The sequence below is a fragment of the Phoenix dactylifera genome, chromosome 17, assembly GCF_051530095.1.
Source record: "Phoenix dactylifera cultivar Ajwa chromosome 17, Ajwa_hap1_PhDact_Kaust_v1.1, whole genome shotgun sequence".
Taxonomy (NCBI): Eukaryota; Viridiplantae; Streptophyta; class Magnoliopsida; order Arecales; family Arecaceae; genus Phoenix; species Phoenix dactylifera.
The window spans coordinates 12,009,092-12,292,413 of record NC_143206.1 but is presented as its reverse complement, the minus strand read 5'-3'; the positions used below and the strand labels follow the sequence as shown (position 1 = coordinate 12,292,413).

The 283,322-nt window shown below is 38.5% G+C and overlaps 22 protein-coding genes, 3 long non-coding RNA genes, 3 other non-coding genes and 2 pseudogenes across 67 annotated transcripts; 20 read left to right on the top strand and 10 right to left on the bottom strand.

Annotated features, from left to right (window-relative positions):
- Positions 1-4,852: 4,852 nt before the first annotated feature.
- Positions 4,853-4,971, bottom strand: LOC113462735 (5S ribosomal RNA). Its single transcript, XR_003385770.1, has one exon. It is a non-coding gene; the product is annotated as a 5S ribosomal RNA (ribosomal RNA).
- Positions 4,972-6,394: 1,423 nt separating this feature from the next.
- Positions 6,395-21,166, top strand: LOC103707291 (cullin-1-like). 3 transcript variants are annotated; one of them, XM_008791720.5, is made up of 20 exons: positions 6,395-6,661; positions 6,939-7,126; positions 7,227-7,326; positions 11,158-11,343; positions 11,542-11,589; positions 11,673-11,876; positions 11,959-12,036; positions 12,223-12,312; positions 12,413-12,493; positions 12,592-12,654; positions 18,277-18,312; positions 18,399-18,485; positions 18,558-18,707; positions 18,818-18,873; positions 18,997-19,117; positions 19,194-19,355; positions 19,563-19,706; positions 19,794-20,012; positions 20,100-20,267; positions 20,611-21,166. In XM_008791720.5, exons 2-20 carry the CDS (start codon positions 6,987-6,989, stop codon positions 20,710-20,712), a joined length of 2,235 nt encoding a protein of 744 aa, XP_008789942.1. In that variant the 5' UTR covers positions 6,395-6,661; positions 6,939-6,986; the 3' UTR covers positions 20,713-21,166. The 3 variants fall into 3 exon arrangements, with proteins under 3 accessions (XP_008789942.1, XP_008789943.1, XP_008789944.1); XM_008791721.5 differs by having other exon boundaries at positions 6,886-7,126; XM_008791722.5 differs by having other exon boundaries at positions 6,874-7,126.
- Positions 21,167-23,539: 2,373 nt separating this feature from the next.
- Positions 23,540-24,994, bottom strand: LOC103707317 (protein LATERAL BRANCHING OXIDOREDUCTASE 1-like; annotated as a pseudogene).
- A 2,887-nt stretch (positions 24,995-27,881) lies between these two features.
- Positions 27,882-43,225, bottom strand: LOC103707292 (cysteine-tryptophan domain-containing zinc finger protein 7-like). Of its 5 annotated transcripts, none has more exons than XM_008791724.6 (13): positions 42,615-43,225; positions 41,840-41,912; positions 41,610-41,743; positions 41,119-41,484; positions 39,590-41,022; positions 38,893-39,347; positions 36,619-38,738; positions 36,363-36,523; positions 32,022-32,182; positions 30,852-31,012; positions 28,972-29,753; positions 28,722-28,873; positions 27,882-28,617 (listed from the first exon to the last, which is right to left on the bottom strand). In XM_008791724.6, the coding sequence occupies exons 1-11, from the start codon at positions 42,768-42,770 to the stop codon at positions 29,562-29,564; spliced, it is 5,412 nt and encodes a 1,803-aa protein (XP_008789946.2). In that variant the 5' UTR covers positions 42,771-43,225; the 3' UTR covers positions 27,882-28,617; positions 28,722-28,873; positions 28,972-29,561. The 5 variants fall into 5 exon arrangements, with proteins under 5 accessions (XP_008789946.2, XP_008789945.2, XP_088570088.2 ...); XM_008791723.6 differs by having other exon boundaries at positions 29,021-29,753; XM_088713962.2 differs by having other exon boundaries at positions 41,840-41,935; positions 42,615-43,187.
- Positions 43,226-51,509: 8,284 nt separating this feature from the next.
- LOC103707296 (sucrose nonfermenting 4-like protein) lies at positions 51,510-73,666 on the top strand. Of its 13 annotated transcripts, none has more exons than XR_003385750.3 (15): positions 51,598-51,755; positions 51,956-52,594; positions 53,207-53,294; positions 53,793-53,978; positions 60,095-60,229; positions 60,348-60,407; positions 61,153-61,284; positions 64,095-64,229; positions 64,447-64,591; positions 64,726-64,896; positions 70,615-70,769; positions 71,703-71,766; positions 71,853-71,922; positions 73,143-73,260; positions 73,339-73,666. XR_003385750.3 is itself a non-coding variant. In XM_089928026.1 (15 exons), exons 4-15 carry the CDS (start codon positions 53,972-53,974, stop codon positions 73,455-73,457), a joined length of 1,176 nt encoding a protein of 391 aa, XP_089784152.1. In that variant the 5' UTR covers positions 51,620-51,755; positions 51,956-52,594; positions 53,207-53,294; positions 53,793-53,971; the 3' UTR covers positions 73,458-73,666. The 13 variants fall into 13 exon arrangements, 12 of the variants coding, with proteins under 12 accessions (XP_088569419.1, XP_026660539.1, XP_038988708.1 ...); XM_089928026.1 differs by lacking the exon at positions 70,615-70,769 and adding an exon at positions 58,150-58,211 and having other exon boundaries at positions 51,620-51,755; positions 61,195-61,284; XM_089928027.1 differs by lacking the exon at positions 70,615-70,769 and adding an exon at positions 58,150-58,211 and having other exon boundaries at positions 51,654-51,792; positions 61,195-61,284.
- A 6,119-nt stretch (positions 73,667-79,785) lies between these two features.
- Positions 79,786-84,548, top strand: LOC148699642 (uncharacterized). Its single transcript, XR_015974319.2, has 2 exons — positions 79,786-82,389; positions 82,499-84,548. It is a non-coding gene; the product is annotated as an uncharacterized LOC148699642 (long non-coding RNA).
- Positions 84,549-89,626: 5,078 nt separating this feature from the next.
- On the top strand, positions 89,627-90,407 carry LOC148699641 (zinc finger BED domain-containing protein RICESLEEPER 1-like). The gene is made up of 2 exons (XM_089928047.1): positions 89,627-90,024; positions 90,066-90,407. Exons 1-2 carry the CDS (start codon positions 89,770-89,772, stop codon positions 90,399-90,401), a joined length of 591 nt encoding a protein of 196 aa, XP_089784173.1. The 5' UTR covers positions 89,627-89,769; the 3' UTR covers positions 90,402-90,407.
- Positions 90,408-98,635: 8,228 nt separating this feature from the next.
- LOC103707298 (uncharacterized) lies at positions 98,636-100,771 on the top strand. The gene is made up of 2 exons (XR_015974318.2): positions 98,636-100,020; positions 100,090-100,771. It is a non-coding gene; the product is annotated as an uncharacterized LOC103707298 (long non-coding RNA).
- A 2,707-nt stretch (positions 100,772-103,478) lies between these two features.
- LOC103707299 (uncharacterized) lies at positions 103,479-109,039 on the top strand. The gene is made up of 6 exons (XM_008791735.5): positions 103,479-103,638; positions 105,277-105,437; positions 108,364-108,425; positions 108,497-108,574; positions 108,646-108,714; positions 108,775-109,039. The coding sequence occupies exons 1-6, from the start codon at positions 103,535-103,537 to the stop codon at positions 108,826-108,828; spliced, it is 528 nt and encodes a 175-aa protein (XP_008789957.3). The 5' UTR covers positions 103,479-103,534; the 3' UTR covers positions 108,829-109,039.
- Positions 109,040-110,182: 1,143 nt separating this feature from the next.
- On the bottom strand, positions 110,183-120,877 carry LOC103707300 (catalytics). Its single transcript, XM_008791736.6, has 15 exons — positions 120,563-120,877; positions 120,116-120,188; positions 119,907-119,928; positions 119,457-119,535; positions 119,191-119,223; positions 118,785-118,933; positions 118,540-118,696; positions 118,158-118,398; positions 117,389-117,630; positions 114,174-114,437; positions 113,962-114,072; positions 111,970-112,194; positions 111,660-111,863; positions 110,789-110,965; positions 110,183-110,572 (listed from the first exon to the last, which is right to left on the bottom strand). Exons 1-15 carry the CDS (start codon positions 120,845-120,847, stop codon positions 110,363-110,365), a joined length of 2,472 nt encoding a protein of 823 aa, XP_008789958.3. The 5' UTR covers positions 120,848-120,877; the 3' UTR covers positions 110,183-110,362.
- A 3,283-nt stretch (positions 120,878-124,160) lies between these two features.
- LOC103711740 (zinc finger CCCH domain-containing protein 32-like) lies at positions 124,161-134,406 on the bottom strand. The gene is made up of 7 exons (XM_008798009.5): positions 133,980-134,406; positions 133,650-133,795; positions 133,320-133,385; positions 133,051-133,170; positions 132,630-132,917; positions 132,202-132,522; positions 124,161-125,176 (listed from the first exon to the last, which is right to left on the bottom strand). Exons 1-7 carry the CDS (start codon positions 134,044-134,046, stop codon positions 124,790-124,792), a joined length of 1,395 nt encoding a protein of 464 aa, XP_008796231.1. The 5' UTR covers positions 134,047-134,406; the 3' UTR covers positions 124,161-124,789.
- A 9,952-nt stretch (positions 134,407-144,358) lies between these two features.
- LOC103711751 (ethylene-responsive transcription factor FZP) lies at positions 144,359-145,876 on the top strand. Its single transcript, XM_008798021.4, has one exon. It carries the CDS (start codon positions 144,495-144,497, stop codon positions 145,569-145,571), a length of 1,077 nt encoding a protein of 358 aa, XP_008796243.2. The 5' UTR covers positions 144,359-144,494; the 3' UTR covers positions 145,572-145,876.
- A 2,026-nt stretch (positions 145,877-147,902) lies between these two features.
- On the top strand, positions 147,903-148,210 carry LOC148699639 (signal recognition particle RNA). Its single transcript, XR_015974549.2, has one exon.
- A 2,706-nt stretch (positions 148,211-150,916) lies between these two features.
- On the top strand, positions 150,917-151,232 carry LOC148699638 (signal recognition particle RNA). Its single transcript, XR_015974546.1, has one exon.
- A 3,354-nt stretch (positions 151,233-154,586) lies between these two features.
- LOC103711739 (xylose isomerase family protein) lies at positions 154,587-161,028 on the top strand. Of its 8 annotated transcripts, none has more exons than XM_008798005.6 (21): positions 154,587-154,706; positions 155,403-155,485; positions 155,572-155,682; positions 155,862-155,936; positions 156,020-156,149; positions 156,229-156,320; positions 156,716-156,766; positions 156,938-157,017; positions 157,096-157,150; positions 157,225-157,326; positions 157,478-157,529; positions 158,046-158,091; positions 158,175-158,230; positions 159,490-159,541; positions 159,638-159,717; positions 159,832-159,902; positions 160,005-160,045; positions 160,227-160,326; positions 160,396-160,467; positions 160,550-160,627; positions 160,722-161,028. In XM_008798005.6, exons 2-21 carry the CDS (start codon positions 155,414-155,416, stop codon positions 160,755-160,757), a joined length of 1,452 nt encoding a protein of 483 aa, XP_008796227.2. In that variant the 5' UTR covers positions 154,587-154,706; positions 155,403-155,413; the 3' UTR covers positions 160,758-161,028. The 8 variants fall into 8 exon arrangements, with proteins under 8 accessions (XP_008796227.2, XP_008796228.1, XP_088569825.1 ...); XM_008798006.6 differs by having other exon boundaries at positions 154,609-154,779; XM_088713699.2 differs by having other exon boundaries at positions 154,643-154,706; positions 155,406-155,485.
- An 834-nt stretch (positions 161,029-161,862) lies between these two features.
- Positions 161,863-166,593, bottom strand: LOC103711738 (zinc metalloproteinase aureolysin). Its single transcript, XM_008798004.6, has 3 exons — positions 166,464-166,593; positions 162,533-162,624; positions 161,863-162,245 (listed from the first exon to the last, which is right to left on the bottom strand). Exons 2-3 carry the CDS (start codon positions 162,598-162,600, stop codon positions 162,041-162,043), a joined length of 273 nt encoding a protein of 90 aa, XP_008796226.2. The 5' UTR covers positions 162,601-162,624; positions 166,464-166,593; the 3' UTR covers positions 161,863-162,040.
- A 1,050-nt stretch (positions 166,594-167,643) lies between these two features.
- Positions 167,644-172,829, bottom strand: LOC103711750 (proline-rich receptor-like protein kinase PERK8). 3 transcript variants are annotated; one of them, XM_089928302.1, is made up of 9 exons: positions 172,532-172,829; positions 172,260-172,452; positions 171,956-172,152; positions 171,610-171,845; positions 170,837-170,963; positions 170,688-170,759; positions 170,395-170,578; positions 169,997-170,129; positions 167,644-167,895 (listed from the first exon to the last, which is right to left on the bottom strand). In XM_089928302.1, the coding sequence occupies exons 3-9, from the start codon at positions 172,107-172,109 to the stop codon at positions 167,644-167,646; spliced, it is 1,158 nt and encodes a 385-aa protein (XP_089784428.1). In that variant the 5' UTR covers positions 172,110-172,152; positions 172,260-172,452; positions 172,532-172,829. The 3 variants fall into 3 exon arrangements, with proteins under 3 accessions (XP_089784428.1, XP_038988713.2, XP_088569828.2); XM_039132785.3 differs by having other exon boundaries at positions 172,536-172,829; XM_088713702.2 differs by having other exon boundaries at positions 171,610-171,842; positions 172,260-172,829.
- Positions 172,830-192,119: 19,290 nt separating this feature from the next.
- On the top strand, positions 192,120-192,948 carry LOC103711737 (glutaredoxin-C1-like). The gene has a single exon (XM_008798003.6). It carries the CDS (start codon positions 192,324-192,326, stop codon positions 192,633-192,635), a length of 312 nt encoding a protein of 103 aa, XP_008796225.1. The 5' UTR covers positions 192,120-192,323; the 3' UTR covers positions 192,636-192,948.
- Positions 192,949-196,829: 3,881 nt separating this feature from the next.
- On the top strand, positions 196,830-208,257 carry LOC103711736 (serine/threonine-protein kinase PBL27-like). Of its 2 annotated transcripts, XM_008798002.5 has the most exons (6): positions 196,836-197,403; positions 198,046-198,094; positions 198,175-198,371; positions 198,645-198,834; positions 206,194-206,585; positions 206,956-208,257. In XM_008798002.5, exons 1-6 carry the CDS (start codon positions 197,383-197,385, stop codon positions 207,565-207,567), a joined length of 1,461 nt encoding a protein of 486 aa, XP_008796224.1. In that variant the 5' UTR covers positions 196,836-197,382; the 3' UTR covers positions 207,568-208,257. The 2 variants fall into 2 exon arrangements, with proteins under 2 accessions (XP_008796223.2, XP_008796224.1); XM_008798001.5 differs by lacking the exon at positions 198,046-198,094 and having other exon boundaries at positions 196,830-197,403.
- Positions 208,258-211,311: 3,054 nt separating this feature from the next.
- Positions 211,312-217,727, bottom strand: LOC103711735 (lipase-like). Of its 4 annotated transcripts, none has more exons than XM_008797996.6 (11): positions 217,517-217,727; positions 217,287-217,356; positions 215,696-215,775; positions 215,351-215,416; positions 215,167-215,214; positions 214,989-215,056; positions 213,863-213,935; positions 213,613-213,774; positions 212,451-212,645; positions 211,951-212,039; positions 211,312-211,856 (listed from the first exon to the last, which is right to left on the bottom strand). In XM_008797996.6, exons 2-11 carry the CDS (start codon positions 217,351-217,353, stop codon positions 211,625-211,627), a joined length of 1,080 nt encoding a protein of 359 aa, XP_008796218.2. In that variant the 5' UTR covers positions 217,354-217,356; positions 217,517-217,727; the 3' UTR covers positions 211,312-211,624. The 4 variants fall into 4 exon arrangements, with proteins under 4 accessions (XP_008796218.2, XP_088569807.2, XP_088569810.2 ...); XM_088713681.2 differs by having other exon boundaries at positions 213,863-213,968; positions 217,517-217,656; XM_088713684.2 differs by lacking the exon at positions 215,696-215,775 and having other exon boundaries at positions 217,517-217,711.
- Positions 217,728-217,802: 75 nt separating this feature from the next.
- LOC149751049 (protein FAR-RED IMPAIRED RESPONSE 1-like) lies at positions 217,803-220,177 on the top strand. Its single transcript, XM_089928046.1, has 5 exons — positions 217,803-218,049; positions 218,387-218,464; positions 218,550-219,721; positions 219,794-220,114; positions 220,156-220,177. Exons 1-5 carry the CDS (start codon positions 218,005-218,007, stop codon positions 220,175-220,177), a joined length of 1,638 nt encoding a protein of 545 aa, XP_089784172.1. The 5' UTR covers positions 217,803-218,004.
- LOC149751048 (uncharacterized) lies at positions 220,169-223,826 on the top strand. Its single transcript, XM_089928242.1, has 2 exons — positions 220,169-220,534; positions 220,816-223,826. The coding sequence occupies exons 1-2, from the start codon at positions 220,298-220,300 to the stop codon at positions 221,557-221,559; spliced, it is 981 nt and encodes a 326-aa protein (XP_089784368.1). The 5' UTR covers positions 220,169-220,297; the 3' UTR covers positions 221,560-223,826.
- A 5,794-nt stretch (positions 223,827-229,620) lies between these two features.
- On the top strand, positions 229,621-244,048 carry LOC103711733 (ISWI chromatin-remodeling complex ATPase CHR11). 4 transcript variants are annotated; one of them, XR_015974388.2, is made up of 26 exons: positions 229,621-229,990; positions 230,627-230,758; positions 231,539-231,645; positions 235,943-236,055; positions 236,764-236,861; positions 237,009-237,188; positions 237,280-237,501; positions 237,902-238,036; positions 238,126-238,408; positions 238,484-238,557; positions 238,873-239,093; positions 239,171-239,258; positions 239,349-239,442; positions 239,552-239,740; positions 239,826-239,857; positions 240,059-240,135; positions 240,216-240,305; positions 240,404-240,473; positions 240,922-240,979; positions 241,054-241,112; positions 241,188-241,353; positions 241,499-241,677; positions 241,770-241,985; positions 242,260-242,370; positions 243,151-243,409; positions 243,652-244,048. XR_015974388.2 is itself a non-coding variant. In XM_008797994.6 (25 exons), the coding sequence occupies exons 1-25, from the start codon at positions 229,625-229,627 to the stop codon at positions 243,172-243,174; spliced, it is 3,384 nt and encodes a 1,127-aa protein (XP_008796216.3). In that variant the 5' UTR covers positions 229,621-229,624; the 3' UTR covers positions 243,175-243,512. The 4 variants fall into 4 exon arrangements, 2 of the variants coding, with proteins under 2 accessions (XP_008796216.3, XP_088569660.2); XR_015974389.2 differs by having other exon boundaries at positions 243,540-244,048; XM_008797994.6 differs by lacking the exon at positions 243,652-244,048 and having other exon boundaries at positions 243,151-243,512.
- LOC113463024 (F-box-like protein) lies at positions 243,274-255,370 on the top strand. Of its 5 annotated transcripts, none has more exons than XM_026806453.4 (4): positions 247,585-248,262; positions 248,362-248,559; positions 253,566-253,811; positions 254,887-255,370. In XM_026806453.4, the coding sequence occupies exons 1-4, from the start codon at positions 248,002-248,004 to the stop codon at positions 255,130-255,132; spliced, it is 951 nt and encodes a 316-aa protein (XP_026662254.3). In that variant the 5' UTR covers positions 247,585-248,001; the 3' UTR covers positions 255,133-255,370. The 5 variants fall into 5 exon arrangements, with proteins under 5 accessions (XP_089784344.1, XP_026662254.3, XP_026662253.3 ...); XM_026806452.4 differs by having other exon boundaries at positions 253,563-253,811; XM_089928217.1 differs by having other exon boundaries at positions 248,043-248,262; positions 248,359-248,559.
- A 1,675-nt stretch (positions 255,371-257,045) lies between these two features.
- On the top strand, positions 257,046-263,466 carry LOC103711731 (putative nucleolar protein 5-2; annotated as a pseudogene). Its single transcript, XR_016398902.1, has 10 exons — positions 257,046-257,259; positions 257,597-257,676; positions 257,786-257,827; positions 258,154-258,333; positions 258,432-258,596; positions 258,915-259,115; positions 259,206-259,502; positions 261,906-262,106; positions 262,194-262,328; positions 262,851-263,466. The product of XR_016398902.1 is annotated as a putative nucleolar protein 5-2 (transcript).
- A 299-nt stretch (positions 263,467-263,765) lies between these two features.
- Positions 263,766-264,389, bottom strand: LOC148699637 (uncharacterized). Its single transcript, XM_088713535.2, has one exon. It carries the CDS (start codon positions 264,092-264,094, stop codon positions 263,945-263,947), a length of 150 nt encoding a protein of 49 aa, XP_088569661.2. The 5' UTR covers positions 264,095-264,389; the 3' UTR covers positions 263,766-263,944.
- A 3,414-nt stretch (positions 264,390-267,803) lies between these two features.
- Positions 267,804-268,855, top strand: LOC108511891 (uncharacterized). Its single transcript, XM_089928219.1, has 4 exons — positions 267,804-268,011; positions 268,095-268,241; positions 268,312-268,401; positions 268,561-268,855. The coding sequence occupies exons 1-4, from the start codon at positions 267,985-267,987 to the stop codon at positions 268,681-268,683; spliced, it is 387 nt and encodes a 128-aa protein (XP_089784345.1). The 5' UTR covers positions 267,804-267,984; the 3' UTR covers positions 268,684-268,855.
- Positions 268,856-268,882: 27 nt separating this feature from the next.
- LOC149751047 (uncharacterized) lies at positions 268,883-269,780 on the top strand. The gene is made up of 3 exons (XM_089928045.1): positions 268,883-269,323; positions 269,436-269,599; positions 269,678-269,780. Exons 1-3 carry the CDS (start codon positions 269,270-269,272, stop codon positions 269,778-269,780), a joined length of 321 nt encoding a protein of 106 aa, XP_089784171.1. The 5' UTR covers positions 268,883-269,269.
- Positions 269,781-269,884: 104 nt separating this feature from the next.
- Positions 269,885-270,443, top strand: LOC149751046 (uncharacterized). The gene is made up of 3 exons (XR_016398903.1): positions 269,885-269,949; positions 270,022-270,282; positions 270,368-270,443. It is a non-coding gene; the product is annotated as an uncharacterized LOC149751046 (long non-coding RNA).
- Positions 270,444-272,096: 1,653 nt separating this feature from the next.
- Positions 272,097-276,397, bottom strand: LOC120103888 (uncharacterized). Its single transcript, XM_089928215.1, has 5 exons — positions 275,639-276,397; positions 273,876-275,531; positions 272,929-273,785; positions 272,517-272,583; positions 272,097-272,411 (listed from the first exon to the last, which is right to left on the bottom strand). Exons 2-3 carry the CDS (start codon positions 274,926-274,928, stop codon positions 273,549-273,551), a joined length of 1,290 nt encoding a protein of 429 aa, XP_089784341.1. The 5' UTR covers positions 274,929-275,531; positions 275,639-276,397; the 3' UTR covers positions 272,097-272,411; positions 272,517-272,583; positions 272,929-273,548.
- Positions 276,398-283,322: the final 6,925 nt, after the last annotated feature.

The following is a 283,322-nucleotide window of genomic DNA, read 5'->3' as shown; positions in this document are numbered from 1 at the left end:
TCAGAGAATGCCCGCAGGGTGCCACCCAGCAGTTTGTGCCTTTGGCATCCTATCCTTCTGTGCAGATGGACAGGCCTAGTAGTAGGGAGCCTGTAGGCAGAGGTAGAGGTCAAGCACAAACATCACAGCAGAGTGCTGGACCATCTCAACTGTTAGCTCCAGTAGGCAGAGGGCAAGGAAGGGTGTTCACGGTAAATCCACAGGAGGCACAGACATCGAATGCAGCTATGACAGGTAATTTACTCTTTTAAATTCGAGGACGAATTTTATATAAGGGGGGGAGGATGTAATAACCCCAAATTTTTTTTTTTTATATATAAAAAGGGATAGAATAGTCCTTTAAAATTGATATAAGGGGTAAAATTGGAAGGAATCAAAAGATAATGGCATAGTTGTAGATGCATTGAAGTGGTAAGGGTAAAATTGGAAGGAATCAAAAGTTAATGGCATAACGGTAGATATGTTGAAGTGTTAGGGGCAAAATGGGAATTTAATAATATTAAACAAAGGGTGAATAGTGTTTTGATGTGATTTAATTGGAGGGTTTGAGCTGGTGAAACCGAGAGAAAGAGGGAGGGGGTTCTCAGGCGTGAAACAGAGGAAAGAAAAAGAGAAGAAGAAGAAGAAGAAAGAAGAAGAGGAAGGGGATTCAAGGAGGAAAGGGATCCCGGTTGCACTTCCAGCTGAAGGAAAAAACGTAGATCTCCTTCCCCTCTACGCAAGGACCTCGATTTCCAAAAAGAAAAAGGTAAATATCCATCCCTATCTAGTCTTTTGATGACATTAGGCTATACAAAGGGTGGATATAGTCTAGAGGGGTCGGATAAGGGTTGTAGAGGTGGTTAAAAGAAGAAGAATCGGATTTTGACAAATTTTTCCGGCACTACGGAAAAACTGTGTCGAAGTCCCAACTTCGGTAAATTATTTAGGGGGTCAAACGGCCTCCGATGATGATGCATGTTATCTCTTTGGAATCCTCTGTGAGTGTAGAATGTTAGGTAAAAATTTCATCAAATTTGGAGTCCTGAAAGTGGATCAAAACCGGGATGAAGTAACCCACTGTCAGTTCGGGTTACTGTTCATCCGGGTGGAAAATAAGGGATTTCATGCCATAATAGGGTATTAAGCCTAGATTAGGCTAAGGGAGACCTTGTACTCGTGCAAGGGAGTCCCTAATACACATAAATGATGAGTTAATTAATAGAAAAAGAAAAAGAGAAAGAAAAGAAAAGATTTAGGAAACGGGGGAGTTGAATCAATTAAAGTTCCCTATATTATAATTGGCACGTAGATTATAGCCCTTGATACAAGACTAAATGTATTGTAAATGCATGTCACAGTTGGGCAAGAAGCTAGGAAACAAGAGGAAGAAGTTCCCCACTGCCAGCTGTAGATTTTTGGAGGCGTATCAGGGCTGTGCCAGATTGATAGGTGAGTGGGAGCTTGTACTTTGCACCATGAGCACATTCCTTATTCATTTTCATAAATGTTGCCAAGTGTGACTTGATTCCACCTGAGCTTATTGATTAATTGTTATAGTAGATTCCTCTATAATCTTGATTCTCTATGCTTGATTATTCTGTACATGCATTTGAGGGAACATTGAGAGGAATTACGAGGGGTTGATGAGTAATCAAATTGATTCCGAATTGTGAAATGACTTCTTTTGTAAATTGATTTCATTTCCTCTATTTCAAAGACTTGTGAGTGGTAGCCTTGATTATACTCTTTTATGAGTAGTTAAATTGGATCTGAATTATGAAATGATTTCTTTTGTAAATTGATTTCATTTCCTCTATTTCAAAGACTTGTGAGTGGTAGCCTTGATTATACTCCTTTATGAGTAATTAAATTGGATCTGAATTGTGAAATGACTTCTTTTGTAAATTGATTTCATTTCCTCTATTTCAAAGACTTGTAGAGCCCTTCTCATGGTATATTGAGTTGCATTGTACTCCCGTGATTCCTCACTCCCAACCCTGATGTTAGTTTATGATTGGGTCATGATCGAGTGAGTGGTAATCTTGATTATACTCCTTTTTAGTAGAGTATTGGGAGGGTGCATTATGGCATTTATGCATGGCTTGGCAGTATCTGCAGGACACCTATAGTCGATGGGGTTGAACATCGGCCTTTGTGCACATAGTAGCCTTCTGGGTGGGCGGAGCCCAGTCCCTTCCTAGGGGGGACACGGCCCTAGGCGTAGGATCGGCCGGTCCTACGACTTATATTCTGCTTGCCGCCGGGCATAGTAAGACCTCGCGAGGTGCAGTATGGCTTTCCGCGGATGTAGAATTCCCGCGAGGTGCCGTTTAGTATGTAGATGTGAGATGGATTTCTGTTCTGGATACTGGCCAGCATTTATATGATCAGTGTGGTGTCTTATCCTGCATATGCATGTGACAGTAGGGAGTTGTTGCTGGTTCGCCTGGGGCGTAAAACCCACCTCCCGATAGCTGTCTAGCATTTATGTTATCAGTATGGTGTCTTATCCTGCATATGCATGTGACAGTAGGGAGTTGTTGCTGGTTCGCCTGGGACGTAAAACCCACCTTCCGACAGCTGTCTAGTGATGATTTACATATTGGTGTGGTGTCATATTCGATGTATGCATATGGCAGTAGGGAGTTGTTGCTGGTTCGCCTGGGGCGTAAAACCCACCTCCCGATAGCTGTCTTGTTGATGATTCAGCCTATTGACACCTGATTTATATGATTCAGTACTATGACCTGTTGAACATATTCATGAGTAGCATATATGTTGACTTGATTATTCCATATATGCTTCAGATGAGTTGATATTGATTGTGGTGATATTGATGATTTACTCCATATTCTTTATGTTGAGTTCATGTTCATCTTGTTATTGATCTTGAGATTTCATCTCGAGCCATGATTATATTCTGTCTCATGTGCATAGTACTCTCTACTCCACTCACTGAGTATTTATATACTCACTCCCCAGTTTGGTGTTTTTGATTGCAGGGCAGGTATTGTATAGAGAAGAGCAGGATTAGTGGTTGCCTGCTAGCTGTGCCGCTCCATAGTATAGTATAGTATAATGTAGATAGAGGTTTATACCCTTTTGGTGTATTATAAACCTTCTATTGTATATAGTGTATAGTTACAGTCATAGATCCTGTTGTGGATATGGGTTTGACCATGGATGGAATTGGAACCAGATTTTTATACATATGAGTTATATGCCTGAGATAATGTATTGATATATATTGTCCAAGTTCATTATGTGACAGATTATGTGATTGCTGCTCTGACAGGTAGTGTTGTTGTATGTATTGAGATAATCCCGACAGGTCACTATAGAAAAAGTGATCATTTTGTGCATGTATCATGCCAAATTTTTCAAGATTTATTGATGATTGATAGGTAGTAGGGTTCTACGTGGTGGCTGGTGGCCTTATGCCTACCCGCACCCTAGGACCGTCGCGGCGGCCCGCCGGGAACGGGGCGGGGGTCGTGACAATCAATTCGGGCCTTGTTGTAACGGTAAGGTTGCTTGACCTTAATGTCACAAGTTCAGAACATAAAAACAATCTAATTATGAGGTGATTTTGCCTATCCTGAAATGAAAAGTTTAAGTGATAATGCATATCAAAAGTTTCCAGTTGATATTTGCTAGCCAATTACAGTACACAAACTGTTGCAGGCCTTCCGACCCAACAACAACACAGTCCCAGCCAACTGACGACAGAGAACGGCCCGCGTCCCCCACGAGGTATTGTCCACTCTGGGACTCCGGCCCGCACGTCCAGCGCTTAAGGGAGAATTTTTTTCGGCCCGCGCATTCAGCGCTGACAGGGGGATACCCACACGGTTTTGCCCCACAAAAGACGCCTCGTGAGGAAAGAGGTTTCTCCTCCTTATAAGGCACAGACCTTTCCGCTGCCTAGTCGGTATGGGACTAAATTCGGCACCACACCCACAACAGAAAGATATCCCATTCAATAAACAATGTTTGGATTCCACTATTGGCTATTGTAGATATTACTATTGTAATAATAAAGTTATTTTTAGCAAACGACAATTACTATCAATATTGCAGCAATTAAAAATTGTTTCAATGGGGTTCTGTTACTTTAGAGCAATCACATTGCTAAACCATCAACTATTACTGGAGAAGAGCTTCATCAGTTGGATCAACAAAGCAATTAGACATTTCCTATGGGGCCATGACACTAATTCTAGGAAGATGCACACGATCTCTTGGCAGCAAATTTTGCAAACTAGAGTCTATAGGCCTTTTAGCGATTTCTAATTTACAAATTTATTGTTGGCATGATTTCTTGGCAAGGTTGCAGGGAGAGTGAAATGGACCCAAACTATCTGCTTGGACACCTATTTTGCTCTAAATATCATTTCAAATTCTCCCTATGTCCCGAAGGGTAGGTGTAACAACTCAGGACCTCGTCCAAAATGGCTAGCCGGAAGATATTATTTGGGTTTCTTGATCCTGTATAAGTATCCAAGATCTACTCAGCAAATAACCGTTGTGGGACTAAACACATGCCTGCACGGATCTTTACATACTCCTCCGTTCGAGCTCTGACGTCCTTGTCAGACTAAGGGTTCAAATCTATTCAAATCTAATCACAAACACCACGATCGGCCCGTGGTCAGCCTCAATGAATCCGTGCTGCAGTGTCCCCTAGTCCACATAGGTTATGAGCCGGATCCGTTCTGGTACCACTTGTAACAACTCAGGATCTTGCCCAAAAATGGCTAGCCGGGAGGTATTATTTGGGTTCCTTAATCCTGTATAAGTATCCAAAATCTATCCAGTGAATAACCGATGTGGGACTAAACACACGCCCGCACGAGTCTTCACATATAAAGGGGTGCAACACGAGAACTTCCCAGGTAGTCACCCATCCTAATACTACTCTCGCCCAAGCACGCTTAACTGTGGAGTTCTGATGGGATCCGGTGCATTAGTACTGGTATGATCGCACCCAGACTCGTGGGCGTGACCCAGCATCCCAAATCACTTTAATACCCCCGATTGGCTTGAGTCACAAGCTCATGCAACGAAGCTCAGCATATAGTTCTGATTGGGGGAGGTCCTGGGTTGTTACAGTAGGATAGGTCGTCGATGGAAATTTCATGTAGTTGGATCATTGATACCTTCACTCATCCACAGTTCTCTACAACTCTAGTCCCTAAGATGGCATCTGGCGGTAAGGTCAAAATATAGACCTGTATCCTCCAATTGCAAGATTCATATATGTCGATGGTAACTGGAATTCTAATTTGATTGCGCAATGTTTCTCGCCTTGTTTGGCCGAGCAAATCATCAAACACCTGGAACAATGGATCGGGGTGACTATCTTATGTTGGGGCGAAGGCTGCAGGAAAGTTTTCTGTGCATTATTGGCGCCCAACAAATGCTAGACCCAAGGTTGACCGAGAATAAAAAATGAGGGCTCATTGCTACTAGGACTACTAATGGGTCAGACCGGGCTGAGGTATGCTTCACTTTCGTCTCAACCCAATTTTATAGTCAGACTATGATTATGAACTTAGATCTGATCTGTCAGCCGGTCGGATTGGGTCGATCAGGCTCAAGAAAATGGTGTTAAATGTTCAAGTTTGGGGAGGTGAGTGGACTGGACTAGGTTTATAATTTGAGTTGAGCATCAAGCTATTCTTTTATAGAAAAAATATAATAACAAATAATTAAATAAAATTTACTAAAAAATAAATAAATAATTAAAAAGATCTAACTTAAACTTGAAATTTCATTCAAAAAGTTTTAATTTCATCCAAATAATTGATTATTCTTAAGTTTACAAATTATAATCTTTATTATATATATAGATATATATTGATATACTTGAGAGTATTATTGTAAACAATCTACCAAAATAAAGAATGAAATGTATATATTTAAAGATAACTAATTGAAAATATATATGAGAGAATATGTTAAGATGAGAAGAAGAAGTTAGTTTAAATGAGAGTTTATTTAATAAATTTGAAAAGATATTTAAAACCAAGGATGATAATAAGACTTACATGATTTATGTTTTCAAGCGGGGCTGGATTGGATTTGGGTTGGATCGGATCTTTTATTTTGCCGACCCAAATTAGACTTGAATAATAATATATGGCCTGAACTCGGTCTAGATTTTAAATCAAATCCAATTTTTGAACCTAGGTTAACCCAATCTAGTTGCAGCTGTACTCATTATCGTCAGCATTCCTTTGGGAGCACCTTCCGACTTCGTCATTTCGGCATGCCTGTCCTTGGTATCTTTACACTTGGTGGACCCAACTCGTACCAATCATCAAACCGGTGTCTTTCCAATTAGTGGACCCGTTTTGTACCAATCATCAAACCCTCCATTATAAATCACACGGTCCAGAATAGAACAACCGTGGAACCCAGACCACAGTGTATCCCAAATTCTCAAAAATGACCCATTTGCTCCTCGCCGTTTCTTCTTATTTCTGGCATCCTCAATTCCGAGCTCTTAGTCTCCGGGATCTCCCCATTTTCGATCGTCATCGGCCCCAGCGTCGACTGTGCGCGCCGTCCTCTCTCCTCTTCTCCTTCATCCCCTCAGATTTCTAGGGTCAGGATTAGGGTTTTGCGTCGCCTCCGTGCCCTCCAATCCATCGCCATCTTGTTATCTCCGAATCAGGTACTTGCTGTCTGTTTCTCTCCATTTCGTTCGCAATTTCTCCTTCTGCTGTGGCTTCGATGCTTCCTTTCGGCATGGACTCGAGTTCTGTTTCTGGATCGATGTTTTGGGGTTGTTTTCATGTTTTCGCCTGAATTGATGCTCGGAATTAGGGTTAGGGTTTGATTTCGGGCCGTTTTGATTATTCTTTGGCCGTTTTGATTCTTTTTTAGTTCTTGATTTAGGTCTACGAATCGAATATATCTCGCTGTAAGTGGATTATTGGGGGTCGTTTCAGCTGTGTCGGGCTCGGCCTGGGGGACGGGGTGGCTCGTGGTGAGAAAGCATGTCGATGCATGAAAGGAAGACTATAGATTTGGAGCAGGGATGGGATTTCATGCAGAAGGGTATAACAAAGTTGAAGAATATCTTAGAAGGGATTCCCGAGACGCAGTTCAGCTCGGAGGACTATATGATGCTCTACACGTATCCTTCCTCTCTGATTCTATTCATGCTGCTATGAGGTTTCTTTCACTATACTATTATTTTGATTTCCGTGATTTTGTTGCCTTCACTGGTGGAACAGAACCATCTATAACATGTGCACTCAGAAACCTCCGCATGACTATTCACAGCAGCTTTATGACAAATACCGGGAGTCATTCGAAGAATATATCAATGTGATGGTGAGGATAATTTCTTTTTCATGTGTATATATATTTAGCACTCAACATTTATAGAAATGATGATTTGTTGTTATGTCTTTTTTTTAAAAACTTTTTAATCAGGTAAGTTATGAATGAGCCATCACTAAATGTTTGTGGATTTTGATTTTTTTTTATTTTAATTACATTTCGAAATCTAAATCATCGACACATGGTGATTGAAATTTAATGTTTGATAACTTTCACAGAATAGTGCCAAAAGTACACACATAATGATGATGCAATCATGATTTGATCATATGAAGCGTCAAGGAATATTATGATGTATCCAAGTGTCCAAGATGTCGAAGTCAAGGTTTGTCATACCAATGCGTACCGCTCCATACCGGATGTACCGCACCATTACCAGTATCGACATCTGAGTCTTGGAACACTGAACCGACCTCTATACTGAATGCACCGGCTGTACCAACATTGTACTGGTATGGAGGCCGTATCGAGGCTGCAAACCTTAGTCCAAGTGCTCGATATTTCAAGAAACTAAAAATTTGAAGAGCCTGAGTAGCACTGTATAACAATATTGGTCACCTTTTTGCAATAATTTGTAATATTGTGCCTTGTTATTTCAATTAATATGAATTGATCTATCCTTATTTATCAATCGATGTGATAGCACCATCATAACAGTCAGCATCTTCTAATCATTGTTAGCTTCTAAGAATAGAAGTTTTAAATGGATTGTGAGAGGGATTGAGCTCAATCACCATGGTTGGACAATAATGGAGGGTAAAGCCCTATTGCTAAGATTGGGAAGGATGGATCCCATGGATGACTATGGGTTTATGATGATGACGATGGTTAATTCTAGATCTACCATGGTTGAGCATTAGGAGATCTTGAGAGAGTTGGGGGTGGGGGGGAGGTATGCAGGAGATGGAGTTGGAAGATGATCTCGACGACGGCCATGGCCAATCTAAGAGGGGCTCTCGATGGAGTGGAAGGGGGAAGTTGTCTTGGCAATGTCAATGGAGATGATGATGGAGGATTGTGGCTTAGAGGAAGCAAAGAGAAGAAGGAAAGACAAAAAATGTAATTATGTTTTGCCATATCGGCCGATTTTTTTCTATATCTTGCTTCTTGGATCTTGGCCATAATGCCCATGAATGGTCTAGTGTTAGTGGTTGGGAATATCCAGTATCTTGGTCATGTCAGTATTAGTGGCCTATTGAGAAAACTGAAACATCGATATCTGAAAACCTTGAATGGAAGGGCATTTAAGGTGAACTTATGGAACATAAGATCATGAAATATATATTTGCTTAAGCCTGTCAAAATAAATGAACTGTTTAGTCTTTGGAATTTGAATTTCACGATGCATGAAGGCCAAGGCTCCCACCATATTTAAGATTTGTTGCAGACAATTAAGGTTGGGGTCCATCTAGATTGCTTCACTCACTTTAAGGAGGGCAAATCTTGTTGTTTGTTTTGGATAAAGGACCTGGTTACCAAATTAAGGATATTTATAGTTTGGAAATGAGATATATGAAGTTGTTGTTTAGGGTTGGGAGGACACAGAGGATGCCATGAGACTAAGGTTGCATTAAGGTTCTCATGGATTTGATAGTTGTCATAAAGCTTTCACTTTACAGTTAAGAGGTATTACCACTCTTGCCAGGGGTCGTCTCAGATGTAAGTTAAACAAAGTGGCTAGATTTTTTTTTTTTTTATTGGGTTGGTGGGGGGGTTGTGAAATCAGATTTCCTGGTCAGGGACACATGCAAAATGATTAATGTTAGCAAAGTCGAGCAATTCATGATCTAAGGCATATAAATTAAGTCCATCCAGGAGTTTACAAATTTACATTGAAACCTTAATATGTAATTCAATATGAAATATTAGGTTTAGAATTGAATCTAAAAATTAAGATAAAGATCTTAAATTCTTACTAAGATGTGGGAGTCCTGTCAAGTCGAAAAGAATATACAATTATCATTGCTACTATTTCAAGGTTGCTTTTGCACCTCAGTTCTTTTTCAACCTTCTTTATTATGCTTTTGTTTAGGAAAAAAACAATAATGGCTTTTTAACCTCTTCAGCCTAGGAATGAAAACTTGTATTCAGAATGTTATCACTGATTGAAAGTACATCCGCATGTACGGAGGTGAATCTAGCCTAAAAGCTAATCGTTAGATATTCGCAAGCAAGAAAATTGGGAATGGTCCGTATCGCAAAGTCAGCTTCAACTTCACAGGCAGCTTGTTTTATTTCTATTTGGTTTGTTTTATGTTATTTTTCAAAGCACATAAGTTATACCCCAACACCTGGGCAATCTTATTTTCTTTTCTTGCCACTTATTCCTTCCTTTTTTATTTTGCATTGCTAGCGTGAGGTCTGAGGAGCTAAAATACACTTTTATCTACTCTCTAACCAGGTTGTACATTTTAATGCAATTAACTGATTACGAGTGTGACTAAAAGTAAAATATGAAACAGATTATTTTTTATTTACATTTGTTTGTTTTCACAATACTGTAATCGCATGTTTTTGTTTCCTTCTAGTATGTTGTGGGCAGGTAATGTTTGAAGATTGATTTGGCAATGACATGATGAATAACCCACAATCTTTTGGGTTTATGATATGAATTTTAGTGTATCAATCTAATTTCACTCAACAAAAGTTATTTGCTGCACTAGATCTTGCTTAATTTCTTTAGATAATACAGCTAAACTAAGAGTTGGATAATACCTTATGTATTGATTTTAACAAGGTTAGTTCCATAACAGGGAAAGCAGCATGACCTGTTCTAGAGCTGTGATTATGATTAATTCTTTGAAGTTTTCATATGGAGCCTAATAATGAATGGATAATGACTGGAAGTTTTATGAGAGATCTAGCAATATTTGAATATTATGTGGCTGAAGTTTCATGTTTTGTGAATTTGTGTTATATGGAAAGCATGTGAAGGCACTTTAAATACTGTTGTAGCTTAAAATGAGTTTTTGTAACTTGATTTACCACTATACTCTCTTTAAATTTGCAATGCGATTTTTTTCCCAGTGCATAGTGTTTTTTTGTATCAGAAAGGATCAAGAATGATTTAAGAGAATGTGACAATGGCAGATATCTGAAAATATTTTTTAGAACTTAAATCATATGTTGCTGCTAAGAAAGGATGATGAAAAACAAATTTGTGGAAGAAAATGGAGAATTGCTCTGAGCCTCACACATTTGAGTTTGGGGGGAGGGGGACAATGAGAATTAGGATCATGGATGCAAATGCCAGGAAGCATTCATGATACAGGCATCATACATATTGTGCCAGTGCATCATGGACATGGTACTGGGTACTACATCATACAGCTATGCTAGCATGTGCTAAGCATTACATGGAATATACTGTACCAGTGCCAGGCCACAATGACATTGGCACGAAATGCATCAATCCATGATTTGAACAATGATTTACAGATGGTTGTTAAAATACTGGAGAATTTGGTATCTTCTCTTTGTAATTTTTTTGAGAGGTTTTTGGTAATTTGAGTAATTCAATCTGTTTCTCCACTTGCTACATGTATATGTTTTTCTTGTGGGTATATCATCCTAATTGAAGGACTGTTCTTTTCCTCTAAGGGTGAATTGCTAATTGTTCATGAATGCATTAGCTTAGGCTTTAAACCATAACAATCAGGATGGAATCAAATTCTGATTGTTATTTATCGTAGCTTTAATAGGCAGGATGTTCTCCATTCCTAAGACTCGTTAGCTCTTTTTTGTGTAAAGTAATCACTGATCTATATAATAGCACGTTCAATATGTGATCATCTTATAATCAACTTCTCATTTCTTACACAGGTATTACCATCTTTGAGGGAGAAGCATGATGAATTTATGCTGAGGGAACTTGTGAAAAGATGGTCAAATCACAAAGTTATGGTTAGATGGCTTTCGCGTTTTTTCCATTATCTTGATCGCTATTTCATTGCTCGGAGGTCGCTTCCTGCACTTAATGAAGTTGGGCTTACTTGCTTCCGCAATCTGGTACATCATTATCCTAGCCTTTTATCATAGTTTCTGTGTTCAAAGATCAAAATGCAGATGCCTCTTGAATAAGGCATATAAATTTTCTATAGACATCTATGCTGATTTCTACTTTTTTCAAGCTTTCTGTGATTGAATTCTGGAAGGTTCTCATGCTTCTTGGAATCACTTTTGACTGGTGTAGTTTTTGGATTGCAGGTCTATAATGAGATTAATGGTAAAGTGAGAGATGCTGTGATCTCTTTGGTATGTAGATACAGTATTTCTCAGCATGTGCTGGATTTCTGCTCATTTTTATGTGAGCCTTGTCAACTTTAATTCTTCAACAGATTGATCAAGAACGTGAGGGGGAGCAGATTGATAGAGCCTTGTTGAAGAATGTTTTGGACATTTTTGTTGAAATTGGGTTAGGGAGCATGGAGTGTTATGAAAATGACTTTGAAGCAGCCATGCTTAAGGACACTGCTGCATATTACTCTCGGAAGGCTTCAAACTGGATTTTGGAGGATTCGTGTCCAGATTACATGTTGAAGGTATAGTATCTGAAATTGCTTGAATAAAATGCATATAGTTTGCCTTCAAGCATGATTGTAGAGACTTTCTGGCCATTTTCAGGCCGAGGAATGCTTAAAACGGGAGAAAGATAGAGTTTCTCATTACTTGCATTCAAGCAGTGAACAGAAGTTGTTGGAGGTTTGTTCTGTGTTTTGCTTATAATTTGTAATGTATGATTATAACGTCAAACTTTTGATAATGGGTCTTGGACTGATGTTTTGAGTCTCATGACTCATCTTGCTTCCAAAATGGCATTAAAGTTAGTTAAATTCTTCAATTCTTAAATTTGACTTGTTTTGGTTGTCTTTCTTGCTATGTTGGTAGAAAGTCCAACATGAGCTACTCTTCGTATATGCAAGCCAACTTCTTGAAAAGGAACACTCTGGATGCCATGCCTTGCTCCGGGATGACAAGGTATCTGCTTAGGACACATATAACTTTATTCTTCAGGATGAAGCCAGAGTGTTTTACTGTAATTTATGACCAAGATTTTGTATCCTTACATGCTAATTAGGTGGACGATCTATCAAGGATGTATAGGCTGTTCTGCAGAATTCCTCGTGGCCTGGACCCTGTTTCTCAGATTTTTAAACAGGTTAGGAAACTCCCACTACATGCATTAACTATTTAATTGAGAGATTATCTGACCTTGTTGTTTCACTAGTTTGACGGATAAAATTTTCATTTATTCAGCATGTTACTTCTGAAGGCACAGCCTTGGTCAAACAAGCAGAAGATGCTGCGAGTAATAAGAAGGTGAAAAATTACTTCATTTCTCACTGTATCAAGTCTTTTGATCTCAAATCAAACTTTTTTTAATGTTTTAGTAAATTTTGTAATTTGCTTGTGCAAATGTTGCATTGCATTATACTGACTTGTACAGAGATCACAGACTGGGATGCTGTAGAAAGCTAATTTAAGCTCTAACAGTACTAAGACTACTATTACTGGAGTCACCAATGAATACTTCATTGCTGATGGATTATGGGATCTTTCAATATCTTTCATTCTGCACTTATACCATGAGAAAAGCTAGGCTGCCATGCATCGCTTTTCCATGCACCCTCCCATGTGCTAAAGAAACTGGCTTTCCCTGTTTTGTAGGTTTTACGAAACTCATTTTCCAAGTATAATCTTCCCTATGCGACTGAAGTGATGGGATTCATATCTCTGTTTATTTCTTCCCTTTCCTCTCCAATCCTTTATTCCTCCACCTCCTTCCTTTAATTCTACATCCCAAACTTGTCACTGTACCAGAAGAGAAATGGTGCATAATAGGGCTTTTGAGATCCATCAAGTTTTCTTGAGCCAGGATGCTATCTAGAGTTGGGCACTGGGCCGGGCCGCCCACGGCCCGGCACGAAGCGGGCCGTGCCTGGCACGGCCCGCTTGCTACAGTGCCGGGCCGTGCCTGGCACGGCCCATTTGAGAGGGCCGTGCTGGGTCACAGGGTACTGGCCCGCGGGCCGAGCCCGGCACGGCCCGCTTCGTGCCTGGGCCGGCACGGCCCGCTCTAGGCCCGCGGGCCAAGCACGGCACGGCCCGCGGGCCTGGCACGGTCCGGGCCTGGGCCCGGCCCGGCTCGATAAAAATTAATGCTTCATAAATTTTCTAAAAAAATTAATAAATATTAAAAACTAAGGATTTATGAATATAAAGCCACCTTAATGGTGGGGGGTTTGGCATAGACCCCTACCAGTTTATTAATTTAAATCAAAATGGTACATGAAGGGAGGTTTGGACCTTGGTCTGACCTCTAGAATACAATAAGAAACTAAGAAAGGGCCGAGGTTTGGACCTTGGTCTGACCTCCAGAATACAATAAAAATGTACAATTATAAAAAATTAAGAAATCTTACTAATCATCAGTGAATCAGTCTTCACTCTTCAGTCTTCAGTCTTCAATCTTCAGTAGTGTTTGTATCATCATCATCAGAGGATGTTGTATTATGTCCACCTTTATCTTGAAGTCTTGCCTCAGCATCCAACCAATCCTTGAAGCAGAGAAGCATCTCCACCGTTTCGCCTATCATCCTACTTCTCTTTTCGTCAAGAACACGCCGACCTGCACTAAAAGCGGATTCCGATGCTACCGTGGACATCGGCACAGCTAAAATATCGCGTGCAATTGCAGACATAACAGGATATTGATTTCTAACACTCTTCCACCAAGATAATACATCTAGATTCTCTATTTGATTTTCATCATATGCAGACTGAAGATCATTTCGTAAATAAAATTCTAGTTCACTACTTAAAGATGAAGAAGATGAAGAGGAACTTGAAGCATGTGTGTGTCTTCTCTGTGCAATGAATGAAAAAATAGATGACGAACGAGAACTACTAGAAGAAGAAATAGAGGTTTGTATTTGTGTTCTAGATCCACGAATTTTTTCATCATATATAGCATAAATATCATAAAGAAGTTGTTTTACCTCATCTTTAGCAGATTCAGAATCTTGATTCATATTTTCAGAATATGCATCAAGTAAAATTAGCACGCCATTTAATTTAACTCTAGGATCAAATACAGCAGCTAAGTTATGCATAGGACATATCTTGTCCCAATACTCATTCCATTTAGATTCCATTAGGTCAATAATAGGCATTAAAACATCATCATATCTATGTTCTGCAAATTTTTTACTAATTATATATGCTTGTTGTAAAAATGAACATGAAGTAGGGTAATAAATACCAGAAAGAACATTGGTAGCATTATAAAAACTAAGCAAAAAATCTTCCAAAATTTTTCCTTTATTCCAATCAGTTTCAGACAATGTAAAGCCTAATCCACGATCATTAATATATGCACATAATAAGTTTTTATATGGGTATGCATCATGTATCATGCTATATGTGGAGTTCCAACGAGTAATTACATCAAGTTTAAATTTTTTAAAACGTTTACCATGATTTATGCATAATTTCTTAAATTCTTGAAGTCTTGATCTTGAAGCATGAATAAAAGAAACTGCATTTCTAATTTTTGAAATCACATTTTGAATCATGCCCATGCCAGCTTGAACAGAAAGATTTAAGATATGACATGCACATCTAATATGCAGTAAATTTCCATCTAATATGGGATGCAATGAGTCTTTTAATAATGCAACAGCAGAATTATTATTAGATGCATTATCAAAAATAATAGACATAATTTTATCATTAATATTATATGAACATGCAGTTTTAATATTTGAAATTTGTTGCCCAGAATGTGGAAAATCAAAAGCACGAAAAGCAAGAATACGTTTATTTAATTGCCAATCATTATCAATATAATGAGCAGTAATGGCAATAAAACAATTACTACCTACAGATGCTGACCAAATATCAGAAGTTAATGAAATTTTTACATTTAAAGTAGAAAGTGTTTCAATTAAATTTTGTTTCATTGCTAAAAAGTTGGTCATAGCTACTCTTCTAAATGTACGCCTACTAGTTCTTTTGTAAGCAGGTTGTAGGTTTAATTGAACATATTCTTCAAAATTAAAAGATTCACATAAACTAAAAGGTAATTCATCCTTAACTATCCATTTTACAAGTGCTTTTCTTTGATTTTCATGATTATATGCAAAATTACCTACAAGTAATCCCCCTTGTATATTAAGGGTACTTTGAGTTTGAGCATGAGAATCATGCATCCTATGACTTTCTTGATGTCTTTTTAAATGCCCTGTTCCCTCACTACTACTACAACTATAAAGTTTGGCACATTTTTTACATCTAGCTTTCCAGACTCCATCAACCATAACTCTATCAAATTCATTCCATACAGCACTAGTCCTCTTACGAGAAGAGGTTTGATCTTCACTCGGTTCACCAGTTCTAGAGGAACTAGGAACATGGGGTTGGGGATTAGTTTCTTCTCCCTCAGAAACAGGAATGCCAAACTGACTTTCCTCAAAAGATGACATATCTATGATTAATTCAAAAAATAAAAACTAACCGCAAGGAGGAATTGAGTAGAGGGTCGGAGGGCAGAGGCAGAGCCGAGATTCCGAGCTTCCTCTTGTGCTCTCAACAGAAGCGACCTTCTCTTCTCAACAGGAACCTCCTCTTATGTAGCACTTGAACAAACTAAAAATTAAATTGCTAGAAGAGCACTTTAGAAGAGAGAAATAATAGCAGTAGAGAAGGAGAGAATGAGAGGTTTGGTGTGGTGAGAATGAGGGAGGAATGGGCTATTTATAGAAGCCCAAAAATTTTTTTTCCAAAATACCCCTCAATTCAGCCGTTATTGGACTGTTGGGAGGGGTAAAATGGACTTTTTCCCGAAAATAGCCGTTGGAAACGGCTATTTTCCTCCCCCCTCTCCAGACGGGCCGTGCCGGCACGGCCCGTCTGGAGCCGTTGCGGGCCGTGCCAGGCACGGCCCGTCTGGAGCCGTTGCGGGCCGTGCCTGGCACGGCCCGTTTGCGTGCCGTGCCCGGCCCGGCCCGCCAATAGACGGGCCTGGGGCCGGGCCGGGCTGGCGTTCCGTGCTGGACGGGCCGTGCCAGGCACGGCCCGCTTCATAAGCGGGCCTGGGCCGGGCCGGCCCGGCACGGCCCGTTGCCCAACACTAATGCTATCATGCTATATACGAAGTTTGTTTGTATAAAATGGCAGCCACCAACAAGCATTGCCACAGCCACATTACCCTTGCTGGAGGTTTGTAGGGTGAAGGCCTTTTTAACACATCTCAATCCTCACAGCACACCTTTGATCAGGCCTAGTTCCCTTTGAGATCTTCAAATGATTTTGATATAATTGAATAATTCTTTTTAAATAAATGTACTAGCAACTCTAAATGTCAAGAAGATCGAATATCACCTTTTATAATCACATCACCACTGGGTTCATACCAGTCAGTACCAACTGGCTTGACCCATTTTTCATGTACCAGGGCTTCAAACCTATCTAAGGAGCTAGTATCCAATTGGTCCATTCTGTGATGGAGTAGGACTACCCTTGATACTGTCCATCATTTAAAGCAAATTTGGCATGGATCCATCCTTGTTTGTCATGTTCATGTCACATACTTGCGCTACATATTGTAAGAATTCTCTGCTTTGCTATAACTACAAAGCTTTCATTATGAAGCCTAACCAAGGCATTGACGAACAAACTCCTATTTGTAATTGCATGCCCATTTAGTACCTCTACAGCATGATATAGAGGGCAACAGAAGTGCATCAGTCAAGATTGAGTACATGTGGACTTCAAGGAATAAACCTTTTTAAAAAGAGAAGCATCTTGCACCATTTCTCCTCATATCTTGTCCAATGCATCACATTTTTTCAGTATTTGTGTGTCAGTAACCTTATAACCCCCCCATTCTAATGGTATCTTCATCAAATCTCAATGCGTACTTGCATATGTTGGAGAAAGAAAAAGCTTCATTTTTTTGGCTTAGCATAATAAAGACCTTTAGGATGCTAATATTCAATTCTCAACTGCTCATATTATTTTGTAATCTTTATAAACACATCCTGCAGAAGGAATGAAAGTCCAGCTACAATTAAATTCTTATGGAGTAGATTAGACATTTATATTTATTTTTTTGTAATAACACGCATAGTTTAAGTTATTTGAGTTGAGATTGTGAATCCTTCAGTTTGTGTGAGATTGTGAATTATGCTTTTACTAGGGTTTGGAAGAAGTTCTAGATATTAGATTGTTAGAGTTTTAGGTTAGGAGTTTGGGGTTGGTTTGGTGTCGCTTTGGTCCCTTTACACACTTAGGTCGACTATCAGATATGATTTAGATTTGCAGTAAAATATTAGAGTTCTCTCAGCTTTCCATGGTATGATGTTATTTGCAGAAGATGCTGATTTCAATGTATGCCATGATTCATGGGCTCTTTTAGTGATGAAGATTTTATAAAATTTTTGTTACACATTTTTTCCCTATTACCTTTCAACGTCTTTTCCATAGGAAACCATCATCTGGATTTGTTATTCATTTAATTGATTTAAAATTCATGCTTTTGACCTACTTCTAGTTAAAATTCCTGGTCTGTCGACCGTCATTGAGCCATGTGTGGCACTAACTTTTGAAAAGCTTTGGAGATCATTGATCCAGTCTTTTTGTATTCATATCATCATTAGATCCTCAATCCCAAATGTCCAAACCTGCTTTCATGCATCAAATGTTATTGTAGTTATTCCATGTAATCTGGTAATTCACTTTGCTGAATAAGTAACCTGATTTCATGCTTGATTGGTTGTATCCTGTGTCTGTAGTAACCATATTTAGCAGAAAGTTGTGAACCAAATGGGTGTGCAGTTTGTTTATCGTTTTCTAGCTATTTACGTGTCTTTCCTACTCTTGCATATCATCAACATGTTTCTGATTGTAATCTGTAATTGGCTAATGGTATGTTTTCTACAGGCAGAGAAAAAAGATGTGGTTGGTTTGCAAGAGCAGGTAGAACTTATATCTTGTATGCTATATGGTTCAGATAAATTGGTTGAATGTTAAATTTACTTGGGTATTTGTTGTTTGATCTTCAGGTTTTTGTCAGAAAAGTTATTGAGCTGCATGATAAGTACTTGGCGTATGTGAATGACTGCTTCCAGAACCACTCCCTTTTTCATAAGGTTGAAATGGAAAAAAATGTTGATTGAGCTACATTTCCATGGTCCTTATCTAATGTTTTTTATTCTTGGCAGGCATTAAAAGAAGCCTTTGAGGTTTTCTGTAACAAGGGTGTTGCAGGAAGCTCAAGTGCTGAACTTCTGGCTACTTTTTGTGATAATATTCTTAAAAAGGGTGGAAGTGAGAAACTGAGTGATGAAGCTATAGAGGAGACACTTGAGAAGGTAACTTCTTCCCTTTTCATCGGAATGCTCTTCCTATTCTTAATAACTAAGGCCTATTGGCTTTTGAGACTGCATCTTATCATTATTGCATTGATAAATTTTTCTTTCAGGTTGTGAAGTTGCTTGCGTATATCAGTGACAAAGACCTTTTTGCTGAATTTTACAGGTAGAAGACTCTTGCCTACCCTTTTACCTTATGCTTTTAAACTGGTCAATAAGTACTCATTAATTATGTTCTTCTTCTATGGTGCTTTATTTTGCTAATACTTCTGTTATAAAATATTCACAGGAAAAAACTTGCTCGAAGGCTGCTATTTGACAAAAGTGCTAATGATGATCATGAGAGGAGTATCTTAACAAAGTTGAAGCAGCAATGTGGTGGGCAGTTCACCTCAAAGATGGAGGGAATGGTCAGTTGATTTAATTATCTTGCATTAGTACCTTATGATTATAGATGCGCTTTCTGATTTATTTATTTCTTAAAAGGTTACTGATTTAACACTTGCAAGAGAGAACCAATCAAGCTTTGAGGAGTATCTTAACAATAATCCACAGACGAATCCTGGAATTGACTTAACAGTTACTGTTCTAACTACTGGATTCTGGCCAAGTTACAAATCCTTTGATCTCAATCTTCCTGCTGAGATGGTAAGAATTGTGATTTTTTTTTCCATTGTTTTTCGTTTTTTCTGTCCTAAACATCATGATTAAGTGGGTAATGCTTTCAATCACCGATGCCAGTATCAATGATTGACCTTGTTTTGTTAGGCATTTTATATGTTGGATTTTTTTGTTCTTGCCCCATTGAGATAAGGCTTTTCGGTTGATTTTATTGTTGTGATGGATGCTATGTAGGTTAAATGTGTAGAGGTTTTCAAAGAATTTTATCAGACAAAAACCAAACATCGGAAGCTTACATGGATATATTCGTTGGGGACCTGCAATATCATTGGAAAGTTTGAACCTAAAACCATGGAGCTGATTGTGACAACTTATCAGGTCTCTTTTAAATCCTTTGTGCTCTCATATAAATAAAAATATAGTTGATATTCATACAATGTTCTTAAATGCCTTTCCGGTTTACAGGCCTCAGCATTGCTGCTTTTTAATGCTTCTGATAGACTGAGTTATTCTGAGATCATGTCACAATTGAACTTGACGGATGATGATGTAATCAGACTGCTTCATTCACTTTCCTGTGCAAAATACAAAATTCTTAACAAAGAGCCAAATACAAAAACTATTTCTTCAACCGACTATTTCGAGTTTAATTGCAAGTTCACTGATAAAATGAGAAGGATCAAGGTAAAGTCGATATTGTTTTGTTGCATTTTGTTTCTTTCATTTGCCTTACTCTGTTGCTTGAGATGAGATGGTTTGTATTATCTGCAGATACCTCTCCCGCCTGTGGATGAGAAGAAGAAGGTAATTGAAGATGTTGACAAAGACAGAAGATATGCAATTGATGCCTCAATAGTTCGCATAATGAAGAGTCGCAAAGTATTGGGTCATCAGCAGTTAGTGATGGAATGTGTTGAGCAGCTTAATCGTATGTTTAAGGTATTGATTTTTTTTTTTCTTTTTGCTGACATTTTTTATTTAACTCTCTTAAAGGGGAGTCAGTATATTCATCTTTAATGTAGAATTTCTTTTCACGATTTGGAATGCAATTCTCATGATTATGATCCTTTATTTGGATGATACGTTTTGTGTTGACTTCTGGAATTGACCAACTAAAATTAAATGCTTAAAACATGAACAAGAACTTCATTACAATTATTTAAAGGTGAAACCTGATTCCTCTGGTTATTGGATAATCATATGTTGATAGATAGCAGGGAGTTCCCCATTATGATGGTTCTTGGTCTTGCGATCGTTAATCTTTGAATTGTTCCATGTGCAGCCTGACTTCAAGGCAATAAAGAAAAGAATAGAAGATTTGATCACCAGAGACTATCTGGAAAGAGACAAGGACAACCCCAACTTATTCAGATACTTAGCCTGAGTGAATATCTGCTGTTGATGGAAGGAAGTTTTCTCATCTGCCTTTTTGTCAGGGTAGCTGCCAACATAAATGCAAAAGCATGTCACTATTCTGTTGGAAACTCAAATTAGAAAATGCTGCCAAATGGTTTTTTTGCTGCGAGGTTGGGTATAATTCTCAGATCCGCGAGCCTTCTTACTTATACATTTACCTTGAAGCCAGATTACTGCCTAGGATCTTACGGTGGCAAGTGAAGCTTCCAGCAATCTGAAATATTCAAATGCAGTTTTCGTGCTGCTGCATCTTGATATACTGTAGGCGTGTTTCTTCTCAAATCTTCCTCTTCTATATTTTAGCTTGTTCTCATAATACATTGTATCCTATTTTGGTATTTTATTTGTTTCCTGTGTCTGTCTTGAGTGACTATTGACAAGGTATATAAGACTGCTTACATGGGTTTTTTACTGTTATCTTATTCAAAATTGCATTGTTTTGGTACTGCAATGCTTTAAATAATCAGTATTACGTTTGAACTATTCACTTTGTTTACCAGGGGAGATAAAAAATCAGTCCTAGATTTGATTGATGAACTCTGCATTATACTTATGCATGCATGCAATGCGAATTCTATCTAGCTAGAGGAATCTTAGCATCAAAGTTGTTGCCATTTTACTGTGTGATTATGCCTATATTTGAATTTCATCTTGAAAGCCTGGAGGTCACATACTGTGGCAATTGAATCGCTTGGATGCACACATAGAAGTGTTAATTTATGATAACTTATAATTGATGTTATTAGACTTGTATAGGCTGGCCAAATGTTTAATCAAAATAGAGTCCTTTTAATCAAAACCGAACCCTCCAAAATTCTGAGTGTGAATGGAAGTAGCTTCTCTTGAAACTTTTAGCAATTAAGGACCCTAATCCTTCCAATCTTTAAGGAATGCAAAGTTTGAGTTCATTCTACTCTTTAAGTTCAAATGAATGTCCAGAAATAATGCAATTAGCCCATGTATACATTAAATATGGGCCTGCATGTTAGTTTCAGCCAGATCTCTTAGACCAACCTTATCCTTGGATTTGTTTGGAGTGAAACAGGACCCTTATGGCTGTAGTTTTGGAGTTCTGACGGAAACTTAAATCGTGGGCTTCTTTCTTATCCTTTCCAAGATGCGAAGATAGAGGTTCATCTTAGAGTGCATCTAATGCGAAAACTCAGAATTGCTAACCTCTTTTCCTTGGACCATTCTGTATTTTCATTTTGCTTGGATCGATTATGATATGCGCAACATGATTTGATGGAAATTTTTATTATTCTTTATCTCCATCTTGATTTAGAGCATAAAATAGGCTCACCCTATATGGAAGTGCTTTTTCAAAAGTGTGATACATTTCTTTGCATTAGTTGCATATAAGTTTGTATAACACCTATCAAACAAATCTTATAGTAGAACTGCCTCGAGAACTGAAATCTAATTAGATTCTAAATTTTTTCAGAACATATTTTCTCAAGTTTTTGGTTCATTTCTTCATAGCTTAAGTTGCCTATTGATCAAGTAGATATGTAGAATGTCAGTCAAATGAATCTTCTGGACGAACTGTCTAGGAAAACTGAAAATGAGATTTTATAATTTATTAGAAACCTCTGATCTGACTGGGTATCTATAGCAATGTGCTCCAGTTCCAAAAGAATTCATATTTTTACACAAGATCCATATCTTTATCTGCTCCAGTTTTTAGTTCTCGCCAGCCTATGAAAGTGAATTGACATTTAAGTGAGGTGGCAAGGATTGACCTTATGGCGGTCTTTGGATTCAAGAGGTCATGATCATTTCACAGTTTTAGTTCTAAGCTTTGTGCAGATTCTTTTTTTGGTTTCTCATTTTTGTTCTCTTTATGACTTTCCTTTTTACTGCTCTGCCCTCTTGGATTTTTTCAGTTAATGCTGAAATATTAATTATGCAAGTCGGATGGTTTACAATATTTTATGGCAGTTGGCTTTGGATTCACTTCGCTGCAATGTGGAAGTTTCTTGCATGTGTCACCCTTCAGAGATTTGATGCTAGTTGTTGTTGATGAAACTGCTGGTCTTATAGTGTACGAGTGATTTGTCAGAAGTGTTTTATATAGAAATGTCGTTTTAGTACAATTTTCCCCGAATCGTTCCAAGTTATGCAGGAACTCATTTTAAAATGGAGACCTCTGTTTGCTTCACATTGAACCCTGCACTTGGTTCTACCATCCAGCGAAGAATGATAGTAAAGAGCGAGCAACTCCTGACCTTGCTAGCAGTGCCTAGGTTAAATGCTCTTTCTTTTCTTTTCCTGTTCAGGCGATATGAGACTGCGACACTACGGATACCGGATTCTCAGCCCCGCAACCCACAACGAAAAGCTTCGTAATATATGGGCTGAGTTTCTGAGTCAATGATTTGGTTCATCTTCTGTTATTGCGGAGATTGGTGGTGTTTGTGTTGTTAGTTGTTAGACCCTGTGATCGCTTGCATCTTTCAGTTCACGTATCTTATTTGAAAACTACAGGAAAAGTGGCTGGTTGGACGTGATTGTGCGCGCGCAGCTATTACTTTCCAATTGCATCTTCGAAGCAACGATATTGCTTTTCCACAAACACAGTTATGTACTGATCGTACATCCACAATCACAGTTATTTACTGACAATATATAGTATGGCATTTTATATGGTAGAATAAGATGCTTGTTTCTAATGTACATTAACACTTAATAAGTTGCGCCTGTTACAAAGCTGAATGCATGCTGGACAAACCTTTATACTAATTACAGATCATATATGAGGGCTCTGTTCTATTATGCTACATTTGTATGGAGAGTTTTTTTTTTTTTTTTTTTTTTTTTTTTTTTTTTTTTTTTGCCCCCTTTCTTTTGCGGGCTTTGAAATGTTAGCAAGTATTTTGTTATTAGAAGCTTGTCTGAATCTTAGCGTATTCCAGTGGCTTCTTTCCTTGCAGCTTGTTGGTGACATAGTGGCGACTGTACTCGCCATTGTTGTTATCTCCTGTACATGCAGGGTTGGTTATGATTCACTAGTTCTAGAATAGGCCCCAGCTCTACATCATAATAGCTAGGAGCATAAAATGTGACCACAGATAAGTCTGGGCCTCTCCTTGTTTGTCGCTGCTCTATGTTCCACGCTCTTGTATTTCCCATTTGTTAGAACCTGCATGTTCTTTGACTAAAAGAGAATTCAACAAGTGGTGATGTTTTATTGCTGTTCGGACCTCAAAGTGTATCCTCAATGTTGATGACGAGCCTTGGTAATAGGATTTGTAGACGCCTTAGGATTGTCTTTGAGAATTTGAAGGCCTGCCGAGATAAGGGCGCTTCCAACATAGTGGGGGCTCAAGCCAAGCACAAGGTCTGGCCTCGAGCATGGAGGGTAGTACTTCATCCTCACGGCCGGCACGACCTCCCCGAACATGTCATTGAAAATATACGGAGCCAAGCCAAGGCTCCTGGCGATGAGTATCAGCAGCCTTTGGCATAGTTTTTCTTATACTGACTGAGTACGTCTCAAGTGTCTCACTGCCGTAAAGTATACATAAAGTCAATGCAAACAGACCGAACTGGTGGAGAACGAGAGCTAGCCATCTTGTGTACCTGAAGGCAGAGCTGGTTTTGTGGGCCGGAGCTTTGGGTTTCTTGTGAAGGGTCCTCTTCTGAGAAGACCAAAGCGTGCCCATATTCCGGAATCGTCCCCGGTGCCATAAGATACTTCTTTTTGACTGTTTTTCCTCCAATGGCAGCATGAAGAATTCCTTTGCCACCATCTCCATGCTCTCCAGCAAGCTGTGCTCTATCCCATGGTTGACAACCTGCCATTATGGCTGGGGGGAGATGCTATCTATTTAGTTTCTGAACCAAGGAAAATAGCAAAAAGTTCAATTAATGAGGTGATAGGAGTTGCAATATACCTGAAAGAAGCCGTACTCTTTGCAAGCTTCCGAACGTTTTGCAAACTCATCCTGTGCCTGTCCTTTGGTGCTCCATGCCAGCTTCGACATGTCGATGATAGGGACCTCCCTGGAGTGAATGACTTTGGACTGAGCTGGCCGCTCGTCCAGGTCGCGCACGTACCTCTCTGGGACCTTCATGGGCTTAAGCCCTCCTCAGCTCCTGAATGTCTTCCATGTGTCCGATCTTGATCTTGGTAGTGTTGGAGGAGAGCACATTTGCCTGGCTTCTCGCTTGCAGGCGTGCTGGCTTCGGCTTCGGCTTCCTTTCACATGGATTTTGGAGGTGGTCTCAATGACGCGGATGTTAAGCTCATGATTAAGTGTTTCTTTTGGGAGATCTATTTCCTCTGCAGGTTGAGAAGCTTAGGTGCATTATTGACAGGTTAAATTTTTATATTATTGAACTTGGGATCCTTAATATGGGGTCGGTTGGTTTGGATTTTTTTTGACGGTCAAAAAAACAAACAAAAATCCTTAGAGATAGGAGTAGCAATTGGGCCAGATCGAATAAGATACGGATTGAGTTTGATACGTAATAAGATCATCCTTTCTTTCTACAGTAGCAGCAGAAACAGCCCATGTTGGCGGTTGACATGCACCTATATCGCATAGAGGTGATCGGAGATATTATTGTTAAATGGGCAACCAGGGAGTTTTGCAAAACAATCTTTTGTCCCAAAATCTTAATCCCTCTGAAAGACTGAAACCTCTCCGGGGCTTTTAAAGGATAATACAAGCAAGTCAACTTCTTTAAGCTCGAGCTCATTTCAGCTAATTTAACATCAGACTCGTGCTGTTCATAAGCAACTAACTTGGTTGAGAGGATAGGCAACTTATTTGGTGCTCCTGAGGATATATCTAGCATCGAGCGTATCTCGATCTTTAAGAAAGCCAAGTGCCTTTAGGTACCGTTTGGATTCGAAATAAGTTCTGAAAGGGATTATTCCATCTACCGTACAGGAATAGGTCTTATACCACGGAAGTTAAGTTATCTGGTGTTTGGTTGAAGAATGAGCATAGAGGGAACAAAGTACATTGAAAATTACACGATAGATTTACATTTTATAACAAAAATAAATGCCGTCTAGGTTCATATTAAAAAGTGAATAGGGGCAAAAAGGTAAAAAAGAGACGTTTTCATTATTTCATGATACAACTCTATTCTGCCATTTTGGTGGAATAGGGTTACATCATGTAGGCCCGCTTATGCTCCTAGACAAGTATAATTTGCCGATTATTGTTGTTTGGCAGCAAAGCACGGAATAAGGATCTTATTCTGCCCTTATTCCGTAAGTTATACCCCAGCCGAACGCTGCCCTAGTTTCTATTATAGACAAACATCATTGGCGGACCACTATCAATAATGAACAGCTAGATAACAGTTTTAGTTATTTATATCTTACATCGAGTTCGATCAAGCTAGACAAAAGCAAGCAGCTCTTAGCTCACCTTGAATTATTTAGCAATCACTCCGGCAGCTCAAGCCAATTCAGTTTAGTAATCGATTTGAGCCTTTATCAAGCTTGATAACAGCTTGCTCATTTCACAACCAGCGGATGCCGCAGCTCAGTTGTTGGAGTTATGGCCTGCAGACTGACAAAGTACAAGACAGCCATCTTAAGTGCAGTACTAGATGCTGCAAGTTCCTGAATATTCTCATAATTCTACCTGAAAAGAATCCCTGGACCTTCTCCCACTCCTATAAAAGACCTCCGACAGGCAGGCGAAAAAATAATCAATAGCATAACGAGATCTATAAATTAACAAATAGAGCTCAATTACAGTAACTGTAAGAACAAACAATCTCTACATCTACATCTGCAAGTATTAATAAATGTACATACTACTACATTGCACAACCAATACCAACATGCACTGAACATAGACAAACTTGAAAGAGAGGATAATTCGTGCTACCATGTCGATAACAGTACTTTCATTATGAAAAGAATGATTGCATTTGCTTCTATTTGAACACAAGCAGCCAGGTTCAACTCAGAAAGAGTGCACTCTTTTGTACAATTCAAGATACAAATTCATCAAAACTACTGAAAGCATATAGCTGCCTATGTCTCAATCGCCTTGCCATATTTCCCCAACCTTAAAAACAGCAATTTTAAGCAATCAGCATGCGTCCACAGCAACACAAGCACATTAAGCTTATAGTCTAACACAAGCAGTTGCATATTGCTGGCATCTTATGAAAAACAAAGACTTCCATCTTAAAAAAACAAAGTGCAGCAGTGTACAACCCACGAAAACATTCCAAACCTAGAGTTTGATTAAATTATGATTTAGATTTGCATACAAACAACATTAGTTTAAATTTGGATTAGTTGTGATTTATAAATTCATATAATGCTGATGGTAACTTGAAAGTATTCTGATTTGAATCAACACAACATCCAAATGACACCCAAAACCAGTTTAACTAGAAACCTTGAGAACAAAATTTTAACAGATTTGAGAAACTTACAGATCATGAATCCAACCAACTGAGATATCCATTTTATAATGTTAAATGCATAGGTAAGAAACCATCAAATTTGATTATTTGTTTTTAACGTTCTAAAATAATAAAACCATAATGTGTTGTACAAAATCTGGGTTCTAATGGCACACTCTTAGTAGTAAAATTTGAGGCAAATCTAGCACGAATTACTTATCTGGTCATAAAATTGTCCATTCCATCCCTCGAGCAAAAATAAAAAAATTCAAAAACATTTAATTTACAACTTTAGGCATTTTACGCATTGAAAATCTTGCAAGTAATATGAATTCTAATAAACATAAGCCACTATTACTACGAGGATAAATGGACAAAAAAGGATTTACCGACTACATACAAGGCTGAGAAAAGGTTTAAAACTTGTATTTAATACCTAAACATAAATAACTTTATTAAAAAAAGCATAGTGGCAATTTCGTACGTTAATGTAGGTCATCACATAAATAACATTAGGATGACATCCTCGTCCTGCTAACACAGGGGGAAAACGAAGTAAAAGGATTTATTGGAAGGATAAATAAGTACGTAGAACACAGGCACCTTCGGTCCCAACCATCATTAGAGAAAGCCATGAAAATTTGTTACTCCAGTGATCTAAAATTAAAATAAAAAACATTAATGTGACAATTGATTATTTCCTCAAAAAAAATGCAACAATTGACTGTTTGATAATACGACAGAGATCAAGCATAAAGCCAACTTCAGATGCGACTCACATTTATGCTTCACTCAACAAAATATCCATCGCTTACAACTTATTCAGTCGCTCAAATCTGCAAAAATTATTACTATACCTAATGATATCGTTAAACTATTCACATATATCCAATGATTGGAGATGAAATAATCCGCTGCCCAACAGCAAATTGTACAAGCAGTTCCATACAAGGTCACACAGTTCTGTTTGTGTGGAGATTTCTTCAAAAGATTTTAATCAACATATTTCAAAATATCATTGAATCAAAAGAACAAATTATTGACATGGGGAGCTAAGGGCCTTTCTAGCAAAATTTAGACAGAGAATATAGGGGTTCTTTTCTCCTAAATAAAGAATATATCAATCTGATCCAAGGAAGATTCTGGTAGAAAGTTACTGTTGGTCTGAGAATGTACACAGGTACTCCCTGAACAAGCATTTTGTTTTCTTTGATTCTTTTCAAGTACTTTTTCCTCTTCTATCTTGTGTTCTCCCTGGTTTTTCCATCACCATATCGTCTTTATAAAAAACTTTATCATCTCTTCCTGTCTTTCCAATATGAATGCATATTACTGCTTGTGAAATCTTAAAAAATGTTGTTCAGTGTAACCAGGCAGAACGAAGTTTGTTGAAGCTTTGTCTGAAGACTGACAGCAAGAAGAACCCAACAAAAAATATTCATACTCCCCACCTTACGTTAGCATAACGATTTAATATTTAACAAATTCCCTGCCACATAAAATAGGCATGCATCAATTAATAGGGTGTATGATAAACTTAGAAGATGAAAACACAAGAAGGAAAAAAAAATCATACAGTTCCACTTTCCATACCTATTTTTGAAAGAGGTTAGAAACAGAAGCTTCATGTCAGAGAACCTACAAACTAAATGTCTTTATGCACACCAAGTGCTCAGTACCAGTCTGCCTCACGCAACATCACATATGTTCTGATCCTGGATATAAACAAAAGCCAATAGAATAACCTACAAAGAGAAAATAAAAAAGTTAAATGCAAACTAATTAGCATCACTCATAGCAGTTGGCTCCCGAATCAAAAGCAGTTTCTTCAACATTGTTATACCTTAAGATAGGAAAAAGAATGACCCACAAATTGTGAAAACATTACATACCATGACATGCAACGTAAGTTTGCACTCAGTGTCATGGCATTTTAAACAAGGTGATATTGGGCACTTCAAACTAAACTGAGCTTGATAGAAAATAATTCATGCTTGCACCACTTCCCACCATCTTTCCACTGTCAAATAAAATTTGAATCCACGGACAAAGCAAGCAAAACAACCCATGTCCATAGCATGATTTCCATCTCGTTGCTGAGGGAGACTAGCAAGAAATGCATTACACCTGCCACCGCTCTATAAATGATGGGGCAAGGGGCAAAAAATTAAGCCCTTTTCCGTGCCTAAAAGATGAAAGGCTGCAAAGAATACTTTGCAAAGACTACACTGATCTTTGTGTACACATTTTACAGGATGCAAGACTGAGAAGTCCAATCCATTTTGAAAGAAAGAGCATGCTACTGTAGAAACTGAGATGAAAACTAATCCAGCATTTTCACCACATTGTAATCAGCATAGCAGAGGATGAAGCAGAGGAACATGATCTACTGTTTCTTTTCACATGGACAATGTCTCCTCTATCTTTGAACACCTAGCGACCAATAGACTCCATTGAAAGCCGTACAAGTCGCAGTAGTCCTTCTACATTATGAAAGTTAAAATCGAGAACTTTTCTCACAGATGACACGCCATCAGCCCTCTCCTTTTCCAGGCTGACACTGGCAGCTGCAATAGCAATCTGCGATTTCCTAGTCGCTTCAAATGCACAATTTAGATCATTTGTCTGCAGTCAAAGTTATTTAGGACACCTTTAGATATCATGCTAAAGCCATCAACAACTAAAGATACATATTATCCACATCTTATGTCTGAGAAAACTGCAGAACACATGCCCATATCATATGCATTAATACTAACAAAAAGTCTAACCATGCTATATCGATCCACTTTCAGTTAAGCCAATTTAGGCAGTATACTTCCTGTTGATTTCATGAAACCCTAAATTTAGATTTTTCTTCATGAATACACAAAAGACACCATGCATATACATAGACATATCCAATGAAGCATGAAAATGGATATAGACAAGGATATGGAAACGGTAAGATACGGATATCGGCAATTTGGCAAATCCAAAAAAAAGAGAGGATACAATACAGCCGAGATATGGTACTAAATAAATATACAACTTCTACATATATGTAAAAAAATCATTTATAAAGCACAATAAGTTATCGTGGTAGCATAACCCATCCTTGATACAATAACATCAAAATCCACAAACTCAGCCATTTAGTCATCACACATATCCATAGAATGCAATCCATAAGACATACGTAACAAAAGCATTGCAAGCTCTAAAGTTAACCATCCATCATTAAGAAATAAGAATTCACAAAAACAACAATAAAGAAAGGAAGGAAGAAAGAAAGAAAACGCCCTCCCTTTTCCCTGGAGGTATCGATATACACATGTCAGATAAAGAGACAGCATGCAATTCAAAGTATCATTGCATCCTAACATACATCAAAGCCATAAGGTCTCATCCGACTTACTCCAGCAAGTCAGACCATCAAATATGAATCAACGCATTGTGCAAAGATACATGTACTCACAGCAAAACATACGGCTAATTTCTGGAAAATATATAGCTCGAAGTTAATAAGTTCATGTTATCAGGTGGCTATGGTTGATTGTATGTGTGCACTGCTGTTGTTGCTGCTGTCATTTTTTCTTTTCTTTCGTCTGTGTTTTTCTTTCCAAGTGGGAAAGGTAGTGGCAGGGCTAATATGACATATTAATATATTGCCTAATAACAGTTATTTATCCCAAGGAGATATGGCTATATCCCATCCATCAAACCTTGAGTAGCAACACTTACATAGCTGAGCAACCGCATGACATGGGGATGATTGCGAGCAGATACAACATGGGTGCCAGCAACGTGAGGAGAATTGACACCCCTGGCTGATGTAGCCTTACTTAATGTACCCTGATTGTTTAGATTATCAACATCTGAAGAAGAAGAGGATGGCGACTCCCCTATGACCAAAAATGGACAATTGTCAACATCCTGGCATGACTCTTCGTTAACATAGCATATAACACAAATAACAAGCACAAATGGAAGTAACGTTCAACGATGATTGAATGGAACTACAGCAAAAGAAGGAACACTGAAACAGTCATTAAGTACCACCAATACTATGTCTAAGAGGGAGGGAAAATTGCAGATTCATACAAGCACCAGTGTGAAAATATGCATGAATATTTTTGATAGTCAAATGCTTTTTAGAAAAAGAGGATTGAAACAATCAACCAAAAAAATAAGAAGAATATCCTCTTCTTAAAAACTGAATCTTTGGCAAATTGATGGGTTTTTTTTGTCCATTACATTGAAAGGAACTATACATTGGCTAGGACTAAGCCTGTCAAATTCATTATGTATTCCATGAAATCAGTAAAAACCAATAGCCCAAAACCCTTCTTGGAGCAAGTTTCTGCACCCATTTAAACTGAAAGCAGCTTTCACCTGCATTTAAATTACATTAGGATGTCCTGATTTACAAATGCCTGGACTAGTATCTTAGCGAATAACTATTTAAAAATACAAATAAACATAATCCACTGGCCAATAATACCATGAAAACATTCTGGCAGTTCCCCAGGAAGGGCCAATAGATTATGATTCTAATCATGAAAGTAGTATGATCATTCCTCAAGGTTAACAAAAATTCTAAGTATGGGCAATTGGGCATCTGTTGACAGAAGTCACAGAACTTCACAAATGAGCTCTCTCCCAGTAGATCAAATACATCTTACATTTTCCACTTTTAGTTCAACAGATGAGATCCTTGTACCAATCTGCTCATTCACTGTACTTTCTAAACACAACTCCTATAGAGCTCCAGTAAATGGTTTGTCAAAAGTTTTAACTGGAATTATCAGTACTTAAGTCTATAGTTTAAGCAACAACTAATATTAACTCTATGTATTGTGAAGTAAGACTTAGGACCAGTACATATTTAAGCCTTCAAACAAAAATTCCAACCTGGCTGAAGAATCTGAAGAGCTGTTTGCAACTCCTGTTGATCTTTGCTTGCACTGGGATATTTGTAGTACGCAGACTTCAAATAGGCCACTTCTACACACTTGTATGCTAAAGCAGCAGCTGCCATTTCTTTGCATCTCTCATATTCATGTGCACAAAATCTGTAAAAAACAACTAAGCATCAGCCAAACAAAATGACATATTGAAGTACACTTTTGAGTTTTTCTATTCACATGAAGTTTAAATTTCCGCAGAAAAGTATACAGATTATGGTTGTCCAGTTCTTGAACTTGAATAGTATAGTCCAATTTCAATTTCAATAGAGACATGAGGTCGAATATCATGAAGCCACAGGTGCTTTATGATTTCCTAAGTTAAATTCCCCACCAATATTTCAAAACCTGGCTGAGTTGGCTACTTCAACCACCTGGACCATCACCCAAAGGACAAAATGGGTTGGTTTACTAGAAAACCTGTATATTAGAACACTACAAGAACTGCTTTTTCAATCACCAACCCAAGCAGTCCAACCATGCAAACCACCCAGGCCGGATGGCTGAACCCCATGCAGGTATAGTGACAAAGACTCATGGAGACAAGCTATCTAGAAAAGAAGGAAATGGCTTATTTCTCTGATGCCCTTTTCCCCATTCCCAGTTATAGCATTTCTTCTCATCCCACTCTAGAGCACATCCCCCACTCTAGGTTTTCAGATGTCCCAGTTACAGGTTTCAAGTGGACTATCTTTCACCTTGACGCTGATTATGACACTAAGAGTTGCTTCTGAAATCGATGATAGAAGCTCCTAGACAATCATGGTAAATTTGAGGTGTCTCTACCAGATCTCAAACAGCTTTAGATGATGAATGGTGGTGGACAGCACAAGTTTAGAATCAGGGGTGACATTTGATCCCTATCCAATTATTCCTCTTCCAACTGGCTCACAATGCAGGGAACATCCCCAGTTCAAATTTCACTGGAAGAGATTAGGAACTAGCTGGCTAGGGGATACCCCTTCTCCTTTCTTCCTCAAGCGAACAGAGGACTGGGCTCTCTTCTGGATTGAGGCAAGTTGAGACGAGTGCCAGATAAAGGGCTCTCTACTTGAGACAGGGAGTGACAAAGAACTAGGCTTAAGAAGAGGATAATAATGGTCCAAATGTAGATTGCAATTGACCCACAACGGAACCAATGACCCATGACCTGGCAACCAAGTGGTTCAGTCTAGAGCACAGGTTTAAAACATGCACTAGGATATATCTTTTTATGAACATTCTCAATATCAGAAAAAATATAGAAATATTGCAAATTATCAAACCCAGTCTTCCCCTCCATCCCAACCCATGATCTGTCTCATACTCTTTATCTTCATCAACTACAGCTGTTGGCTTCAATCACAAAAGGGCCAACTTCTCTTTGTATCAGCAGGGAGATTATGATGTTAGATATCGCTAAACCAATTGTAAAAACAACAATTGGCTCTCATGGTTCACATTTTCATCTCAAAAGTTATTGGTGCCAATCAAATTGAAAAAGAGAGAGAAACACACACACAGAGAGAGAGAGAGAGAGAGAAAGATGATGTCACAAACATATGAACCTATGGTGCTCATAAGATTTGATCTCTTTTATTTGCAACATGCACATAAAAGGCTAGGCAGGTAATGATGGTTCTTCTGTAACAAGAGCCAAAAAAATGTAAAATTCAAGAACATATCATGCTTCACATTCTTGTTGACAAAAACCATATGTTCACAACCAACACCGAGATTTCTATATTGGGCACTTCAAGTCTATCAATACAGTAATTTTCAAGCACTCCTCGACTATATCATTTTTTTAAAAAAATCATTAATTGCCAATAGTATGTATTAAGGGCTACATCCTATGCCATTTCAAGCTTTTCCAAATCTTCTCACGACATCCATCCGTGTCATCTCCAATCTTCCCTTCCCAAATATTTCAATGCAAATTCAGATATCTTTTCTAACCAAGCTTCCTTAGATCTTCATGGCATCCCCTTCTTTCCTCCTTTTATATCTGCATCACTTAGCCCAAAACTGGTGCAAATCCTTTCGTCCCCAAATGTACTCACTCCTCACCCCAACATTTCTAGACTTTCAGAATACATCCAAAATTCTCATATTTGCAACACTCATCTTGCATGCTTGAAGCTCTGGACCCCTTTTACTACTGACACATGACCTACACAGTTTTCCTAGCCCTATTGTCATTTTATTGAAAAGAGAGAGAGAAGGAGAACAAAGAAAGGGACAGAAAAGGAGGGTATCAGAGGCTGGCGGAGGCCAGCGACCTGAGCAGAGGAGGTGGAGGAGGGCTCCGTGCCGGGTCCCCTGTTTCAAACGAAACAGGGTCCAGCCGCTTTTTTATTTTTGCGAATTTTAAGTAAAGTCGGCAGATCGCTTGCCGACTTCACTTAAAGATCAAAAAATTAACAGCTTGCCGGCCTCCACCGACCCTCCGACGGCCAGCCTCCACCTTTCTCTCTCTTCCTTCCTCTCCCTCTCCCTCCCTCCCCCGCTTGCTCTCTCTTTCCTCTCTTTCCTTCTCCTTCTCCCCCTTCGGTGACGGGTTTCATTTCCGCTGCCAAACCATTCCGGTCTGCCGCTGGGACGGCTCGGTACGACCGGAACCGCCCGGTTTGGGATGGTTCTGCCGACCTTAGTCTCACCATATCCAAATCAAAGATTAATCCCTATCCCTCCATTTAGGTGGTTCATCAGTTGTTTGGCTTTCGCAGAGGTAATAGACACAAACATTGTGTTTTGTTTCATACCTTTCCTTATAACGAAAGGATGACTAATGTCATAACAAGAATAAGTAACTAGTACTTAGTGTGGAAGTTGACACACCAGAAACAAAGAAATTTCTATGTGAATATCCAATGAAAAGGCACCCCCCACCTCTCCTTTTTAGGCAATGAAAGGCAATACACATTTTCAAGGATATCCAAAATACGAAGTTGCACCTCCAAATCAAGACTCTTAAATATACAAATATATATATATATATACGACCAATTTCTTGCTCCCAAACATTTGACACATCATGGATTAACATTTCAACAACAAAGAATGTCGAGAAAATAATCAAATGTCTCCCAACTTGTCCACACATCGACAAATATGGCACACATGTGGCACTAGTAAGGCCTACCTTGTCAAACCCTGACTATGTCATGCAAATATTATTGTTCACCTTGACCAACTATTATAGCATAGCAAATGCTTCATGATACAGTGGGTTGGAGAGGAATAATAGAGCATTGAAGGATCAACACAAGCAGCAGCTTCTGTCATAGATGGGTATCGATCACATATAATTAATGAATAATCATTGATGGAATCCAGTGGTCTTGTCTTTCTTCGTTTCATGTTAACAAATATCTAACAATGCTTCTAGTTTAGCTTTCTAGTTGAAGCCAGAAAATCCTCGAAGTAAAGAATTTTCCTTCTTAATGAGACTATAAATTTCATTTTTTTTTCAAGAAAAGGATAGAAGAATGCATCATACTATAAAATCCCATCTTGTCTAACTGATCATAATGGTGAACAATGTCTTCACGATTAAGTCATGACAATGACACATTCAAAATCAGAGCTTCTTCATATTTCATGCATGCATAAACTGATCCTCATGACGCATAACCATCCCTGTCATTGCCTTTAAGCACTAGTGTAGCAAAATTAGTGAGGTCTTCCAAAAGTCCTTGCTAAATGAGCAATCATGTTAAATATTAAATTCATTTGGGATGTTGAAACATCAAATTTGGGTTCAGTACTATCTATGAAATGATTATGCACAAATATTTATTCTTTTCGAGGGTTCAAAAGTTACAAGTCAAGGATATCAATTCTTTGTGCATGAGATTTATAGATGCTCTATCAGAAGAAAAAATGAAGATCCAACCATATAAGTTCCAAGTGCAACCACAGAGGTAGACTAACTAATGTAACGTAACTGCCACTCAAATATGTTGATTTGCCAGCAATGAAAAAGAAGCACCTTCTGCAAAAGGAGAGCAGACTGGAAAGACCAACATATGTAGAAAAAGGCATGGCATGGTTAACATAAAGTACGGTACCATAAAGTTAAAACAGCTCACAGGAGGCGCAGCTAGCAAAATCACAGAGTACACTGCAGGCTTATGGCTAGAGTCAAGAAGAAACACGCTGGCATGCAGTACTCAAATTTTCTATTCTGATAGGTCAAGGAGAAACAATTTGATATGGGCTTTACAATAATGAAGTCACTTTGTTAATTGCCTGATAACAAAATAATGTAACCTCAAAAGTGATTTATCATAATATTTTAACTTACTTGCAGAGTTTTGCCGTTTCAAAATACATCTGCATTGAATGGGATGTGTCCCCTTGTTTTGCACTATCAAAACTGAGAGGCTCCATAAGAGAGGCATAATGTAAGAACTTCAAGGCAGCCTGAAAGTATAGGCCTGTGCTTTCAAGTTCTAGTCCCTCGCTCTGCAAAATGAAACATTTATTAGAACACCTATAAAACAATAACGAGATCAGTGAACTTCAAAGATGAGCAAATTAAGTGAAATGATTATGTTAACCTTTAAACGATTAGCTGTATGCTTTAAATCTCTTGCTTCTTTCATGACAATATTTGCAGTACAATGGCTATCCTTTCGAATTGGACTTGAAGTGTCAGGATCATTTGGGGCGGCTTGCCTCAAACTATTGTGGTGCACCCCATTCTGGATGTCAGGCTGTCTAGACTGTTTGCCTGCCTTTGAAGCACCAGTATTTCCTGCATCCTTGAAGGGTAATTCTGACCTGCTTCCCTTGACAGGTGAAGAGTTTTGAGGGCTCCGACTGTGTGTTTCTTGTTTATCTCCAGAAGACAAAATTGAATGCGCTTTCCCTGTTTTGGCCAGCAGTTCCCCTTGATCAATTAGATTAGAGATGATGTGATTTGATGACTTTTCATCATTGTAAGAAGATGCCAGTTGTAGGTCATCCTGTATATTGGACTTAGCTCCTAAAACTGCAACTCTTGAGTCAAGATCTTTGTGCTGATTATAAAGCATGGAAGGACCATGAGTATCCAAATTGTCTTGTACTCCATTATCTCTCTTACCAGAAGAACATCTTGTGGCAGAGTCTTTCTTCCCTGAGAAATCTTTCTCATCCTTCTCCAGAAAATTGTAATTTCCATCCCTCAAATCTTCAAGGTAAGTAGAACGCTGATGTGAATCAAGGTCAACCATCTGTTGGCAGCCGCTGCCACTCTTCATAGAATACAAATCCTTGTTTCCACTAGATGAACCAGAACTTTTAAGCTTACCATTGTCCAAGTTTGATTTAGAGCTCCTGTATCTCTCATTCAACCATGAAGAAGAGCTCTTACCAGACTTCTGTCGACCAGAACCATTTACCTGGTGGTGTTTATTCAGCTTTTCTAAATCTTGATTATGGTCTGTATGCCGATGTCCGTGAGGATATTCACTGTGCCGATCCATAAAATTCCTAGTAGCACTCACCACATTAATCTCTTCAAATTCGGTGGGTGAGAGACCATCATGGCTAACTCTTTTCAAATGCATCCCAACTTCAGCTTTTCCACCAGGTAATTTATTTGCTTCTCTATCCTGATGATAAAATGAACCTCTCACAGGATTTAAAACTCCAGAATCCGCTGCCCTATGATTTTCAATATGTCGTTGTTCAGCAGAACAAGCTGTCTCCTTCCTACGTTTTCCAGAACAGTTGCTTCCACCATCAGCTTCACTATCTGAACATATTTTGGGGCTCCCCAGGATGGAGGAACCAACATTTAAAGCATCATCCTTTACCACTGAGTTTGTTTTGTTAAAAAGCTTTTCAGTATTTAAAAACCTTAATGGAGATGAAGAAACTGACTCTACAGGAGAGCCTTTTGTTTCCTGAAAGTTGGCTTTACTTTTGTGGGAGCTTGAAACCTTTGAAGAACTTGAAGTAGCTGCTGTACAAGCCTGTGCATAAGCGATGTCCCTCTTCAAGGGATCAATTAAGTCCAACACCTGTCTAGATGTTGCATTCCCTTGACACAGCCCCAACTGATGTACTTTTCCAACGGCATATCTGCCCTCCTCATCCATTCCATCAGATAGATGCTCTCTGCTAGCAGGCAAGACAATTCTTGTTGAGGAACATTTTTTGTCTATCCTGCCTGTACTGGACTCCTTTCCCTCAGACTTTGAAACCCTAGCCTTCTTTAACTTTAACATCTCGGTTTCACTTAATACTTCGTTAACAGTAGCCTGGGCCTCCTGATTGTGCTGATCATCCTGCCACTCCTTCAGTTTTTTCTTCTTAGCAGCAAGGTCCAGTTTCTTTGATTTTTCCACATCTGATGCACTGAATTGTTCTTTAATATCCCCATTTGGAAGAAATTGAACTTCATCATTCAACCTCTTCAATGAAGAAGACAAACTGCCTTTGGACTTACACTTCAAGTCCTTAGAAAAAGAAACATCACCATGTTTCTGAAGATCATTAACCACGTTAGTTGACAGATCATTAACCATGCAAGTACCTGCTTTTCCAGCTATATCATGGTCAGGATAACAATCTTTGACAGGATACTGTGAACCTTCTTTCTTGATTTTCTTTAGTGCTCCAAAATCATTTTGATCAACCACTCTCTTGCTCTTTGGTTTCGAATATTTCTCGCTTCTTTCAATAAAATCACCTGTAGTAAAGTATGCGAAACAATAAATTACCATTATAGAAAAAAGTTTGCATATTACAAAAAATGAGCATTGGCACGATTAATGGTTGCCTGGCAGGTCAATTGCACCTAGAAGGCATAAAAGAAGAAAACCTTAAATAATACAGGACAGTACCTCCATTTGAATAGCAGCCAAGATTTTTGTGCTTCTCCTTTTGTTTCTTTTTTTGCTTCTCTGCAGTGAAGTCATTTGATTTGCTTGCATGGCTGAGGCCAGCTTTGTCTGACAAGTTTGTTTCACAAGGATACTGGTTAACATCATTCAGACTTCCACTTTTGTTCAAGGCCTGTCGCTTCCTTTTTCCAGGATCTGAAAACTGAGTTGAACAATTGAGCACATTAGACGCATCCTTGGGGCCAGTCTTTCTCTTCCCAATAGCAGGCACAGTTTGCATATTATGTTCGAGTTTTTGATTGAGATGCAGAGAATTGTTTGAAGTAATGCTCGATGCAGCAACATTATGATGACCCTCCAAACTAGCACCACTCTCAGGGACCGGAATCAGGTAGAGTGCATTTAGAGCTTTTGTTGTTTCCTCTTCACTGAATTTGCAGCTATTCATGCCAGGCCTACATGAGAGTTTCAGATGGTGAACAATCAAAGAACAACATAAATCTAGATGCATGAACACAAAAACACCGTATGTTAGTTGCGATACTTCAGCAAAAAGAACATTGAAAAAGTAACAACATATTAGAATATAATAGTAACTACTTATATAAATTTGTGCATAACAAAACTAGAAAAGGGTATACAGCAGAGATGGCCAAACAAAATTAAGTTGAAAGTGTATTCAGACAAAAAAACTTACAGCCAACTGAGCAGGCTACATTGCCAGTTCTTGGGGAGGTGATCAGGATTGGCCCCGTAGGGTAAGAGGCGCCATTGCTGACATATATCGCAACATACCCAATTTTCCTCTATAACAACAGGAGCATGGGTGGCAGCAGCTGCACCTGAAGCTGGGGCATTGCCCATCAAAGGCATAGTTGCGGACTCATTAACAGAACCATCAGAGATTGGAAGGTTATCAACCTTTTTATCACCTGGCCTCCCCTTTGATGTTCCTATAGATATAAAGGGCTCCTTCTCATGTTCATAGTTCAGAACCTTTAGCTTATCTTTGTAATGAAAATCTGGCAAACCAGTTCCACTCTCAAGCTGTTCTTGATTTACATCATAACCTGTGGCATCATCACGAGATTCTGTAAAGGAGTTCTTACTCAAATCTGTACAAGATTTCAAAACTTTGGACTTCTTTTCAGAATGGTTAACTTTTGTATGAGAGTTTTTCTTATTTTCTCTTAAAGATGCAGAAGATTGACCACTCAGATTGTCCTTTGATAACTCCACAAGTGGTGCTGCATCAGTTTGGCTTCCCTTCAGCTTTCTTTTGCCCTCAAATAACTGGCCCTTTCCTTGGAATATCTTTTCTCCTTCTTGTTCACATGAAGTAACTGTCTGAGAAGAAATCTGTTTAATGTGATTTACCGGTCCAGCCATGTGCTCCTTCCTCCCCTTAAATATATTAGAAATGGCATTAACTAGATCATAACTTTTCTCAAGTTTGCTTCTGTTTTCCCTTTGCAAATCAAATGAAGTGCCCTTATGGCTATTTGTGTTTCGTTCTTCCAAGTCCTTCTCTGCCATAATTGTTTTTGAGTTAAGTTTCCCTTTTGAACATGTTGTTTCATTTCCTAAATTGCCAACTCCATTATTTTCCATGCTTTCCATTGACTCCATTTGTTTATCCCTAACTAAATCAGGTGAGGGTATTCTCTCCTTCATTGTTATCTTCTTTGGTTCCTTTGAGTGATCCAACATCCCAGTGACACCTTTCACTGAATCCCTAACTATCAGCCTTTCTGTTTTTCTATCAGCATCCTTCAAAGCAGATAGCGTTGGTATATCCAATGCATCAGAAATGAGCTCCTGTCCTGCTGGGGTTTCAATGTCAATTTCCCTATTCAAAATTGCTCTCATGTCATCTTTGTGTTTTAAATTCTTTATGTCCGTGGACTTCCCTCTCTTTTCGCTTAACCTCATTTTCTTTTCATTGTAACATTTGACATCTTTCACAGGCAGTGTCAAATCACCTAAGACCGCACACTTATCAGGAATGCCCTTGTACAGCATGCCTGTTTTATTTTTAATGAAGGCACTTTCTTTCTCTGTCAACTGAAATAGACTAACTTGAAGAGGTGAAAGCAAAATAACCCCAGGAACTGGAGAGCATGTCATCATCTGCTCCATCACATTTATGAACACAAGAATCATTAGCTGATGCAAACTCTATGGTCCTGCCATCTTTAATGGAAGATAAGTTAGTAGCAAATTTACCTGGAGAATGGCCCTGGGAGATTCATCAGGCATGTGATGAAATTGAAGGGAAAGCCCTCCATTCCAATCAGGGCTGTCCTCCAGTGATGAAGATGGAGACATGTCGAGGCCCAGACCGCTGTAGATAGCAGCATTATTTCTTGCCAATATGTTATCAGGCCCAACTTTAATGCGGACCTTTAGTGTTTTCCGGTCACTGCCGTTAACTGGTTTATTCAAGGAATCATGCTGGGGAATAGGCTCCTCATTATTGTGTGTACTCGTACCCATGTCCTTTTTGCTTGAGTTGTCCAATGGTGGTGCCGAGGTAGTGTTATTTTTGGAGTGTGATGACCCCATCTGGATGGAAGGATTCTTACATGTACCCTGTAGAGATACATAGTCATAATTGTCAAGTAAAAGCTAGCCTCCTGAACTATCATTTATTTCTTCTTCCTATAGGAACCTAAACTGGCACAAAAAAATAGTATATGTCGATTATAAAAATGTACCTCAAATGAAGGAGCATAGGGAGATCTAGCGGCATTGTGGTTTGGTGCCCTTGGTGGACTTTTAGATTGAGACAGAATGGATGGAGAATGCTGGTAAGTAGGTAAAAAAGATCCATATCCCCCAAACTTTGCACCTGTTATTGAATCAATTTTTCAGACCCTCATCTATAGCTACAATTACCATAATCTGGAAAACTCATACCATACTGGAGGCTAACTAATCCGCTTACCCAAGTTTTCTGCAGACACTCCACCTTCAAAGTCTTTTTGGAAATGCCCCAATACATTTTGAAGTTTTTCATCCTGGTAGGAAATGAAAGCCAGCTCTGTAAAGAACAAAACAAATGCATATAGAAAAGAAGCATGCCACCACATTCTAAATCATGAGTGCTCTGCATGCTTAAATTCAACTCAACAAGCAAAAGTTATAAATTTAGAGATACTTGACTAGGCAGGTTTTTCAGCCTAAATTAAGTGTTTGCCAGAACACACAAAAGTTACAGTTTCCCCTTTAAGGCTTTAGGCCAAGAGATATAATTCTACCCTTTACTGCAACTGTGAAGTATTAGCAATTCTTCAAAGTGTCAGCTGAACTTAACGAGTCCTGAAGACAAATTCTGACTGTAATTTCTGTTATTAGAATGATGTAAAATCCTTCTCAAAAAGTTATGAGCCCGTTAAGATCAAAGGAAAAGTGACATTCAATGGAATTTGGCACAGATCAAACATTATTTAATCTAGACATCTCCTACTATAGAGCAATGTTCCAATTCCACTGATTCCCAGAATTATGCCCAAGAGAACCACATGAGCAACAAATTTTGCCAACTCAAATTGCAACGGAGACGAAAGATATATAGAAACTGGAAAGGTCCAACTTCTCATACAAACCTCATGGCATATCTCATCAAGCCATGAAATTATCAATCCTAATGAAACGAAAGATCCAAACTTTCTCCTTAAAACAAAATAAAGTACGACCGAGAGACCAAACAAAGGCCTTACGATGTACGAGAGGGCGATGTCGGGGTCGATGCAGGAGTCGTCCTCCTCCTCCTGCTCGGAGCATGCCTCTCCTTCTTCGAGCTCGTTTTCCCCCATCCCCCAAAACCCTAACCATACCTCCTTCCTCCCTTCATCCCTCCCCCTCACCGACGGCATCCAATGCCCCCTAACAACCCCCCTCCCCACTCTCCGCACCCCGCCCCACCGCCCAACACGAGACACCCGGCACAAATCCCTCTCCTCCCACCGCCTCCCAGAAGCCCGCGGCCGGATTCCAGAATCCAAACTCTAGAATCACTCCCTGATCGGGGCAAGCCCGGCGGGCCGCATCAATCCCTCCCCCCGCCCCAAAAATCCGGCGGCGATCGACGCCGGGAGGCGCGAAGACGGCGATCGCGGGATCTCCGAGATCGATTTCCAGGGATGCAAGAGACGACGGCGAGATCGCGACCGCGAGGAGAGAAGGGTTTTTCTTCCTATAGTTTTCTATCTTCGCGTTCCAGAGAGGGAGAGAAAGAGAGAGGCGCCCTCTTCCCTTCTCCGGTGAGGAGAGAAGAAATTAACAAGAAAAACAATTTCTTTCTTTCTTTCTTTTTCTTTTATTGCATGGTAACGTCACCGGGGGCCGCAAGGTCTAATTATTAGATGGACCGGTCCAAAAAAGTTTCTCGCCGCATTACTCACTTGCATTTAAACAATTTAAGATCAAATGAGGTGTGCCTGTTATCCGCCGTACATATATGCATCGAGATTTGGATTGGTCCCTCAACCTGGTTAATATAATATTTTTTTCATTTTTTTTGGTGCAGCATAATAATTTTTCGACGGACTCCTTAGTTAATGATTGATTAGGTAATTTTCACAACTCCCTTATTTTTAGTTTTTTTATTTTGGATCCCGCTAACCATCCCCACTGGGGCGATAATTAAGCAATATTAATTAGCCTCTAACTATCTTCACTATATTTTTAATGTAATATATCCTCCCAATATTATATTAAATAGAGAGATAAAATAAAAATAATAATTATAAAAGTAACTAATTATTAAAAGAGAATAAAAAATATTTCTACTTTTTTCCATTTCCTACTCTGCCTATTAAGAGAGAATAAAAATGAAATGGCAAGGTTCGGTGCATACCACCATGACTGCTTTTGTGCCTGCTCTACGGCGATATAATGCTATTTTAGTCATTTTTAATTAACAAATGGAGATACATCATTATAGCCAACAAACACTGTACTAATAAGGAAAGAAGGATCAGGGGCAACTATGTGTAATATAATTTGAATCTCACTGATCATTTCGGATTAAGAGATAATAATTAATTTTCAACCATTTTTATTATATTTTCTTCCAACTGCTTTTTAGAAGCAATTAATATTTTTAAAATAAGTTAGAAGTAATTAATATTTTTGAAATAAGATATTTTTTGAAAGTAATTAATATTTTTTTAATTAAATTAATTTTTTTAAAGTAATTAATATTTCTTAACCACCGCCCTCGGGCGATAGTTATCATATGCCTTTTATTTTTTTGTTCCATCTCTTGTCGATGACTTCTGACGCTGGTCTGGATCGCCGGTTTGACAGCACTTGGTTTTGCCTCAGGTGGGAGTCATCTTAAAAGGGAATCGGGGTGTGACACGTCAGCGTGCAAGTCTCTTGATGGAATTTGTTGGGTTATCAGTCTACATTGGCGGGCCGGGGGCAGCGCCGCGTAAAATAGTTGGCGCCCAAATCTCCTCCGTGCAAAGAGCAAAGCCGGAGGCACGGGAGACTTGATTGCCACGGAGGAACGATGTATCTTTGACATGACAGCCATAAAAGCAAAGCGAAATAATCCTGGAAGAAGACTATGCTATGGTAACCTTGGATTTGGAATGCTGAGCAATATATCGACAGCCATCTACTTCTTATAATATATAACGGATAGTGAAAAATTATAACTTTTTTTAAATTGTTTATATATACCAAAAGTCAAATAGAGCGGTTGATTGGATTGCTTTCTTTGCTGCCCATCACTCTAGAGAAATCTCATGGACTGCGATTATACTTCTATCTTCATACTATCTATTGTATCTTGACTCAGTTGCTTGCACTCATGCTAGATTAGCGTGAACGATCGTTGTAGTAAAAATAAAAATAAAAAAAAATAAAAAAAACTGCGAAGGGTTGTGCTTCATAAGATGAATAGCAACTTATGCCAAGCCCACTAAATTGAAACAATTATCCAGTGTCATATGGCATGGTGATGTTGCTGGGCCTTGTAGCGCTATGGAGCGGGAGGATTTACACCGGTTTCGTTTGGTTGTCCGAAATTTACAAGGTTAACCACCGCGTTTTCTTGGGAAATCAAGGTTGATAACTTGCTAACCCAGCCAAAACCAACCAATTCGTATGTATGAAATATAAAGTCAATAAGCTATTGGATTGAGTTTGGTTCAAAATTAAATTTCAATTATTAAATTGGATTTGGATTTACATGGCTCCTTGTCCAGAAAGTAAAAATCTGGTCCAGTAATGTGCATATGAATATATATATATATATATATATATATATATTGGAAACATAAAATTATATATATATATATATATATATCAAAATTTTCTTTTGAACCCATCTTGATCTACCAAATTTCAATATAATATATTTGTTAGGTTTAATTTTATATTGAGCTTGATTATATATGGGTTCTTTTTATTCTTCTTGTTTTTTTAAAATTGCATCAATCCTATTTCAGCATCTAAGGCAAAGATAATAAATAGTTGGGCTGGATAAAGCACATGCATCCTATCAATATCCATGTCGAAGTGAATGGGTGATAGTGGATTCCGATGGTTTGATCTTTAAAAACTTTCACTACTAATATTGTCTCATTGAGAAAAATAACAATAACTAGAATCCTATACTACTAGGAATAAAAACTATGAACTAGGAGATAAATAAAGATAATTGTAGATAATTGGAAGAAAAAATAGAAAATATTGATTGATTGGTCAAGGATCCCCCCCTTAGAATTATAATTTAGTAATTGATGGGGGGCGAAATGGATCGCCTAGTCCACAACAAAAGGGCCACCCAATTTCAGCCCAACAAACACCAACGCCGACCGAATGTGTCCTTGATCCGGCTTAGAATCAGTCCAACCTCGGACTCCGCTGAAAGCTCTTTCAACCTCGGATATTCGCCAATGCACCCCGGCCAAACTCGGGTGCCCTTTCCAGTAATGCACCCCGACCCTTGAGCTCGGGGCGTTCCACCAAGCATACCTCGGAACCCAAGATGCTAAGCCGGCCTCAGCACCCGTCTAGCTGACCTCGCCAAACGCCTGATATGACCTCTCGACGAGCTCAGCCTCGCCAACCACCACACCCATGTGCGTGCCTTCGCCCTCCTACGTGGCCGTACATTGCGACGCCACCACGATGTGCTACTCCAGCCATGCCCTGATACGACTGTCAACGTCTTATCGTTCCCAAGAACGGACTCCACCGTGTGTCACAATCAAGCTCTAGCTACGCGCCACTCCCTCTTGTGATGAGAATGGGCCATACCCTACTATGGATGTCAAACGCCTTATCGTTCCCAAGAACAAACTCCACCGCACGCCACAATCAAACTCTGGTTGCGCGCCACTCCTACTCATGATGGGAATGGGTCATACTTCCGCCACCTAAGTGCTCCTATCGGGACTATAAAGAACCACAACAGGTAATGCCTAAGGGACTTTTGGCTAAACCAACTAAGCTCCACTCTAACTTGATCGTTGGAGGGGCCTCACCGGAAAACATCGGTGAGGCTTTATTAGGTACCTCGTCGGTCGCAGGAAGTGACTCTCCCCATCTTCCTCCGCACTCCGGCAGCTCCTCCGACTCCTCCGGCATGGTCACCCTTAGGCCAGATTTGAACCACAACAGTAATTGTATATTTTGTTTTAACTACTGGATAGCTATCTTCCTCTAGTATTGATATCTATTATTGTCAACTAGCACCGCTTCAACCATTTTCTCATGATAGTTAGCACAATCAATTTCAAGCTCTAAACCTCTGTCTCCTCTTTCCACATTTTGGGTTTCTAGTAACCATCTCTATATTTTGAATTTTGACTTTAGTTCCTTATCCTACATCAAGCTAGAGAATATAATTGGCCTTCTATTCAATATTTAGCCTCCAACATGGGCTATGTTCACAATTGACCTACGACTTATCTTTGGAACCCGATCTATATCTTAAATGACTCACTACCTACCCTGGTTCTTCTAATGCTTTTTTGATGTTACTCAACCCATCTTATGTGGCGTCACATGGTAACTTGATCAATCTACATCTTGACCATGTTCTTATCTTTTTACTATTCAACCTTCTTAGAGTCTAGTCGCGTGGTATTATCTTAGCCAGCTTTCATGTCCCTAATCAAAGTGTGGTGTAAACAGCTATATTCAACATGACTCTAGATGGAGGTCTCTATGCTCATCTTATTAAATCATACTTTAATACTCGGCCTACTCCCATGGTGTGCTTTTGTTGTCACCTAGGTTCCAATGCTGCCACATGACCACTATATAATTAGCCTCTGGGTTTCCTATATTGGTTGGGATGCAGTGTAAATAGATTGTTAGATAGCAAAAGTAATAGTTAAATAGAGACTTTGTAGATATATTTCTTATACCTTTATATGTTTGCATTTCAATGATGTTTTATTTTAAGTATATTAAATAATTTTAAAAAAATGACTCAAAAATGTAGTAAAATAACTCATTAAATACTTGATTTCCAACCTGAAATCTGACCCCATAACTGACTTTTTATTGGGTCCAATAAAGGATACAGATATAGAGTTTTAATTAAGTTTAAGTTTGGATTTGGATCGAATAAATGCATTTTGGATAGCATTGTCCAAACCTAATCTGAATCCGAGCCTGCACCCCAGTTATGGTGCAGCTAGGGGCACCCAAAAAGGTAACCTGAAACGTGACTCAGGATTATTAGAAATAAAAGCAAAAATAGTGCGGGGAATGTGACGGTTCCTTGGAGGGAATGAAATGTGACTAAAATGCCCATATAGAGATGCGGATGCTGGGCAAAATGGTGGGGCCAAAAATGTCATTTGAGTGGGAAGCTGCGCGTTTCTGGGGATCGGTATTCCGCCCGCGAGGAGGCGCGGTTTCGACTACCACCACGTGGCGTTTTGTCAGGCGGGATCCACTGTTTATAGTTAAACAGGATAAAAGTTTAACTAGCGTTCAGTTTGCTGACACGTGTCAATATCGCCAGCCCTCCCATTGTTCCTCTCATCTCCTCCTTTCCAAATTCCAAGTCAAATCAAGATGGAACTGAGCTCAAGCTGGCTCGAAACCGGCAGGAGTCGAGTTTGAGCCAAGTTTTCCAGATCGAATCAAGTTTGAGATGGAGATTTAGTTTTTATCCAAGCTCGAGCTGGTTCTAGCTCGCTCGGGTCCGAGTCATAAGAGAGGCATAATGGTGCAGAAACTTCAATGCCGCTTGAAGATACATGCTTGTGCTTTCAAGTCCCAGTCTCTCATTCTGCAAAATGAACCATTTATTAAAATGCCTGCAAATGAACTCAATACCAGTGCACCTCAAAGTCTAAAGATGAGCAAACTATGAGCGATGGGTGGCCTTTCAGACTAAGCATATATATTCAGAGAAGCAAATGAAGCCGCAAACTAGGTGGCTTCTTATGTGGTATGCCACTTCGAGATACCCTGTGGGTTGGAGAGGCAGAGTTGCCTAGAACACTCTGAAACTTGTTATTTTCTAATTTTATTAAGTATATCCGTACTTACAATGTATGAAACATCTACTTTATAAAAGAAAAAAAAAAAAGCAAACTAAATGAAACAATACTTTAACCTTTAAACGATTTGCTGTATGCTTTAAATCTCTTGCTTCTTTCGTGATTATATATGCAGCATAATAGCTATCCTTTCGAATTGGACTTGATGTGTAGGGACCAATTGGTGCAGCCTGCCTCAAACTAGTATGGTGCACTCCATTCTAAAGGTTAGGCTCTCTAGATTGTTTCCCTGCCCTGGATGCATCAGCATTTACTGCACCATTGGAGGGTACTTCTGACCTGCTTCCCTTCACAGGTGAAGAGACCTTTTGAGGTCCCTGACAATGAGTTTCTTGTTTATACCCGGAAGACAAAATTGAATGTGCTTTTTTCCCTATACCAAATGGCAGTTCAGGTCTTTCAACTTGATCAGAAATTAAGTTATTTGGTGATTTTTTATCATTGTAAGAGGATGCCAGTTGTGGGTTATCGTGTATATTGCAACTCTTGAGTCAAGATCATTGTGATGATTAGGAAGAATGGAAGGACCATGATTGTCCAAATTTTCTGGTATTCCAAAACTTGAGTAATTATCTTTTCTACCTGTAGAAGATCTTGCAGTAGGGCCTGTCTTCCCTGAGCAATCTTTCTCATGCTTCCCCTGAACATTGTAATTTTTCATCCCTCAAATCTTCAAGAAAAGCAAAATACTGATGAGAATCAAGGTCAACCTTCTGTCGGTAGTAGTGGTAGAATACAAACGCTTGTTTTCGCAAGAGGAACCAGAAGCCTTCAGCTTACCTTTGTCCATGTCCGAACTAGAAATCTTATATCTCTCCTTGAACTGCAAAGAAGAGTTCTTACGAGAGATGAAGAGTTCTTACAGAGGAACCAACATTTATTGCATCATCCTTTACAACTGAATTTCTTTTGGTAAAAAGCTTCTCATTATTTGAAATCCTCAATGGAGATGAAGAAACTGACTCTACTGGAGACCCCTTGTGTTCCTGAAAATTGGCTATACTTTTGAGGGAGCTTGAAACCTCTGAAGAACTTGAAGTAGCAGCTGTAGAAGCCTGTGCATAAAAATATAGTTAATCAGAGAAACTTTTGAGGAAACGCACTGACGGAATAGAATAGAGGTAGGATAAAAAAATATACAGGATGAAAAATTATACAGGATGTAAAATGCAGGGGAGGGAAATGCAGAGAGGTATGATGTTTTGCGATAAAAACTTGAACTGCTAAGCAACCACATATTTATCACCACTCATTATGTTTGACATCAGTGATAATAATTTCATGTATACTGAATTATTCGTCTCCAATCACCTTCTTGCAATATATATTGCATGTTAGAGACTTTGACCTACAATTGTAGTTCACTCAACTCAAGTCTATGTGAATTGGTTCTATCAAATATGCTTTGATTGGAATTTAGAAATGTGCTATAAAATTGTTAAACCAAAACTGTACTAAAGTGCATTTTTATTCTTTTATTCTTATCTTGATTTTTTCAATTCAATCTAGAAAATAATTAAAAAAAAAAAAGAAGAAAGGAAAGATTCTCAGGGACCCCAACAAGCAGCTACTACTTGCTATATATTTATTTTGTTAGTCTCCTTTAGCGTGATACTTGATGTCTTTACATGTTTACGAGCAATTATGTATTGAGATTACATTGGTGAAGAGGGGGCGCAATTAACCATTGGCCCAATTTATTAGCCATTTGGCCTTGGCTTGCACTTTATTTTTCATTCGTCGTGGTTACAACATATCATCATCAACTATTCAAAAAGATAATCCGTTAGTCATAGTGAAGATAATAATGATTATTGTGTGCCAAAACAATGAGATAACGTGGGTGAATTAGTGGGAGGCAAAGGTAGGAGAATAGAAGGGGATGGTAGGAGAACTTTATTATTCTTCCTATAGCATTATTCCATGTCTTTTAGATTTGATGAAAATATATCAAATGTATTATTTATGTATCGGATATTTAACGATTGCATAAAATTGTCAAAAACTTTACAGATAAAAGTATCAACTTTATAAAATTACTAAATTATTATGAAAATTATAGCACCTAAATCTTAATTGGTGAGCCCATTGGATGTATTTGGTTAAAGTTAATGCAAGATGAATGATAGATGAATTATCTATCGTGCATAAAACTGAAAAATGTGTATAATTTATCACTAGGTAGTTATGTTAATGACTCTTGACTAACAAGGCATATGGGCCTAGAGATTTTTCGGATCGTAAAAACTAAGTCTTTGTTTTCCAACTATTAGCAATAGCTACATTTTTAACGGTAATATTATTTCGAAACAAATTCTTTAAATCTTCCCTCAACTTTGTTCATGTACGCATATAATGGGGCATTAACTCAGTGCTTCTATTAAATACTTACATTTCTACTCGTATTATGGTTAAAAGTCAAGTACTAGCCCATCATCAAGAAAAAAAACAAGTCAATTATAATCTACAATGTCATTTTCAAAGGTCCAAGTATATTTGTTGTTACGTATAATCATCTAATGATTAAAAAAGCATGTGATCATTAAAACTAAATTAAACATAACATCACTTGAGTAATCAAAACATATTTTGAAATAATGAAAAAATAAAATGTACAAGAATAATTTTATAAATTATTTAAGATTAAAAACTATTTATAATATATAAGATAAAAAATTACAAATTTAACAAAATTTTTATATTAAATACCATCATTATGTTTTAGTTGCAATATACATAAAAATAATCATAAATAATGTATTTATTAGAGAGCTTGATAATACATTATATATGAATATAGAAATATGTAGAAATAAATTATTATTAAAATAATTAAATAATGGAAAATTGAAAAATCTTATACTAATTAATTTTATTTTTTCATAAAAAATTAACCTTTTAATTATTAAAATATAAAATATTCTAATATATACTAGATAACTCTATTTAATAGCACGACTGTTGCTTAAACAGGCGCCAATTATCATCGTAAGACAGAACTGAATGCAGTCGGGTAATTAAGTATTATATTTGCAAAATATTTAAAATTTGAATCCGGTTCTGGATTCACATTTCACATTTGGTTAGCTACCATGATCTTTGTTCGAATCGGATTCGACCCGTTTTAGCCCTAATTTCTCTTCATACCTCGAAATAAATAAACGAGAAAAATTCTGAATATTATCATTTTCTTAGTTTCCTATTTCCTCCCCCTCTCTCGCCCGTCGTTCGCTCGTTCGCCCGGCGTTCGCTCGCTCTCTTCCTCTCTTCTTCTCCCCTTTTCTCTACTCCTTTTCCTTCCGAAATTTCAAAACAATGCCCGTAAGATTTCTGGGTTCCTTTACCAGTCTCCACAAGGGTTAGGGTTTCAATTTGATCTCTGGTCATTTTGCTTTCTCAATTTATTTTTTCTTAATTTTTCCTGAAAAATAGGCTTGCGTTTCTTTGTCTAATTAATCTTCGCGGGCACAGTTACCGTCGAATTTTTAATATTATTTCTGACCTTTAATTCTTGATTCTAGAGATTGCAGACACTGTTGATGAGGGTTTCCGATTAGGATCGAGAAGATCTTAGGGTTCGATGTTTTGGATCCCAAGGTAGTTGCTCTGGGGGAATTGTAGAGTTTGGCTTTTTTTCAATTCATCAGTCGAAAGGAGCGGCATTTGGGTGCGAAAGGTGGCATTATTGCGGGGATTAATAGGTGATTCTTTGCATCTTTTGGGTTCTGGTAATCTTCTGGCTTGGAATGCGTGATCACTGAGGGGTCCTCTGCGATGCTGTGGAGGATCCCGTTGCAGGAAGAAGCTCAAATCAGGGCTGGGGGGTTTTATTTCCTTGGGGGATTTTTGGTGCAACGGAACATGCTCCATTCGATCCTTAGTTTCCATGAGGTTTTGTGTTGAGGAGAAGTATTGGGGTAGGAGATGGTTGTTCGAGAGGGCTAATACTTTTGTTTTCCGGAAGAAACCAGACGCAACAGAAGAATATTTTCGGGCACTGTTTACTGGGTAGTTCTTGTTGGAAGATTCTGAGAAATGTTTTCACCCGGGACAAATCCTTCAAAAGATGCAACTGGAGTCTCAGGCGGGGTGGCAGTTCCAACGCGGTTTGTGTGGCCATATGGGGGGAGAAGGGTCCTCCTGACCGGAACGTTCACAAGGTCAGATTCAATCATTTCCCACCCATTCCCTCTTGTGCATAATGTGTTCTTTGGTATGTTTATATTTGTTATTAAAGCTAATTTTCTAATATTTGTTGAAGAAAGGTTTTTTCTTTTTGCTACTTTTTTTCCAATGACATGTTACATTAGATTTAGTATCCTTTAAATGTTACAATGGTACTTATCAATGCTAGAACTGTTGAAGGTTAATCTAAGGATATAGAGTGCTAGGAGTTTATAATCTAGTGGAATAGGAATTTCAGGGAGGGTCCTCATCAAATACCTGGTGTAGGCCACTGATAGAAGTTAGTGCGAAAGTAGCACGACCATAATCTTGTAAATTGATACCAAACTATTCATCATATAAGGGATGCACTCATGCATGTGTGTGTTTGTATGGAAGTTTAGGCACATGCTCATGTATGTGTTGCTTCTGACTAGCTATAGATTAAACCTGCTGTTTCGTTGATACTCGTTTACAAGATTAAAGTTATGTTTTCATCATATGGTGACTTTCTACATTTTAGAGTTGGGTAGATGTATCAGCCTCTATTTAACTCTGGCATCCTTATTTTTTAACTGATCTGCCTATTGTTGAATTATCTGTCTCAGGTGGACTGACCTTATACCAATGTCCCCTGTAGAAGGTTGTCCTTCTGTATTTCAAACTATATGGAACTTGGCACCCGGCATTCACCAGGTCAGATTCTGGTTCTTATACTTATGAATGCTAGGTTTCTGATTCTTGATTTTGTTAGCATCATCCATGTCATTTTTTTAATTATATAACATGTACAAACTATTTATTCTCTTTCTAATTGAGTTACTGGTTGGATATGATTTTTTATTTTTTTAAAGATGATTCATAGAATACTCAAAACATGGCTACCTTCTTCACAATCACAATTGAAAATGTCTAAGATCTAAGATCCAAGGTCAAAATATTTGCTTTACACTGCACAAGTACTAAGGTCTGAATTATTACATGAAAACAGTAAAACACCTGTCCATGAAAAAAAGCACCACATGCGGATATTTATGCAGATATGTGGACACCCAGAGCATCACATCACATTGGTATATGTCCACATCCATTTAAAGAACAATGTGTAATTATGTCATGCCTCTGAATGTGTTAATATTCCATCTGTTTCTTTTGGGCCTTTGGCTTATTTTCTTCATGCCCCTTCATATGCAGTATAAGTTCTATGTTGATGGGGAATGGCGGCATGATGAACGGCAACCTTATGTGGTGGGGAATTATGGGATAGTGAACACGTTGCTTCTTACTCAGGGACCTGATCTTATGCCTGCAGTCTTGAGCCCTGAGACACCCGGCAGCAGAATGAACATGGATGTAGACTACGAAACCTTCCAATGTGCAGTAAGTTGACAATCAGCTTTTGTGACTAATGCTCTTTAGATGGCATACATTTATGTCAGTCATGTACATAGATGTGCATAAGTATGTACATCTGGCATAAAAATTTACAGATGCTGTCAACTTGTATAACTTTATTCATATTGTTGTAGATAAACACTTTTATATGCACGTATGAATTTAAAACATTAATATGTTTTTTTTTCTAAATATTGTATCCTTGACAACCTGACACCGCAATCCTAAAAAATTTCCTTCCATTTAATAACACTTGGTTGCATTTTGTTTGGGAAGGAAGCAGGCAGGAGGTCTGGAATGTATTCTAGTGAAAGCTGCTGATGCCAGGCATAATTATTCCGAGGATAAAAGTGGTCAGAAGCTATGCCTAGCATGAAGCCCTCATCTGTACCTGCTTCCTTTGTTTTTATGCACAAAAACATCCTCAGGTTTGAGTTTATCTAGAAATTGTTGTGAAAAAGAAATAAAAAAGAGTGGAATAACCGATTCCATGAGGCACAACTATCCTATTCCAATTTTCTTGTTCCCAAATCAAACATAGACTTAGCAATTAGAGTTGTGAATAGGCTTCAAAAAGGCTTGATTCAACAGCTATTAGGAAGCACACAAGGAGAAAAATGGAGACCTAAGCTAACAACAGGGTTTAGTCTTGCATATGTTAATTTCAGTGAAAACTGGTATAGTTTGGCTAAAAGTCATTAAAAGTAGCTGAAACTGTCAGAACTTGAGCAGTTTTGGTGGTCAAAATTTTAAAAACTTGGAATGACTCTCTTAATTTTGTCATATGCCGATATTGATTAAGTTATCAATTAGAGAGGCTTTACTAATTTATGCACATGTGAAACAATACCTTCGTTATTGTGCATTAGGCATGGGGTATGGTGTACAATGTGCACCTACTAGAAGGTTCTGTTTTCTCTGACACCTAATTAGATGCTTTATGATCGAATGTTGTTCATACTCGATGGCACCTATGGAGATTTGGTTATATGGTTAAAGATGTCAATGCCTCTATTCTCAAGTAAATATGAAAGGTTATGGATTGAGGACCTAGTTGGTCTCAGTTCGTATTTGCTGTCTTGGATCTGAGTGGTGAGTAACCGATCTTGGGATGCACTTGAGACCTCAATCCTATTAGAAGGGGGTTGACCTAGTTGGCAACAATAGGCACCAAGTTGTACATGATAGATACTAGCTAATCTTATTTTATACAAACCCGGACACAGTCAAAAAGGCACCGTTCCTTTTTCTTCTTCTCTTTTTTTTCTTTTTCTCCATTGCTGGTGTTTGAATGGAGAAAGCAGGGAACAAGTGGGGAGAAAGAGAATGTAAACAAACCCTGACTAAATATATAACGTAAAACCCAATCATGCACCTTAACACTCACCTAGCCCTAATATATGACCTAAACAATCCCTGGACAAGGCATAACAACTGTAAAAAATCATAAAGCAAGGGGGGAAAAGGCCCATGGATGGTATTAGGATGTTGAAGTATATCTTGTGTCAACATGAGGGTGTGTTGGTATCATATGAACTTGGTCTCCAGTCAATATCAAGACCGGGTCTTGAAAACTTGTGAAAAGTATTTCTTTAGATGCTTTTCTTTATCTTGGTGATTTTCAAATTGAAAAGATTGTTTGAATACTTTGTCCTTCAGAAAATAATGTTTCTTTTCTAATTTGTGAACCATAGATAGTCTTTTTAAAGAATAATGGTTTAGGAAATGTGTGATGAGGCTTGCAAAAATGTCACAGTTAATGATTGTGCGGGAAAAAATGGTTAAATATTTCAGTGAAAGATATGGGGCAAAACTTGAATAGTCAATTGGTTTTTGGATGGTTAAGCTTTATGAATTTGTGCTAGGATCCAGTGTTGTTGTTTAAGGAGTCATCTTAGATGGCTGGATAGGTTTAAAAAACTTTGATGTAGTTGTTAGATTTTGTAGTTTATAGACATAGGGACATAATATATGCACTCAGATGTCAACTTTAGCAACATATTAGTACATAATTAATAATAAGTAACACATATTTTAGTAACTTTATATGTAATTCCTATAGATGCATGCCTGTATGTTTGTGTAGATTGATACTTTATGACCCGACCCATCAACTCGATCGCAACTGACTCGGCTTAAGCAAATTCAGGTTTGATATAAACAAGTCAAGGTCAAAAACAGGTTGGCCTAACTTAACTCATTCATTAAATGGGTTGGGTTTAAGTTTGGAGCTATAGACTGTTTAACCTGTTTTGACTTATTTAAGAGCTGGGTCAGATCATGACCCATGCTGTTTAAGACCTACACGACATGCTTAAAGCATTTAAAGATCCATTTAATTCATTTAAAACCCATTTAACCTGTTTAACCCAATTTGACCTGTTTATGAAATAGGCTATGTGGGTCAGGTTAGGTTATCTATTTAGTAAAAAGGTTGAGTTGATTGTGGATTTTTGACACATTTAATGAACAAGTTGGGTTCAGGTTGACAAACATTTGACTGGATCCGTATCTGACTCAACCCGTTCCAACCCAATTACTAGTAGCCCTATGCATGCTTGTGTACATGTGCATTTGCAAGTTAAGTATGTCTTTAGGCATGGAATGCTGCTAATCCCTTTCCCAATGAGAGCTAAACAAAAGGTGCCACTTCAATGCTAGCGCAAGCCCCTTACTATCTGACATCCTATGCTAGAGAAGGTCCCCTTGTTCCTCAACCGCACCTCGATGTGCATTTATTTGTCGAACTTCATACTCAGGATATTCTCCTTCTTGAAGGAAGGGCCAGCCGAGGTGGACTACGAGGAGGAGATATGGAAGTTTGGGCTCTAGAGGAATTTGGTGTTGCTTGTATTTTACAAGAGATACCTAATTATGAATCTAATCATAGTAATGCTTGTGAAGAAGTACTTGGTGCTACGATCGTTGAAGGAATTGTACTTGAGGGCTGCTCCAGAATCTTTTCGATTGCTTATTTGAGAACTACGAATTTGACTCTAGAACTGAATCATTTCCTTGTATTTGTGAACTTTTAGATTAATATGAAGGAAGCTTGATATGAATGATTCAGAATTTCTAATTGATGAACAACCAATATAAACATCAACAACTTTGAATTGGGCCAGTTTCTCCTCAACAAATAAGGTCCTCAACCAACAAAATCCTACCTAATGGAGACCTGAGAGGTTTGTACGTTTTGTTATAAAACCAATAGACCAGAAAAAGATGGATTGTTTTGTGATATTTGGACCCATAAAGGTAGAATTTGTGCATGTGGAAATTATCTAGTGATCGGAGTTGAAAAAGAAGACCGTGAATTTTGTGAACAATGCGGAATGGAATTTGTTGATTCTATGATACAAAGAATCAAATTGGGTACACCAAACTAGCATGTCCAATGACTCGTGTGGTATTTGAAATGTCCTAGTTATTTTGTGAATCTTTTAGATAAAACTCTTAATTAGAAGGCCTAGTGTACCACAATTTGCTGACTTGATCAAACTTTTCATTTTACATATTGAGAATGAGAAACTATCATTCCAATCCGATTGAATGGGATGCCCCGGGCTCTGTATGTGTTTTGGGTAAGTTTGCATGACACTCTAAATTATTGTTATATTCAATCTTCCAAATGAAAGGGAATTGATCCACGGTCAACTCTATATAACAAATAAATAGGAATTGCTAGTCGTATCTAGTAAAAAAAGGATACTTTTTCATGAATTTAGCCCTTCCATGTGAATACAGAGTACATGGATATTACCGAGCAAACTCATAACATACTTAATTTGCATGTGGTATATATACATATCCATAGCGAATGATTGTTGAGTAACATGAATGTTTAGTTGTGATTCTTGTGAATATGTAATAAAAAATAAAATTCCCTTGGGAGAGTACTAATGAACCTTTGGGTGCATGATAACCTTATGCTCATCCTTATTCGTGTATTTTATTCATCTCCTATCACAACGAAGTCTATTCTAGGGGTTGCCACATACTTTCTCCCTGGAAAAGGCTGTCCAAACTCTAAAATAAACAGATATGCTTAAGTAAATACTCTAGAGTGTGTATCTTAAGTATCTGAAAATGTATGTTTAATTTTAAGGATAAAATGATTTTATTTAGATAATATGTGTGCTTAATATATGCTTAGGTGATGGAGTTGGCTACAATTTGATGGAATTATGGAATAGGGACTGCCTGTCACAACCATGGGTATGTGTAAGTTAATATTAGCAAATTTGACTTCTTCAGCTTCCAAGTTAACATTGTCCAAAAAACAAAAGGTGGATTTCTCGAAGTGGCCAGGTGTTTGTGTTTGTGGGAAGATGTCCAATGAAGAGCTGCAAGAAGAAGAAGAATAAAGGAGGGAAAAAAGTAGTAGTTTAGAGAGAGAGAGAGAGAGAGAAGGGGGGGGGAGAGAAAAAAAAGGGGAAAAATTATGGGCAGGATGCACTGGTTGTCCTGTCTTTTGTCTATTTATTGGTTGGTGAGAGCTGCTGGTTATCCTCTTCTCAGCTCCTCTCTCTTTCTCTCTTTGCCATTGTGAATTGCAACCTCCCTCTCCTTATCCCTTTTCTTCTCCATACTTCATTTAAGGAAATCATCTGATTAATCCAAATAATAATCTTAACCTGGAAAATAAATTCCCCGGCCTTTAGCATACATTGCTTGATCTGTGCTATCCATGCCTTAAGCTGACTGACCTTTTATGCTTGAAGAATGTTCTAATCTACCTGGGTGCTTTCATGAGGAGAAGTTGTGTGGTAGGTCATGCATGGTCCAAGCAGAAGCAGCCAGTCTCTAAAATGCCTAGATGGCTGCCCAACTAATTTTTGAGACAGTACATTTTGATGTGAGCTCTAAGGTACTTTAAGCTAATACAAATCATGACCTGTAACTCTCTTCCTTTACTCATCATCATTTTCCAACTCTTTATGCTTTTTCCCTCCCCTTTCTCTCTTTTTCCTTCTTTTCCCCCCTTATCTTATTCTTATTCTTGCTTTTGTTTTTTCCCCTTTTTCTCCCCTGCTCTCTTTCTTTTGCTGTCTTCATTCTTTATATCATTCACTACCTTGCCCACCAACATGGTCAAGGGATCTTACTGTCTGGTCCCCTAGGTATTTTGGCTGGTGGCTTCTTTTAGTATGGCTACTTAAGTTATCATTGCCACTCCTTTAAAAATTAGGGCTGTTAAAAATTTTGCTTTTTTTTTTTTGTGCTTCAAACAAATGCCAGATGCCCAGAATCCACTCTTATTGAATCCCCTGCTTGAGAAGAAGCTGTTTGACATTTCTTGTTTATTTTTCTTATACAAATAGTAAAAAATTGCTGCAGAAAAGATCAATTTGAAAGAGAAAAATATTAGGACTTAGGAGGAAGGGAAATCAGAGAAGGGAGGAAGTTGAGAGAAAAGAGGAGAGACAAGTCGAGGGAAACTCTCCACAGGAGCACTAATTTAATTCAAAAAATACTTTATTAGTGATAGAAAATTGTCACTTCCCATGGGCCCCTAGTTATAAATTTCTAAACAGCTCCATTTTTTTCTTTTTTGTAATCCTAAAAGGACTCTTAACTTTTCTATAATGAATTTTGGACGACATAATTTGACTCGTAATAGGACTCTTAAATGACCTAAAACTCTACCCCCTTGAGATTACCCACCTAACTAAAAAAAACAGAGATATACTAACAAAAGTAATATTTGTACTTTCATGGAACCTTAAACACTAAATATTGTAGTAAAAATAATTGAAAATAAATAGTTTAGCCTTAAATTGATTCTAGTTTTTCTAGCCCTTCGTTTTCTTTGGGGACTATGAGGGGTTTCTTGCATTCTTGAATTCTTATTAGTTATTGTCACCGGTGAAAGAAGAAAGATGCCCAACCAGCGGTCTTGATACTCTCAGGTTGAAACTAGAAGGGAAATCTTTAATATTCTTTTTTTTTTCCATTTATATATTTTAGATATCATTATATAACCAGCAAAAATAAGTAGATGGAGCTGAGTCAGCAGAATTTGATATTAGTGGCTTGATATATAATTGGTTTCACTGTCCTAATCTTTTCTCTGTTGCCAATTCTGTTATGCCAAATAGGCCACATCATCAGGTGCTGCCCTGCAGGAGGCAACTTTGAGGATTTCAGAGGCTGATATAGAGGTCTCTCGCCATCGTATTTCTTCATTCTTGTCCATGTTTACTGCTTATGAATTGCTTCCGGAGTCAGGAAAGGTATAATTGGTTTCATGATTAGCCATTAACATTGTCTCAATAAATTCTCTCATTATTTTTTACTGTAATGTTGCTGACATTCTTCAGTCTTCTGATGAAAGTGCACATGTGATTTCAGGTCATTGCTCTTGATGTTAATTTGCCTGTCAAGCAAGCTTTTCATATCCTCTATGAGCAGGTACCTATAGTCTTAAAGGATGGAATTGATTAAGAGTTACCTTTGGAATATATCATATTATCATACCTCGAAAAGGTTACTCTGTGTTCCTTCTTTCTTTATCCAATCATTATGCCTTATTGTATTTATTTCTATGTCCTGCAAAACTGTTCGATAGTAAAAACTGATGGGATGTTTTCACTCTTTGATATTTTTCTCATTGACAAAAGAAGCGTTGTTTTTGCGCATTCATTTTTTTATAGGTTGTGAGGCACTTAAATTTGCAAAATGCAATGATCTAATACACTCATGTTCTGTTGAACATATGTTTGATATCTTTAGTTCATAATAATCATAACATAATTCTGAAATAATAATTTACCACAATGTTATGAAAAAAAATGTGCATTATCTTGGTTAGTGGATATAAAAAAATAATCTTGTCAAGTTTCTAGGGAGAAAATTTTAACTCCTAACTGCAGATTGACACATGAGCTTGCAACATGATCTTTAAGAAACTCTGGAGAGACTGATATAGAGCTTTCTTGGGGATTGTTGAGTCCTCTCAGTGCCTGTCCAATCAATTAGTGACTTAGATTCAGGGAGCCCATGATTGAAGTTCATTTGACATCTTGGCAACACATTTACAAGACACGTTGGCAATCTGAATCCATTAACACTGGATATAGTTATTTTTTCCACAGTTGACAAACTATAAATTTGATGTATACCTTCTACTTATTTATTGATCAATGGCTTTTGTCAGGTAGTCATCTATTCTTGCTATCTGAAATCAAATTGTCTACAGGGAATTCCTGTTGCTCCTTTATGGAACTCATACCGGGGGCAATTTGTTGGAGTACTCAGTGCGCTGGACTTCATATTAATTCTGCAAGAGGTGTGTATGGAATTATTTCTTGGTGGTTTTATTCTTGCCCAAGATCATATCATTCTTCATTTCAGGAAAATTGTTAGTCATAGTTGCTTCTTCAGTCATACTGACTGTTTGAATCATGCATTGGCTTGATTTGCTTAAATAAAGTAATTCTTTCTGTATAGAGCTGTTCCAATTTATGGAATGTGCTCACTTAGAAAGGATTCCTTTGTGTCTGTTCCTTGTTGCTTGGATGATATGGCTGGCTATTCTTTACCTTCTTCATTGTTCTAAAATTGGTGGTGGCTTGTCTACTGCATGATTCTCCTGCATTGGCACTTAAATTATAAAATGTGCAGCATAATCTTTCAATGGATTGTATCCTTGAAGTTAAGAAAGTGATGTGGAAGATAATACAGCTAGTTTTTGCATTCCCAAAAAGTGAGTAAATAAAAGGTTAATGAAGCCTATTTTTAGGAATAAGGGTCAGGTTGACTTTATAAGCTGTGTCAAGACCGATCGGATCAGACTGCAATCTTGACTTTCATTTTACATGATATATATTCTTGCGCTTTTTTTTTTAATCAGATTAGTTAAACTCTTTTTGAATGGACTGATTGATGCTGTAAAATAATTCTATTAATGTAAAACAATTAGATGTTCATTAATGCTATTGTAATAAAGCTCATACATCATTCATAGCTGTCCCCATTCATGTTCAGTTCTTTCAACTTGGTTCAACTTTTGTCTGGGAAAAAAATGGTGCTAGAGTGTCCCCAATTTCCAAGCTTGAGCTTGGCTTGATTAGTTTCATGCCATGAATGTGCTTCTCAGAAATGGCACATCAAATACTCCATTTCGAGTTACATGATCGAGAGTGGATGTGGGAGCGGATTAGGGTATTGGAGTGGATTATATGGAGCTGTCAAAACAGTTCAAAGCAAGGTTCGTTGTACTGGTGTGTACCACCTCGTACCCGCATACCGTACTGGACCAAGATTCGGTAGGGGTGGTATACCGATTCTCGGTATACTGAACCAACCATGTACCGGGCATACCAACACTTAGCAGCATGGTATTGGTATAGGGTCTGATATCAAGATGGCGAACCTTGGTTCAAGGTTCACAGCACCTTGAAAGCAGGTGCTAGAGTGAGATTTTGGAGAGATCTAAAAGCAGCTGCAGAACTGTAGGTAGGATATTTTGGGGTGAAGACTCCACCATTCACTTTGTAGTTCCATATTTCATATGGATCTTTGGAGGAAGATCTCAGCTAGTAGACTAATAGATCTGCACACATAGTTCCAAGGTACTCCCCTTCCATTTCTTGTTGTTAATTGGTTGTAAACCTCAAGTTAGTGCCTGAAATGTTTCTAAATCATAAAGAAATAGATTGGCAGACAATTGAAATATATATTGTCCAACATGATGCTAATATAGAGAAGAGAACTTTATATTGCTGAGGTGGCCATTGCTCAAGCTCACCTTAAAAGCTTTTTCGAGCTTAGATTCTTGGCTCAAGCTTGGCTTGGTTGCTAGTTAACTGATGTTTTACTGAGTCAAATATAAGTTGTTCACAAATGGCTTGCCAATTGGTACCGTTGTTAAAGTACCATATTAAAAAAATGGGGTAGCTATCTCAAAAAAATGTGCTAGGATTTGATCTTTTTCTTTTTTGCTTCAAATCGTTTCTTAGTTCTCTTTCTGTTTAGTCTTTCTATTACCAATAGTGTGATATATGGAATATGTGACGAAGGTGAAATTTTGGAGAATTTCTATCGATTGGTCGTGCCATAGAGGCCCAAGTGAGACATCTTATTGCTTCGATTATTGTCAACCATGCTTTCCACCAGCGCCACCAACCCTAGATGGGAATATAGATACAGCAGCACCTGAGCCTGCAACTGCTGCTTCTACTCTGTTATTGTGCCAATTGATCCTCAAAATTTTGGCCTGTTCCCATAAAATGGGGAAAATAAATTAACTTGGTTAGAATAAATTCATATGAAAAGATTTGTTAAACCATTTTGATCTTGTTAAAGTTGTTAATCTAATTTAACCAAGTTACCAAACATTTATTTTTACTCAAATTGAAAATATGCGAAAGATTATATGTGGAAGTTTGTTTTGTTATGTAGATTCTTAAAGATATTGTAATTGTCGTAATTTTGGACTGCATGTGGTATTTATAAATTTATTTGAACGGTATAGTTGAGATATATTTTTTTTGATTGATAAGATCTTCTCACGATTTAACCTTTTGGTGCGAGGCGCCATTTCAGCGACATAGTAAACTGAAATTATTTGGTCATAAATAATCCATCATATAAAAAAGTTCGTTTCAATGATTATTATGTATATAATCAGAAATAGAAACTTAAATACTAAGAAATGATTATAGTGTGAAAATTTTGATCTGCTAAGTTGCCAACAACTATCTTTATTTCCTGTTCTTGTTTTGCATTGTGTTCTTCAACCTGGCCATATTATGCTTCTTCCTGTTTGGCATGCATGTTTCGATTATTTCAGTTGTATTTTGTTCTGATGTATGTTGCCCATCTAGTATGAGCTACCATGCTACTATATTAATTCGTTGTGATTGGATGTGTAGTTTTGTGGACATTCTTTTCTTCTCTTTTATGTTTCATTGACTTTTTCTTCCTCTTCTTTTTCTTTTTCTTGACCCATTATTTTTGTAAACAATCTTTTTTATGTTTTCTTAAGTATAATACTACTGTAACCTTTTATTCATTGCAGCTCAGTAATCATGGATCAAATCTGACAGAAGATGTTTTCTTAAGTATAATACTACTGTAACCTTTTATTCATTGCAGCTCAGTAATCATGGATCAAATCTAACAGAAGAGGAGCTTGAAACACATACAATATCTGCTTGGAAGGAGGCAAAACAACAATTCCATAGGCAAATGGATACACATGGAAGAACATTTCGGAGGCAGCTAATCCATGTAACTTCCCATGAGATTTCTTTCTGTTTCTGTCGATCTCTTTCTTTCTTACCCAAACTTTGATATGGTTTGGCTGCAATTCAGTGGCAGTCACTAATGCCTTTTGAATATGACTTTTTTTAAATACATCTAGCATGTTTTTTTTTTGCCATATTTTCATACATATCTTTAAATGTCACCTTGAGATCTATATATTGAATGTACTTGGTGTCTGTAGGCTGGTCCCTATGATTCATTGAAAGATGTAGCTTTGAAGATTTTGCAAAATGAGGTTGCAACTGTTCCAATCATTCATTCATCATCATCGGATGGGTCATTTTCTCAGTTGCTGCATGTTGCATCCCTCTCAGGAATATTAAAATGTAAGCTTTATACAAGCCTGCTTACCCATGATCATTTGAACTTATAGTTGGAATTTCTTTTGTGGTACTTATATTCAAGCTTCATTTAGCCCATATTATTGATGTAATCATGAGAGCTTTGATCTTAATTTCAGGTATTTGCAGGCACTTTAAACATTGTTCTACTTTGCCCGTTTTGCAACAACCTATATGTACTATTCCTTTGGGCACATGGGTCCCCAAAATTGGGGAACCAAATGGGAGACCATTGGCAATGTTGAGACCAAACGCAACACTTAGTGCTGCTCTATCTCTGTTAGTGCAAGGTGGAATTCTCTTTAATTCTTAGTAACTGAATGAACTAAATACTAATTGCAATTAAATCTTGACAAATACATTGTAGTTACCATTTGTTTTATGGTGGATTTTGATGCTTAATATAAGTATTAAATATAATTATTTATATTTATGCATCATCATTACTTGGGCCAAAAGTGAAAGTTGAAATTCACCATACACTTGTGCAAATAAATGTATGTAAAGTGTTCTGTCTATTATTTCTGTTCTTTGTTTCTTCTTGTTTCTTTATTTTCTTACTCCCTGTATGCTATGTGTTGGGTGGTTCAACATTGTTGACAAACAGAAAAGATGATAACCAGGCTGATATTGCTATTTTGATGTTAAGAACCTCTCAGAATTATTACACAAAAATCACCAGCAGTGTAACTCTCAATCCTGGCTTGGACATTCTTTTTTCGGTTTTAGATATTTCCTTTATTACAGGCTTATGCATCTTCTATGAGTGACAGAACTTGTAACTGTAACTATGACTTGTAAATTAGGAAGATCTCAATAAACTAGCATAATTGGAAATGACAATTATAGCGGAGCCAAACAGAGCGCATTATTTACACTAAAAATGACTCTTATCCTAAAGCAAGATTATTAGGAACAATTTCATCAATTGTCAAAGGGACCGCATTACCCCAATATTGTTGCTTTCATATTCACCATTATAATCAAGAGTGGGTGTAGGTGCAAGGATATTTTAGAAGCATTTTCAGTAAGAAAGTGCTTAAGAAGTGGGTGTAGGTTCGAGATTCCGGAAAGACTCTGAAGTAGGTGCATTATCCTAGGTAGAGGATTCCAACTATACTATACTAAGGAATGGAAACTGATAGATACTTTCATTTTTGTATGTAAAACAATATATAACTCAATCATAAGAAAATAAGAATTTACAATGAACAGAGTTCTCAGCAAACAAAATTGTGTTATGTGTTGAAGGTCAATTATTGTGACTGTACTTTTAGATTATTAACAATTTTTTTTAGAAAATTGATGAGACAGTTTGGTTGATTAAAATGAAACTCATGAAAGAATTTAAATAGAGACAGTTTGGTGGTCCAAGAATGAAAACTATCCTATTTGATTTGTCGAAAACATTAGAAGCATGCGTGATGGAGCAATGATTAGGTCGGATGACTGCCTTGAAAGGAAGATGCCATGAAAAGGTTTAACTTTTTTTTGCAGCCTAATGAATTTCAGTTTCAAAATATTTGGTGGTTTGGATCCAAGTTTTAGAGTCTTACCCAGAAAATGAAAGTAATTAAAAAGAAAATAAAAAAATTAAAATAAGTTGCAAATGTTTCCTATGTATCTATAGTTTATTGTATTCTTTGGAGCCTTGGGCTATATCATGTGATGTGAAAGTTTATTAACGCTGTTAAAGATCATTACAAAAATACACACAAAACTCTTGAGTAAATTTAGAATGTTAGTACTGGTTAGACCGTTAGAGAAACATGTTAAACACTAGTTTGAAATTTTGACATGTTATTTATGAGAATTTATACTCCAAATTTATGCATTCCTGTTGGAAGAACAATTTTTTAATTTTTTTTTGTAGAGATGTCATAATTCATGAATTTGAAATGTCATGTGATACTTTGTGAAGATGAGGAAGGTTTCAACCAAGTTTCGTGGAACCAATATCGGAGGACCAAGGGGGAGAGGGAGGGAGAGAAGAGGGGGGGGGGGGGGAGGCGGGAGAGGCGCACCTCGTCGATAGTGACAGTGACGACGGAACCCCAACCCTAGTTGCAGAGTTATTGTCATCGTGGAACCCTAACCCTTGTCAGCATAATCGTCGTAGAGCTTTGTCATTATGGAGAATTTAGAGTGGGGAGAGGGGGGAGGAAGATCGAGAGAGATAGTGGTATATCTCGTCGGCAGTGGCGATGAAATGCTAACCCTAGTCATGGAGTTGTCATTATTGCGGAACATGAACCCTACCCAATATCATTGTTATGAAGCCATCATCGTTGTGGAGCATTGAGCATCGCTAGAGAAGGGAGAGGGGAGATGAGGATCGAGAGAAGAGAATCAAGAGAGGGAGAGAGGGAGAGGAGGATTGAGAGATTGGGAGTGGGAGTGAGGGAGTAAAGAATCGAGAGAGAGGGAAAGGACCTAGAGGCGTGTCTATAAAAATACACTTTGGTTTGGAACCAGATTAACCGGCCGAATCGTCTCAGTATCGGTCCGAATTTCGCTTGCTCGGAATTGCCTGGTTCGAGACTATTCTGCTGTCCTTGGTTTTGAGTCTTTTGACAGTCTTGCGTTGTACTGATTTACCAATCCAACAAAATGTTTATGAGGGATTGCTTTCAAATCTATCTGGAACTTTAATTTTGAGATTTACCTTGCAAAATATACTTTGCAGGCTCAACTTTTAGTGCATGAGCAAATTTAACCGAAAAATAAGAAATACTAAAAGTTAAAGGGCAGTGCTTGCTTTCTGGCTGGCTGTGAACTCTCAACCGATAGTCCATGAGCAAGTTTTCACTGAAAAAATATGAAATGCAAAGTTAATTGTTTTTCTCCTGTGTGTGCGTGTGTGCATGCACCTGTGCGTATATGTGTGTCAGTGTTAGTTTCAGCTGAGCTAGACTGAATGGAATCAATTTTAGCTGAAGCTTCCTGGACTTGCTAAAACTCAAATCAGTTTTGGCAAAACTCTTAACATTGCTGATGAAATTTCTAGTTTTAGTGGGCTGCTTGAGATTTTACATTGGTGATAGATTGTAAATAATGACATGTTATTGAACTTTATTAGCTATATAATAAATTGTATGTAGTATTGCTGGAAGCATACAATAATATGAGCCATTTATTTATATTGAGAACCTATAGATACTTTAAAGCAATCAGTTTTATCCAACTAAAAAAAAAGCTTTGATATTTTAGTTCTGCTATGCATAGGTTGAGGATAATTTGTTTTTTTAATGTAATTAGTTCACATGGATGAAATGGACATGTCCCCTGAACTAATAGGCAATATGTACATGCTATTACTTCTAATGTTGCATTGGTATGTCAAAAGGCAGGGTTGTTTGTAGACTCCCTTACATCTGCCTGACATGGGCTTAAACTACTTTGAGATGTATAAGATAAAGTTTTTGCTAATTGATTGGTATGCTTTTGAGATGAGCTGATTTGAGCTTGATCTGGGATAAATAAAATTGAGCATCAAAGGGACTGTCTGAAAGAAGATTTAGGCCCTGTTTGGGGGAGCTTTTGGAGGGCCAAAAAACATTTTCTGGTCCTCCAAAAGTACTTTTCGATAAAAAATAGTGTTTGGTAAAATTTTTGAAAAGCTGTTTCAGCTTTTGCGGGAAGCTGAAAATAGCTTTTGGGGAGAAGCTCCAATTTGGAGCTTTCCGAAAACGCTGTTTTCAGCTTTGTCGGAAAGCTGTATTTTTAACCAAAATACCCCCAATTAAAAAAAAATCCCTCCCAAAAACCTCTCACCGTCTGTTCCTCTCCCACCCAATCCCCCTCCCTCTCCCTCGCCGCCGCACCCCCTCCTCCCTCGCCGCCGCATCCCCTCCCTCTCCCCCACCCCCACGGTGGGGAGGTGCCGAAGAAGAGGAAGAAGGGTGGTCTTCCTCTTCCCGCGGCCGCCACCGGCCATGATGTCCCCGTCACGGAAGGGGAGGTGCCGAAGAAGAAGGAGGTCCCCACGGTGGGGCGGTGCCGAAGAAGAGGAAGAAGAAGGAGGTGCACTCCCCCTTCTGCGGCCGCCGGCGGTCACGACCCGCCTCCCTCCCGCATCCGCCATGGCCCGGCACCTTTCCGGCGCCGTCGGCCTCGCAGGAGGAGAGCACTTCCCACGGGGCAGCCGCGGCCGCCAAGACTGCCGCAGGCGCCGCCGGCCACGGCTCGGCCCCCTCCCACAGCCGCCGTGGTCTGGCCCGCTTCCGGCGCCGTTGGCCGCGTGGGAAGAGAAGAAAGGAGAATGGGGGAGAGGAAGGGAGAAGAAGAGAAGAAAAAAAGAAAAGAAAAAGAAAAGGAAAAAAAGAAGAAAAGCAAAGAAAAAAAAGAGAAGAAAAGAAAAGGAAAGAAAAGAAAAAAAAGAAAAGAAAAGAAAAAAATAAATAAATAAATGCATAAATAAATATTTATATAAATGAATGAATGAATGACTAAATAAATAAGATAATAAATAAATATATTTTAATGAATAAATAAATAAATAAATCTACATTTAAATTTTTTACACTAATAATTATAATATTTTATACCTTTATTATTGTATTATACTATAAATATAATATTATAATATATTATATCATAATACATTAATATGTTATATTAAATAATTTAATATTATGTTATATTATGGAAAATTAATTTATACTAATAATTATAATATTGTATATCTTTATTATTGTATTATACTATAAATATAATATATATTACATTATATTATAATACATTAATATGTTATATTAAATAATTTAATATTATGTTATATTATGGAAAATTAATTTACTCTAATAATTATATTGCTATTATGCTATGCTATGCGATATCATATTACTATATTATAATAATATTATTTTACATTACAGTAATATTATACTATATCGTATATTATGTATTAATATATGTTATGTTTTATTATGATTTGTTGTATAATACTATGCAATGTCCTTTATGGTAATTTTGTCATACAAAAGTACTTTCTCAGTTTATTTACCAAACACATGTTAAAGTACCACAGCACTTTAGAAATGTAGTTACCAAACAGCAAACAGTTTTTTATTAAAGCTCTACTTCAGACAGCTCTATTTCCAACAGCTCTACTGCCAACAGCTCTCCCAAACAGGGCCTTAAGTATTTTCCAAAGAAGTCACGATATGTGACAATTTGCTGGATATATGACACTATGATAAAGGGAATAGGTGGCCCCATCTCAAGAATTTTTGGTTTATATCTCTTTTATAAAGGTGGACATGGAAATCGAGGGGTTGGAGGTGAATGCAAGAGGAAGAGACTTGGTTGATGCATCAGCCAAGAATGATTTGGGTTCTGGTGGTTGTCAGCTTGGTGGGTTATCATTTTTTGCACAATTCATCTAATGCGGTCTTAAATCATATCATCCTATACTCCTGGTGAAAAATGGGCCTGAAATGGTACTAAGTTGTGTCTATAAAGCTTTGAATTGCAGTAATGTTAAAGCCCATCCTTGGCTAGCATAAATCCAGGTCTAGTTCCAAATAACCATTGTGCTGGACCTGTCCTCTGAGCTTGCAACTAGGACCTAACTTTTTGTAAAACCTTGTTGGTTCTATGAAACTGTTGGGTTGATCCATTTGGCTAACAAACATACATTGGTAACCATGCAACTGTTTTTCCAAGCAATAGGGTATCTTTTTGAAAGATACATCTTACATGTTAAAGCACATGATATGCTAAAACCGTTTGCAATCATCTTATGTTTTTTTGAAGACAATATCATTTATAGTATTTCCGTTATGTTATATATATTCAATTAGAAATTTAATTTCACAAGCATGGAGTTGATAAAGAGACTTTATGATTTTTATTTAATAATGAATATAAGAAAGTCATCGGACTTAATATAACTAAGACACCTCCATGAATGCTACTTCACCACGGTTTCTGATTTAGGGGATATTTGCATGTGCCAGTTTAGGGAGTCAGCTAAACTAATCTAAGTACATGGAACATCTGATTAGTCACAGAATGCAAAGGTGTTGTGTGCTATTTCCTTCCGATGACATGGAAGATGTCAACAAGGAGGCATTACACAATGCAATCTAGGCAAAGATGGAGGAAGGGCATGTTCCTTGTGTTTTGAGGCTGTTTCTATTTATCAACAAATTACTGCAAGGTGTGATAAGCATGTCCCTATTCTGCAATTTTTATATCTTAGGTTATTGATCAGCTGTTTAAGGAAATGTTCTACATTTTTGCTTTACTGTGGATAATTGATTTGCTGATCTGCCATCAGGAGAACTTTTACATGGTAGATGACCATATATGTCTAGATTACTTGGTATGATAACTTATTGCTTTTTTTTTTTCCTAAAAAAATCTACCTTTAGAGTCTTTTTCCTTATTTATGTAAAACTATAATGCAATTTCTTGAACGATAATGTTTTCTGGGTTGTGTCTATCATCAAAGAGATTCATGTTTAATCCAATTTAAGAAGATGACTTCATTTATGCGATTGTAACTGAATATTTAAAAAATGTGTTCATCACTACGAGCATATATAAATTGTTCAGACTAAGAAAATTTATCTAGCTTAGCTTTTTATGTATCCTTCAACTACTTTGTTCATCTTCTCATGCCACTATCTCAGACCAAGCAAATCTCTGGTCATTGTAAGTGTGATAGTTGATACTTTAAACGATACTACAAAATCATTATCCTCACCTTTTCCTAGAGAAGATTTTAACATGACTATTATCACTCAAAAAGATGCCTGTGAAGTTGGAAACATATTTGCATAAAATTCATTTGGTTTGTTGTATAAATGCATCCTTTTGAGTTCCTTGGCAGGTCAACTTGATGTTTAGGGATGTATGTTTTTGGCTGAAATATGAGCCATTGTATATCACTTGGAAGCAAATACAAATTTGTGACAAGTCATTAGGCAATATGTAGTATTTTTTTTTAATATGCCACGAGGATACTGTTTTTTTTTGTTTTTGCTGTTTTCCAAATTCATGATCATCTTTATTTCTGTGCAAGTTTCATGGTTTTGTTCTCACCGCTGTGCATCTTGCACTTATGCTACTGTATTGATTGCCTTCACAGCTCGAGTTAGTTCAATACCAATAGTTGATGACAATGACTCTCTGCTGGATACATATTCTAGAAGGTATCTTATGCTTCAATTTATTGTATGGATGGAATGCTTCAGTTCCTTTTTTTAACCAAAAAAAACCTTTATTATGCTGTGCACAGTGATATTACAGCTTTGGCTAAAGACAGAGCTTATTCACATATTCACCTTGATGAAATGAGTATTCACCAGGTAAAGACTGATATTCTTTTTGTCTAACCTTGGGGAGAAGTGCATTTGGTTGATGGTTCTAACTTCTTATCCATAAAGTGGTTAATTTTTAACAGGTTTTATAATGTATTTTCTTTACCAGGCCATCAATATTAAGGCTCCGTAGCATATAGATATTTTGTGGTAGTAGCGTTAAGTGTCACTAGTGAAAGGTACAATTATTTGACAGCCACCTTCAAGTTCTCTACACTTGGTTAATTCACTGAAGTAGGTGGTGTTCTTGTACTGTTATAATCGACACTGCATGTCCTGGTGTACCACCTATATATGGACTGGTGAAAATTTTTCGTGCAAGAATAATTAGATCATATACCCTTTGTAGTTTTAGAGGGGTATGGCTACAACTGAGGAGCTCTCATGACATTTCTGAAACTATAGGGGTCTAAGGGTTTCTTTAGGCATTTTATTCTGTTTGTTTAATATTTTTTGTAAATGTCATCTGAAGAAAGGGCCAATCATGTGACTTTACTAAGTTATTAGCCATCTATGTTCATTTCGATAGGGCAAAACTGCACCTAGATTGACTGTTATCTTATGTTTGGTCCTCGTTGATGGAAAAGTTATTCCATTTTTTGTTTAGTCCCTGGCCTGTGAATTAGTGTATAAATCAGGTATATAGAAAGAGGCCTAACTGTTCGATCGACATGAGGGACTGGACATAAAATGGCTTAGGACTAGTCATCAAATGGCAGTTAGACTAAGTTCCAGGTGTGAAGTTCCCTTGTTTTGGATGGTCGGTCGACTTGCTAATATGTCATATGAAATTTTGTCATTTGGTTTTTAACCAGTCATTTGAATACTGAAGTGAGCAATTAAAAATACTTGAGTTTGTGTAAAGTTTAGAGGTCTTCTTTTCTTTAAATGATCCAGATCTAAGCCCATATTACATTATGTTAGTTTTAATTTGATTAGGATTTTATTTAGGTCTGTTTTCCAATTTCTGTACTTTGTAAACCTTTGCATCCACCCTCCTGTGTTGGGTTTCCTTACCTCATTGTTTGTGGCTCTCAACTTCTGCACAACAAATGCCAGAGAACATGTTGTATGAAGAAAATAATTTAACAAAAACACCAAAGAGGACTTTCTTTTCTTTATCTTCTGAATCTACGGTGGCATCTTGCCAACCATGCCTGAAATGAATGAAAATTTTAACTATTTCCGTTTGTCTCTGGTAAATTCAGGCACTGCAACTTGGACAAGATGTGAGTGCTCCATTTGGATTCTTTAACGGGCAGCGATGCCAGATGTGTCTTCGTTCTGATACTCTGCAGAAAGTGATGGAGCGATTGGCAAATCCTGGTAATATTTTGTCTATAGAAAGTTCAAGTTTCTCAGTTGCAATCTCATTCTTGGTATCCTCCTGCTGCTTGATTTTAGGGATCCGGCGTGTTATCATTGTGGAAGCTGGAAGCAAGCGTGTAGAAGGCATTATTTCTCTGAGTGATGTATTCAGATTCTTGCTTGGTTGGCCTCAAGTATCAACAAGTAACTTCTAGTTTATACTGGCTTGTGAGCACGTTATTCTTCGCCTACCGTCTCTATCGGGCAAATGGAATCATTTCTTCTTCTTCTTTTTTCTTTTTTCCTCCTTTTAATTTAATAGGCGTCATTGGTTTAGAGCCTGGTGTTTGTTGAGAAGACCACAAATGGTCTGTAAATGAGGAATTTTCTTTCAACCCGGTTTTCCATAATTGTTGTTTCTGTATGTGCTTTTGCTGGCTTGGATGGTTAACTAGACCACAGATCCAAAGATATGTGTGCTAATAAAGGAATGCCATTAAGAGGAAAAAGGTGGGGAAGATAAGAAAGTGGGAGATGAGCCAAATTTGATGTCACTCAGGTGCTGCAAGTGAAAGTGGCAGGCGAGGTCATGCCCTTCAGGGGATCAGCAGCTACCGTCTTCCATATACATCGCGGAGTCTGGGGCCAAGAGAAGGGAGCAGCCCTCGTAATCTAGCTCGAGTAATTTCCCTGTGGCAACAGGACTTGGCCTATTTGCCAAGCTGGGTCTGAGACTCTCAGTTTGCATCAGGCTGGATCAAGTCTTTTTGTAACGGAGACAGCGTTCGTGCATCACCACTCACCAGCCTCCGCAAAGTACATTTATGGTCATTGATGGGTGCATCATCTCTTTTTCTCTCTCTCGGTCTTCTACCATTACCTAGTTTCACTTGTTGTCCGAGCATTCTGAAACTTGCCTCCTGTTGTATACATAGATTTGGCTGGGGGTTCTGCCATAAAAAAAACTGCATCTATTATGTTCTCATTTAATTGTCGGTTTCTGATTCTCTTTCGCGGGTAGCAGCTATTATTTCTGAGGACCTAAATGTGCACTTCTACGATTGCGGATTCGGCGTTCACCTTGGTAAATGCAAAATAATGAGCATTGTCTTGGTCATGGTAGCAAATCTGACTTGGTTAGGGCCGGGCATCCGTCTCCAAAATCTTTTTTTAATGAATATAATATATATGGGTATTAATTGGATGGTAAATTTTGTATTCGTTCTTGTTTTAAGTGGACTTGGATTTGAATTAGATATGGACAAACATGGATATAATTGGTAGTTAAAAGTGAAGATATGATTGTTTTACATTAATCATTTGGTTTTTTTAAGTTGACACTAATAATTTTGCTAAATTGCATACTTCGGAAAAAATGACTATTAAAGGACTATTTAGGATGTAATCCATCAAATAAAAATATCAATGTATGAGAAGAAGAATAAATAAAAAGCAAGTAGATGCTGCCATTTATTGTTACTTATTTTTTATTGGAGTTTTTGAGAGCTATAAATTAGATAAAATTTTAAATAAAATTTGATATTTATATAATAAATGGTGACTAGGTGCATGAGATTTTTATCGTTACGAGATGTATGCAGTTTTATCCGCATATGCAGAGAAGCTATATCGATATTTTGAGTCTATGGTCATAATAAAACAACTTTATCATTACATCAATGCTCATCCTCTAAAATTGAATAGTTAGGTATATATCAAATATTAGTGCTCCTATGTTTGTCGCTTTTTTTTTTTCTTTGATGAAAGCAAATGAAATATGGATATTATTAAATGCTATTATTGTACCTGTATCCATATAGGTTTAAATGCGGAAACAAATCATGTTGAATTATGCCCGTTCCATTTTATTCCTACATATTAGTCCTTTTCACCCCTTCTTTCTTTCTTTTGCTGAAGAAAAATTTTGAAGATGATAACACATGTCTTAATTTACTGGGTTGTCTTTTTATTTTTTATTTTCATACTGGTTTTTGTTTTGCCTTTTTTTTTATTGTATGCCGATTATTATACCCAATATTATGGTGTTTAATAGACATCGCCATAGCATCCATATACATCAACTAGATTGTATGAAAAAGGAAACAATAATTAGCTTGATGACGTCGTGCAAAATTTGCTAGCCAAACTCAATTTGATTCGCCTGCCAGTGCCTGCATATGAATAGTCAGGGTTACGATCTCGGGAAACATACACTGCACCGGCAACTAGATGCTTATGAATAAGCATTTTTTTCTTTTAAATATAAAATTATAATAGAATACACATATTGATACATGAGCTATCCTGGTGGAAACATATGAATGCACATAACATTTCAATGGCTTGTCCATTTGTTCCATATGATATATAATTTTTTTAGAAAAATAGCATACAAATCCATGCAACTGTTTATAAGAAAAAAATATTATTCCTTGGTCACTAAAAATAGTTTAGAAAATTGAAATTGTATAATATTACTAAAATCGATCATCAATTTATATATGCTCGTGTTTGAAGCTATGATTGGAAGCTAAAAGAGCTCATCTCTTTAGGAAGTCATGAACAATAACTGTAATGATGTTTTCCCACCTGTCGTCTGAAAAATAGTTTAGATTTTGAACGAGGTCTTAGAATTCAGTTCAAAGTTTGAAATTTTGACCTATTTGGAATTTGGTACCGCATGATATAGGTGATCCTAAATTGGAGAACATAAAGAGAACAAAAGGGAATAAGTGGTGGTGGTGAGGCAGTCGACGTCGAGACTTTTTTTGAGAGAGCTGGAAGAATATATGATGGGATGAATTGGAACTAGCCTCTTCTGTGGAAAAATATTTGATGACTCTAATGGCAAACTGCCATCTTGTGTAGTTGAAGGGTAAATCCAGAGTGCTGGGTCAGGGAAGGCTATGGCTAGTAGATGTTGGCAAAGATGCTACAAAAAAAGATAGGTAATTTTGGTTCATTGGGGGAAACCGTTCATCATAATTAGAAAAATAGGGAATACTATGAAAGGCCTACTTTCAATTTCACTGCACTGCATTACTTGGGGTAGAGCATATCAATCTTCATAATAGATACATGCTGCACATTGTTTTAGTATGGCAACTAGAAATCATATGCTAATGTAGTTTTTATTTGTCACGGGATCCCCTTGGTTATTGTTAATAAATGTAAGGGTGTGTTTGGTTCGCTATCAATATCAAAATCAAAATGGATTGGAATGAAAATTGGAATGGCCATATTGTTTGATGTGTTTTATTCATGACTGGATTTGGAATGGAATTCAAATATTAGGAGATTAAATTTTGAGGGATTGGGGCACAATTTCTATTTTTCTTTAGGATCGGAATAGGAACGAGACTCTCTCCGATCAAATAACCGGAATGGGAGTTACTTATTCCTATTCTTATTTCAGTGCTCAACTTTTTCCAACCAAATATCTCTTAAAATCATATGCAAGTATTTTGCCTAAAAGCTCAGGAAAACCTCAGCCAAAACTGTTTTTTGATTTGAAGTATGCTGCTTTTAGTCATGAATGGTCTCATAGTTTAAGTGATGGCTCGATAAATCATTAAAAGAATAATATGCCTACATACATTTGGAAAAAAATACAAAAAACTTTACAATAAAAATAAGTGCCGGTAGAATGATGTTTTGTAATTTTGTTCCATGAGTCAGCTTACTTCCAGCTCCTGAGTATGTCCACAAAATCCTAAATGCTATTTTGCAACATTCACTAACATTGTATCTTTTTGGAATCTCTTCCTATGATGTCTTTTTAAAACTAAAAAAAATTCTGAGGCTTTACTGCAGATGTTAGGTCTACGATGGGCATCAAGGAACAGAAATGTAAACGGCAAGGATCAACCTATCAGACTAACACTTCCGCTCGTCACCTCTCTGGCGTTGTGTTTTTTTTATATCTTTTTAATAATATTACAAGTTGCCACTTTTGATCCAACTTTTTTCTATTATTATTATTTTTAAAGAAAAATCCATGCACCAAACTGCAAGGCAGCCCATAGTTTTGGTTACCTTGGCTACGTGAGTCTAGACGAGTCTGGAATCTTGTACCACCGTACAGAAACACGCCACGTGTCCATCTCAGAAAAACTGACTCCTGAGCGTGCGGTGGACCGCGTCCTTATCCAACGCCGACCAAGAGAGAATGGAACCAGAGAATAAAGCCCGTCCCACCGCCTCTAGAAACCAATCCATAAATCGTTGCTTCTCCCTTACCCCTTCACCGTTTCGTCTATAAATAGCGGGGGACCTCTGATCTTCCAACAATTGTCCGGGAGGGGGGAACTCTATATTTTTTCTTGTTTGGGTGAGAAGTTTTGGTGCTTGATTTGGGGTTACGCTTCGATATTTGGTTCTTAATTCGCTGGGAATTTTGAGTTATCGTCGGTCGATGCACTTGATTTTCCAACAATCGTCCGGGATGGTGTAGGTTGCCCGGCGGGTTTCTCGTTGGTTATTTTATTCTCTTTTGCCCTTTTTTTAAATCTATATTTGTTCTTGCTTGGGTGAGAAGTTTTAGTGATAGATTTAGGGTTACCCTTCGTTCTTTGGTTCTTAATTCGCTGGGAATTTTGAGTTATCGTCGGTCGATGCACTTGATTTATTGCTTGATTTAGGGTTACCGTTCGATCTTTGGTTCTTAATTCGCTGGATTTTGAGATGATTTGTATAGAGGGGGTTTGGTAAGCCTTTGATAGTGATTCTGATATATCAAGTTCCATTTTATACGTACTCTTGATGAGGTAGATGTTAATTATTACTTGTTGCAGTTACTCGGGGGCTACATGGGTTGGGATAATCGTTAAGGCAAGGTACCATCAATTTTGTAAAGGACTTGTTCTTTGAGTTATGGTTTTTCTGCATTTGATAGCGATTCTAATTGTGTAAATCAGCATTTTTCTTATGAACATTTTATTTAGGATGGATGTTCGTTGATTTCTGTATTGTTATTGCACTGTTGCAGCCAAGTTTCTTGGAGGTTCTTGGACCCACTTTTTCGTTGGGGATCTGAGGTTATTTTTATCTCTTGTTTTCCATACGTTTGGTTTTCTCCATTTGCTGACGTTTATTGTCTCAATTGTGTCATTTAGGATCAGATTTGAAACTAAAATGTCATCGGAATTAAGGTGGTAGATTGCCATTGTTGGGGAGATATGATTTGTGTAGAAGCGGTCGCTCACCTTTGGTGGTATTATTGATCGTATTGATAATCTTTTTCCTCCCTAGCCTTGCTTGTCAGAATGGATGTTAATCATCATTCCTGCTGTTACAGCTTTTACTGGTCTTGCACTGGTGGTGAAACTTAAGGGTTTCTTGCTGTTTCGTGGTTAATTCGTCGGATTTTGAATTTTCGTCCGTCGATGCACTTGATGGGGAGTGATACCGAATCCTTGATGAATTCGTCAATTATTTGCTCTTCTTCAAGGGTTTCCGTTGGACCTCTTGTAGTTGATTCATTGAATTTTGTTCATCTTTGCCTGTTGCAGTTGATTTGTTATGATTAGGTTTCTTCATGAATCCATCCTACGTTTTACAGAATCTGGAATTATTGGTTCTTCTTCGGCTGTTTCGTTGGATTTCTTTCATCCTAGGCTGGAGCAGTTGATTTGGGGAGTTAACATTAATTTTACCATAGGCTTTTGCGATATTCGTGATGAGTATCGTATTGTATTTCCTTCTATTCTTCGCTGCCTAGAGTTTTCAGAACTTGTTTACCGGTGACATTTGCATCCTTTTTCGGCAGTTGCTTCTATTATATGGTGGTCTTTTGCTAGGTTGTTGGTTGCTATATACTGTTTTCAATCACTTCTTGAAGCATTCCCCAGTTTAATGTGTATGTCTTCATCTTCTGCTGCACCTCAAGCAAGCTATTAAAGTTTGAATACAACCCTTTTTTACACCTCTTGGATGTTGTTTCATTTATTCATTTATATATTTGTGTACCTATTTATTTTTGTTATTTATATATATTTTATTTAGTTTAAGGTTGTTCAATCAGGTTATGAGAGATTCTTCTTGTTTAGTGATGCCCTTGTATAGAATACTTTGCAAGGTGGTTCGTATTTGAATTGCTTTATTCTGTCATGCCTATTTAATTGTAGGTTGCATTATTTAGCAATTGGCTCATATGTTTGACTTCCATCTTGTTTAGAAATTTGGTGATGCCCCTGTAGAAAGTACTTTGCGAGACATGGTTCATATCCGTATTGCTTTATTCTGTCATTCTTTTTTGCATTTACGTTTCATTATTTAGGCTTTTGTGGTATGGGTGTTGAGTATCGTATTGTATTTCCTTCTATTCTTTGCTGTCTGGAGTTTTCAGAACTTGTTTACCGGTAACATTTGCTTTATTTTTCGGCAGTTGCTTCTATTATATGTGTTTATGAGGAGTTATCCTTAATTTTACCATAGGCTTTTGCGGTATGGGTGTTGAGTATCGTATTGTATTTCCTTCTATTCTTTGCTGTCTGGAGTTTTCAGAACTTGTTTACCGGTAACATTTGCTTTATTTTTCGGCAGTTGCTTCTATTATATGGTGGTCTGCTGCTGAAGATTGTGTACTTTGGCATAAGTGGCTGCACTTTTGCTAGGTTGTTGGTTGATATATATTGTTTCCAATCACTTCTTGAAGCATTCCCCAGTTTAATGTGTGTCTTCATCTTCTGCTGCACCTCAAGCAAGCTATTAGAGTTTGAATACAACCCTTTTTTATACCTCTTGGATATTTTTTCATTTATTCATTTATATATTGTGTACCTATTTATTGTTGTTATATATACATATATATTATTTAGTTTAAGGTTGTTCAGTCAGGTTATGAGAGATTCTTCTTGTTTAGTGATGCCCCTGTATCGAGTACTTTGCAAGGTGGTTCGTATTTGAATTGCTTTATTCTGTCATGCTTAGTTAATTGTGGGTTTCATTATTTAGCAATTGGTTCATATGTTTCACTTCCATCTTGTTTAGAAATTTAGTGATGCCCCTGTATAAAGTACTTTGCAAGACTTGGTTCATATTTGTATTGCTTTATTCTTTCATTCTTTTTTGCATTTAGGTTTCATTCTTTGGCGGTTGGCTCATATGTTTCACTTTCATCTTGTTTAGAATGGTTCTTTTAATGGTTGATTCACCAAGGGGTTATTATTTGCCAAATCAATGATATGGAGGATTGTGCCATTGATAGTGGTTAGATTATACTTATTGCTAATTAATTTTTTTTATTTTTAATTGTTACTTGTCCTGTTGCTCTGTTTCCAAGAGATTGTATTACTGGACATATTCCTTCTTCACCTTTTTTGTGTAGTTTGTAGGTTTTGGTAATGTTGATTTCTGATCTACTGATATTTTCCCTGGCCTGCTTGTTCATTACTGATCAAACTTGTTATCATGGGTTGCTGACGTTTGGTAGGACATGATGATGGATGGGGGGTTTTTCATACTCGATAGCGATTTAGATTTTGTCAATTAGAATTAGTCGTTCCTTGTAGACGTTATATTGAGGATTGCATTGATCAGTTTCTTTTTATTTTTGCAGTATTGTGGGAGGTTCTGTTTGAGGCAGTTTTAATTCAAGGAGTTTTATCTAACTTTATTCTATTTTAACTCAACGGTTTTAAATAATACCTGCATATATATCTGTCTTCCTTGCCCGTTATTCAGGGATTGGAATTAAAGACCATGAATTATCGATGCTCGAAAGAGATGATTTTGTACAGAGGGGGTTTTACGCCTTTGATAGTGATCCTGATGTATGAAGTGTCATTTCGTTCATGCTCTTGATGAGGTAGATGTCAATTGTTGCTAGAAGGGGCTTCTCACCTTTGGCATTATTATTGATTGTATTGATAATCTTATTCCCTCGACCCTTGCTAGTCAGGATAGATGTTAATCATCACTCTTGTTGTTATAGTTTCTTGTGGACTTGTAGTGGTAGAGGGATCTTTTGGTGAAGGGGGTTTAGATATTTTTTCTCTCCTTTATAATTAACAACTTGCTCTTTTTATAAAGGTTGTCTTGTCATGTAATCTTTTAATAGGTTGATAATGTTTGGAGTCGGAGGATATGATACTTGCGAAGGGGATATGTCTAACTTGGTAGCATCTTAGGTTAAACCTGTTGGTCTGTTTTCTCGAAGATATTCTGTTTGGTAACCAGTGTCTATTCTACTACCATTTTAGTCTTGGAAGATGTTTTGGTTGAGATGACTCTGTCACGAGGTTTGAAACATTCTTTTTTACCTTCGTTTTGTTTTAAGTCATTTTTTCTTGGAAGTATGTTTCACCCTTGTTGGGCATTGCATTCTTGATGGCCTGTTTTCTATTCAGTGGATGGGATTGAAGATGACAGGAGTTAAGGCCATAGGTTTCAATGCTTGGGAGAGTACTTGCATAGAGGAGGTTTCAACTTTCTCTCTTCAACTCGTTTTTTATATGCACTGTTGTTAACTTCTTGCTGATTTTTGTCTTCTCAATTGTCCTAGACTTGAAATCTAACTTGTCAGGGGACATACGGCACTAGGTTGTCAATATTTGGGAGAGATGTTTTGTATATAGTATTAATGATTATAGTAGCAGGTATTTTTTTTGATCCTTGTTAATCAGGATATATGTATATCATCACATTTCTGGATGGTGTAATCTTTTTGAAGGGTGCAAATGCACGTGATAATGATTTAGGTTTGCATTGACTAACTTTCCTTTCTCTCATGGATGTTCTACCATGGATAAATGTTGATCAACACCTTGTTAGTGTTGCAGCTTTGATGAAGTTTTTATTGGATAAAGTTTTTGCTCAAGGGGGTTCTGAAATGTTTCTTTTTAATTTGGCTCTTAAACTCTTTTCTTTTAAAATGCTTTGTCATTCTAATTGCTTGTTCTTAAGCAGAAATCAGACTTAAATACCAAGCTGTGATCAGATTTAGGATGTGCTGTCATTCTGGAAAGAATATTACATATATGAGTTGTTTGGAGGGTGTTTCTCACATTTTTCTCAATTCCTTTTTTTCTTCCTTGTTTTCACTAGTGATGGTTGATGGTTCGTACTAATTGTAATTTCTATTGCTGTTGCAGTTTTGAAAAGGCCTGCATTATTGGAGACACTTCATTGCGAGTAGCGTGTTGAATGGTGTTCTAGCTTTTTTTCTTCTAAAAAAAAAAACTTCTAGTAACTGTGTTTGAATGAATTATGTCATCATCTTGGTGATCCTTTTCCTGTCACCTTGTTTGTGTTGTAGTCTGGTCTCGCGCAATGGGCTGATGATTTTTGGCGGATACGATTTTAATGAAGGGGTTTTTCACCTTTGCGAGTGATTTGGCTTTTTCAATTAGCATTATTTTTACCTATTTGTTGTTTTATTGAGGATTTTGTTGATGGTTCTCTTGTTATTTTTGCAGTCTTGCGAGATGTTTCATTTGAGGCACTTTTAATTCAGGTTCTATGTTAATACTGTTTTAACTCACACTTCTAAATAATTCTTGTTCCCGTGGTTTTTTGTAAGTCTGTGATTGAACTGAAGACCACAGATTATTGATCTTCGAAAGCGAATTTATGTAGAGGTGGTTTTACATGGTCAATAGTGATTTTGATGAATGAAGTTTCAGGATAGATGTTAGTCATCGCTCCTGCTGTTACAGCTTTTCATGGGCTTGGAACTGGTGGAGGATCTTCTGGTGGAGGTCTTGATTTTTTTTTTCTTTTCCTCCTTTTAAATTAGCAACTTGCTGCTCTTATAGATGTTGTCTTGTCATATAGTTTGTTAATCTGTCCTGGCATGTAGGTTGTTGATTTTCGGATCATGGTTGATACTTGATATTATCTTTATTAAGGGAGTATGTCTAACCTGGTAACATTTTTAGGTTATCAAAGTTAAGTCTTTTTCTTCTATATATTCTGTTTAGTGACGAGTATCAGTTCTTTGACTATTTCAGTCTTGTAAGATGTATTGGTGGAGATGCCTTTTGTTAAGGGGTTTGAACCATCCATTTTAACTTTGTTCTGTTTTAGGTCACTTTTTTTGAAGTACAGTTTTACCAGTTGTTGACCTCTCTATTCTTCATGGTCTATTTTTTATTCAGTGGTTAGTGTTGAAGGCCAAATGAGTCTGCACTCAAGGCCATAGGTTGTCAAGATCGTATTTGCATGGAGGAGGTTTGATTTTTTTTTTTTTCTCTTTTCCTCCTTTTGAAGTAGCGACTTGCTGGTCTTATAAATGTTGTCTTGTCATATAGTTTGTTAGTCTGTCCATGGTGGATATTATATTTATTAAGGGAGTATGTCTAACCTGCTAACATTTTTAGGTTATAATAGTTAAGTCTTTTTCTTGTATATATTCTGTTTAGTGTCCAGTGTCAGTTCTTTGACTATTTCAGTCTTGCAAGATGTATTGGTGGAGATGCCTTTTGTTAAAGGGTTTGAACCATCCTTTTTAACTTTGTTCTGTTTTAATTCATTTTTTTGAAGTACGGTTTTACCAGTTGTTGACCTCTGAATTCTTGATGGTATATCTTTTATTCAGTGGTTAGTGTTGAATCCAAACGAGTCTGCACTCAAGGCCAGAAGTGTCGATGCTTGGGACAGTATTTGCATAGAGGAGGTTTCAACTATGCTTTTCTTGTAACTCGTTTTTTATATGTCCTGTTGTCACCTTTTGCTGACTATTGTCTTCTCAATTGTCCGCCTGTTTGTGATCGTACTTGAAATCTAAGTTGTCATGGGACTTATGGTGGTAAGTTGTCAAATAGTTTGGGAGAAATGTTTGGTATATAGTATTATCGATCATTTTAATTGTCGTTTTTTTCTTCTGATTCTTATTGATCAGGATATATGTTTATCATCAGCCATCCAGATGGCTTAATCTTTTTGAACGGGGAGTATTTCACTTGATTGTGATTTCTCTCTTGGAGGTTCTCTCATGGATAAATGTTGATTAACACCTTGTTACTGTTGCAGCTTTGACGAGGTTTTTGTTGGATAAAGTTTTTGCTTGTGGGGGCTCTGGAATGTTCCTTTCAATTTGGTTCTTTTAAACTCGTTATTTTTAAATACTGTTGCATCCTTTTGCTGGCTTTCTAATTGTTTGTTTATTGACCAGAACATCAGACGTAAGTACCAGGACGTGATCAGCTTAAGGAAGTGTCAATGTTTCGGAAAGATTATTTGTACATTGGTGGTTTCTCACCATTGATAGTGATTGACTTATATTTTGTTGGTTCCCATTCCCTGCTCAGAGTCTTGTTAATGAGGATACATGATGGTAATAATTATAGTTATCCTTACAGTTCTGCTAGGACTTGCATTGGTGGGCTGTGATGAGGGTTTTGTTTTCTTTTATTTATAATAACTTGCTAACTCCATGGATCTTTGTTCTGTCAGATTATCTGCGGTTAATCATGACCACTGATCAGACTTATTATTATGGGTTGATCTTCTTAGGCGGATAGAGTATCTTGTGAAGGGGGTGTGAGCACTTCATAGTGCATCAACTATCACCTAGTTTTCCATTAGATGTGACTTTGCGTTAATGTGGTTACTCGTGCTGCCATTGGCATCTTTCATGGACTTTACTTTCCGTTCATGGGGTTTTTGCGAATTCATTTTGACATAAAAATGTGTTTGGGTGTACCAAAAATGTTGTTATTTCATGTTGTTTGAAAATATTTTCATGACTCTTTATATGGGTTCTAGGTTGTGTGATGAAATTTCAAAATGGTTTTAAAATCATAAAATTGAAAATTCTAATCAAATTGAATTTTAAAAATTGATATTGTTTCTATTTTCATATTAGAAACTTTTCATTTTCATCTTTTTTTTGTCAACTAAAAAACTTTCCTTGAGGGGATTTAGCTTTTAGAATTCAAAATGTCACATTGATGAAAACTAAAGTTGAAAAAAAACCCTCCAAATGTGGCCTTGGTGGTCTCTGTCACCATTTGCTGATTCTTGCTTTCTCGATTTCGTTTTCTTGTTTGTTTTCAATTGAAATGGTAGATGCCAATTGTCATTTCTACTGCTGTTGCAGTTTTTCAGATGGTTGCATTAGTTGTGTGCTGTGTTGAATGGTGGTCTAACTTTTTTATTTTTTAGGGAAATGGGGAAGAACTTTTGGTAGATTTGGTTGGAGGAATGCTGTCATTGTTTTGGTGATCCTTTGTTGTCGCCTGTTTTTTGTGTCAGTCAGGTCTCGCACAATGTGTTGATGACATTTGTAGGGTATGATCTTTAATTCAAGGGGTTCTTTCCAACTTAGTTCTATTTTAACTCAACACTTCTAAATAATGCCTGCTGTCTCCATATACTTTTGGCCCGGTTGTTAATCAGTGATCGGAATTAAAGACCATGGATTATCATTGTTCGAAAGAGATGATTTGTATAGGTGGGGTTTGTAAGCCTTTGATAGTGATTCTGATAGATGAAGTGCCATTTTATTCGTACTCTTGATTAGGTAGACGTCAATTATTACTTGTTGCTGCAGTTACTCAGGGGCGACATCAGTTGGGATAAGCCGTAGGGCAAGGTACCATCAATTTTGTAAAGGGATTTGTTCTTTGAGTTATGGTTTTTCTGCATTTGATAGCGATTCTAATCGTGTAAATCATCATTTTCTTTATGAACATTTTGTTGAGGATGGATGTTCGTTGCTTTCTGTATTATTATTGCTCTGTTGCAGGCAAGTTTCTTGGAGGTTCTTGGAGTCACTATTTCGTGGGGGATCTGAGGTTATGTTATCTCTTGTTTTCCATATAGATGGTTGTTTCCATTTGCTGACTTTTATCTTCTCAATTGTATGTCATTTATGATCAGATTTGAAACTAAAATGTCAAGATTGTCAATGTTTGGGTGAGATGATTTGTATAGAGGCGGTCACTCACCTTTGGTGGTATTATTGATTGTATTATCCCAAACACACCAACCCCCCCCCCCCCCCCCCCCCCGCGGGGCGCGCTTGTTAGAATGGATGTTAATCATCACTCCTGCTGTCACTGGTGGTGAAGCTTAAGGGTTTCTTGCTGTTTCGTGGTTAATTCGTCAGATTTTGAATTTTCGTCGGTCAATGCACTTGATGGGGAGTGATCTCGAGTTCTTGACGAGTTCGTCAATTATTTGCGCTTCTTCAAGGGTCACCGTTGGACCTATTGTAGTTGATTTATTGGATTTTGTTCATCTTTGCCCGTTGCAGTTGATTTTGAATGATTAGGTTTCTTCATGAATCCATCCTGCGTTTTACAGAATCTGGAGTTATTCGTTATTCTTCGGGGGCTTCCGTTCCGGCCTTTGGTGGCTGATTCGTTGGATTTCTTTCATCCTAGGCTGGAGCTGTTGATTTGCGCTGATTATTGTTTCTTGATGAATCCATCCTGCGTTTTACAGAATCTAGAGTTATTTGTTCTTCTTCGAGGGTTCCATTTGATCTTCGACTGTGAGGTTGGTTCCATTTCTTGATGAATTTGTCCTGTGCTTTTTGGATTTGGAATCATTTGTTCTTCTTTCGAGGGTTTTTATTAATCCGCGATTTGTCCTGGCTTAATTGGTTGATGATCTTTGGAGTTTGGACGATATGATATTAACAAAGGGGTTATGTCTAGGGCTGGAAGTGGGCTCGGGCCGGCCCGAAGCCCATCGGGTTGGGCCGCCCGCGGGCCGGGCTATGGGCTAGGCCCAATGCATTTTGGGCCCGGCTCGGGCTGAATGATTAGGCCCATTTCTATTTCGGGCCGGGCTCGGGTATTTCATTGTCCCGGCCTGGGCCTGTCCCAGCCCGAGCCCACGTCCAGTTTGCCGATTGCCGAATGGCCCGAATCGCGGCTAAACCCAGCTGCTCGAGGGATTTGCAGAGGTGCAGTGGGCCAGAGGCAGAGCGGACGAGCGGTGGAGGCGACGAGGCGTGGTGCTAGGGTTTCGCCGGTCGCCACTTCGCCGGTCGCCAGTCGTCGTCGTCGACCGTCCAAGCTCGTCGAAGTGGTGAAGAGGAGTCTCGACCACCCTATCGTCGGCAAAGCTAGGTTTTGAGGTACGATTACGAATGATCTTCTTCCTTTTGGATTTTGGTTGGGATTTGCAGAGGCGCAGAGCAGACGAGCGGTGGAGGCGTGGAGCTAGGGTTTCTCTGCTTCTCCTTGTCGGCTTGTTGCTGGTCACTGTCCAAGCTCGGCGATGTGGTGAAACCCTAGATCCGAGGGCTCGTCGACCGTCGAAGCTCGTCGACCGTCCTCGACCGTCCTCACCCCTATCACGATCTGAGGGCTTTCACAGCCAAACACACTTTGGTTCGATCACGGCCAAACACACTGTTTTTTTTCCAAAATCTGGTAAAAAAATTTCGAATTTTTTGAGAATGGATTACGTTTGCTTGAAACAAAGAGCTGTCCGTTTGTTTTTTGAGAACTTATTTCGTTTTTGTTTCAGTTGGGTTGTGTGGTAGATCGCAAGCAGGGATTCTTTTTTTTCATTTTAGTGGGAAAACTGCTATCCTTTTGCTAGAAGAACAGAGTAGTTTTCGTTCAACCATGGCATAAACTTCTTTTGGCTTTTATCCGATTTAAGTTCTCTAGTAGAATGTAAGCAGAGATCTTCTGAGGAACTTGTAAAGTTTCTGCAAAATATTATAATTTGCTGGGAGATCTGATTTCTTGTTGATTATTTATCCTTCTCTTCAAACTTCCTCTGTGTCTTCTTTTATTTGAGTTCTTCTCTTGTAATCAGGGATCTTTTCCTTTGTTTCCCCAAAACTGTAACTTTTCGGTATGGGAAACTGAAATATTTTGTCAAAGTTAAAATCATATTCTTGCTCTCAATTTATGTTGCGAGCATGTACAATTTCTTCTTCTTCTTCTTCACCTCTTTTCATTGTGAACTGCTGTATGTTTTCATAAAAAAGTTTAAATTTTTGCAATGGATAAGTATGCGAGTTTCCTCTGTTTGGTTCTGATCTCTGATTGCTCTGATCTCTCTGTCTGTTTAGTTCTCTGTCTCCAATGGATAAGTATGGAGTCGGATGGTGGTGTTGTGTTAGTCTAGCAATTCTTCTCATTATCTCATTATCTGTAGGCAAAGTAATAGGAAATTGTGTGCAACATAATTAAACTATACAAGCCCTTTTCATAAAGATATTTGAACTTATCCACCAAATGGGTCCCATTTTCATGAAGAGAGCTTTTCCTCTTTCCTCTCTCACATGTACAGGCACATAAACACATGCTATTTATTTTGTTATAGGTTAAATTTGTGATATTTATTTTGTTATTTGGGCAGGTTATTTTTACTAATGTCTCATTCTAAAATGGGTGAAAATGAGATTGTTGAAGATTTAAGGGATGAGGATGATAGAAATACAATTCTTCTAGAAAAAGATTTTGGGTATGGAATCATTTTATCGAGGAAAAAAATTCTGAAGGGTCAATAACTAAGTGCAAATATTATAAAAAAGTTTTAAGTGGGAGCATTAAAGGAGGAACGAGTCATCTAAAACGCCATCTTGAAAATGTTTGCAAGAAGTATCAAAAGAATCCGACTAATCAGTTGCTTTTACTACCAAGTTCAAAAGATCCGATAAAATCTTTCAAATTCAATCAAGAAGAGAGTAGAAAAATTCTTGCAAAATTTATCATATGTGCTGAGCTTCCATTTTGTATTGTTGAGCACATTATTTTTCTGAATTTTATGAGATCTCTTCAGCCATTATTCAAAATTATGGGTCGTAAGACTGTAAAACATGATTGTATGGCTTTGTATCAAGAAGAGAGGAAAAAATTGCATGATGTATTCAAGAACCTAAGTTCTCGGGTTAGTTTCACTACTGATATTTAGACATCAAATCAAAAAATCGGTTACATTTCTTTCACAGCATATTATATTGATTTTGATTTTATTCTACATAAGAAGATTATTAGTTTCAAGAAACTCCCATACCCTCACACCAGCTTTGCAATTGAAGATGCTATAAGAAAATGTCTTGTTGAATGGGAATTGGATTGTAAAATTTGTTGTATTACTTTAGATAATTGCAGCACAAATGATGCTGTAATGAGAAGGCTCCGAGATCACTTTTGTTATGCAATATTGTTTAGTGGGGAGTACAATCATATTAGATGTTGTGCACATATATAAAATATTATGGTTCAGGATGGAATGAAAATCATTCATGAAGCTATTGAATGTATAAGAGAAATTGTTAGATATGTATCTGCATCCCTATCTCGAATGCAAGCATTTAATGAAATTGTACAACATATGAGACTTCCTGCTAGAAAAGGACGCACTTTGGATGTTCCTACAAGGTAAAATTCTACTTATGAAATGTTGTATGATGCACTTGGTTATAAAGATGCTCTTATTAGATATGCAACTGAGCATTCATGTGTATGCCCCACCAATGTTGAATGGAAAAAGGCTTCTATAATTCTTAAATTCTTAGAAGCCTTTCTTGATGCCACTAAAGTATTTTCTGGTTGTAAGTATCCCTCATCCAATTTATACTTAAAAGAAGTTTGAGGAATTAGGGCTTTATTGATGGATGAAAGTATCAATACTGATGAAACAGTGAAGCAATTAACAAATGAGATGCTAAAGAAGTTTAACAAATATTGGTCTCAGTGCAATAATTTATTGGTAATTGCTTCTATTTTGGATCCCAGATCAAAGTTGATATTTGTAGAGTTTTGTTATCAAAAGGTATTTGAGTTAGAGGAGTGCAAGAAAAAGATTGATGATATTCGTGCTTGTCTTTTTAAATTGTATAATGAGTATGTAGATGCAACAAGGGTGTAGCCCTCTATGAGTTCAAGTGAGCGAACATCTAATTTTGATGGACAAGTTTCGTTTCTTCCAAAATGAAATTTGGTATGGATTTTGCTCAATTTAGAAGTCAGAGTTCTTCAAAATGCCCAAAAAGATCCGAGCTAGATAGTTATTTGGATGATGATGTGCTTCCTGATTTGGAGAATAAGGAGTTTGACATCTTGGCTTGGTGGAAGAGTAATGCAGCAGTCTATTCTATACTATCAAGAATAGCTCGAGATGTTCTAGCTATTCCAGTCTCCACTGTTTTATCTGAGTCGGCATTCAGCACTGGTGGTAGAGTTGTGGATCAGTATCGGAGCTCTTTGAGCCCATCTACCGTAGAAGCCTTAGTTTGTACCTAAGATTGGCTTCGTAAACAATATGATGAAGGTATATAAATTTTTTAAATTTATCTAATATTTTTTATTTGCTTATTGTACTTATAATTTAAACATTTATGATTGATTTGTGTGTTAACAGTTGCAAATTGCTCGAGTTCTGTAACGTTGAATGTAGATGACGACAGTTCTTTTTTCGAGGGGTTCTGATTGCTTCTTTTCGAGGGGTACCTTTTTCTTTCAAGTATTATCGTTTGTCGTATATTGTGATTTGAATAATTGGTTCGATTCTGAGAAGCAAGATGTGATCAAAGCGATGATTTTTTTTAACCTCCTGTTTTTGATGGAATCCTTTTGTTTGGTTGCAGTTGTATCATTGAAGTGTCAAATTGCAATGATCCTTTTACCTGATGGTCCTAATCGGAGCTATCATATACTGGTTTGATAGAATGATAAATTCCATTTCCTTTGCATGTCGTCACATCACATGTCAAGCATTGTGGCAACATGATATTTCTACCGAGGCTTTTTAGAATCTACTCTTCCTGCTGCTTATTTGGTTGTTACTTGGATCTCATATGGGATTTCCTGTAATGCTATGATTTTTTTTTAATGAATAGAATTTCTAATCCGTGTTCGTGGAGTTCATTATGCTAGCTTTTTTGTGCAGTAGCTGTTCATGTGGAACCATGAAAATTAATTTATTATTTGTGCTGCTGCAGATTAGCCTGTGCTGCAGATTAGTTAATTTATTTTCCCCATATATTAGTTTGTACAACATCAGGTGATCTTGCTCAAGGGCATATCTAAGCAAAGGTAGCAACAAACTAAGCATATCTCACTAAATGAGACAAAATGGGCTCGGGCCGGGCTCGTGATCAGGCTGGGCCAATCGGGCTCGGGCCGGGATCGGGCTGAGTTTCTATAATACTGTTCGGGCCTAGGCCCGGCCCGGCTCACTTCCAGCCCTAGTTATGTCTAACCATTTAAGCTTCTTTTTCTTGTATATATTCTGTTTGGTGATTGGTGTCGGTTTTGTTATATTCCAGTCTTGCAAGATGTTTGGTGATTGGTGTCGGTTTTGTTATATTCCAGTCTTCCAGCCCGGAGTCATTTTTTTGGTAGTAGTGTTTCACCACGTAGTGGCCTGTGTGTTACATCTAATACATGTACATATTGTAAATTGATCTATATCTATATAAAACCATATCTGTATACAACTTTATATGTTAAAATTTTACGCATTTGAAGGTAACCGCCCTACGTACGTATGGTAGAAAGACCCATCGGACCTGTGAAAGTCTCGTTTTTGACTAAACTAAGAAACACGGGCTTTGCTGCGACGAGGATGCCTTTTTTAATCAGCCAGCGTCTCGGTGGTGTTTTTTCATTTGCTTATCTTGTTTGGGCTTAAGGCCATAGGTGCTTATCTGTTGCCGCCTTCTGCTAACTTTTGTCTTCTCAATTGTCTGCCTGTTTGTGATTGGTCTTGAATCTAAGTAGTCCTTGGACTTATGGACTCCGTTGTCGGTATTTGGGTGAGGCATTCTACATGTGGCATGTTCGATTGTATTAATCAGCTTTTTTTCTGATCCTTGGCGTTATCTTTTTGGAGAGGGCATGCTTTGGACCAAATAGTGGGTTAGATTGCATCGACAAGCATGCCTTTTTCTCTTGTGGATGCTTTTTTACGGATAAATGTTGGTTAACACCTTGTTATTGTTGCAGCTTTGGACATGGTTTTTGTTGGATGAAGTTTTTGCTCAAGAGGGCTTTTAACTCTTTTTAAGTGCTGTTGTTACTTTTTGTTGACCTTTGTCCTTCCAATTGATTGTTTGTTAACTAGAATACAGACTTACTGACCAAGCTGTGATCAGATTTAGGACGTGTGGGTGTTCCAGAAAGATTAGCTGTATACTGGTGGTTTCTCACCTTTTGGTAGTCATTTGCACTTGTATTTGTTGATTTCCCCCCACCCCCCTCTCATAGTTTTAGACTTCTGCTAGTACTTGCATTGGTGGAACGTGATCAGATTTTTTCTTTTCTTTTTATTCAAAATAACTTGCTAATTTTGTGAATCTGTGCTGTGAATCATGACCAGCAATTATATCAGCCATCATGGGTTGATAATCTTAGGTGGATGGAATATCTCATGCAGTAGCTCTTGATGGTGTATCAACTATCACCTATTTTTCCATTAGACATGATTTTGTATGAGCGAAGAGCGTTTATTGTTACTCATGTTACCATTGGTGTCTTTCATGGGGTTTACTTCTCATTATTTTAACCTAAAATGTGTTTGGGTGTACGAAATGAAGTTATTTCATCTTCTTCAAATTCATATTCCTGACTTTTTAATATGGGGTGCTTGGTTGTGATGAAATTTCAAAAAGGTTCTAAAATCTTGAATTGTAAATTTTTATTTGAAATAGAATATTAAAAATTGATGTTTTTTATTCTCATCTTCAAGCTCATCCATTTTCAGCTTTTTCTTGTTAACTACAAAACATCTGTTAATAGGCTTTTAGCTTTTAGAATACAAAATTTCAAATTGATGAAAAACTAGAGTTGAAATAGAAAATCTCTAAATGTGGGCTCGATGTTCTCTTTCACCATTTGCTGATTCTTGCTGTCTCAATGGGGTCAGACTTGGAACATGAAATATGCGGGGAGGCTTAAGACCATTGTTGGCAGATGTATAGAGGGTGTTTCTTGCATTTTTCTCAATTTCTTTTTTCTTCCTAGTTTTCACTGGTTGTGGTAGATGCTGATTGTCATTTTTATTGCTGTTGCAGTTTTTGGAAGGCCTGCATTATTGGAGACACTTCATCTTGAGTGGCATTGAATGGTTTCTAGCTTCTTTTTAGGAAAAAAAAATTTAGTAACTTTGGTTGAATGGCTATCATCATGTTGGTGATCCTTTTCCTGTCAACTGGTTTATGTGTCAGTCAGTTCTCACGCAGTGGTTGACGATATTTGGAGGATATGATCTTTATGTGGTGTGAGGGCTTGTGTTTTGTTTTTTTGTCAATTATAGCATCATTTTCCCCCCTTTCTGCTGTTCTATCTTAGTTCTCTTTTAACTCATAACTTTTGAATAACGCGTGCTGTCTTCATATACCTTTGTCTTCCCACGCCTGTTTGTTAATTGGTGTTTGGAATTAAAGGCCATGGATTATTGATGTTCAAAGGTGATGATTTGTGTAATGGGGGTTTTACGCCTTTGATAGTGATTCTGATGTGCCATTTTATTCATACTCTTAATGAGGTAGATGTCAATTGTTACTCATTGTTCTTGCAGTTGCTCAAGGGCTATATTGTTTGAGACAATTGATAAACCTGGGGTACCATCAGTTGAGTAGACAATTGATGGTTTTTTTTCTTCTTCTCTTGTTGTTGTGTCAATGAGCACTTTTTTATGAATATCTTGTTTAGGATATATGTTTGTCACCACCCGTATGATTATTTTAGTGCAGCAACAAGGTTACTTGGAGGCCCTTTTTCAAGGGGGATCTAGTATTCTTTTTATCTCGTGTTTTCTATATGTATGGTCATTACCATTTGCTTGGGACAGTATTTGCATAGAAGAGGTTTCAACTGTGTGTTTTTTTATGTCCTATTGTCACCTTTTGCTGACTATTTGTCTTCTCAGTTTTCCGCCTGTTTGTGATCGTACTTGAAACCTATGTTGTCATTGGACTTGTGGTGGTAAGTTGTCAATATTTTGGGAGAAATGTTTTGTATATACTATTATTGATCATATTAATAGTTGTTTTTTTTTTCTATTCTTATTGATCTGGATATTTGTTTATCATCCCCCATCCGGATGGCTTAATCTTTTTTGAACAGGGAGTATTTCACTTGATTGTGATTTCTCACTTGGAGGTTCTCTCATGCAAGGTCCGCATGGACGCGAAAAAAAACTACGCTTCCGCTCGCGGACACGAAAAAAAAACAACGCGTCCACGCGCGGACACATTAAATGCCACAGAGTGGGTATTAAATGGCCTCCGCGGGCTGCCCTGTGCGGGGAATCGCGCGTAGGCGCAAGCTGGGCGCGCGATTCTTTGCTGGCGCGGATGCGAAAAAAGAAACACGGACGCGTTAAATGCCATAAATGCCACTCTGTGGCGTTAAATGGCCCACGCAGGCTGCCAGCCCACGTGGGTGCGTTGCCCTGCGCGGGGAACACCGGTACACAGTGGAAAATGGCCGGTTCCGGCCTCTATAGGGCCGGAAACGTTTTTCACCGCCGAACCATACCGGTTGGAGCCGGTATCGGTACGGTACGCACTGAACCGGTTCGAGCCGGTTCAACAGACCTTGCTCTCACGGATAAATGTTGATTAACACCTTGTTACCGTTGCAGCTTTGATGAGATTTTTGTTGGATAAATTTTTTGCTCGTGGGGGTTCAAGAATGTTCTTTTCAATTTGGTTCTTCTAAACTCGTTATTTTTAAATACTGTTGCTTCCTTTTGCTGGTCTTTCTAATTGTTTGTTTGTTGACCAGAACATCAGACCTAAGTACCAAGATGTGATCAGATTAAGGATGTGTCAATGTTCCGGAAAGATTATTTGTATATTGGTGGTTTCTCACCATTGATAGTGATTAACTTATACTTTGTTGGTTCCCATTCCCTGCTCAGAGTCTTGATAATGAGGATACATGATGGTAATAATTATGGTTGTCCTTACAGTTCTGCTAGGACTTGCATTGGTGGGCTGTGATGAGGGTTTTGTTTTCTTTTATTTATAATAACTTGCTAACTTCATGGATCCTTGTTCTGTCAGATTATCTGCTGTTAATCATGACCAGTGATCAGACCTGTTATTATGGGCTGATGTTCTTAGATGGATAGAATATCTTGTGAAGGGGGTGTGAGCACTTGATAGTGCCTCAACCATCACCTATTTTTCCATTAGATGTGACTTTATGTTAATGTGGTTACTCGTGTTGCCATGGGTTTACTTTTCATTCATTGGAGTTTTGTGAATTCATATTAACATAAAATGTGTTTGGGTGTACTAAAAATCTTGTTATTTCACGTTGTTTGAAATATTTTCATGACTTTTGTCTGGGGTGCTTGATTGTGTGATGAAATTTCAAAAAAGTTCTAGTCAAATTGAATTTTAAAAATTGATATTTTGTCTATTTTCATATTGGAATTTTTCCATTTTCATCTATTTTCTTGTTAACTATAAAACTTCCCTGAATGGGATTTATTTAGAATCCAAATGTGGCCTTGGTGGTCTCTGTCACCGTTTGCTGATTCTTGCTTTCTTGATTTCTTTTTTTCTTCGTAGTTTTCACTTGTCGTGGTAGATGCTAATTGTCATTTCTATTGCTGTTGTTGTTTTTCAGATGTTTGCATTAGTTGTGTGTTGTGTTGAATGGTGGTCTAGCTTTTTTATTTTTTAGAGAAAAAACTTTTGGTAGATTTGGTTGGAGGAATGCTGTCATTGTTTTGGTGATCCTTTCCTGTCAGCTGGTTTTTGTGTCAGTCAGGTCTTACACGATGTGTTGGTGACATTTGGAGGGTATGATCTTTAATTCAAGGTTCTAACTTGGTTCTGTTTTAACTCAACACTTCTAAATAATGCCTGTTGTCTCCATATAGCTTTGGCCCGGTTGTTAATCAGTGATCGGAATTAAAGACCATGGATTATCGTTGTTTGAAAGAGATGATTTGTATAGAGGGGGTTTGTAAAGCCTTTGATAGTGATTCTGATATATTAAGCGCCATTGTATTCGTACTCTTGATGAGGTAGATGTCAATTATTACTTCTTGTTGCAGTTACTCAAGGGCTACATTGGCTGGGATAATCGTTAAGGCATGGTACCATGATTTCTGTAAAGGCCTTATTCTTTGAGTTATGGTTTTTCTGCATTTGATAGCGATTCTAATTGTATTAATCGGCATTTTTTGTCTGAACATTTTGTTTAGGATGGATGTTTGTTCCTTTCTGTATTATTATTGCACTGTTGCAGCCAAGTTTCTTGGAGGTTCTTGGAGGCACTTCTTCGTTGGGGATCTGAGGTTATTTTTATCTCTTCTTTTCCATATGTTTGGTTTTCTCCATTTGCTGACTTTTATCGTCTCAATTGTGTCATTTAGGATCAGATTTAAAACTAAAATGTCATCGGAATTAAGGTGATAGATTGCCATTGTTTGGGAGAGATGATTTGTAGAGAGGCGGTCGCTCACCTTTGGTGGTATTATTGATCGTATTGATAATCTTTTTCCCCTTTAGCCTTGCTAGTCAGAATGGATGTTAATCATCATTCCTGCACTGCCCCCCCTTCATTGTAAATTTTGTATTCTCATATTAGTCTGTTAATCAGTGATATGTTCTGGGGTTTGGAGTTTGGTGGACATGATATTTATGAATCTTAGACATGTATGCATTTTGTTAATCAATGAGTCGACTTATTATTCTACATTGATGAAAGTTTAGATGGCATGCTCTTTATAACGGGTGTAATTGTGAGTTTGATCGTGATTTAGATTGTGTTTATGAGCTCTTTTTCTTGGTGACATTCTATTCAAAGCAAGTGTTGATTATAAATCATTATTGCAGTCTTGTGGGTTCGAAGACCGAATATGTGATTGGAGAAGGTTATAAGTTGCTGAATTTTAGGAGTTGTGTTGAAGAGGGGTTCTCTAAGTTTTACTAGGATGTCAATTATCACTTTCTATTACCATTCGGTTTTGTTTGATGGTGTTCTTGATTGTTTTTTTTTTAAAGTAACTTACTGATTTTGTGCATGTTTGTCATTTTGAGACTGTTCTTTTCATATGATCTATGGGTTAATTGGTGACAAGATTTGGCATCTCAGACCAAGGTTGGAGGAATCGGTCTTGACCCTGTACCGGTTTTCTTGCGGGATGGCTCGGTACGTGCTTGACACAAGGGAATAGACGGGGGAGGAAGAACGAGAGAGGAAAAGAGAGAGAGTGGGGAGGGAGGGAACACATCCCATTTTCGGAGCCGGAACTGTACCCGTGAACCACCGGTACGGTTTGAAATGGGCAGAACCGGCCGGTTTGGGTCGGTTTCGCCGACGTTCTCTCAGACTGATGGTGGTTGGAGGACATGATATCTATCGAGGAGGTATCGAGCTCCAATTAGGGATTTAGATTTTGCCAACTTGCATATCTTTTTTCCCTGGTAGACATTCTATTAGGAACATGGTGTTGATTTAGTGCTGTTACTGTTGCATGTCATGCAAGAAGTTTCGTTGAAGACACTTCTTGTTTAGGGGGTTTTTGATTCTTTCTTTCTTGGTTCTTTTTAACTTGCATTTCTTTTTAGGTATTGTCATCATTGCTGATCTTTGTATTCTCGATCTTTCTTGAATCAGTGATCTGACTTTTAGTGTCCAAATATGTGGTTAAATTGAAAATTATTTGGGATGCCAGGTTTCGGGAGACTTGAGTTGCTGATGCTGTTGCAATTTTGCAAGGTTTTGCATTGACGGGAACTGTTTATATCCAATGGTATTACATGTTTATTCTTAATAAATTATATTGATTTTATGGATGTTGTTGTCCACTTCACTGGTTTGATTTTGTGGATGTTGTTGTTTATTCTTAATAAATTTTGTTTTTTTCAAAGGAAAGAAGTAATAAGACATATATTTGTTTTCTTGAGGGTTTATGCTCATAATCATTATTAATGAATTTGTATTTGAGGCGAAGACTGGAGTTGACTAGATGTCTGTGAGAATGTTCCTTGTTATGCATTCTTCCTAGTTTATGTTCGGGCACATGGATGGGAGGCCAGTCTGTTAGGTCATATTGTCTACTGTGCTTCCCTGCGAAAATTCTTTTGTTGAAAGGTCTTGCGTCTTGCTTGGAGTGTTTTAAGCCTTCGTATGATCTGAATATAATTTGTGGCCTATGCTCATAGTCTGTTAGGTCATGTTATCTACTGTACGTCCCTGCTATTATTCTTCTGTTGAAAGGTCTTGCATCTTGCTTGGAGTGTTTTAAGTCTTCGTATGATTGGAATATAATTTGTGGCCTAATGGTATTGATTTTTGTCATGTAGACAATTGCTGATTATGGTACTGCTTGAGTTGGTTTTTCACACCGGAAACTGAAATGGTGGCCATTGTTGGTTGGAGGATTTCATTTCAATAACAATGTTGCTTATCGTGTTGTCATGGAGTGTTGATGCTTTTCTCTCAATGGGATGTTTTACTTGCATACCATGGCTTGATTTTTTGTTATTGTTGTTTGTTGGTTGCAGTTTAACACTGCCAATGCCGGTCCCAAGCCCGGATGAGAAAAGTGGAGGGAGCTGTTATTGTTAAATGTAGTTTCTTTCACTGAGCAAATTTGAGCAGCCCGTCTAATTCAGTTAGCCAAGGACTTGATCAAATCCTGACGGGCTGACGGGATGTCCTGTAGGACACCAGGATGGGGCGGGGTGCGTCCCATTTCAAGCGGTTGACCACCGCCTAAAGGGTTGCCCTCCAACCTCCATTTTTTTCTGAGTATTTATTCATTTAGCTGGTTGATGAGGGTTTTTTTCCCTCTCAATGATAAAAGAAATTAGATTTAAATGCTGATGAATCCGAGAAAGTTTCAATTGGTTTGTGATTGGAGAGATGTATGAATTAAATAATGAAAAGAGAAAAAGTAGAGAGCTGAAGAGAGGTTAGTGGATTGAAAAATAAATTGACCCTAAAGAAGGAACTCGATGCAAGTTTAAAAGTACAGTTTTTTTTATAGGATGGTCCGCGCAGCAGACAAATCGGAGCCAAAATTATCCAGAGAGATGATGTCAAATCCACCATTTTCCACTTGTTTGTTGCATGCTTCTTTTGTTGCATTTTTGGTGCTCTGTGTGTTGCAATGCAAATTCAAATCTCTTTTGATCTGTGTGCCGTCTTAAAAGATATCTTCATTTTATATAGAATATGTCTTAGTTGCAATAATAGTCACTTGAAGGAGAGCTATCCATTACACACAACTTCAAAATGTCGAAGATGTGATTTGACTTTTCCATTTTATCCATATGAAAGGGATCCTATATATATATTACTTGTCTTGGTATGATGCTAGTTCGGACTGTGGAGGATGTTTGCTAATTTAATGCTGCTGAGTTGTTTTCATTATTTTTAGAAAAATGAAGCAAGAAATCTGTCTTTTACCATCATCATTGTTGATGTTACCTTAATTGCTATTGGTCATTGCTACTATCATCTCTTTTATAATCATTATCACTACTGCTAATATGCTGCTTTGACTTCTGCCATCTTTGTTGGAGTCGTTGCTTTGTTATCATCCATACTATGACCACACTATTGCGGGGCACTTTGGTGCTTCAATCACCATATCTGCTACCGCCGTGGTGCTATGTCACTAAATCTAAAGACAAAAGAATGAAGCACCTTGAGTGTTCTAAATATTTTTTTTGGTTATTTATTACGAAGGATGGGATGACAGTAAGCTTTCTGGAGTATCTATGGTCTTTCAATCAAAATTTATTTTGTTTCATAATGGTTTTTTTTTTTTCAATTTTTAACCAAGAGAGGCAAAATCCTGTGTGAATTTGCAGGTATCTCACTCAAATGAACTGATTGCCGTATGTTTTTTGCTGTCTGGTATAGATGGAAGAACCACAATGCTTTGGTATTTCAAAATACGACTATATCCATTAATAATATTATAGGTTCTCAATATCGTTTTGACATTGTGCAGGTTCAGCATGCTCGTTATATTGAATCACCCACCCATCAATTGGATGTAATAGTGATGGGTAATACTGCCCGGATGATGACAAGGCCGGTGCTTACTTCGTATTTAGAGGAGCTGACGATTTTGTATGCTGGCGCTCGTGCATTGCCTGCCATCCGTCCCTTGCTGGCTGAGGCTTGGGCCCTCTGTGAAGCGCTCAGTGGCATTCTGCTGGGGCTTCAATGCCTAATTGTTCCAAGTGATTCTCTTAGCCTTGTGGACATTCTGACCTAGCCGGAGCATACCCCTTGGACAATTAGGCCTTTAGTTCTTTTTCAGAAATTTCAAAGTTTCAGCATGCTTATCGGAGCCGAATGCATTAGCTGATTTTTTAGCAAAAATTGGATGGCAATGGCTTCGGGTTGTAGACTGGAATTCATCCAGTCCACCTTGCTGATTTGATGCGTTATTTAGGCAGTGGGTTCGCTATTTTGGTATTGGATCTCGTACCGGTGCCACACTAGCACAGTATCCGTACAAAATTGGTACGGTATGGTATGTTCTGTATCATTTGGTTTAGGCAGGTATGGCATATCACATTGATGGACGTGGATTGTTTTTGAGGGATGATCAACATGGATTGTTTAGCAAACAATCTAAGGCAGAAGAAATAAATGTCTCAATTTATTTAGACTTGCAGGCAAAAGGATATTTGATGAATGGTTGTTCTGTCCGCATGTAGTACTCAGCCTGATTCAAATGTAATCGTATAATATGGCAGATGAAGGACAGGTTCAACGTCAGTCACCTACCATGCTGGGTCTGCTATTTACTGACAGCAGTCTGGTGTTTTGCTTTATTATCTTCATAGGAGTTATTTTATGCCAGGGTCTTGATATGCAATTCGGAGCCATGGGATGCTATCGTGTTTTACATGAAGTATATCTATATTAATTTCTACAAAAGTAAAAGAATTGATTATATTTTTATGGAAATAATTGGCTGTTAAATATCAGTACCTATTTAAAGCAAGTTGACATAAGCACAATTAACTAGTGGTTGAGAGACTTTACGCTGTACCAGAGTTCAGCAATTCAAATCCTAGCTTCAGCATGAATGCAATATTCTAAGAAATCCTGTAACCCGGTTATCAGTCCGGAGATTCGGTCCGATTATTTGAGAACTCCTCTCATAAAGGTGATGAGAACTCAGAAGTTGACATGGTCTCTAATTTCTAAGAACTTTTCCCATAAAGATGACATGGACTGGAGGAACTAGTCAATCCTATAAATCTCATCGTCTCACCTCTTGCTTGAAAGAATTTAAAGAATTGGCAAATCTTCTCTCATATGGAAGGTCATCTGGATCATAAAAGACGCTAATTTGGAGGCGTAACTCCTCGTCAACGACTATTTTTGCAAATTCCTCAACCTTGACTTGGCTCAAGTACATTCGGATTCGTTTTTTTTTTTCCACATGACTGGCCTCACAAGCATATTCGCATGGGGGAAAGGTTTGGGTATATGTATTCTGTTGTCATTGTTTACCACCTTATACTACAACGCCCTTTCTTGCTGCTGTACGGAACATGATGAAAATTCCCTGCAACATCAGTTCACATGGTTAGAGTATTACGGTCCGGTTCTATTGCAAGCAATGCTATTTCTCTTGGGTCCTTGCTTCCATTGTTTTTACTTGGACCCTTGTGGTCAGAGGGGTGATGTGTATCTGGTCGCTTGTTGAATCGAATCTATGTTATTTTTCCTTTCTTGTTAATTTGATAAAAAGAGAAAAGATTATCGACCCCACCCAATTTATTGAAATAATAAATTTAAAGTAGTGCAAGGAAGACTCAGCTCCAACCCTTGTGATTTTAGCAATTAAAGTAGTTGGCTCTTATATTTTTTCACTTAGAATTGATATCTTACATTACATTATTGAATACTTAGGATAAATTAAAAAAATAATTCAAACCAAAGGCTTCGTATTATTATTAAATTTATTAGAACTAAATTTGAGGAATAACAATTTAATTGCATTTACAAGCTTTATTTACTATGATATCTTGAAACATGGAGTTGCTAAGATCTGGTCTCTATGATGTGGAAGATGCGGTGGCATTTTAATCTTCTATGATCTGGTCATACTTAAAATGTATACCGAGGATGGCCCTGTTTCTTTGGAAGGTGACCTAGGGTAGATTGCTGACGAGATTGGTGTTATGTGGGCGGGGACTAAGTATCCATCCCTAGTGCTCTAAGTGCCAGGTGGATGAGACTATGGACAACGTTCTTTTTTCAGTGCGAGCAGGCTAGGAGAGTCTGGAGGCTTGTCGAGATCCCGCTGGACGATTGGTGCCACTTGGACTCTTTCTTGCAGGTGCTCAGACGTTGGGCCATTGCCTCTCAGACTCAGCTGGTCGCCGTTGAGGCGACATATACTGCTTATCAGATTTAGCTAGCCAAAAATGCTTGGACGTTTGGTGAGGTAGCCCTTCATCGAAGTTTATTGTTGAGCGGGCGTGGGTACAGGCAACAGAGATTGTCCATGCAGATCCGTCGGATGGGCCTTTGATAGAGCTTTTATTTCTGCTCGTGTAGCGCCTCGAACGGTGTTTTTCATTTGGGAGCCTCCACCCTCGATTTTCCTCAAGGTCAACTTCAATTGATCCGTGCTAGATGGCGACTGGAGGGGGGGTGTTGACTTTGTCATCAGAGGCCCAAACTCCAAGGTGGTTGTTGTTGGTGGTTGCTAGATCTTCGAGACTTCGGTCCCGGAAGCTGAGTTGAGGACGGTATAGGTTGGTTTAAGCCATGCTCGACACGTGTTGCAGGCTAGAGCAGTTATACTTGAGAGAATTCGGCTACGATTATCGATTGGATCTAGGAAGGCACTGATGGTGTGGGTAGGTGCCACCCCTTGCTTCGAGACATCTGGGTGGTCTCATACACTTCAGAGGTGCCATGTGGGTCGGAGAGAGGGAGCTGCCTAGAGTGCTCCATCATTTACTGTTTTTCGACTTTTTCAGATGTGTATGTACTAGAACTATATGAATCATCTGTTTTTTAAAAAATAAAATATTGCAAACCAACTCTTAGAGGTATGATAGGTGTCTAATAATAGTTTCAAAGTTCAGGACATTTTAATATGGTGCCCACGTTGATAGGTGGCTAATACAAGGATTTTAATTTATATTATTAAATATAGTAAATATTCAAAAATAAGTGAAAATTTTCATGATCTCGGTACCGAAAATCTTAATCACTGTAGGGGTTTGATTTTGAATTTTATTAATTAAAAAAGCGTTGTTTAAGAAGATAATTAATAGGGAAAAAAAATATTTGCATGAATTTATATTAACCGAAATAATGATGATTATAAAATTTAAATCTATCATATGAACGATATACCCGAGATAGCAACCTCTGCTTTTTATATCGACCGTGAGAGGGAGGGGGCGATTTGAGAGATGGTGAAAGAGGAGCCCTCCCAAGCTTTAACAGAAGACGAACGGCGGGCGCTCCGCGGAAGCAAATTTGCCCCGCTCCCCGCGCCTTCTCGAGCCCAGCCCAGGTTTCTTCTCTCCCCTCTCCTTTTTTTTTGTCGTCCTCGTTGATCCTTCTCTAGGGTTTTGTTCGTCCTTTCTCCCCTACTTCTTGATATGGATTCGAATGGAATGAGGAATTGGTCTCAGGTCAATCTATTTCGCTGTTAGGGTTATAATCTATAGCAGCGAATAGGTTAATTGGAATTATTTTTGTTCTGTTCTGCTTTTTCGGGTAGTTATTTCACTGATCAAACGAGTTTGAGAAACTAATAGGAAAAAGGTTTGCAAGTGAGAAGACATGAAGAATGTAATAGGAAAGACAGTGCAAAATTTGAACTTTATGAATGAATCTAATATTTCAGTTGAAAAAGGAGCAATCTTGATGTAAGATAGACAGATCATGGGACATGTGTTTGCAAAGTAGTTTCTTGTAAAAATATGAAGAAAGGCGGATAACCTAAGGCATCCTGTCCACTTGGGGGCAGCATTTTTAAGTCTTAGAACAGTTCTTCGTGCCGATTTGAAATCTTTCTGGGTTGCTCATATATTGTAGCACAGTGAGCTGTTTGCCAATGAAAGAATAAGGTAAACTGGATTGATCTTGAAAGAAGATTTACATGTTGTTTGTTTGAGAATACATTGCTTAATACGGCACAGTGGCATGTCCTTGCCAAGCGCTGATCATGGAATTTATTCTGTTCTTTGTATGTAAAATATCAATCAACATGGTAGAAACCATAACTATAGGCGCCGAGCCTAGTCCACTATATTGATGGCCAGAGGGCCTTATGTGGTGTCATTAACTAATTTCTGACACGGCTTAAAATTAGGGGGTTCATCAAATCGTCTAGAAATGATCTAATCCTATAGAAGGTCTGTTTTTACTTCCGCTCCTTTCATATTTTTCATAATTTCAACAATAAAATATGTAGCAGTGAAGGTTTGCCATCTCAATATCGAACTCTGTATCGGTACCATGTTGTTAAAGTATCGGTTTGCTATCTCTGTATCGAATCCTATATCGGTTCTATGTTGTTGCAATATCGGCAATCCCTGCATGGGGATCAGTTTAGCATATTGAGACTTGGTAAGCCCCCAATACTGAGTCTCGGTTTGGTATTGGTATATTTGATATGCTCTGTATGGAGCGATATGCACCAATACAGCGAAATCTTGGTCCCCATTCTTTCGTATTTTTATGTTCTTAAGCATGATTTTGAAGTTACGCTTTTTTGTAACTCTATGGTATGAACTCATAAAATTGTATTTATGGTATTTTTTAGTATATATAGTGACAGAGAATGCATATTAAGGCATTGTTCTCCCATTCTATGATGTTTTGGTAAAGAGGGGCTCAATTGCGTTTAAAGATTTTGAAAAGAAAACAAAGTGAAGTATGAAAACTAAAGTGGATGTATATAGAGAAATTGAGGAGGAGTATGTTGATAGCCTTTATAAGAATGAGTAATAGACCATTACCATAAAGTTTAATTTGATAAATAGAACAAGGCTAGCTATGCTAATAGTTCATATGGATAATGCAATATAGATGATAATTCCTTTTGGGTCATAAAAAATTCTATTTTAATACCTATTAGGCTCTATTATGGCTCAGTAAGTATCACTGCATATTAATCCTGACATTTTTCTCCTCTATGAAAAAGGGTGCCTCACCCAGGTGGACCAGTGACAACAAACAAAGCTGCAGCTTTAGCAAGGTTTCTTGAACGAAAGCTTCAACAACCACATGGATTGAAGTCCGTAGATCCGAATCTTCTGGAATTGGCCGTGAGAAATGCAAAGGCAACTGTGCATGCTAGTAATGGTATAACGATCATTGCAAAATCCTTTTGCCATTATGACTGTTTGTACATTTTGCTGGCTCTGAATCTTCTGTAACTGGCCGTGAAAAATTCCAAAGCAACTGTGCGTGCTACTAATGGTATAACAATCATTGCAAAATCCGTTTGCCATTATGACTGTTTGTACATTTTGATTGCTGCAAATGTATTTAGATAGATTAATCATTCATAGTACTTATTAATCTGCAAAAAATCTCTTGGTCCCATTAGTTAAGAGTTAAAAATTGTCAGAGCCAATAATAAACTCTTTTAGTCATTTCTTTTTTTCGGGTCTTAGGTTTTGTATTTTTTCTCATTATTCACTTTGTTTTTCTGTCAGCAGAATTTGTTAACAAATATAATGTGGGGAAACATTCAAGTTTCTTTTGAATTTTTAACAATGGATTAGCCTAGATGTGAGAGAGGAATATGTAGATACTTTTACTATTTAAATTTAGACATTCATATCTTGTCTCAAGGAAACTCTAGTTTTTAAAATTTCTTTTATAGGAAACTAAGATTATGATTGAGAAGCAGCTCAAGATGATTATAGTTCACATAATTAGGCATTAGGATATTCTTCTTGGTTATTTTTACTACTTGTTGGAACATAGATATCCAAGATTCCATAATCATGTAGGCTCGGCGGCTTAAGTTGAGATTCATTCCATGCCTAGTCTTTATACATAAATCTTTTCTTTCCACATTGTCCTATCTTATGAGTTTCTTTCTCTATTAACTTGGAGTTCAACTAATTATGTATATGCGCATGCACACATGCGTGCCCATGCATAAATTTGAATACTGATACAACATCATGCTCTTGACCTGCTGCTGGGGCTTTATGTGGACGTAGTACAGAAATACATGTATTATTTTTATAAGAGATTCATCTAGTCTCAGGATAACCATAGTTAGATTAATGCATGTTAAGAATAATATGCCTCATTTCTGTTGGTAATCGTAATAGTCGACACAAATTGCAGAATCATGAAGACATGAAGGCTTTGACTTCTTTACACAACTTATATTTGCCCTCCCATTATTTTTAGAGTTTTACTATCTGCTCTTGGATTTATTTCATCCTTTGCTATATTTTTATTCTATACATACGTATGTACATGGAGAAAGGTGGGCTATTAATCTGCTGCTTGGCCCGGTTATGGACCTAGCACATCCCATCCAGGTAGAGTGTTGGCCCTTTGTATTTGTTTGCAAAACAAACACATCTTCAGCCAGCCAAGATCAAGAAATTTGATATGGTTTCATTGTGTAGGGACTATTGCTTTTGCACACTTACTATACTGCCTTCCAATGTGATCTTTTATTCTTAAGAATCCAAACTGGAATTTAGGTAATGAATTTGTAGATATTTGCATTCCCAGTGTGCTTCCTTGCTTGTTGGGATGAAAGATTTTTTTTTTAAGTCTATATTTAAGCTTCAGTCCTCAATAACTATTCTACACGCTCTCCAAATTTGCTCTCCAAGTTACAGTTGAGCTTAGAACTGTTGTGCCACCTGCACAAGAATTATGTTGTTAGTTTGATCTAATGCAGTGGGAGGAAATTGCATTTCCTTTGCTAATGAATTCCATTAGTTTATTATCTGCAAAGAGTAATATGGCCATTGGCTGCCATCAAAATGTTGCGATATTGATCTGCACTTTTGGTTGTCATATTGAAGATGAATTAGTGGTTTGCTGTAAAAATCCAACTGTTCAATATCATGTCCTGCCATTTAGTTACGGACTTCTGTTGAAATAGTTGTAGGTAGCTTAGAGATTCCCTGCTGCACTTCCTTCGGGGGTATCCGTTTTCTAGGAAAAATATTTCAGCAACACATTCCAGAAGCAAACATGTTTCTAACTTGGATATGCTACTCTTAAAATATGGAGATGCATCCTGTATGTGTTTCTTTAAGTGCAGGTTCACATACGCTATTTATGCCATGTCGCCATGGTCGGTAGAACCGTCCCGAACCGGGCAGTTCCGCCCTTTTCGAGCTATACCGGTGGTCATCGGTACATTTTGGCTTGTAAAAACTGCACGCTGTCAGAGCCAGAGAAGGAGAAGAGAAAGAGAGAGCGAGCGGGGGAGGGAGGGAGAAGGAGAGGCGGCAGATGCCGGCGGAGGGCTGCGGGGGGGCTGGCGAAGGCCGCGACAACTGAGGCCACCTCTCCTTCTCCCTCCCTCCCCCCACTCGCTCTCTCTCTCTTCTCCTTCTTCAGCAGCATGCCTTCTCTCGGTACAGGCTCGGCACGGCCCATACCGAGTGGTCCTGCCGGAGAACCAGTATGGTGCCTGGTATCAGTTCCTCCGACCTTGCATGTTGCTGTAATGTAATGTTTCATAAGATAGAATTACTTATTTTCATTTATTTTTTATTTGCTTAGGATCAAACAAATAAGAACTTCAGCTGCAAGCATAACATACAATATTTTGAAAGCCATGAGTATTTGTGTGATTAAACCCACTTATGGACTATCTCATATATGATTTAATTTATTGTCTAGTATATATTTATGTGCGTGCGAATTTATGTATTTTCCATGAAATTTCTTATATGCTCCAACCACTTGACTTTTTGTAAAGGGATCATCCAATTTGGCCCCTTATCTCACATGTTTCTATTCTTGTGCGCCTAAAGTTTATTTAAGGGTGTTCTTGTGCTTTGTGGGTTTTTTCTTGTGTAAATGCTAATGAGTTTTACCACCCATATATGTTTTTGTTACTACCTGTTGAACTGAAAGATCAATATGTTTTCTAGTTAATACACTGCCAACAAGATGTTTAAGATGTCAGAGACAGCAAATAACTGAGGCTGTTTTCTCCCTCCACTTGTGCTTCCACAGAATATGAACTCGTAACTAGAATGAAAATAAATAACTCCTAACTTTTTCTCCATCACAGAAGGGCCTTCAGCCTCTGGAAGAATGATACGACATGTTTCTTCCTTTGGGAACTCCTCTGAGGTAATACAGTTGAGCAAATTTCTTTCAAAGAGTTGGCAAGGTACCATTGTAGACAATATTAACTCTTGCAGGATTCTGGAGAAGATCAAGATAAAGAAGAAAAGCCAAAGCAAAAGAAAAAGAAAAAGAAGAAATTGGACTCCTCTGAGGTAATACAGTTGAGCATTTTTCTTTTTGAAAGTGGTCAAGGCATTGTTATTGACATTATAGGGTCTTCCAGGTTTCTGGAGATGATCTAGCTAAAGAAGTAAAGCCAAAGCAAAAGAAAAGGAAAAAGAAGAAAAAGAAGGTAGTGCAATCTTCTTTTAGTTTCCTCTTTTGGTTTCTGCTAATGCCTTTTTAATTGCAGGTGGTGCAGAGCCCCAAAAATCACAAAGATGTAAAACAGAGAAGGATTAAATGATGATTATTTGTTCCTCAAAATGTAGCTTTAAAAAAGGAATGATGAGTCCATAACCTTCAACACTAGAAGTGAAACAAGCATTGGTTCAACATTCTGGTGGCTGATGTTTAGTTCTTGTTGGACCTTGGTTGGAGTGATAGCAGCTGTTGAAAGTATCGACTGGCCACTTTCATGGTCCACCCGAAATGCAATATCTTTTGGTTTTGGCTCATTTCGATGCATTCAGTGTCTTCAAACTTTCGATAACCAGTTTTAATTGATAACTTGCACAGTTGGACAAGAAAACAATATGGCTATATGAGCTTTTGATTCTCTCATAGAAAAGACATTTATGATCCAATCCTTCACTTGGTAAATTTAATTGGGCTATGGTTTTTGTTTTTTTTGGGGGTTCTTGATTGATCTAAATTTAAATAGTTAAAACCTGGTTTTGAACTAATCCTTGCAAAAGTGGAATTTGGGATCATTCAGGTCCATTAGGCTGGATCTGTAGGATCCACGGACACTCTGACCGCCATGATGGAAGAACAATGCCCGACTCAGAGATCCAAACTTTGAACATGGGAAGGTGGGAACCATCGGGATCTAGGCAACTTTGTTATGGAAAAATATTCAGTATATTAGTATTATGGTTCAGTTAATTGGTCTACGTAAAAAGTCAGCAATTATTGGTTTTACAATTTAAACTAAGAACAACTATTTTTCATGAGAGATTGTAGCGTCTGGGAACTCTCTGAAAATGGATGAGGTTTCCGAATGGCGTTACCTGGTTTTTGGTCTAGGAGTGATCCTACGTGATCCTGAAGTTTACTGTTGCTACAGCAAAGGAAGATCTGTTATGCTTGCATAAAACGTCTCCGAGGAAAGTGTCCATCTGGCCTTTTTCGTGGGATATGTGGGTTTTGGTATCTTAATCTGGGCCAAAATGCCATTATCCTTTTTTTTTTTTTGATACAACGGCGACCGATCTTGCATAAAAAAGAGAAACATGGTGCTATCTAATCCAAAACAGGTAACGCTAAAACAGTCTGATACAACAACGAGAGCTATATATCTTTTGTAAGATGGAAGATCCAAGGGGTATGATCGAAACATTATCATGATATTGTTCTCGTGAACCATAAGAGTAAGAATCTCTGCAATGGGTGAGACAGAACCTTGCTTGCTACTCTCTAGATTTAGCATAGAAACTCTTTATCATCAATGATCATTATCACCTGAAGAGCTTTGCTTTACATTCCTCACCAAGATGATCTTAAGATAACCCACCTGCTTCATCTTCGAATCTTTAGGCACGCCTACTCTTATGAAGTGTCTTAGTGTCTACAATGCAGGTGACAGCACCTTCCACTTATTTCCAATAACCATCAGCCAGAATAACTCACTATAAACCACTTATACCAAGCATTACAGAATGAAAAAGTAAACAAACATAACCCAAGTTACAAAGGGCTCTATGATTCGTTTATCATGCTTGTCAGTCTAGCATTACCCGCGGGCATTCACATGCATTCATCCTCACAAGAAACAGGTCTTAAGCAGATGACACGGCGAAGGCTGTTTTATCTAACAAGGTGCTTAGAGCATCCGGACTGCTGACAGGTGGGCTGCACACAAAATTTTGGCACACATGAGCTACAGCCAACTTGTCCGCTGGGCTACTCTTTGCCATTTGGAATATATTTTGGTTAAGATTTTCCCAGAAATCCATATCTTCTCTGTTGCTAGGGTCTATTTGGATCACCTATAATCATACACCAGAAACAGCACAGAGGATATGAGAAACATAAGAGAAATATTGCTCATAAACTTTTCTGTAACACTAATAGTAGTGCAGTATGGTATAAAATAAGTACCTTGTACCAACATGAGTATAATAAAATGTATTTCAGAATATGAAAACCTTGAATCAAAAATAATGGAGGAAAGAAAGCAGTAGGATAAAACACCCGACACTCACAGTTCTGTTAGGATCATATGATGCAAAAACAGCGGCGACCATGTCATCAAATTCTGTTGATGTTTTCTCTCCAACCAACACCACTTGCTTTCTCGATGGGATAGAGAGCATGTCTGCTGCATTGCACATCAGTGGAACAGCCATGCTTTGATCTTTCAACCTTGACTCAAATACTGCCTGTAGAGAGAGATTGTATAGAGAAAACGTTAACTGTTGACAGAAACCGCATGAAGTTCGGGGTCTTCTCAAAAATCTAGTGAATTTGATTCAACAAAAACAACCAAATCAAAATTCAGTCCTCTTGCAGGGAGATTGGGAAATACGTGAGAAAGTTGACCCAGTTTTGCAGCATGTCTCTTTGAATGGGCATGCACCTGCTCAAGCACATGCATGAGGATACATTTACACACACATGCAGTTTCAATTATGTTCTGATTTCTAAATTCAGAGGTTCTGTAGTAGGCACTAGTCTTTCCAGTCACAACTTTATCAAGTAGATAAAAATATCTTCGGATTTGTGAAATGTCTAAACCATCAATATTTGTCCATATCCAGTTTTACCCAACATGGACTTGACTTACTTTATCAGAACGAACTCCATGGTATTGATAAGAAGAGCAAACAGCTAAAACCTACACTCTTCTCTCTTTCCTCATTAAATACAGAACAATGGCCATCCTTTGGAAACTCGATCTTTAGGCTATGCCTTGCAAGCAGACAAAAATAGATCATTTTGCCACAAGAATTGCTAAGTTTCATGGCTAGATTACATATAAGATACTTAGGGAAATCTAATATCCTCATCTTACCCTGAAGGGAAAAGCCAACATTTCTAGAACCATTACTATTAATTTCAGAAGAAAGAACGTACCAGAAGATGCTCTGCAGTATGTCTGTAATTTTCAGACCTTGCACCAGCAACCATAGACGACAATCTAATCAGATTGATAGCTGACACTGAGTTCCCAGATGGCTCTGCTCCATCATGATCCTCCTTTACACGGAGTAGGACTGAAGGGTCTTCTCCAGGCGTATTGAAATAGCCTCCCCCCTCTCTATCAAGAAACAACTCATCCTGTGAAAGATACTTTCCATTATGCATGCTTATGTGGGGAAAAAAAGTTTAACAATAATGCTCCTTAAGAAAAAAAGAATTAACAAGACAATACTAGTTTCCTTGCCTGAGTAGCTTGCAGTTCAATTGCCCATGATAGCCAATCAGTTCTACCACCACATTCATAAAGGTCTAGCAATCCAGAGATTAAAAAGGCATAGTCATCTAGAAAACCAGGTGCTTTTGATGGACCATTTCGGAAGCTATGTTGCAGCCTATGTGCTTGCTCATCATAGAGTCTGCTCTTAATAAAAAATGCTGCCTTTTCAGCAATTTCCAGGTATGTACTTGGCTGCAAATGTTGGAGACATTTTTATTAGCAAAAAATTACAAACAGAACACAGATTTTATTGATAAGCCAGATAATTTCACATCGAACAAGCTTATCCTTTTGATATTACTAATTCTGGTGAAAAGGACTGTGAAATTTTCAAGTCAGAATTTGAGACACATCTAGTCATTCTTAAAAAATTTAAAACGTAAGTGTACATTTTGCATTGTGGACTACTATGATGCTTATTTTAACCAAATGATCAGGTTCTAACCTCATATCTGGTGATTGAACTAGAGGATCACGGCCTTCAAATCTAATCAGTGATTAAATTGCTGTTATTTTGCCTATGCCGGTTGAGAGCCAGTGGTTATCCGTTCTTTATCATTATCTGTCAGCACTTGACACACACTGACAAGGGGGGAAGGAGTGACACCACTGGATGTATGACACGCTAAGACATTTCAAGAGAGCACTTTTTCATTTTTGCAACTAAGTTACTTGGAATTACATTTTATTGGGAACTGACAAGTTCTTAAAAATTCATCCATGTTTTTTCACCAATCTATATGAATCTATCGTTACAAGAAATACTTGAAATACATGATGATTGCTGCAAATGGGTTCTGAACAGGCAACGTACATTAGTTAATGATCCTTAACATACATTAGAATTATCCACAATTCTATAGTTTAAAAAACGAAAAAGCAACATAAACTTTACTGTGAATATTATATGGAATCTTATAAAAATTCTGTAATAGTAATATACAATTTAAGAGAGTAATTGCATGACTTGTAAAATCAATAGCCAAGTGCAAATTACACTTGCACCTTAATGCATTTGTCAGTTCAGTATCCAATTTTGCACACCTCCCCATATTCGTGCAGATTCATCACCAAGTATGACTCATACTAGGTATAATAATGTACGAAATAATACTTCAATTGTTTATGATAGAAGCCAGGCCTTCCCCTCAGTCCTTATTTCAAGTGTTGTGGCAAGTTAGTATAAATGGGAGAGGAAGTTTAGATAAAATTCATGAAAATTATGTTTGATGCACGAATGATATGCACAAAAAGGGAAAACTATAGCAACATGGTAGAAACTGTTTCTACATGAATTAGCATACACTTATCCCAGGAGCTTGCACTAAATTTTGAAACTACCATGCTTACCAAGAGATAAGAGTCAAACATATTGAATACCATTTATCCTTGTGCCAGGGATTTAACTTTAACCTATAAACAGTTCCATCAAATGAAAATTTGAAACCAGGACTTATCCCTTTTAAGCATCTTGCATCGAGCTTTTCATTTCTCCATTTAGCTTGAATATAATTCCACTAACTATAGGAAAAGTATAGTATTCAAATGGAAGTCCATAACTATCTAAACTTAATATCTTTAGTAACTTCAGAAGCAATTACGTCATTTTTTTAGTAATTTCAGATGCAATTAGATGCCAAGAAACAGATTGAATTTCACATAAGATGCAAAAGTTAAGGTTTTAATTTTTTTGCCACCATGTAAAGATTTCCTAGATGACACCAAGCACCAAATGATTGGACTTCCAATTGCAGCGATAGCAGTAGTATGGCAACTACTTTGGGTCACTAATAGAACCACAGGAACCAAATATTTTAATGCAATGCAGTGACTTTTTGATCTCCAAGCAAAGAATAGACAAATACTGCAAACTAATTTTAACATAATATTATTTACATAAATAACAGAACTGAAAACTCAGAACGCTGAGGTAGATAGAGTGAAGGTGAGGTATCTTACATCGTATCCAACCACAGGAAAATAGAATTTCGTTTCTTCCACTTCTGCCTTGAGAATTTTAGAAGCTCTGGCAAAAGAGGATATCGCAAGTCCATTCCATGAAACAATTACCTATGGCAGCACCTGGTCTATTAAAAAGTTTGTCCTAAGATAAACGATTATACCTAGATAATTTAGAAAAATGCTTGAAAAAGCATATAAAAGGTAGAAACCTTGTCATCCAAATGAGGCCTTGGCCGTCTTGACCGCATATTGAACAGCCTTTGTCGACATAAACCTAAAATTTGAGAATATTCATCCACAGACATGCCCAACTTCGATGTCATGGAAGAAATATCTTTTCTCACTATGAGCACATTTTTTCCTTTAAATTCATTATGAGGATCACTCATCGAAGAAAGGTCACAATTCCCAGAAGATTTGACATAATAATGGTCCTTGAACAGAGTTGCATAATCTCCAAGTATCTCTTCAATCTTCAGCAGAAGTCAAACCAAAAATTAGTGCCACATCAAGCCAAAATTATAGGAATATGGCAACATAAATTGCAAAAGAACGAAGACAAAGACATCTTACATTTGAAATTTTTAAAAAAGAACAGTCTGATCTTATAACAGGTGAGAGCAACATTATAAATTAACGCTCCCTGAAAGATCTATATCTGCAAGTTCCCATGGAAAAAGTGCCTGATCTCCTTAAGATATGAAGCAGCATAAGTACAAGGATCTTTTTCAGGCATGCACTTAGGAACCTATGATTTGGTTTAAGGTGCTAAGCTATCACTTCAAAACAATGGTTTAACTAATACAATTAGAGAATCCACATGATATCAAATATTGTAACGCAACACAAACTGTCTATTTAAAAATGAAGATTGAACAAATAGCAAACCTTAAAATTTAAATTATAAAATAACATAAATGGTTTTCATGTATCTTGGGAACAATGGGTTATGCTTAATGGAAGAGGGGCCTAGAAAATCATGGAACAAGATGCAGATGTAGGAGCAAATTCTCGAGTAATGCATGATACCTCAAGGTTGTAATTTGAACTTTCATCGGGAAGAAAAACATTCAGAATACTTTGATATAACTAATTGACATAGGAAGTTAGATGGTTATCATAGTTCTGGCCCCTTTCAAGCTGTTCAGAACAAGAAGAAAGCTTATCTTGCTGCCAAACTGATTTGGTGGTTGTATCAAAGATCTGGCTTCAAATCCCACCTTTACTAGGGTTCAGCAAGGGTACCTACAGGAGCACTAGCTCCATTGTGTAGCCTATTGCCAGTGGGTCCTCTTTCTACCCCCGGCATAAAAAGAAAAAATCCCAACGAAATAAAATAAAAATAAAGAAATAAAAAGCTATTTACAGCAAATTCAGATATTTTTTCTAGATATAAATAAAAAGCATTACCACTCATGATTCCCAAGCTTCACCACTAGTTGCTTTGTTTTTTCTAAATACTTCCAAAATTACATTTGCAATTCAGCATATCTTTAATACTTGATGGAAACATTGATAAGCAGTCATATGATATATACAACCATACAACTCAGGAAGTTTTTATATATGCTTATATTTGACAAATCTTTCTGACAACTTGGTCGAACTCCTTTGCATATACATCAGTAGATTGTCGTTCTTGAGTCTATAAAGTCATAGTGCATTACGTACATGTTGTGGGTAAAACAGCTATTTCAAAAATTTTCTTCATCTTCTACATTTCATAAAATTTGAACCTTCCCCTGCTTTCCTACATCTACTCATGCCAAGCAGATGCCTGCACATTCATCTTGACCATGAATTTCGAATAGCCATTATCTGTCACATCTTTGAACTTGAATAAGCTTCACTTAATAAGGACATCAATGAACTTATCCTAAAACAAATAAAGTCATATCCACTTGAATGTTGAGATTCCGCGGTTGTCTTCTCAATAACAAGCATCTCATTATGGAGCACATTCATGAATCATGGAAGGTTCTCAAAATTAGCTAATCAATAATAATGTTCACCATAATGTTAACAAATTGAAGTCTGTGCCATGCTGTTTCATATGTCAAATTGCGATCAGCAATCTTCACCCAAACTTCATACTACCACATGATAATCTTGAGGGAGGTTAACAACCATAGCCATTAGTTCAAATTCAAGAAGTTTGACCTCAGAGAGGAAAAAATAGATTTTGTATCTGATTGCTACCTGGTGGCCATCTGGAAAAAAATGGAAGTTGTAGGTGTTTCAGCATACTATTTTAATCAGTTAGAGGTTTGTTGTTCAATTTGCTTTTAAAGGCCGGAGCCCTGGCTCTTCACTTTGGCTTACAAATGGGAGTTTTCGGTGATTTGCTCATTAAGTACAGTGGAAGCCCTAGGCTATCCTCATATATGATTGGCTCATTGTTCCTTACATTATTTTGTGTGCTCAACCTCAGAAGTTGCTTTGATATATGTTTTTCTTATCAATGTTGTCTGATATTCACAAATTATATATCTCGTTTTGATTATCATACTGGAATGCAAGTTCAATATGACATGGAGTATGACACAGTTTCTCTGTAGCATGATCATGTCACTAAAGTAGCATGATGGGTTCACAGGATTTGCTGGTGCGTGTACATGGTGGCCTGGTGGGCCTATGTGCAGAGGGCTACTCTTGGTTGTGTAGCCTAGCTCTAGTTCACAGACTCCGTGGTACAGCTCTCAAGACCCTTTTATAGCCTTTGGGTCATCTGTTTCCCACTCAAGTTCAAAAAGAGAAGTGAAATTTCCTAGACTAAAGCTGGCAAACAAAGTTTGACTATTGCATTGAAACTCCTAGGGGACTTCAAACTCAAGAGACTAACTCGCAACACTTTCAACTAAAACAACCGAATACACCAACATCCAGATTGCAGATTGAGTTAGCTTAAAGAAGCTTCCTGAGTTATTATGCCAGCTAAGGTGCTACTTGGTGATCCATTTTCAGCTCAGCTAGGATTCTGTTGATCCTGCTTCCATTCAAAATCCTGAATAAGCCATTCCACATGAATATGGGACTGAGGAGGCGCTGATGGGGAAAAGGACTTTAGAATTGTGTATGAGGTATTAGGAAGATTGAGGAAGAATTAGAATCACATCAATGTGTAATAGTTCAGAAAAGCTAGTAATGACAACTCTTTTTAGGGCAAGGGCGAATACTTTCTATGTTATATGATCATTGTCGATAAACAAGATACTACAAAAAATCCGAGCATCCAGCTTTTCTGGAACAGTGCAACACATTTTGGGGTAAAGCATGCTTGATTTATGTATACTAGGAAATTCTTGGTCCCAATACCAACTATATAAGTGGACTCACAGAAAAATTCAGATGGTTACCATGGAATTAGAAAAAATTATAAATCTTACAACACTTTCAAATGATTAAAGATTGGATGTGCATAAACCTCTTTGCTTGTCCAGACATAGAATGCTCCTTCTTTTTTTCTTGGAGCACCTTCATATTCAGCACTATCCGCATCTTCAGCTGAATATATTTCACCTGATTCTCCAATCATGTCTCTCTTCAAATAGTCAAGAATATCACGAGCAACAGATGAATAGAAGGTGTCTCTTTTAATTGCAAATGTGTCCAAATATACATTAGCAAGCTGCCCCTGATCGTACAACATTTTTTCAAAATGTGGAACTGCAATAGAAGACAACCATATCATCAACAATAGCAGAAGAACATTATAAACTTATAACATGCACATAACTACACTTAGCATAAGTTGACAAAGCAGAAAACAATCCTACTAGCAAAGTAATATATTTGCATTGCAGCACCTACAATACATCCTAATATTCATTAAGCTAAAATGGCACAAACAAACCTCCGGCTACACAACCAAGATGTACACCTTGAAGTTCTTATTGCATATTTTTTACATCAAGCATTTCTGGCTTTCAACAGTTTATAGTTTTATACAATTATTTATACTTACTCTATATTGTTAAATTCCCTTGCTTATTTATTGCAAATAACAACAAGACCACCATGCCATCACAGAACAATACGACTGATTATCTATTAGTCCTCTTCCATGACAAGATTTACTCTCTACCAGTAATATTAATGAAATTAATCAATTACAAACCAGTCTTTCCCATACTGTAGAAGCAGTGAGCCAAAGAACTGGTAAAAAAACAGCCTCGCACAGTGTCAAAACTCACCATGCCAACACTCATCCACACTATATCTATGAAAACCGCCTCCAACATGATCATGGATTCCGCCTCTGGCCATGCACTGCAAGGTATGACAAACCATCTGCATGGTATTGTTGGCTTCACTTTCCCTCCCATTTTCCATCAGCTTCTTTGATGCATAAAGCATAAGGTAGACTTCAACTGGTCTAGGAAACTTTGGAGCAGAACCAAATCCCCCGAACTTTGGGTCATAACTGTTCTCCAGCTATGAAAATCACAAATTGCAAATTTAAGGTCAACATTCAATAACTACAAAAAATGTACAAAAGGTTATAGAAGGAATAAATAACTTAAAACCCTATCGTTTCTCATTGGTAAATAGATGGAACCTGATTTAGACAGTTACCTGTTTAGCACATAATTTTAATGAATTTTGTGCAAGCTCATCGGATAATCTATGACAAGAAGCAGTTGCAGACAGTGCTTCAGAAAGTTGTTCGATTGCAAAATTCCCACCCTTCTCAAGCATCTCTCGTTTGCTATCCCATGCTTCCTTCACCCTTCTGAGAAATGTTTAACACAGAAAACATATAAGTAAGATGAACTTTGAGATCAATGCAACTATTAATACCAAAGATATATGTTCTGCACCTGAGGACTGTTTTGAAACCTGGTCTACCATACTTGTCATCGGGGGGGAAGTATGTTCCACCCATCAAGGGCTTGAGATTGGGGGAGAGAAAGACGCTCAGTGGCCAACCACCACCACCATAAAGTGCCTGTACATATGTCATATATACCTGCAGAAGCAATTGTTGTTCTCAGGAATAGAAATGGGAGCTTATGAAAGCATTACCAGCAAAATACACGAAACCTCGTATCACTTAAGCTGCATATGTCCGCAAACTAAAGAAATCAATTAAGCTAACTGCGTAGACTAAGGCAAGAGCATTTATAAGGAAAACACTTACTTTCTTAGAAGATTTTGAAAAGTCAATTATAACTGTGTGCACCATAGAAAAAAGGAAAGAAACTTCACCAGGTACCACTATCTTACCTTATCAACATCAGGTCGCTCCTCACGATCCACCTGTTAAGACTGATAATCAGAAACAAGGAGAGAACGTAATAGATTTAGTGGAGTTTTTTTTTTTAACTATTATGTGGAGGTGCAATGCACTTCTGTCATGGCATATCCTAAACTGGATATATAAGCGACCAAAAATGAGTGAAAGGAACAGAACCAATTTTATTTGACCATAAAAAGTAACATCAAAGACAGATAATGCTCATAACAGTAGTAACAGAAGATCAGAAGATCACCTTGATGCTAACAAACCACTCATTTAACATTTTCGCAATCTCTTCATTCTCAAATGACTCCACCTCCATGACATGGCACCTATAATAAGCAGTCAATAAAAGAAAATGATCTCACACCACCAGCCTAATAACTGCTATACTCTGAATACCTAAAGTTCCTAGCTAATTTAAAATCAAACAAAAAGAAAAATATAAAATTTACAATATGGTCAGGTCTTCAGGGAAGCAGTATATTCTAGTTTTAGTATCAATTAAACCATCATGGCAGAAGCATATGAGAGAGATTTTCCATCAATGTTTCAGGGGATGGAGAAAGCACATAAGCAAACACTGATTTTCTACTGGATAAATATGTGTTTTTGTCAACATATTTACTTGTTTAACATTGATACGCACAGATGCATGAAATTACTCGAAAAAGGAAAACAAACGTAAAGACAATACACTCACCAATGGCATGTGCTGTATCCAACTACATAACACCAAGACACATCCAGATCAAGTAGACCGATACGTCAACAAGCATCCGGCAGGAACAAAAAATGTCACAGCAAGATCAGAACGGGCGAAAGAATGTTTCCAGTTAGCACAGCATCAGTAACAAGCAATAAAATCACCAATAAAATTCATAAAGCTAAAGAAATGAAGAGCAGACGCACTTGATAGAAAGATTGGAACATCTCTTTTGCGAGCTTGCTCGAAAGCTTCGTCTCCCCACGGATACCAATCAACCTTCAGCGCCAACGGAGAAGAGGGGAAACAAATTAGCAATACTAAAAGAAAAGGAACACAAACACCTTCTTCCAGAAAAAGACAAATGAACTAATCGAAACACGGCCCCAACTTAGTTACCAAGTTCCAACTGATCAATTGAAACAGGGATTACACGAAGGCTGACTTACAGATCGAAAATAATGTCAAAGAAGAAGAGTATATCATCGATACTTCCAAATAAAACAACTACTTCTCATCGCAAACAGACTTGCAACCCCCAACAAAACTCAAAATCCAGACTCATCCCCCAGTTTCGCCAATGACCGGCTCGATGAAATGCTCAAAAGAAACGAGTTCAAGACACAAGATCGAGACCAGGTCGGATTAGATACCGGGTTGTGGGCGTGCTGGAGGAGGTAGGGGCTGTGCTCGGAGGCGAGGCGGTTGGTGTGGCGGTGCGCAGCGGCGGTACTCGATCCGGCCATGGCCACGACCCTGGCAGCGAGGAGGGAGCGAGGAGGAGAAGAGGAGGAGAGCGGGAGTCGTCGAGGGATCGAGAGGAGGCGGAGGCGGAGCCAAGAGGGGGGAGGGAGGACGGAGGCGGTGGCCCGGGCGAGCGCCATCTGGACTTTGGAGTTCGGAGTTATTAGCGGAGAAAGGTGGGGTAGGTGAGTCATCAGCGCCGGCCCATTTCCCAACTGTCCGGAGTCGTGCCGGACGCACGTGCCAACTGAGGGCCTTATCCATACCAGCATTTCTCACGTGCCATGCAAGTGATTTTTCTGTCAACTTGTCCATCCTCGAGATTCGTACGTGCGCTGCACGTGGTTTTTATGAAGAAGCTTGATCGATTGCGCTGAGAATTTTCTGGTTGCTTTTTTGTATCTGCTGCTACTGATTAATTGTCTCGTATTTTTCTTATATCTCAATTTGTAATATAATAATGACTTTAAAAAAATAATGTGCTTTTGATTTATTAACCAAGTCAGTTTTTTTTACTAGATCGATCAGCACGCTGCTGTTATATTTCTTAATAATATCTCTTTTATATCAATAGTTTAAGTTTTACTTATAATTTTTATCCAAATTTTGTTTTTATAATTTAATATATGATGTTTTTCTTTTATTTTCTGTATATTTTGGTTGTGTACGGAAGAAATTGTTGCTTGACATGTGCAATTGTACATTTGACTTGCTTTTGATTGCTTTTTTTTTTTTTTTTTTTTAATACAACGGAAGCTCAAACAGTTCTAGAGTCAGTAGGATTGCAATATATTTGGTGTACTGTAGGTGCAAGGGAAACGAGGATGAGCGTACCTATCATTTCATATACATCTAAAAGTATTCTAACTTGAAATGTTAGCCATTCATATAGCCAGTGCTTCCATAAATAATCTGGTATATAATTCATTAATAAATATGCCCTCGTCACATGTTATAGGTCATAATTTAAATTACATCGAGTGCTCGAAATTTGATATTCAAAATAGTGTGACTTGTTTTTCTAAAAAAAAAAATGTAACTTGTATTAACTAGACTGTGTCACAGGGATTATTTTTATAAGCAGCTTCAATTAAGGGAGGCAATCATCGACCTGAGCTGCCAACGTGACACAAACTTTACCCAAATTAGAAGACGTCGCTTTGGCATAAACAGGCCAACCCACTACTCTGCTGCTGTGTGTTTGTAGTTCAGAGTCTTGACCTGGCCGACATAATTTAACTTAGAAGATGATTGGATCGAGTCGTCTCTATGATCTCCCAATCCTTCTCTCCTTACGATCCAAAATAGACTACCATGTCAAATTGAGTTACTGATGTTAGGTTAAAACATTAAATATTTTGACTCAATTGGCCCATTTCTCTATTTATTTACCACTGAAATTGATTCAATTGATCCGACGTTTCTTCTGGTCAAAGAGTACAGCCGGGTCACAAGAATTTTTTTGGGAGAGAAAACTTTGAGAGCCTACCCCCAAGTTTCTCAAAATCAATTTTGATGGTTCCATTTTGGAAGGAGGCAAGAGGGGAGCTGCTAGTTTTGTCATCAGGAGCCCGAGCTCCAGAATGGTAGTTGCTGATGGCTACCAGATCTTTGAAATCTTAGTTCCTAGAGCGGAGCTATGGGCGGCCTGGACCGACCTATATCATGCGCGGCAAATACTTCGAGCTAGCTCGATTATACTAGAGAGTGACTCGGTTACCATGATCAGCTAGGTCTAATGAGGCTCGTGCAGCGGTTGAGGGGTACAACCCTTGATTCGAGAGATTTGGACGATGGTGAGAGATGAAGTGGCCTTTCAAGCTAAACATATATACCGAAAGGCCAACAGGACGGTAGACTGAGTAGGCAGCATATGTGGCTAGCCACTCAGGACGCACTTTGTGGGCTGAAGAAGGAGAGTTGCCCAGGAACTTTATGACTTGTTTGCTGATTCTATTGGAGGTATCCATACTTGTAATGTATAAAATACTCGCTTTATCACAAAAAAAAAAAAAAAAAAATCTTGAACCCACTAGTTGGGTCACATACAATTGGGCTACAACTTAAAGCTACCCAACCTTGCACCCACAATTTTCTATAAAAAGAAAAGAAAAGAAAAGTGCCAGAGTGAGTGATTGCAACTAAAAATTAGCCCCAAAGATCCGGTTGGAAAAAAAAAGTAAACAATTTAATCATGAAATTGAAAAAATCACTATATAAAAATCTAATATTTAAAAAGATATGTATGCAAAAATTTCTTTATTGAGTTTTTGACGTATATATCCTCTTAAATATTAATATTTATATAAATACTCTTCCAAAATTGATATTTACATATATATATATACTATTATAAAATACTTATTTTGTATGTATACCCTTCATTTTTTTCTTGCATATGTGCCCATACCATCTAACGCCATAAAAAAATTACCAGTTTTAAATTAAAAATGACTAAACTACCTTTAATATATGGACAAAAAATATTTATAAGAATATATATGCAAATAATACTTTACGAGCGTATTCATGCAATTTCATATATTTAAAAAAATTTATAAGCAACAAATTTTATTTTTATTTTTTTCTATTTCAATCTATTTTAACATTTGGATTTATCTAATGCCTGCTTCTTAATATTTTTCAAACAAATATTGCTTAAGAAAAAAATTATCTCAACAATTGAAATAACAAAAAGAGATATTAGTTTCCAGTGAGATCTGTTAACCTATTATCCACTTTAGGAATAATAAGATACTTTCATAATTTTAATTAATTTTTAATTAAAATAAATATAATTTTGGCAGATTATGATAATCGAATTGCTATATCAAAAGTATTGATACAAAAATAAAATTTTGTAAACGCATGCACATGGCATTCGTGCAAATTCCAATATTTAGAAAAATATTTATGCAAAAATTCAAAAAAAATTTACATGTATACCCTTCTTAATATATGAAATTGAATGATCACCCCCCAAAATTGCTATTTGCATTACACCTTTATAAACATTTCTTTTTGCATATTTACCCGTTAAAAATATTTTTATTATTTCAATTTTAAACTTTTAACTTCTTGATGTCGTTAGATAGCATGGGCACATATGCAAAATATATATATAAACACACACACACACACATATATACATACACCCACACACACACACACATATATATATATACACACACATATACACACACATACATATATAGAAAACAAGCATTTGATAAGAGTATACATATAAATATCAATTTTAAGAAGATATTCACGTAAAGTTTAATATTTAGGAGGATATGTAGTTAAAAAAATCCTTTATTTACACATTCTAAAAAATATTTTAAAAATAAATTATATTATGAAGCTATTTATTATTAAATAACATGCCCAAATCCAAAAAATTCTGATAAAAAAGAAACAACACAAATCCAAATTCAGATCCGACCATGTCTGAAATCCGATCAAGATAAATCTAATTGATGTACACATCCAAGCACAACATGGAAATGGATAGGATTTTCCTTGGCTGATTAAATTAAGCATTCAGAATTGCTCATGACAACACTGTCCCTCATCTGGGCAGCAATCATATATTACATTCGAGTCTATAAAGTTCTGCTCAAAATAAATACGAAAAAGATAGAAAGAACCTGGTCAACCGGGAGCCTGCTGAAAGCCAGAAACTGGTAGCCTGCTGAGTGTAGAATTATATAACCAGAAGGAGATGAAGCTAAAACTGTTGACTGAAGTAGGGTGGGGGAAGAAGCCATGACATGCATGATCCTTTCTCATTTCAAAAAGATCAAAGCATGAATGACAACAGCAGACAGGCAGAGTTGGCATTTAATTTATCAAAGGGCTTCCTGTTGCAGTTATTGGAAGGAAAGGCGGAAGACCTTAGTTTCTGCTTTGCCACTTTTATGTTGGCAATAGCTTATTTGAGTGGGAAAAGTTGGGCTGATAAAGATTGTATGAACAAGGGCTATCAGAACATGGTATAGACCTGGAAGGGATGATAGAAACAAGGAAGAAATGAAATGGAGACATCTCCACTTGTGTCAAGAACAATGTAAAACGTGTTGGAGTTCAAAACTTATCTTGAAGAAAAATCTGAAAAGAATATGCTTCAAATCTTCTCAGCTTGAACTAGAGATCTCACCACCATGACCTGTGTTGCTGCCGTTACTTGATGTGTAAGTCTGTGGCTGCAAGAGGGTGTGGGGTAGGAAACCCCCCCTTGAAAAAATTGAACCAACAGAACCACTAGATGTGTTCTCAAATAATGGCATCCGGCTGGAGAAAGACTCCTTGCTTGAAATGAATTCAGGCCGTAGATCTGAAGATGACGAGGATGGAGCCAAATTCACTATGGAGAATCCAATTGGGTAGGGAGCAACAGGCATATCAGAAAGAGAAGATGCAGAAGGACTGTAGCTCAAAGTTCCCACCGGATGATCAAATTTGCATGTCGGCCCAAACTTGCATACTCCATGTTGGGCATAGTATGAACAAATCTGAGCCCCCTGCCATAACAATAAGATATTCATTACAACTATAAAACTATTGCAGCCCTCAGCTACTAATGACCAGAAAAAATAGTGCCAATGCAAAATAATAGTGCAATTGTCAGAGGGCAAATTAAGCATCTAAACAGACAAGATTGATGGATGCAAGAATTACAGAAAATGTTATTTGCCTTAGAGAATTCTAAGCATGACATTAGAAGTTTGAAAGTCCAATCACTGCACTTATCTTTTAAGCTCCTCTCCAAGCTCTCTTTGCTCTTATATCAAGGAATAGATATTGTAAAGGGATCTACAGAACTTCCACCACTCGCTTTACTCAAACAAACTTGATGAATGCTGGCATGCAAGGATATGGGAAATACATTGCAATGAATTTAGAATAGAGGAAATAACAGCTTATCGATTATAATGTTGCCCAACATACAATTTCAAGTTACAGGTTTCATGCGAAACAAATGGTCAAGTGAAAAAGTTGAGTGTTACCTGCATTTAGAGGCAGTATAATAGAAGCTTGCTATATGTTGTTGATTTCTTTTCTTTGGTAAGATAGAGCTTGCTATAAATGTACCATTAATTGTTTAAATTGCTTACATTCACTACTATATGAAATGCTGGTATATAAAATTATATCATGCTAACTTTTCTTAACCTACACAACTGATACAGCTTATGCTGAAAAATTTCTAGCATATTTCATTCTAAATATCATGTTTCTGTATAATTATATGTAGTGTCTATCTATAATTTTTCAGTTCATTTTTTAGCAATGGCCACCTGCAGCAGCCCAAGATCACCTAAAACTAAATGAAATGGAAAATTTATGCTTTTGGACAAAAACTTCAAAACTTGAAGGAAACTACATAAAATTAAAAAATAGGAAACAATATAAAACAAATTGGAAAAATTACATGAACTAAATAGTTGTTCTATTTCACACAAGAAGAAAATAAAAAAGAGATCTGATTCATAATCTCAAGTTTCTCATCCTGCCAATTATTTGGGATCATTTCGTCTTCCATCATGCCCAAACAAGGATAAAACTTTCAATAGAACACAGTAAGTAGAAGGTTATTGAAGTGCATTATTTTTCTGTCCCAGAAACTGAAAAATTACCTAATCTATGTTGGTATAGATATAATGAATCAAAAAATAGTAGCTGGGATTACCTATTCTGCAGTAGCAAATAAAAGGCTGTGAAAGTACACCGTGAAAAGTTTTAGTATAATATATAATGTGTTCGCCATTGTTATTTCAATAAAAGCTCTGGATATTTCGTGAGTTTGCTAAAATTGTTCGGCAATTTACTTTCTACAACATGGAAAAGGGTATCTTCTTTCACATTAAATACTGCAGGCATATAGTTTGTAGAGAAATAATGTCTTCCTGATCACCTCAAATTTTTCAAAAAAATCATAACATGACATGAACTGATAAAGTATGACATTCATCTACAATTCACAAAGATAATAGTATTGCAACCTGCATAAAGGATGTCTCTATTGAACAGGTGCCAACTGATCAAGCCAGGCTTAAGCCAAGGTTTGACCATGCCAAACTCAGAACTATATGCATCGATGTGAGCCCGATTCTACCCCCATTTGTCCTGAAGTCTTAACATTCAAACTGGGTCCTACAATCATGGTCTTCAAATCTTAGGCTCCCAATGGCCCAGAGCTGACCTGAAACCAGACTCAAGCTGGCTAGCCCATGCATGTAAATGTTGTTACCATCCAGAACAAGAATATATGGAGAAAAGGGGAGGAGAGAGACAGGGAGAGAAGGGGGAGAGAGCTCTCCAAAAATCACAAACATACCATCCTGAAGATCCTGATCATATATGCTTAATAATCTGAAATTTCCACAAAAGCCCGAAAAACTTACAGTGAAATTTTAGCGATGGGCTAAAATTCTAAAGACAAATTAGGATTTATAGATTTCTTTGCCATGCAATATTCATGCGTAAAAGATAAGTAACAGTGTACCTTCAGTCATTATTGCAATTTAAGGTACAGAGTGGGAGAGACTTCAACACTTCACTGTCGACTAGCCTGCTCCCTAGCCACTATAGCCTTGAGATAAAACATAGTGAGAGAGGAGAGCAACCTAGGGCACAGGCTGACAAGACAGAAACTTAGGAGAGGATTAAAGGTTTTCGTCAAAGAGATGGTTGGGGATTAGATAAAGCCCTTTATACTGCAATCTAGCTGCATCCAATTTTAGCATGAATTGCTAGGATCCAACAGGCAAAAGTTCATGTTCAAGCCTAGGATCCAACGGTCAAGTTGAGCAAAACCCAGGAGACCGATGCCCCTACTTCAGTGTCACGAACCAACTAGACATCCTGGTTCCACTTGCTGACCTATGTGGAGCCATACTTTTTTGGCAAGAAAAGTGGTCTTGCCATATAAAAAACCTCTCTCTTAGAGAGTGTATTTTACACTCGTCAATCAGAATAAAAGAAAACAAATTTTCAAACTGACATGAAATTTTCAGTTGTACAATGCTTTGACCACATCAATTAGTTAATACAGTTAAGAAAGGCATCAATTGTTTGACCTGACAAATCTAGTCACATCCTTAGAGCTCGCCTTGGAATGCAAAGCATAAACAATTTAATTCTAAAATCAAGGTTCGAAAAAAACTTCTCGACAACAGAGATGGTTAAAAAAAAAAAGATTGAACCAGGTACAGATGATGTCATAATGAAATAGCTACTCAGTCAATGAAGCTGGAACTGTACCCTGTGATGCAATGCAAGAGTAACTGGTCAGCATTACCCTGAAATGACTGATGTGGCAAGAAGTTGAACTACTAGTGGAGCAACATAAGATATTTTGGGCATGCAACACAACATAACCGAATTTTAACCAAATTTTCTTCTTTACTTACAATAAGCAGATGCATCTTACTAAGAATATCTGGATCTAACTAAAATGCTATTATCTAATTTTCAAGAAAAATTATCCTTTTGGGCTTAAAAAGCATGTCTTATCATACTTAATCAACAATATAAAGTCCATTATACTTCTGAACAAGGTTCACCATACCACTGCATAACATCCTATACTAGGCATACCACACCGTATTAATACCAAACCGAGACTCGATACATAAGGCATGCAGAGTCTTGGTATGCCGAACCAATCCATATCAGGTGTACTGACACTGCACCAGTATGGTACTGGCACAGGGTCCGATACCAAAATGCCGAACCTTGCATCACGATTTCACCAATAAAGATTGCATTATCAAGTAGGATATTGAACAAATTATTAACATAATGAAAGGATTTGGTCGATAAGCATGTCACAGATCCAGATTTCTTAAGCAAGGTAATAAGAATTCATAGGTTTCGGGACATAAGAATGCATAATAGTACCATCAATTATCAGGAAGCAGGAGAAGAAATGTCAGATATGACAGAAGCAAATGATTAGGGATAGTGGAGAATGCAGATAAGATACAATAGCATCTTATTTAATCCACTAGAAATAGCAACTTGGAAGATGAAGCTTCATCAAGTTGCATTTGATAAAGCTTTATTACCTAAACCAGAAGTGGCTGCAAAAGCATATGTCGGTGTGGGAGTTGACAAAGCAAGCTCTCAAAGAAAATATTAAATTAAAAAGCCCACATAGGAAGCATGTATGGTAGCAGGATACTGAAGTGATTATAAAGCAGGTACAGAACCTTGGAGGCTTAAACAATAACTTCTAGCAGAGTTTGCAGAACCACTTATGTTTTTAAAAAATATCTTATTAGTCTTTTGAAAATGGGCTGATTTTAAGTGCACATGTTGTGTCTGCTCCATGATTTTTTTTAAGAATATTATATGCTCCATAATTTGCTCATGCTTGTTTAATATCAGCTAGCAGAAAATCATAATTTGTTCCATTAATTATTGCTGCTCTTTGGATCCACACATTCCATTGGGATTGATAAAGACTAAGTTTTTGAGTACCATTCCTTACCAGAATTACCATATAGGACTTGTAGGAAATTGGTATGCAGTATGTGCCCTGTACCGAGTTACTAAGGGATGTAATGTACTGTGACTCGGTACAGCCTATACTGGTGGGTTGCTGGTAATGGGTATTCCAGTACTTAAACCTTGGTTGTGACCATTTTCTACTATTCCAACTCACACGGCTTATGTCAAAAGTCCTTAAGGAATTATATGGCCCATTCTTCATTGATAGGGTCATCTTCTTTATTTGTTGTAAAATTTGCTTTCTCCTCTTCTCCAGGAATATGTAATTCTTGAATATATATTTTGCTATATCATACAATGTATGGCACTATTATTCATTAAAACAATCACATATACATTATTAATTTACAAGCTTTACAAACAAAAGAGCTTCTAATAGCACTGTAAACAAGCCAAGCTTGAGCAAGCTGGGCTTAGCTCAAGCTCAGCTCATTTTGTAAAGTCGAGCACGAGCCATCTCATTTAGTTCCAAGCCACACTTGAGCAGCTCGCAAACAGCTCATTTAAGAGATCTAATGAGAGCATGGCATCCCTCATGACTATGAAATACATAAACATATACATGCATATGCACATACATATAAACATGAACATATGTATATTGAGCTAATTTCTATTATTATATTTTAATAGTGGTTAAAATGCACTCTTATATAATTCATATCAATTTTTAATTAACTATAACTATAAAATCACTATAAAAATAATTAAATTAATATATAATATAATTTATTCCTATTTCAAACTTAAGCAAGGCATAAGATGCTCATAGACAAATCACTCATTTGAAAGACTTGATTTTTAAGATTAACATCTCCATGTTTTATCAATATGGAAGTACCGTTAACTCAAACAACTTAATGTGACATGGAATTCTTTTTAACTTTTTGTGCACAAGTATTGGGATAAAATAATGAAAATTATTTATAAGCATCTAATGTGGCATGCCATAAGAATTCAACTTTCTTGGAAATGCGTGAGCACATTATATTTCTCTCCTCCTTCTATGTAGTTAGGAGTTGCCTTATGACAAGAAAAATGACTAGCTTAAGTTTTGGCATTTCACATATTTGCTTCCAGTGTGGCACGTCAAAGCAATCTTCAATTAACATTATTCTTTCTCAATAACGAGATTCAACTACCGGATATCCTTCAAGTTCAAATGAATTTTCCTCATTATATCACTAAGAACCCCACATAACTTAGTCATTTACTTTAGAATTTATTGATTTTTTTCATGAGTTTCCTTTTTCTTCTTCTTTTTCTTTTGTGGCAACACCAAGGTTGGGAATGGTGTTCCATGCCCTTCAATCAAAGAGAAAGTATGCACCAAATTCACAAGGACATGGTTATATTGTCAACCATGATTTAGCAAGTAAATAACATTAAGACTGATGTGTAAGAAAAAGATGGTTTTGCATGTTGTTGCATGTCTATAAAGATTAAGCATAGAATTGGTACTGACAACAAATATTTTATTCAACCAGCTCAACTTCCTCAAACTCATCCAAGTCATAATAAACTAAAGGTGCTTCTAGTTCACAATGTCATACAAAATTTTCAAATCACCTTGTTAAACAAACTCATCCTTTCTTGTTGGAGTATTGATAGTCAAAAGAAATAAGCATGATAGTGTTGATAAACATTCACTGAATAAAAACGCCATGATTTCTAGAAATACATTTACAATGCTAAAGGGTGTTAAATATCGAAATTTATTTGCCTGTTTTACAAATGAGAGCAACAAGAATGGTTTGCTGATTTGCTCCTTTTAAGGATGTTCAGTCACAAAGAAATACATAAATTTTTGGTTGCATAATTCTTGATAACATGCCAAGTGATTAACTAAACTGTAAATTAAATCCCTTTAATTCAGACTTTCTCCACTTCATTTTAAATATCTCCCTTTTCACATCACTGAACTCCCTGTACCTTCACATAGATAAAACACCTCTCTTCCACCCTATTACCGATTAATTAATCTAAGTCCAGCATCTCATGCCAGCAAGTTCGCCATTATTAGTTAAGATCCCAGAGAAAACAACAATTCTTCTACACACCTCTTCTTCTACATAGTCCTATGCATTTTATCTCAAACTTCTGAACAAAAACAGGGTTTCTTTTCCCACTGGCCATCTCGCACAAGTGATTGGGTAATGCCTGCCTATCCATTTTCAAAGCCAAATCATTCACAGGGTCATCTCCCAGTGAAGACCTCTCGTTTAAATCATCCAAGATAATATGATTTAGAACTCTCATATATACTGTCACTCTCATCTAAATTCCCAATCACCACTTTTAAGTCAAACCCGTGAATCTCTCAAAGGGCACAAAACAATAAACAAATGCTCTAGCCATAAAAAGACAATTATTGTCAAATTATGTCTCTTATCACAAAATTTTGCTTACCTTTTCCAATTTATAGGTATCATTTTCACAAATTTCAACTCATTAGTTAGAGGTGGCTGAGGAAGAACAGTTTGTATAACCAAAGGATAATGCAATTCATAATTCTTGAAAACAAGAAAGTTATCAATTATAGAAATGCAAGATTCCCCCTACAAATGGACCTAATTTAATTTTCAGAGTGAAGCAATAATGGAGGGAAATAAAGTCAAACTGAAATGAGAATTTAAATGCCTGGATGCACATATGTACCTGAAGCATTTCCTCTTACTAGGTATATTATACGTATTACCTGATAGGGTACCCCTAGATCATGATAAGTTTTAGATGTTCTAAAGTAACTAAGTTCCACAAGGAAATTGATTTATGTATAATGCCCCAGAAACTTTTATGCAGAGTACTAGGAAAATAACGAATTCTCAGCCTGCTCAAGGTTTAATAAAAGTTACAGGTTGTACTACAACTTTCAGCTTAGGCGGTCCTACAAATGCAAATATCAAATCAGACTGCACATCCCAGTCAGTATATTTTAGTATAATAGATACTATTTTCATTTCTATATATTAGGGAACCAGCCCAATATTTTATGTTATAAAAGAGACTAACAATAGGTGGAGATGCATACCGGACGAAGAGGGAGGCCTAGAGGGCTAAGGACACAGTTTGTTTTTGGTATGCTCCAGTCTCGTGGATGATGGTATTTACATGTTGCTCCAAATTTACAGTCCCCTGTCCTCATGTAGAACTGGCACTCAGGTTGGCCAGGTCGCTCTGGAAACATTTGTTCTCTCTCACTACTGCTTGAAGGCCGAGCTAAGGAAGATGCCGATGTATATGGTACTTGGTAGGCAGGGACTGAAGTAGTTACCTGGTCAGACAACCCATACAAAGGTCCTGTTTGAACAGTTTGCTGCCCACCAGGAGAGACTACCGGGCTTATAGGCGCCTGCTCATATAGAAGAGTACATATAAGATATCTCAACTTCGCTCTCTTGTCACTTTACACGGTAATAAGCAGAAGACAAACTTATGCGCCAAGAGAATTTTACAAACCGGATAAGGACCCCAACCCTGAACTGGAACAACTCCAGGAGAAAGCAACATGGGACCATAAGATCCTGGCATGTATGATCCAGGCAACACTGAAGGCCTTCCAACTTGCCAACTGGCCAAAGGTGGATACTGATGAGGTGAAGGAACTGAAGGAGGCTGCACCGTCGGATAAAATATAGGTGCAGGTAAAGGCATTGAGGCACCATCAGGTTGTGGATGATGGAATTTGCAAGTCAAACCAAACTTGCATTGTCCTGTCTTCATATAGTAGGAGCACTCTTTCTCACCCTGCATTTTTGTAAGCCCACTACTATGATCAGCAATCTCAAACTAAACTGCATTAAAATAATGAAATAACACCCGCTAATGAAAGAACAAAGCAATCAATACAAATGTATAACAAAAAAGAAAAATCACCAACCGGCCGTAGTGGGTATCCATAATAATTTAACAACACTGGCTGCTCAGATCCACCACCTTGTCTTGGGTGGTGGTACTTGCACGTAGAACCAAATTTGCAAGTTCCAGTCTTCATGTAGTACTGCAAAACATCATGTAAAAGGTGGGCGTCCATTGAACCACCAATTTAACCATCATAATAGCTCGGTTTCAATTTGCTTTACTGAATTATGGTGTTTGAGATCAAGCCAGCATGCCAAGTTCCACAATTGAAAAAGATATAATACCTACCTCACATACAGGTTGTCCCACATGTTGTGGATACTCCACTACTCCAGTCCTTCCAGCTCCAGCTAGCTAGATAAGGCATCCATACATACCATAAATTCATCAAAAGATAACCCAATTGTCGGAAAAAGCTACCAAGCATGGAAATTTCACATCTTGCTGGATTCAATACCTCAAAAATAAAAAGTGTAATCAAAGAACTAAACCTACTACCAAATTAACTCAAAAGCGATAAAACCACCCACATTGCAAGCAACATAACTGATAATATTGAAAAAACTACAGTGAGACCTAGTTGAATCAATTGAAAAGGGAAGGTCCAAGGATCCCTACCGCTCCATGATCGCGGGGATGATTGTAGCGGCACCTCTCGCCATAACCACATGACCCGGTACGGATGTAGTAGGCGCAGTCGGGCTCCCCGGGCCGCTCCGGGTACGGCGAGTCGCCGCCGCCCAATCCCAACCTCCACATGGATGCTACCACATAGATCAACACAAGAAAAATCAATCAACTCTCATCAGCCAATTCCACTCCCAATCCCCCCACTCTAAACCCTAACTACTCCCCCACCTTTCCACCCCCACCCCCCCACCCCCCAAAAAAAAACAAAAAGAATAAGGAAAATCAGGGAAAATATCTAAGAAAAGAAGTATCAACTACCTTCCAAGCCGGTGTCGGGATCCGGGTGGGCGCCCTCCGCTGCAGGGCTCCGTCTGTACAGCTCCATCCCGGGACGCGGATGGACGTGCGTGCCGGCTTTCTAGACGGCTCCCAAATGTTCTGGAGGGCCCCGATCGAGCGCGATTGGCCGAATGGAGAGAGATTAACGCCTTTAAAAGGATCGATTTCCCTCGTCTTCGGATCGTGTTCACCGATTTTTCCCCTTTTTTCTCTTTTTTTTTCTTCCTTTTCTCTCTTTTTTCTGGTTTTTGTTCTCTCTCTCTCTCTACACACACTCAGCTGCTTTCTTTCCTCCCCGTTTTCAAAGCGCTCTGATCTTTCTCGCTCTCTCGCTCGGTCCTTTTCGTCTCGTGGTTTTCATACCCGCCAAGGAAAGGGGAAAGTTCGCATTGGTTTATTGCCCCTCTCGAATGGTAATTTCACAAAAAATAAAAAACTAGGCTTACTCTACCTACAATTACTAAAATACCCTGAGTATTCGATTTCCAATAGGACGGAATTACCTCCCGGTGCTGACGCGGCGTGTATCTTTGAGCCGGTGGCCGCTGTCGGGAATGATTTTCCTCGTAGATCACGGATCGGAGACGCCCGTGTCGCGATGGATGGGCCAGAAGTGCACGTGGCCGCCGACGATGAAACGTTGTTGGAGATCGTCCTCCTCCTCTATGGGGCTCAGCGGATCCGCCGCGTCCTCGGAGAAAGGAGACTGTCGGCGGTAGGGGTATTTTAGTAATTTGCAGCTTCGGTGGCGAAGTAATGGGGAGCGGTGGTGGAGGGATATTTTGATCATTTGGTGTGTCGGAGAGAGACGGGGAGGCCGGACGGATACGGGCCCGGGTATGGGCTATTGACCATATGAGGCGTGGACATCTGAGGGCGAGATGGGGCCCGATAGACCGGTCTGGAGATGGACCGGCCGGCTCAGAAGGAGATCATGGACGGTTGGGATCGAGTCTCGCTGGGCATTGATGGCTTGGAGGTGACGAGTAGGTGGGTACGGGACCGGGGTCGCCGGGAGTCAAGAGTGCAACCGGGAAACACCGGTGGACGGGGAAGGGGGTTGAGGAGGGATAAAAGTGGGGCCCTCTTTACCGGGAGCAGCCGGTGAGCGACGGAAGACTTGGTTTTTGACTTGGACCGGGGAAGCCACGGGTTCCCATCTGGCCTCGGCCTCTGACAAAGATCGATGGGTGGCAGCGGGAACGGCGCACGTGGGACCCACCATAGAGTTTTACGTGTTAGGAGCTGATTGGATATTCAGAATGACGTTAGACTATGCGGTGACCATGAAGCAGTGGTGAGTGATCAGTTGCGGCAGCTGGCTGGTTTCTGGATCGCAGGATCAGTGGATTCTGGGAGAGACACGGTTGTATCTTCCGTGCGAAAAGAGGGGCTCACCTTCCTTCGGTGCGAATCCACCGTTGAATCACCGACCAAACAAATGTCAAAATGATCTAACGCCGGCATTCTTCCTCAAACTCTGTGAAAACTCCCTCAAAGCAATTGGTGGGTGATCCAATAGTATATTTGCAAAGGAAGGTGATTTTTTCTCTCGTACAAAAAGATGCAACCCTAATGGGAGCATATATAACATGATAGTTGCTTGATTGTCTATAGATGGAAGAAATCTACTTTGGGCACATTGCACAATTGTTATGCCCAATTGCTCCAAAAACGAACACAAAAATGAGCATGATTTTTGTGAGGTTTGGGATCTTTGTCCACAACTTGATTTGCATAGATATCATCGTCAATATATTTTACATAGTAGATTTTAGTCTCTAGTGTCTCTTCAATATACCAAAATACTTATTAATAAAATATAAATATACCATATGATACACTCGAGTTTCTAAATTTTTATAAATTTTTATACTATATCGAGACCTTAGAAAGCCTTAGTTCCTTTTAACTCAGTTGAGTTAAAATTTTCATTCTTCTTGAACACTGGTTACCAATGAGATGATGGATACATAAGTTTTTCTAAAGACTTGGAGACAGAGAGGCGACTTTCTTGGGAAGGGTGTATATTAAATTGACTCAACTCAAGTAACATTGTGCAACATACATTTTTGAAAGGTTTGGTTTGATTAATATTGGAATATGGTCTCTGTTACGGGAGGTTCCCTGAATTTAGTCCCACATCGGCCGTGTAGCGGGAAGGTCTGTACCATATAATGGGAGGCTCAATCACCCTTCCTTTAGGAGGCGCCTTTTGTGGGGCAAAACTGTGAGGCGCCGTGAGGAGGGCTCCGGGTACGGTACGCTCGACTCCCGAATCGGACCCAAAGCGGACAATACCTTCTGGAGGACACTCTCTCTTCTGCTGCTCGGCTGGTGTGTGGGCTCTGCTGGTGACGGGGTGCAAATCCCGCATCAGTCTCTATGGACTCCATTGTATTTCATTAAGAGAGAGAACCATATAGAGATCATATCAATTCTTATCAAAGGAAGAGATTTAAATGGCAGCAAGTGATTGAGCTTAGTAGTTTCTCATAGAAAATTATTAACTCTAAAGATATGGTAATATGGAGAAGACAAAACTATTTAAGCTTTAGATGTATTCATACAAAAATAGATAATATAGATGTTATGGATCTAATTTCATATTCTAGAGACCTTAAAAATGATCAACCAGCATCGACTATAACTCCTAGCCTTCCAAGTTAAGGATGCAAGTTCAATTCCAATATGCATGATCTATGAATCACGTCATAAAAGACAGGATGACAAAGCATTAATACAAATATAATCAACACTCACATAAAATATAAATAAAATATTAAAAAATAAATAACAAAGAATAAAGAGCCTTGGGTTAATAAAAATTGAGGATAAGTTTTTTCCCGTTTTGCTAGATTAATCAAATGATTTACCGCTACTTAATTATGATTTTAGTACAAATACGTCCAATGGTATTAGCAAAGCATAAGATTGTAATACCGAGAGAAAATAATCCATTCTCATGGTATCGATATCATGGTGCAACAAAGTTGGCAACCTAATCAGCAGCCGCATTCCCTTCTGCAGGTGTGAGAAGCTTCTAGGGAACTTGTATATCCACCATTGAAGTAGTGGAATTATCTTTTGTTAGCCATGTCCAAGAGTTATGCAACGTGAGCTCAGCATGGGAGATACCAGCCCATGCTTTCACAAAGCTCGGCAATGGGCATCGTTGTCTTGTAAAGATGGCCAAGGCATCTGTAAATCCTTGGTCTAACATCAATGATAGAACGCCGGGCGCTACGTATAAGGAGTATAAAATGTTCATTTCGGCAACTGTGACCTATGAAGTAAATAATGGGAACTAGTAGTTTCTTATGAAATAAATAATCCAAGGATATTGGACTTTGCTAAAACCTGGGTCAGTCTACTAAATTCAAGTGCTGGACTCGTCCTTGCAAGCATGCAATGTTTTACCTAATATTTAGTTGTGTAAGTTCGGTCCAACTAGGGCTAAGTATTGCAAACTATTAAAAATAGTTTGCTGTTTTTAACTATAGATATGAGTATAAAATATAGATATGAGCATACTTAACCTACTTTGCTAGTAGAATATAATTAAAAAATTCAGCAAAGCAACCAAACAGCTGAAGATAAACATGGTCCAAATTGGATCATATTCAAAATGCGCTATTAATCAAGGCTTTGCCCATCGTGTTTCACACTAGTGGCCATGTTTGCATTTTTATCATTATTGCCACTACAAGTTCATCAAGATAGGTGCTAATTTGTATGGAGGTTGCATATAAAAGTAGAAGTATTTATAACACAATTTGTTGTGATTACATATATATATATATATATATATATATATATATATATATATATATATATATATATTCCTCCTTGCTCCTAAATTCTTGATCTTTCATGGCAACTTATACTGCAAAGTACCATTGGAGCTAAAAATGCAAGTGGTGCTTACCAAATATATAGCTACTTTAATCACTGTAATCATGATTAGATTAGAAAAATATGAAAAATTTCTATTCATGCCTGTCCATTTGATGCAACAGGTGCTCTCCTGACCTAATATATATGATATATTGCCAGTCCTATTGGATTCTCTGTTTTGAAAAAATATGCATTACGCTGTTGAACAGGCTTGTTTAATTTTAAAATCTACAGGTGCAGCACGGAATGGAAATTGCAAATAATATGATCCAAACATATTAGCTTTTAAAATTTGAAACATAGACTAATAAACTTGAAAGAGTGAAATATCTACCAGATATGTGGCATCTGAAGCTCATAAGGGAATTAATGCTACTGCATCTAACTACAAGCCCAATGAAACGAGTTATGCAGCCCATCATTTGTGCATCACTCGGTGAAGTAGTAGCACCGGTTGGAAGTGATAAGGTTCACTTTGTAGACAAGACTTTTAGTTACCATCCTATAATCAAATGATCAATGACTTGAGTGCATCAAAGAGCTTAACATGAACTGACCTTTAGTCCAGAGATGGAGTAGGTGGTAATATAATAACTAATCTAGTGCAAAATTTAAGAAAAATATTAAAAAAAAGTTATGCTCAAAATGCAGTAGGCCGAGTTGCACAAAGTAGGCATGATGTTAATATAATAACTAATCTAGACTAGAGACTTCTTAACTTTTCTCTAGCAAAAGCAAGGTCATTCTGCCCAAGGTTTGCCATCTTGATATCGGACTCTGTACCAGTGTCACACTAGCACAGTACCGGTATAGTACGGTATAGAGATTTTTTGACATACTGAGTATTGGTACGCCATCCGTACCGGTATGGTCCTTGAGAGTTTCCATCTTCCACTAGCAGTCCCTGAGGCACTCCACACGTGCCTTCTTTAACGACGGTGTATTCGGTTCAAGATCCGCTTATAGGAGAGAGACAAGAGTTCGACGGCTAAATCAAGAGTGCAATTATCAAATCTAAGATAACACTCATAGAGCCATCAATGCACCCTCGCACATTGTCACAACCATTTATATGGTCATGAATTAATTCATCTGATCATCGACATGATCTTTTATCCCTTGCTTTCATCTAACAGATAATCCATAACTACAAGGGCAACATCATCTAATGTTTGGTACATTTAAGTGTTTTCTTTCTCTTTATTAATGAGGCCATGCTTGTCAGTCAATTATCTAAATCGGGCTAAAGCTAGCCTAAGTGCAAGTTAGAGAACATTACGTAGATTGTGCTTGCCCAAGGTTTTCAAAGGCCAACATCACAGCTAACTTGAAGAACAAGATATTTATTTGTCTTGGTTGAGCTGGAGGACTAGAATCAAGATACTCCCATATTTCAATCAAATATGATGCAGTGATCAAGATATAAAAATATCAGTTGAAGTCGCAGGAGCAAGATTAATTACTGCATTGACAATAAATATGAGAAATATTAGAAATCTTGACCAATGGCGAAAATCTCTAAATATATTTGACATATATCATTCCAATACCTCATCCATGATGAAGGTGAAGGACCATGTTTAATCGAGCGAGGAACAATTAACCTAGCTAATTCAAAAAGTGGGCTAGATATATAAGGTACATTAACTAAGTGATATTTGAAAGATAACAGAGAGAGAGAGAGAGAGAGAGAGAGAGAAGGGTCAAATTCTATATATTCTTCATGCAAAGCCCATGGTACAAAGTAACACAAGTCCTGCGGTCCAACCCCCAGTCTTGGAAAACTGGGGAGTAGAACCGAAACAGTGACACCTTTCTTTCATTCAAATTCATACGGGTAGAGAAGAGAGCATATTCTACTCAGACTGCAACCATTCCTCCTGCCATCAACGGGACACGCCAAATCCTGGAGACCCGATCACCAAGATCTCCTGGTCTCTCTCTCTCTCTCTCTCAAACACAGACAGAAACACACGCATACTCTCCTCTGTGAGCTATCTCTACTCTATATATAATATCAGAGCTCGGTCGCCGTTTCTCCCTGTAGCACAGGCTATCGAAAATCCTCCCCTACCTCGGTGCATGGAGATCGAAATCGAACGTACGCTGGCCGGATCGCACATTCCACGTACCTATGTACGATCTAGTAGGGCACTGTAGTCATCTCTCATCTCCTCCTCTCCACTGTTTCCATTCCTCCATTGTTTCATTCTTTCAATCTCATCAGCACTTCCTTTGGATGATGGCTTCGCACGTCTTCCAGTAAGGCAACGCCTGTGTGTGTGCGTGCGTGTGAGACAGAGGGAGAGTTGCAGTTGTAATGAGAACAATGAGGAGTTTGTGGAAATAATTGAGGATGGTTACTGAGCAGTCGTTTCATGAACGTTCATATCATGAATCTTAGCTGTTGTTATAAAGAGAGTTTGCAGCATGACAATGTTAGTAGTTTCATGTTGTTAATCCAACATCATGCATCATTTGAACTATCTATGCACCATATGCATGGCATGTGGTTAATTTGTGACAAATGTTATGCAACTAGAACATTAAGAAACAACTATGAGGATCCGTGTGGGCGTGTGTTTAGTTCCATATCGGTTATTTGTCGGGTAAACCTTGGGTACTTATATAGGATCAAGAAACCCAAATAATACCTTTTAGCTAGCTATTTTGGGTGAGGTCCTGAGTTGTTTCAACAACTTCGAAGAAACTGCAGGATTAGCACCATATAGGATAGAAACTTTATTAAACTTAAGCTTATTTTAAGCATCATTTATTAGGCTTATAAATTATTTTTCCTTTTCTCTTTTTTTTTTTAATGATAGTTAATGCATCAGCTGGTTGCCATCTCACAAGATGGACATGTTTCATGCATCGGTTATATGAATTCTTAAAATGGCATCGGCAGCCAAATGCTAATCAAGATGTTGATATTATGACTTCTAAGTACACGTTTACCTATCTTTATTTTGATCATATTTCCTGTCTGAAAGCTCTCAATTAACAGAAGGTACAACAGAAACCACCCCTTAATAGCATTGTGAATAATTCGACACTTAATACACATTAAAATAACGGCTGTATGAGTTAGAGAATTTTTTTCTTCGAAGCCAGTTCTACAGTTTTTAAAATTCACATAAAAAAAAAATTCTTAATGGATCAAACAAATTCTCCGTATCCATAAATTTCCCAAGATTTTAAACTTCTTAGTTGAAAATAATTTAATTTTACTCATGCCATTCTCACATATTGATAAGACCTTTTGCTCAAAATAAATCTAGGTAATACGATAATATATGCATGTATAAATAAATCTACCATTCCCAAGGCCAGTTATTCAACGGCAAAATCACTGAAGTGTTGAAGGTCAGTTACTTTGTAACACATGATATCTGACAAATACTGAAATCCAAACAACTTTTGTGTTCCTTTTATCATGTACTACATTTTGACTGAGCCATGAGTGTTTCCTGAACCTATCAGTACAATAATGCTAGGCTTGACATAGTTCACCCTAAGTCCTAGATAATTCTTTCCTCCTTCAGCTCAACTGGTCTGATCCTGAAAGCATAGCTTGGCCTGAATCAATTTGGCCTGGCTTGTAAAAAAATATAAAATATATAAATAAATCTACCACTTGTCCTATAAGCTTAAACTGATAGGATAAGATAGATTTTCTTTAATGAGTGAGCCCAGCATATGAAATTTTTAATAATGGGGTTAAAGAGTGCGGAGACATGATTCAAACTCAGGACTTCTGCTCTGATACTAGGTTAAATCACTACTTGTTCCAAAAACTTAAGCTAATAGAATGAGGTAGATTTATTTATATATTTTATATTTTCTTACATGGCCAAGTTTAATTTTGTGTATGTGTGTGTGTGTGTGTGTGAGAGAGAGAGAGAGTCATTGCTTATTAAGCATAACCTAGATTCAAGTTAGGCCAGGTATACAGCTCAACCTGGCCAGCTCATATTCAACTGTTAGCTTGTCTTAAGCTTTTCTTTCACACAACCACTCTGTTTTCAAGAGAAGGCAACCCATGCCCTTTGAGACTTTGAGATGCGTGAAGCCATGAACATGCAACAATAATATCCCTCGTTACCTTTTGTTTCTATAGTATTTGCATCATCATGTTAATGGATTAAGTAGATTAAGGTGGGCAAGTCACCAACCATCTCTCTCTTCTCACTTCTTTCTCCCATTGTAATTTATAGTATTTGTTTCATCGTGTTAATTAATTACGGAGATTAAGGTGGGCAATCACCAACCATGTATCTCTCTCTCTCTCTCCGCACTTCTTCCCCACTATTATAACCTAAAGTCAAAGTAGGATAAAGACATCCCCCAAATCCCGGGCGACCTATGGTGTGGACAAAAGCATGGTTTTGGGTGTTGTGCCAGTTCCATTTCTACTACAATTTGGTAAAGGAAAACTCACTCCCCACTTAAATTTTATTATCTCACACCCCTTCAATGAGTCCCTCCACCCTCATTATTTTCTTCTCTTATTTAATCACGTTATATCCCCACATTGACCACCTTTCCTCACATCTTTTTAGATGGGCATGATTCTCCTGCTACAGCTATTATTTTCTACATTTACCCATTTATATTACCAATCTCATAGAAGTGAATATGATCTAACTTTTATGCAAGCTTATATGCACCCAAGGAAAAGATTAACCTTCTTGCAGTTCGTTATGCATGCATTGTTAGAGCCTGATGGCTTGTGGAGGACCCTTTTGTTCTATTACTAAGGAGTAGGCAGACAAGGCTAAGGTTGGAGCAGTGCTTGAAATGCTGCTTTAGTAAACTAGGCACAGAAGAAGGGTAACTTCTCATAAACATCTGCTATAGTGGAGCCTGCTCCTTTTTTCCAACACTGAAGAGGATAAAAAGGAGCTCATCATATGCATCAAAGTAAATAAACACTTGAGTGGAGAAGTCAAGGGTCAGAGATTCCAAGACCGACCATGTCGTGTCACAGATGATTTAAAATCTAATGAACTTATAATTCTTAGCGCAGTCACCCTCTTCATGTTTCTTCTTCCTTTTCTAACGTAATATATTAGTATGGTGTGCTTCTGTAATGAGACTTGGACTATGGTAGTGACTGGTGGGGCATTAGGTTGCTTTGGCTATGGATTGCCAAAAACAAGAAAAAGATGCAGTACGGCCGTTGGATTAAATTTGGCTAAGGTTTGATGAGGCCAAGCAGAAAGGATGCAATGGCAGCTCCCCTGTTTCCACTTGTTATTATTCTACTAATCAAATTCATATGGGACCCACTAAATAGTCTCTGTTGTTGGATTAAGCAAATATGTGCTGATCCTTTTCTTTCTTTTTGACCCCTCAATGTTCTCATTGCCTTTCCAAATTACTTTTGAAAGAGACATGAAATCTATAGTTCTCTTTCTTTAGCTAATTTTGATATGATTGTCTCTTGAACTGTTATAGTTAGGACTCAAACGAGCATGCGACTACTGCTCTAATCTACAACCATTTGCTTAAAATCTAAGTTCATAACCTTATAGGCTTGGAGGGACAATGATAATTTTACAAGCACATGAAGCAGACAAAAAGAAGGTGAGTCAAAGGGAGGAGACCCATGGGGCCGACTTAAGGATCCCCCTCATGTGACACTCACTTAAGCTATGGATTGCCCCCACTTAGCAAGACAGTACTACTTCAAAGAATGTCTTGATTGGTTGAAAATTTTCCATATTAGTTTTTAGATCACCCTAACTGCTCCAATTCAAAATTTTGGAGCAGACAAGATGCTCCTCAGCAATTCGAACCATTTTTATCTTGCTTAAAATGCGGAAGCTTATGCCAAATCTTACGTCGGAAAAGAAGACTTGGTCTGACCACATTTTAAATTCAAATGTTGAGAGATGCCACATGGCCATAAGGCTGCAAATATTGTTATTAACACATCAATCTCCACCTTCTCTACTTGGCTTGATGACAATTTTATTCACATCACATTGATCATACATTATAAGGAAGCAGTTATATGCATAGAAATCTTAGTTATAGATTAAGCCTCTCAGAGAAAGATAATCCCAGGTCAATCTAACCTCAATCTGATTGCTGCACAAGAAAATGAGGTACTGCAAGGTATCCAATGATATATAGAACCCACAAAAATCCTATGTTAATCTTTTCCACTCCCAAAGCATAATATGTCCGTGTGCAGTAGATTGATTAATTTAAGAACTCTGAAGAGAGGAACTGAAGAGTATTAGCTGACAAAATCCAGTAAATTTGGAGATCATAAGACTATTTTTTTCTTTTTAATTATGAATTCCTGACAACTAGAAGAAGAAAGAGAGATGAAAAAGAAAATAAAAACCAAGAAGAACACAATGTAAAAGTATTATTTTAATTGGTGAAGCAGGTCATGAATCCATTGCATCTTCTATCCCATCTACAATGTCCTTTTCCCTCCTACCACATCCAGCAGCACCCAATTTAAATCCCCTGCACCTCTCTTCACCTGCCCACCCCTCTCCAAACCCAAACGACCTCACTCATAACCACCTCTGCCTTTCTCCAGCTCCCTCTCTCTTCTTCTCCTCACCTTTCCAACCAATGTCCTCCTCAAAATCCTTAGACACCGCAGCACCGAAAGCTCAAGGCCACAACCCACCCTCGGTGGGCTTCTGTCAGGCTAAGCCATCACACTCGCCATCCTCATCGTCATCGTCATCGCCACCAACCACAGCCAGCTCCCCTCCTGAGAGGAGAGGGAGGAGAAAGCCCGCAGAGCCAGGGAGGTTCCTTGGTGTGAGGAGGCGGCCATGGGGGAGGTATGCTGCTGAGATAAGGGACCCCACGACCAAGGAGAGGCATTGGCTTGGGACCTTCGACACTGCCCAGGAGGCTGCCCTGGCCTACGACAGGGCTGCCCTCTCCATGAAAGGTACCCAAGCCAGGACCAACTTCATCTATACCGACACCCCCATCTCCACTTTCCATTCCCTCCTCACTCCTTACCACTCACAGAACTTCACTCCACCACCTCCAACCCAACCACACCACCTCATTGGCACTGCATCCATGCAAACCACCAATCAGAGTATTCCAAGCCAGAGCCAAATGAGCCACTTCGCCTTCCAATCGAGTGGCGACGATAGCACCACCCCTGCCTTTGGTTCATCGGTGGAGACCGGCATCAACAACAACTTCCTATTCTCCGACGACAGCAGGTCTGGTTACTTGAGCAGTATAATCCCTGAGAGCTGCCTCAGGTCCTTTCCAAAACACTCTCCCCCAGGCCAGGATAACATCAGCTCGTGTGAGTTGAATGCTCCAATCCTTTCCCCTCCTAACCAAGTTCAGAGTCATGGATCCACAAGTGCCTCCTCTTCTTATTCTGCAACAAATGGGGCTCTTTTTGATGCCTATAGTGGTGGACTGGGTGCAATGAGCTCAGAGGACTTCCCTTGCTTCACTGAAATGAACAGTGGTTTCTGGGTGGATGAGCCATTGTGGGAACTTAATGCATGTGAGTTCCCTACCAGCACCGCCACCAGCATGGGGGATCTTGGCACTTCTTCGATGCAAGGTCCAGCTTGTGGGTCATTGCCTCAGGTTTCAGACTCGTACTCTCCATCAACTTCCTCACTAACTGATGTTTTTGACTTAGGTTACTCTTTCGAGCACTAATTAGGTAGTCAATGCCTTGGGAGATGCTTGCTTTGTGGCTTAAAAACCTCAGGGCTCTACCAGCATTGGACATCTCTGGGCCGTGTTTTGTTCTCCTTTTATTTTGATCCTTTCTGCTTCCATGCAAATCATGAGCCCTGAGAAAGGCTTATCTGTTCAGGATCCTAGTATGTGTCGCCTGTTTTGCCTTTAGTAACTTCTTTTCCCTTTGAACTGAGTGGCCTTGTAAAGACTATGAGTACCTTGGTATCTTGATATATTTCGTTCTTGGTTATGAACGAAAGGCTTCATTACGAGGAAACAAAGGATCGCCCATCATAATCTACAAAAAAAAAAAACGATCATATCATACAATTAATATCTAGCTTGCACATTTGAGATGCATGAGATTTTCATTCTTTCTTAAACACAGCTTGAAATTAAAGTTCCTCTAGTTTGAATAATACTTTTAAGATCGATTTTTTCCTGGTATAGGTAGCAGTTTACCTCGCTACCAAAACTAAACAGTACTGAGGTTTGGAATTCAATATTCTAATCTTTTAACTATCTTTTTTCCTTTCTTCGTTCTTGTTTTTTGAGGAAATATCTTCAACTATAGTTCATGTGGAAACATATTGGAGTTGATGGAAGTGATTAAACTGGTAAAATGTCGAGTGCCTGTACATGATCATTTAATTTAAAATATCTACATGGTACGTGCGAGAAACATGTATACTTTGTTGAGGAGCTCTATATAGTACGATTAGACGCATGACAAGCTAGCACTTGGTGCAGGCATAACAATTAGAACTGTAGCATTCTTCTCTCTCTCTATCTCTCTCCAAAGCTAGAGCATAATATCCTGCTGTTCTGCATAGTTTCTCTAGATGCCTTGCATTGCATGCATGGTTCTGCTGATCAGTTATTTTTCTGGGATTAATGAGACTTAACCTCTAGGAGCAACATTATATATTTATGTGCTCCCACGGCTAGAATGTAAGTAATAAGGATATCCCAAATCTTTGGTTATGCTTACACCAATGACAAGCAAGTTACATGACCCATTAGGTGCAGTTGACATGCGGCAATTGCATCAAGTGCGAAGTGTTTCTGCATAAATGTGCAGATCTACCATTCCTCTATACCTGCCATGCTCTTTTCATTGTGATTGTATCTCTAATTAAATGATATATAAGTTGAGTCTCATGCAACGAGTCGAAAGAGAATGAAGAAATAATATTAAAAAAACAAAGAATTATTCTTCTTAGACAATGCTCTTGATATATAAATTGCTAGTGCTCTCAATTTTTCTCTTGCTTTCCATGGTTGCCTCTTAATTTTCTTGTAGTTGGCTTTTAGAGCCTGTGATGAGGTGATCGATAATGTGGAACAAATATGGGCAGCAAAAGGAGGAAACACGTGCCTATACATGAATCCTGAATTCTAAGAATTAGGGGAGGAAAAGGATGAGGTTTAACTTGAGCATCCTCAAAATTTTGTATCGGCCTTGGTTGAGTGCTAGTTAAAAAATATAAAATCATTCCTACAGGTAGCATGTCAATGCTGTTAACTAAAAACAAAAGAAATGGAAAGAAGGAGAGCAAGGAAGAAAGAATGAATGCACTCAGCTCCATGAAGGGAAAACTTTTTTGCTAATTTTAAGGAATATATTATAAACAATGGAACACATATTAGGGACGAATATTATTAGGGTACAAATATTCTTGTCCTTCATATAAGGAGGGAAAATGTCATAAGGTTGCTAGTTGCTACGCAATTTTAGTCTCATAAATTTCTAGAGAAACTACGAGATCAATGCAAAGCTAACAGTAGTGGATGCATATTTTTGTAATCTTGTTTGATTTGATTTTGTTCAATTACTCTCTTTTTTCTTTTAATATAGAAGAAAAAGAGGCTGTAAACAATGCAAGGGGGTCATCTTCAATGTAGATGTTACTAGCAACAATTTTTCTTACAGTAAAATAGATTCCATAATAGTATCTAAATTTATGTTGTAATTGTAAGCTACCAGGTGTTTCACATAGTCTTGGTATTTCCAAGTTGTGATTCTATATTTATTAATTTTACTATCAGAAATGAGGATTTATCATATCTAATCTAGATTAGGATTAGTGCTTTCGCTGAGAATTAAACCAACTCGGCGCTTCAACATGAAGCAGTGTACCCATGCCAACAACCTCTCTAACTCCTTAGCCTCGGTTAGGAATGTAATGGCTGCCATGGCCATGGGCAGTCCTACGGCTGTCAGGGAAGCTGGTCAATTTAGTCCCACATCGCCTGCCTACAAAATAATATGTTGCTTTAAGAGACGGAAGTCTCGCCCACCTGGCCACCGAGCTTCGTTGCGGGAGCTTGTGACTCGAGCCAGTCGGGGGTATTAAAGTGGTTTAGAACGCTGGGTCACGCTTGTGAGTCTGGGTGCAAGTAGAGCGTTTGGTTGGCTCGCCCGTTCCAAGTGGGGTAGCGGGATGGTGCGCCTTGAGCGAAAGCTTGGGTCGCGCATCTCTTGAAGCGGAGGAAACCGCGTGAGGCTGGTTTCACAGAGCAGCGAACACCTCCCGCTCTTAACGGTGGAAGGACAACGGGCCACCGCCCCACGTACCCTCTACGGCCCGCACCAATAGCGAACAACCACTTTTTTTTGATTTTTTTTTTCTTTTTGCTTTTTACGTGCCTTTTACTTCTAAGCCCTCGGAAAGGAGAAAAAAAAATAATTAGGCTTCATATACCTCAAAAATAATATGCATTTGACGAGACGGTCTGTTTAATTAAAGAAGATATAAATCATGGTCAGGTATATATAAAATATACCCTTCATGCTGCTATTTCTATTTTCTCTGCAAGATAATATATATTAAATTTAAAATAATTTCAAAAAATATAGCCAAGCAAAAAATGGCAGCCACTCGTGGGATAACTATTTCACCAAAAACAAAAAAATTTTCTATTCTAACATTTAGTGAATTTCATATTTGACTATCAATTATTATATCCTTAGGTATAAAAAATTTGCTTACCGAGTTGCAAGATTCATTTAGGATAGTTTCAAGCCAGACTTAAGACATTTTGGTTTGGGTCAATGCCGTGCTTAATTCTGGCACGGTCGGATGAGCCTTTGGATTAAACAGTTTTCATTGGCCGGACCAAAGCTCGCCCAATCTAGTCAGCCAATGAGTTAAGCGTGGGTCCAAAATCATGACCCAAAAGATAAGCCGTCTGGGTCCGGCCTAGTTTCAGCCCTACTTATTTGCAGACGTGGGCAATCAACAGTCTGTATATTTAATGTGTCATTTGCTAGCATGACGTCCAATTTCCAATTCAACAAAAACATAGTTGCATATTATCGTCATCAAGTAATACATAAATGTCAACAAATTATGAGGCTACAACCATCGTGATGCTTCTTTTTGGTCCACCATGATGAAGGATAGCAGGCTTTCCTATCCCAGTGATTCCGAGCACCTCCTTCGCACCTTGTCCCGAGGGAAATCAGCACACCCACCCACCCACCCCCCTATTCTGCACTCTGTGCCCGCTCCCTCCTGCAACATCAACTTCAGTTGGTCACACCAATTGCAACAATGGTGACCATTTCCTGCTCCTGTCTCACCTGTCAAAGACCAAAGCCACTACCTCCCACCAACCCATCACAGTCCTCTGATTAACCATCGGATGTCTTCCATCATGTTATGTTAGCTACATAGCATTGATTGATGCTATTTAACCAGTGTAGCTTAAGGGTCTAATTGTACAATTCCTGCTCCATATCAGAACTAATTCTAGGGCACCACAATCATAGTCTGCCAATCAGACATCTTATTCCTATGATAACAGTTCTGAAAGTCCTTCAGAACGAGCTTAATCACACTCGAGGTCTTCTTGTTACCCACAAGAATATGAGCTTAGTTTCAGTGTTTTTATTGTTTTGTTCAGCTGTTACTAAATTTCATCAGAATATATCAGAACTGGATCTATCTACAGGTGGACACAACAAAACTTATGTTCCTAATCTCTGATGTTCTAATTCTACAAACCACAAACCTCACAAAGTTTTGAGCTTCCTAGAAATCCTTGATTTGATAATAGGGCTAATCTCCTCTATTCCGACAGCTAGAATTCTTAATGACTTGTTGCAAATATTCCATGTGCTTTCATGCAAACCTTTTACCACTTAAATTTCATGAAAAGTTTCGATGCAGTATCGGTGGGATAAGGCTTGCAGGTTGGAAACTTCCATCCAGATTAACCATTAGAAAGAAAAAAAACTAATTTGCATTAGCGAAGGATGCAACTCAGGATAAGATCTTGCCCAAAGAAATGAAAAAAGGCTGGTCGTTATGCTCTAATAACCAGCTGACCACATTGACGAATTTATTTGATTATGACCCAACTTTCAGGTTCATCCCAACATGAAGGAATCAAAACACCACGGCCTATGCAAGCTCAAAATGAAAGCTTCCCTGCGCAAAAGGAGGAGATCAGGCTTCGAGATGCCATGAACAGAAGCCATGATCAGTTCTTTGGTTCGGTAAATGGTCGACACCGTCAAAGAACGGGCAGTGGGGTGGGGAGTGGTACCATCTCCCCAATGGACAGTTTTGCATCAGTGAAGAGAGAGAACAAGGAACTGAAGCTTGAGGTCGCAAGAACAAGGATGAGGCTGACTGAGTTAGAAAAAGATCATGCGTCAATGAAACAGGAGCTTGTTCACAATGTAAAAGTATTATTAATTGGCGAAGCTGGTCATGAATCCATTGCATCTTCTATCCCATCTACAATGTCCTCTTCCCTCCTACCACATCCAGCAGCACCCAATTTAAATCCCCTGGACCTCTTTTCACCTCCCCACCCCCCTCCAAACCCAAACGACCTCACTCGTAGCCACCTCTGCCTTTCTCCAGCTCCCTATCTCTTCTTCTACTCACGTTTCCAATCAATGTCCTCCTCAAAAACCTTAGACACCGCAGCACCAAAAGCTCAAGGCCACAACCCACCCTCAGTGGGATTCTGTCAGGCTAAGCCATCCTCATCGTCATCATCATCGCCAGCAACCCCACAGCCAGCTCCCGTCCTGAGAGGAGAGGGAGGAGGAAGCCCGCAGAGCCAGGGAGGTTCCTTGATGTGAGGCGGCGGCCTTGGGGGAGCTATGCTGCTGAGATAAGGGACCCCCCGACCAAAGAGAGGCATGGGCTTGGGACCTTCGACATTGCCCAGGAGGCTGCCCTGGCCTACGACATGGAGGGAATGCGACGGCTGCCATGAGGAAGCCGGTCAATTTAGTCCCACATCGCCTGCCTACAAAATAATATGTTGGTTTAGGTGACGCAAGTCTCGCGCACCCGATCACCGAGCTTCGTAGCGGGAGCTTATTACTCGAGCCAATTGGGGGTATTAAAGTGGTTTATAGGACGCTGGGTCACGCTCGTGAGTCTGGGTGCAAATGGAGCGTAAGGTTGGCTCGCCCGTTCCAAGTGGGGTAGCGGGATGTGCGCCTTGAGCGAAAGCTTGGGTCGCGCATCTCTTGAGGCGGAGGGAACCGCGTGAGGCTGGTTTCACAGAGCAGCGAACACCTCTCGCTCTCAACGGTGGAAGGACAACGGGCCGCCGCCCCATGTACCCTCTATGGCTCGCGGGCGCTCCCAATGGCGGACGACCACTTTTTTTTTTCTTGGGAATTTTCTCCGTACCCTTACTTCCAAGCCCCACGAGGAAAATGGAATTAGAAATTATATCCATTCGATGAGGCGGTTTGTCTAATTAAGAAAGACATAAATCATAGCCAGGTATATATAAAATATACCCTCCATGCATGCTTCTATTGCTATTTTCTCTGCAAGATAATATATATTAAATTTAAAACAATTTCAAAAAAAATGGCACTCACTTGTGGAATAACTATTTCACCAGGAACAAGATAAAAACATTTAATGAATTCATATCTGACTATCTGTATATATAAAAGAATTGTTAATCAAGTTGCAAGATTCATCCGGCATAGTTTCAAGTCGGACCTGGACATTTTGGTTTGGGTCAATACCGTGTTTAATTCTAGCTCAATCGGCTGAGCTTTTGGTTTAAATAGTTTTCATTGGCCGGACCAAAGCCCACCCAATCCAGTCAGCCAACGAGTTAAGCCCGTGTCCAAAATCATGACCCAAAAGGTAGGCAAGCTCGGTGCAGTCCAATCTCGACCCTACCCATTTGCAGACATAGGCAATCGGCAGTCTCTATATTCAATGTGTCATTTGCTAGCGCGACGTTCAATTCCAAATTCAACGAGGACATAGTTGCATATTAGCGCCAAGTAATAATAAATGCCAACAAATTATAAGGCTACAACTATCGTCATGCTTCGTTTTGGTCCATCGTAATGAAGGATAGTAGGCTCCCCTAAGGGAAATTTGCCCACACACCACCCTATTCTGAATTATCTATAGCATACGCTCAAAAAGATTTTCATACATAAGAATAATAAAATATACAATTTTTTATTGCTACTTACTAAATTTCTTCTCTTTTTTTTTTATGCTGGATGCTTTTTTCTGCCCCAGCCTAGAAGGACGCCCTCGCTCTATTGGCAAAACGCTTCGAAAGAAAAACGTATCGCCAAGGCTCCGACCAGCCGGAAAATATACAAACAACACAAACTAAATATTTTTTTCTCTCACATGTATACCATACATAATTACATGTTGTGACATATTTTGGTGAGTGACAAATAGTGATTATGGCCATATTATTGTAATAACTGTCACTTTTGGGGATTATCTGACTACATCATGTGGGCCAAGTGGGAGAATATTAGGCACGTTTCTATGTAGCTTACATGGTTTGTTGTTGGATGACTTTGGATGGTTGGTAACTATCCACTAAATATAGTTATGCCAAAGGTAGTTTTTTTGTTGGAAGAAAGCTGACAAGATTTTGGTTGTTTGATAAAGGTCCCTAGCCTAGCCTATTTTAAGCCTGTGATATCCATCAGTTTTTACAGAGACATAGGTTAGAAGACTCCTTCTTCTTCAAGTCTCTTGTGAATTAGAAGAATCCTTCTACTCCAAATCTCTTATGGATAAATTTTAATTAAATACTTGAACAATTATCGTTGGAGGTACATCTCATAAACATCATTGCTACATATTATTATTATTGGTTGAGATAGTTTCTTACAATAACACCATATTTAAACCCACCTGTCAGCTGGAATTAGCAGTGTACTGATTCATCCTTGATAAATTGCAAGGAAAAATTCAATAAAAAAAAAAAAAGTTACCAGGAAAAAGGAAAAAACCAACCAAATCACCGAAGCTATATAAGCTAAGTTTCCACTAAGAGATGAGCTGTTGGTGGCCAAAACCAAGTTGTTGGATTTTGAAAGGCGCCCTAACTTGCGGAAGATTGGATAGAGGTTAGGGGAATCGGGAAAGATTAGGATAATTTGATCGGAGAGGCGGAACTGGGAGTAGACAAGTGTCTGCTTTGGATTGTATGGAAAATAGGAGGAAAAAAAAGGTTATTATAAACTTTGTTTTTTTAAAAACAAAAAAAAAAAAGGTTCCACCGAGATTTGAACTCGGGCTATCGGATTCAGAGTCCGATGTCCTCACCACTATTTTAAATAGAAAGTTCAAATGTTTTCGGAAGGGAGAGATGGAAAAATCATATTTCCATGGAAATATGATTCCCACATTTCATGAAAAAGTAACTTTCCCATGAGGTGGGAATCATTTTATTTTTATCTTTTCCCAAAAAGGCCCTTCAGCATTAAAGAAGCATTAAAGAGGCATTAAACACCTAATTTTTATTAAGGGCATAATAGAAATTATACATAACTTTTCCAAGAAAGTGGATGGCCAACCAAACATAAGCACTTTGTAAATTTATCACTTTCCCATGGTCAACCAAACATGCCAAAAGTACTTTTCTGGGCATCCTCTTTCTAAGAATTTGTTTCTCAGGAATCATATTCCTAGGAGGAAAGATGTTTCCCGCGAACCAAACGAGCTCTAAGAGCCACCTGCCCTCACCAAGCTATCCCAGCTTAGAATAACTAGTTTCTTTTCATAAAAATTATATTGGTAGTATCATTGGTGATCAGCCTCAGCACCAACCTAGTGGGTAATAAGGGATTACATATGAAAAATATATGATCACATACAAAGTTATAAACTTTGATTTGTATAGGCTGATCGCAGTGAGTTTTACATTGGATTCCTAGAAGACCTATAACGAGAGACAAATAACTCATCAATATTGATGATCGAGGAGGTGGTTCCCGCTTCGACCATGAACCGAGACCAAAATTTGGTATGAATTTGATGAAATTAAACCTACTCGATCGGAGCCAACAAAAATCAATTCAAAATTAAATTTGAACCTGTTAAACATATGCTTGACTCAAATCCGATCGAGCTCATTATGTGAATACATGGGAAAAGAGCCTGAATCATATACCTGAAACCAGCTTGTAAGTACACGTTTTGGTGAGCTCGTAGCTTTTTCCTAGTGCAATAATGGCGTAATTTTAATATAACCTATAAACATATGGAAGCGATACACTCAAATCCCTGCCAAATCGTTGTTGAGATGGAAGTACTCATCCAACGTTATCAATTTCATTCTAAAGTGCATCCCGTAAACTTATGAATTTGGGGATTAGCTACTTCCTATACAACAGGCAACAGGAATTTTGCCAACGTGGCATTCTTATCAAATCATTTGACAATTTTCTTTTTTGCTACTATTAGGAAGAGATTTGCACCGATACGCCTCCATTAAAAAAGATATATTGTGGAAACAAACAAAACTACGGGGCCCCTCTCCTTCACACAAATTTCTTCAGGCCAATCACTTTATGCCTCGTGGAAGTGGGGGAACGTCTGTGTGCACTAATGTGTCTCGATAGCAGAACCAAATCCGGAAGGCCCAGGCGCGAACATCTGCGCATTGGAACGCATTGTTCAGCGATCGCCGCAGGCATAGGATGATGCCACGAGGAACCACTTACTTAGATGCGCGACACGTGTCGCCTTGCAGATTTAGCTGCGACGGCTCGGTTGCTGAATCCCCGTGAATTGGGACGGAGACTCCGTTCCCCTAGGGGTAGAGATCTCTCTCGATCTCTTCTTTATAATTACGGTAACGACGCCGATTCTCTCCGTCCCTCATCCCTCCCTTCGGGAACTCGTGACTGCGCGTCTCCATTCAAGTGGTGGTCGATCCATCTTTTTCTCTGTTCTCTGTTTCGATTTTCCCGTTTTTTCATCGATTTTTACAACTGGATCTTTGTCTATCTTGGATTTGATGGTGGCTTTTTCTTTGATTTCTATTGCGTTTTCTTGTAATCATGATCTCAAGTCGAGGGAAAGTAGAACACTCCAAAAGATTTGATTTTTTTATGGTTGGAAGAAGCTATTTTGGCCTGACACGGGATTGAAACTGCTAAGAAGAAGCCAACTTTTTCCTTTCTCTTATAATAACTAATTCCTGTTGAGGGAGGAGAAGATCAGTGGGAAAAAAAAAGATGTTTTTTGAACTATGTTTTGGCTTTGATTCTTTGCAATCCTTTTCTCTTGCTGGTTTCAGCTGTAAAAACGGTCTGAAACTGGTCATGTTCGTGAGTTTATAGGAAGATAACTGCCAAGAGGAAGAAAGCTGTCTCCTTTCTTCATTTGCTCCCCTTTGATACTATGAGGGTTTTTTTTTTGGTCAAAGAAGATTCTCCTTTGATAGTTCGCTTATAAATTTTGAGCCTTCAGCTACTATATAAATTTTTGAAATATTTCATTCATAATTGTTATTTATGTTTTGATTGTTTTATCTTTTTGGTTGCAGAAGATTGTTGCATGAAAGGTAGGATGAAGGTTAACGGGGTCTTGCTCTTGCTACTATGCTTGGGTTCAGCCTTATCAGCTGTTGTATGTAATCTTGTATCTCTTTATGCTCTTTAATTTTTTTTCATTTTGTGGTTTCTATTCAAATGGTTAAATTGATGTGCATGCAGATTGCGGCGCCACAAACATGCCCAGCGAACCTCGAGGCGAAATGTAATGACGCTTCTTCAGATGATTGGGAAGGTGAATTCTTTCCCGGCATTCCCAAGATCAAGTACGAGGTAAGAAGTCTGTGACCTATATGATTGATCTTTGCGAATGAAAACAGTTATTTCGCAATTACTTTGTACTCACATTGAAAATTCCATGTTTACATATTTGGCCTTCTCTTTTTCTTGTCTCATAATGCTGAAAATTGAATGGTTTTAGAAACTTTTAGTCGTCTACTTATATATTGCAGGGTCCTACCAGTAAAAACCCACTTTCTTACAAGTGGTATAATGCTGAGGAAGAGATTCTTGGAAAGAAAATGAAGGTTTGTTGCTTGTATGCAACGGATGTCAATTTGTTGTCATTTGAATTACTCTGACACTCATAGTTTTTCACTTGATGGTGCAGGACTGGTTTAGATTTAGTGTTGCCTTCTGGCATACATTTCGTGGTACCGGAGCTGATCCTTTTGGTGCCCCGACAAAGTCATGGCCATGGGAGGATGGCACAAATTCACTGGCTATGGCCAAAAGAAGAAGTAAGATGATGAACACTGATTCTAACTAGTGGGTTCGAATGATGCATTGATGTGTCTATAATTTTTGTCAATGGAACAGTGAGGGCCCATTTTGAGTTCATGAACAAGCTAGGAGTTGAATGGTGGTGCTTTCATGACAGAGATATTGCCCCTGATGGTAAAACACTAGCGGTATGCCAGAGATGTTTAAGGTCATTCTTTTCTATTTATCTGCTTCAGGACTAGATGTTATTGCTGTGGCTTCGAACAATTGGACATCTATAGTAAGACTAAAGTTGCATTTTCATCTGAAGTATGACAGCCTTTAAAGTTAATCTGTAAAATCAAAACCTTCCCTCACCCAAAGTCTAATAATGCTTACTTCTTCCACCTCTTATTTGCCAACAGATTGGAACATCAGATGTTGATATTTTCTATTATTTCAGCCTGTTTGGTGGAATGTCTAGAGTTTGATATATACATTAGAAATCATTAGGGAGATCACGTACTTTGCATCAAATGCAAAACATTTATGAATTTTTCTTACATATTTATCTATATATCATAGTGCATTCTGTTTATCTCAGGAAGCCAATGCAAACTTGGATGAAGTTGTTGCCCTTGCTAAGAATCTTCAGGTAAGACTATTGCATCACTTTAAATCATAGTATCATGCCATTTAATTACTGAATATTTTATCCATGCAATAGATTAAATGTACTCTTTTTCACCACAAACTTAAAGTATAGAAGTAGAGAAATCTTGTAGTCCTACTCTCCCTTCGTTAAATAAGTATCATACTTGTACAGGAGGGGAGTAAAATTAAACCATTGTGGGGTACAGCTCAGCTGTTCTTGCATTCACGATACATGCATGGAGCTGCTACTAGGTATTCCTTATTTGTTTAACAGTTTAGAGTTTCCAGACCTGTCCCATCTGCTTAGCGAAACTTTTTCTGTTCTTGCAGCTCAGAGGTTGGAGTATATGCGTATGCTGCAGCTCAAGTCAAGAAAGCCATGGAGGTGAGGTGTTCTGAGTTTTTAATGTTGCCTTTTGTCTCACCTATTTGCTTATACCATGCTTTACTTTTTCATAGGTCACACACTATCTGGGAGGAGAAAATTATGTTTTCTGGGGTGGGCGAGAAGGATACCAAACTCTCCTGAACACTGACATGCAAAGGGAGCTTGATCATCTGGTGTGAAAAAATATTTATCATAGCCAGTTTCACGAATTCTTGTAGTTTATCTGATTTTGACAAAGTTTGTATTGATTTGAAAAATGTTATATGTTTATTGGTCATCATACTTGGTTTATACCATTAAATAGGGAATCCTTCTGTTTTGCAGGCAAGATTTCTACAAGCTGCAGTCAACTACAAGAAGAAGATTGGGTTCAATGGTACTCTTTATGTTTTAAGTTGTACTAGCCAATATGCATCTCCATTATATGCACATATCGTATATTGAAGGCATCATCTTTTAAGGAATCATGAGATTCTTTGCATCAGTACAATTTTTATTTTCATCTGCTTGTTGTAAGCATTAATAGAGGGTGAGCCTTGGCACAATGGTAAGATTGCTCCATTTTGACCTGGAGGTCAAAAGTTCAAAACATGGAAACAGTCTTTTTGCACATGGAGGTAAGGTCGTATGCATCCGACCCTCTGCAGAGCCTCGTGCATTGGGCTGTCTTTTTTTTGTTGTGAGCATTAATAAGTGGATGAAAAAATTACAAGTTTCGTCGCCTGCCTTTATAGTGAAGAGAAGAGATAAATTTCTAGGTTATTAGAGTAAGTGATGTTTGTGATATACCTTCGCTGTGGTTTTTGATCCGATGCAATTATCAACATTCTTGCTAGAATGTCTTTTATCTTTTCAAGATGTAGTCAGATGACAAATTATCTTTTCCTTCCAGGAACTCTACTAATAGAGCCTAAGCCTCAAGAACCTACAAAACATCAGTATGTACTAAAGCTAAAATTATAATAAATGGTTATTTGCCTGCATTTTTGTATTTCTTTGGTTCTGAGTTTATTTATATCAGGTACGATTGGGATGCTGCAACTGCATTTGCTTTTCTACAGAAGTATGGCCTTTTAGGTAATGTTTTTCTGCTTGCCCTCATTTTGTATTTTTAGTTGGATTGGTGATACAACTTATAATATACAAAAATATTGTTAACCAGATTTTATATGTATCTTTTTGCATAATAATTGAAGTTATTTACTTATTCCATCAAAAATAGATTTTGCTGGGGACCTTCTTGCTTTAATGTAACCTACATAATCAAACAACTTGAAGATATGAATACGTATGGTAGAACTATGAAAGACATAATATTTCAAGAAGATTTTTTCTGATTGCAACCACGGGCTTAATCCAGATTACTGAATCCCTGTTTATCATGTAGCTTCCTTTTCCTTTAGTTGCCTTAGGGCCATTATAAAGAGCAGTAGGACAATATTTTTATTATAGAACTCAAAGATCTTGAATATATAGCTTAGATGCGGTATTAGACCAGATGAACCTGACAGTAACCTACACATTATTACGATTATGCCACAATAGATGGCCTGAATGTTCTGCTAAGCTAGCTTGGGCCAATGTTATATCAAGTCCTTGCCTTGTATGCCACCTTGTTCTCACTGATTCACTATTTTGCTAGTTTTGTTTCATTGTTGGCCGATTTCATCAATGGCCTTGAGTTTAGTAATGGAAGTGAAGTCACTTGTGGTCTTTTATTATATGTTGTCTCAGGTCTCATCTTGTGACTTAAATCACAGGATGTGCCAGGAAATGAAGAACTAAAAATATTGTAGCATGTAGGCATGGGGTGGCTAAGTGTAACAACAGATTTGTCTTGGTTTAAGGAAATATATTGCAAAACATGTCTCACCAACCTTGACCTTTTTGTCAGGCTTTTGTTTTATGATCCATAAGTAATATCCTAGTAATGTGTTTTAATGGAGTAGTCACATCTTAAATTATTTGCAGTATGTGCCCCCACAATGATGTGGATTAGACCTAGCCATTGCAAAAAAGCTTCAAGTTATCTATTTGAGGCTAGTTCCAGGAATCCTCTTCCATTCTTCACTATGAAGAATTACAACTTTCGTCAGTATATCCTTTACATTTCTTCAATCACAACTTTATCCCTTTCCTCCAGTAGAGAAGACATTCATGGATCATCATCTGTTGATGTATGAGATAATTTTTACCAGCTTTTCATATGCCTTATAGCAGTATTGGTTTTCTAGGGTGTTATTTTTTTGAGGTTGAGTTAAAATAGATTTATTTAATCTTAGTCCGTCTTTGTTTCACTGTTGATAGTTCTTTAACATGTCTACTCCATTTTCCAGGAGAATTCAAGCTGAATATCGAGTGCAACCATGCTACGCTATCTGGTCACAGGTAAGTCCTTGTTTGGGCATTAATGTTGACTTAATTTAGTGTGGGCATGTCTGAATTCTGCTCTTTCTTGCAAATGACAATAGCTGAATTTTGCAGCTGCCATCATGAGCTTGAAACTGCAAGAATAAATGGATTACTTGGAAATGTTGATGCTAACACTGGTGATCCCCAGATTGGTATGTGTCTTATCCTCCCCAGAATGCACAGGAAGCTACAGAACTATATTTCATTCTTTTATTGTCAGACATACAGTAGTGGCACGAGTTCAATGCTGCAATTTTATGGTACAGGTTGGGACACGGATCAGTTCCTTACAGACATTGCAGAAGCAACTTTAGTTATGCTAAGTGTGGTCAGAAATGTATGTTAACCCTAGAACTCTTCTGTTAAGCTACAATTTTACTAAAATTTATTACTTGGAGTAACTGATTTAATCGTTCTATTGTTGTTTTTCTGTTCACAGGGAGGACTTGCCCCTGGTGGATTCAATTTTGATGCAAAATTGTCCGTGCTTTTACTCCATGCCTTTTTGTTTTGGTTTTTTGTAGCCAACTTTTGCTTAAATGAATAGTCTCTCTTATTGGCCATTATGTTTCACTGTTGGTTCAAGGCTTATGGAATGTTTCTGTTGCAACATATTAGAAACCTGACCTTGCTATTACTTATTTTGAATGGTGGGGCACAGGAGGAGAGAAAGTACTGATGTTGAGGATATGTTCATTGCTCACATATCTGGAATGGACACACTGGCTCGTGGACTCCATAACGTTGCGAAGCTGATTGAGGTAATTTCAGTAGATTTACTCCTATATATTACCCTCAGATTCTTGAGGCAGGTTCCTTCTTGATGACAGGATGGTTCTCTGGATGAGCTTGTGCGGAAGCGCTACTCAAGTTTTGACACAGAAATTGGGGCCCTTGTTGAGGTAAATAAAGAAATCTCCTAGCAACGAAATGATTGCCACGAGAAAAGTGGATGATCTTGTGATCAATTTGGCTTTTTAACAGGCTGGGAAGGCTGATTTCGAGACACTTGAAAAGAAGGCCATGGAATGGGGAGAACCATCTGTTCCCTCTGGGAAGCAGGTAAATTGAAAAATTTTCAAGATTCCTTTATATAATCAGTGATGTGGCTTTTCTTCGAAGGAATCTAAATTGGAATATTACTTTTTTAATGCAGGAACTTGCTGAGATGATATTCCAGTCAGCACTGTAGATGAGAAAAAGGAACCAGCAGCAAATAAAGTGGTCCATACTCCATGGTATTTAGATTTAGGCAGGGTTCATCGCCAGTTTCAGGAAGGAGTAGATCACCACGGTGGCGGATAGCTGCTAGCTTTTGTTATTGAGATAAATAGACAGCTTTTAGTGAATCACTTTGCATTACCACGGAAGTCCTTTGTACAAATCAACATGTAAATGAAAAATGCATTTGGACCCCACCAAAATGACCAACTCCTCTGAAAATAATCAGTTTATTTTCCTCCCTTTGATGCTGTTGCTGTGGCTTAATGTGCACGTATGATGTTTGTTATCAGATCTTTATTTACATGGGAGTAGCTAAATAGTTTGGAGCTGATGGGTGGGTCTCTTTGCTTGCCATCAACCTGGAGTTTCATTTTATGATGGATTATATATTGATCAAGCCAATCTTATCATCACTGCTGTGTTCTTGTGGGTGGATAGAGCTAAGCAGCAATGCACCTGGAGGCTAACTAGCATTGGCTTAAGCTGGTTGGCATCCCTCTTCACTTATGAGATGTCTAGGGCTAGAACCCTAATGGTGGTATTCCTTTTGTGTAGGGCGGTATCCAGTGCCGAAGCAACTCGGCTCCAGAGAGCTTAAAAAGCTCGGCTAGATACAAGGTATATGAACAATGTGGTCTCTACCTTTAGGAGTGCTCTCTGACCAGGGACTACTGCTTCAGGTGATCTGCTCACTTGGTTTGAAAAGCTGTGGTTTTAAGGATACTTGGCTCTTCCTTTGAATAGTTATGGTAATAGAGACAGCTCTTGAATGAGAGATAAATATTCTCTTCTGAATCCAAATGTTCATTGAAACATCTGCTGCATCCTGTAGTATGAGACCCACTACACCCAAAAAGTTCCAGGCTTGTGGAATACAAGAACTAAATCTACATGCATTACTGAAGAATTTTCATCGTACGCTATATGTGTGTCCCTTACTGTGCATAGGCAACTATTACTAAATCTGGCGCTACACAAAAGAACCAGGGGCGCAGTGGTTTTCGCATCATGTAAATGATCCAATTTTACAAGGATGCGTATATATATTATTCTGTGAAGAGCTACGAATGCCATTTTAAAAGCACCAAATCCTTTTTATGATGGAAAAAAAGAGCTATTCATCAGAGCAATTCCGGTTACATCATCATCTAGTGAGAGCAAGATGGACTCCTAGACACTGGTAACATTGATGTCATGGAATTTTGTGAAAATTAACCCATTTATTTGATCATTCGCAAACAAGAGGATATCTCATGGCTGCGTCATTTTATTTTCTGAATACTTCAGAGAACGGCCGTCTCTTTCCAGGGCATAATTCCTTTGCCAGTTCTCAACTGCTCTCCTGACCGTGGCCTTTGCCTCCTGTACCTCAGCAGCAGAGAACTTGTGTTCGATGATTCCTAATGGCCCAGGTTTCAGTACATTGATTACAGTTTCCATGTCTTGCTCCAGCTCTCTGTAAATCCAAGCATACCAAATATTATAAACTCCATAAAGGAGGTCAAGCTTCCTCTAAAACCCAAATGATATCGAGCATGATGAGAAACAGGGAAGCAAGTCACATTTCTTTCACGGCAAAAAGTGCTTGTCAATTTTTCAGAACAACTGCCTGAGTAATGACATGCCATCTCATAGCAGTAGTCTGGTCTCGATTTGCTTGGAGTACTGACCAATATAAATAAGAGAAAAAAGCATACATGGTGTATTTATATAACAATGATAAGATTGTTCAATAACCCATACCTGAGAAGCTGAGGTAACTGCATGCGGGTGGGGAGCCTTAGAAAGGAAAAAGGCATCTGTATCCTCATTCCTTATTCTTGGTGGAAAAGAACCTGGTAGAGAAAAGGATGGAGATGAGATACTGCAAAAAGCGACTAAAATATATATATATATATGGAAAAGATGATTATCATCAGAAGCAGCAATAATTGAAGCAAAGCATGGACCTTAGAAATTTATCCTTGCAAGCAGAGAAGGAAAATAAATGGAGGTTTCTTTACATTCACCAAAATAGGAAGGTGAATACATATTTGGGAACATAATCAGAATTACTATCATTTATATGCAGCTCAGTTGTGTTTTCCCTAACATGACCAGTCGTTCATTATTTCATCTCAATGATCATTTTCTTGATCCAGTGACATAGAAATAGAATCCTTGACAATAATCACATACGCCTAGTTAAATTCTAGCTGGTCCATAATGGAGCTAAGACAAAAATTACTTAATGCTCACCCAAATGAATCTGGTCTTTTCCACTCCAGCTGCCTATATTCATTCGAAACACAACCTACTCATTCCAGTTTGTAAACACAATCACAAGGACTGACTCATGTAATTTACTTGAATAAGATAAACTTTTCCACAAATAAGTTATTCTTCATGTATTAACTCATTTTATATGTTAGGATTTATTAAAGGTGATAGTTTACAAAGCTCAATATTTCAAAGCATAAAAAAAAAGGATTGAGATTTTGTGGGTTCTATTCCAGAAGTCTGTCTTTGCATGGGTCCACGTTGTCGCCAACTATCACAAAATAATAGTTCCCATTAGGTCAGTTAAGTGACAGCCCAACATATCATCATTTTTCATACACTTCCACTACAATATTAAGGAAAAAGTATATAGTCAAGGTATTTATCTTCTGATAAGGAGAATTATTGTAGCTTAAGTCTTAATTATGTGAACTGAATATTAACCCGAATTTCGTACTTTAAGAGCGCAGAAGTTTTTGGCTTTTAAGAAGAAAATAAGAAAATAAGTGAATTGTTAATCATCATCTCTTCCTTAGTCTTCTTCCAAACAAGTTCTTAGGATGGCTGAAGGTACCCAAGTCCTCATGGAGTCTTTTGACAAGGTGATGCCACATCAAGCCCAATATTTTTTCTCCCTACTTTTTCATATCTGAAATGCATTCTAAAGTGTTCCCGATCAGAGATCTAAAGCAAGTACTAGAAGATTACATGATATAGTGAGACTGGATAATTAATGTTTGCAAACAAAGTTTGCAAGATGACTAAAATATGTCAGCCTCCTATCATCACAGCTTATGCAAGTACATGTACAAAGTAGAAAAGATGGCTAAAGTGTTATTGATAATTGACAAGAAGCCTTTATATTGACAAGTGTAGGATTCTACAATCAACTTGCAAATCAAGAAGAAGACATATAAGGAAACAAATTCTACAACTTAAAATGATATTAAAAACTACATGCAAAAAAGAATATTTTATAATGTTTATATACAGATATAATGAAGTACTAAAATCAAAATGCTAAAAAAATCATGGCAGTTCGTAGAAACAGATGAACATATGACATAAAGCAAGGAAAAATATTGTCACTGACTAAATTAATCCATAGCTGAACTTGTGACTTTGCCTTCCGGCATAACTTTAGCCACAGATTCTAATGTATTCATACTTCATACCTTGACAAGTGCTGAAATGAGATACAATGTCCGATCTCAATTTTAATGGCACCAACCTATGCCAATCACCAAGTTTGTGTCCCTGAAGGATCTGTTTGCATTACGTTTTAGTCATCACCTAATGTGTTCATATTGTGTTTACTTGCTAAATCCATGGAAAATGAGCTTAGTTCTTTCAAAGAAACATGTCTTGTTCAACTTAGATAATATTCATTGCTACCTTGTGTACCTATGGCACTTACATGATATACCTATCTGTACCTAAGGCACTCATGTGATTTCATATAACCGGTTCAAGAGTTCAAGAGGCAACATTGATACACAAAGATGCATGATATAAATACTTTAGATCCAAACCAGCATCATAGTTCACTGTTTTCTGTCTGTATGGATGAGCAAAAGTTTACTTGGATCAACTTTCATTTTATAAGTTCATTATCAACACTCAAGAATTCCTAGTCCAGCTGAGTAGTCCAAAAAAAGGCAATTGATTTAAACCTAAGCTACCAAAGCCAAAAAACTCATTGTTAAACTTGAAATTGAATCTCTCTCATCTACATCCTTGTTGAGGCCATTTGTTTCAATATAGATATGATCCTGGCTTTACCCATCTTTCTACCCTTTTTTACCTAATTTATTCAAATCACATTTTATGTGTGTAATAGTAAAAGTTTACTGAATTGTAACAATCATATGACAACGATATTCAGTAGTTAAATCTTTATTTTCAAAAACCATGATAGCCAATTCAACATCTCACTTTTGCCATTAAACAAGACTTCTAAGCTGATCCTAATGCTAGTAATAAAATCTGCCAACAGCTAGATTTTCACCATTAAGAATATGCCAGCAAAGAAACAGGACAATGAAGATAGAAGTCAAAGATGAATATTCAGATTTTGTCTACCCCATACCGGTTCCTAATTTGGCTGCCTTACCTTCTCGCATTCACCAAGGGCTCGTTTGGTTCGCGGGAAAAGAAGGGGGGAAAGTGTGGTCAACGGGAAAGTAATGAGATGCCTCTTGTTTGGTTGGAGTTTTCAAAGGAGAGAGAAGGGAAAGTAGTATTCCCATGGGAATGTGATTCCCACATTTTATGGGAAAGTCTTTCCCATGAGAAACATGGGAAAGTTACTTTCCCATGAGGCGGGAATCACTCCATTTTTACTTTTTCCCAAAAAGTCCCTTCAGCATTAAAGAAGCATTAAAGAGGCATTAAAAACTTAATTTTTATTAAGGGCATAATAGGAATTATATATAACTTTCCTAGGAAAGTAGATGGCCAACCAAACATAAGCACCTTGGAAATTTGTCACTTTTCCATGGTCAACCAAACATGCCAAAAGTACTTTCCTAGGCATCCTCTTCCTAGGAATTTGTTTCCCAGGAATCATATTCCTAGGAAGAAAAATGCTTCCCGCGAACCAAACGAGCCCCAAGTGACAGGAAGAGCCAGGAGTTTTATACAGGAGAGGGATCATTGTTATTTAGATCTATTGCAGTGCCCAGAATATTAATTTTTCTCATAATTTAATGATTTAAATTCTAAAATGACTAACAGACTTTGAAAAGGAAAAAAAAACTTTTTTTATTCATATTTGATATCACTAAATACATATAATATCTAAGCTTAGTTGACTTATCCTTTTTTTTTTCTTTAACAAGCATATCAGCATTTCTATCATTTACTACTTTACACCATAGTCTATGCATAGAAAAGGATAAGTTCATGTATCAACACAAATACACAGACAAATGTACAACCACCAGAACTGTCTACGGCCCTCGGTTACAAAAAAAAAGAGAGCAAAAAGCATATATTATCAAAAAAAGTTTAAATAATCTTATATCCAAATAAAGAGTTATCAAATAATCAGACATAACCAAAATGAAAGAGCAACCATGGCAAACTCATAACCCCAAAGCCATATTACGATCACCAAATTAAATGGCATTGAGGATTGGAAAAATTCCCTTAACCCACGATTCCTAATTCGATATCCTCTCATTATCTCTTGATCACGAAGTAGATATGACAATCACTTTCAAATTAGGCTTGGTACATCACATGCCTATTCGAATCTTCTCTAGGCCTCGAAATTTCTTTCGCAGCAGCTCAATTCTCATAGACCAAAAAACATATTCACATAAAGTAATAAAGGTCGTCTCCTGTTGCTGTTAGGGATTAAACAGAGCACTCTTACACACGAGAGCGAGAGAGAAGAGAGAGATAGCTCTACCTCAAGTCTGAGTCGCCTCAGCCTCGTTTGGAGTTGAAGGGGAGAGGGGTTAGGGACGCGCGCGCGAGAGGGAGAACGGGGGGGAGGGGGCGGAGGAGGGCGGCGTCCAGATTCCCGTCTAAAACTTTTATTTCCGTTCGCCCTTCAGAAGAAACCTTTTCTTCCTATTGGGGATTTTACAAAATGACCCACCTTACTTTCAATTTCCAGATCCAAGCCACTGCCACCTTATTTATTTATTTTTTTATTGAAAAAAACAAAAAAGTTCTAAATTTTCATACGCTTTGATTTCTGAGGATAATATTATAATGCATGCTACTTAATTTTTCAACTTTTTTGGTAAAATAATATTTGAAATTTTGAATAATATATTTTTTTTGTTATTCATAATTGATTCATATGAATATATATCATTTATTACTGCTCTCTATCTTAAATATTGTTAATTAGTTCATTATCTAAAATATTAGCCATTTTTATTTTTTTAGGAATGATCGTTCCTCCTAGGTACGACTAGAATCATCGTTCCTTTGAACGAAGAAATTATGCTTTCAAAGGAATTATAGTTCCATTCTTTATTGTCATACCAAATGTCGGAATAAGGCCAAAGTTGGAATTCCAAACATAAGATTAGTATCTAAACTAATATTATTCTGTAATAATAATGCAAAAGTTATGAACAAGTTAATGCACCCTCCTGGATGGAATCAATGCCTTTCAATTTAGCTTCAATCTGTTACCCTGCAGCTTTGATGCTTAAAAACAACTGAACTTGATAGTGCTCTGTTTTTCTTCCCTCTGGGAGAAGGAAGCATATATAATGACATTCTTGAAGTTAGAAGTTAACAAAGGAAGAAGCATCAGGTCACAAACAACTACAAACGCCAATACCTTGCTTGGGACTCCTCTTCTCCAAAACTACAAGTGACTTGCAGACTACCAGAACCCCAGCAACAGATTTGAGTTAACCAACACACAGAGCTTGAAGTTTAACAAGGTATACCATATAGAAAACCTGAGCTCAACACCATGCAGCTGTAACAATTAATCTTTAATATGGAACGCTGTGGCTGCACATTATAAGAAAAAAAATTGATAATAATGTGCAGCCAGAAACTGCTACTTAGGGCTGGAAAGCAGGCATACTGCACAGTCCAAGTCCTAATGGGTCTTTTGTTCTTCATGAAGAAGTAAACAGCTGGCTCCCAAGGGTCACTATGGCAGTACCATCACCCATGACCGTCGTCAGCGTCATCTCCGTCTCCAGAATCCGATCGAGCTCTGTGGCAACAGAACTCATCTTCGGTCGCCCCCTCCCGGATGGATTCAAGCATCGAAGAGTTAGCCCAATTAAGTCTTTCATCCCTTCAGAAGTGAAACTGCTACCCAATCGTCGATCGATGAGATCATTTGAAACTAGATGACCTTCCACCTTGTTATATATACATAATTATCAGCATCATTATTTCACAGCAAAAGCTTACATAAGAAAGGAGATTACAGGAACTTACATCTAACAAGAAATTTGTATAACTCAGTCATTAGTTTCATGTAGGAAAAATGTTGGACATAGCTTGAAATTTATGGCCTTTTAGTTGCCTTCAAAAGAAAATTTCTCATTTCATGTGTACATTGGAAGATATCTTCCAATGTACATGAGATGTAAATGAGGGCCAACTGGATATGGCTACTCAATCATGTATAGACCATTAAGGCAATTTTCACAGATTGAAAACCACAATTAAGAATGAAGGAACTTCATCTTTTACATGCACACAAACACGCGTGCACGCTAAGGACCTAATTGCCCAAACTCGCCTTATTCGTATCAACTGAGAAAACACCCATTTATGTCTTGTTAACCCTACGCATTATTTCTATGTGACCTCACAAGTAATCATTCTGATCTATTTCAGTACTATGTTTTTCACTAGCTGTTCTACTAACACATGATCTGACTTGATTCAACTTGGGTGTCTGTACTCTAGGTTGCCTTTCATCCTAGATCATGGAAGGATATGATAGTTCATTCTTTTGAATCTGGATTTGTATTGATGCTTTTATTGGAGAGAGGTGCATCCTCTATGTATCTTGACTGTGCTGATTTTGGAGTATGTGTTATTCAGAGTTTCTAAGTTTATCAATCTATCACTTTAACCTTTTTCCGAAATTCTGTTGGGAACTTTTACATCTGCCTAAGGGCTCTTTAATTCAGATACGTCCATTGGAAGATCATTGCTCCACTTTTGAGTCCTGTATTTTAGTTCTGAAGAGTTTAGGTGCTCCAAGTGATCGGTGTCGAGTCCAGTTCACCCGATTGATCCTTTGAGACAATATCTCACATCCAGTCCATTTCATCATTAGGGATCCCAATCCCACACAAAACAGAATAGTTCATATTGCCTGCTTACAATCTTTTCAGAATGGGCCCTTCGCTGCATTATTTAGTTCAATGAAAGAAAACTTGCACTATATCTAGAAAACCTCTAGTTTTTCTCCTTGTTTTCAGTTTCTTTCCTTTGTGGAAGAACGGCGATTCCGTTCTTTACATCTACAATTCCATGTTAATATTAATTACTTCTAAGTCAGGCAAAATGTTGACAAGGCTAACTTAATTAGCAGTAGATTTTGTTCTAACAAATGAAAACAATTCTTCAATCATCAATTGATCAATCACAATATCATCCATTTAAGCATTTTCAACTCCCCACAACTTGATTAGTTTACAGATTTTTTGCATCACTTGTGAGTTGTAACTATTCTAAGAACTAAATTTCATTTTCAAACTTACTGGAGTACTCTCCAACCCAACAACACCAGTCAACTGCAAAGTATGCAATGATAGAAAGTTTGCCATCTTGCTTTACCACCGACAAGAGCAGAGACCCTAATTTTGTCATCTATCTTGTATGCCAATCCCAAATAAGGGTTGCTGAAACTTTCAGTCCTCATGAATTGAGAAATGGAAAAGGCTGAAATACAGATAAAAGCCCTCCTTTTCTACTAAAAGAATATTCTCCGAAGATTGCCCAAAATGAGTAGGTTCTAGTCTCTCTACATGATCTGCCTACTAAAAGCTATGTAACGAAAATGTTAATTTTGTCCTTCAAATAAGCTTTAGTTATTATTTATTGTGAGCACCTATGCTATGCACTAGGTAGATCTTGGGTATATATACAAGGATAAAGAACCTAAATAACACCTGTTGGCCAACCTTTTTAGGTGAGGTCTTAGGTTGTTATAATAAGATTTGGTGCTAATGTAATTCCCAAGCATATCATGGTGTAGATAACAAACTACATAGAAATTTTTAGGTTTCGAATTAAATTTTAAACCGATGTAATGTAAACTAATCAAAAATTCATTTTCAATCCCCCCTCAGGTACAGTTGTCATCTAGGTTTATGATCTGTCATCCAAAACTACCATCCATACCATGCTTTTCAGAGGCAAAATTTTAAATTCACACTGTAATACAAGAAAAATGGTGTTGTGTGAAACTGTCACAGCAATTGCTTAAGCATGCTACATTACCCACTGGACCAAGCTTTCTTCTGATTCTGGAGAGAGAAGATGTGCAGCTTCTCGACCAGTTATGAGTTCCAGAAGAAACACGCCGAAACTGTACACATCACTGGCTTCAGAAAGAGCACCAAATTCTTCAACCCTAGGCAGATAACACATGGTCTTACAATCACCAGTTAAAATGATATTCCTCACATTTGTAAGAAAGTAGAATAAATTAACAAAGTTAGTAACATTAGTAAGTTTGCTTCACTCCAGCTCACATAAGAATAACTCTAGATGCTATAACAGAATCCATGGCTTATTACATATAAGCAGTAATTTGGCAATACAACAGACACTATAACAAATTTAAAGATATTTTGGTTCATAAAATTTCTGAAGCAAATTGTAGAAAATGAACATACTCTGGATCCTGGAAGACATTGCCATCAGATGACCGAGATGGGCCAGCATTGTCGAGTCTTTGAAGTAATTTAGCTATACCTGCATCTGCTACCTTTGCAATGAAGTTTTCATCAACCAAGACATTGCTCGATTTGAAGTCTTTGTGTACTACTTGAGGTACAAGACTATGCAGATGGTTTAAGCCTGTTGTTTATTAAGGTGTCAATTTTTACCTTGTAAGTGGCAAATGCCATTCGAAGATTGGAAAGCATTTCCAATAATGTAGCCAGGAAGAATTAAATAACTTGATTACCTTTAGCAGTTCCTATAGCTACAGAGAGCCTCTGTTTAAATTCTAGTCTCATCGCTATATCTCGCCCAGTATCTGCAAAACAACAAATATATGTTATATCTAAGAAACCCTTGTAAAAGTTGTTTTGTTCAAACAGAATTAGCCATTACCATATAGATGATGGCTGATGCTTCCATTAGGCAAATATTCGAAAACTAGCATTTGGAGACCACCTTCCTGGCAATAACCAATAAGAGTAACAAGATTACGATGGCAGATCTCCGATAGTTTTTTAACCTGCTCAGCCAATGGAAAAATGTTATTTTGCATTCGATGCCGATTGACTGGGATGCAGATTATGTTCATTAATTGAATTTGCTCAAGCAAAAATCAGGATAAAGTACTGTAAAAGAACTGTTCGATTATATTAATATTAGAAAACAATGAACAGAGGAACTCTTATCATAGAAAACAGTAAGCTAGAAACTGTTGTAAAAGCTTAAGGGCACGAGCCAAATTTTTCGCTATAAAGAATTTGATGTACGACATGCCAACTTTACAGTTTACCATAAATTGAAGTACCGCAAGTCAGACAATTTCAGTTTCCAACAGGTGACCATGTTTTGCTCATATATTTACGACAAAAGTTTTCATTTTTACTTCATGCTAACTTATCTTTGTAAAAGAGAAAAAAAAGTTATCTGTAGCCTGTTATAACTGCAAGACCCTAACATCGCATCGAATGGTATTAAAAACTTTTGCTTGCATTTTATGCGAGCATTACCAATAAAAGTGGACGTCGATATCGATCTTATTCAATAATTAGGAAGTAACCATGAGGTCCATGATCTTTCTCAAATGAAATAAAGAACGATGAAGAAAATGAGAGTCAAGGAACAAGAAGAAGGTCGATTTGGTGCCACAGATAAAAGGCAGTTATTACCTCTTCCACAAATTCTGGCTGTGGAGAACCTCGACGCATTTTAATTGCTACAATAGTACCATCAAGAAGCAAACCCTTGTACACCAAGCCAAAGCTGCCACTGCCGACAAGATTGCACTCATCAAAACTCTTTGTAGCCTGGCTCAATTCTTCAAGCGTAAATTGCCTAGCTCCCTGATGTTCAGTTGCATGGCCGCCACCAGCAAAGGAGATCCGACCTCTCCTACTCCATTCTACTGTCATTCCAAAATAGGAAAAGATCAACAAAAAGAAAAAAAGATCGAAACCAAAATTCTAAAAACTTTCACAGTTGTTGAATCTCCACAGAACTTGGCAGAACTTGTACCTATAGTTGGAGGGTCCGACGAACCAGTCTCAGAATTTCTATTCGAGGGGAATCTACGGTGCAGTATACAAAACCAAAGAAACCAAACAACAATCACCAATGATGCAATAGCTCCAATGAGTCCTCCAACTATGGCTGCAAGCAATGTTGGCATTTGGTATGAACTTGCCTTGCTCCAGAAAACCAAAACATCGAACCTGAAGCAATGATAGGAATAAATACAATACTACAGCATCAAAAGCTCAGGTGTAACAAATACTAGTTACCAAGCATGGTCCATTAATAACATTCTCACACTACTCACACTATGTTCTGCTGCTATTAACTGCCAATTGAACTGCAAGCATACAAATCACCCGATACTTCTCCAACCTCATGAGGACAGTGAATCCAGTGTCACTCTGTCCTGAGTAATAACTGTAGAGAGGGCAGCCTTATATACTGCCAAACTTGCTCATGACTTGCTCAACAGCAATGCGAATACTGCTTGTCATGACCTGAAAAATCTTGCTGCTATGAAAAGATCTAATACGCAATTGTTTGTCAAACTTGAACAGAAAGGAAGCCAGAGACAACCTACATTGCCAGCCTCAGGCATCCTACTGCTGTGATCAGTGACCTGCAACCCATCTAACATGCAAAACCTCAGTATCATTTGCTTCAGCAACATATTACATAGCTCAAAACCATACCCCCAAAAGAGAATCTCAAACCTGTAAACACATACCAAAAAGAAATAAATCTCGAGGTGACAGATACCGTCCTACATTGTCAACAACTGGTCATAGTCGATGACTGAGGCCTTTTATTAAATCGATCGAATAGTAAAAGTTGAAGATCACTGTATTGTTATCAGGGATGGGACTTAAAGCAGACAGCAAGAAGAATCACTCAAAAGTGAGTTCAAATACACAGATGGGGAGCTTTGCCCTGCTGCCCCACATGGCCAACTGATCCCCTGCAATCTTTTAACAAAGGTAATATTTGTTGTGTGTGTATAGGTTGTGAGCCCAAGTCTTGATATAAAGGATATACCAGCCGGTGGAGAATGTCTCCATCCAGAATGAGTAATGGTGAGGAGTAATATATATATATAAGCTGGTGTTGGAGGAGAAATGGGGTGCGTGAGCCTGTGGTCACCTACTGTAAATGTGGAGGTTTTACCAGCAAGTGGACAGGATGAGAGCAGTGGTTTTTAATTGGAACAGTGGCATAGATGGGGGATTGGGGAAAGGTGGTGCCCAAATCTTTCAATGGTTTCTCCCGAGACAACTCCCCTGGAATCGAGGGGAGAAGGAGGAGGGGTCTCCTTTTCTAGTGCTAGTGCCCTCACCCCATGTTCTGAATTCTGATAGCGGATGTGGTGTCCTTTCCATGGACAATGACAGAAGTAAGAAACTGGGCTTTCTTTTGGAGCATTACATGACAAAGTTGGCTTCTTTGTGTCGTCGAGAAATAATAATCAGTACTAAACTTGTGTCGGAGTCATTTGATTCATTGGAGGAAAAGCCAAGGCGGAAACTTTGAACAGGAAAGATAAGGAGCTGCTGGATATTTTCAACGGTAAAGGAACATGAATTGTGAACTGAGTGCATAGGGCCGTTACAAAGATAATATTTGTTTCAAGAAAACACCAAAAGCTGCTTCTTGTTTCAGTTTGGCAGAAGAAGTGACTTGCTGTTGTTAGGATAATTAAACTAATCAGGTCACAGATTTCAAATTTGGAATTACAAAGGATCTTGAACCATTTATTAAGGAAAATGCAGAAACTACGATATCTATACTGTATATAAAAACAACAGTTTTGAATTTGAAAAATATTCTATTCTGATTCGATTTGTTCTTTTTCTTTATTATTATTCCTTCTGAAATGCCTTTCTATCTCTCTTATAATACAAAACTAATTCCTATCTAAATAGAATTAATCATTTAATAAAAATTTAGCTTCTAAAAATGAAAGGAAAAGAATAATTAGATTCCATCAGCTTTTCAAGGATGACAGCACAAGAAAAAAATAGAAGAGAGATCCCATTATTTTCTTTACAATTCATATAAATATAACTTAGAATTTTGTATTTATTTCTATTCTCAAACTTGCATGTTATACGTATCCGGTTGCCAGGAATTTTCCAATTCAAGGATCTACTAGACGCATATATATTTCAGATTTAAAAGAACTATTACTAAATTAACAAAAAAAAAAAAGAATTGTTACTGTACATAGATTACAGGGGTAGATACTTCAAAGAAGTCAATCAAGTGAATATCTTTTGTGGATTTGTAAAGCTAGAACGCCGTATGATGGATCAGAAACACCGAGGCCCCGCATGATGTCTAATCCACTTTTATTTTGGGTCCGGCATTCCAATTCAAATCCAAGATCTTCAAGCATTGCTCCACATTTGTACGGAATTGGAGCAGATTCATTTGCAGTTTTAACTTTAGAGCCAGTCTGAAACCAAGAAAATCTATTGATGGAGGGACAAATCTTCAGAAGAAGCAACCTTGAACTCCTGAAAGATTCATCCTAATGATTGAACAGCCAAGCTGGAGACACAACCAAACTATAGCGAATAACTCTATTTCATGAAGCAAAAAAAAAAAAACAGCAATCCGTGATCAATCTAGGATGCTTTTGCTGGCTGGCAGTCCAATAGCACGTGGGATGAGTTGACCACACCAGCCCAATGACATGTCGAATTGACCATGCGCAAGTGTCTGAAAACAAGCAGGGAGAACACATGAAGGATGGCCAGGAGAGAATCCAATGACTGCCATTCCAAGCACAAACATAAGAAAAGGCCCACTGCCAGCCTAACCAATTAGCTTCAGAACTTACTCCTTGAATCCTCTTTTATAACCATGTAAAACAAGGCTGAAAACCATCTGTTACTCTATACTACTATGGGATGCAATAAACTGCTATGGTTCTCCAGCTTACAAATCTCAGACTAGGATTATTATATGGAAACCAAAGGGCAGGTGCATAAATATATCCAATTGCATCAAAGCAGTCACCATTTGAGCAGGCAGAAGAAACAAGTGGGATGAGCTGGAGTGAGCCTGCTACCAAGAAAGTTTGCAGTTTAAATCAGAGCCACCCCACATGGTGGACCATTGTCATGTTCCCTTCACCTGCTGCCCTCTAGATTGCTCCTAGAGGGATATCAGATCTCGGATAGATGCTCCAGTTTCTGCGAACCCTGCAAAACCTGTAGATCAACTTCCAATCTGGGGAGAGAGCAACATTGGATTCGGAAATGCTATTTTTTCCTGAACAAATAAACCTGTTTCTTTTAATATATTTCTCAACATATTGTTAGAAAGATACATTTATCTGACAAACAAATGCATATCTGAATTACAAATCTCATTAGAAAAGTAATTCACAAATGAGAACTACTCAGGCTTGCAACATGAATAGCACCCTGCTTCTGCTACATATGCGAGGAGAGCTGGTAATTTCTTCTGGACTCTTACCTCTTGTAGAGACTAAGCATGCAAGAGAGGAGCACTTCACACCACTTTCCAAGATCCAGTTACTACCACTACAATGTTAGCATATCTGTGATGTTGAATATGGTTGCTAGCTCTTCCACATCATACAGGAAAGTACACCAAGGTTCATGCATTCTTACTGGGACCAACAGATCAATAAGTGGGCAAAATCTCGCCTTTATTAGATGCTCATAGACTGCACTGCAGACTAAAAGACTGTAGTGATACAGAGAATTTTGAATCTGAAAATATGCAATGAATGCATAGTATTGGAAAAATGGCAACAACAGATACATAGGCTGAGCAAGGCTTGATGGTTATGGTTGGAGTTTGATACTTAAGAATCCATGATAATAGTTTTTTTTTTTTTTTTTGTCATGTCAAATATGGTGTTCAAATTATGTTTTTCAACTCAAATAGTCTATTGGTATATATTCTAGAGTGCAACAATCCTGACATCAAAATTGAGCACACCAAAATTAAACAGGAGTTACAGCAGTCAAATGTTGCATCTCTCTCCAATTTCGTTATTTTCCCAATCACAGCCGAATAAGATCTTCAAAGCATTCACGGCACAATCAAGGATGTTAATCTGCTCAAAGAGATTGCGTGACTAATTCAGGGTGCTAATGATCTTGTCTCCAAAATGTTATCTAATAACAAAAATTGCTCGCACATTCTTTCTATATCTTCGACCAGTGACTACACTTTGGACCTCCCTTAACTCCGGCGACTGCAAGCACAAGTGCCGGACATCTTTGAAATTCCCTCCAGAACACTTTCTCCTTGGTCTATGTTTTGTTTAGCAGAACTCATATTTCAAAAAAAGTATATTGACTAGTGTATCTCCAAGAGTAGCATTTGTTTCTGGCCATATAGCTTAGCCTTTCGACCATCTTTTCATCACAGATAACTATGGCATCAATTGCCCAAAATGGCTAATGATGTACCCCGTTAAGATCTGATCTACAAACCCGAGCTTTTAAATGGATGGACCCAAAAGTATGCAAGCACCACAAGAGTTCCTCACCTATCTGACGTAGGACTATTATTCCTCAGTACTCGCTCTTACATATAGAGCCCGAGAGATAGAACCCGAAACAAGAGGCGACACATAGACTAGCAAGCAAAAAGGATCGTTGGGCTCTGATTAACTATTAGACTATTAAACAATCTCATTTACATCCTAATTTGTACTATTGCAAAAGGAAGAACACTATCAAGCACCTAAACTATACATGTCTTAGAATTCTTACTTTGCAATGGCAGTTTTTTTGATAGAAAAATGCTTTAGACCGCCAATTATCTACAGCATGGCCTAAAAATACGTATGAAGAGGTTACGCAGGGTAAACACACAGGTACATATAAGAAATGCTATGTGTTTGAGGATCCGTGCGGGCATGTATTTAGTCCCATATCGATTATTCGCTGGGTAAATATTGGGTATTTATACAGGATCAAAGAATCCAAATAATACTTTCTAGCTAGTCATTTTGGATAAGATCCTGGATTGTTATAAATGGTATTAGAGCAGACCCAACCCATAACTTATGTGGACTAAAGGACATTGTAGCACGGATTCATTGGGGCTGATCACGGGCCGATCATGGTGTTTGTGATTAGATCTGAATAGATTTGAACTCTTAGCCTAACGAGGATGTCAGGGTTTGAACGGAAGGAGTATGTGAGGATCCGTGCGGGTATGTATTTAGTCTCATATCGGTTATTCGCTGGATAGATATTGGGTACTTATACAGGATCAAAAAATCCAAATAATACTTTTTGGCTAGATATTTTAGGTGAGATCCTGAGTTGTTACATTGTGTACCCCTTAACATACCCTTGATCAATCCTGTTTCCTTTTATTTACAAATTGTAAGATGTAAAATTGATAATAAAGCCCTTCATAAACCACCTACCCCATGTATGGCATAGAAACAAGTTTGGCACTCATTCCAAGGACACTATGGGGTACACCAAGCAGTGCTATTGTATTGACGATCTCATTCGCATGCCCCACTGTTAACCTCCAAAAAAGGGATATGGAAATCAGAAGTACCACTACATGAAAATGGTGTCTCTTGAAACTGTATGTTGTTAGCTCCAGCGGTATTCTCTCTTTTCTCATTCTCCACAAAGTAGTAGATGGGAGCTCTAGTCTGGCAATGAATAATCATGATATAATATAAATATATAATCTTTCATGATATGATGATTGTGTGAAGGTACATTAATAAGGGGGAAATTAACATGAGGCAAACACCTAGATATATGCGCTTGTTGCTCTCAGGGAATCCACAAGTAAAGGATAACAAAAGAATTTTCCATATATAATATTCGATAATAAAAAAACTATATCCCTCAAGTTTCCAACTGGGAATCTCCTCCGATTTGGAGAATTTTAGGCTTGAGAATCCCCTAAAATGGGGCAGGTAGAACATAGATTCCCCCAAGTCTCAAAGAATATGATTATATTATTTTCAATTTTATCATCCTAGAATCAACCTAGAAAACAATAGAAAAGGAAAAGAAGTTGGAGAAGCCGTCCTTCACGACCCTTTCACACGTGTGCCACATTCCATATATCTCTTGTCCAACTCAAATAAGAGAAAGCACCCTAGTTCTATATATATTGCTCTCTCTTTCCCTTTTTCTCTCTACTGTTTTCTTTGCTGCCTGTTTTCCTGTTGAATGTTGACATTCTTGGGTATCTTTAAAAGCCATGGAGAAAAAGAAGAATACGATCCATTTGTGCAGATCTTTAAGCAGCTTGTCAGTTAAATATGAGATGCTGCGGTCCGACTTTGTATTCATCTTTATCCAGATGTTGTCATACATAGTAAGATTTGTGCATCTATTATCTATGACTAAAGTAAAACAGCGATTCAAGTTTTGCTCATACAAATGGTGAATTAGCTAGGTGTTACCCTAAAAGAAGGAAAGGTATAGCTTGATTCGAAACAAAATAATTAACCACTCAAGTACTGTACGTAGTCAATGGATCAATCCTCATGTCACATTACCTACATCCTGCACCTTGCACCAATCCTTAATTACCATATCGAGCACTAGATGCGCTATTTTACTAGATTTCCTATTTTACCGATAAATTTCTATGTTGCTGTCGGATTTGAATTATTGACATCCAATTAGTAGGGGGGAGAGAGAGAGATCCAGTTGGGTGGGATTGATATTTGCTTTGTTGTGTTAATGATAAATTTTGGGTGGCCTTTAATTAAAAAGGATATGTGAAGAGAAAAATGGGCATGAATTAGGGCAAGCGTATCCCATATATTGTTTTGAAGGTACCCCACACCTCATCTAAAATGCTAATTTTCAAAAAAAGTCCTAAAAATCTTAAGTTCACGAGCATCTAAATAGGCCAAACGCGTGTTACTAAGATCAAAGATGCCATAAAATCACTACTTGTTCCAAAAGCTTAAGCTGATGTGATGAGGTAGATTTATTTATATATTTTATATTTTTCTTATACTCTTCTGATGCCAGGTTGAAATCACCACTTGTTCCAAAAGCTTAAGCTGATAAGATGAGGTAGATTTATTTATATATTTTATATTTTCTTACAGACATGTAGTATCCAATCATTACTTGTCTCTCAAGTGAGTACTTAAAATACATCTTCCTCTAAGACTCAGAGTTCTTGCATATTTCTATCTTTATGTGTATGCGTGAGGATCCATTTGGGCGTGTGGCTAGTCCCACATCTAGATAGATCCTTGGTAATTATATCGGACCAAAGAATCTAAATAATATCTTCCGACTAGCTTTTCTGAGTGAGATCTTAAATATATTTGTATTTTTAAGCAAATGGTGGCAAGCCAAACAAATTCCTTTGTGTTTCTTTCAAACATGTGAATATTTACTTACGTCACCTCCAGGTATTATGGAAAATTTGTGACACAATGTATAACACCAATATATGGTAGCTAGTTGTCATACAAATATCGCATGCTTTACTCAATGATTGTTATAGAAATATGGTATTAAAAAGAGAATTTGATATGTTAGTGCTCTTTTTTTGATATAATCTGAAATGATTGTCTTCCCTTCTGGAAAAGCATGCAGCACATGACTTTGGATAATTAGGGCATAGAAGCTGCTATTGTTTAAGTAATGACTAATTTGTTGAATCACATCTGCTTAACAACAATCATATTTTGATTTTTCTATTATTATAACACAAAGTACTTAGACCAACAATTTACTCTTCACTCTCTTTTTCTACTTTAAAGAGTTTGTTTTTTAGTAATAGAAAAGTAATGGCTATAATCATTGTTAAAGGATGGTGATTAACCTTACAAAGCTGTTGGTTAAATAATAGGGATTAATTTCAAAGATTACATGGTACATGCTTTATCTAGAAGAGAAGATGATTAATTTAGGATTATTGGATAAAAAAAAGGGATTGATGTGTCAAATCAAGTGGCTTGTTTATCTTCCAAAATCCTTTTTTTTAGAAATTACTATGATTTACTTTATTTCTTCAACCTCTATTCTCTAGGAATTGCGATAATTATCTTACCCTATAAACATGGGGATTTGGAAACCAAGTTTTACCCTAGTCCTTTCTAACTAGTCTCTTCTGGCACTTTTATTTTATAAAATAGAAACCCCTATCATTGAGGCTTTCCGCAAAGAAAAGATCTTTCAGCATCTAGACAAATCTTCTGCCCTTACCCTTGCATAACAAATAAAACAAAGATTGGAAGGCAAGGCATTAGAACTAAGTCTTATAAATGTGAAGATGGTTGACTCATTCAAACAAAAGTTGTTCATGATCAAGATTTGGGTCATGTCCATCAAATTCGATATTGGTTATGTATTCTACATCACATTATGGTACAATTTAATAATCAAGCAACCATTCATATCTCTACAATCATTCATATCTCCAACAACCCCATGTTTCATGATTGAACCAAACACATTAAAGTGGACTACCATTTTGATCCAGGAGGATTGCTGAATGTATTATAGATCAGTTTAGCCATTTTGGGTACATTAGGATAAGTTTTGGAAACAAGAATTGCCAAATGTAAAGCCTAATTAGAAACCATAACTTTTAGATACAATGTTAATTTTCGACATATCGGGTGTCAAAATAAAGCTCTCATGAAGTACGATAGGATGCAACTATACTATGAGGACAAACCTATCTCTAAAGATTTATATCATCCTATTAATATAGGTGTTCAATGATATTTGGAGCCCAAAATGGATGAGTTAAAATGAAGTTCTTTTTCAAGTAATATTTTAACTAGGCATATCTTCCAATCCCAAAGAAGATAATCCGACAGAATACAAAATTTATGTAGGAGTTTAGATCCAACTTATAGATGAGTTTTACTCTTGTATAATTTTCTTTCTATTTTAGTAATTTTTCTCTTTTAACTAGAATAGGAATCCGAGCCGAAATTGGAAATAAAGAGCTCACTAATGTAAACAAGGACATTGTAGATTAGTTTTATCATCAATCAATAAAAGCAAAAATATTCAAAATATTACTTTAATTTTTTATTATTTAAATATAAGTAGTGTAGATTGAAGGAATTACTTCCTTCTCTCTCCAATTGGATCATGTTCCATGGGAGAAAAAAATCTCTCAAAATTGACACTGTATCGTATATTAAAAAGTGAAAATCAGTTGGCTAATATTTTTTAATTAAAAGAATAGAGCATAAGAGGCTCCACCACATGATTAGAAGGTTGAGTGTTTATAAAATTAACGCACTAGTTAGAGAGAGAGGATTGGTAATTGTGGATGGTCGTGATGGTTTATTGAGCTTTTTGTTGGGAATAGGAGGTATATGATGGTGCATAATCTAAATTCGCAAACTTTAATTCTCCACCGTGTTATCATTAGTGGTAGTGGAGTAATAATAAGAGAAGGAGAAGAAAAAATAGTTGGCGGCTTCCTCAGCCAACTCACAAATAGCTCCATATTAGATCCCAATTTATGTATGGACGCATTCCATATTTAAAAAGGAGAAAATGAGATCAGAAAAAAAAAAACATATAAAACAAGTGCATGAGTATGCTTAAGATGAAGGGTCATGCACTTGGTTATCCTCATTAAATTTAGAAATATTCAACATTCTAAACCATAATTTATATAGCATATCTGCATAAGTTGCTTGTTATTTTAACATCGCTCTTTTAGTTTTGCCACCTAATTAAAAGAAAATAATGATCTAATAAGTAAACTACACATTTGTGAGCTTTCAACTAACTTAGAAGTAACTAGGGAGGAAAAACATAAGTTTCTAAAGTCCATCAAATTATGAAGTGACACCAAGTATAATTGTGCTTGAAAGCAAATACATGCTACATGGATTGCACTTATTCTCCTTGAACTCTAGGTATCGGATGCAAGACCTGTCCATATCAAAAAGGGAGTAATTTGAACCTACATCACGTGCAAGAAGCATTTGTCGATATAGATTTAGATGCCTCTAAACAATACACCTACAATTCTAGGTTCTTATGATATCTAGCTCAGCCGATACTAATGATATGAATAAGAAAAAGTGGTAGCAAACTTCATGTTGCGAATAGGAAAAAGTGGTAGCATCTTTAGAGAGTCATATAAACACTCTTAAAAGTGATTTACTTAATTACAAGATTAGAAGTAGGTTAATCTAAAAGGACCTAAATTGAACTACTTTAAATCTAACTTTGCATTAGAATCAGAATGAACTGGGTTCTATCTTAATCTTCAATTAAAGTTTATTTTTCCACTATAAGAGTTGCACAACATAAAAGAAGATTATGACGGTGTTTGACACGATCCACAGGAAAGTTTTTTAATGATTACATACAAATAAAATCTTCCTACCAATCAAAGTACAGTAACTTATGTTTCAGAAGAAAAAAAAGTTCCACATTGATTTAACCAACCAAGTCAAATGACCTTCATAAAAACAGATATTTGAAATGGTTTAGATCACCATATATTATTCCATTACAATCACCATAGATGGAAAATATCATTTGGAAGGAAGATTAAGATCGAGCCGGATCATATATTACATTATTCCAAAGGAATTGGAATAAATGAGTGATGTTGGATCTTGAAGCACCCTCCCCATCCCCTATCTATCATGATATGATATGATCTAATCCATTTCCCATCGAGTACAAAGAAATCTCACCACTTTTTAAATTAAAAGGGACACATTGGAGGAATTTTATCCCATTTCCCATCAATACAAGGAAATCTCGCACATCAAGGGAATTGTGGGTGCATGCTGCTTGTCATGATTTGGGGTCTCTTTTGCATGCACGTGTATCTTACCGGCGGGCATAGATTCCGAGATCTTTCTGTCAACTTATGGGAGGGGAAATAGCTTCTTTTATGCGTGAAAAAGTGGGAAAAGATGCGACCCGTTGACAACGAGTCAACGTGGCGCTTGCTTCGCCTCACGTTCATCTGCCACGTGGGACCCGCCATTTTAACGTCTCGCTTGCAAAGAAGAATCCCTTTTGATCGGTTCTCTCGGTACGATCGAGATCATATCCTGTAGTTGCTTTCTTTCGGACTCGTCAGCGGAGGTTCGTGTCAGCTCCGGATTTTCGCCTTCTGATTTCTGTAAGTTTGAAACTGTGGATGGAATTGTAATCTCCAATGGAAAATGATGGGAATTGGATAAACTCCATTTTCTTGCTCCACTTCAGCAGATGCTCCTCGGACAACGATGTTAATTCTTTTTCTTATCCTTCTTCCAAAAGAAAGCATAACCATGTGAACAAGCTTTCATGGCATCTCTAGACTCTAGTAGACATAATGCAAGAAGCTGACTGAAATAATGAAACAAGAAAAGATGAGTCTAATCTGAGAAGATTTTTTTTCTTTTTTTTTTGTTCATGGTTTTCTCCCTATTCATTCTTCGGTCCAGCCGTGTAAAATTGAATTCATCATTCAAGCAGACATTGCTCTGTCAACTTTTATTCTCATCTCTTTAGAGGGTCAGCATATAAACTGTTGCTGGAAATTGGACCCGGGGGCAGTCTTCGGTCGAGGAGAGGGAGCGACTGTTAGTCCTCACGGCGGGGCGGCGGTCTGTCGGCGGGCGGCGTCCTCCGTCCGGGGCGGTCGGAGAGAAGGAACAGCAGGTCCTCGCAGCGGGGCGGCGGTCTGTCGGCGGGCGGCGTCCTCCGTCCGGGGCGGTCGGAGAGAAGGAACAGCAGGTCCTCGCAGCGGGGCGGCGGTCTGTCGGCTGGCGGCGTCCTCCGTCCGGGTGCCTGCACACGAACCGGTGGCCGGGTTCTCCGGCGCCGGCCCTCCGACGCTCAAGTCAGGGAGGGGGCAAATAGTGGGGAGAAGGAGATAAACAGCGATTTTTGGGTGTATGAATGTTCCAATCCCCTCTTGAGAGGCCAAGGCTCCCTTTTATATGCGGGGGTCGGTTTACCTGTGATGTAACAGGGCGAGGCCGTAGTACGGCTTGGCATGTTGTTCAGGTCGGCGCTCGGTCAGGCGAATCATTGCACTGATGTCGGCGGTATGGCCGAGATCAGAGACTTATCATAGTCGACTAGACCCTGCTGGGTCGATTTGCCGTGGAGAGCTGGGGATCCGTAGATGTCAGGAGCCATGCGCATTTATTGTGGAGTAAGTCGGAGATCCGCATTTATTATGGAGTAAGCCGGAGATCCGCATTAATGGTGGAGTAAGTCGGAGATCCGCATTTATTGTTGAGTGTGCCGGAAGATTACAGCGGCCATGCGCAATAAATGCCGGAGGGGTGTTGGAGTACGGTCCTCGGACATCGGGGTTTCTCTTAGGTCGGAGGTTTCGGGGTCGGTCGTCTTGTGGCCGAGCGTTCCGAGGTCGGACGCTGACTTCGGCTGTCCGGGGTCGGAGGTTGTACGGCTTCTTAGGGGCATTTATGTCATTTGGGGGGAAACTTTATTCCCCCCAACAGGGCTGTACCCTTTATCACAGAGGCTTACAATCCCATTGTAAAGCTCCATAACTTTCCTTCTCCAGACCTCAGCTTTTATTTCTCTTTCCCCCCAACTCGTTGACGTGAGACTTGGACTACTACTTCTCACTGGTTGCCCCCACATACGTCGTTGCAGCGGGAGCCATGCCTGATTCGAGATGGCTCGGGAGTCAGGAGAAAGTTTCTTCCTCTGCTTCACATGATTCCGTGGAGGCGGCACAGGAGGGGCCTCCACTTGTTGCAGGCTTTGGGCTGCAAATAGCTAGCGCTTGGACTTGCTGCACAAGCGCATCGAAGTGCTCGAGTTGGACTTGTGGAACTTGATCTACCGGAGATCTTAATGGTGAATTTTGGACTGAGCGTTTGGGACTTGGAGCATGATACTCGAAGGGGAAACCCGCTTGTAGGGGGCTCCGGTTGAACTGGAGCCGGAGGAGGCGGTGCCGTTGGGATGCCCCTGGGTTGCAAGCTTTGGACAGCGGTAGCCAAGACTTGCACTTGTTGCACCAGGGCATCAAACTGCTCCGGCCGAACTTGATGAACTGACTCAGCCGGAGGTGGTGAGTTCCGGACGGAATGCTCAGGACTGGGTGGAGGACGTCGAGAGGCATTGGAAGCCCCTTTGCTTCTTAGCTTCATGGCAGCGAACTCGGGCCCTTCCTCTAGCGCCAACTGTTGCTGGAAATTGGACCCGGGGGCCGCCGCGAAGCCGGGGAAGGAGGAGCTCCGCTGCTACAGGGGGCGGACGGCGGTGCGTCGGCTGGCTGCGTCCTCCGCCGCGGGGGGGTGTGCAAGTCCTGCAAGGAAAACCGGTGGCCGGGCTCCCCGGCGCCGGCCCTCCGATGCCTAAGTCAGAGGGGGACTTAACTTTGAAGAAGAGAGAGGGATTGTATGTGGAAGTCCGAAATAATCCCCTTGGGAGGAAGAAGCCTCCCCCATCTTAGAGGGAGAAGCTCCCCTTTTATAGGGAGAGTGGCCGGATTACCTGTGATGTGACTGGGCGAATTAATGGGTTACCGTCACTGTCAGGGAGCTGTCACGATTGATCGGACCCGTTGGGGTGGTTGAACCGCCGGCCGTGGTGGGCCTGGGGTCCGTAGATGACAAGTGCATTGATTGCTGAGTGAACCGGTGGTCAGAAAGAGCCGTACGCTTTGATGGTTCAGTGATCCGGAGATCATCTTGAGCCGTGTTCATTTAATGACTGAGTGCATTGGAGGCCTGAGGGGGTCTCATGCATTAATGATAGGGTGTGTCGAATGCCTGCGGAGATCTTGTGCCTTAATGACTTGGGGATGGTGGCAGATTGAAGTGGAGTCATATATTTAGTTGTCAGATCCTTTGGAGGGTTAGGCGGAGATTGGATATTTGGCTAAGGCATGGGCTCGGCGGGGTTGCCTTTCTGGTCGGCGCTCTCTGGTCTCGGCCTTCTATGCTCGGCAGCCTTTTGTGCTCGGTAGCCTGCTGTGCTCGGCAGCCTGCTGTGCTCGGCTCGCTGTGCTCGGCAGCCTGCTGTGCTCGGCTCGCTGTGCTCGGCAGCCTGCTGTGCTCGGCTCGCTGTTCTCGGCCTTCTGGTCTCGGCTCTCTGGTCTATGAGCTCGAGAGCGGAAGAGCTCGATCACTTAGGATGAGCTCGAGAGCGGAAGAGCCCGATCACTTAGGATGAGCTCGAGAGCGGAAGAGCCCGATCACTTAGGATGAGCTCGAGAGCGGAAGAGCTCGATCACTTAAGATGAGCTCGAGAGCGGAAGAGCCCGATCACTTAGGATGAGCTCGAGAGCGGAAGAGCTCCATCACTTAGGATGAGCTCGAGAGCGGAAGAGCTCGATCACTTAGGATGAGCTCGAGAGCGGAAGAGCTCGAGAGCGGAAGAGCTCGATCACTTAAGATGAGCTCGAGAGCGGAAGAGCCCGATCACTTAGGATGAGCTCGAGAGCGGAAGAGCTCCATCACTTAGGATGAGCTCGAGCTTGCTGATGGATTTGGGTGCTATAATTACATTTGTGGAGTGGTCCATTTTTCCACCAACACTACCCCCCGACTTCCGAGTCCGAGCTGCTTTTTGGCTCGGGCGAAGGAAGTAGTTCAGTCATCGATCGTCCTGGTGCTGTGAGCGTTCTTACACCAAGGCGACTGAAGACGCTTTTTCTGCTCGGAGTCCATTCTTTGGGGACGTCGGCAGAGAAGAAACCAAGTAAAGATAAATGAGAATGTAAAGACATTAAATGAATGGGTACCTTGTACCGTGTGCGTCCTTGCGCCGAGGCGACCGAAGACGCTTCTCTGCTCGGACTCCGTTCTTTGGGGACGTCGGCAGAGAAAAGTCCAAGAATAAAATAATGTAAAGACATTAAATGAATGGGTACCTTGTACCGTGTGCGTCCTTGCGCCGAGGCGACTGAAGACGCTTCTCTGCTCGGACTCCGTTCTTTGGGGACGTCGGCAGAGAAAAGTCCAAGTAAAGATAAATGAGAATGTAAAGACTTTAAATAAATGGGTACCTTGTACCGTGTGCGTCCTTGCGCCGAGGCGACTGAAGACGCTTCTCTGCTCGGACTCCGTTCTTGTACCGTGTGCGTCCTTGCGCCGAGGCGACTGAAGACGCTTCTCTGCTCGGACTCTGTTCTTTGGGGACGTCGGCAGAGAAATCCAAAAATAGAAGAGCGGGCTGAGCTCGTTGGCTGAAGACGATGGAGCGCGAGGCGAGCTCGTCCGGTCAGAGAGGACCGCTAACTCATAGCCGATGGAGCACGAGCCGAGCTCGTCCGGTCAGAGAGGACCGCTAACTCATATTCGGGGAGCACGAGCCGAGCTCGACGGTGGAAGCCGATGGAGCACGAGCCGAGCTCGTCCGGTCAGAGAGGACCGCTAACTCATATTCGGGGAGCACGAGCCGAGCTCGACGGTGGAAGCCGATGGAGCACGAGCCGAGCTCGTCCGGTCAGAGAGGACCGCTAACTCATAGCCGATGGAGCACGAGCCGAGCTCGTCCGGTCAGAGAGGATCGCTAACTCATAGCCGATGGAGCACGAGCCGAGCTCGTCCGGTCAGAGAGGACCGCTAACTCATATTCGGGGAGCACGAGCCGAGCTCGACGGTGGAAGCCGATGGAGCACGAGCCGAGCTCGTCCGGTCAGAGAGGACCGCTAACTCATAGCCGATGGAGCACGAGCCGAGCTCGTCCGGTCAGAGAGGACCGCTAACTCATAGCCGATGGAGCACGAGCCGAGCTCGACGGTGGAAGCCGATGGAGCACGAGCCGAGCTCGTCCGGTCAGAGAGGACCGCTTAACTCATAGCCGATGGAGCACGAGCCGAGCTCGACGGTGGAAGCCGATGGAGCACGAGCCGAGCTCGTCCGGTCAGAGAGGACCGCTAACTCATAGCCGATGGAGCACGAGCCGAGCTCGTCCGGTCAGAGAGGACCGCTAACTCATAGCCGATGGAGCACGAGCCGAGCTCGTCCGGTCAGAGAGGACCGCTAACTCATATCCCGACGTCTCGAGCGTCCCTATAGCCGGGGCATCCCGACGTCTCGGGCCATCCCGACGAATCGGGGCATCCCGTTGTGGCAGGGCATCCCAATATATTGGGGCATCCTGACGTCTCAGGGCATCCTGACCGTGGTCAGGGTAGGAGAACGAGCCGAGCTCGTTGGCTAACCTGAAAATAGATAAAATATTGAATTTATTTGAAGCCAAAGTAGCGTCCTGTACCTTTTGGAGATATTTTGATAGCTCTCGAGCTTCGAAGTCCCTCAGGACTTGGTTCGGCACCGGCCTTCTTTGGCTTGATTTTTTAGGTGTTTTGCGCTCGGGTTTCTGAGCTCGGTCTGCATGAGCTCGACGGGGGCTTCAATGATGGCGACGCTCTGAAAGGGGAGCAATGTCGCGGGCGCCGTCCCAAGGACTTACGCCCGTAAGGAGGGAGTACATGCTGGTTTCTTACTTGCTGCCGGAAGACAGAAGACTTGGAAGGATAATGGGATTTAATGGGGATGTACCCTTTGTCACAGAGGCTTACAATCCCATTTTAAAGCTCCATAACTTTCCTTCTCCAGACCTCAGCTTTTATTTCTCTTTCCCCCCAACTCGTTGACGTGAGACTTGGACTACTACTTCTCACTGGTTGCCCCCACATATGTCGTTGCAGCGGGAGCCATGCCTGATTCGAGATGGCTCGGGAGTCAGGAGAAAGTTTCTTCCTCTGCTTCACATGATTCCGTGGAGGCGGCACAGGAGGGGCCTCCACTTGTTGCAGGCTTTGGGCTGCAAATAGCTAGCGCTTGGACTTGCTGCACAAGCGCATCGAAGTGCTCGAGTTGGACTTGTGGAACTTGATCTACCGGAGATCTTAATGGTGAATTTTGGACTGAGCGTTTGGGACTTGGAGCATGATACTCGAAGGGGAAACCCGCTTGTAGGGGACTCCGGTTGAACTGGAGCCGGAGGAGGCGGTGCCGTTGGGATGCCCCTGGGTTGCAAGCTTTGGACAGCGGTAGCCAAGACTTGCACTTGTTGCACCAGGGCATCAAACTGCTCCGGCCGAACTTGATGAACTGACTCAGCCGGAGGTGGTGAGTTCCGGACGGAATGCTCAGGACTGGGTGGAGGACGTCGAGAGGCATTGGAAGCCCCTTTGCTTCTTAGCTTCATGGCAGCGAACTCGGGCCCTTCCTCTAGCGCCAACTGTTGCTGGAAATTGGACCCGGGGGCCGCCGCGAAGCCGGGGAAGGAGGAGCTCCGCTGCTACAGGGGGCGGACGGCGGTGCGCCGGCTGGCTGCGTCCTCCGCCGCGGGGGGGTGTGCAAGTCCTGCAAGGAAAACCGGTGGCCGGGCTCCCCGACGCCGGCCCTCCGATGCCTAAGTCAGAGGGGGACTTAACTTTGAAGAAGAGAGAGGGATTGTATGTGGAAGTCCGAAATAATACCCTTGGGAGGAAGAGGCCTCCCTCATCTTAGAGGGAGAAGCTCCCCTTTTATAGGGAGAGTGGCCGGATTACCTGTGATGTGACTGGGCGAATTAATGGGTTACCGTCACTGTCAGGGAGCTGTCACGATTGATCGGACCCGTTGGGGTGGTTGAACCGCCGGCCGTGGTGGGCCTGGGGTCCGTAGATGACAAGTGCATTGATTGCTGAGTGAACCGGTGGTCAGAAAGAGCCGTACGCTTTGATGGTTCAGTGATCCGGAGATCATCTTGAGCCGTGTTCATTTAATGACTGAGTGCATTGGAGGCCTGAGGGGGTCTCATGCATTAATGATAGGGTGTGCCGAATGCCTGCGGAGATCTTGTGCCTTAATGACTTGGGGATGGTGGCAGATTGAAGTGGAGTCATATATTTAGTTGTCAGATCCTTTGGAGGGTTAGGCGGAGATTGGATATTTGGCTAAGGCATGGGCTCGGCGGGGTTGCCTTTCTGGTCGGCGCTCTCTGATCTCGGCCTTCTGTGCTCGGCCTTCTGTGCTCGGCAGCCTTTTGTGCTCGGTAGCCTGCTGTGCTCGGCAGCCTGCTGTGCTCGGCTCGCTGTGCTCGGCAGCCTGCTGTGCTCGGCTCGCTGTGCTCGGCTCGCTGTTCTCGGCCTTCTGGTCTCGGCCTTCTGGTCTCGGCTCTCTGGTCTCGGCTCTCTGATCTATGAGCTCGAGAGCGGAAGAGCTCGATCACTTAGGATGAGCTCGAGAGCGGAAGAGCCCGATCACTTAGGATGAGCTCGAGAGCGGAAGAGCCCGATCACTTAGGATGAGCTCGAGAGCGGAAGAGCTCGATCACTTAGGATGAGCTCGAGAGCGGAAGAGCTCGATCACTTAAGATGAGCTCGAGAGCGGAAGAGCCCGATCACTTAGGATGAGCTCGAGAGCGGAAGAGCTCCATCACTTAGGATGAGCTCGAGAGCGGAAGAGCTCGATCACTTAGGATGAGCTCGAGAGCGGAAGAGCTCGATCACTTAAGATGAGCTCGAGAGCGGAAGAGCCCGATCACTTAGGATGAGCTCGAGAGCGGAAGAGCTCCATCACTTAGGATGAGCTCGAGCTTGCTGATGGATTTGGGTGCTATAATTACATTTGTGGGGTGGTCCATTTTTCCACCAACATAAACTATTGATATTGTTCCAAAGGTTTCTCATGCCCATTACCAATAGCCTTCTCTTGCCAAAGCACTTCTTAATTTACAATAATCCACTATGCTTGTTGTCTTTTCATCTCTCTCTCTCTCTCTCTCTCTCTCTCTCTCTCTATATATATATATATATATGTATGTATGTATGTATGTATGTATGTATGTATGTATGTATGTATGTATGTATGTATGCGCGTGTGCGTGTGTTGCAACACTCCCTCTCTTAATCAGATATTCAGATGTCTACATTCAGCTCTGAGTGTGTATGAGAGAGAGAAGGATCGGAGGGGGGGGGGGAGAGAATGGAGGGAGGGAGCAGCAAATAGTGCTACTAATCACCTTACAAAAACAGAGAAAAAAAAGGTAACTTCAATTTTTCAAAGAAAAATTGAAAGTAACCTCATTTTTTTGAGAAAAGTAGAAAGTGACTTTCATTTAAACTGCATGTTTTAGTTATAGCATGATAGTGTTGACTTATAAAAAGAAGAACCATTTATTCAGAAATTGATCCTAAGAATGATAGAGGTGATTCTTTATCTAGGAAAAAATGGGCAGATTTAATGTTCATGGACCACAAAATAATTTCTAATGAAACCAAAGGGGCGTTTTCACTGTTTCTTCTCTTGGTGCTAAAAATCACAATTCCATATTCAAAAATTAGACAAATTGAAGAGTAAAAAACCACCAATTGGTGTCGTGAGATGGTCCACCATTTGGTTTGATATATTCTCCCACGGGTCCCCAACATATCCAGCCATGTCACAACATTGATCCACCTACTTTCTGCCAAGTGGCACTTACTTGAACCATGTGCTCTAGTGTTTCTATCCCTCTTGTGGCTTCTTTAGAATTTGGATAGAAAGGATTTACATAACCACACATTGCAATTGTAATAGGTGAATGTGCAGTAGATAATGAATCCGACCTAACGTGCACACACCCTTTGCAATTAGCAGTAGATGGTGATATATACGAATGGTTTCTAAGTTAGACATGTCTTGCTTACTAAGTAATAAGTCAAAAAAAAAATATAAATATCGGATATTCCTTTCAATTTTTTATATATTTTATTTTTTGATTCAGATAGAAGTATTTTTTTTTTAGATTGGTAAGAATAAATTCTAGTTTTACCAACCAAAAAAAAACAAGAGCTTATTTTTAAATGATGTCGAGGCCCCACTCAAATGCTCTTACCATTAGCTACTTAAAAAAGGAGGAGATTCAAACCTTATCACATCGCGAAGGATCATAGCATTTTCGTCATCAAATTTGAGAAGTGAAGGTGGGGTTACTAGCTTCCACATATATTCCTCAAACCGATTCTTATCTTTTGTGCTTGGCACTCGGCAGGAGGAGAGAAGAAAAAGGAGGAAGAAAAAGAAGAAAATTATGATATTATCCAGTTTCTTAAATCGGATTCGGTGACTTAAGACAAGCACAGAGGCAAAGAGGTCTCTTTCAAAGCAATGATCAGAGGGGTAACTTGGGCAAACATCAAAATATCTAGAGAACATTCTCTTCTCAATCTTTTTCTTTATCAATTAGAAATTGCAATCCACCATCCTCCCGTTTCTATATAAATAAGTAGCAAAGGCAGCCCCAAGTACTCCATCCAAATCTTCTGAGCTAATTAAACCATCATCCGTTTCGCAGCTTCAGCCTTCATCCTTCTTTGTGCTTCTTTTAATCACCACTAGCTTAGTTTGCTTTGCATTCTCTTTTTCTTCCTTGCGTCTTCCAAAACATCTTCATTTCACTCATTCTTTAACTCTTTTTCGAGTGCCGGGATGGATCGGATCAACAGGCTGGCCTCCCAAAAAGCTGTGGTTATCTTCAGTTTGAGCTCATGCTGCATGTGTCACACCGTCAAGACACTCTTCAGTGATCTTGGGGTCAGTCCAGCCATTCACGAGCTAGATGAGGATCCCAAAGGGAAAGACATGGAGCGAGCACTGGCTAAGATGTTGGGACGCAGTCCTCCTGTGCCTGCAGTGTTCATTGGAGGCAATTTAGTCGGACCGACAGACAAGATCATGTCCCTTCATCTCAGTGGTAAACTGGTTCCACTGCTCCGAGATGCAGGTGCTATCTGGCTCTGATATCATCTTAAAGATATAACTAAGTGGCTCCAACATCATCTTATCAATGTTACCAAGAGTTCTCGACTTTCGTCGCAAATGAAGCATGGAAAATAAACTATAGAGTCCTGATAGTTTAGGTATATATATCTGCTTAAGATACAGACCTACAGGATGGTGTTTCGAGTCTTTTTATCAGGTAATTAAGATTAGGAGCCATGTTTTTCTTCTCCTCCTGATGGCTCGAGTCCTGTGTACATTATTCTCGACTTCAGTACTTGGTGTTGGCAATAAATTATCAAATTAACGTACCTACAAGGCATTGAGTGTGAAAGCCTGTCGTTGCTTTCATTTTCTTGTTGACTTCTTGTGATTGCCTACGGTAACTACGCTAGAAAAGATGACTGCAACTATTGAAAGGTTCTAAATCAAATGCCATAATCAAGGGTATCTGTATATAATATGCAGAGTTTTTAGCCAAATTTAGTTGCATCTTGGCCCACACTAATGTGATGGTAGTAGGTAGGGTTTCATTTATCTCATTCATGAAAAAGAAAGGAAAACAAAAGAATGAATGCCCTCTTGAACTGGCAGCAAGTAAGTACAAACCTGCAATATATATATAGGTTGCTAACTACTTGTCAATAAGTTGCAAGCTCAAAGCACTAGCAAGTGCATTGGTTGGTGATGAGTGTCTTGAGGAAGACAAATCAAATTGCATTTCTCTTATCCAATGGCAGTGTGCATGAATGAACTATGAATCGACAATACGATAGAGTTAGCATTTCGGTTGTACTCTTTCTTTTAACTAGCAAAGGAGCATTGCTATACTTGCGCATGCTTCTTCATACATTATGCGCTCGCACGGACAAATGAATTAATGATTGGCCATGGTTAAGTTGGAGCATATCCTAATTGAAGTGTAACCGTCATGTGCACGTGTGAGAGGGCTGCAAGCTCGGGTGATCGTACGTACATATAGAGTTTTTTTCCATTAATAATCTTGCGCAATGCCCATGTAATCATAACCTTATGCATAAAGGTATTATTAGCTAGAGATTAAATCAATATTCATGTTTTAATCTATTTTTTTCTTAATTTCTATAGTTTTGTGTTTATCATCTAATTAACCTCCTCCGGGGAGAAAAAGATACCAACCACTAAGCTCTAGTTGATGAGATTTAGGCAGTATTTAATTAATGCAAACTTTTGTTGCTTTTCTCACTAAGCCGAAAGAAAAGTTTCAATTCCTTCTACCCCATGAACAAAAGGGAGGAAACACGAGGAATTCTACTTTTTCTTCAGCTATAGTATTCCCCCATATCCAAAAGGGCAAGAAGGCAAAACCACACATCAAGGATAGGGGAATATGTCTCACCCGTCCATCCACTCACCCACCTGTACATATCTGTACCGCAGAACCTCCGAAGGTGACTGTGAGAGCTCCATGTACCCCCACTCTCTTTATCAAATATGGATTCTTTTCTCATCCACAGCCATAGGCTCTTCTTCTTATCATCCTTTGCTTATTCTGATACCAGATGGCTATATCTCTCTAGTTGTACTCATGACCCGTCACCATCCGGAGAATTTTTGAGGACTGCCGCGTCTACCGAAGCCTAGTGAAGTCTTCTATATCTTAGCAAGCGAAAGTATCAGCAATTGGAGAGGGGTCACAGATGCGAGTTAATTTCATGTATCATTAGAGCTACACATTTTCTCCGGTCTCTTTGGAATTACCACAAGCACCTTCCTTCTCTCCACCCAAATTTTAGTAACTTTCAGAATGGGAAGGAAGGACTGACTCTCTATCTAACTTGGCCTAGCTCTTGTCCAATTTCCAGCCGTGCATCTCTTTGTTTCTGGTTCAAAGAACTCCGGATTGCAAAAGTGGAACTGGACAACATCTTGTAGTACAAATTGCCACAGTGAGTGATTTGGATTCTTTATATTTAGTATAGACAATCTTACCGTCGGGACATAAGAAGGGGCTCGGACTTGGGTCGTATCTATTGCATGAAAGAATGATTGATCTTCTTTCGCGACGTTGGATCCCGTCCTACATAGCTATCAAAGCACTCCAAACTCTCTCATTTATCAGTATGCATGGATTTTAAAGCAATATTTGTGTCATTAACCGGTGAATTCGCATGAAGAAAGGTAAATCATTTTTTTGTGCGAAAGACACGTCCCTACCCCAGAAGAAATAGGGTTGCAAATGGATTGAGCTAAGGCCGAGCAGAGGTAAGCGGGCCTGGCCTGTTTTTGGACATCTCTGGACACCATAATGGACTTGATACTAACTCAATCAACCTTGGTGAAGTACTCAAGAAGTCGTGCTGATCTAAGAAATCAATTTATGGAACCTTGGAAGAGTAGAGAACTTTGTCCTTAATTTTTAAGTAGATTTTGAGTAGCAAGATGCATACGACAGTGAGGAATACAGTGACCCTTGGCGTGGAGCATTGCTGTGGAGGGAAAAGAAAGGGAAAAATAATAGAACCTAAGAACCAGTACTTGACCATTATTATGATCTGATGATAAAAATCATTTTTTTCGAAATTAAAAAAAAAACAACAAGAAATAAAGTTTCATAATCATGGCTCTGATTTATAAAAAGCAAATCTGATAAAATTATTTAAAAAAATAAAGCACCAAGAAATAATGTATGTATGTATGTACGTATATATGTATGTATGTATACTTATTTCTTCGTCGTATTATGGTATTTGTCCTTTCTGATTCAAGTTCAACCCTTGTAAGAGATGGGTGGTAGCACCTCAGGAAAGCTTGAATCTCTTGGAGAGGCTTGGACTAGCTTGGCATTGGCCCAACCAATCCACTCCAAGCTTAATCTTTGGTCCGTGCAACCCAATCACACACTTGCCACATTGGGGTGCAGCTAGATTAAATATTTTGTTATCTTTAGTTAGAGGAAATAAGATGTCGCATAATGTTAACTTCATTGGTTCTAAATTTGATACCAGCATACACAAGCATTGATTTGAGTTGCGGCATTTTAGTTTACTTGGTTCACAAATAGTCGAAAACTCAAGTCATGCAAAATTTCTCAAGCTACAGCATGGCCTACTATTACTCGATCAAACTCATTTGAATCACCCACGAACTCGGCCGGCCTAATATGCACTAGCAATCAGATGTTCATACCTGAATAAGCTAAATGGAAATCTATGTGAGAACCAATGATCTATTATTGGCTTATCCTTAAAATGGATCTAATGGGAGAAATATGTAACATCTTGACCACGACCTACACCGACCTCCGTGACCTCGAATCCATTAGGATAGAAGGAAACCTGGTCGTATTAAGGATGAAGATGGGACTCAAGTCTAGCTAGGTCACTTATATCCAATCCCTGTGGCACCCTCTTTTTCCTACAACTGCTAAGATGGTGCATGTATCTATGACAAGTGATAAATAATCTAATGGATCCCTAATATATAAGAATACTAATATATAATGTGAAACATGGGAATGAGTCTTCAACTCCCTGGTTCAAATCCACCATGAATCTTACATGGTGATTGACTCCACACTATCATTTGTTTTATTCTCTTATTTCTTTTGTGGCATGTTTCCAGCTCCCAAATCCTGTAATTATTTCTCTTGCATGGTGTCATGCACCTCCATATGTGGATGCATCTCTATGGGTCAGCATGAATTCTGCATGTGCATCTCCTATCATCAAGCTCAACTCTATTATGAATCATGCATGTTGGTTGACTTTGCTCCATGTTTTATCTTTTCTTGTTCTTTCTTCTTACACCTCTTTGATTCCAAATGTCTAACCTCCTTTTTCTTTTACTTGGAAACATATGCATCCCCACTTCCAATGCTCGTGCTGGAAGAATCGCCACCATCCACTTGGGTTGTCTTGTGCATTGCATGTCTTAGATACTAAAAAGATTTTTATACCAAAATATTTATATGTAGTAATAATTTCTCTTAATTAAAAATACTTGATGTAGCTTTAAGCAATCTGATTCCCAAGAAATCAACAATGAAATAATAAATTTCTTTAAAAATTATTTTATTAACGTTTATTTATAGAAACATATAAAATTTTATCTTGCAATAATTGTGTGCACATTTGTAATATTGAAGTCATTTACTTTCTTACTTAAAATAAAATGGTCATTTCCACCTTGGATCAACACTAAACTATCTATTATTAGATTAGAGGAGGGAGGGTTATCTGCAAAGATCTCAAAAACATGTCCTTTGGTAATCTAGAAAGATTCGCCATATGGAAATCCCTTCTTTTTTTTTTTTAATGACAGCATTAATACCCACAATATATTCTCTCACTACAAACACTCTCTCTCTCTCTCTCTCTCTCTCTCTCACAAAAAAGTGCTGACTTTGTCGATCTCTATTTCCCTTTTTCTTTCCTTTTTTTAAAAAATTATAATTTTATCTCACCTTGCTCCTTGTTCCCGTTCTCTCCTCTCAATCCTCTCCTTTCCGTGGTAAGAATTCGATCTCTTGCGGTTCTTTGATCTGATCGCCGTGAGAATTCCAGCAGCTCGGCTGCGATCGGTGAGAGCCCTGGAGGAGGGGAAGCAGCGCCGCTGTTAGAGCTCCAATTCGTCGGATTTCTTTCCGTTATTTTAGATTTCGTTTCGTGATTTGGGATGGGTTGTTTCCCGTGTTTTGGATCGCCTAATAAGGAGAAGGAGAAAGAGAGCGAGGTGAAGGGAGGAGGGGATTTCAAGAAGGAAGCTCCCGCCGCTCCATCGACGCATCATGCGGCGAGTGTTAGCTCCGGTAATTAAATTTTATCTTCTTGGGGGCGGGCTAAAACTGCCTTAGTTTGTCAGTTCAGAAGGCTATATTTGTTTAGTCTTGATTTTTCATAATTCCTTAACCCTGTATTGGATTTGATTTAAGTCTGATCTGTGGAATTGTTAGTTTCATATCACAGTTTTAATGAAGTCGAAATCTTTTTCCGAAACAAGAGAGGATTGATGGGGAAAAAAATGTTTTTTAACCATTTGTCAGTATTCTGCTAGAGAACATTGGGCTATTTGGAGATCAGAAACCTATTGGTAAAACTGTAATTCTCTCGTTATCTGTATGGGTGCATCTTCTCGAAGAAGACAGATGAATTTGTTGCTAAAAATGATGCTGTCAGTTGCTTTACAGCTCGATTACGAAGCGATAATATTGCCATTTTTTATTTTAAAGACGTTTAGAATTGTAACTCAAAAACCAATGTTGGAATTGTAAAAAGATGAGCAAGCTCGACCTATATTTGTGTAATTTTTCATGCTTATGTAAGAGAGTATGATCAATGTAAATGACTATCTTCATCTTGGAAAAGAATGTTGTCGAGATATGTGAAACTTAAGAATGTGCTCCGTCCTTTACTTGGATTCTGTAACTAATGCTAGCATATGCATTCTTCAGATAGTTATGATTATGAATTTCTCAAAGCTTGGAGTCCAACATCTAAATGGTATTGCTAACATCTATAGGTTCATTTCTTGTTCTGTTCAATTTTCTTATTCATAATTCTGAATTATTTGTTGGTGCTAGACAAATTGAAGTCAAGGAGTGGCTCGGAGTCCAAGAAGGAAGCTTCCATGCCCAAAGAAGGAAATTCTGCGCATATTGCAGCACAGATTTTCACTTTTCGTGAGCTTGCTGCTGCAACTAAGAACTTTAGGGCAGATTGCCTTGTGGGTGAAGGGGGCTTTGGTCGTGTATATAAAGGACGCTTGGAGAATGGACAGGTCAATTTTTTATATACGCGGTTTAATGCATCAGGATTTCGCAAACATTTTTTACCTGCCTGCAAAATTGCAATATTGAACATGCACCCTGAAATTTATGTCTGATTAATGCATTTTTATCTTATTTCTACATGTTAATTTTGAAACTGTAAATAGACAATCTGAGCTGTGTACATATTCATGGATATGCATGGTTTTGTGTCTCAGTATCTTTCTGATCAATCTTGGTTTCTTCCTGTTCTCTGAGTTGATTTGAGGGAATATTTTTGGCAGGTTGTTGCTGTGAAACAACTTGACAGGAATGGCCTTCAAGGAAACAGAGAGTTTCTGGTGGAGGTTCTCATGCTCAGTCTTTTGCATCATCCTAATCTTGTCAATCTAATTGGTTACTGTGCTGATGGTGATCAACGCCTCCTTGTTTATGAGTTTATGCCATTGGGATCCCTAGAAGATCACTTGCATGGTTAGATTCCATACTTTGTTTGTGCTGGTGATTAGTTTGTTTTATTTTAAAAGCTTTTCTGTTAGTCATGTTGGCAGTTAAGTAGAACTTCCAAATTTACAATAATTGCAGTTACCAAAAATATAGAAGGTCCACAATGCTTTCCTAGATTCTTAATTGTCCATGTTAAACCAATTTGATTGGCACACTAATATCTATTAACTATGCAATTCTTTTCACAGGCATTTGCATGAATACAGAAATGTACAATATGTATGTTTTGGTTCTACTGCTGTTTTTTTGGATTGTATTTCAGAATTTGCATTTTTGGGTAAACTAGGTTAGGTAGGGGTAGCTTTAAATGATATAGTTTCTTCATTTTGCTGTATTATGATACTTGCATTTGCCTGTGTTTTGACAAGGCAGTTAAAATTTTCGAACTTTGTCAAATATCTTGATGCAAAATATGGTAGGCTTTGAGGGGAAGATGATATTTTAGAAAATAATCAAAAAGTGGAAAATATCTTCTATAAAACTGAAATTGGAGAATATTTTCAGTAAGCATGATTCTCTTGTTTCAAATAATGTAACAGATCTGTATGGTGAATTGATACTATTTATACCAAGTAACTATCTGTCTTCTTATTGGCAAACTAGGTAACAATGTTATATCCACTTAACAATTAGAAAGCCTTTTCGTCAACTAATAGTCACCTTCATGTCCAACCTTGTTCTTAATCATCTTGGTTTTTAAAGTTTTCAAAGTTAACATCTAGTCCTTCTACAAGTCAGAGTACAATTATTTACTCCAAAAATGCACGATGAGCTCCTAAGCCACTCATCTTTTCATGTGTAAGTCAAGAGTTCTTTTTTACTTTTTTGGAATCATTTTTAGAGAATTTTATAGAGTTAAAGTCCTTGTATTTGTTCTTATGGTCGATGTCATGAATTTGAAGCTGTATAGTATTTAGGAAAGTGAATAGTTGCAAACCTATGGAGTTTTAGATTTATCAGGGATTTTTTCTCGAGTCAAGATACATTGAATGAGAACAAAGGCCATCATGAGTAAGTTGAGAGTAGTTTTAGGAATAAGAAACATTGCTTTTTGATTTCTTAGTTCTACAGTAGGATCCATGTAGAATGACAAGCTTGACAGATTTATAAGTTGTGAAAATTTTCTTTTGTTACTATATGCACTTATTATTCCTATTTTTTCCCTTTCTCTCGAAATACCTGGCCATATTACATGCTACAATGATCAACAGTTTGTTTTACATTCCTGTGTCAAATTGGTTGCAAAGCAAGTCTTTGTGAGAAAATTTTCGTTTCTTATGGTGGTCTAATACTAGCAACGTTTGCTATTTCTTTTACTAAAAATGTTTGCATATCAAGTTTAAGTTGAAAACTAATCTTTGCCTAATGAAAGTTTTTATCAGCAAAAAAGTTACTTGATAACTAATTTGAAGTAGAATCCCAGTGAAATATTAGTGGGTATCAAACTTCTTCAAAAGCTTAAAAAAAGGGGACCGATGCATTTCATCTGTGTTTTTGATTTATTTAGAATGTCTAGCTTGCATTTCATTTGAGATTCTCCAGTGCACCTTAATGACAACTCTTAATTGTTTGAGCTATCAACTGAGGGTACAGTTCAATTTTGTGGAAACTAAGTCAAAAGAAGTTCTTTCTTTACATTTATACCTTCCATCTTGATCCTACACATTGTATATCATCTCTCTACATGATAGTCCTCAACTTTCAAATTTTTTTCACCTCCTAATGTGGGAAAGAGCTGAGTGTATGAGCATAACCTCTAGAAATAAGTTAATTAACTCTTAATTTAGCTAATTTTTGATCACATAAGGCCAAAAATACACATCTAAGCGCGCTTATAAAATGGTCTGGCAGTTTTTTTCATCCATGTAAGAACACACTTAGTTTTAGCATATTAGCAAATTATCTTCTCTGTAAGATAGCTAATGGGACTTTTTTCTTGGTTAAAATTAGGTTCATCTTGCTTGACTGCATCTACTGTAAGAGCAATTTTTATTTGCAAATATACTCAATACCCTGTGAATCAATTACTCCTCTTAGTATTTATTTTTATACAAGGGAGCCTGCACACTCGTCATTCATCTCCAAAAGGTTAGATGCAATAGGTTAATTAACAATTAGCGATCTAGTTTCAAGTCCAAACCTTGTGAAGTAGCTATTGAAAATAGATACATATTTCTCGAGTCCATATTCATGATAACATGGAACCATTATAAAATTGCATCATCTGGGAAAGGACAAGAGAGAATTTTATATAAACTCATAGCAATACTTGATAAGGTTTTAGACTCAATAGAGTAGGCTTGGTCCTTGCAGTAGTAATTATGCAAACATAAGGTTGTGGTACATCAATAGTGGGTTCCAAAAGAGTTGCTAAGATTCAAACCTAGGCTTCCCATGTTTGCCTCTTGTAGGTGCAATCCATGTAATTAATATTTACTTGCCTTATTTAAGAGGGGGAGCCATATGATTTTCTATGATTATCATCAAGGCTTTAATAATGTTCTTATGCCCCAAGAACAGAGTAAATTCACTCCTATGTATCATTCTGTTCCAAAGACTGTATGTGTCAACATGTATTCCTAAGCTAGAAAAGAAATTGGCCATCACTACCATCATCCACTGTTACCTAGACACCTGTTTCCATTTTGGATAATCCATATGACACATTTATATGATCAGGATGTGCATCAGACACTTTAAATATGTATCAGGAAGATATTTAAGTCTTGTGGATAGTTAAATTCTTCCAACCTTGATTCTGATATAGCTTTCACAAGAATCTCCTGATAATTGGAAGTGGGCTTTAATTTTTCTTGAGTCTTGTTTGGAAATGGAAGCAATGGAATTTTAGTAACTGTTATTTAACTTTTGTGCTTTTGCTAGGTTTGGAGTTCCAATAATGATAAGCTTATTTATCATGTGTATCATGAAATATTAAGTTTATTTACCATTTTATGTAAGTATCTTTAATGAAGAGTTTGTTCATCCGTGCAGGGTTTAGTTTAGATGGGTTTTTTTTTGCCCATATGGTCTAGAATACAATTCTGTAACTTTGCCAAATCCTTGACATAAGTAATTTGTTTGTTTAATGCTTTAACTTGCAGCTGTTTCATGAAAGCATCATAAAATAAGCACCAATGACCCCACTCAAATGAGACTTTCTAGCTGTACCTAGTTAGACACCTTATGATTACCAAACATTTAATCCTTACCTGGTGTCTCACATTGAATTTTGTTTCACTACTTAGATTTAAATAGTTCCACCTAACCTTATTCCTTTGCCATGAGCAATTACCATGCTGACTTAAACAGAAAAGCAAGATTTTGCAACTTCTGATTTCTGAAAAATCAGGAGTCTGAAGTGTCTTTCAACCTTTTGCCATATTCAACATCTAAGCAATTAAAATGCCACCTTTTTAATGTAATTTAAGCAAAACAAACTTATCTGATTACTTAATTCACTAGCTGCCTTGTCATCTCTAGGTAATGTCTAACTACTTGCTGAATTCTCAAATCTATAAGGGCTCCAGCCACCAACCACCACACTGTCAGCATAGAGATGGTGGGAGACAGTTATGACTGGCCCATGATGAGGACATGTAAGGATGACTTTAGTACTCTTCCTATGTAATATAATAGAAAGGTATTCTTCACACATAATTGAAAGATACGGTGGCAGAGATCTCCTTGGGGAGTCTCTTGGAGAAGCAAACAGAAGAAAAGTTTCACGAATTATTTGAATGCCCACCGTCATGATAGATACATAAGGTTAGATGCATGTCCTCCGTTATAGGCAAAATCCCATGGCATAGAGCTTGCAATCAATGGCCAATCAGTTGAGCTGATCATAGACCCTGCTCATGTTCTGCTGAATGTCCTTGATCATGTTCTCTATCGTGAACAATGATTGCTTTCTTATGATTAACTTATCTCAGCATTTTTCAGGAAAAAATCTGATTAGATCATCTTATTATGCAGAGAAACAATATTCATATTTTAGTAGCTACAAGAAAGTTGAACTGTGCAAAAATGAAGATACAGAGTAAATATGGTTGCCATCTTTAGTGGCTTATTAAAGAAAACTTTCAAATAAAGACTGAAAAATCATTTTGAATGTATTCCTGAGATTGAAGAATCTGTATCAAATCATAAGGCACTGAGTCGGTGCCATGTGTGGTTAGAGTTTCTTAGTGTCATATGTTAGGTGGGCCTTTACCTTTGAATCTAAAAGTAATTTTATGCATTTATAATACAATTTGAGAATTCTGATCCTCCTTAATCTGTTATACCTTTTTTCTCGCTTCTTTTGTTTGGGGCCAAACCTGTACGTCTTGATGTAGCTTGTATTATATATTCTAATCGTGGATGCTTAGGACACAGACATTTATGAAATCCATAGAGATACTAAGAAGGGAATGAGTCTGCATGATGAACAGTACTTACTGCAAGTGGATCATGCCATCTGCCTATCCGGTTTGTTGGTGAAGATTAGATGAGCTGATTGGAACTTGGAAGAATTTCATAAATGGTTTTATTTTCAGATTCTTTGAAAAATATCTATACTTATTGAGTATCATCTATCATTTCAATTACTAAATGATTTTTCTGAATCATGTTATTCCATTTTGGGCAGTGGTACTTATTGCATTAGAAAGATACACAGCAATATTGATGGAAACTTTAAGCTATAAAAACCTTTTTTTTCAGTTATTTCCAATCTAAATAGTTTTAAATGGCGTCCTGATGTTGAATCAATATTCAAACCACATGTTTGATTTCTATGGGCACACTATGGGCACATTGTTTATATGAAACCTCTTACATACTCAGTTTTGTTTGTGATAACAGGATAATAACATTGTTGATGAGTGTCATAGATAATATACTTCCTAAAGTTGATTAGCTTGGTAAAGATTACCACATTTGCTGCTGTCATTGCATATTGATCGATGTGCTATGTCTAAATGATGTCATTACAAATCTCTTTCTCTCTCTCTCTCTCTCCATATTTCTTACCCTCCATATATCATGAGGATGAATGTTCGAAAGAGCATTCAATTATAAATCGACTAGTGCTAATTCACTTCTAAAGATCATGTTCAGAAGGATGCTACCATTCTTTCTCTCTTCTTTTTCTTTGAAAATTAAATAAACTTCTCTAGATCAGAATGCCCATAATGTCTTGTTCTCGTGGATGAATGTTAACTGAAGTGCAATATATTAGCCCTCCATCTTGTGTGGTTTGTACATGCCTAAAGTATTGGCATCTTTATTTTCCTGTCTCCAAATATTAGCATCCTGACCAAGGTACGCGGTACCGACTGTATCGACGTACCGGTGGGCATCGGTACCGGTACGGTACCGAACCAAACCGAGCCGAACCGGTACTGTACCGATGGGGCTAAAAGCCAAAAAAAATTTGGAGCCGATACGGACTGGTCGGTTTGGTCCGGTACCGGATCGGTACGGGCCGGTACGCATCGGTACGGCCGGTACCGGTCGGTACCGAAATATGTAGCTGTACCATACCGGTAGGGTCCGGTACCGATATGTACCGGCCAATACCAACCCGTACCGATCGGTACGGCAGACCATGATCCTGACTATGAAGTTCCCCTTCAATACTCTCTCACCCATATAGGGGTAGTTTTGCTAGTCATCTGTTTAACAGTACTTTTGTCGCTTAACCTCAAATTGTTGCTTTTGCCAGTTCTAAGGAATTCAAGGCTCTAAAAACACACTTTAATTAGATATAAAACATTTTGCTGCATGTTCCAAGGAATTGCCCAGCTTTAATCTGGAATATATTGTTCTGGTCAATGACACCCCCCCCCCTCCGCCGCCCCCCCCCCCCCCCCCCCCCCCCGGTTTTGTGAAATTTGAGTTTATCTGGATGACCTATTTCACAAGAAGGGCTCAAGCATTTGCAGTTCTAGTTCATTTGGTCATGTTATCTTGGAAGTCAATGATCCCTTATTTTAAATCCTTAGAAATGTGCTTAATTAGGCTATCTTGTTTCTTTCTAACCTTGAATATCCTTAAGCATATCATCCTTGATTTAAAATATTTCAGTTAACTGATTCTATGAGTGTGCCATTCAGTGACGTACCTTTGCTTGATTTTGTTTTCCAGTTTTGAATAATAACTTATATTTAATTTTGACGTCCCTTTAATTCTTTGACCTACACCTGAGAGACTTCCCACTGTATCGTGGCCACAAAGAGCTGCATTTCTTGTGGCTATATAATTTTTAACAGCTCTGTAGTACTTTGTACCTTATAATTCTCCTCTTAGCTTCCTCTAGTACGATTATTCATCCACATGAGCATGATGAGAGCTTACCAGCCTTCTTGGATCTCAGTGGAAAAATGCAAATTTGCCCTAGATGTAGTGGAGAGAATTTGACTTGAAGCATCTTTTTCTTGGTAACTGGACTCATCCAAAGATTAGAAAGAAATATATGAAAATGTCGAACAGAGGTGTTGATTTAAAGATCTTAGGATGATTTGGATGATATAGTCGATAGCAGAACTAAGTGCAGTAAATGGACACTTTAAAATGGATCAGCTCACTGACATATTACTATTAGGTTGCATATTTTATCATTTTTTATGCATTATGAGTTTGAAAGTTTGATATAAACAATGAAGTATCAGGATGTGAACAGATCAGTTGAGGTTTGGGTTTGGCTCAACCCTAACCAAACATTTTAGATCTTGAGCATATTCTTAGTTTAATCTGGCCCAATAAGGAATCAACCTTGATGATCTTTCCTGACTAGATTCTAAGCAAGGTTGCATGGCAACCTAACTAAACCCTATCGAAGGAGACAGGTAACTTTGAGTCTTTGTGATGGACAGAGTTAGCAAGATGTAGCCGTAGGAAATAAACTCAATGACATTGGAGACTTGAAACAGAGGACATCCTTTACAAGTCAAATAAGATCTTTCGATAACTGACTGCTTAAGCTACCACATCATAAGGACTACTAGATCACCATCATCACTTCATATTTGAGAGGAAAAGTAAGCTAGCCAGAGAGACCAAAATGGTTGGAGTACGTATTAATGCTCCCACAGATCTAATCATTGGATGCAAGTTACATCCAATTCAACCCAGTTCTTGGTCAACCAGGTTGATCCAATTGCTATCTCAACTCATTGGCATCCCAACTTGTATAACTCAATATTGATTGTGAACATCATTCACCTTCTAGAACCTAGACCAAAGGCTGTATTATTTTAAATCTTGATGTTAAGAGTACTTTGAGGGGCATATCTTTTTGATAATTCAATAAGATGACTCATTTTACCTTCTTCTGGGTAGATATTCCACCTGACAAGGAGCCCCTTGACTGGAATACACGGATGAAGATAGCAGCTGGTGCAGCTAAAGGCTTGGAATACCTGCATGATAAGGCAAACCCTCCAGTAATTTACCGAGATTTCAAATCATCAAACATCCTTCTTGGTGAAGGATATCACCCGAAACTTTCAGACTTTGGGCTTGCAAAACTTGGTCCTGTAGGTGACAAGACTCATGTCTCAACACGGGTTATGGGAACTTATGGGTACTGTGCTCCTGAGTACGCAATGACTGGACAGCTTACAGTGAAATCTGATGTCTACAGTTTTGGTGTTGTCTTCCTTGAACTAATTACAGGGCGTAAAGCAATTGACAACACTCGGCCTGATGGGGAGCAAAATCTTGTGGCATGGGTAGGTTGCTCTTCCATTTTTATCATATGTATATATATGTGTGTGTGTGTGTGTGTGTGTGTGTGTGTATTGTCTGAGCATATCAAGTTACTTCTATCACTACCTAGCTTTACCTAAATGACTATTGAAAGTAACCTTAATAGGAGGATTTATGCAAAATAAAGTACATGAAGATGATTTTTTGAATTTTCTCTTCTTTAGATCCATCATGTTGAACTATATTCATTTTGCCATGTACTAAGAAAGAAATCAATACATTTGCAAAGAAAGAAACAAAGAAAGACAGTTTTCTTTTTTTGATCTTTGTTCTTTGATAGAAGTTGTTTGCTTATTTGTACTAAGTTGTTTGCTTATTTGTACTTATCCACAGGCTCGACCATTATTCAGAGACCGGAGAAAATTCCCAAAAATGGCTGACCCATTGCTTCAAGGACGTTACCCAATGAGAGGTCTATACCAGGCTCTGGCTGTTGCAGCAATGTGTTTACAGGAGCAAGCAGCAACTAGACCTCTTATAGGGGATGTCGTGACTGCACTTTCATATCTTGCTTCACAAACTTATGATCCAAATGCTCCTGCTGCTCAAAGTAATAAAGTTGGTCCATCTACTCCAAGGAATAGGGGTGACCGGAAAAGCCTTGGTTGTGGGACCATCAATCAACATGCTCTCCAGTCACCACAAAGAAATTCTCCTGACTTCAGGCAAAGGGATCTTATTAGGGGAGCAAGCTATGGAGCAGATGTTGGCAGAGGCGGTGTTGGTGGTGGCTCTGGACGGAAATGGAGCTTGGAGGAGTTAGAGACACAGGAATCTCAGAGGGACAGCCCAGTTCATGTAGGAAAGGCAAGGGAAAGCCCGAAGAATGTCAACCGAGATCTCGATAGAGAGCGTGCTGTTGCAGAGGCTAAAGTATGGGGTGAGAATTGGAGAGAGAGGAAGCAGTCATATGTGCAGGGTGGCTGTGATAGCACAAATGAGTAGCTGAGAGGTGGTTTCAGACATAACCCTCTATAAGTTGCATTTTATCTGTATTATTCTTATAGCAGAAAAGGCATTTGTAGGTCAGAATTCTGTGGCTCAGAAGACATCATCTGTTCGATCTTGGTTCCATATTCTCTGTGAATAAGATTGATGTTTTCTGTCATCACTGCTGCTCCTTTTGTAATTCTTTGGTTGAGGATCAGATCAGATGCCCTCTCCAGGTATTTCCTGGACAATGTAGAGTGCTTTATGAGCGGAAGCCTTATCATTTCACTGTGAAAGGTGGCAGATCAAAGATTAAAAAAAAGTGCATCAAAAATGTAGAATTGCATTTCAGACCAAATATATGTAGCCTAGCACAGGTATGTTTCAAGTGCAACTTGTTGCACTTGATATTTAGGCCATTTGAATCCTGAAGTACAAGAAATCAGTGGCCTAATTTGTCCATAGATCTGAATAGGAGTTTGCTGTAGTAATACCAATATTGCATACAATTGTCATTTTTGTTTTGTGATCCTGAGCATCGATGAACATTGGTCTTGTTCGGTTGCTGTTCTCTGTTAATTTATAGGTTTTGTATTTCCGGTTCTGTTTTTATTTGGCCCAGGCGTCTGATCTCTGTGTTTGACTGTAGTTATGATTTCTATGGTTATGGTTGTGATCATGATATAATTACATATTGAGATGAAATACAGCTGTTGTGTGGCAGATACTTCTATTCGTTTAATATCCACAGTGGTCTTCTCTTCTTGCTTTGCCTCTTGAAATCACTATAGCCAAATTTGATGTCATGAATTTTGAATCATGAATCAATTAAGCTGGGCATGCAGGAGCTTTCTGTGTAGAGCCTACTGATATACCAGTTTCAGATGCCATTCATATATTATGTAACTAGGTGTCATTAATATAGCATATTATTTTAGTTTTTTTCAAGTAGTTACTTGGCTTCAGGGTTTTATACCATAAAAATATACATTCTTGTACATGATTGACAAGAAATCTCATGTCATTTTAATGTGACGGCAGGCTTAGTGGTCTCTAATTTGCTGGCTAATAGACTCATGTCCCTTACTCAAAATCATTACAGCTGATTAACTGCATTGAACATTCAGGATGAGGGATAAACTGATGAGTACCTGAAACCAATAACTGTAATCGACGTAAAATTCATGCTAATGGATCTCAGAAATGAGGTTAAAGTTCTGCTTTTTGCAGACAAATAATGAATATTCTTCCTGGCAGTGTTTGTGTGAGTCATTGGTAGGGCTGCAAACAAGCTAAGTCGAACCATGCAGACTAATCAAGATTGTTTGCTTGAATTTGAATGTAACTCACCAGTATAATGCAAGCTTAATTCATGTTTAAGCTCCGTTTTCTGTGTTTGGTGGGAGCTTGTTCGCAACCCTAACCTTGAGTGTCGAATAGTATATTTCAGCATCCGTTTTTATGTCTAGTTTTAGCGCTTCCATTTCATCGAAAAAAAAGTTTTAGCACTATCAACATGATGATTGGTTGCAAGGTCATGACAAATCCAGAACTCAAGCCTAACCCAACTTAAATGATAAGGATTGTTTTGTCTATCAACTTGAGCTTGTTCACAAGACCAACCAAGCTTGTTATATAGCCTAATCCAATATCCATGTTGTCACTCTGAACTTTGGTAGCAGGATCAGTGATTACAAAATGTCGATGAACTACATAGTTCAATCCCATTGTAGAAGGGCTTGTTGATGAGTCCGCGAGAATGCGAACAGCTGAAGTCCAGTCAACATAAGGATAAACTACTAGTTATAGTCCGGCTAGAAGGTGGGATTTCACTAATTGAATTTATTTTTCTTTCTTAGCTTTGAGTTTTTATGAGTTTGAATAGGAGTAGGCTTTCTTTAACTTGAGATATATTTTACTTTTCCTTGATGAAAGATACTCTGTTAATAGAACTGTAAAGCATATATAAAGGGGTGCTAGTGCTGTAACGAAATAAATTCACTCTAATATAATATTGTTCTTAGTTTTTTATATTGTGAATCCAAGAGATACCATAGCCAGTCCATGGCCTTAGTGAGAGGTTCTCTTATTATTTGTGCTCACTAGAAGAGATGGTGATTTCTTCTCTCTTTAAGCACTACAAAGAATCAATCCAGGACTTGGCAGATATTCTAAATCAACCTTGGCTTTAGAATAACATGCAACCCATAGTCATTTGGCTCGTCTGCTTGATTTATTTATTTTTTTTAGTAAACCGGCTTCTCACTACATACGACGATGAGAGAGCCCAGAACTATTGCAAAGTAAAACACGATCTAATGCCTGCGGCACATGATCGGAGGGACCCCAAAATACAAAACCAGAATGGTGGGCTGCATACGAGGCGATCCAGTCCGCAGCCATGTTCGCCTCCCGAAACACATGCGAAATCCGAATTAAATCTAACTCCTCCCCCATGCTCCGGAAGTCTCGGAGTAATGGGTGCAAGTCCGACCTGGCCTGCCGGCAGCGAATCCAGTCCACCACTGTGGTCGAGTCATCCTCTAGAAGAATCCGTCGGGCACCTAGGTGTACTTTAGCATATACAAGACCCTTTTATGCCGCGTGCTCATCTGCTTGATCACCAAACCAAATTATCATAGAAGACTAGAGAAGAAGCTAATCAAATTTTTCTTCAAGAAGATGCTAGGCACGAGCAACATCAAGATCATGACGGTCGCATGAAGATCGATTTTAAATATCGCAGACTTTCTTGACTGGCTTGCTGAAGTTAAAAGGATTCTTTGATTCTATGGATACTTTTGGGTCCAAGAAAGTTGAAACTTCTTGCCTGCAAGTTACAGCACATGCTGACAGATGAAAAAACTATTGAAGGCTCAGTTTTTGCCAATCGACTCCGATCAAATTTAATTTCAGAAATGTCAAAAGTCTATGTAGAGAAATTCTTTCATTCATCTTCGCATAATGATCTAATTGAAACCAAGTCACGGCAGGTGACTAGATTTATGGGCGGATTGACGCAAGTCATCTATAATGAGATTTCTATTGAATCTTTTTGGACCATGAACGAAGCAGTTGGAGAACAACCAAAGTAGAGACCAAGTTGGAGAGCTGCAACCCGAAAAGTGCTATTGGTGCGATTATCCTGGGCATCAACCTAATGAGGGTTATTTTTTCAAGTTGTTGATCAAGCCTGCATAAGCTTAGCTGTTATCATACATCTGAGGTCGCTTGCAACCTTAGTAGCATGACCTTGAGAAGGGTGCACACCATGGCTTGGCTTCCTGAGATGAGAAGACTGAGATTTACTTGGAAGTTCCTTTAGATGGATTATTGTTACTGCATTCATCAACCATTCCGAAAAGCAAAATGATGAGGAATTTCCTAAAACTTGGTGCTGCATTGGCCAATCCAAAAGATATAATTATAAGTCATTTCTTCCTGACTTCATTAAGATAACTGTAATATTTTTTTATTTTTTCTTACGACGACAGGAAACCTGGTCAAAAATCAGGTAAGGATACAATTTGATCCCAGAAATTGGTACCAACCCCCAATGATTTTTGCTAACTACAATTGTCAGTACCCTCAAGCAGAGGAGGCCATCCTGCACAATTTGATAACATCCAGTGTAATTTAATGCAACCATACTCTTTTACAGTAAGAATTTGTAAAAAATGAGTCTGAAGCTGTAACCTATATCTGAAGAAGATCAAAGAAATTCATGCAATCAAGAAGCAGGATTTTGATGCTTGCGAGTGTTCAAGATTTAATCCTTCATTCAAATGCGACATGCTGATTAACATTCTTCGTCAATCAAATATTGTTTGGTAAATTTGCATAAATAAAAAATGTTACTCGGATTAACATGCACGAACACCACAATGATTGCAGACTTTACAGATCCACATTTGAGTGAATATACACATCTTTGGAAACAATGATCAAACTAAAATAAACTATACATTATATACAAACACTTCTTCTTGGATCCATTTGTTGGATCTTCATAGCCAAGAGAACTCCCCACTTCTTTGCGTTGATTCACCAGAATCCCGAACACCAGGTGACACTAAAAATAACTGCTGCCTTTACCTATTTGAGAAGTCGGCTTTAGAATTGATGAAGCAGCTGGATCCTTCGACAACACAATATTTCCAGCAAGGTCAGTTCGGAAACGTACAATACTGTTATCCTTCACAATACTGTTATCCATTATGATTCCACAAGAGCCCCAGGTATCAGCCTGTAACTTGACACCATAATACAGTAGATGATCTGAAATGCTGTTTCCACTCACAGACCTTTCAGAAGTAAAGAAAACCAAACAAGTAAGAGCGCATGAACAACATCACACATTAAATCAACACGTCAAACACAGCCAGCATTGACATATACCTGCTACAGGTTGGATCTTCACCAGAACCATCACAGACCTTCTCAATCATGTATACAAGACTACCTAATCCAATATTGTGGAGCCATACCTGGAAATTTTTCAGAAATGATTTATGACCTTCTGAATTATAGAATAGGAGCTAAAGATTTATAAGCAATTTAGGGATCTTTGGATCTGATTCTAATGGTATCGAACCAGAAGAATCATTTGGAACAACAACCATCCAAATGACAGTAGGATAAAGTAATGCCTAGTTCTAAGGATGTGATTCGAATGGTATTGAATAAGAAGAATCATTTGAAATAACAACCATCCAAATGACAGTAGGAAAAAGTAATGCCTAGTTCTAAGATGGAGATATTTAGGATTGTTTGATGACAGACAAAAGCCGCATCATGAAAGTGCTCAGCCGAAAGAATATGGAGGATACAACTCTCCAAAAAGCAAGGCTATATTAATGTCTATGGCATTAAATTTACTGTATGGAGCATCATGTTACCTCTCTGGCAAAGTGATGGTATGTCTTTTCGGGAAAATAATAATAGTATGGAGGTAAATGTGGAACCATGTCATGCCCATTGGTAACCCGAATTGCATGTGGAACATGTTTGTGGAAGTACGACGCAAAAGCCACATTTCCAATACGAGGTTGTCCAAATGTCATAAGTTGAACATTGTGTATTCCATAATTGACCTACAAAGGAAGAAGGAATAAATGCATGAACTTTCAATTCCAAGTTTCAATCATAACACAAGGGGGAAAGTAACCGACAAGTCTAAGATTGGATGCTTCAAGCCTTTAAATGAGAAGTTACACATGCCACTGCAGAAATAAGTTTGTACAATGACCTCAAGGCCATAATATCTCTACCAATCTATAAAGCAAAAATCTGCATCGCATAAGACACAGAGATATAAAATGATACGCCTACATATCCATGCTTCACCTATACAGTTAAAAGTTTAAGTTAAAAAGCCAGAAACAATCTGGAAGTATGGGTCTAAAATTTAGATGTAACTAGAGAAAAAGTAAGGGTTTAAAAAAACTGCTAAAAACACGAAGGTGTACAGGAAAACAATGATGAAGACAAACGAAAGCAGAGAAAACATCAAAGGGGAAATTTAAAAAAAAAAAAATCACAGCCAGGACAGACTGCAAAGGCACAGCAAACTAGTTTCTGCTGAGTATGACATGCATGCAAAGCAGATGCACTGAAATTGAATGGGTAATTACAGACCCACTAAGGCTAGCGTAAAAATCAAGAACAGAAATTCTGATACAAAAGAAATTCTTTTGCTTTGCAAGGCCTGAAGTACTTTGAACAAGGGGGCTGAAAATGAATTCACTAGTCTTTGAGTTTGAAAAAATTTCATATGGCAGCTCATAAAGAGTGGAAAAAAAAGCATACAAACTATCACAATATAGTCAGTAATAAGATCACAGTGATAATTGGCAGGGATATGCCACAAATTCTGCAATGTATGTCATAAAAAGATGAGCTAAAATAAAATCCTAAGATATATGGAGCAATGTTCAGGCTAGATGGAAAATTTTTTTAAGAGATTCTCAAAATATAAGTATAAAGAATTATCAAGATCTGAGAATTATTTTGTATAAATTTTGCATATGAATTTGTATGAGAAGCATTGACAATATTTACAGTAAGATCGAGTGCACAGAAGGAAGCCATAGCCCCTCCCATTGAATGCCCTGTAACCATTATGAGAATATCTCCATATAGCTCCCTAGTCCTTTGGACAGCACTTATTATCCCAGGACGTACTGTAGTGTTATGGTAAGCAGAATAAAATCCATGGTGCACCTGCAGTCAAAACATAAAGCATGTGACTTGCAATAAGTCTCTATGTCACAATTAACACATCTTCAAATGCATAAATAGAGCTACCAACCATTGCATCAGGCGTGTCTGGGTAGTTCAAATCAAGTTGCTTCCAGAACAGGTCTTGAATCCAATTCTGGATGCTGTTAAAAAACAATCCATCCAATAAAAATAGCCTGAGCAACTTAGGAAGAAAATGTCATACACAATAACAAAGACATTTTTTTAATACCCTAATGACAACAACACCAAATTAGAAACCTTTGTTAAGTTCCCTAGTTGATGATAACTCATAATTACCACTAACCAAAATCATCAAGCCAGTTTTCCCGAGCATGGTATCGATTTTCCAATGCACAAAAAACATGGGCATATGGGCAATGGACACTACTGAAACCAAACATTAAGTAATTGCCTGAATAACGACTATGAAAATTCTAATGAACTTTTCACATACAGGTTAAGGAATGATTTGATTAGCACGTTTAATAACAGAGAAAATTCTAATTGTAGGCATATGTTTGGGCTAAGCTCTAGTATCCAGCATGCCTTGTTCATATAAAAGAGAGAGAGAGAGAGAGAGAGAGAGAGAGAGAGAGAGAGAGATAGTTAGGCCACATCCACTGTTGATACGATAGTAGTGGTGGTAGATAGCGTAGCAGTATTAAGTGTAGATCCAACACAACGAAAACATAAATGGAACTAGCAGCAATGTTGTCACTAAACACTAAACCGATGACAGGATCTTGTACTGCAGAAGTGAATTTTCTTACAAAGCCAAATTACAGCACATGTTCTTATCAACCAAAAGAATAGGACTAACCAAATTAGTAGTTCATACTCTTTTCCCATAAACAGACACCATCCATCCCCTCCATTCCTCCCTCTAATGAAACAGAAACATGGCAATACACTTTCAGAAATTACAACCATCTGCTTCCTACCGTTTTCTGAAATTTCTGCCAAAGAAACATGTAACATATGCCTAAGATGAACCCATGAACCAAATCTCACTACTAAGGGGAATATCACAGGACTAATGGAATATGAGCAGACCAACTTACAGTTAATGTTCCATACATATTGGATGGAGTTATTCGATTACATATGCTATAATTCAAGTAACAGATAAAAACCATGTTGTCAAACAGCATAGATAAAATTAAAAGGGGGAACAGGCAAAATATTACTAATACCTGTTCTCTTGAGTTCCTCTGAATGCAATTATGATAGAATTAAGATCATGAGCAATGCCAACAAAAGCCTGCATAAATAGTTTATTCATAAGAAAAAATGTAGAAGCTTGTGTGCTTGAGTAGCTAGAAAGCATAACATGAGGCTAAAATATGGGGCTGATGTAAAGTTAGAACATACCTGTAAGCAGTTTTGGAAATCAACAATCAGCTCTATCATCTCAAACCCCTGCATCAATATAAGTCAGTGTGCACCAGTTACCCCATGTTCAAAAATAGTCATCTTGAAAGGGAGACAGCAAGACTCAAAGATTTGCATGTATGTTCATTTGACTGGAAGAAATGTAAAAGCATATTCCATATACCGTTGTCATATCATTACACCTTGCACACGTCCAAGTAAATAGGGCAGTTAGATCAGACATGTATACCTGCAAGATGCAGCAACTTGTGCAGGTCAGAAATTCCTAGAAAAAAAAAAATGAACTTGAATACCAGATTCCTAACAAATATTCATTTAATGATATATGCAACAGGTCATAGTATGTTCGAAGCCAGTTCATTAATAATAGGGACGGCAAAATTGAAAATTATTTATTGACTAATAAACCCTACAATCTAAGCATTGGAAAACAATGTAATACAAGAGATTTATTGAATGTAATTTTTTGCAGTATTATAGTTGAAAATCTTTTTAAAACAAAACTTACAGCAGAAGCATACTCCACAAGTATCTTGGCAAGAGTGTGGTTATAAATATGACTGTAATCCTCATGCTTGATCCTAAGTTCTGTCATGATGAAAGTATAAAAGTCAAACAGATGGTCGTGATTCAAATCATATAGCCAAAGAAACTACCCACATGTTAACTGCAAATATGATAATATAATGTAAAAATGGCTTTTACAACTATTGTCAAGAAATACACCATTAATGCAGCAAACTAAAAAAAAAACAGAGCTTCATTTCTAATAAAGATTTACTAGTTCAGCATAAAAAAGGTTCTTGATATAGTTGCTTGAAATGAAAGCCTAATTCTATATTATGCATAGAATAACTGCATCAAGCCAGGATAATGCAATTTATGAAACAAGTTTGCAAAATTTGATAAGCAATTACATCACAGCAAAGGTTGTCTGGATAAGAAGTTTGCTCTCATATGTGAAAAGACTAGGGAGTCAAAGAATAGCATATCAGATTGTCCCTGCATCAGAAAAGCATCCTATGCTGTCATACTCATACTATCATGATTCATAGCTTGAGATCCAGCGATGTCAGGGACGAGCATGTAATGAGGACTTTTTTTATTTTATATGGGGCTCATCTTCTGAAAGTACATAATTGAGAAGCACAGACCATCTGATCAAAAACAATTCAAATTATAATTTAGCTGTCTGATCAATGAAAACCAGTTTATAGTAGATTCAGAAATAGTTTTAGAAATTATTGAGAAAAACTTTCTTGAAACTAATCTAGTAAGCAATAAAAAATCAAAAGTGAATCTTAAAGTTTTGAACATTTATAGTCATCTGCATGTAAGTATGACGATTTTTTTAAAGAAAATCATGAGATGGGGTTTTAAAGTGTTTCAGACAATACCAGATTAAACATAAGTAACCCAATTAAGGCACAGCATCACCAAAAAAAAAATGAAGGATGGATATTCCAGTGAATATATTCTTTTCTTTGTTTCTCATCAGGTTATAATCAAAACAGATATCTTTTTTCATCTTACATCATTTTCGTTTTACACCTATTCTTCTATATTATTTTTGCATTCTTCACTTTCTTCTTTAGTCCATCATATCCAATTCAAATCAATATAAAAAGAGTCTGCATAAGATATTCCTTCCTTTCTCAAAACATCTTATAACGAATAATGGACCAGAATCCTTTAGAATGTAAAAAGTCAAAAGCAATTTAATTTGCTGATGCCAGATAAGTTGATATTACTCTATCAACATGGAGGGAGGTTAACCAACCATCCACAAAGAGCTGAATGTATCTTCCAGGAGATACCTAAAACTTTTGGAACGTTTTCGCAATCAAAACCAAGCGTCATAGCTAATCAGTTCTCATGAACAATCACAAGAATCATTCCCAGATAAGCATGTCACTATGCAAGTCTTTCTTTTCACTGAATAACCTATTTTCAGCTCTCCACCACTCTGAGAAGCGCTTTGTATAATAACATAAAGTAAATGGAAACCACTTCAAAGCAGCAGCATTTTGTATGGCAAAATAACATATACTACCGTCCTCAAAAATGAATCTTGATCGAGAAAAACATGTGAAAATTACCTCTCCCTTCCGAAACTGAGAGTAAAAATATCAAAGCCACCACCTTTAGCCATTGCCAACGTTCCATTACCTAAAAAAATTCAATACCTGAACAGAGCTAAAAATTTGTATATATTGCAAGAATTATAACTATAGAATTCGCTAAATTTTCCATGGTAGCATAAGGAATAGGACCAGTCCGGGTCAGATTAGTCGAAAGGTAGGGCAAATTTGATGGGGTTTCGAAGTACCGTCCAGAAGACAAAAACCGCTCCCTATTCCCCTTAATGATTAAATTAATAGAACGCGAGAAGGGGAGAGAGAAGGAGGCGAGAGACCGCCGAAGACGGAAACTGGCGATCTCCCCACCGTTTTGGGTCGACGTCGTTTTCTTCGTTTTAGGAAGGAGACGAAGAGGAGAAAGAAAAAAAAAAAGAAAGAGCTATAGGGAAGGGGGAACATGAAACGGGAAGAAACTGGGGAGTTCTAAATACACCCCCCCGATTGCTCAGGATACCCCCCAAAAACCAAAAAGAAAATACCCAAACTAACCTTTAGTGTAATTACCATATTGCCCTTGAAATTTTCTCAGTACACCCCCCTTCCTCCTCCTCCGTCTCCTCCTCCGTTTCGTTTTGAAAAGGAAAAAAAAAACCACCCCTCAAACCCCCCTTAAACCCCTCGATCCATTTACATCGTTTAGGCGATCTTTGAAGGAGATTTAAGCCCCATTCGAAGCATGGACAAGCAACTAGTGATTTGGGACGAAGAATCGGCCGCAAAGGTACGTGTTCCACCTTGTTTCGAAAGTTTTTTTTTTTCACGGTTCGTGCTCTGTTCGGCACTGGATCGCCGAACAAAAGGCTTCTGTTCGGCTGCATAGTGCCGAACAGAAGCCTTCTGTTCGGCAACCCTCTACCGAACAGAAGGCTTCTGTTCGGCTGCACAGTGCCGAACATAAGGCTTCTGTCCGGCACACTGCAGCCGAACAGAAGGCTTCTGTTCGGCACTCTGCAGCCGAACAGAAGCCTTCTCGTGCCAAATCGCGTGCCGTGCTGAATTTTGTGCCGAACAGATCCTCTGATTCATTAATTCTTGGTGATAAATTATTTTATATGTAGGGCTATGCTACAACCGAATCGAGTATAATTGGATCAGAATTTGTACTGGATTACACAAGCGAATTTACAACTTACGAGGTATTATAATATATTGTGCAATTTTGTATTAGTTTAGCGAGCTATTTTTACAACTGTGTACTTACATAAATTGTTTAATGTATAGATCTTCAAGAGTAGAGAGGACTTGTGTAATTGGTGTCGTGAAGCTGGGAGGCGAAATGGTTTTGTTGTTGTAATCAAATCATCCGATGCAGGTACCATTTCTAAGAAACCCAGAATTACGTTAGGTTGTGAGAGGGGTGGGACGTACCGAACCACAAAAGAAAAGCGAATAAAGACTGCCTGTGGGACAAAGAAGTGTGGATGCCCTTTTGCATTAAGAGGAAAGAAATTGGATACTGCGGATGATTGGATATTACTGGTCGTATGTGGAGTGCACAATCATCCCGCTGCAGAGAATCTGGAGGGGCACTCATATGCAGGGAGATTATCTGAGCAGGAGACGGAATTGTTAGTGGATATGTCGAAGAGTTTGGTTCGTCCAAAGGACATATTATCCACATTGAAGAAAAGAGATGCCCTCAATGTTACGACTATCAAGACTATCTACAATGTACGTCAACGGTTTAAGGTTGCAGAGAAAGCCGGGAGGTCTGAAATGCAACATCTATTAGGTAAATTATCAGAGGCTAAATATATTGAGTGGCATAGGAATTGTACTAATACGGATGTTGTGCATGACTTATTTTGGGCACACCCTGGCAGCATTGATTTGTTCCGTGCATTTCCCCGTGTGTTGATAATGGATTGCACGTACAAGACGAATAGGTATCGTCTTCCGCTCTTAGAGATTGTGGGGGTGACATCTACTGACATGACATTTTCAGTTGCTTTTGTATACTTAAATTCTGAGGGGGAAGAAAGCTATACTTGGGCATTAGAGAGATTGCGCAGTGTCATAGCTGATGATGTTTTGCCTGAGTTGATTGTTACAGATAGAGACTTGGCTTTGATGAATGCAATTCATAGAGTATTTCCTACTGCTAGACATTTATTATGTAGATGGCATATTAGTAGGAATGTTTTGGCCAAGTGCAAAAAATTTTTCGAATTGAAGGAGAAATGGGATAAATTTATTATGAGTTGGAATGTACTAGTGCTGTCCTCCACGGAAGACGAGTATAATGATCGCTGGAGTGCACTGCAGAGAGAGTTCGGTACCTATCCAGATGCACTACAGTATGTGTCAGATACTTGGCTGAGCAAATACAAGGAAAGATTTGTTGCGGCGTGGACTGATACATGCAGGCACTACGGAAATGTGACGACAAATAGGTATCACAAATAAAGACTCATTTAATTTTAATTTGCCTCAATTCTTATATCTAACTTTCATTTGTTTACTAGGGTCGAGAGTGCACATGCAAAGCTCAAAAAGCAGCTTGGATCAAGCCAAGGAAGTTTCGAGTCATCTTGGACTAGAATACATGGATTGATTGAGTTGCAGCACAGCTCCGTTAAAGCCTCATTGGAGAAGAGTTTATTGGTAGTGCAGCACAACTTCAAGCCAGCTGAATTCAAAGAGTTGCGAGGTTTCATATCTATAAGTGCGTTAAATCATGTCCTCGCCCAATCGAAACGAGCCAATTCAGTTGGGTTTGATGATTCAAATTGTAGGTGCGCTATTCGACGCACACATGGTATACCATGTGCTCACCAGATTGCGCGGTACAGGGTGGAAGGTCGGCCCATTCCTCTCGACTGCATAGATCCTCATTGGAGGAAACTTGATATTCTGCCTACCCCCCCCCCCCCCCCCCCCCCGTGCAGCCAATTCAGTTGAGTTGTGATGCAGAGTTAGATTTGATTGCGCTACGATTCAAGAAGTTAGATGGGGCTTCTCAATTGCAGATGATCAAGAAGTTACGAGAGATTGCAAGTCCAGATAGTACACCTCTTTTAGAGCCTGCAAAACGGAAGACCGGTTCACGTGGGCGCGCTTCACTGAAGGTTGATACGTCTACTCGACGTGACCCGTCTGCGTTTGAGTTGGTTCTATCTGGACAGGATAGTTATTCACCTGGTGTTGAGAAAGTTACCATCCGCAATCCATCTACTCAGATTCAAAAGAGACGGCCCAAGCAAAAGGTAAGTACCAAATATTTATTTCCTTACAATAGGTATCACAACGTCTACGGGACGGTCCGTGCCGTGCCGGTATGTCATGTGCCGATACGGGACATGTCGGGACGTGCCGTGCCGAGATGTGCCGATACGGGACATGTCGGGACGTGCCGTGCCGAGATGTGCCGATACGGGATGTGCCGTGCCGAGATGTGCCGATACGGGATGTGCCGTGCCGAGATGTGCCGATACGGGACATGTTCTGCCATTGTTACATATTTTCTATCATTTGATATTATTTGCAGGTTTTTCGTACTAGAGCCCAGTCACATACGCCCATTATCTATATTGATGCTATTCCTTCTGCCTTGAGACCATACATCCAGCATATCAAGGATGTAAAAGCTGATGGGAATTGCGGATTTAGGGCAATAGCTGACTTACTGGGATTTGGAGAAGATGACTGGGTGCGTGTTAGGAAGGATTTATTGCAAGAGTTGCAATGTCATTCGGACCACTATCGCACATTATATGGTGTGGAAGGGACGATTGCTGAGATCACTCATGCATTATCATATTATGATGATTGTCCACCATATGACAGATGGATGACTATGCCGGACATGGGTCATCTTATAGCATCCTGCTATAATGTTGTCCTATACCATCTCTCGTTGCAACAATGTCTGACCTTCCTACCTCTCCGTTCTGTGCCAGTACCTCTTCTATCCCGCAAAGATATCGCTATCGGATTCGTAAATGGAAATCATTTTGTTGAGGTACTACGTTCACAAAACTTGCGAATATTTAATTTTGCTTATTTAATTTTGCTTATTTATAATTTTGTAGCTATTAATATTTTCTTATTTCTAATTTTGAAGGTGTTCTTGTTGCCAGGACATCCCGTTCCGCCAGTAGCGACCAACTGGCGAAAATATCATCTTCCTTGTGCTACCGGATGGGAAAATTCATATGAAGCACGGATTCAACAGTTCAAAGAGAGCATCTCACCTAATGTTATAATTAGCGAGACAGTAGAGTTAGATTGATTATTTATATATGTACAATTTTTGAAAGTTGTAAATTTTTTTGGCCTCTTAGAGTCATGTACTGTGAAACTCCATCATCAATATAAATCAAAAAACATCTGTCTTCGCATTGTTAGATTGATTGTTATGTGCACTGTTATATTTGTGTAAAATAGAACGGGCCAGGCTTTACAAAGATTACACGTAAATGTACCAAAAATATATATTTTTCATTAATATCAAAGGCTTTACAAAGATTACAAAGGCTCCATCATCAATCCCTATGACGCCATCGTCGACGCGTGTACTGCTGTACGTCCGAATGAGAGGGTCCTGGATCCGAATGAGAGGGTGCTGTACTCGGGCCAGACTCATCACCCAGAAGTACCTGATGCATCTGAGAAATAGCATCATATAGGTGCCCGGCACCTAGTGACGTAGCCTCTGAGGGACCCATCCGTACAATGTCGGTACTGATACCGAGTGCAGCTGCATTACGCCGCCGGTGCATGTCAGCATCATCATGACCTCCCCTAGCTCCAGAATGAGTACTCGAGCGCAGATGAGGAGGCTGAACTGCAACGTGCGTGATACGGAGATACCACTCCATGTATCCCGGTACGCTGTCTGATGGCCGGGTAACTGGGTGGCTCCTGCTCGCCTGGCTCAGCACGTGGTCCTCCCACCGCTCCCAAAGCTGATCCATATAGGAGTAATGTATCCGGTACGAGCCTGCTGTGGAACCTCTGTTGGCTCGCGTAGGGGCTAGTGGCGCTCGAGGGATGGTCTGAATACGACCAAACTGTCTAAGAACCCTTTCTGGATGATAGGGTTCTACGATATCAAGGCACTTGATGGAGCCACTAAAAAATGCGACGGGTATATATGGGCGATCTCCCCGAAGCCGATGATGGGGATCCCAAATAACCTGTAAAACAAAAGGTCCATTTCAGTTTTATACTATATCGCATATTAAAAGTACTGACAAACACAAGCAAATGGTAATATGATACGTACCTCATCGATGCTCAAAAGGTCCAATGACTCACGTAGAACCACTAAATGGTCCATCGTGGTACGGGATGGAGTACCGGGCATCCAGCGGTGCACGCGGGGACTGGCATCAGTATACTCGAGCGACGGGTGAGGACTGAGTGCTGGAAAATGCTCATAAATCCATGCCTGCAGAAGCGTCATATAACCACTGATCTGTCTCACTGATGACCTCGACGCAATCCCCAACTGCCGATACAAATATGCTAAGGCAGCTGTACCCCAGGCATATGTGCTCACCCTATCCAGATCCCGCAGTAAACACAGATACGCTATAGGCACCCTGGTCCCACTCTTATCAGCAAAGAGTGTGCAGCCTAACAAAAATAACAAATAGGCTCGTGCTGCACACTCTATCCTCTGCTGCCTGTCTCTATCAGATACAGAGTGAAACTGAGTCCTCAGCCACTCCATCCTCACAGACTGACCGCGCGATGACAGTACCTCCTGACGCGCGTCTCCAGCTGACACCCCCAACAACTCCACAAGTAGCTCCTCAGCATCCCGATCACTCATCCTCTCAGGAGAAACTGATACTGAGGAACCTGCGACAGGAATCCCTAAAATGGCGGATACATCATCCAACGTGATAGTGATCTCGCCAAATGGTATATGGAAGGTGTTCGTCTCGGGCTGCCATCTCTCTACGAAGCCCGAAATCAGAATCTTATCGATGAATCGATAAGAGCACTGTACTAACTCTACGAGGCCCGACTGCCTCAATAGTGCTCTGAACCTGGTATTTGGTTGGTTTGAAGACCACCACTTCCATTCACCAACCTTGGCAGTATGGTTCATGCACTTTAGTGGAGCTCGTTCCTGTAATATAAATGTATAATTACTACTACTTTATAAAACATCAATAAACAAAATATAATGCTATAACAAATAAACAATACCTGTTGCCTCCAGATGGAAGCTGCTATATGCGTCCTGAAACTGATCAGGACGGACTCATCCTCTGGACCTCCTGGACATGGTCCAACGGACTCATCGTCTTCGCCCCTAGCGGGCATATCATCATGCTCTGACTCAGGAGAGTCCGATGGCATATGAGCAGGCTCGGGAGAAGCAATCCTAGCACGACGTCTCCTAGCTGACGCCGTAGGTCTAACTCTGGCGGGACGGGGATCCATGTCTGAAAATATAGAAATTCAATGTTAGGCTATATCAAAGAAAATAATTCAATTGCATACATAAATGTTCGGCACAAAATTCAGCACGGCACGCGATTTGGCACCAGAACCCTTCTGTTCGGCTGCACAGTGCCGAACAGAAGGCTTCTGTTCGGCTGCACAGAGCCGGACAGAACCATTCTGTTCGGCACTGTGCAGCCGAACAGAAGGCTTCTGTTCGGCACCGTGCAGCCGAACAGAAGGCTTCTGTTCGGTTGAGTGTTGCCGAACAGAGGGCTTCTGTTCGGCACTGTTCAGCCGAACAGAAGGGTTCTGTTCGGCGATCCAGTGCCGAACGGAGCACTGGAGGCGGGGGGGCGGGGAGCTACCTCGACGTGGTCGTGGAGGCGCCGGCGAGGTGCTCGTTGCTCGGGAGATGGCCGGGGAGGTGGTTCCGGGAGAATGCCGGCGACGAGAGGGAGAAGGGGAGAATGCCGGCGACGAAAGGGAGAAGGGGGAATGGGGGGGTTTTGGGCGAGGGAGAAGGGAGAGACGGAGGGGGTTTGGCCGCCGGCGAGGTGCTTGAGGTGCTTGAGGCGAAGTTTTTTGGGCGGAAGGGAGAAGCCGGCTGGAGTGGAGTTTTGGAGGGGAAGAGCGGGGTTGGGGGGGGGGGGGGTTTGGGGGGTGTAGAGAGCAATTTAGGTGAGGGGGTGGGGAGGGTGAAGGGTAATTTAGGATTTTTTAATTTTTTAGGGGTGTCCTTAGCAAATGGGGGGGTGTAGAGAGTATTTAATTTTTTTTTAATTTTTGGGGGGTGTCCTGAGCAATCGGGGGGGTGTATTTAGAACTACCCGAAGAAACTGTACGAATCGAAACAATTGTTTGCCGGAATGCCCGAAATGCCCCGAGTTGTCGGCCAACTGTTTGGTGTGGACCGGGTTTGGGGATTGCACTAGGCCTGCATTTTTTTCATTCTGATTGGGCCGGATTGGGCCGGATTGCACTAGAGCTATATATCCTTAAACGGACCGAGCTCGAGTTTGCATAGACCCAGTCCGACCAGTGTACTTAAATTAATATATATTATAATATTTTATATATATACATATTTATGATATCTGTTAAATATCCTACGAGCTTTAATAATTATATCCCTAATACATAAATCTCTAATTCCCTCAGGCCTCCGTGTCGTCCGCTCCCTCTCTCACAACCATCACACCGTTCACTCCCCCTCTCGCTAGTGCCATGTCGTCCCCTTCCTCTATTGTCGCCACCGCGATGCCCCTCCTCCGCTCGCTGCCGCCGCGATCCAAATAAACTCTAGGTCCGGCCTGACGTCCGAAGCTATTAGCACTCTTCGGGGCTTGCCAATCATGATTGTTTGACGAAAAAAGCTTCCTCGGGCTTGTGAAGTAAGCCCAAGGCCCAAGCCGGATCGTGCTTGGTCCCAGCTAACTTTGTTACGTATGAGGCCCGAAGTAAGAAACTAGAAGAAATTGTACAAAAATAGAAAGAAACAATTGTTTGCTGGAATGCCTGAAATGCTGAGTTGTCGGCCAACTATTTGGTGTGGACTAAGATTGGGGGTGGGATGGAGAGGGGACAAAAAGGGTGAAAGTGTTGGAAATAAACTGTTCCAGAAAATTTTAAATCTAAAATACTCTACTTCAACAAATAATAAGCAGAAATAGGCTTAGAGAAAATAAATAGAGAAAGTGGAAAAATAGAACCCAAAATGCTGAGGAGTGGTATGTTGGTCACTTTTCTTGAAATAGATTTTGCTGCCTTACAGTGCACTAGGCTTGGATGGCGTTCTACTCCTGAGATACAACAGCCTCTCTCACTGTTCCTTCTGCCTCAATGATTTGTACGGATCAAAGAAGCCTTCGAACCCAGAATCAGTATGCAGCAAGCTCGTTGATTGAAAGAAAAATAACAGAAAGGGAGAATAGAAGTTCTCTGCTTTCGATTATATATTCTGTCTAATCCGACGAGGTCTATTTATAGACTTCTTCGGGACAGACGCGACCAAAAACCGATCCAACGGTTAAAACTGGTAATAAAGTTTGAAAAAATACTGGGAGTAAGGCCACCGGATGCGAGGTCAGTCGCGAAGAGGTGCAAGCGGGGAAGCGACATGGCTCTTCGCATCTTGGGTGCGAGGCATGGCCCACGCACCTCTTGGCTCATCGTACCTATGGTCCGACCTCAGCTCCTCTGGGCTCATCGCATCTGTGGTCCGACCTCGGCCTCGACACCTTTTGGACGAGCACGGGCGAGATACGACCTTAGCTCTTCGCGCTTCGGACGAGCATGCGCACGAGGTGGGTCGGACGGGCACAGGCGCAAAAAACCTCGGGTCACACAGGCGCAAGGAACCTCGGACGAGCAGGGCCGAACGAGCACAGGCTGGGAATCGAACCTGTTACCTCATCCCCATCAAACCAACACACTAACCATCCAAACTATACTTCCTTTTTATCATATATATATATATATATATATATATATATATATATATATATATATATTTTAAGTATGAAAACTTTTAATCATTAATTTAACCAAAAAAGCTAACAGAAAGGTTAGAAATTTATTTCCACGGTAGAAATTTACTCCACTTCATCGAGCACCTAACCCGACTCAAATCATAATGAGCTATATTTTACCTGATATAGGTGATGGTAGAACTTAGCCTAAATTCAATCTAGATCTATATAACTCTTCACAAATCTCCTCATAAGATAAAAAAAAAAGAAAAAAAGACTTCTATACAAAAAAAAAAAAAAGCTTTTTGTAGCTTTTCTTGACCAAAACTATCCAACCCATCCAGCTTAACTCTATCCATCCTGCTCCGCTCTGAGGTTCTATCTGCCTATCTTATCTTGAGGTAAGTTTAAAATAAGTATAAGTAATGACCTACTCGATCCATACATGATCCGTTGCTATCCTTAGTGAATGGTCCCAAGATATTGATATCAGCCCAATAAGCTTGAAATGGCCCTACTATTTGTGCATCCTACCCCAAACATGCTAGCACTGTGTAGCCCTTCCTCACTTGGAATGCAAATATAGCACATGATGGTATGTTTTCTTGAGAAAAAAAATCTACCAACAATGGAGTAGCACAATAGGAGGAAGAAATGAACTCTCAAAGAACAATAAAGAATACAATTAGAAATTTTATTCAAGATGTTCTCCCTAATGATTGGAAACCTCTATTTATAGTTATAAACTTTTCCATAAATATTTTTTTATTTATTTCTCGCAATTAAAGAAAATAATATTTTGCTAGAACTTGATGTGGTGCAAAAGAATATTTTCTAAGATATACATCTTGGTTAGATTTGTCAAATCCTTCCAACTCAGCCTAAATTGTATTGATAGCGGTTTCATTTAATTAAATCTCTTTTAAATAAATTTGTGATAGGCTTGATTGAGGCCCAAACTCAATATCGAACACCTTTGTTCTTCTGATAAATCTTTGATATATATTGGTTTAAGTATGTATCAACTAAGTCCATGATATATGCATCATCAGTCCACCAAATATTGATTTGATAACAAAATATATAACCATCCTATTATTTAGAAGTTCCAATGCTGCTAAACCACATGATAGGAGTAACTTTTTGTTCACGTTAGGAAAAAAAAAACTCCCCCAAAGTGGATATTATTTTAGAGGGAAAGACAAAGCAATGTTTAAGGCGCAACCACATACGTCAAATAATATTAGATTGATTTGATTGAGATGGGTCTTAGGTTGAAAGTTAGGTCACTTGGCCAAATCAAAACTTACCTCCTTTTGAGGACTCCAATAATATTATTTATAGCCTGCATGGAGCAACTATAAATACTCTAATCAAGTATGGAACAACATTAATCTTACTTGCATGATCTCCTAACAAAATTGTGATGAAAAGAATGTCTAAGAAAGCCTATGATCTCTCTTCTCGAAAAGTAATGCCACATTTTTCTAGTCCTCCGCACCAAACCAAAAATTATGTCTCTTTCCTGAAGAAGTTTTTGAGAAAGTCTAAAGATTTGATATAAGCTTAGCATTCATTTTTGAGTATCGCTACATATCACTGCTCCACTTTTGGCATAGTTCCCCTATTGTATGCAACAATTAGTGATTAGTTAAGATTCATTTAGTTCGCAATCAGAATCGAAATCAGAATTGAAATAAGATGTTGAGGCATACAACTATGTTTGTCCGGTATATATTGAAAATTGTCTTGTAATATACGAGGCCACAAGGGTGCAGTTTAAAAGAATGTCTTTATTCTTCCCTCATCGTTGAAAAATGAAGCTTCTTAATGTTAATCCATTTTTCCATATAAAAAGTCATAATACTGATCCCAAATAGTCTGAACAAGAGTTCCCCCCTCCCCCTTATTGGATCACCCACAGCACAACTCTCAAAGCACTCCAAACTCCGTCATTCACTTGCCTGCAAGATCTGAAAGCAACCTGTGGATGATTCAACAACACATTTGTACGAAGGAAGGTGAATCCCTCTTTTATGCGAAAGATAGACTTCTGACTCAAAATGCCAAAGATGTGGAACTGCATCCACCGATCCTTTTTGGTTCTTGTTATGGCTCTTATAAAAAAACTAAGCTGCATTATGATGTTTCATTTTTTCAATAATGATAGAAAATAAAAATATCATTTTTTTGGAATTGTTTTTTATTAATATAGCATAAAATGTAGCCATCGGGTATTATTAACCAACTAGACCATGCTAAGTGTTACGGGAGACGGTGAATCTGCATGCAAAGACTTTAATAAGCTAATATTTAATTTATTTCTATCTAGCGAGTGAGCATGCTCACTCACAAGATTCAGAGATTTTCACCATTTTTTCTTATATTTTTGTAGCTAGGTTTTCATAGTAGAATAACTCTTGCATGTTTTCTTATTGTCAAGTCCTATTTTGAGTACAACTTTGTATCAGATTTAATATCTGAATTAGGGATAGAGAACAATTTCCTATAAATATACATCTAATATATTATAAGGGGTGGCCTTCTAACATATTAATAAATTTTTTTTGAGAAAAATTCCTTGATGAACTAAAGGATTCTTCATTCTTGTTTACTTTTATTTGTATGTTAATCTAGTTTCTCAAACAATTTATTGATTTCAAATATGGTGAGGGAAATAGGAATGCCCAATGTATACCCTAACCTAGCTAATAATGGTACGTGGAGTCATATTCCAGTCAAAATCTTGTCAGTTTTGAGTTGAGAACAACAAAGTGCATTCATTTTTTAGTGGCCTACAATTCAATCATAGCTCAAAATGTAAAAACGAAGATGATACCTCAACCCCTAAACGACCTTTATGATCATAAATCAGAAAACCAAGTTTGGCTCTTCCATCATATTTCAATGCTCTAGTGAAATTGAACTTTCAAAATTATCACTATTTGTTGAAAACTTTAATTCAGTATTGTATTACAAAGCTACAAAGGGTGATTCAGCATAATCTTTTTTTTCTTTCCCTGATGATATTTACCTAAGCTGCGTATCTTACCATCTTCTCGATCATTATGAAATACAACTAATTTAAAAGCAGTCATTTCAATCTAAAAGACAAACAACCTTTTAAGAAGCACACATAAAAATCTAAAATACACTAAAAAATAAAAATCTTTTTTTTTAAAATGAAATAGATAATTCATATATATCTAGTATAGATATATCCTATAAAATTAAAAAATAAAATACCACTAAAAACAATTGGCACAACCATCAAATCGGTCTTAAAGTAGGGAGACAGAACAAGGGAGGAAAGGATTAAAAAATACTAAAAAAATTAAAACCGACTTAACGTTAGGCGGGAAAGGTTTCCTCGATCCTCACACGCACCAAAACTTCACATGTGCGAACCTCTCGGTGCACTATATAATGCCTCATGTCGGGTTTTTCTCGTTCCGCACGCTCTCCTCTCGAACTCCTCCTCCTCCCCCCCCCCCCTCTCCCTCCCTCACGCCATCTTTACTTCTCCGACATCAAACCCTCGTCCCCAAATTCCCCATGGCGAAGCCCTCGAATTCCGAGGATATATCCGAGGAAACCCCCTCCAACAGCTCGATCTCCTCCTCCGAGGAGGAAAAGAACGAGGCCGACGCGAACCAGGAAGAGGAGGAGGACGAGGAGCTCGAAGCCGTCGCCGGGATGGCGAGCCCCGACGACGAGGAGTTCGGAGGTGACGGCGATGACTCGACGGAGGACGATGAGGCCGTCGCGGAGCCAAACGATGAAGCAGACGAGGTAAATGGTTTAGACGTGAATAAAAAAAAAAATCACGATCTTGCCGATGAGGCCGTCCAGGACTGGGGGCTAGGGTGTCTGACCATCAAATCGTTGATTTTATGTTTCCAGATCGGTTTTAATGATTTCTCGTGTTTTCCGTTTTTTCCTTATAAATGGTTGTATAGCCGAGTAGAAAGATTGATTTTTTTTTTTCTTCCCTTTCCTGATGGGTTTGACGTGGTTTATTGGATTTTTTGGCGATCACTGCTTAATTTTGTAGCCCTTCCGTGGTTTCTTTGTTGTTTGCTATGAAAGTTTGCTCCCTTGTGTCGTTAGGGTTAGCTTCTTACCATCTGTCTCTTTTTGATTGATTTTTTGTTATTGCTATTGGATTGTGGTTTGTTTTGCTAAGGAGGAAGGGTTTACATGGATATGGATTTATAATATTCACATGAATAGTACTTGGCTGATGATCTTGGGGGGAAAAAGGAGAGAGGCCTAGGTTTTTCTCTTTCAGAAGCTGAAGCTTCTAACTCTGATTGTCTTTCTCAAGAAAGTCGGCATCATATCGAGTTCTTTGATGCTAGGGAACCCAGGTATCTGTCAGGAGAAGCTTCTGCATGTGCTGAAGTAATTGCTTTGATATTTATGCAGGCTGGGGAGCCATCTGTAAATGCTGAAATTGGAAAGCGCGAAAGAGCCAGGCTAAGAGAGATGCAGAGGCTGAAGAAGCAAAAGATTCAAGAAATTCTGGCCCAACAAAATGCTGCCATTGATGCTGACATGGTCTGTAGATTTTGCATGAAACTAACTGGGAAGGATCAATGAGAGATACTTTATATGCTTTACAATGCATGCCAAGATCTACCTATTTTATATAACTAGAGTCAATTTACAATGCACTGCTTGTGAAGCATTGCATGGCATGAAATCCACATCCTTGGCAAATGGTCATCCCCTTTTCTTAGATACATCGTCAATGTATAAATTAGGAAATGGAGTGTATTGGCAGATAAAAAAGGAAAATAAATTCAGATTATGAAGGAAATGCTATCTGTGCACATTCTTTCCCCTAAAATTGATCATGGACAACATGACTTGCATGTGTTTGATATATATATATATATATATATATATATATATATATATATATATATATATATATATATATATATAGTGGGTGGGTGGGTGCCTGTGTGGGTGCGTGTTTCTGTGTGTGCGTGCATGAAAATTCGACCATAAAAAGACCTTGCTAAGTGCAATTCTCTTTTTCCTGTGCACAACAAACTTCAATCCCTTTCTATGACGACATGATTTAGATTCTAGAGAGAGTTTAACATGGGAAGTATATTAGTAGAAAGAGGATGGATCTTGGGAAAATGTACATACTGAAAAAGGGAATGTTCCCTCTCAATTATTTATTTGTTTGTCATCCATGAGACAATGACTCATATCGTGTTTCTATATTTTTCCCCTCTAATGTATTTCTGCTGCCATGCTTGCTTTGTAGCTTCTGTGTTTTCACGCTTATCATTTTGTGCAAGCTAACAATTGATACACTGTCAGAACAATAAAGGTAAAGGACGGCTTAAGTATTTGCTGCAACAGACTGAGATATTTGCTCATTTTGCAAAAAGTGTACAATCTGCATCAGAGAAGAAGCAAAGAGGAAGGTAATATTGCTGGCATCATAATTAGTACCTTGGGTGGCATTCCTAATAAAGAAAGCACAGTTGGAAGCCACTGACTAAACTTATCAACTTTCCTCATGAATGTTTTCCATTTGTTGCAATAGTTGGTGTCTTCTGATTTTAATACTTAATGGACCTCCAAAATTTTAACCATTTAACTAGATATTGAAAACACACTTATAAATTCTTTAATCGACTAATCTTATATTTATTTATAGTTTATAGCCTTTTTAGTTAATCAATGTTTCTTATTGACTTAAATGACATAGAAGTGATTCTGCTTCAAGCAAGATATTTGATTAGAAATGTTACATTGTTAGGTACTTAATGGTGTAGTTGGTCTTGCTAAGTTCCATGAAAGAGGAGAAGATGCAGATTTAACCTCTTCTAGGAGTTACTTGTTTAAGTCAGCTAATTCATATTCTTGAGGCCATTATTGGAAAGTAGTTGCGATTTGAGCATCTTCCATTTCCACACTCATTAGTTCTCATCAATCATATGTAAATAATATACACTATGAGGTTAATATATTCCACAAGGAACTCATGTGTGTTCCAAGCACAAAGCAACAATTGAAGAACTGACCAATAAAATATTTATATCAATATTTGCCCAAAGAGGGTGAGCCTTGGCGTAATGGTTAGGTTGCTTCATTGTGACTTGGAGGTCATATATTCGTAACACGAAAATAGCCTCTTCACATGCAAGCATAAGGCTGCATACATTTGAGCCTCCCTAGACCCTGCAATGATGAATGATGGTAGCCTCGTGCACTATGCTGCCCTTTTTTACTAATATTTGCCCAAACCTACATGTCCTATCCAATTGTGCCTCATAATCTCTGAGTTAATTCATGATTTGGGCTAGAAATGATTGCATGTTCACTCAAGGCCCATCAGGTGGGCTTTGTTTAGGCTTGATTCGGACTTAAGTAGTGTGGGTGTATTGTTGCACCAAGGCTCCATTCAAATTTTGAATTTATTTCTAGGTTGGCTTGGGTCATATCCACTCATCTAGGAGTTTGATATATGATAGCTAATGTCAACCTTCAACGCACATTTGTTCTATGAAATGCTTGATTTTAGGTTATGGTGTTCTCCAATTAGCCTAATGAAGTTCAAATTAGTTTTCATGTTCTATTTATATTAGCTAATGATTGATGCATGCTTATAAACTTATAATTTAAAAATAAATTCCTACCAAAGAAGTAATGTAAAGCAAATTTTCATTTAATCTCCAACTTGGTCCCATCCTACAATAGCCTGCTGGAACTTGAATATGCCGTGTATTAGTCTTGCTTAACTCTTCCCATTCTCTACAAACATATCTATGTTCCCCTCAATCCGGAAGTTTCTCTCTCATCTTGCAGTCTCAAGGGATAATTTTGTTCCCTTCAAAGATTTAATAAGGTCAATTGCAAATCTAATTCATTCCCCCTTCATTTGTTATGGCCCTTTGTTTGCCTGTTTGTAGCTTTATCTCTAGCACTTGATTGCTATCTATAGTTCCTTAGGAAATCAAGTCACTTAGCAAGTGATCCTTTATTTCCTAATAACACTTGGAAAGGATCCCATGCCTCCTATAGAATCATCCTCACTTTAAGAAACCTTAACCAAGAAAGAGTGGATGAAAGATGTTGTGCTCCCTTCTATCTCTTTTCAGTTAAGACTTTCTTGACTTGAAATTACTTACCAGAATTAGGAGTTGGTGTGGGGGTAGGTATGGGTGCTCAGGAGTGGATATTTAAAGAACATTTCAATTAAGGAAGTGCTTAGAGAGAAAATACAAGCTTGAATTTCTTTGAGATTTCTGAAGCAGGTAAATTACCCTAGGTAGAAGTTTCCTTCCACCATGACTTGACTAAGGGATCCTAATTATGAAGGAAAAAAAGAGATGCTGTGCCCTTCTTTTTGTGTGTACCAAAATTTGTTTCATCTATCTATAAATCATGGCATAGTTTCATAAGAAGATAAGTCCAATCACGGCCTTCTATTCCTTGTTTGATTTTAATTTTATTTTTTGTTCCTGCATTTATGGGTATAGGATAGAGTACCTAATTTTAAATCTCTCTCTTTTAACATTTGCATGTTTTCTTTTGATTTTTAATGCTTGATTTCCATTGCTTATAGTCTGTTTAGATCGCTTCCACCAGACCCATTTATAAGTTGGTTCCACCAAAAAATGCCTCCTGTACAATCTCTCTGTTCTGTGTGTGAATGCCGATTGGGGAATTCGAATGAAACATCCTTGCATTGGCAAGTGATGATCCACATGTAGGTGTTTTGATATTTCCTCCATTTCGATGCAATTATTGCACTAGGGAAAAAACCAAACTGCCCCCATATTTATCATCAGATGGTAGTGCAAAACATGAGCAATATATCCTGCATCTGCAGGAACACTTTGTTTGTAGTCAGGTTGGGATGATATAACCTTGCCCTATACACAAATAGGCCTTTTTCTTTCCTTCTGGCAAGATAGAGACACAAGTGAAGCTTATGTGTAGAAACTAGGGAATATGTTTCTACCTAACTGGATAACTTGAATGTAAATCCCTATGGCTGTTCACCTTCTTTGTCTGCTTATCTTCTCTGTTAAGTAGCTGAACGTTGCCCGCAGCCCTCTTCCTATCAGTTCAATATTCTGGTATTTTAGCTAATAAACTTTTAAATCTAAGTTCTTCTGTCATTTCATCATTAACATGACAATGTTGTCACATTTGGGTGTCTCAGACTTCTCTAACTCCCTAGATGGGATAGGGTGTCTCATGCTCAACCAACCATGCCTTGATGGGGGAGATTCTTTCTACATCATGAGCAAAGCGATTTGCAATTATTGGAAGTTATTATATTTTCTAATAAGAATTATCAAATTTTGATGGTTTATAGAGTCAAAATAAGTGGTGTCAAGTCCGAGTTTATGGCTTCTATATATTTTAACTACAATATTTGGTAGTATCATTCAATAATTGAATGAACATAAAGTAAAAAAAAAGAAAAATCAGATTTTGTGATGTTTGATACTTGGAATAGAGTGCACATTTTAAGGATATGAACTTTGTGACTTTCGTAACACTGTCTTCATCTGGACAAGATTTTGGCCTATCTCCCATATTGGACATTTGGCAATATGATACATATGAAATTTCAGTACTTATTATCTTTCGCAACTATAAACTGATATATCCAAGATCTCGGTGCAATATCAGTAGATTGGCCAAGATGTTCTGATTTCTCTTTTACAATTTTAAATGAACAATTTTAATGATCAAATATCAAAATTAATGCCTAAAGGTGGTAGTTAATTAGTTTTAACCAATTATTACAGTATTCATATATCTTGATTCCAATGATATTGGCCGAGATCTTAGAACATTTCAACTCTTTCCAAAGATTCTCAACTTACCAACTTGGCCTGGGTAAATGGAAACCTGGTTCATCTCGAAATTGTCCACCCACCAAGACGGCTGAGATCTTAAGTTTTAAATGCCTTGTTTCGTAATTAAAGATGATAGTTATTAATTTTAAATTATATTTCTTTGCATAATGAGGCATCTGTGTGATAAAAAAAGTATATTATTTCGTTATGTTCCAAGCAATCTGGGATACTGGGAGGGGCAAGCTGGAGACAAACCTAACATTTGACCTTTTTTTTTGCACAAAGTGGCTTCTCTAGAACTCGAACCCGTGCCATTGCACTTGCTTGCCCAAGTCTTTTACGGTTTTACCATTGCACCAAGCATGACCCCTGAGGAATCTCTGTGATCATTTGGAAATAGAAACTTAAATTTTTTTAAACTTGGTGTTTTAATTTGGATTCCTTTTAGATGTATGACTTATGTTTTAAAGGAATTATGTGAAGATAATGTTGTTCCTTTTTTTCTGGTTGGTTGGGGTGGGGGTGGGGTTCTTGTTGAATTGATTTACGATCTATCTGCAAAAACATTTTGGTGAAAAAGGATGCCTCTTTCATAAGAATATGTTAAAAACAGTCTTCAGCTGATGGGCCATGAGAATTGCTCTTAAACATCTCCTAGTCCAGCTATGTGATTATAATGATAAAATTGTTTCAAACGGATTGTTTTTAGCTTGGCTCTTCCTATGCCCCTAAATATTATTTCTGTAAATAATCACTTAAAAATTTATTGTGCTTCTTGGATTCTTTTTTTTTATCATCACTCAAAATCTTTATTATAGTGTGTGATGTTTTTGAGGACATTTTTTGGAGTACTTATATTATGATACTTTGCACAACATGTTTCTGATGCAATCTTTTTCAGGGGGCGCCATGCATCAAAATTAACTGAGGAGGAAGAGGATGAAGAATGCCTTAAGGAGGAAGAAGGTGGTTTCTCTACTGCAGGAGGGACACGTTTGGTTTCACAACCATCTTGTAAGTTTTCTTAGTAAGGAGTCCTTATCGTATGAAAGCCTTGGACATTCCCATGCATGCTCTAATGTGATTGTTTTACAATGATGAATGAAATATGCAAATAAGCTATCCTCCATCCATTTTCATTGTCTTCCATTCTCTTCTTCAGTCTTTCTTTTTTCTTTGAATGATTGTATGACATGTGTACCATAAAAAAAATCTCCAAAAAGAGAAGATCGGATGGTATGAGAACCGTGTGACATCTGCCCCTTTTTGACTTGTAGCACCTGAAGACTTGAAACTGTCTGAACCAGTCCAATAAAACCTATCAATGGTTCATTCTACATGTGATCACCCTGTCAATCACTGATCTATGGGAAAGTAACACATCAATAATAGTAATGGTTGGCATGTGATTCCATGTTTAGAGTCAAACACAAGTTTAGGTGATGCAATAACTAATGGCAGCAGGTCAGTATATTCACACTGAAAAGGTAAGTGTTAAGGAGTTTCAATAATGCATACCATCATTTCCACAATATTGAATATTTAGTTTTCATCAACATGATCTAATTATGTATGGAAAACATTCAAACTTCTTTTTCCAGGTTAAATTTAAATAATTCTCTCTTACTAATGTTGGACCAGCCCTTGTTTTTTCAAGCTCGTTAGCGGTTAGACATTTGGATTTGTGTGTTTGATTTTGCTTTGTATATCTTTTCTTCTCAGGTATACAAGGAAAAATGAGGGATTACCAACTGGCAGGATTAAATTGGCTGATAAGGTTGTATGAAAATGGAATCAATGGAATTCTAGCTGATGAAATGGTACACATGAAATTACTTTTCACACTTGTTTTTTCTCCCATCCTTTAACTACCCTGCTTGATTTTATATCAGATTGAGTTAAACACAATTGTGGAAGATGGTTTCTTTCTTTAAATTGTTTGTAATATGGTAATATTTGTCGTCTAGGGTCTTGGGAAAACATTGCAAACCATCTCTCTACTGGGCTATTTGCACGAGTTTAGAGGGATTACAGGCCCTCATATGGTGGTAGCACCAAAATCTACCCTTGGCAACTGGATGAAAGAGATTCGCCGCTTCTGTCCTGTTTTGCGTGCTATAAAGTTTCTTGGAAACCCAGATGAAAGGGTCAGTCAGAAGCTTATACCCGTTCTTCATTGTTTTCAAGCATTATTATTGCTGAATTGTATCCATATTCTAACTTTTTTTTTTTTTGCAGAAATATATATGCGATAATTTATTAGTGGCTGGGAAGTTCGATGTATGTGTAACTAGTTTTGAAATGGCCATCAAAGAGAAAAATGCCCTAAGACGCTTTAGTTGGCGTTATGTTATTATTGATGAAGCTCATCGGATAAAAAATGAAAACTCTCTTCTTTCTAAAACAATGAGACTCTATAATACAAACTATCGTCTTCTTATTACGGGAACACCGCTTCAGGTATTAATTTGCTTCAAATTGCAATTGCCTTGAGTTCTTTCACCTTTCTAGGAGCGGGTCCCATTTGCTTTTCCCGCTAAATTTGTGTAGTTCAATCAGCCAAACTACCTTTTCTTTTGCAAGCACCTTTATCTATATACTACTTTGGTCTTATCTGTTATGTTTATTAAAGCACCATGCATGAATTGATTGCATGTCTTCCTGATTGAATTTTAGGATGGCAAAATGGGTGTACCAACAAGCATCAGTGATTGGGATTTACATCATATTTTTTTTACGTGCATTTTTTGGGGACTTTTTTTTTTGCACATTTTCACAAGCAGTCTCTATTTTCCAATTCATAAGTAGTTCAAGCAAGCTTTTTGAACAAATGTATTTGTGTTAATTTCTATATGTGCAGAATAATCTTCATGAGCTGTGGTCTCTTCTTAATTTTCTACTCCCTGAGATATTTAGTTCAGCAGAAACCTTTGATGCATGGTTTCAAATATCTGGGGAAAATGATCAGCAAGAGGTTGTCCAACAACTTCACAAGGTAAAATAAGAGTATATTGTCGGTAAACTTGCTTGCTATTATTTGATTAATGGTGTTAATGAGTGATTCTGTTTCTTTTCATTTTTAAGGTTCTTCACCCATTTCTCCTCCGAAGGCTTAAATCTGATGTTGAAAAAGGTTTACCTCCAAAAAAGGAAACTATACTCAAAGTAGGAATGTCCCAGATGCAGAAGCAGTATTATCGTGCTCTGCTTCAGAAAGATCTGGAGGCCATTAATGCTGGAGGAGAACGTAAACGTCTTCTAAACATAGCTATGCAGCTGCGTAAATGTTGTAATCATCCATATCTGTTCCAAGGTGCGGAACCTGGCCCACCTTATATGACAGGAGAACATCTTGTCACAAATGCGGGTAGGATAAAATCTGTTGGACCTTTTGACCTTTCAAACCAAGCACAGGCTTCATGACCTTATGATCTCTTTTCAGGAAAAATGGTTCTTCTAGATAAATTGCTGCCCAAGTTAAAAGAGCGTGATTCCAGAGTTCTAATTTTTTCACAGGTTTAAACTTATTCCATATATTTGCTGTTGTATTGTGGACAATTTTACTTTCTGCTTTGTAATGCCTGAAAGCTAGAACAGTTTACAAAAGAACATGCAAAATGCTCTCAAGTTAAGCCATATTTCGTGGATCGTGAACTGGTATTGCTCAGCAACAAACAAATATTGCTTTTACAGAGTCCCTTTTCCTTTTTTGGACTCATTCAATTCATACTCTTCTTGTGTGTATGCATAGAATATGGCCATTCTGTGGCTTTCATATTTTATTACTGTTTGTTAAATATTTTCTGCTAATAGTTTGGTTTTGGTATGTAGATGACTAGACTTCTGGATATATTGGAGGATTATTTAATGTTTCGCAGATACCAATACTGTCGCATTGATGGTAATACTGGTGGGGAAGAACGTGATGCTTCTATTGAAGCCTTCAATCGGCCAGGGAGTGAAAAGTTCATTTTCTTGCTCTCAACCAGAGCTGGTGGCCTGGGGATTAACCTTGCCACTGCAGATGTTGTTATTCTTTATGACAGTGATTGGTAATTCTTTTTATATGCTAATGCTTCATTTCTTATATCATGCACCTTTGGCCTTATTTTTCTGTCACTGTATTTAGGAATCCTCAAGTTGATTTGCAAGCACAAGATCGTGCCCACAGGATTGGTCAAAAAAAGGAAGTTCAAGTGTTCCGTTTCTGCACGGAGGTCTAACCTTATGGAGTTAATTAAATAGCAAACTTTAATGTGAAACAATGAATAGAAAAGCTTTTTAACATTTTTCTTATAAAAATGCAGTACACTATCGAAGAAAAAGTGATTGAGAGGGCATATAAGAAACTTGCACTTGATGCTTTAGTGATCCAACAAGGTCGGTTAGCAGAGCAGAAAAGTAAGTAATCCCCTTTCAAAGATTTTGTGGTCTTCCTGCAATGCAGTTTATGTATGTATATGTTCCAGAATTTCTTATATCATGTTTTTCTTGATTCTTCTTAATGCAGCTGTTAATAAAGATGAATTGTTGCAAATGGTGAGATTTGGTGCTGAAATGGTCTTCAGCTCCAAGGATAGCACAATAACAGACGAGGATATTGACCGTATCATAGCTAAAGGAGAGGAGGCAACAGCTGAGCTCGATGCTAAAATGAAGAAATTTACGGAAGATGCCATCAAGTTTAAAATGGATGACAGTATGTGGATCCCTTCCATTGATCTTTCATTTCCTTGGATGAGCCAAATGGTTAGCTTTACAATGCTTGCATCTTTTTTGTGCAGCTGCTGATCTTTATGATTTCGATGATGAGAAGGTACACTAATTTGAAATATACTGTGGTTCCACATCGTAGTTGCACGGTCTCTTTGTTTACAAGCTGCTGCTTTGTTGTTTATTTTTTTATAAATTTTTTGAATGATTCTTGGAAAGTCTTAACTTATTTTGGCCATATCTGTAATATAAGTACTCTGAGTTATTGCGTCCGTATTCATTCCCCCTCCTGTTGTTTTCGAAGGATGATAACAAAATTGACTTCAAGAAACTTGTCACGGAGAACTATGTTGAACCTTCAAGGAGGGAGAGAAAACGAAAGTAAGGCCATTTTGTTGGCTGCAGATTGCGTTTTTATTTAGTCTTTAAGAACCTGATTTATTTTCCACCAATTTTTATAGTTACTCAGATGTTAATTACTTCAAGCAAGCATTGCGGCAAGGTGGTCCGGCAAGAGCAAAAGAGCCCCGGATTCCTCGCATGCCTCAGTTGTAAGTTTAATTTGGTGCTGGTCCCTTTTCTGTTCATATGTTGTACTGGACTACGAGTGACTACTGAACATTTTGATTGGTGCTACCATATTTTACAGACATGATTTTCAGTTTTTCAACACAAAGAGGTTGAGTGAATTGTATGAAAAAGAAGTGCGGTATCTTATGGTGCGTGACATACTCTTTAATATTCTCTTATTTTTTCCAATCTTGCACTTGTTTACTTTAACCTGCTCCTTTTTTGTATAATTTTTTTGAATAACTTGGCAGTAGTTGAACTGTGTGGTCATTTCTTTCTGACTCCAATCCTGAAAGGATCCCCAACTATAAGTACAGATGCTTATTATAAAACTGTCAAAAGAAGCTTAAATGTTCAGCAACCCTCTCATTACTGTTTTAGATGGGTATTTTTCTTCTGATTTCCTCAGTACCTAGCTTGTCATCCTACCAAGCTAAGTACAACTGTGAAAGGCTGCTGCCTCTTGCTGTTTATATCTCTGTTTACAAGATGCTATCATAAGGCTTTTTCTGATAGTTTTTAGCTAGTAAAAGGATTTTGATCTCAATTCTCTAGCAAGGGCATTGGTGATTTCGTTGTTTGTTTATATATGGTCAGCATACACATCAAAGGAATCAGTCAAAAGACACATTTGGTGATGGTGATGAACCTGAAGGTATTGTATTCATTTAGCAGATATTGTCTTGGTTGATTTGTGGCTGGAACTGATAATTTTGAATGATTCTGTAGACTTGGGTGAACCCTTGACTGGGGAGGAACAGGAAGAAAGGGAGCAGTTGCTAGAAGAGGTGAGGGAGATCACTGGTCGGTGACATTGATGCAGACAATGAATTTTTTATGATTATTCTTTTTGCAAATTTCAGGGTTTTTCAACATGGACAAGGAGAGACTTCAATACATTTATTCGGGCATGCGAGAAGTATGGCCGCAATGACATAAGGGGTATAGCTTCTGAAATGGAGGGCAAAACAGAAGAGGAGGTAGAAAGATATGCTAAAGTCTTCAGAGAGAGATACACGGAATTGAATGGTATATGATGCATTATCAAATTGCATATGACATACTGCTCTCTTTCTACTCAATATTCACATTATGTGTACTGCAGAAATCAAAATTGGTTTTCTATCTTCACATCCTGATATTGTGTGCTTAATTTTGCTTGGTGTCCCATCAGATTATGATAGGATAATCAAGAGCATAGAAAGAGGGGAGGCAAGAATCTCTCGCAAGGATGAGATAATGAAGGCAATTGGGAAAAAGTTAGATCGATACAAGAATCCTTGGTTAGAATTGAAGATTCAGTATGGCCAAAACAAAGGGAAGTTGTACAATGAAGAATGTGACCGCTTCATGGTGTGCAATTTTTATGGTTCCTCAAATGATCGATTGATTATATCTTTTTGGCCTCCTGGCATGTCTTGATACTACATTATTTATATTTTCAGTTATGCATGGTTCACAAACTTGGATATGGGAATTGGGATGAGCTGAAAGCAGCATTCCGCTCTTCGCCCTTATTCCGGTTTGACTGGTTTGTGAAGTCCCGCACCACTCAAGAGCTTGCCAGGCGCTGTGATGCCCTCATCCGCCTGTTGGAGAAAGAAAATCAGGAATATGATGAGCGGGAGAGACAAGCTCGCAAAGATAAAAAACTTGCTAAGGTTGAGCTTTCTAATCTTGTTACTGGCTTCACAGAATTGGATGTATTGTTATATTCTTTTGACTTCGCTAGTTGTCTGAATTTTTTTTTTTTGCACATCATCATGACAGTGTTCCAATATTAAAATGTTTGAAGACCTCTCACCTCTTTTCACTACATCCTCTGATTTCATATACATAATTTTATCATATTGATGATTGGAACTGCTTATTTAGATATGTATTCAACTAAAAGTTATTGACCTTCCTCCTTGTTTTGTTGTCTCTGCCTTTCAGAATGTGACACCATTCAAGCGGTCCATGTCAAGGCCACCAGCTATGGAAAACCCTGTGCTGGCTTCATTCAAGAGACGGAAGCAACCGGGGATGAATGACAATGCAGTCTCGGTGAGTTGAATATACACCATACTTGCCATGACGGAAATTTCGTAAGTTTCTGACATGGAATGAGATGGGGAAGCAACCATTGAAAATTATGCAGGAGACAAATCGTACAGGAGAAGATTAGAAAACTGAAAACATGGATATTGACAGAAAATGCTTTATTAAAAAGTAAATAGAAGCTGGCTTATTTCACTTTTTGCTTGTTTATTTGGGGAAAGAAATTATAATCTTGAAACTGAACCACTTGACAGATGAGCATATGCTACCCAAATTTTGAGTCAGGGAGTGTTATAAGATTCATTCTCTACTCTGAAGTACTTTATAGGTGCCAGCCATGTTTACAATGAGTTCCTGCATTTTGGGGTGATGAAAATGATTTTGGTATCTTGAGCCATGGGGAAACACCAAAAAGAAGGCAAAACCTAATTCCACTCTTTTTTTTTTTCATGAAGGCTTTATTTGGCCATAGCTGTTTTACAAGCGAGAATAGAATTTTCAACTTGTTTGAAAGGTCACAACTCCAAGTAGTTTGTCCCAAGTGAAATAATGAACTTTGGAGTATTACTGCTCAATACATTATCTGGTCATGGTTTTGATTAAAACCACTTGGATTTTGTTCGAAAAAAATATGCTGTCTTCTATTTTTTAGGCGTGAAATTTTTGCAGTTGACTTGCATGCTGCATCTCTTTTAGCGACTCATGAAAATTGGTTCTTAAATTATCATTGAACTGCAGGTCGGAACATACTGATGTACGATTTGTTTTTTCATGTACTTGTAACAGGGGGGAAGGAGGAGGAGGGGATGATTTTAGTTAAGAGTCAACTGCTTCTTTTTGAAGTTCAGGACCAAAGACATCCTGGAAATGTAGGCGAGTATTCTAGCTGTAGCACATTGCTCATTTTGCTGAATGCAGGGGCTTAACATGACCTTCTCCAAATATATTAGCAAACACTGTCTTCCCGTCTCCAGACAAATGCTGGCTGTAGCATCTGTAATTTGCCATTCTAAAGATGATATCTCATAATGTGGTCATACTAAAGGTTAGCCCCCTTCCATCCATTTTTGTTGTTCAGGAGTGTATTATTTTGAATGTTGGGGAATCCAAAATATATTCTATTATAGCGTTTTTCTTGGATCTCGAAATATGGTTGCTTATAGTTTGTTATTTAGGTCAGAAGTTACCCACAAACACCTGGTGGAGAGCTTGACAACATAGGATTTGCTATGCTCAAAAATAAAATGCATGTTAACCTGTTCCCTAACGAATGTGTATGACATGCAGATGTAACTTTAATCTGAGTCGGCTGTCACGTGACTTTCCTATTGCTCCTCTTTAACAAGCTTTACTTTTGACAACAGCATGTAGTAGGAAGGAAGGGCCTTCCTGTGACTCTGTGAGTTCTTTTTTTGGTTTTTATCCCCCCCCCCCCCCGGGAAACATAAAAAAAAAGAACTGTGGTTGTAATGATATCTGGTGAGTATGTTGTCATGCACAACTCAAGATTATGTGATGTTGTGCTAAGGTTCTGGTTATCCGCATGAAATCCTTCTTAATTATAGAAATGGTTGAACAAAAACTTTCCACCACATCTCAAATAGAACAGCGAACATATACTCACAATTAATTAGAGTTTAAGTTACTGATAAATCTAACAAAGGAAGAAATGTTCTTTTTTTTTTTTAAAAAAAAGAAACGAAATACCACAAAATTTTGTATTTTGCCCCATTTTTAATGATAAGATCGGCTAGATAGTCAGGTCCAAAAGGTCCTTAAAATTCCAAAATAAATGAGCCAGATACATCAAAATGAAACAGGAGCGCTAACTCTTCTAACATTATATTAGTTAATGTTGCATTTTGCTCAGTACTTAATTTGTCTTTCAGAGCGAACTTTTTTCCTTTCCTTCATTTTTCTATCTTGCATATTTTCTTGATATTTTCTCATTTGAAATTTATCTCTGTGACTCAGTTATGTCCCTTTGATTTAGAGCTTTTAAAATTAGAAGAAATATAAAGATCTCCAGTATAAATGAGATTATGTTGAAATCATCATGAGATTCGAACATTTTCATCAAAATTTCTCTTTACTTTATTTCCTAAGTCAATATTTACCCCTCCATCCCCTTTGTCCAATTATTAGACATATATAATAACATCAGTTTATGGTAGTATTTAGCATATGCAAGACACATGAAGAACGTATAAATTGTTATGATCTTTTATTAGTCATGTAACTCAATAAATACACCCCCACTCTCATTAATGCACTTCTTTTGTTTTCCTAATAGGGGCATGAAATAATAACAATAATGGTGTATTTATCTAAAAGGAGTCTTATAAAATCATATAAAATGGAGAACACGAGGTCCACTTCCACAGATTCTCTAGAAAAGAAAATATTACATACAACTCAAGATGATTTAATGCGGAAGGTGTCCAACATATGGTAAAGATAATTTTTTGTAGAGTAGAAGTATCTTTATGATTAATAAGGTTTTGAATACTAAAATTTGTCATCTCCAGCTAGCTGGTCGAGAGTTATAAATGCATGACTTTGATTGGAATTGACCAAGTTCGACTTCGATCTAGCTTAGTGCAAAATATAGCAATAAGCCTTATCCCATCTACTTGGGGTTAGTTTTATGGATCTACCATACTGCTACCTCCAAATAGATGAGTAAGGCTTATTGTCATTTTTTTTAATTACTTATTGAATTGACAAAATTATGATCGATTAATATAGGCTAGCCTAAGTTTACTGTCAAGAAATGATAATAAATTATTTTTCTTACCCAAAAGTCTCTTTTTATGTTCATGAATTGTCAAAAAATAACATGATGCTTGGTATATGATGTGAGACAAGAAGAATACAACATGCATACCTAAATGACAATGACGTAAAAGAGACTAAAGAGTCAAAGATAATAGGGTTTTTTGCAGAATATCAATATTAAAATATATGGGGAAAAAAGAGATCAGGATGTATCTCTATTTTTTTAAAAAAAATCTAAAAATTTCTTAGCAAGTTTGTGTGATCATTTATTAAATTAGTGGAGTTAAATTCCACTTTTGTATATTTTTGTTTTTAGGCAAAAGATTGATTTGTGGCGTATATTCCTCGCGCCCCCCTCCTTACTCTCATAGTAAGTATAATATACACTCCTCTTTTGAGTTGGAATTAGAACAAGTATCTCTTATGAAGTTGATAGAAGTCTTAATCCAAACTACCCCCACGAGACTCTGTCATTCTTATTACATTACAATGGGCCAAATCTAATAGGGATGGCTCCTATGGTCCAAAGTATGGGTCTTTCTGGGGCAAGTTTTGTGATCGGACTCGTCAGAAATTTTGTATACATGCAGTATTCGGAGTCTACCGACAATGAAAGAAAACATCCACTGCTCTTTTAGCGGGCGTGTCTGCTTCTTTGAATGATGTTGCCACATACTTATTCTCCGCTGCATAGGAAAAAAATGCAGGTTTTTCAAAGCACCAGATTCGTGAGAAAGGATGGGAAGTCTTGGTTTAGGAAAACAAGAGCCATTGTTTCGAGAAGTTCGCACTATCGTCACTTTACCCACTCCACACGCGTTTCCCACGTTTTAGAGTGAGCTTCACCAACAAGCTTCTGCTTTGGGTCCCTCTCTGAATGAAGGAAGAGGGTGCTGGTGTGTTCCCTCCTCATGCGAGACCATTTCATTTGTATTTTAAAAATGATAAAAAAAATGGATAAGAAGAAAATCGCCAGCTTAGGCTAAAATTTCAGTATGTTATTTTCGCCATTGAAAATTATGGATTGGACAGTTTGGATCTTTAAAAAGTCTTCTCTATTGATTATTTCAAGCATCAACACTCGGTGAAATCCATTCTCTATTTTACTGTTTATTATTGAAATCCGCCTGGTGATGAATGTTTTTGTTGTAAAAGCCAAGATTAAATCTTTTTGATGTTTGTGAGAGAATCTATTATAATCTTATTATTCTAAATAGTAGAAGTTTTTGGCTTAACTAGGTTCATATTTTTTTACTGCACATCGAGGAATTTTTTATATTAAAAAAATTGTGTTATCTTTTGTGTGTGAATTGCTAGATTATTTTAACTATTAATTATTTGAATAGATTGTAGTGGTTATTGTTGCTTGGTAAGTGATATTCTGTTTAATTATATCAAAAGAAAAAAAAGTTTATGACAATATTATTTTTTGATTACGTTTTTCCAAACTGAGGGATCCCAACCATAAACATTTTTTTGAAAAACATGCCTGGCTGCAAACTTATTTGAAAGAAAAAACTCCGCGGAGCCTTCCTTGGGAATCATTCTGTTGAATCATTGCCTCATTGCTGGTGTGGGCAAATTGCGAAGCTTGCAGGCCACTATAATAAATAGCACATCAAGATTAATCATCCGGAGTAATGGCCTCAACTTGATCTCAGTTTTAATACGACCTAAGCATTGGATGATACAACCAACAGTCGTTGACATATGCATTTTGTTGCAGGGCTTTTTCCGGAGTATAAAATACATGCACATACATACAAGAAAACGTAATGGTGGATTGGTTGGCAAATGGGGGAAGGCTGAGATATGGATTGGATTAGTAACTACCCAATAGATTTATTTGTTTTATTTTTTTTCACTTCTTCCGGAGAAAAACAAGCGTCTCAGTAAAAATATACGCACAACTATCTCTGCGTCGCCCTATTCATCTGGAAGGTGGCATGGAATGCTTGCCGACCAGGAGGTGTATTGGCGAGGAGGGGAGTACGGGCCAGCTTAGCTTACGAGGGTTGCCTCGGCGTGGAGGAGTCCATTAGTCATGTCTTCTTTGGTTGCTCTCGGACACTTCAGATTTGGAGATGTGTCATGGCCTTACCGCAGGTTGTGGCCTCGACTGAGGATTTTTTGAGCCAGCTGAAGGAGTCCCGACATATGCCTAGTATTGCAGAGTGGAGTATCAGATGTGCCTACCTAGCATACTATATATGATAGAAATGCTTGGATCTTCGAGGGGAGAAGAGTGCACCCAAGGACAATGATGGACAGAGCTTTTCTTCATACAACTAAAGTCACTAGTTCTATTACTGTGGATTTACTTGGAGGTACCAAAGACATCCGGAGTTTCTTTTCTGCTCGAGTAGCGTCCAGGACTGTTTTTGTTTTCTAGAGCCTCCATTCTCTGGATGGCAGTATCTCTGAGGATGAAAGCGGAGGATGAGTGGGCTTCGTGATTAGAGATCAAGACTCCAAATTTGTTGCCATTGGGGGTCGGCACATTTTCGACGAGTCTGTCATTGTTGTAGGTCTGTAAGGTGCATGGAAAGAAATCACCCATGCTAAGCTGCGTCTGGGTGCGGATTATGTTCATCTTGTAGATGATTCGACCACGATGATCGACTGAATTCAGGACGAACCTAGCCAGTCGATTGGTATCCGCTGTTTTAAAATATTTGTAGGCTCATAGAAGAGCTGGCATCCTTTCAGACCGCTTATGTTTTTCGAAAAGAAAATAGTACCGCTGATTTCGTAGCTTCCAATGTTGCGCACCATTCGTATCCTTCCTTTTGGGAGGGCATTGGTCCACTCCTGCCGCCATCTACCATCTAATTTTCCGTGATCTTTCTGGATGTTCTCATGCATGTCTTGTGTGAGTCCCCGTTGTACTTAAGAAAAAAAAAAAATACACCCACGAAACGTGTCATCCTAAACGAGACCATTGCACGAGACCTGTTCCCATTTCCTTCCTTATCACACTTGAGGAGGGGGCATTCTCATCTCGAGGGAAAGATCGGAATGGAGGCAGCGCCGGTGCCGAATCCCGGGAATTCGAGATCGGAGCTGGGCTCGAATTCCCTCCCCGTGGATGTCGCCCTCAACGTCGTATCCTATCTCGAGGTCTTTCCTTCTTTCTTTTCCTCTCTCTTCGATTTCTTCGTTCCCTTCTCTGATGGCTGGATTTGATGTCTCGTATCGTTGATTTTGGGGGAAAAGAAGGCCGCAGATGTTTGCTCGTTGGGAAGCTGTTCGAGGTTCTGGCGCGGCCTCTGCTCGTCGGATTTCGTCTGGATCGCGCTCTACAAGCGGAGGTGGCCGGCCTTGGGCGCTGGTTCCCAGCCTCGAGCCTCTGAGGGAGGAGGAGGAGGAGGAGGAGAGTGTTCCGGTGACGCCGAGGCCTTGTCGTCGCCCGCGCAGGTCCGTATGGTGGAATTCGGTTTTTCTTGCCGGAATTTGCGTGAAGATATTAGAATTAGTTGTTTTCCATGTAGTTAGATGTGATTTTTTTTTTCGTTCTTAGATTAGATTGAGTTTGTAATTGGAAAAAAAAATGGATTTTGGAGCGAGTGCCATATCTGAATCATTGGACAAGGATAGAACATCACACCATAACGTCTTTTTTTTTCTTCTTCTTTATTTTAAATCATGATTCGAAGAGATCAATGGGTCAGACAATGGGAATATAGTGGATTTTTGGAACTTTAGTAGGATTAAGAGGAAAATATGGAACTTGAGAATGATAGCCGATATCCATGATAGCCTTTGTTGGCTGATATTATCGAGGAATTACTTAACAAGGGATGCATTGTTGGCCATCATGGCTAAGTCGAAGTTTGTGGTGTACCCCCACCACAATTCGTGAGGATGTTTTAAGTTATTTCGAGGTGTTTTGAAGGTATAGGCTCCAGACAGTCCAAATTACTTTGCCAGCCTTAATAGATGTCAGGTCCTTTCCTTTGTCTTGGAATGGGAGGAGTAAAATAGATCTTAGCTCCTGAGGTGGTGAGTTGGTTTTGGAAAAGCAAAGTTATCCGAGTCTTGGTTTTCGTAGAAATAATAATTTTTCTATATGCTTTAGTTTAGCCTGCTGGGTGGTTTTTGGGAGAGAAAAGAGAGTATGTGATGCGCCTTGTTCCATGAGGCAACTTGTATTGTGAGGCATCTGTTGGTGCTCTAATTTGAGCATCACTTCATAGAGTAGGGTTTGCATTGGTGTCTCTTGGTCTTAGGAGAGACAAGCTAGAAAGCGTGGAGAGTTGCGCATCTCTTGGAGAGATTTGGAATCAGCTAGAAGACATGAGGTTTGTTATTATTATTTTATTAATAAATTTTTTGTTTCTATCCAAATTTACTGTCTCACTATAATATATTTCTTCTCACATATCTTTTGCATCCTTTTGGTGCTTGTTCTTATGATCTTGGGTGTCGGATAGTCCTCCTATGTAGGATCGTACAGTTTTACGTGGTATCAAAGTGAGTTTAGTTTGATGTGGTCAAGCGGTGTGAAACTTTAAGTGGATTTGTTTGGAGTACAATTTTGGAGCTACGACTTGAAGTTGCTATCCTTATATATATAGTTCAGCATGGTTCTAGAGTTTCCACTAATTTGTTGTGGCTATGTGCAAACATGTGGACTCTATTTGTGATTTGATATAGGGATCATGATAGCTAATTTCACCAACAGCGGGATGGTTGTTTCTGCCATCACTTATTCACTTTATAGATCGAACAACACCAATTATCCAATTTTGATATCTATAGTCAGACAATATTAAGGGAGCAATGTTTGTTAGATATCTTAGATGAGTCAGAGAAGATGCTAACAGACACTCCTGATAATATGGAAGCAAGAAAAATGTGGATGTTAAAATCCTACAAAGTAATGTGGATTCTTCATGGTGTGGTTGATCGACAAAATTATCTTCTTATACAGGATGCAAAGAAGTTGAAAAAAGCACATGGGGCTACCTGCTCAAGGTTTAGCGATGCATGGTATCACAGGACTCTCAAACACAATTTACCTGAAGAGTCTGCTTTAGTTCCAGGCTTTCTAGAGAATATAGATGATCCGAGTAAGACTTGTTCGAATATAAAGATTCAAAGTAGGGGGAGCTTGACCAGTTAAAGACTAGATTGAGTTTAGGAGACCCACAACTAGAGAAGTCGATCAATTTAAGGATCAATCAAGTCTAGAAGAAAATCTAGAGCAAGAGGTGCCTAATCGAGTGGATATTGTTTCAAATCTTGAAGGGATCATGATTGAGGAAACCTTATATGAGAGGCTTATACAGAAGTTATGCAAGACATGGATATTCCTTGCAATTATTTGATTATTCATGAAGTGGACAAGCCAGCTAGTTTTGAATTGCTTTGGAGATCAGAAGCAAGATGACATGTATGGAATGGATGATTCCTATGGTGCCTTGGTAATTGACAAGGTGAAAGAGTTGGTTCATTTTGATTCCGCTTAAGCGATCAAGGAGTCAAAAGATGCTATATACACCAAAGCATCGACTATCATCTTGATTATGCAAGAATCTTGGAGTTTGGTCTCTTGTTTAGAGGGAGCTAATGGTATACATAGAGCTATACCACATGGTGGGTTGAGCTAGTGGATGCAAGTGTGTTAGAGATGCATTTGGGTTTGAGCCAAGACATATGTATGCCAAAGCACAGGTTAAACAAAGTGACACATGCAGGGCACAGCGATGAGGTTATGCAAATGTGAGTGGATCGCATTGTTTTGAGATTGTGGATGTGCACGTGATACGACCAAGTGTCGGTTGTGGTTGTAGGCATGTGCAAGAGTGGCTATTGGCTTTCACGGGTGCTAGTATTGTATCAAGCATAGGATTACAAATCATGGCCATTGGATGTTCATTTGCGCTGGTTAGATTATTGATGGAATCTCATGGATGTGACAATACCGTCAGTGTTGAGGAGTAGCGAAGTCATCATCGATTTCAACATGCACGCAGAAGGTGAAGGGTTGGTGAGGAGCTGCTCGATGAGAAGTTGCATAGTTGAAGAGTTGCAAGTTCTTTTGCATGGAGTCATTGGAATGGACTTCGTAATGAGGGGGAGTGTTGAATGTCATTGTTAAGTCCAAGTTTGTGATAATTCTACACATAATCTGTTTATTTATTTTTAGTTATTACTAGGTGTTACAAACTTAACCTGAATACTAGTATAAGAACTTGCATAATGGAGTAGTTACTAGTATGAGAACTACTAGCGATGCTACTAGTAAGTTTCCAATCATAATAGGTTCACACTTGGGATTTGCTCTAAGGTTTTACCTTTTTGCAGTAGTTATGGATGAGCTTACTAGGCATATTTCGGACAATATTTCTTGATGCATTTTATTTTCGGATGATATAATCTTAGTGGATGAAATTAAGGTTGGAGTTAATCATAAGTTGAAATTATGAAAGAGTATAGTAGAATACATGAGTTTCAGGTTAAATAGGACCAAGATGGAATATAGGAAATGTAGTTTTAGTAAAATTAGAAATAGAGACGAAAGTGGAGTGAAAATTAAGGATCATGAAATTTCTAAAAGTGATCAGTTTTGGTATTTAGGATTGATTATTCATAAGGAAAGATCGAAGAGAATGTTATCAATAGGATGAAAGCAGGTGGATAAAATGGAGAAGTGCAACCGGGATATTATGTGATTATAGGATATCCGCTAAGTTAGAAAAAAATTTATAGGATAGTGATATGGCCAGCTATGCTTTAAATGCTTAGAATGTTGGACAATTAGAAAACTATATATGCACAAAATGAGTGTCGGCGAAATGAGAATTTTGAGATGGATATATGGTAATACAAAAAAAAAAAGAAATGAAGTCATTTGTAAAAAGATAGAGATAATACCAATTGCCAACAAACTGAGAGAAGGACAATATAGGCTGAGGGATGCATCAGTACAATGATTGATTTGATATAATATAAAGGGAAAGAGGGGTAGAGGTACGCAGGATGAGTGTGGCCAAAATAAGAATTTTGAGATGGATGTATGGTAATACAAGAAAAGAAGAAGTGAAGTCACTCGTAAAAAGGTAGAGGCAACACCAATTGCAGACAAACTGAGAGAAGGACAACTTGGATCATTTGGATGTACAATATAGGCTGAGGGATGCATCAGTACGAACGAGTGATTTGATATAATATAAAAGGAAAGAGGGGCAGAGGTAGTCCAATAATCACCACGGAATAAAATAGCAATGAATGACTTGATATTACTACATCTTTTTGATGGTTTGGCCCTAAACAAAGCAAAATGGAGAAAAAAGATTCATGTAGCTGATCTTATCTAGTTTGGGATTATGGCTTAGTTGAGTTGAGTTGAGTATTAGGTGTTATGAAGGTACAGGATAGAGACAATCCGCATTACTTTGTAAACCTTGATAGATATGAGGTCCTTTCCTCTATCTTGGAATAGGAGTGGCAGATCGTAGATCCTGAGGTGGTGAGTTGGTTTTGGAAAAGGATGAGTGAACTTATCCTAGTTCTAGTCTTCTTAGTTTTAGCCCGGTGGGTGGTTTTCTGGGAGAGAAAAGAGAACATGTGAGGTGCCCTGTTCCAGGAGGCATCTTGTTTTATGAGGTGTCCTTTGGTGATCTAATTTCAGAATTGCTTGGTGGAAGTAATAGTGGCTGGTTCCTTGGTGTCTCCTAAGTCAGGAGGGAGAAGCTAGAAAGTGTGGAGAATTGAGCATCTCTTTGAGAGATTATGGAGCCGTCTAAACGTCGTGTGTTTTCTTATTATTATTTTATTAGAATTTTTATTTCTGTCCAAATTTACTTTCTATAATATATCTCTTCTTGCATATCTCCTGTATTACTTTTGATGCTTCTTCTTGTGCTCCAGGGCATCGGACAATTCTCCTGCATAGGAATGCTTCATTCTGCATGCATATCAATTGTGTGGATGGTGACATAATCATGCAAGCTGTGGATGTTATTAAATCAATAGTGCTTGGGACTTAAAAATAAGATATCCATGTTCCTGTTAATCATTATCAGTGCATGTGCCAGAAATGCCACAGCCAAATTTTTTCTGAAAAAATTAAACCAGGAAATGAGTATCATTTATTTCAAAAATTTTCTTGTAAGCAATACTTGTGAAGATACCACGGCGTTCTTTTTACTAATATCGGTTCAATCAATTGATTCTGACATCACAAGAAAGTGCTTCTGTATCACATTTCAGATATATTCAAAAAATAATTGCCTAGGTCAACTTTAAGTCTAAATCATCAGCTTCAGTTCTCTTGCTTTCTAAATAGTTATCCATGCAAGTGGCATGAACCAATAGCTTATTGCATCATCTGATATATTTAGACAAGTGCTGTGAATTATTTCCTTGGGTGGTTCTACCCCTTAAAATTTCTAATATCTGTTTTCATGTTGTAGAAGTGGAGGGTTTTGTACATTAACAAGCACAGACAAATAGCCAGTGCTGTGTCCACTGTAATCAAATTTGTCCAACAGTGCTCACAAAATGAATCACTTGAAGTTGGATATTATCTGAAAGCTGTTGCTGATCTGGGCTTATTGGAGCTTGGATTTGAAGACGTCCAACTATTTCTGTTTGCAAGAAAGCAGAATGTGCTGCTGAACCTGATTGGATTGCACTATTCCATATTTTCGCTTGCAGCACCAGTAAGTGATCCTCTTCATGTGTCTTGCATGCTGTCTTCCTTTTTCTTTCCTATTTCATTCTAAGATATCACATGCTTGATCTTCAGATTGAGTGATTGAGGATTGTGGCGTTGTTGGTGATTTTGTGATGCTCCTGATATGCTTATTGATAGAATTGCAGCTATTTTTTGTTTTCTCAATATTTTAGTGGTATTTCTGAAAAAATGTCTTAGTCCCTGTCTGATGAATGTCAAAGCTTTCATATAGATGTCGTAATGAAGCTATGCCTATCTGAATAAGAACTGTCCAGCTTATAGAGCTTTGCATCTAGGCTCAATGCAAGGATGCCACTATTCCCATGCTGCAAGCTTTTCCCTGAACAATGTAACAACCTCTGCTTAATGACCTATGTTCTCAACTTCTTTAGAAAGAATACCAACTTGCTTCTTACGATTTGCAACCTTAAAAAAAATGGAGAATTAACTTAATGCAAAAATATTTGAGGAGGATGGTGATGGAGAATTAACTTGTCTGTCAACATATAAAGTATTGAAGGTTACAAAAAACAATGTAAATTGATCAAGGGTCTTCTTGAGTATCATGGTATGGAATAGAGGTTTCTTCCAATCATTAAATCCATGATGATACTACGATTTGTGCTGTGCAGGATCGTCATATGCTAGTGAAAGTTAAACTGCTCTCAACTCTTAAGTTGTGCAAACATTTCATGTCCTCTAGTGCAAGAATATGAAGACCTTTTCTTTTTCAAGGAACTTATTCCTCCATTTTGTTTTATCCAGAAATCCCTCCAATTGTGTGGCTCGTTGGAACGAGATAGATTAGTAGAATACAGCTAGGTGGACCCATCCTGGTGGTATGATTCATGCGACAAAGAGAGCCATTGGCTCACAATTTATGTTAGATAGCTTCATAAGTTACCCATATAATATTTTTAAACTATGTTTATACATTTTTATGTCTTGCATGTCTGATGATGGACCTAATTATATAGCCTTTAAAAATTTGATATACCGATTTTACTTCAGACTAAATATTATGGCCATTCTTGTTAACCCATTCATGTTTGACATTGCAGCCCAAAGATGTAGCAGAATCCCTTCGCAGATGCGAAGTATCTGATCGACAGGTGTGCGTGAGTTGGTTTAAGGTGGGCAGGTGGTTCTATGGCTTCCGATTGCCCGATGAGCACCGCTCACGAGAGGTTTCTTTGGGTGAGCTTGCCATGGCCAATGAGGAAGAGGTTCTGGCTGTGCTCAACCGAGGAGCAGTTCATGAAGTACTACGGGTCCAGATAAAATCAATTACTGCAAGCACGACATAATCATTTCAGATTGTTCTATCAGAAACCCACAGGGATTAAGGTTGAATACATCGAATGTTTGTAATTTAAATAATATAAATCTCTATATGTGTATCATTGGATGTATGTAAGTAAAATCATATGGATTCTCTCTCTATATATATGTATCTGAATAGTAGTGATGTAACTTGTTAGACTTTCAATGTGACATGTCCTTGTACAGGATCTTGCGGATTATAATTTAAACTTTACCTAAAAATGGAGTTTGCTGTTTCCTTGCTGCTTCTGAAAATTCACAGGATTTTTCTAGACGGCCAAATTGTAATACCGGCCGGTATTAGGACAGAACCAAACGAAATCTAAGGGTTTTGTTCGGTTCGAACTGGTACTGAATCGGATTGGGTGTCGATCGGTACAACATCTGATATTGGTTCGGCAATTCTTGGTCTAAACCATTTGAGCCAGATAAATTGATCTCATGCCAAGAAGAAGCTTTTTTTTTTTTTTTCTTTTTTTCTTTTTAGGCTGGTAGACTCTTTTAGCTTAGTACTTAAATTCATTAGGTGCAGAAATTTTAATCCAAAGGGGGGGAAAAAAAAGGAAGCGAGACGCAATCCTCTCTCCCGGAGGGGTGAATTCTAGCCTATGACAATTTATTCGTGAGCATTGGATTGGATATAAGTGGATGACAGACAACAGATCATACGCCACTTCCAAGCCCAACACAACCCTAAAAGGTCTCCATCCAATATAAATCGATGAAGATATGTAATATCTGACACAACCCTACTTCCTTTGAAAGGTATCATATCTCCATGTCTATGGGCAAACAAATTTTGTCATGATGAGGAGAGCACAGAATTCCTTTTTATATTTTTTTGGTCCTCTCATGAAAGAATTGATTTATCTTGTTCTTTTGTTGATCTCCCTCATTGTAGTGCCCATTGTTTAACTTGGCAATTTAACATCTAACCAGCACCACCCTATATGGCAATAATTTCCACAAGCAACATCAATACTTAGCAGGAGTAAATTTTTAACAAAATAAATTAAAATCAACTACAAATCACACAACAAAGAACTCTTAAAGGTCGAGATTTGGCCCTAAAGGGTTAAACTCTAAGGCTGTTATGAGTGAACCAATTACTTCATACATCATGTAGTTTTTTTTCTGAGACAGGTTGAAGTCTAAAGGTCATATGATGAGGGTACCAATTACATTGCTAATAACTCAATTCATTACACAAATGCCGGTAAATCTTGATGTTTATTCATGTATCCTCATTGCCCTATCATAGAAGTGAAAACGAGACGTCTATTGCCCTCGTTTCTTGGGTGCCCCCACCCCTTGGTCATCTCAAAGTGAATTTCGATGGGAGCATGTCGGTGGATGGTATATCTGGAGGGGTTAATTTGTGATCAAAGACTCCTGAGGCAGGTTGGTGGCAGTAGAGGGTCAGCGCACGACGGGACTTACAGTTGTTGGGGCAGAGCTTCAAGTTGCATGGGAGGGGTTGTCATATGCGAGGAGAGCCCTCAGTGCCGAGTGGGTGCTTCCTGAGAGGAATTCCTCTATGGTGATTGACTGGATTCGAGGTATGGATAGATATGGGGATGGCTATCCCCTCATCAGAGAGACTCGGAGACTGGCTCAGGAGTTAGGTGGCTTCTAGGCAGTATACGTGTTTCGGAAGGTGAATAGGGTAGCAGACTGGATCGCCTGATACTCCAAAGAGTTCCATTGGACATTTATATGAGATATTCCTTCTACTTTGTACTTTTTACTTTCTCGTGTTCTGGCAGTATGTACTCATCTTAGAGCTATATAATTTGTCGTTTTGACTTAAAAAAAAAAAAAAAAAAACCGAGACGTCTAAACCATCCAAATTTGTTTATTACCATCCTACGGCTGAAATCCTATTCATTCTCATACCAACGGTGTGATTCGGTTCTCCACCCACCGCAAGGCTTGCCCCTTCTGGTTCGTATAAACCCCCGCTAAACCCCCTACCTCTCTCTCCTACGGCGCCTCCTCTATTGTTGAGAGAGAGAGAGAGAGAGAGGTAAAGCTCTCTCCTTTCTCCTTCCCGAGAGCTCAGGAATCGTCGCCGACCCAAACCCTAAGCCCTCTTCTCCTACGAGGCTGAGGTATTTTCTCTCCATCTCCTCGATTCGCCTTCTTGTCACGATTCATAAACCCTAAACCCTGAACCCTTCGATTCGAACCCATGGGAAACGAAACCTTCTGGCCGTTTTGATTACTTTTGGCTCAAATGGCATGCTTCTTGGACGCTAAATCTCTTTGTTTTCTGAATCCCTCGTTCTTCTGTTCCTAAGTTTAGAAAACGCTTTGTCGGGATTTTTCCTTAGTTTTTTTTTGGGTGAATGGTGTTTTAGTATGTGGTTTCTAATGGTATACGGGATTGATGTTTCTATTTTTTGCTTTCTATTGGTTGATTCGGTGCGGTTGATTGGGATTATTAAGTGATGCTGGTGCTGTTCGAAACTCCGGCGGGCTTTGCCCTGTTCAAAGTATTAGATGAAGGGAAGCTCGACAGAGTTGAGGTGATGAGACCATTCTTTTCTTTGTCCACGGGCTGGTCTTCTTATATTTATTGCTCAATATATTAATCTGTTTTCTGTTTTATTGATTCCTTTTTTTTTAACATGCCAGGATTTGTGGAAGGAGTTTTCAACATCAGAATCAGCCAGAAAGGTTACTTCATTCATTTCTGCGATCTGAATATTTCTTTTTTTCCCTTAGAAAACACTTTTTTTAACAAAATTGACCTTCTTTAAAAAATCTTTGCTAGCCTTTCCTTGAGGATGTTGTATGGTAATGTGATTGATAATTGATGAATGGAACTCTGTTGTGTGGGTTATCTTTACTAAGAGTCAAGTCTTTTATGGGTGCTCATGCATTTATTTTGCACTTGAGTATTTGTTGAATGGTTGTTCTGGACCTGTTGTCTTCTTTGCCATGTTATGCCTTCTTTTTCTTTGGGTATCCACTAAGCTTTCAGTCTTTTCATGCTTCATCAGGTAGTGAAGCTGAAAGCTTTCAGTAAATTCGAGAACACTTCAGAAGCTTTATCCACAGTAACCTTATTAATTGATGGTAAACCTAGCAAGGGCCTCCGCAAGTTTTTGCGTGCTCACTGTGAAGGTGAAACATTAGCTGTTGCCGATTCAAAACTTGGAAATGCAATTAAAGAAAAACTGGTAACCTAATTGATCTATGTGTCCATATTTAAATACAACAACTGCACATTCTCAATATCTCATATTTCATAATATAATTGTTAATTGTTAATTTTCAGAAAATAGACTGCCTTCACAACAGTGCTGTCATGGAGCTAATGAGGGGACTAAGAAGCCAGCTTACAGAACTCATATCTTGGTTAGCGGTGCAAGATTTAGCTCCAATGAGCTTGGGTTTGTCGCATAGCCTATCTAGGTACAAGCTGAAATTCAGCCCTGATAAGGTAAAATTCTTTTATCATCTGCTTCCTTCTTACAGAAAAAAATCCAGTCATTTATCATTCAGTCCACTATAGTATTCAATTTTGCCTTCAAATTCACTTCTTCATCCATGTCTAAGTAATTTACAACAGTGATTATTTGAGAACACATATATCTGTCCTTCTATATGAGTGACACCTGAACTGCAATCATGCAGAGAAACAAATCCAGGACTTTGGGAATTCACTTTATTTGTATATGTTATGTTTGTGTTTGTCATATTTCATTTATTAATTACTCTTATCATCATGCTATGACTAAGAACTTATTTCACTCTACAGGTGGATACAATGATTATTCAGGCCATTGGCTTGTTGGATGATCTTGATAAAGAGCTTAATACTTATGCCATGAGAGTTCGTGAATGGTATGGATGGCATTTTCCAGAACTTGCTAAACTTATACAGGATAACATTCAATATGCAAAAGCAGTTAAGCTGATGGGCAATCGTACAAATGCAGTAGATCTTGATTTCTCTGAGGCAAACCTTCATAACCTTTAGCTCATTAGCAGAAAGGAGAAGTGAATATGATAGATGCTAACTATTTGTTATTATTTGTGTTTCCAACAGATATTGTCAGAGGAGACTGAAGCAGAGCTGAAAGAGGCAGCAGTGATATCCATGGGGACAGAAGTTAGTGATATAGACTTAGCAAATATCAGAGACCTTTGTGACCAAGTGTTAGCTCTTTCAGAGTACAGAGCTCAGCTGTATGATTACCTGAGAAGCAGAATGAATACTATTGCGCCAAATCTGACTGCTCTTGTTGGGGAACTTGTTGGAGCTCGTCTTATTGCTCATGGTGGTAGTTTATTGAATCTAGCAAAGCAACCTGGCAGCACTGTTCAGATTCTTGGTGCAGAGAAGGTATGCTTTGCATTAAATGCCATTAAGCTTACGGGGGATTTATTTTGGTTGCATATTATTGATTAAGAAGATAAGCTTGTTGACGGACATAAGTAATCTGGTCTTTCATAGTAATGTAGTCATGTCATACCATACTTTTATTGACATGTGAACATGGACCTTGCATTACTTCTAACATAAGCTATGTGCCAGTTTGGTATTACTCTTACTGTAGACTTTGCACTTCCTTTAATGGTTTTACAGTTTGACCATTTGTCAATTTCTCTTCAGCCAATTTATGCTTAGCATGGCCTTTGTTTACTTCGCACTGTACCAAAAAAAACCACCTTCTGTATGAGTGTTTCTATACATGATAGGACTGGCTAGGTATGCAAATGAGATCACATATCTCTCAAATTTTTGTATCTGGTGCAATTTTAACAGTGAAAGTATAGGTTGGGAAGAATTTATTTTAAGGAAATTTGTAGGATATAACCACAAGGGGTTTGCGAAGTTTTCCTGCAAAACAGTGGATTTTTTTTCCTTAAAAAAGATTTTTTGGTTCTCATTTAGCAAATAAATTGATCTAGTAGTAAGGATTTAAAAAATGGGTTTGGGTGAGCTTGCTTGGCGGGGTTTGGCTTATTCTACACTAGGTTACAAATAGGTCAAGTTTGAGTTTGGTTCCTAGACACAATAGATCATCATTGGTTAGACATGCTATAAAATCTAGTCTTAGGCCTCTAAGATAATGATAATAGTGCGACAGGTCATGGGCTAGTCAAGAAAAGCAGCACGAAGTCCCCTTCTACAAGATAAAGCAAAAGAAAATATTCAAAGTTGCAAAGAGGATAATAAGACCCTGACACAAGCAAAACTTTTGTGGCATTCAATTCCATTATCACTTGGAACTCGGGGGAAAAGGCATTTGAAGCAAAATTAAAGATTGAAAGCCTGCAGCCTCAAGAACAATGGTGAAACAAGCAACAAAAATTCCCCTTGATAGCAAGGTAGTTGCATGCTAACGATCTTAAAATAGGGTTTGAGGGAAACCATTCCCTAAAGCATCCATTTCTTAAAAATGCTTAGACAAGTGTAGGACTTGATTCTGTCCCCTGATGAGCCTAACGGAGGAGGCATAGCTGGGAGGGGGGGAGGGTCCAGGTGAGAGGAAGAGAAAGTTATCAGGCGTCGTCATTGTTGTGATGCTGTTGTGGTGAGGGGAGGGGCATGGAAGTTGGAGTGCCCATGTGCCATTGAGAAGGGCTGAGGCAGCAATGGCCTAGAGGCAGGATTGAGGGGATCGGGTTTGCAAAGAAATGGGAAAGGGGCTCGTGGAATTGAGTTTAGCAGTTTTTATAGGAGACAGTTCTATGGGTTGAGTCACATCAAGTTCAGTGGTCTGGTTGACCTGGGAGCTGACCTGCATTAGACCAAGGTAATATACAGGTTGGATCGATTTGGGGTCGACAGGGATTTACAAAACCAGACCTGACTCAATTTTCAGAATGGATCTGGTATTGATCCAGATTCAACCCGTGAGTCTTCAAGCCGGGTTATAACCTGGTCAGGTCACGAGCCAACCCAGTCCATTGCAGCCCTAGTTGAGCTTTTGTGTACATACTTTTGTTGGTTTCAAAATTGTTTGATATTTTTTGTTCTTTATAAACCTTTTCCATATCTTTAAATTTTGCCTTGTAATTTAATGCCATGATTGATGGTGCAATTTGTACATAGGTTCTTTTTCCAGTTATATGCTGATAATCCAATAATCATCTTGCATTGGATATTTCTCGCATGTTAACCTCTTCTTTAGTTGTTCTGTTACATAATATTGTTTAAAATCTAGAAATGTGCCTAGAAGAGTGCAATTTTTACATTGATAGTCATGACCCCAATAAAAGCCCTGTTTAGTTTTCTAGCATGTCCTTCATCCATCTGTTCTGTAGTTATCCCTCATCTTAACTTATTGTATGCCATATTTAGCTTCAGTAAGATTTTTTCCCACCACCATGTAGTATCTTTCCAAGTCTTCAATTTTTTTTCTAGGCCACTACTTGAAACAAGACAATTTTTATCATAGACCCCATAGATGACCTGGTTATTCCCTTACCATGTTATTTTATACGAACAACACCACTTGCTTCAGACTCCAAAAACATTTTATCTGCTTTTTGATACAATCTACCATCTGACAACTCTCAATTTTTCTAATTTATTAGGGTCTATACTTTGGCAATGTAACTTTAATTGTCTTTCTGACTCTGTTTTCTTAAAGAATATAATCTCATACATCTTCTTTCACACGCTCCAATTATTTGTGTTTCCATGACTGGCAGTCTCTAATATGCCGCCATTCTTTCCTATTACCATAACTTTGCAATCAGCAACAATCCTAATTTTCTTCTTGTCTCTAATTTGCAGGCCCTGTTTAGAGCTCTGAAGACAAAGCATGCTACACCAAAGTATGGGCTTATCTTCCATGCATCCTTAATTGGTCAGGCAGCCCCAAAGCTCAAGGGGAAGATTTCTCGTTCCCTTGCCGCAAAAGCTGCATTGGCCATTCGATATGATGCCCTTGGCGATAGTCAAGACAACACTATGGGACTGGAAAATCGAGCTAAGGTAACGTTTGTGCAAGAAACCACTACTATGTTATCCCATACACCAGTTGTCCTAAAATTGGTATTCGTACCTTGTGCTTGCAAATAGCTCGAGGCCCGTTTAAGAGTTCTTGAGGGCAGAGAATTGGGTCGTTCTGCTGGCTCAACTAAAGGCAAGCCCAAGATCGAGTTCTATGACAAGGACCGAAAGAAGGGTGCAGGGGCTCTGATTACTCCAGCAAAGGTATGGTTGTTGTACTCTCACTTGATTCGTTCCCATTTATGACAGTTTTTCTATGATCTTCTGATAGTTGGTCATGTGACCTCATTTGCCTCTGTGTTTTTTGATCATTAGCTTTCTACCACCTTGGTGAAAGTTCTTGCATAGAACTCTTAATATTATAGTTTATAGAAGAATCATGATCTAGTATTTATTAGGATGTTCTACGGCCTCAAACTTTTAAGTTATATATAAACCGCTCAACTTTGACAACCGCTCAACTTTGACAGTAGGTTAAAATATCTAGCAATTTCAACTTTGAGGATGGTGGAACTATTTTTTATGTATGGCATCTTGATCATCAATTTCTTTGTTGAACTTTCCTTTTTGTATCCAAAAACTAATATAAAAAGGAAATTGAATTTATAAATAAACCTCTTTTTAGATTTATGCCTGCACCTCAGGACCTCATTTCTCCACAACTACCCGGAAAACCAAAACTTGCAGCATCAACTTCCTCTAATTGGTGTCTCCTTGCATGTCCAGACTTACAATCCCTCAGCTGATCTAGTACTCGGCCAGAGCACCGAACCAGCTGAGAGGTCGGCTGATGAACAGGTGGTGGCACGACCTAGAAAGAGGAAGCATGAGGAAGTAGAGGCAGCTGACGAAGCTACCTTGAAAGAAGGGGGTGTCGATGATGGGGAGAAAAGGAAGAAGAAGAAGAAGAAAAATAAGGCTGATATAGCAAGCACCCAATTACAAAGGGATCATCAGACTGCTGCAGCTGAGGCAGAAGAAGAGCAGGAGAAAAAGAAAAAGAAGAAGAAAGCTGAAGGCCATGGTACTGCAAGGTTGGAGAATGGTGGTCTGGCTGTTTTGCCAGAAGCTGAAGAGGAGCCCAGCAGAAAAGAAAAGAAGAAGAAGAAGAGAGCAAACTGAGGCAGAGGAGGAGCCTAGCAACCAAACAAAGGAACAAGCAGCAGCAGCAACAGGAAAGAGGAAAAAGGAAAAGAAGAAGAAAGACAAGAAGGATGAGTGATGATGTGTATGGGAGGGAATGAGTGACAGGGATCTGCAATTTTGGGTACTTCTTTAGATTCCAAGATAGATACGTCTGTAAATATTTAACTATTGTTGTTATGGTACTTTGGATTGATGATGTGGTGTTGTTGTTTTTTAATTGTTTATATTATCTGGCTGTGATGCTCTGCAAGAACAGCTCCTTGCATGGTTGAAGCCTAATGTTAGATCTCAAGAAGGCATCTGTTTGCATCCAGAAATTTAAAATGAGATTTAATAAAATCTAAAGATAAATTAAAGCTCAAGTGTTTAAATTATTACAAGCAGCGAATCTTTTGAAACTTCGACGATTGCAATGCGAATTTATAAACAGATTCGCCAGGTCGGCTGTCTAGTAATTTCTACAGCATGAGAAGTGCAGGGACAAAGAACGAGAAATAGATATCAAATTCTCTACTCTTTTATTTCTTACAGAACTTCTCTAGTTCTCATGCCTCCGTAATGAATCAAAACGACATCTTTTTTCGGTAGATTTTTTATTGGAAAAATAAAAACGTACAGCCAAATTCGAAAAGTCTCCCGGCCGGAGTTGCAGCAGTTGCGTCTCCTCTCATTCCTCAGTAGCGGTATGGATAGACAGCGACCACCGCACGCCGGCGAGGTTGGAAGCAGACGGCCATCAGCACCAGAGCAATGACAAGCGCCAAGAGAAATCCCATAATATTTATCCCATCTTCCTCTTCTCCCATGCAGCAAATCTTCCCCATCTCTGTTAGAGAGAGAGAGAGAGAGAGAGAGAGAGAGAGAGAGAGAGAGAGAGGGATGGATCTCTAGGAAGTAGACAGTGGCTTATGATGAAAATGCTGAGAGTTCAAAGAGCCATGGTGGTTTTCTCGACCTCGAAACTTCCGTCCCTTCGTCATGAAGCTTCTTTGTAGTCGGTCGTGACGACGTCAAACATCACGATCGATGTTCGTTTTCGGTGCAGCTAGTGTAGCTTATTGACTGGAGAAGACCGCACTGGAGTCAACAAGGTTGGATGGGTCTTTAAAAGAGATTGAGATTTTTCTGAAATAGAGAAGATAATGTTCCGAGATTTGTTAAAAGAGAAGTCCATGATAAGTTGGGGGTTTCAGCTACAATTGATATCCTAGAAGATAAAAAATTGAGCTACCATGAAAGCTGATGAATTCTTCGGTTATCGATCCGTATAATTCTTTTAAAAATTCTTGTTTTTTTTGGAAAAACCTCTATTTGTTTGATGGAAAGAGTTGGTTATAGAGTATAACTCTTTTCATTAAGCTGCTTATTTTAGTGCATTGCTAAAAAATGAGCCATCTGGTGCACGCGGTGTAGAATATAGCTTCTTTTTATGGACGTCCACATCATTTTAGAAATTTGCATTATATAAAGTAAGGTAAGACAGACTTTTGGAGCACAAAATTCCAGCGTTGGTCAAATTTGGACCGATTCATCCATTTGAACGTCTAAAATGCATGGCCACATGTTCACACTAGTCTAACATCCTGTGGATAATTTGTTAATTATTTTCTTGTCATAGTTTCTTCTCTCTCGCTATCTGTTCTACCATTAAAAACAAACATCTATTAATCTTTTTAATTTAGTCCAATTCAGCTGGCATGCATTGCACATGCTGAGGATCATTTTTTTTGAGGTGCAAAAGGAAGAAATTTGGATCCTTTTTGCATTAATGAAACCTAATGTGGGGCTATATTGGCTTGGCAGATACTTCATGGACTTGGAATGTGTTATTTGCGAGATTAGTTTTCTTCTTTGTTGGAAGTAATGCCAAGTTAAAGGCTGGCAAGCTGTGGACCGAACCTATGACCACTAAACCTCAAGATGAATGGCTAATTAGAGCACCAAAATTGGCAGCTCATGCGGCTAAAAATTAGCAGGGTTGCTTGCACCCGGTTGCGTATCATAGCACTCAAGAATCCTAAACCACATGAAATCATAAACCATTCATGAATTCAGCAAAAGATATAGCATTCGATATAGCTAAACCAATCATACAACGTCCTACGCAAAGTCTTCTTTTTTGCAGGTTCTTGGTTTGTGGTGTTTAAATTGTATTAAAAAACTTAATTTATCTTGACAGCCAGCTAATTGTTTTTCGTCATTATTATAAATTTCTGATATCATTTGATTTAGAGGTCAACGAGATGGTTCGATGCACTTATATACATATATGAGTCTTTATTTTATTCTCCCATTGTTCTGAAAAAACTTATACTCTTCTTCCACATGCCAATAGAACTCCTATGCTTGTTTCTGCAACCTTACATGGGCATGTCTTAGCAGCCAAAGTAACAATTCGTCACAATAATTAGATTAGTTAGGTATATGTATCATTCACTTGTTATAGAAATCAAGAACTGCAGATGATACTTTCTCCAGTAGACCATTTGCCAACCCATTCCCCTCTATTGCAATAAATATCCTAGATCGGTTCTCTTTTCCATCTATTAAACAGATAATTATAAGTTCAGAGAAATCGATGTTACATGAATGTATATGTATGTATGTATGTATGTATGATGAAAAAGACTTCAAGCTTTTTCACCAGCTGATGCGAAAACATCTAGCATTCATAGCAAATAACACAATAAATTACAGAAAGAAAAGAGAAGAAAGTGATGCAAAATCATCTAGCATTCATAGCGAAGAACAGGATAAATTACAGACATATCAATAAAGAAACGAGAAGAAAGTGACATCCACGTTCGCCGACTCGCCCCAAGGATTACTAAGCTTATACCATCTAAAATTTAGACTTATGTGAAGTACTTTTTTTAAGGGCAAGTGCAAATTTATTTTTTCGTTCTGGTATGTCCACTCCCATCAGAAAGTCTTTATCTTTTCTGATCTGACCTTTTGGGACCTAACTTCAATCACTGGAGAATAGTTTGATACTAAAACATTCACATTTGAAGACCATCGCTTTACTTGGCAGTTGGCACCCGTCAAATTCCAGTGGGATGTGGGTACAACTGCTATAATCGTCCAACAAAATAGGGTTGCTTATCAGAAAATAAGCATTAATATATTATTGGGGAAACTAATCACCGGTCCAGTGTTGGACCGGAGTATAAGGAATAGTCCCTGTTGACCGAAAATGAAACTCCCGGTCCCGAGAGTTTTTGGCTTTCTAAATGGTGACGAAACTACCCTTTATTCATCCGTTGGGCTTTCCGGCTTCCTTTGCTCCTCTTCCGCTCGGGCGAGTCCTCTTCCTCTTCCTCTCATTTTCTTCTTCCTCTGTACCCAGGAAGAAACCCTTCTTCGTCTTCCTTTCCCTCTCGACCGAAAGAATTTCTCTTCTCGCCTTCGGAAAGAACCCCTTCTTCTTCTTCCTCTCGAACGATTCCTGTTCGTGTCGACGGAGTCCTCTTCCAGTCGATGGAGTCGTCTTCCTGCCGATCGAGTCCGCCCCGATAAGCATTCCGAATCGCAGGTAAGGTTCCGCTCGCCCAATGCTAGTGGATACCATAATGCTTGCTATTATCGAAGCTAAACCCTAATCAATATTGCTTCCCAAATTTATTTTCCGAAGAAATTTTTCTTTTGGGTTTTGAATGTTACGGAATGAAATATTGATTTGGCTTAGGAAAAATTTGTTCTTACTTTTTGAGAACCATAATGCTGGCTATAGTGGAAGGTAAACTGTAATCTCTCTTGCTTTCCATTTTTTTTGTTCGGAATAATATTTTGATTTCGTTTTTGAATGCTATGGAATCGATTATTGATTTCGCCCAGAGAAGATTATTGGTAGGTGATATATTGGTATAGTTTCCTGCGAATACATGATATAAGGTTGCTGTTTTCTTTAATTTTACCCTGCAGTGATTCTTAATTTGATGTTTATTATTTGTTTGACAATGCATTCTTGAAAGATTTGTTTTATGGATAACGTGTTTCATTATTATTTTTGATGCAGACATTTGATATGGCTCCAATTTAGAGTAGAGGGAAAGCATGTTCTGTTGGCCCGAATAATATGGTCAATGGAAGGTGCTACTTCAGCCGCTATGTCCAATTTATTGCCACCCTTGTGCAGTCTATGTCTCGGGAGCAGAATGATAGGGTAACCGCAACTCCTTTTGGACATATGCTAAGTTTGCCCTATATCAAGCAGAGTAGGCCTGTCCTAGACACTTTGCTCTCTTTTTGGGATGATGTCGACGAAGGTTTTTGGTTTGGTAAAGTTTTAGTGCCTTTTTTAGGGAGTGAGTTTGCACTCATCCTTGGTTTGAGTGCCACGGGTGATGAAGTAGAATTGTATAGAGAGGGGAGGGTTACTTCTGACCTTATCACCCGTTTTTTTGATGGTGACCACAAAAAGGCCGGTAGGGATGCAATAGAAAATAGATTACAATTACTAGTTGGAAAAAGAGGACGACGAGATGTAGAGGATTTTACCAAATTATGAGTTTTATACCTTTTTGTCACTATTCTGTTTCCAACTGTACACTACAATGTTCCAAAGGCATTATGTTCATATATTGATGATTTAGGGCGGTTAGGTTCATATAGTTGGGGTCTTGCCGTTTTTGCTTTTATTCGGCAGCAGATACCTACTATATCCGAGAGTGTCAGGAGAAGGAACATCAGCGGGAATGGATCTGGTGGATATATGGATGGATGCACGGTGGCTTTGGTGGTAAGCATCTTTATATTTTTTTAAATTTCATTGTTAAGATATGTATTGTGTTGAAATTTGATGTTCACATTGTTTTTTGGCAGGTATGGGCTGTTGAGCATTCGAATATCCTTTTAGGCAGCCACCGGCCACCGTTTATGTATCCACGTCTGTTGCGTTGGAGCAATGCCAAATTTCCTCGCAAGGTGGACGTGATTGCCAAAGTTATGAAGAACTTAAAAAAATTTCAGGTTTGAATATTAATTTGTAACATCACATTTATTTTTACATGATGCAAGCTTAAGTTTTTGCTTGCGACAGGTGATCGAGAAGCTAGAGCCTAGAGAGGAGGAGTTGCACCTTCTCTCGCGAGGAAGGCCACTATTAGAAGCTCCGAAAGAGATAAGTCAGGTAGTACACATTTACAAGTACTTGGCACATATTTATTTCCATATGGCACGCACCTTTTATTTTGCGGCACAACCTTATAACCACTTGGTACACATTTAATTTCATTTGGTGGCACTTAGTTAAAGACATACTCTAAATTGGATAATTGTGTTGTTTTAGTTTCCATCATCCAGCCAGAGTGAAGGACCTACATTGGAAAGCTTACATACCCGCTTAAAAGTGGCTGAGAGGTATTTGTTTTTGGTTGATAAGAGGGTGTCCAGAATTGAGAAGGTCCTCTGAGATAATGGTCTCTTAGTGGATGACGAAAATGTTAAGCATGATACAGATTTTACCGAGGTAAGCAATGTTTGATGAATTATTAACTATGTTGTCGTGGGGATCATGGTTGTTGTTATTTCTTAAATACAACTCATTATTAGGTGAGTGAAGAGCATACTGCAGTTGAAGCTAAGGACAAAAGTGTAGTGGAGAAAGATGAGATTCAGGATAGTGCAGATGAGGTAGAGGTATGTAATTATTTGATTTTGATAAAATTTTTTTTTATCATTATACTATCTTGTTTATTAGATGAAATGCATATTGTTATCAGGTTATTTGGCCCACTGATGTTGAGGGTGAGAAAGAAGGTGGACCTATCTCCACGAAATATGTTTCCTCCTTATGCCGGCGCGTGAAGTTTGGAGCACGTGAGCGAAAGGCAACAGAGAAAGCAAAGGCCATAGCACACTTTCCAAATACTTATAGAAGGGCAAAAAAGAAACAAAAAATAGCCTCTCTAGGTGAAGGTAGTAGGGCACTAGCAATTAAAAAGGAGGATTTGCCCACTCGGTCGAGTAAATTATTGGAGCCTATCACTACTGCACTTATGGAGCTCCGCAAGTCAATTCCACTTGACAAAGAAACATCACCCCCTATAGAGGTATACAAATTTGTTCTGTTCCTTAAATATTCTGCGTACATATGCAATTTGCTAATCCATATCATGTTCTTTGGTAAGTAAAATTGTTGTATTCTCATTTCATTTCACTTAGCTTTTAGAAGAAACCACTAAATTCATTGATGTTGAAAGAGTGGAGACGCCAAAGAGTAAACTGAAAATGGCAAGGAAACATACGTATTACGGGAAGGGGGAAGGTGTGCTCCCTATGTACCATGAAGAAGCTATTGATTTCTTCCTTCAAGAAAATCACATGGAGTAAGTTACCTAAATTAAGTTTGCAATTTCACATTTATCACTATGTAAGTAGCTTAAATATTGGAATGAATTTTGTAGGCACACCATTTGGGAGGATGCAGATACTTTGAAACCATCATGCAACGGTGATGCTATAGAGCAGCTCTTACATGATGGGCCACTACGCAGTGATGTAGGTTAATTGAAGACATATACCTCACATGTATTTCTCTTCTCAACGGTTCTATTTGATGAAGTTCTTTTAATAAATGCAGGTCGTCAATGTTTACTTTCGTGTCATGGAGCTTTGGCATCGAGAAAAGACTGAGTCTGTTGATAACCTATCTATATTCTTGCGCTGTGAAATACAGGTTTTGAATCACCCAAAATTTTTTAAGACTCTCCTACAAATTATGTGTATTTTGACATAATGAATTTTGTAGGCTGCCGTGAATCGACATCTATTGTGCATTGGTGAGGTAACTGCTGATGTTACGAAAAGTATTTTACAGTCCTTGCAGCCTAGTATTATAAAATGGTTAGGGGACATAGAACTCTGCGATCTCCAAAACTATAGATATCTATTCATTCCAATGAATATGGAATGGCATTGGTATTTACTTGTTTTGGACTTGAAGCAGCAGTGTTTTCAATGCTACAATTCTATGTGGAGCTTCAATGATGCAAACTATAATATTAAATTTGTGAGTGTCAGTTGAAAGATTTGTTACATTTTTTTTTTGTATTCACAGGTACATTAAAAATAATATATTCTTCACATCCATGTAGGCATCATTTCTGCGATTTTGGCTAAGCGACTGCGTAGGATACCATATCCCGGAAACTATCATTCATGAAATTCGAGAGTGTCCACAGCAAATGCCGGATACTCTCGACTGTGGGGTATACTTGCTCATGCATGCGGAGGAACTAACACGGGGCACTTCGAGACCATTGCTGGAACAGTTCAAGGATCCCTCTTTATATAGAAGCTGGGTTGCAGGCAATATTTTGTTGAATGACCATTGCAGTACAAATGATAGTTTCTGGAATTGGTATGAGAAGATATGTAGAAAGAGAGATTAGAGCAGGCAACCTACTCCTACATTTTCTTTTTTTGTGTAATGTAACAATGAGACAGTTATGATGAATACATTTGTATTATTGAGATGATTGGCATTATTGTCTATCTTGTCGTGCTCTAAATTGGTTGTAATGATTTATAAAATGTCTAGTTACATATGTTAACTGTGCCATGCCGTGCCGCTATCATATGATTTTCTGCCATGGGAAGTACAGGTCAAAAATCAGATAGTATTGAAACTGTCGTTCATATTGTAAGTGATTTATAAAATGTCTAGTTACATATGTTAACTGTGCCATGCCGTGCCGCTATCATATGATTTTGTGCCATGGGAAGTACAGGTCAAAAATCAGATAGTATTGAAACTGTCGTTCATATTGTAAGTGATTTATAAAATAGACATATGTTAACTGTGCCATGCCGTGCCGCTATCATATGATTTTGTGCCATGGGAAGTACAGGTCAAAAATCAGATAGTATTGAAACTGTCGTTCATATTGTAAGTGTGCACAGAGCAGAATGCTTAATTTAACTGTGTGCACATGGCACATATCTGTGTGCAGTAATCGATAATCTGTGTGCAAAAAGCAGAAAACTGTGTTCGGGGATAAATTTAGTGTGTGCGAAGGTTAATTAAGTATGTTTCCAGGTTAATTGAGTTTGTGCCATGCTCTAGGCTTACAATAATAAGTGTGTGCAAATGGCACATATCTGTGTGCAGTAATCGATAAACTGTGCGCACAGAGCAGAATGCTTAACTTAACTGTGTGCACATGGCACATATCTGTGTGCAGTAATCGATAAACTGTGTGCAAAAAGCAGAAAACTGTGTTTGGGGATAAATTTAGTGTGTGCCAAGGTTAATTAAGTATGTTTCCAGGTTAATTGAGTATGTGCCATGCTCTAGGCTTACAATAATAAGTGTGTGCAAATGGCACATATCTGTGTGCAGTAAACAATAAATTGTGTGCACAGAGCAGAATGCTTAATTTAACTATGTGCACATGGCACATATCTGTGTGCAGTAATCGTTAAACTGTGTGCAAAAAGCAGAAAACTGTGTTCGGAGATAAATTTAGTGTGTGCCAAGGTTAATTAAGCGTGCTTCAAGCATAATCGAGTATGCGCCATACAATAGGCTTACAATAATAAGTGTGTAGGACGTTCTTGTAACTGATTCCATTATTTCTACATATTAGGAAATGCTTAACTTAACTATGTGCACATGGCACATATCTGTGTGCAGTAATCGTTAAACTGTGTGCAAAAAGCAGAAAACTGTGTTTGGGGATAAATTTAGTGTGTGCCAAGGTTAATTAAGTGTGTTTTCAGTTTAATCAAGTATGCGCCATACTCTACATAAATCGGAATCCTTAACTTAACTTTGTTAAGTATGTTTCAAGCTTAATGAACCAAGCAACACTGCTGTGCCAGGGGATCTGAAACTGTGTTGCATGGTGTGCCATGGCACACCATGTTTATATATCAAATATTGTAGTTAGCCCAAAAAAAAAAGCTTTCTTTGAACAATTCCAGTCAACAGAAGGTCTCTCCACATAAATCAGCCACCCAAAAAGGCATAGCATCAGCTAACATCAACAAATTAATATGAAAAAGAAACTTAATAGTATTCTACATTGATAAATTCTGAAATAATCCAAAATTTGTATTAGTTGACAACATCAACAATCAACTTCCTTTACTTCAAAAGGTCTTCCTTTACTACAACGTCACCACATCCTTCCCCATCTGCGACGACAATGGAAAAATTTACTAAATATAAGTAATGTGAACTTGCAGCATAAATTAGAAAGGCAAAGAAAAAGAAACATAAACATGAAAGGTTAGGCATACATTCTCGATTGCACCATCGATAAGCATTTGGCCATTGCAATTGCACCACTTTTAGACCATCTAGAATCTGAAAGTACCAGATAAGTAAAGGGAAAAAAAATCAGATTGCTTAAGTTTTAAGTGTGCACAGAAACCATATCTGAGTGCAGGTAACAGGTAACTGTGTGCAGAGAAGCAGGTAACAGGTAACTGTGTGCACAGAGCTTAAAGCGATGTTTTTTTTCTTCTTCAGATTTCTATTAAAAAACATGGTGTATAATGGCATTTATAATAAGAATACAGGGTGTGCCATGGCGTGCCATGGGATTGAAACTGTATGCAATGGTGTGCTAAAGGTGTGCCAAAGGTGTGCCAAGGGTGTGCAAAAGGTGTGCCAAGGGTGTGCCAAGGGTGTGCCAAAGGTGTTCCATACCTTCAATGTATAGTAGAGCACCATATTGTTTACAGTATGACCTCATTACATGTCCTTCTGTTGTGCCCAAGCTTCCCGCATCGTCCACATCTCATATCACGTACTAACTCAACTTGAGAAGGTCTTCTCTTCTTTTTAGGCCTGCCAGGACGTGTCTTTTTCATAGGGGGTAGAATGTGAATCTCTTCAGATGCACTGTGCGGCTCCTCAATATCAGGAATTGGATTAATTGCTTCGGCATATGTTGTTCTATACAATTCAACTTGGAACCAAATGTCAGTGAATTGGTACAAGGATCTGCCGGCCTTCTCGATGCAAGCACAAGCATGCTTACATGGCATGCCGAAGATTCGCCACTCGCCACAAGAGCAGCTGCAATTCTGGAGGTCAACTTTGTATGAGTAGTTTGTATTCTTTACGTCATATATCATTATGTTGGACGTAAACACGGATAATCTCCGACCATCTTCTGCATTTTTATGTAACACTTTCTCAGCATCTGGACATAGGTGGGTTTGAATGCTATATCCTTGATTACGTCGTTCATGCATCATCTGCATAATTTGAAGCCTGATATGGTCAACCATATGAGGGATAGGCAGATGACGAGCCTCCAAGATCTAACTATTAAAACACTCAGCCACGTTAGATGTCATAGTGCCCCAGCGTGGACCTGGAAAAATTGCGTTTGCCCAATGCTCGGGGTTGGCATGTAGGAGAAAGGTGGAAGCACCAGGGGCTTCTGATGTAAGCTTCCTAATTAGCTTTTGAAAAACATTAAGCCTTGGAGTATACGCAACAGCATTTACTAAATCAAGCAGCCTCTTTCTGTCAGCTGCACGATAATGGACAACCACCTGCGATCACAATTAAATATCAGACATACCGGATGGTATATTACTTAGATACTTTCTACTTAAAATTATTTACAATATTATGATGCAAACCTGATTCTTGAAGTTTTCTTTCACATGACGAATACAATATGAGTGGTAGCAACCAGGAAAGTACTTCGGCACCGATTTAATAATTCCCTGATGTCTATCTGTCATAAATGTGAACTTTTGACCATGATACGCACTGCAACTATGAATAGTTTTTTTGAAAATCTGGCAAAACCATTCCCAGTTCTCATCAGTTTCTGTATCTACCACACCATAAGCTATAGGAAACATATCATCGTTGCCATCTTTGGCAGTGGCGCCAAGCAATACACCCCCATCCTTATGTTTTATAAATGTCCCATCCATAAAAATTAGAGGTCGACATCCTTTTATGAAACCCAAAAGTGAAGCATGAAAACAAATGAACAGACGTCTGAATCGACCTTCAATTGTTTCGTACTTTGTAATGCTGCCGGGGTTGGTTTGAACAATGGCGTCGCAATACCACCGAATTCGGTCATAAGATAGCGATCTATCACCATAAATCTCCTTCATAGCCAGCTCCTTACCATGCCAAGCTTGATGATACGGCAATTGAACACCATATTCCCGACGAATATCTTTTACAATGTCAGTCCGCTTATATAATAGCATATCTTGAAGTTTATCTTTAACAATGTTCGAAACCCAACGTTTTGAAGCCTTCGGATGCGACCGGACTTGCATCCCTCCTCCACATGTATGGTTACCCTTCATTTTTTTAATTGCAAACTTTTCACCATTACCAAGTCGAGAAGCATGGATACGCCATTCACATTCTTCATATGCACATTCCACAGTAACTCGCTCACGATCGTTCTTCATGAACACAAAATCTCTGCAATTTGCGATACAAAAGTTGCGAATGCTGTCACGAAGAGTTTCGACATTCCTGAACTCCTGACCAACGCCCTCTATACAACTTTTCCAAGCATCCAACGAATTTCTTTGACTTCCTTCCTCTTCAATTGCAGCTCTCGTCTCTTCAACAACTTGGACAAAATTACTTGAGCTACTCTTTGAAATATTTTTGGATCTCCAACTAATTTCAACACCATGGGATGAGCCACTGTCCATACAAAACGATAAACATAATTTCAGCACACTTATTAATGTTCTTTTAGCTTCAAATGAACAAAATAAAATTTCAAATATGGAATACCTGGTATTGATTACCACATCAGCAGCTTTGATCAAGCTTGGAGAATGAGTACAACCATCTCGATCACTGCCGCATTTAAGTTCACATGTATTTGATGCATGTTATGAACATCTTTATCGCTCATGAGCGTAACAAGCATTCTAGATTTGTTTGGAATATAAAACTTAATTTCTATCATTGTAGAAGATAAATGTCTCCACCTTTCCACTATTTTCTTGAATATTTGATCAAGAGTTGTGTCCTCACAGATGGAAATAATAACAGCTTCGCTACCGTAACAACAAATGGCCATCAAAACCGGGCTACTACTGTTCTTTGAAGCCATCATAATGAAAATAGGAGGGATCAGCACAAATGATTTGGCGACAATTCTTGGAGCTCAGCTCTGTTATAACAAAGTCAGATGAAGAGTGCAGAATCAGAGGCACATCAGCAAAATATCTCTGTTAAAACAAAGTTAGAGGCCCACCTGATCTTAACTCCCCACATCCTAAGGCAAAACGGAAGAAGATGGCACACTGGAGCAGAACAAGACATTCATAAACAAAGAAAACAGTTAAGTTAATTCCCCACACCCTATGGCAAAACGAAACAAGATGGAAACAGTTAAGTTAATTCCCCACACCTTCTCCCGCCTTCAAACCAAAAAGCCTTCCGTTGGCCCCCCGATAAGCATACAGTCCGTTGAAAGAACAGAGGACTATGCTTGTGTCGCTCCAAAGAACAGAGGCCTTGCTCTAAAAAGCCTTCCGTTGGCCCCCCGATAAGCATACAGTCCGTTGAAAGAACAGAGGATTATGCTTGTGTCGCTCCAAAGAACAGAGGTCTTGCTCTAAAAATCCTTCCGTTGGCTGGGCCGATAAGCATACAGTCCGTTGGAACCTGACAGAACAGAAAACTATGCTTGTGGAGCTCCAAAGAACAGAGGACATCAAACCAAAAAGCCTTCCGTTGGCCCTCGACTGCCCTACAGTCCGTTGGAACCTCAAAGAACAGAGCAGAATGCTTGTGGAGCTCCAAAGTCTTCTCTGGAATTCCAACGGTCTTCCTCTCCCGCCTTCCGTTGGCCACGCGAACAGGAAATTCGAAAGAACTCCAAACGACATTGTTCCTCCCGCCTTCAAACCGAATCTCCTCTTCCGTTGGCCAGGGAATATGGAAACTCCAAACGTCTCCATTTTCCGCCTTCAAAATACTGAATCGGGGCATATTCGGCAAATTTTCTTGGACATTTCTCCTCCCAGGGACCGGAAATTATGGTTTCGTGAGTCTCGGGACCGGGAGTTTCATTTTCGGTCAACAGGGACTATTCCTTATACTCCGGTCCAACACTGGACCGGTGATTAGTTTCCCCTATATTATTAAACACTATTAGTATTTTAAAAATATTTATTAAAATCACTAATTATTCCAAAAGCTTATGCGCTGATACCATGTTAAATCATCACTTACTCCAAAAATTTAAGCCTATAAAATGAGGTAGATTTATTTATATATTTTATATTGTTTTACACTCTTATAAATAAATCTTTCTTATCCTACCAGCTTAGGGTGCTGGGGCAGGTGGTGATTCTAACAATATCATTAATAAAAAAATATTATTTTTTTACTAACATGCCATTACCATTATTAGTAAAATATTATCTTAAAATACTATAAGCATTATTAGTGTTATTAAAATTTATAAACAGATTCGTCAGGTCGGCCGTTGAGTAATTTCTGCAGCATGAGAAGTGCAGGGACAAAGAACGAGAAATAGATATCAAATTCTCTACTCTTTTATTTCTTACAGAACTTCTCTAGCGCTTATGCCTCCGTAATGAATCAAAACGACAACTTTTTTCGGTAGATTTTTTATTGGAAAAATGAAAACGTACAGCCAAATTCGAAAAGTCTCCCGGCCAGAGTTGCAGCAGTTGCGTCTCCTCCCATTCCTCAGTAGCGGTATGGATAGACAGCGACCACCGCACGCCGGCGAGGTTGGAAGCAGACGGCCATCAGCGCCAGAGCAATGACAAGCGCCAAGAGAAATCCCAGAATATTTATCCCATCTTCATCTTCTTCCATGTAGCAAACCTTCCCCATCTCTGTTAGAGAGAGAGAGAGAGAGAGAGAGAGAGAGAGAGAGAGAGAGAGAGAGGGATGGATCGATCTCTAGGAAGTTGACAGTCGCTCATGATAAAAATGCTGAGAGTTCAAAGAGCCATGGTGGTTTTCTCGACCTCGAAACTTCCGTCCCTTCGTCATGAAGCTTCTTTGGAGTTGGTGGTGACGGTATGTCAAACATCACGATCGACGTTCGTTTTCGTTGCAGCTAGTCTTATTTAATTGTTAGCTTCTGGACCGAAGAAGACCGCACTGGAGTCAAGGTTGGATGGGTCTTTAAAAGAGACTGAGATTTTTCTGAAAAAGAGAAGATAATGTTCCGAGATTTGTTAAAAGAGAAGTCCTTGATAAGTTGGGGGATTCAGCTACAATTGATATCCTAAAAGATAAAAAATTGAGCTACTATGAAAGCTGATAAATTCTAGGGGTATCGGTCTGTATAATATTTTGAAAAAATCATGTTTTTTTTTTTTTTGGAAAAACCTATATTTGTTTGATAGAAAGGAGGAATATTCCATCGTATCTTTTTTCTTCTTCTCTTAGTAATCGATTGATGCAAAATTATACCCTATAACGAACTCTATACTGTGTGCACCATTTGATTATGCATGCTCACAATTTTATTCGTTTCTATGGACTCTATTCATTAAGCCGCCTATCTTGGTGCACCGCTACAAGAATAAGCCACCTGGTGCACGCCGTGTAGAATATAACTTCTCTTTATCGACGACCGCATCATTTTAGAAATTTGCATTATATACAGTATGAGGTAAGACAGACTTTTGGAGCACAAAATTGTTGCAGTCAAATTTGGACCCATTCATCCATTTGAACGTCTGAAATGAATGGCCACATGTTCACACTAGTCTAACATCCTGTGGATAATTTGTTAATTATTTTCTTGTCATAGTTTCTTCTCTCTCGCTCTCTGTTCTACCATTAAAAACAAACATCTATTAATCTTTTTAATTTAGTCCAATTCATCTTGCATGCATTGCACATGCTGAGGATAGATAATTTTTAGGTGAAAGAGGAAAAAAAATTGGATCCTGTTGCAATAATGAAACCGGATGTGGGGCTATATTGGCTTGGCAGATACTTCATAGACTTGGAATGTGTTATTTGCGAGATTAGTTTTCTTGTTGGTTGGAAGTTGTTGTGGTTCAAATTTGGCCCAAGGGTGACCACGCCGGAGGAGTTGAGGGAGCTGCCGAAGTGTGGAGGAAGAGGATGAGAGCCACCTCCTGCGATCGGCGGTGTACCTGCACAAAGCCTCACCAGTGCTTCTGGTGAAGGCCTTCCGATGATCAAGTTAGAATGATGCTCAGTTGGTCTAGCCAAAAGTTTCTTAGGCGTTACCTGATGGAGCTATTTATAGTCCTTGTGGAGATGCCCAGGTGGCGGTGGTATGGCCCGTCTTCATCCTGAGAGGGGATGGCGCGCAGCTAAAGCTTGCTGGTGGCGCGCAGTGCAATCCGTTATTGGCGACGATAAGACGTTAACAGTCGTAGCAAGATATGGCCAGGATAGTATGGCGCTGTCCTTGACTGTCGTGGCCAACAAGCAAAGCATGGCGTGGTGGTGTCGCAATGTACGGCCACGTAGGAGGGCATGGGCACGCACATGGATACGGCTGTTGGCAAGGCCGAATTTATCGAGAGGTCGCGTCATGCATTTGGCGAGGTTGGCTTGATGCGTGCTGAGGCTAGCCTAACATTCCGGATTCCGAGGTGTGCTCGGCGGAGTGCCTCGAGCTCAAGGGTCGGGGCGTATTATTGGAGAGGGCGCCCTGAGCTCAGTCGGAGCGCGTCGGCAAATAAAGAAGGCGCCCCGAGCTTGGTCGGGGCGGGTCGGCGATCATAGAAGGCGCTCGAGCTTGGTTGGGGCGAGTCGACGAACGTGGATGACACCCCGAGCTTGGTCGGGGTGGGTCGGCGAATATCCCTGAGGTCAAAGGAGCTTTCGGCGGAATTCGAGGTCGACTGGTTTTGGGCCGGACCGAGGTTTCGTCTAGTTGGCGTTGGTGTCTATTGGGCCGAAATTGGATAGCCTTTTGTTGTGGGCAGGATGATCCCCACCGGAAGTAATGCCAAATTAAAGGCTGGCAAGCTGTGGACCGAACCCATGGCTAATAAGAGCACCAAAATTGGCAGCTCATGCAGCTAAAAATTAGCATCCGGTTGCGTATCATGGCACTCAAGAATCCTAAACCACATGAAATCATAAACCATTCATGAATTCAGCAAAAGATATAGCATTCGATATAGCTAAACCAATCATGCAACGTCGTACGCAAAGTCTTCTTTTTCGCAGGTTCTTGGTTTGTGGTGCTTAAATTGTATTAAAAAACTTAGTTTATCTTGACAGCCAGCTAATTGTTTTTCATCATTATTATAAATTTCTGATATCATTTGGTTTAGAGGTCAACGAGATGGTTCGATGCACTTATATACATATATGAGTCTTTATTTTATTCTCCCATTGTTCTGAAAGAACTTATACTCTTCTTCCACATGCCAATAGAACTCCTATGCTTGTTTCTGCAACCTTACATGGGCATGTCATAGCAGCCAAAGTAACAATTCGTCACAATAATTAGAGTAGTTAGGTATATGTATCATTCACTTATTGTAGAAATCAAGAACTGCAGATGATACTTTCTCCAATAGACCATTTGCCAACCCATTCCCCTCTATTGCAATAAATATCCTAGATTGATTCTCTTTTCCATCTATTAAACAGATAATTGTAAGTTCAGAGAAATCAACGTTATATGTATGTATGTATATATGATGAAAAAGACTTCAAGCTTTTTCACCAGTTGATGCGAAAACATCTAGCATTCATAGCAAATAACACAATGAATTACAGAAAGAAAAGAGAAGAAAGTGGTGCAAAATCATCTAGCATTCATAGCAAAGAACACGATAAATTACAGACATATCAATAAAGAAAAGAGAAGAAAGTGACATATTATAATTTGGCTCTGGAACCATAAGGCAAAGCGAAATATTTCCTATACTCAAGCCTAAAGTATGTGCAAAGCCTAAATTAACTCTATTCTAAACCTTTGAAATAAATTCGTGAACTATAATATTATTTCATGATCAAGTGTGTTTTATATTCATAGGCCAATTGTCTTTAGAGGTGTTCTTTCATCTCTTACCCAAGAATAAATGGCTTTTCAATTAGAATTTAATGCTTCACTAATTAGGAACTAATTAGTGAAATCCAACTCAATGCAAGGCATCATCTCTCTTACACTAATGACCCACTTTGGGACCTCCACAAGGACTAGAATAGCTGCTACAGCTGCTAATAATGCCGTAGGAAGGAAGGATGGATCTTAGCATGGTTGCCACTTGCGAGCTCATTTTCGCAAACCTGCTTTCATGCAAGACCATGGCATCTATCTGTATTTATAAGAATGAGAACAGAATACGTATATGGTTCCACTAGCGAGTGAGTGGCCATGGCTCTTGCACCAAACAGAATTTTCTTTTCTCGTATTCTTTTATCAAATACGTATGTATAAAATTTATGCACAAGCTATCAAGCTATCAGGCTAAATTACCATTTCCTTGATCCAAAATTTTGCTCAGTTTTAAGACATCTATGTTTACCAAGTGAAAGATCGGTTGAACCCAAGGATTACTAAGCTTATATCATCTAAAATTTAGACTTATGTGAAGTACTGTTTTCAAGGGCCAGTGCAAATTTATTTTTTTGTTCTGGTATGTCCACTCCCATCAGAAAGTGTTTATCTTTTCTAATCTGACCTTGGGACCTAACTTCGATCACTGGGACCTAAAACTTTCACATTTGAAGCCCATCGCTTTACTTGGCACAAATTCCAATGGGATGTGGGTACAACTGCTATAATCGTCCAACAAAATATTGGGTTGCTTATCAGAAAATAATCATTAATAAATTATTAAACATTATTATTATTTTAATAATATCATTAGTAAAAAATTATTATTTCTTTTACTAACATACCATTTCTAGTAAAATATTATTTTTATTAAAATACTATTAGCATTATTAGTGTTATTAAATTTTTTAACTTTACTATTTTTACTAAAATATTGTTAGTTTCAATTAATGTATTAAAATATTATTGATTTGTACTAATATTTATATTAAAGTATTATGATTCTTTGATGCTAAGGAAAGTGTATCCCTAGGAGGAAAAAGTGGAAACTAGACCTCACTTTATAAAAAGATTAACGGAGCATTCTTCAAAAAAGGCTAAGAATCTATAAAAATAGATCTGCAATACTACCTTCAGAGGGCACATAAGAGAGTTGAAAAGTCCATACCAAATCGATGTAACCATGGATCCAACAACAATTGCTTTGGTAAATCTGAAACAAACTAATGAATGCTGCTTGATGACCTTCATTGCCAAATCACAAGGAGTGCTTCCACCCCACACTTTGCATTGAGCAAGGCATTCCAATCATCAAACAATAAGAAAAATGGAATAAAACACATATCATGAAGATCGCATTTAGAGAATCTTAACTATCCACTTGATAATGATGCATTGAAGACCTTTCTCACAGTCAGAGGCGGCCCAAGCCTTAGGCGACCGAGGCGGCCGCCTAAGGCCTCGGCCCAAAGGAAGGCCTCCGGCCCTCCACTCTCTAGCCTGGGATAGCCTTATCGCCCCTCATCGTCATCCTGGGATCGCCATGAATTTGGCTATCAGCTCCAGCTGCCCAGTGCCCATGATGGGATATTAGGATTCATAGCTGGCTGCCTAGCTGCTACCCTGCCTTAGCTGCCTACGAAGTACGAACGATCCAGCCTCCAGCCTCCAGGCATGGCCAACGAGCAACGGACAACGGGGCTATGGAGGGCCCTACGCCCCTACGATCCTCCATAGCCCGTCTTCTCCATCCGCCGGCCGTAGTCACCACTCACCAGTCCAAAATGGCAGAATCCCATCCGGCCATCCCAGATAAGAGAAAACCAGTAAACCAGAGAGAGTCCTCCTTCTAAACTCTTACTTCGGTTCTTCCTTCTTCCCTAGTTCCTCACTTCCTCCTGAGTCCTTACTCCTTAGTTCTTCAATCTTCGGTTCTTCCGAGTTCCGACTTCTGAGTTCTGTCCTTCGCCCATTTCCGGCCGTTCGCCACTCGCTCAGTCGCTCTCGCCGTCGTCGGTCCTCCCCGTCGGCACTCGGCCGAAGAGAGTGACGAGGGAATCAGGGAGGCGGCATCGCCAGCGTGACGGCGTCTCTTCTCCTTCAGTCCTTCTCGACCCAGCGCTCCGTCCTCGCCACCGTCGCCTACTCGCCGGAGCCCCAAGGTGAGCTTCTGCCTTCCGAGAACGGCTTTAGGCCCTTTAGGGTGTTCTCTTTGTTGGGATACTTGGGTAATGGGTTATTACTTATTTATTTTTGTTATTATATACTCATAATCATGATGCAGGAATCCGATTCCTACTTGGGTAATGGGTTACTTGGTGTTTATTTACTTATTTTTTATTTTTATTTTTGGAAGTTTATTGCAATATCCATGAAATTCTAAAAGGATACCACGAAGATAATTGGCCAAAAAATACTGACAGAAATCATGACGAGAATAGTAAAGATGTCTTAAAATTCAGAACAGGTTTGGTTATCTAAAAGATCTGACATAAAAAAACTAAGGCCAAGTGGCCAACCCAATATGCATGCTTGGGAATAGACTACAGAGGAGGTATGAGAAAGAACCCAAGCATGACTTATATAACAAATTTAATGCTCAGGCACAGGGCCCAGCTCGATAACAAATTTAATGCTCATCCTTGGTATCTTTCCTCCCTGGAAGGCTGGAACAGATTCAGAATCTGTTTGAAGAAATGCACAAGCTAGTCTGAAAAAAATGGGGGTCATTTATCACCTGAATCCTGCACAGCTTCTTCCAATTTAATTTCAAGATCATTTCTTTTAGCAATAAACTTCTGAATCTGAAGCTCCAGCTCCTCAATCTTGGCCTGATATGTGCTAAGAGAAATCTTTGCAGCATCAGCTGACTCTGCCTTGGGTCAAGTGACAGGCGCTTGAGTCTTGATGAGAATATGGTAGTCCTTTGCTCATCTGATTTTAGGAGAGCAGATATCAAGTATTCCTTTTCTTTAATAGTGGAGATTGCTTGTCTATATCTTTGTTCTGTTACTTCTGTACCAGACAATGCATGTTCAGTGGAGATTGC

Bases quoted from the DNA above. Each gene is read 5' to 3' on its own strand.
- LOC103707291 (XM_008791720.5), top strand. From the start codon at position 6,987: ATGTCGATGCATGAAAGGAAGACTATAGATTTGGAGCAGGGATGGGAT. The intron at 12,037-12,222 runs GTTTGTTCTGTG...CTATGTTGGTAG, and splicing joins GTGAACAGAAGTTGTTGGAG to AAAGTCCAACATGAGCTACT. The intron at 19,707-19,793 runs GTCTCTTTTAAA...TCCGGTTTACAG, and splicing joins TGATTGTGACAACTTATCAG to GCCTCAGCATTGCTGCTTTT.
- LOC103707292 (XM_008791724.6), bottom strand. From the start codon at position 42,770: ATGCCGTCGGTGAGGGGGAGGGATGAAGGGAGGAAGGAGGTATGGTTA. The intron at 41,744-41,839 runs GTAAGCGGATTA...ATTCAATAACAG, and splicing joins AGTGTCTGCAGAAAACTTGG to GTGCAAAGTTTGGGGGATAT. The intron at 29,754-30,851 runs GTAAGTGTTGCT...CTTTGACTGCAG, and splicing joins TCATGCGGTTGCTCAGCTAT to ACAAATGATCTAAATTGTGC.
- LOC103707296 (XM_026804738.3), top strand. From the start codon at position 52,470: ATGTTTTCACCCGGGACAAATCCTTCAAAAGATGCAACTGGAGTCTCA. The intron at 60,230-60,347 runs GTATAATTGGTT...ATGTGATTTCAG, and splicing joins TGCTTCCGGAGTCAGGAAAG to GTCATTGCTCTTGATGTTAA. The intron at 64,592-64,725 runs GTAAGCTTTATA...TCTTAATTTCAG, and splicing joins CCTCTCAGGAATATTAAAAT to GTATTTGCAGGCACTTTAAA.
- LOC148699641 (XM_089928047.1), top strand. From the start codon at position 89,770: ATGGATGAAAGTATCAATACTGATGAAACAGTGAAGCAATTAACAAAT. The intron at 90,025-90,065 runs TAGCCCTCTATG...ATCTAATTTTGA, and splicing joins ATGTAGATGCAACAAGGGTG to TGGACAAGTTTCGTTTCTTC.
- LOC103707299 (XM_008791735.5), top strand. From the start codon at position 103,535: ATGGTGAAAGAGGAGCCCTCCCAAGCTTTAACAGAAGACGAACGGCGG. The intron at 108,575-108,645 runs GTAATACAGTTG...AGGGTCTTCCAG, and splicing joins AGAAATTGGACTCCTCTGAG to GTTTCTGGAGATGATCTAGC. The intron at 108,715-108,774 runs GTAGTGCAATCT...TTTTAATTGCAG, and splicing joins GGAAAAAGAAGAAAAAGAAG to GTGGTGCAGAGCCCCAAAAA.
- LOC103707300 (XM_008791736.6), bottom strand. From the start codon at position 120,847: ATGACTCACCTACCCCACCTTTCTCCGCTAATAACTCCGAACTCCAAA. The intron at 119,929-120,115 runs GTGCGTCTGCTC...GGTGTTATGTAG, and splicing joins TGTTCCAATCTTTCTATCAA to TTGGATACAGCACATGCCAT. The intron at 112,195-113,961 runs GTAAGATACCTC...CAACATTTGCAG, and splicing joins TTCCTGTGGTTGGATACGAT to CCAAGTACATACCTGGAAAT.
- LOC103711740 (XM_008798009.5), bottom strand. From the start codon at position 134,046: ATGGAGCTGTACAGACGGAGCCCTGCAGCGGAGGGCGCCCACCCGGAT. The intron at 133,171-133,319 runs GTAGGTATTATA...GATGTTTTGCAG, and splicing joins TGGGACAACCTGTATGTGAG to TACTACATGAAGACTGGAAC. The intron at 132,523-132,629 runs GTTTGTAAAATT...CTATATGAGCAG, and splicing joins AGGGTTGGGGTCCTTATCCG to GCGCCTATAAGCCCGGTAGT.
- LOC103711751 (XM_008798021.4), top strand. From the start codon at position 144,495: ATGTCCTCCTCAAAATCCTTAGACACCGCAGCACCGAAAGCTCAAGGC.
- LOC103711739 (XM_008798005.6), top strand. From the start codon at position 155,414: ATGAAAGGTAGGATGAAGGTTAACGGGGTCTTGCTCTTGCTACTATGC. The intron at 158,231-159,489 runs GTAATGTTTTTC...TCCATTTTCCAG, and splicing joins ACAGAAGTATGGCCTTTTAG to GAGAATTCAAGCTGAATATC. The intron at 160,327-160,395 runs GTAATTTCAGTA...TCTTGATGACAG, and splicing joins ACGTTGCGAAGCTGATTGAG to GATGGTTCTCTGGATGAGCT.
- LOC103711738 (XM_008798004.6), bottom strand. From the start codon at position 162,600: ATGAGGATACAGATGCCTTTTTCCTTTCTAAGGCTCCCCACCCGCATG. The intron at 162,246-162,532 runs GTATGGGTTATT...TTGGATTTACAG, and splicing joins CAGTTACCTCAGCTTCTCAG to AGAGCTGGAGCAAGACATGG.
- LOC103711750 (XM_089928302.1), bottom strand. From the start codon at position 172,109: ATGCCAACATTGCTTGCAGCCATAGTTGGAGGACTCATTGGAGCTATT. The intron at 170,579-170,687 runs GTAATCAAGTTA...AATAAACAACAG, and splicing joins AGCTATAGGAACTGCTAAAG to GCTTAAACCATCTGCATAGT. The intron at 170,130-170,394 runs GTATGTTCATTT...TTATCTGCCTAG, and splicing joins AATGTCTTCCAGGATCCAGA to GGTTGAAGAATTTGGTGCTC.
- LOC103711737 (XM_008798003.6), top strand. From the start codon at position 192,324: ATGGATCGGATCAACAGGCTGGCCTCCCAAAAAGCTGTGGTTATCTTC.
- LOC103711736 (XM_008798001.5), top strand. From the start codon at position 197,271: ATGGGTTGTTTCCCGTGTTTTGGATCGCCTAATAAGGAGAAGGAGAAA. The intron at 197,404-198,174 runs GTAATTAAATTT...TGTTGGTGCTAG, and splicing joins TGCGGCGAGTGTTAGCTCCG to ACAAATTGAAGTCAAGGAGT. The intron at 198,372-198,644 runs GTCAATTTTTTA...TATTTTTGGCAG, and splicing joins GACGCTTGGAGAATGGACAG to GTTGTTGCTGTGAAACAACT.
- LOC103711735 (XM_088713681.2), bottom strand. From the start codon at position 217,353: ATGGAACGTTGGCAATGGCTAAAGGTGGTGGCTTTGATATTTTTACTC. The intron at 215,776-217,286 runs GTAATTTTCACA...TCATCATGACAG, and splicing joins CTCAGTTTCGGAAGGGAGAG to AACTTAGGATCAAGCATGAG. The intron at 212,646-213,612 runs GTAAATATTGTC...CTTCCTTTGTAG, and splicing joins TCTGTGCACTCGATCTTACT to GTCAATTATGGAATACACAA.
- LOC149751049 (XM_089928046.1), top strand. From the start codon at position 218,005: ATGGACAAGCAACTAGTGATTTGGGACGAAGAATCGGCCGCAAAG. The intron at 218,050-218,386 runs GTACGTGTTCCA...TTTTATATGTAG, and splicing joins ACGAAGAATCGGCCGCAAAG to GGCTATGCTACAACCGAATC. The intron at 218,465-218,549 runs GTATTATAATAT...TTTAATGTATAG, and splicing joins GCGAATTTACAACTTACGAG to ATCTTCAAGAGTAGAGAGGA.
- LOC149751048 (XM_089928242.1), top strand. From the start codon at position 220,298: ATGATCAAGAAGTTACGAGAGATTGCAAGTCCAGATAGTACACCTCTT. The intron at 220,535-220,815 runs GTAAGTACCAAA...TATTATTTGCAG, and splicing joins AGAGACGGCCCAAGCAAAAG to GTTTTTCGTACTAGAGCCCA.
- LOC103711733 (XM_008797994.6), top strand. From the start codon at position 229,625: ATGCCTCATGTCGGGTTTTTCTCGTTCCGCACGCTCTCCTCTCGAACT. The intron at 239,259-239,348 runs GTCTAACCTTAT...ATAAAAATGCAG, and splicing joins TGTTCCGTTTCTGCACGGAG to TACACTATCGAAGAAAAAGT. The intron at 239,741-239,825 runs GTATGTGGATCC...TTTTTTGTGCAG, and splicing joins CAAGTTTAAAATGGATGACA to CTGCTGATCTTTATGATTTC.
- LOC113463024 (XM_026806452.4), top strand. From the start codon at position 248,002: ATGCATGTCTTGTGTGAGTCCCCGTTGTACTTAAGAAAAAAAAAAAAT. The intron at 248,560-253,562 runs GTCCGTATGGTG...TTCATGTTGTAG, and splicing joins CCTTGTCGTCGCCCGCGCAG to AAGTGGAGGGTTTTGTACAT. The intron at 253,812-254,886 runs GTAAGTGATCCT...TTGACATTGCAG, and splicing joins TATTTTCGCTTGCAGCACCA to CCCAAAGATGTAGCAGAATC.
- LOC148699637 (XM_088713535.2), bottom strand. From the start codon at position 264,094: ATGGGGAAGATTTGCTGCATGGGAGAAGAGGAAGATGGGATAAATATT.
- LOC108511891 (XM_089928219.1), top strand. From the start codon at position 267,985: ATGGATGGATGCACGGTGGCTTTGGTG. The intron at 268,242-268,311 runs GTTTGAATATTA...TGCTTGCGACAG, and splicing joins AGAACTTAAAAAAATTTCAG to GTGATCGAGAAGCTAGAGCC. The intron at 268,402-268,560 runs GTAGTACACATT...GTGTTGTTTTAG, and splicing joins CTCCGAAAGAGATAAGTCAG to TTTCCATCATCCAGCCAGAG.
- LOC149751047 (XM_089928045.1), top strand. From the start codon at position 269,270: ATGGAGCTCCGCAAGTCAATTCCACTTGACAAAGAAACATCACCCCCT. The intron at 269,324-269,435 runs GTATACAAATTT...CATTTCACTTAG, and splicing joins AAACATCACCCCCTATAGAG to CTTTTAGAAGAAACCACTAA. The intron at 269,600-269,677 runs GTAAGTTACCTA...TGAATTTTGTAG, and splicing joins CTTCAAGAAAATCACATGGA to GCACACCATTTGGGAGGATG.
- LOC120103888 (XM_089928215.1), bottom strand. From the start codon at position 274,928: ATGGACAGTGGCTCATCCCATGGTGTTGAAATTAGTTGGAGATCCAAA. The intron at 273,786-273,875 runs GTTTGCATCATA...TTGTGATCGCAG, and splicing joins AAGAAAACTTCAAGAATCAG to GTGGTTGTCCATTATCGTGC.